Source organism: Centruroides vittatus, unplaced genomic scaffold, assembly GCF_030686945.1.
Source record: "Centruroides vittatus isolate TY-2023 unplaced genomic scaffold, ASM3068694v2 contig_726, whole genome shotgun sequence".
In the NCBI taxonomy this organism is placed as follows: Eukaryota; Metazoa; Arthropoda; class Arachnida; order Scorpiones; family Buthidae; genus Centruroides; species Centruroides vittatus.
Genome location: NW_027122463.1, coordinates 2,642,875 through 2,931,232, shown reverse-complemented (window position 1 = coordinate 2,931,232; position 288,358 = coordinate 2,642,875). Strand labels below are relative to the sequence as shown.

At 27.9% G+C, this 288,358-nt stretch overlaps 3 pseudogenes; 2 read left to right on the top strand and 1 right to left on the bottom strand.

The window, feature by feature from the left end:
* Positions 1–116,455, top strand: part of LOC136980839 (atrial natriuretic peptide receptor 1-like) — a 311,833-nt pseudogene extending 195,378 nt beyond the window's left edge.
* An 11,899-nt stretch (positions 116,456–128,354) lies between these two features.
* On the bottom strand, positions 128,355–287,359 carry LOC136980834 (atrial natriuretic peptide receptor 1-like; annotated as a pseudogene).
* Positions 188,467–190,813, top strand: LOC136980836 (transitional endoplasmic reticulum ATPase pseudogene; annotated as a pseudogene).
* Positions 287,360–288,358: the final 999 nt, after the last annotated feature.

The following is a 288,358-nucleotide window of genomic DNA, read 5'->3' as shown; positions in this document are numbered from 1 at the left end:
TTTTCCTATTGTTTAAACAGCTTTTTTGTAGGAAATTAAACAGAATAGCGAAAATATTTACATATATAGAATATTAAAAGTAATTTAACCATTTATTTATCGCGTAATTTTTATGTTGAAGTTTATTTTAAAGATGATATAAACATAAAACAGGTATCATAACAAAATAAAAAAGCAAAAATATCATCCGTAATTGATACTTCTATAATATATTAAACGCTTGATTGTAAAGTAGCTTTAAAATGTAATAAACTCATTTATATTGCATTTTACTGCTTATTGTTTGTAACTGTATTATGTCATTATCATCACCAAATAAACGATGTCATCTTTGAGAAAATACCGTGAAAGTGCTACGTGAATAAGGTAACTTTCTATCAATTTTAGCATAGTAAAACGGAATAAGACTATGTATATGAAGGTTTCCAATCTTTTACTTCACTTAAATTTGTTTAAATTGTATGTATTTCTCGTATTTTATAATAGATTAAATCTAAGCTTAGATCAAAAGTAATCAACCATCACAAATAACTGAAAAAACACAAGTATTTGCTTAGGATACAATCCTTGACTGGTAAGGTGAGTATCCCATTTTGTATGGCAACGTAACACATGGGCCAATCTAATAAGGGAGATGCCTCCCGGAAGGAGTTTCTGTGGGAAACTGGTCCCTATTAGGCGAAGAGAAAACCTTGAAAATTCCACATGGCCAGCCTGGAGACGTAAATGAACTTTTGAATAGAACCTAGAAATTTCTAGAACCATTTCAGGTTCTAGAAATTTCAAGTTCTTGAAATACGTAAACATTACAGATGAATATATAATTTTGTAAGCTTTCTTTTATATTTATTAATTATATTTAACTAAAGTATACAAATATCTAAATGTATTTGATTTAATAAACATAATATTTCTCTGATAATGTAATATTCATATGAATTACATTTGTCAAATATTTTTGTTCTTGTTTGTAGCTTTTTAAAATAATTACATATTAAAATAACTTGATCTCGGTTTATATTGCATGGTTTTAAATTCTTAAAATGTATTTCTGCTTCATTTTCTCGAGGTAATTTTTCTTCAAAGCAGATTGCTAAGATTTAAAGACAAAAGTTATGAACAAAATTATACTGGAAAGTTATAAAATTGTTGAATTAATCTTTAAATATTCTTTTTCCAAAAATATAAAAGTGAAATAACGTAAAATAATTCAACTTTTCTCATAAATCGATTTCAATTAAAAGAATTCTTTCACTTAATTTTATTGTTATTTCTGTTTTATTCCTTTTCATTTTATTTTTTCAATGACTTTCTTGTTTTACAAGCAAAAGTTGTAATTGTAAATAAATAAATGTAGAATATAAATTAATCATTGAGAATTATAATATGAAAAATTTTAACTGTAAATAGGTAACATATACTTGCATAGAAATTATTAATGCTATGATGATGATAAAGTTGGAGGCTACATGTACCGTAGTAATGAGTTTTGCTTTTATGAAAAACTAAACGTTTTCAGCAGGAGCTACAGAAATTAGATGCAATTAAATTAGAAATTCTAGAAAAATGTTAATTATTTGCACAGCTGTTTAATATAGTACCGAAATTTGTAACTGAGAAATTGTATGATCCACTTTTCCATACACATTTTCAGTGTATTGAAGAATTTATAGTAGAAATTTAAATTAGTAAGCGTGGAAATCGTGGAGTATCCTTCAATTCAGATGTCTAAAATATCGCATGGTATCGTTTTAACGAATTGGAGTAATCAACAACATCCATTTTTCGAGAATGACGAGTTTTCGTGATAAAGTGTTCAGAAATATCGAGTCATCTATCACTTTTTGTATGGAAATACAATGTATTTGATTATACATCTCTTAAAGTAGAACAGAAATTAGAAATTACTTCTCTTACTATAAGAATCTTGGATAGTAATTTTTCATTTCCAATAAAAATTGAAAATTCAGTTTAAAAAAAGTAGATTCAAATTTCATTACTTCTTTTTTTATACTAATAAAAATTTCCCTTTTCGCTAAATATTGATTTGATAAGGATAAGCTGATCACATCCTTAATTTTGATTTATTTATATTCATCAATATTGGAATGAATAGCTTGAGCATGCATTATTCAAAGCTTTTGTTTCTATCAGTGAAGAGAGATGAACGTTTTTGTGAAGGAAAATCATCGGACTTTAAAATATGTGTAATGAAGCGCGTATAAGAAGTTTATAAGGGTGATATCGTCGTAAAAAAATAATAATAATAAGAAATTTGATGAGATGATTGAAGTGCATTTAAATGTAAAATTATATAATGGAATAAATATAAAAATTATCCGAAGAACTCAATAATTAGAAACGAAGATAATATAAAGAAAAACGAATTCCTTTGAGAGGCATTTTTTGAAATTTCATATTTAAATGCATCTCATCATATTTAATTTAGTATTTTTACTTTTCACCTGTCATATTTAAGAAGGAGGATATTTTCCTTTATGTGATTTTGTAATCGGGTCCACCATACACACTAGGGTGGGTGAGGGCACAATTTAGTTCACCCAATTTGACACTTAATAACTCCTGTGCTTTTAGAAGGGTAACAGTGCTCCTAATACATATTATTCAATGAAGAAAGTGGAGCATTAGGGACATTGTTACTCTTCTAAAATTAGGTTTTCTGGTATTTTAAAATAATTAAAGATATAAAAATTATTTAAATAAAATATCATAACAGATGGTGTTACACACAATTTTAAATTCTTTTACCGGGAAAGTTACTCAACTCTGCTGGATTTCTTTTTTATTAAATGATGCTCTATATCCATATATATATATTGCTGTTTTACATTGCTATTTCGAGAAAGCTGTAACTTTTGGATTAATTATTCTATATAAAGTTATTTAATGAAACTGTAATTAAACTAATCTATAAAAATTATTCAGAATACTTTTTAAATTCATAGAAAATGAGAATCTATTCATTTTGTCCCGCCAAACGGTGCAAAGTGGATATTCATATACTGTAGTTACACGTTTCTTCATTGAATAATATGATTTCGTATGAAAAAAACCTAAAAATCTGTATTTGCAGTGCAGTCCATTGCAGTGCAATCTAAATTCATCATTAGTTATTCGTGGGTTTGCGCCTCGCCAACGGTGGCCGCGTAGAGTTTTCTGGGTTTTTTTCACACATATAACACCAAAATAGGGGCCAGTTTTTCATTCGCCCGCGAGGCATCCCCTTCGGTAGTTCACCCACGTGTCGCGTTGCTGTAAACAAACAAACAATAATATATTGCTACATATCTGTGTTTTCAAAAAAATATGAATTTCATTATTCTCGTCCTTCTCCTACGCTTTCTAACGAATTTCGGGATTTAAGAAACAAACTGAAATTTCAATTGCAAACATACGTCTTGACGTGGAGTTGTCGCGCATGTAAAAACTTTCCCTTTCAAAGCAGCTAATTTACAAAGCATTGCCTTGATAAACAAAGCATTTTAAGTACCAAAAATTACCTGATGACCATACGTTGGAAATAATCGACTGATCACATTCTCGTGCGAAAAATGTTGCAGTAAGACTTTTATACCCGAAATTCGTTTTAAAAAACGTACATAATGTGCACATTAAGAGGACTACAGTGCTAAAATTCCTTCTAGCAGCTAAATTTTTGAAGTGAAAATTAAACCACGTACTGAGTAAAGTATAAATTCCGAATCCGGTCGAGATTTACCTAATGAACAGAATGTTGTAAACATCTATTCTAATTATAATCATTCTGTATATAAAAGTTAAAAAGATCTAAACTAATTTCCTATAGAAATATTTCAATTTAATTCATAAAAATTTTTTCAATTCTTCTCTATTTTATTATAAAATTCTGTCTCAGATAGTAAAATTATACAATAGAGTGAGTTACTCTAACAGTGCATCCCTGGCTTCGAGATATACGAGTGAAATGCTCTGTAAAAGTTTGGCAAACGAGATAAACAAGTGATAAATGTTTAAGATTGTTAACGATAAATTTAGTAAACTTTATCATTTTCAAAATATAATAAAGACATCACACGACATAAAAGATAGGAAACAAATGTAGATCATAACAATACATCAAGTCAAAGAGAACGAGGAGTATGACATTAAATTTTGAAATTTTTCCTAATTTTTTTTGATGCGGATTCTATATTCAAATTTTAAACACCGAGTAAAAATTTTTTGATTTAAATCATTTATTATAAATAAATAATTCTGATAAATGTATTTAGATTTTTCACCCGTCTGTCTGGAACCTCAGAAAAGAAATTTCTTAGACTTTTAGAATTGAATAGCGTTTAAGAACAATTTATATAAATGATAAATATATAATGCCGATTTAATTGCTATTAATATAAGATTTTACTGAAATTTATCACAATAAATTTCGTTCAATATTTAATTATAGAAATTTTATTTTGATAAATGTATCAGAGAGACTTTGTTATATCCTTTATTTAAAAAGGGGTTTAGCTCTATCAATATTTATAAGAATATTTTGTTATCAAAGGAAACTTTTAAAATCTGATTAAAAATTCTTTTAAATTGCTTTTAAGGAAATGAACTCTGTAAATTTATTTCTTCTTAACAAATAATAACAATTTTATATGTTTTTATGGGTATATTTATGTGATAAACTCCCTAAGAAAAAACGTTTATGTTCTTTTACGTAAAAATAAAAGAACTAATAATTCATCAAATATTTAATTTTTTTTCTGGCTCTATTATATATAACAGGGGGGAAGTATGGCGAGTATTTTTACATTTTTGGACTGAGAAGACCTTTAAACGTCGAGAAATACAAAAAAATTGGGGTTTTTTTCTGTAATTTATGTGTGGGGCATGATTTTGTTTACCCTCTTTGAAGCTCCTGTGTTTTTTGTCGAAAATTTCTGCAATTTTGGAGGGAAGTTTGCATTTTAGGGAAATTAATACTCTTAAATTTCGGTAGTTAAAAGTCGAAGGGGTGAGGAGATAACGGGGATCGTGTATCATAATATCCAGTAGGGTCGGATTTAATGACGATTTTGCTCGTTATTAGCATTTACAATTTTTTATAAAACACATTCCTATCTCAAAAATTAAGCTTTTTGCTATTTTATAATAATTGAAAATATAAAAAGTTTTAAAAATAAAATTGCGTAAGAGATGGCGCCTTCAAAATTTTAAATGTTGCCGGAAAAGTCAAGCAACTCGTTGCGGGATTTTTTAATAAATCAAAGAAGAATACAATATTTTCTTAAATTATATAACCTTATCTTTACGTCCGTAATTCGTTTTAAAGATATGACAAGTCATATTGTATGAATACGTCCTTAAAACTATATGATATATCCTTATAATTATGATTTAAAAAGATATATCTTTGATATCACAAGTAAAAAGAAATTATATTAAAAATAAACTCGTAAGAAATGATTAGAAAAATATTATATCAAATATTTACATCTGAAAAATAAATAATGTAAAGTTTTAGTTCATCAAAAAATAAAAGAAATAAATGTAATTTCTGAAAATCTATGAATATAAAATAGTCTTATCATATTAATGGAAAATAAGATAAGGTCATTGTACAATTTAATGGCCGTTTGAGATATTATTTTTCTTATAAAATTATTTTCTAACTTTTGATAAAATAAATTAATCTTCGTTTTCTCTAATGGATGTTGTTTTATTTTAGGATTTTGAACCTTTAAATAAGTTCAATTGCCCGATAATATGAGAAATTTCTACTGGGAATGACAGTTGTAATGTCTAAAATAAAAATGTTTCTTTACGCTCTTTAAATAAACAATATTCTTGCTACATAAAAAAGTATTATTGTTAAAACAAATCATTTAAAATAATTTATTTCAATTGAAAATATCTCTATTGCTCTAAACTGAAAGTACGATAGGTATTTTAGTGTGAGAATTTTTTTTTAAAGATTAAATTCTCTCATTTTGAAGCTTAATAGCTCTTGTGCTTTTTGTAGAAAATTTCTGAAATTTTGCAGAGAGATTTATATTTTAGGGCAATTGATGCGAGGAAATTTTGGTGATTAAAGGTCGATTTGATGGGTAGATATGGGTAGATATATAGAGGATCGTGTATCACATCTTAAGTAGGGTCGGAGTTAATTACGATTTTACTCGTTATTAGCATTTTCAATTTTTTTATAAAACCCATCCCTACCCTCAAAATTAAGCTTTTTGCCATCATTTTATAATAATTAAAACTATAAAAAGTTTTTCTAAATAAAACACCATAACAGATGGCGCGACCAAAATTTTTAAATGTTTCCAGGAAAGTTAAGCAGCTCGTTGCTGACTTTTTTTCAACATCATTAACTTTTTTTTCTTACCTCTCTATTCTTTCTAGTATTTCTGTATAATTTCTCAATTCCTGTATTTTCTAAAGGAATACAGCATATATTCCTTTCCTTCTACTCTCTTTGTCTCTTCTACTAGCTCTTTCATTACTTTCTTTTAAAATAAATAACTTATTTTTATAAGTTAATTCCTATCTCCATAATAACTCATAACTCCATAATTATATCCTTATAATCCATATAACGTTTTAAATCCCTATAATATATATATTTTTACAAAAGTACATAAACTACAAATCATGTAAAAATTCTAAAGTAAATTAAGATAATTTTAAAGTAAGAAAAAATAACAAAAACAATAAAAAAAAATATTATTTCATACTGTCTAGACTGAAGAATTTTATATTTTTATACGTTACTCATTCTGTGTATCTATGCCAGTACAGTTTTCATAACCTTTTCTTTTTTAATAAAAAAAATATCTTATGGCTTATCCTTTATGGATCTTATATATTTTTATGTCTACAGTAATATCGAATTTTCTTCCTATATTTTTCAAAAACATGTGTTTAGTTACGTAAAACTATCTCCCTCCAGAACTGCTACTTTTGACTTATGTAGATTAAGTTCTTTTTTAACTTTGACACCTCGTATTGGTCCATGAATTATATATATTACGTTATTTGAAGACAAGTCTATATATTACTATAAGAAATTATTTCGAGTTTTCTTTAGAATTTCTATAAATTTGTGGTAGTTTATTTAAAGGGTGTATTTTTTCTTTCACAATCTCGTGCATTAGAAAAATTACATTTTTTTTCTATATATTTACGCAAATATAACTTGAAAACAATTTATCATGTATGAAGAAAAACGATAGCAATTACATTAATTTTATTTTATTTTTTATAAAAGTCTAAATTTTATAATACTGAAAACAATAAATTCATTAATATTGAATAATTATAAATTACTTACTGTAGAAAGTAAATTTAATTACGTATAAATCTTTAATATTTTTAAAAATATTTTAGTGGTTTTTGTTATCTCAATTTATTTAATTATATTACATTAATAATATACCTAATGTAATAATAATTTTAATATATTGGAATTATTTTTATATTTATTACAATTTACGAGATTTGGGGGAATACTCTAATACGAGCAATTATTTATTGTGCGTCATCACAATGCCGGGCTGCAATTTGTAATTACATTTTTAATTTATTTAATTTAAAATATATGCTCGCCACCTCAAATTAGTAGTGGCTTGCCCCTGTACATCATACTTTTCCTTTGATCCCTTGTATCCTCTATTGCGTACAGACAGCGCCTGTTTAGAACCGGGATTTAATTTGTTACAAGAAACAGACTAGAACTCAAACATTTTGGAATTATTGTCGTCTTAAATTCTTTGAATGTCTTCATATTGCAATAGGTGAAAATGAAAACTATTACTTACTAATGTATTGTTGTTGAGACAAGAGCAAATGAAAAAGTTACTTAAAAAAGCAATAGAGGTGTTGTTATAATGCAAGAGTGGATTAGAATTCGAACTCTGATAGTTTTCATGGACAATTGGGCATCATTCCCTATTTCTGTATCCACTCTGAGTTACTCTATAATAGACTAAGTCTACTCGTATGCACGTAATTGTGGCCTGTTATTAATAACAGTAGCGTAACCACAGAGAAGCTAGATACCCAGAATACTCTCTATCTTTATAGGTAAATAAATTAATAAAAAATTTTGAATAGAAAGTAAACAAATGAACAATATAAATCTTATAAACCTTTACTTTTCATGCAATCCACTCAGCATTACTAGCTATAGAAGCGATCAAAGGTTTTCTCAAAATCAGAAAGTTTATAGCAATGTAGTCTTGTCAGCGGATTCTGGATTTTCCAGTAAATATTTCAAGTTGAAGCATGTTAGAAAATATACAGTTTGACAGTTTTGTACATAAAAAACTGAGTTTAATGAATAATTTAGAATGTTTATATGGTATTTAATAGTTTTCTCTTATGCAATGGAATGTTATAAATATGTAAACGTTATAGGTGTGAAGGTAAATGTGAAGTTAAATTTTATAGTTTCTAGAATACGACAGGCGAAACTAACCGAAGGAATTAATTTTCTGATATAATATTATTGTTAGATAAACTCTTGTAATTTTTCTTCATATTACTTAATATTAATTACAATAATAGCCGGCCATACTGCATATTGTCAGTTGGTGTCTCGCGTTAATTAATTAATTTGATTATTAGCTTAATTTTAATCTTATAATTAAGGTAAATTAAAATTCAATATTTATGAATTTTCTTTAAATATTTATTGAAATATTAAAATTGACACATTATCATACATTTTTTTTTCTAATTTACAAAAATGCAAATAAATATTTTTATGTTGTAAGTTTGAATTTCATTTTCTCTCTGAGAGAAAGGAAAGAGCTAAAAAGATAATAAAATCGAAACAATTATCTACTTTATTCGATCATAAATTAATTTAAGGACAAATTGGAGACTTATAATTGAATCAACTTTGATTTTTACTTGCGTACATAATTATTAATGATTATTTAACATTTAGCTTCTTTAATTAAAAATAAAAAGTACCTAGAAATGAGCTGTAATAAAATTATTGAATGATTAAATTATAAAATATTTAAAACAATTGTTAAAGTAATTTTCTTTTTATTTATTTTAAATCTTTCTGCGCTTAGAGAGAGGCCCAATATTTTAACATTGTATATAACAGGGAGCAAGTAAGCATACTGTTGTGTAAGCGTACTGCAAGTAAGCATCCTTTATACATACAAGTAAGCATACTTGTATGTATAAAGAAGGGTTCAAAAGTGGGTATACGGTTGTGAATCTGATAAATACAGATGTTTCGTGTTTATTATTATTATTAACATTATCTTTTATTATTTCGTATTCCTTACAGTATTGTGCGAATTAATGTGAACACAAGTGAAAATTTGGGAAAGAAAAACATTTATTGGTTACAGATGAATAGAATCGAAAAATGAATACAATTTCAATTGTTTTAATGTGAAATATGTCCTCCCTTGGCTTTAATAACTTCTTGAACACGTTTTGGCATGGAATCAATAAGTTTTTTACAGTTTTCTTTTATTTGCTGGTCTCGAAACCATACCCGGATTACAGCCTCAATCAGTTTTGTTTTTGTTGTGCAATCTATTTTACGAAATCTAGATCCGATTGAAAATCTGTGGGCTGTTTTACTATAGTCCACAGATTTTTAATCGGATTAAGATCCGGTGAATTTCCTGGCCATTCGTGGCATGATATCTTTTTGTCTTTGAAATATTTAATCATGACCTTGGAAACGTGACAAGAAGCCGAGTCTTGTTGAAATACTGCTTGATCGTTGGCATCAATTTTTCTTAGTTCAACTTCCAATCTTTGTTCTAACAAGTGTGTATTTTTGCGAGTTCATCATGCCTTCGATCGGCACAAGGGATCCGGTACCATTATAAGAAAAGCAGCCCCCAGAACATCTTCTCTAACGGATGTTTAACTGTTTGATCAATATGAGCTGCCGTAAGCTTTTCGTTGTCACTTTTTCTAACGTAAAAAGATCGCTATCCTTGTACCAAAAAATGGCTTTCACCCGAAAACAACACTTTCCTCCAATCTTTAACAGTCCAGCTCACATATTGTTTTTTCCAATCATATCGTTTTTCATCATGGCAGCAGTCAAAAACTGTTTCTTTTGAGGTCTAACCATTTTTCTTCCACCTTCTATAAGTCGTTTTGTACGGTGAAGTCATGAACAATAACTCCAGCGTGTGCTAAGTCTTGCTGAAGTTCTTGACTGGTGTTCCTAGGGTTTAATTTACTTTCCCTGATTAAAAAAGCTTCATCTCTTGCTGTTGTCTTTTTTTCCTTCCACATTTCTCTTTTCTGTTCACCTCAATCGTCCCAGTGTCCCTTTTTTGCTTCAAAATCTTGTTTCACAGCTCCTAAACTCACACCACACTCCTTGGCGATATCTCTTTGAGTCATTGATGTGTGTTCACTCAAAGTAACAATCTTAGTGCCCTTTTTTTGAGTAATATCCAAAAAAAGCTAATAAAGCCTCAGTTCAGCTTAACTTCACCAAAAACGCAATAATTCGAAAAAAATAACAAAATGCAACGCGTCTGTAGCTTGGTATGTCTTATTACTCACTGACTGTCAGATCGGTAAAACAAAATGGCCACTACATTGACATAAACGTGCTGCCAAGTGTGAAAAAAAAGCAAAATTGTGTTAATTATGATGTGTTCACATTAATTCGCATAGTACTGTACTTATGATTTAATTTGTGCATAAAAATAAATGTTTTTCTTCTGTTATTTTTCTGTATGTTTTTTCCATAACAATTGTATACATATTTTTGCACCTCCATAAACATACCATAAACATACATTATGCCGAATCCGGAAATGTCGCAATTTCGTGAAATTAGCAAAAAGAATGTGTACATGTACATCAATACATGTAACACAAATATGTACTCGGATGCAGAAGGCAAACGGACCAAATGACCTGCTTGCCTGCTTGCTCCGAAAATTTAGTCTTTTATAAGAAACATATATGAATATTATTAAAATAAGTAACTGTCTCAGGCACTATCACACCTCTTCAGTACATATTTATAAAAGGCTTGAGATAGGTTAGATGATAAATTTGTGCTATCAAACCAAGTCTTAATGGTGTCTATACATAAATTTTTGTCTTATAAATTCTATAAAAACAATAGAAGTAATTTAATAATGGCAATTTAAACGCTTAAATCATTCGTTGACGGTATGAATTAGATAAATATTTTAAAAATGTCTTGAAATTTTTTGGCTAATTTAATGTCTTCATCATATCATATATTCTAATAGGTTGTATACGTTTCACGTATAAATTTTAAAATAAAAATTATATATATAAGTACTATTTTAAACCATTTTTTAATATATTTTCGAATCTAAAATTTTAGACATTTAATGTTTAATATTATTTATAAAGATTTTTAAAAAAAATTCTTTTATCTATGAAACTGCATTTAAGTAATTTGACTGAGTTGCTTTTAAATCTATAATTATTTACTTTCTACTCGGTATTATGTAATACATTTAAACAATTTTTTAAAAAATTTTACGTAATGCATGTTTGTTTTTTTTATAAAAAAATTAAATATCTTAAAATATTCATAATTTATATACACCTATTCAAACTTTACACATATTTATACAGGATGACTCAAAATTCAATTAACCAAGATACATTTTAATATTTTTTAAAGGCCATTTAAAATCGATTTGGAACAGTTGCATGCAGTTATTTATGATTCACGTGCTTTATTTTAAGATACTGTATGACGAATGATGAGGCGCAATTGTTTCAAATCGGTGTTAACTGTTCTTAAAATATACTTAAGTATATTTAAGTATATTAAGACTTTTGAGTCACCCTCTATGTGCGTATAAATAATTTTTCAATTAAAATATTCCGAAAATGTATCAGCCATAAACTTATATTTTATCGTTTTATTTTATGGCGTTAACCTATTTCTTTTTCTTTTACCGTTTCATAAATTTTTATTGTAATCTTACTATTGACACAATGTTCTAATTTCCTATTAAAAAGTATTGTTATGCACCAATTTTTTTTTTAATTTTTTAATAGAATATTTATATTAATATCTCTGTACGTGTATCATTTTATAATACAATAAAATATTTTCTTATACATTTACGAGTTTTATTCGATTCCATGGATACGAAAGAATTTGTAATTGTAAGAAATAATTAGAAAGTGAGCTGAAAATACGGGAAAATTTATAATAAAATGGAGTTCTTGCTCGATTTTTTTCAACGTCTGATCATTTAAAAATATACCAAGGTATAAAATTTAAATAATAATAAATGTTTAAAGGGAGTAATTTTGTTGAATTGTGGTAAAAAACACTATGACACTAGCAAAAAGTTATAATTGTGTGTGGCCCATCTGCTATGAGATGTTATTAAAAAAATAACTTTTATATTATTAATTATTATAAAAAAGCAATAAAGGCTTAATTTTGAGGGTAGAGATGAGTTTTTAAAAATATTGTAAATGCCAATAACGAGTAAAATTTTCATCAAGTTTGATCGCATTCGAGATGTAAAATATGATCTCACTCTATCTTCTCACCGCTCACTTTAACTGCCAAAATTTAATATCATCGATGTCCCGTATGCACAAGTTATCATGCCAAACACACACACAGACACAAATACTGAATTTTTTAGGTTCTGGAGCCTCAAGACATTTTCAAAAACCTCAAAGGGAAGGTGAAATTTGACACGATTACAATACTTTCCCGTGTTATTTTATAATGGCACGAAAAGTAAAATGGGAAAATATAGCAAAAACTGTAAAAATATCACAAAAATTGTGATATTTTCATAATTCAAGAAGAAAATATCGAGTAAACATGTAGTAAATTACGTAAAATATGTGCAGAAAAATATGAAATATCCGTTTTTGGTTTGATAATTTGGGGGGGGGTCTTTTATGATAAATTTTCATGGATTTAATTTAATAATTAATATAAATTTGGAAAAAAATAAAAATTCGAGTTATCTTTTCATCTTGAAGCAAACGAAAACAGATAAATATGATGATGATTCATTTATAAAAGATCAAATTCCACGTTATTTTAAACTTATTGGCATCGTTATTTCTGGATAAATACCAGTTTCAATTGAAACTAGAAGTGAAATATCGAGTCAAAAGCTGAAGTATCTCTAAAACAACAATCTCCGATCTTTCGAAAATGTTTTTAGCTCGTGATCATCTCATGATATTCTGGTAAACAGTAGTGCTTATGGTTGATATTCCCCTTAGAGATGACGATCGATTGGTCGAGGAACATCTCTTTAAAAACGTATAACGTAGATTTCGTTAACAATTTATGAAGTACATTTTGTCTGTAAATAAATCTAATGAAATACATTGAGTAAGATAAATAAAAATACTCGAAATATCACAAAAAACAAAATCGTTGCTGTCTACAAGTACTAGCCTGAAATTTTTATCAATATTTTGTATATTTGATATGTCAAAAGTTACGTAAGAATGAAGTGTTTTAAATTTAATTAATTAATAATAATGGAAATGAAGAAAATCGTTATTAATCAGTAATTGTTGTTCAGAAAAATCGAAGAAATATTATTAAAAAATTCTGAAAATCAATTGGAAAAGTAAACAATAAATAATAGTTTAAAAATTTAAAAACGGGATGAAAAATACTAGAAACGAACAGAAATTACTGCAATTTTTAATCATTTTTTAAAATCTTTTTATATTTAAAATATATGCTCACCATCTCAAATTAGTAGTGTCTTGCCCCTGTACTTCATACTTTTCCTGATAACAACATTCATGCCGGTCATCTATTCTAACTCCATTCTGGGGAAATTTTAAAGTTGAAATCACGTGACTTCCAGTCCGGGTCGAAAGTTTCTGTATAGTTAATCGGGACCTTCACCCATATGCTTTCCAAATCTGTTCTTGAATTTCATTTATCTAACAATCTAGTCGAGAGGAAGGAAAGTCTAGAGGAGAAATATCGACTTTACCTTTGTTTTTACTTATGATTTTGATTATTATTTGAATAAATATACATCTAATTAACAAATGTTTTAAAGTAAGCTTTAAAATAATTAATTGCATGTAATTAGAAGTCTTTAAAATCATTCGTGTATTTACATCTCAAAAAATTTGAATTTCTTTTTTTTGAAATTTAAAGTAATTTAAATAAAAAAATTAATTAAAAATATACTTTTTTAAATAAAAAATATACAAACTTTTATTACTGTTATAAAATCTCCTTTATTTATCTTCTTGTGTAAAAAAGTAGCCAAAGAAAAATATTAAGAAGAAAATGCTGTAAAAGATAGAATAACTGTACACCTTATCAGGACTTTAGGAAGATAAGTTGGGCCTTAACAATCACAAATATAGGGCCTTTTCCGAATACCATAAAAATATAAAATCAATAAAACAAATAACCGATTTCTCTCTTTTTATCTAAACTTAAATTTATGTTACTTTATAGCATTTTTTACTTTCCTGGCTCTGTTATATATAACATAGGGAAAGTATAGCAATCGGTCAAAAAATGAACCTCCAAAATTTTTACATTTTTGGACTTGGGACTTTGAAACGTCGAAAAATGCAAAAAATTAGGGGTTTTTTTCCTGTATGTATGGGTGTTAATGTGTGTGAAGGGAGCACAATTTTGTTCACTCATTTGAAGCTTAATAACTCCTGTGCTTTTTGACGAAAATTTCTGAAATTTTGCATGTATGTTTGTGTATCAGGAACATCGAGGCTAATAAATTTCGGTGGTTAAAGATCGACGTGATGGGCAAATAAAGGAGGTCGTGGTGTGGTAGTGTCGGACTTAATAACGATTTTACTCGTCATTTGCATTTACAATTTTTTATAAAACCCATCCCTACCCTCAAAATTAAGCTCTTTGCTATTTTATAATAATTAAAAACATAAAAAAGTTTTTTAAAATAAAATGTAATAACAGATGGAGCCATCAAGTGTTTCCGGGAAAGTTAAGCAACTCGTAGCTGGAGTTTTATATGTAAGACTAAAATATTTTTAGTATATAATCCTCACCACATTGCTGTGTTACTTCCCTCTTTATAATCATATACTTCTATGTAATATTTATATATTCTAGTGTAAATTTTACAATATTAATGACATTTTTTATTAAATTTATCTATAATAAGAATAATATTCTGATAAATTCATCTATTTAAAAATACTTTTCGCTAGCATTTTTTAACTAAAATTAAAGCATTTTAACAAATAATCTATAAGAAAAAGTAATAATGAATTGAACACAATATAATTAAATAAAATTAAATTGGGTAATGTATACATAATATAAACATATAGAATTCTTAATTAACTCATTATTTTGATAATTATCCTCATCAACACCATTCCGGATTACAGATTTATGAATGGTTATTGCATATAATTAATTCTAAAAATTTATAAAGTTAAATTTACTTATTTTTTTTAAATTTTTTAATTATAAAAGCCTACGATTCACCACGTTAAATGACAATATATATATATATATATACTAATAAAATTTTAATTAATTGTAAAATTAGGGTAAATAACATGTGACTAAGAAACAGAAATGTGAATTGTTGCTATGGTAATAAATGTTTTAGGAACACAACAAAATCGTGTTACAGCAACTGTTTAAAGTGATTGCCATTTCTATTGTATTTTTTAATACTAAATTTACAAAGTTTAAAAACAAACTTATAACTTGTTACATTTTATCTTAATTGCTACGTAATTGGGAACGTAATTGAAATAATAAAACTTGTAAAAGGGTGAGACATTTTTATATATAATTTGAAATTTAAGACTATCCTCACTCTTAAATACATTTTTAGAAAGAAAAGTGGACGATATTTACGAATAAACAGAGTTTAAATGAATCCATTAAGGGATTTTAATTAAAAATAAAGTATAATCAATAAAAACAATACGAAATAAACGAGTTATCTTCTGAAATTTTCGTTATATATTATTAAGGGAAGAATTTTCGGACTAAGAAAAATTGAATAATAATTAGAAATAAATACAATTTTATTAACGTTTTTATTATTTAATAAATTGTTTTTAACCCATTTAATAATAAAATATAATTAAAAAATATAGTGTAAAATGCTGTTATATGTTACTTGATGAATTAAAAGGAATATCCGGAATTTAATAACTGCTTTAATTTTAAGACCTACTCCGTACTCAGATCTATATTTCAAGGAAAAATTTATAAAAGTCTCTTAATTAAAAGTCTTAATTATTATTTTTTAATTAAATTTTAAAATATAAAAATTCTTAATTCGAATTTGTTTATAAATGTCTTTAAATCTTCCTTTAATTTTTCATAAGTGAAATACAGAACAGTTGTTACATATTGGGCTGCTATTTCCAAATTGATGACCTGTTCATTCCCTATCTCTGTCATTCCCGCTATCTCTGTCTGTCTGTCTGTCTGTACTTAGTTAATCTCGAAAACGAAGTTAGATAGATTAAATTAAAGTATGATTTAAAAATACGATAAATTTTTACAGATATTTTTAAGTACACTTACGAGAACAGCCATTTTCCAATGTATAATACATAACAATATATTGTACGTACTGTTGAATAAAATATATTTTCTCTAACAATGACTATATTTAAAAATATATATTGAAAAAATATTTTTTCGATATATATTTTTTTAAATAAAAATAAAAATATATTTTATACAAATATTTTTAAACATATTCTTAATATAGGCTAAATTGTTTATTGTTTTGATTATGAAATTGGACGATGGTTGTAGTATCGAATGTACGAGTTACGTAAATGTATCATAATACATTATTAAAATATTGTTTTGCTTCATAAGTTCTATACTTGAATAATTTAAAAAATTATTTTTAAGTGCACTTTATATATCTTTACGTTCTTCACTTCTCAAATAAATTAAAAAGTTTGTAATTTAGGATCGTATCAGCATCGTTTCCTCGATTTTTACCTCATTAATTTAAGTTAAACCTTAAAATTTTACAGGTAATTCGATTAGAAACCGAATCCTGCAATAAAATATTATTTAAATTTTCAAAAAAATTATCCATTTATTTCGAATAATTGACAAATTATATTGAAGTTTTATATATTTTTAAATGTACAAAAGTGATTTTAAATTTGGTACCAAGGAAATTTTAGTAGATAACAATTAATCTAAGTGACATAAATGGAGTTTTCTAATTACTAAGATGTATTTTCATATGAAATATTATAGCATTAAATTTAAATTTCGGCATATATAAATTTCTTCATTTTAAACGAACAATTTATATTTTAAAAAATAAACTATTTAACCTTTAAACCATCATAATTTTTTTAAAAAATAATTATTCTCTACATGTACACTGTATTAAAATATAAGATATTTTTTAAATCTTCTAAGCCATAATAAATAATAAAAATAGTGAAAAATCAGAAAGAAATTCAGTAAATTTAACTAGTTTTTATATTATTTTAAAGTGTTGTAAAGTTCAAAACATTTTAAAATTTTTTTAAAGTCTTAGTTAAAAAATTGTAGTCTATTCTCATTGAATGTGAATTTTAAACTGTACTCTATAATTACAAAATATTTTTGATATTTTTCTATTTATTATGATTCAGATATTGATTTATAATGTCCACTATCTGTAGTAGAATATCTATCATTTGTATTTTTTATTTTTTAAAATGAATATCCGGATTTATATATATACCCTAAACAAGCTACAGCCTGAGACAATGCTATTAAATTCGTTATATTATACCTTTCCCTTCATGTAGTTATATCTTAGGGCCTCCACAAGTCTAAATTTAGCCCTTACTGGATATTTATGCATTGATTTTATTAAAAATACACCCGAAATAATAATATACGAATATACTATAATGGATAACTGTTCTGTACAGCAATTATTACTAAGTAAATGAAAATTTTAAGTATACTTCTTTCGGGCCACCCCCCGTCAATATAGTAATTTTTAAGTGAAAAATATTATTTTACTGTAAAAATTTTGAATATAAATTTGTTTTTCTATCCTAAATTGTAATTATAAAGTTTTGAAATTAATGACTGAATGAATTCTTCAGGGTGTTATATTTGTAAATGCTTCCCTGTTAAACACAGAAAAGAACTCGTGACTGGGATAATTTTTATTGATTAAATGTAGAAGCTGTCCTGTTTCATACAATTTACAGATAGGAAATTACAAAGTCTTCTCATAAAATTTTCTAAAATAAAAATTCTTTAATTAAAAGTTTAAAAAATATTCGTAAAATTCAATTGTATAGTTTTTATTTTAATAAATTACATCGATGTAAAAATCAGGGAGATATCATCGTCGTTATCATGAAATAATAAATTGTTCTTCCTGTATAATATCTTATTAAATGTGAGATTTAATGTCTCCTCGCTAATTTGTAAGTCACAATTAAGAAAAAAATTGCTATTAAATGGTATAAATGTCTCATTAACAAGAAAATTCCTATATTAATTTGCATATTTCTTAATTTTAATTGTTTAAAATACTTTTATTTTATTAATATAAATTGTTTAAGTATATTTAAATATGTTTTAAACGAAATCATTTATTTATTAATAAGTTACAAACTCGTAAAATGTGATATCTTCCATTAGAAATTTTATCTTGATTAATTTAAATTTACATTATTATAAGACGTTAATTTATAAACAAAAATAATTAATAATAACCTAATTTAATTTATAGTTAAATTGAATTAAGTAAATAATAACTAAAATTTATATTTAAAAGTTATTTATCACAATTAAACTTTTGTTTTCGGATTTGTTAAAGATGCGAAATAATTAAGCTTAATAATTACGATATATTAATCTTTAAATAATGAATTAAACTTATATAATATATTTTTTAAATTTATAAATGCAAAAATTAATAATTTAAGCATTTTAAAACGTAAATGAATTATATTCGAGTGGTTAAAACAATATTTTTAATGGTAAATTTCCTGATATAATACGAAGAAGATTATGAATAAAGGCTATTAAAAATATCGATAATTTGAGAAATTATGTGATTTACCTTACTCCTCCTTTCCACAGGGAAATTGTGGACCGCTCCGGAATTATTGCGCATGCCCACTATACCACCGGAAGGTAGTCAGAAGGGAGACGTCTATTCGTTTTCTATTATTGTGCACGAAATTATAGTGAGACAAGGACCTTACTACTTGGGTTCTGTAGAAATAAGTCCAAAAGGTATTATATTTTGCAAACGATCATGTGGTTTTAATTCCTTAATATTAGTTAGACTTTAACAATGGCTGTTGCACGATCCCCTTGTTTACTGGATTGCTCTTATTGCCGTTTATTAACCTCTTCCGTAAACAATACCGAGCAACAGAGTAAGTATTTTCTTTTTTACTATTTTCCTACCGTTTCAACGATAATTTTACTTTAATTTCTCCACATTTTTAGCAAAATTTTAACTCGAATAATGTAGCATTAATCATTCAATTTTCTTCCCTTTACGTATTAATTTAATATATGTTTTAAGGCATTTATTTATTTACGTTAATGTAAATAATATTAATTATATTTTTTTATGTATTTAAGATAGATATTAAATAATTATTTTCTGATAAATCTTTCATTTAAAAATGTATTTCTTCGCTTAAATAAATTGTGGGATATTATAATGGAAGTTTATTACTTCTGAGCTTTCATTTATGCCCGGAATAGTTTTATGTAACATTCCTGGAACCAATATTAGAAAATCTTCGTGTACATAAAGAATTTTATACATGAAGATAAGAAAACAGCGAAGGAGGGTGATAAAACTGCTACCAAATCTTGCTCGTTCAGTACAGGAAAGAAGAATTGTTTCCATTAAATAGAAAATAAATTATAAATAAAATAATAAATAATGCTGCAAACTAAATTATCGTGTTGGAAATTAATTTTTAAAGTATTTTTCTTCGTATTTAACATTGCTTTTAGTCCGTTATACGAAAATTATTGTTATTAAATTACAATTATTATTTAACGAAAATGAATAAAATTAGTAATTTTTGTTTGTTTATATTAATAAAAATTAAGATTGTGAATTAAATATAGCATTATTTATGTGACATAATATATATATATTAATGATAAAGAATATTTTTAAAAATCTCTCCAAAGTTATTGCGTTATTAATCTTCAAGAGGCAACTGAAAAATGGCGAGTCAATTTATCATTAACGGGTTCTTCCAAGTTGTTTTTTTATTTCAATTTAAACATTTTTTAAAAATAAATTTTATTATAAATTTCCTTTACGTTCATACAAATAATTCTTTTATAATTTGCTTCTCCTTCATACAAATAATAAATAATTACACTAAATTGATGAAAAAGTTTTTAAAATGTTTATACAGATATTAAAATTCGAAAATGGTTATCGACTTTAAAAAACAGAAGGAATGTTTACCTATAATGATTAATAGTTTAGAGAAAGTTTTAGATTGAAAAATATTATATTAAATCTTCAAATTCTGGATGGGAAATTATGATTTGATCGCTGAAAACTGAAATTTAATTTAACAGTCTTGATTCGTTGTTAGCATTTTTCTACAAATTTTTCCTGACAATCTTAAAAGCTCGTTTATTCTAGGTACTAATTTTTCTATGGTGTGTATTGTCTAATTAATTTTTTAACAGAAGAAACTATTACTCCACCAAACTACTGCTTGTCATTTAAACTTCGCCTGTATGTTCGCTTATCCTGTAGACAAGCAGTCGTAAGGAAAAGTGGCATTTGCAGGGGGAATGATTGCCAGACTAGATAAGTATAAAAATATAAATAAAATGTTTTAGAAATCAAATTTAGAAGAATAAATTTAATATATTAGTAATTACCATTTCAATTTATTTTGCAATTAAAAAAGGATTAGCAGTAATCAAATATTGTTAATCCATGTTCAAAAAGAGAGAAGTGTCGACACGAAGTGTGAACGAAATATTTTGTGTTGTAGATAGGTGTTTTGCTATTGTGATATTTGGTCAACTTTTCACAAAGGAATGAAGTTTGTAAGATCAAAATCAGCCAAGTGATTCTTGGTGATCGATTTGAAATATCGATAATGTATTTCAATTGCTTTTGACAGTTCAATTTTTATTCGTTTCTTCTTTTGTAGCCAGAAATACATATTTGTTAAATTTATCACGATAAAATTCTTTTATATTACTTCTTTAAAACTGTATTATTATTAAATTAAAGTAAATATTTTATAGATCGTTTTAAACAAATTAATCTTCTCACGTTAACTTTAATTCTGTGTAAGTTAACAGTTTTCCTCTAACCTTTAAAATTTTTTATGACGTTCCTTTTAAATATTGATAATATTTACTAGGATATAATGATAATTATCAAAATTAATTTTAAACAGATGGTTTTTTTGTATATTTTTATTTATCAAACGTTTTTATAACGTAAAGATTCTTGTAAATTAAATAATCAGAAATAATTTTTTTAATGTAAAAAATCAAAGTTATTATTAATGTTATTATTTTTATATTTTAATATAAAAACTGAAATGAATTATGCTATACATTAATATGAATGTGTCAGGTATTTATATTACATGAAGCATCCATTGTTCTATTCTTTTTCTCTAGGTTCATATTTTATTTGACATTGATCATGTGATCCAGGTAGATAAATGTAACTTATTTTCAAGACGATTTATTGCCGCTGTATTAAAAATAAATTCAATTCATACAATAGAATTTATTTTATCAAAAATAAAAATAATTCGACTTGTTTTATGCAGGGTTTTTTTTCAGACGATAAATTTTAGAACGAGTGGTAAAAATTAATTATTTTCTTAATGAATAAATAAAATTTTATTGAAAATTATTTCTATTTTATAATTTCCTTTTATTTCGTGTATTATTACATTGATTTTTCTCGTATCCCGTGAAAATCTATTTACTTTGAACATAAAAAAAAAGGAAGGGGAAAAAATTATTTTCTTTGTATTACAAAGGTAAATCAATAGATCGTGAGAGGATCCATTAAAGAATTAAACACTAGTGAGGTTAACCAAGTAAAGGATAAGTAAGGTTAAACATAAATATCCGCATTGTTCTCCTCTAGTTTTAGAAACAAATTCCATGAATGTGGTAATTATGGAAAGCTTCTTCCTTCAGGCAGATTATATATCAACCGCATTGACGATAATATGTTATAAATGTTTAATTCTTACATTAGTAATTATTAAAGTTTTGATTCGACTATAATTCTATTTTTAGTTTTATTATGAAGACATAAAAGATTATTAGTATATTATTATATTAATTAAACATTTAACATCGTTCTGGAAGGAATCTCTACACTTTACTTCAATATAAACAATTCGCCTATAGTAAATTAAATGATTAGTAGTTATAGATTAAATTTCTGATAGAATAACAATAATATATTGTATTAAAAATTCACAAAATTTGCATTTTTCTTCAATTTTTCCCTTTTTTTCTTATCAATGTTAAAATTAGTTAAAACATAAGCCATTTTATTCATTAGCAACTAAAATATTTATAGTTTCAAAGGCAGAACTTGGTGTTGTCGTTGGTATTATTGATCTTTAAGTAGAATCAATGAATATAAACCATATTTGGGTGTGTCGTTAAACGTTTATTAGAAGGCTAAATCTTATGAAGACAGGATAACTTTTATATTACTGCTTTCAACCGATACATTCGTCAGCAAATCGTTCGCGAAACATCACTACTCTGATCGATACATACTGAAATCTGTCTTATTTCCGGATATTTTAAATTACTGAATCACTAAATATAATGTGTGAAGAATTAAATACTTAACTCACAAAGTGTCTGATAGTTTAAAAGCGTGTTACATTGTTTAATGTTTTATAATTTAATATATTATCTCCAAATTAATAAGTTAAAATACGCTAGAAAAATATCAAAATTTTATATATTTTTAATGTGAAATTATAGTTTAAATGTCCTTAATAATTGAATTTTTTTAAGTCCTTAAAATTATTTAAAAGCATCCTTTTCTAAGGATACTTTTAAATGTCAAAATAAGTATCTTATTTTTCATAAAGGAGCTTTTATTAGCATTTATTTTCAAAAATGTAATAATTCCTTTTTTTTTATTCAGAAATGAAAAGTTATAGTTTAAGAATAGAATCACGTACGAGATGATAAAAAATCACTTTTATATTCAAATAAAAATGTAATAAGATATTTCTATTTTTAAGAAAAATATTAAAATTATTAACGTTTTTCTTTGATTTTACCTGTTCTTTTGCATTTTATTTTTATATAATTTTTCCCTAGGCAAAAATTCTTTATTTATTATTAATTCTTTTTACGTGTTTAAAAACTCTTAACGAAATTCTTAATTAAAATTGTTAATCTAAGTACAGTTCTAGTCAAAAATTCAGTAGAAACATCTATAAGCAATTTGCATACATATATAAATAACTTTGATACTTGGATTGCTTTTCTTCGTAGATACTTAACATCATTAGGATATGTAAGCATCTATAATTTATTAGCACCTAAAGCTAAGTATTTACAAATATAAACAATCTGTGGCGAGCATTAATTCATAAGTATTAGCATCTATTAACATCCATACACAATACAAAAAGCATTAAATCATGAACATAAGCAATCTTTAGGCATTCACAAATCATATAAAAGCATTAAATCATAAGCAATCTATAAGCAAACCTAGCAAAAAATTTATGTTTTTCTTTAATATATGAAATTAAATTGACAATTAATAATTTATTGAAATTAAATTATATCATTTTAATAACATAGAAAAGAGATTTATGCGTCATTCCAGTGAAATTAATTGAATATTGTTAGCTTAAAAATTCTGACAAACGATTATGTGAATAACAAGAGATGGAAAAGTTTGATTACAATATAAGTGATATGGAAATGAATAGAGGAGACATGGGAAATATATTGCAATAACTTTTCTTATTCTAGAGATTGTCATTTACTGGTAGAAACAAATAACATAGAAGCAATTCCGGAAATGACATTTTGCTCAATCAACAAATCTATAACAGATGTTCTTACTATTTCTGAGGAAATAGATTACTGTACGTTGTTTATCATTGGCTAAAAAGAAACTAAACTACATTTCTATTAATAATACAAAAATATGGAAGATCTTTCACCCATTACTAAGAAGGGTTTTTTATCTATGTATAGATGCCTAAGTATTTAAAACAGGGGCAAGTAGACATTTGTAAGGTAAAGGCCACTTGAAATAATATATATTCCAAGTCTCCACCCTATATAATAATAATTAAAATAATTAGAAATAGTGTATAGTAAAACCTGTGTAAACCGGAATATTATTTCCTGTTAGCCAGGTTTCCTTTTTTTTATTAATCGCAGAAAATCGCCCTGTTTAGAAGAATTTTTTCTGCTTTAGTTCTGTTTCCGTTTTATTCAGGTTCCGTTTTGTACAAGTTTTATCGTATTTACTATTAGAATATAACAAAATACGAGAAATAGTCAGTACAAAATATTGTTTTGATGTAAAATGATGTAAATTTACCCCAAAATTTGACAGAATTTTCGGAAAATTTTTAAAGTTTTGAGGAAAATTCTGACCGAATTTTGGGGTAAATTGTGAGGAAAATACCTCAAATTTTTGAGCGGACACCTGAAAATTCGCCTCGATTTACCAGTGGACCGCAATCGACGTCGTGCTATTGCTCAATTTCAGAAGTAATTTTCGTATGATGCATCTACTGTATATATATATATATATATATATTAAACGTTTAAAGTGAAATTTTACTTGAAATATAATATTTATAGCTTTAAATTGTATGCGGATACTCCTCACTTTTTGGTTTAAATTATTAAACAGACATATTCTATTCTTATATCCTTAAGGAGGAAAGAATTATCATTAAAATTAAGTATAATTAATTTTAGTTTTTGTTAAATAATACTCTAAAGTGAGGAATCTTTTCAAATTAGTCAAAAAAAAAAACGAACGTAAACTTGTGAAGGATTATTAAATTAATACGTTAAAACCTTAAAAATTACAAATAAAATTCTTAAATTAATATATATATATGAAAGCAGGAAAGAATTAAATATCTAAATCATTAACTAATATTTTAATGTATAAAAATTCGAAACATTCGAGATTTTTACTAATATATTCTTTATTTTAAGTTCATTCTCTGTTAATTATAATATAATTGCAATAAAAGATTGTATTTTAGATAAAGATAGACCTGTTGTACCGTTTATCATCGACCCAAATATAATTCAATTAAATTATTGCCTGTAGAATGTCAATTGAACTCCAGATAAATGAAGGAATGTTATTCTTCAACCTTTATCTTTTATATATTTGAAGAGCAAAGATTCGTTGTTTATCAATATTGGATAAAAGAAAAAATAATAAATTTTAGTGGTTAACCACACACACATATATATATATAATTTAAGAAATTTACAGAATTATTTTTTTATATTTTTAAATATATTTAGCTGTATAAATTATATGAATAATGAACATAACCAGGATCGGATTTAGCTTTGTTGCCTTAAGCTATAATATAAGAGAACCTTCCTTCACCAAACAGCTAACGTAAACTTATTTGAAGATATGAGATTCCTCGAAGCGTGAGACTTTAAGCTGTAGATATAACATATAAAAGGCTTTTCTACCAATAGTAATGACTAATAAATGATAACTTTTGGGGTGGAGCAAGGCCCTTCGTAGTACTTATAAATATAACAAATAAAAGGCCCTTTTTCCTCTCCCAAACGACAGAACCAGAATTTTTTAGGGTAAACGAGGCCCTGAACGGAGATGTATTAAATGGATGATTATGTTGATTAGGAATATGCATTCATCCCCGAACATATTAATAAATTTAATGGAAGTTAATATGTAAAAATACGGTATTATAAGCGATTTCCAGTGATAAAACCGGAATAATATGTTATATTACTTCACAAGAATCATTTCAAATACATATACATCAATCAATTTAATGAATATTCGATAACTGAAACGGTTTATTGATTTGACTGCATATTTATGGATTTATCGATTTACAAACCATTTATGGATATACAAACCATTACGATTTACTGCTGTTTAGTAGGATATTTTTTTTAATATTTCATTTGTTTTGTCTTACGGTTGCATTAAATTACAGTTTATTCCTTAAAAGATTGCATTGATTATAATTAAATACGTGTGTTTTATAATGTAAAATTATCTATTTTCGTTTTATTCTAAAAATAAATTTATAAAAATAATATATTCTTGAATTTATTAAGATAAAAAAAAAGTAGCAAAATGTGAATAAAATTAAATTATTTTTAAAATGATTTATTATTCAGAAAAAGAAAGATAAGCTGATTTATCTTTATTATTCTCTTTTTTAAAAAGTCGTTTCGATAAAATAATAATTCTGATTTTCTCCGTAGAAAAATAATAAAATAATCGAATTATGCGGTGTATTATTATATAAAGCTAGAAATAATTCACCAGGAAATTGTATTTTAACTTAGGATATGGAAGAAAACGAGCAAAAATTATTGTGACAATGACAATTGGGTTGTAATTTTTAATCATGTTTTGCAATTTATTTAATTTAAAATATATGCTCTCCATCTCAAATTAGTAGTGGCTTGGCCCAGTACAGCATACTTTTCCTAATAACAACACAGTCATAACTGTCATATATATAACTCCATTCTGGGAAATGTTTGAATTAAAATCACGTGACTTTCGTTGTAGATTGGAAGTTCTTATAAGTTAATTGGGACCTACTCCTTTCTATCTTTCCACAGCTTGTCTCGATTTTAGTCTATCTTACACCGTTCACGAGATTATAAAAAGGACAGTCAGACAACAACGGACGACAGTGGGAAATTTGGGTCTGAAAATATTGGAAATTACAGCCCAATAAGACGAAATTATTCTTATATCTTGTGATGATTGATGAAACTGCATAATTTCCTGTTAGTTAAGCAATTTTAATCGCCAAAAAGTATACAAAATATTAATTTATTTGTAAGCTTATAACTGTAATTCTGTAGAATTAATTTCTATAATTCCGTATAAAAATAATAAAAGAATATTTCAGAATTAATATTTATCTTTTATTCATAAAATTCTACACACTTCAGCCGAATTAAATTATTTTTCTTCTCTTGTTTTCTTTCTGTATAAATTATTTAAAATTCTCGATTAAATTATTTTCCTAAGAAGATTAAATTATTTTTCCCTAAATAATTTCAGTGTTAAGTTATTTATGCTTATTATTTTCTTTTAATTTAAATTTCGGAAATGGCCTAATATTACTGTATTATTATTATTATTATTATTATTGATATGTCTTGTTATTTGTAGTCGTATACGTTAAATCTATCTGCATGTATTATACATGAAAGTGTAAAATTAATTTAGCTTTCTCCAATTGTAATTATCATAAATCACCTTTCTCTATAGAATAGTTTATATCCAGATATTTTCTAATTTCATCCTTGTTGTAAGTATCTGCTTATCTCGTGTAACTGCCAATTGAAAATAATTTTCGTCTCATCTCTATTTAACTTAACAAATTGTCAAATTTAATTTCTCAAATAAATTAAATCTTCAATTGGAAGTTATTCTTCTATGAAATGTTTAATTAAATTATGTTAAAATTGATCATCTCGTATGTATTAATACATAAAATTGATTTTTAAGATGATTTTTTAAAAATTTCTCTTCGTGTTTTTGGATGATTTGCAGGATTCTAATCAATATCTGAAGTATATTTTAAGATGTTAAAATAAAATTAATTTAAATTTACAAATTAAAATTATGAATTGTGTCTTAATATGCGAATACAAAACGGTTTATTAATTAAATATTAGCAATGTTCAGGCGAATATTAACAGTAATATTAAACTACTGTTGCATAATTAGTTAAATATTATTAATGTTCAACAGTGAACATCATTAATTTCCTGTTAAAACTTAATTATATTATTTTATTCAATTTATTTTTATATACATCACATATTTATTCCCGCATCCTCTACTGTATTTTTATTTCTTTGTATCCCTCTACTGTTTAGTTGATTATTCTGATAATTTGAATAAATTATTATTATTATACAGACATGTAGCATGGTCTTCCTGAATTCAGAAACGTAATAAATAATTTCTATTCTATGAAATCTTTATATAACGATTGAATAAAGTAAGAATTTTTCCTCGTCTCTCTTCGCCTAAACATTAATTATTTATAAATTTATATAGTCTTGAGATGTGGATTAATCTAGTTTTAAGTTACATAAGAAGAAAAATTTTAAATTACATAAGAAAAACGTTCAAAAAGATAGATGAACACTTGTCAAAACATACGAAGAGAAGCACTGATATAGATGAAAGGGGATGTTTACTACACCACAATAAAGATTCGTTAAATAATATCTATGAAATAATAAGATAAATTCTAAGTTTCCATACGAACTTATATTTTTGAGTGTGAGCCTATTGTATTTACTAATTTGTCGACTTATTAAAAATTATTTCTTCGATAGTTGTATCAGCCACTTTATACTGTAACTTAAGACATTTAAAATAATGGAAATCATTTAAATAGAATTGAAATGTTGTAAAATACATTAAAGAGGGTGGAGAAAGATAAAATGAGGTTAAGAAAGTTCTAAAGCAGGCGTTATTAAAGGCGAACAAGTAAAAAAACAGAGGAAACAGATGAAAGAAGTGTTATTTCTTCGGCGTATTTGATCTTCTCGGAAATAAAATGGAAGCAGTTGCGCCTGGCTATAAATGTAGAAAAAAATGTCGTCTCGCCTTTCATTGTAACTATTAAAAAAACAGTGTCGTCACTCTTTGTGATCACTCGTTTCTAAGAATGGCAGAACAAGATGATACTCTTTTTTCTCTCTTTTTCTAACTTTACAGGTCTGTAAAAATGAGGATATCATCTATCCTGTGTCAGAAGAGTAGACTTCATTCGTAAAGAAACAATTTTCTATAATATTTAGGATAGGTCTATAAATTAAAAAGAGCAGAAATAAATTTAACAAACTTTTAAGCCGAATTAAACATTCAAGTTTATAAATAAACGGTAAATTATATTAAATTTTCTATTAAAAATGCTATACAACAGCAGGTTTTGTATTAACATCTCTGTGTAAATTAAATATATAGCTAATAAAAAGAATCTTTTTCTCTCTTTATTCTATAAGTTATAACTGATATATCCGACATTCAAGTGTGTATATCCCAGTTATGTTCTGTTATGTATATGAAAACAATATAAAATTAACCGTTTTTTAAGAGATTGTTAAAAAATCGTTTAAACCCAACCATTGATTACTATTTTTTTCTCTTTGAACGGTTTTTCTAAAGTATTCATGGAAATCGATATTTTCTTACAAAGAAAAATCTACTGTTGAAATTTAGTAAAATGGCTGTAAATAAACCTTGAATAATTAATTATGTTTCTTCTGATTAAGTGATAATTCTTAACAAAATGTACCAGTTTATTTGTGTTTTTTCTAATACATACAACTGTAGCGCATGTTATAATATTGTGTTATTTCCTAGATGAAAACTGAGTAGACACTCGTAACATTATGAAAATTATATGATATATCCCAAGTGTAGTTAATATTGAAAGAATGACTTAAAATATGTTTCTATGGTGATTAATACATGATTTTCTTTTTAAATTTTACACTGAATTCGAAGATTTTTATTAAATTTTTTCACTATAATTAAAATTTAGTTTAATTGTTGTATTTTATTGCTATATTTTTTTACTTACAGTAGTAATTTTCGATTGTATTTTATATAATTTTCACAAATTACACAGAAAACTAATGATAAACTTCAATTTTCGCGGTTAACATTGCATAGAACATATAATAACTGCGATAATCACGCGAAAACAATTCACAAAAATATCCGTTTAGCGCTTATCCAAATGTATTTAAATTATTTAAAAATAATTAAATAAAGTCTTTTAAGTTAAAGTGTATAAATTAAATTTAATTACTGTATTTAGTTAAGTATTTATTATTTGAATAAAGCTTTTATAATTGATAACTATAAATCAGATTTAAGAAAAAAATAAAATAAAATGTAAAATTTTATTCGCTTTAAAATCCATATAATTTCTTCGATTAAACAAAATAATAATCAATTTATTTAAATGTATTAAGTTCATAATTTGTTTGTTTAGAGGGAATTATGTATGCATAAATTAAAATTGCCATGTATGCTAATCTCTTTCCCATTATCTTGACGTTATTCTCTTTCCCAGGTGCTGTTCATGCGTAAATTATATAACTAGTAAGATTAATGTTTATCGCCCTTTTTTCATTATATAAGCAGAAAATATTTTCAAACTTTTTCTCATTTTAACGGAAATTATGCAACAAAACTTGGTATGTCCATTATTATATTTTAAGCCATAGAAGCTTACTAACATTGAAAGAATTTCAGAACTTTGGAAGTAATTTTTTGTGCTTTATTAGTTCACAGTACATTATTTCAGAATGGTTTTATTCTTATTTTTTAAAAAATTAAAACGTAAAATATTCAAATTAATAATAAGTTCAGAAATATAATCTATTTTCTTTTATTTTTTTTTCCGTATTTTTCATTCAATCTGTACGAAAAACCATTAAAAATATATCTGTAAGATAAACATTTACTACAGAAAAATGATTTTTTTTTAATCGTCTCATCCTTTATTCCTATTTTTATTTATTTATTTTTCTTTTGTTTTATTAATGCTGTATTAGAGATAACATTAATTAGCAATGTTTCATTATAATAAATAAACATAATAAAAACATTTCCAAATGGAACTGTATCATCAGTTTGAACGGAAAAAAAGAGCGTAAGAGGAAGGATAAACTGGCTGAAAAAGGTGAGAGAAATCCTAAATTCATTTACGTAAACAAGGTAATAATAATAATAAAATCTTTATTTATTTAAAAATGTTAGTCTCTAGTGTGATTCTTAAGAGAAGAAAATAGAAATATTTTTATGTAAAACATGTAAACAAACTAAATTTCACAAATTTATATAAAAATCTCCATTTCAAAAATATATTTTAGGAGGAAAAATCTCAAATATTTATTATTTTATATTATTTTTTTCTACTGTACAACTTATTTTACTTGATATTCAATCTCTCCACCTGAAATTAGTAGTGGCTTGCCCCTGTACATCGTACTTTTCCTTTAACAACAGTCATGCCGGTCATCTATGTAACTCCGTTCTAGGGAAGTTTTTAAATTGAAAACACACTACTTCCGTTTGCACCGGAAGTTCGAATATACTAATCGGGACTTCCTGTCATTAATCTTTCCACCTATCCAACTTTGTTTTCGAGATTAAGGAACGACAGCCTGACAGACAACTAGACAGACAACAGTGGGAATTTATAAGTCTACAATTTTTCAAATTGCAGCTCAATAATTAAGTAAAGTAGGAATATAATTTTTATAACAACAACAATAACAACAATAATAATAATATAATAGTTCAAATCATTTATATTATTTTTGACCTTAAAGAGAATTTATATAATGCTAAATTATATTTAATTTTAAATTAATTATAAAAATGTAACGAGTTCCCACCGCAGAAATTATTATAGTTTCGATGTATGTAAATGTTCCAATTGAAAATTGTAAATTTAATCATCAGTTTCTAAATTTAACACAATTTCGATTGAAAATTTAGCTAAAACAAAATATTTTTATAATTATTTTATCAAGTCTCTTGTAAAAACATCAAATCGATTTCTCTCTTTGAAATGTGGAAATTAAACATACAAATGGACTCATTCCTGTTGTTGAAATCGTCAAAATTTTATGATTTTAAGTTGTCCACTATCATTTCCATATAAAGTAGGTATTTGGGATAAATTAACTTCATTTTAAGTAACTTTTATTATTCAAAAATTATCAATTGAAAGGGTTTTTTAAATCAGAAAAATAGTATAATATACAGTATTGTTAATTTCAGTTCTTAGAATAATTATTAACGAGGTGAGCTGTTAATAATAGAAAAATTTTGGCGACGAGTTGCGTTACTTTCCTGGCCAAAAAAAAAAGAGTTAAAATTGTGTGTGGCGCCAGATGTTATGATAATTTTATTACAGAAAACTCTTTGTTATTAATTATTATAAAATGGTAAAAAGATTAATTTTGAGGTATAGATGAGTATTATAAAACATTTGTAAATGATAATAACGAATAAAATCTTCATTTAGTTCGACTCCACTCGAGATATGACACGTGAGCCCTTCTATCTCCCCACTCCATCGACCTTTAACCATCAAAATTTAACACCATTAATGATTCTTATACACAAATCTTCCTGCGAAATGTCAGAAATTTTCGTCAAAAGGCATAGGAATTATTATGTTTCAAAGTGAGTGAACAAAATAGCACCCCCTCTTACATTATATTCATACGTACAGAAAAAAAAAAAATCCGAATGTTTTTGCATTTCTCGAAGTTTTAAGTTAACAATAGACTCGTGCCGGTCATCTATGTAATAACTTTCAGAGGAAAATATTTGAATTGAAATAGCGTGACTAATTCCTTTCTCTGAAACACCTTTCATCTATCTATCTCCGTTCTCGAGATTAAGGAAGGACAGACAAACGGACGGATGACAGCAGGAATTTATATGTCTATAATTTTTTCAAATTGCAGCCTAATTATTAAAAATAGAATAATCTCGCAGAAATCAAAATTTCAATAACATCTGTTTAGTAGGAAGATAGAAAATATAAAAGAGTTTAACGAAGATTGATTGGTTAGCAGTATGATTATCTTAACGACGATTGGTCAAACAATTAAAAAAGAACATGAGGAGATACACCTACTTCATACTATTTTTACTTCGTCGATCAATCGTAGTTTAGAGGACCACGCCTTTAATAAATCCTTATTAATATCTTTCTGGTTTAAAATCGCACGTTATCACATAGGTTGGACTATATTCATAGACTCTTCTTTGTTTTATCTTAACAATCATAATCCATGATTTCTTCTATATATATTCTTCATGTCTATAATCTTACCTTTATTGAAAAGTTTAAAATAGATTGTACAGTTAATTTTGAATAAGAAAGGATACAGTTTTTATATTAACCTTTCGTTTCCTGTGGGGTCCAGATTCATAATTCATTATAGAAGTACGAATCACAGCTCCATTCCCTTATAATGGAGGGGTAGGGATTATACTAGATATACTGTAGATCAAACTTAAATATAATAGGTGAAATTGTGCCTAATCATAAGGTTCCTAGCATTTAATAATCAATTTTATGATTTTGTTCTGGGTAGAGAATGGTGAACAGGATCTTGTAGTGGAGGATCCTGGTCTATATTCGATCCTTTATTTTATACGGGATGGCGTAGGAGTCATTGTTATTTTTTATATAGTGAGTGATTACACTAAGGATCAGAAACCGTTCTAATGGCCAGAAACATGGACAACATGGAACCTTAATGTACTGGTGTCTGCGTTAATAAATGAATGAATCAATCTAAATACAGCTTTCAATTAAACACATTTGTTAGGATTGCTTATTTGTTTGTTTGTTTTCAGTGCAACATACACAACTTTTTATAAGATTAATTCTAATCAATACATTAAATTATACAATTTCACAAATTAGAAAAAGAAATTAGACAATTACAAGAAAATTAAATTGACAAATTATAATAATAATTTCTAAACTTTTTTTTTAATGTTTAATTATAATTATTATACGGAAACTAAGTGTAAAAATAATTAAGTTTTTTTTTAATTTCTGAAGTTCTTATATTACTCATTCAAATTTTATAATGAAAAATATTAAGATTTTCCTGATTATTTCACTAGTATGAACACGATCGTTACGAGAAATATATAAAATTTCTGACATTTGAAATCAATTTGAACTAAAAATTCTAAACTTTCTATAAAATGTTCATTTGTAATTATCAAAATATCGAATTTTCTTCAGAAATGTTAATTTATTATTATTTTTGAGTTACGATCTTTATAAACATAGTAAAATAGAATTTAAATTAGAAAATATATTTTACAAAAAAAAAAAATTAAATTAATTAAGAGAAGTAAAAAATATAATTTATATATAATAATTAATATATTTTTGTAATATTTTAATTAAATATATTACAGTAAAACCTACGTAAACTGGAATCGCACGGTATGTTGGCAGGTTTTCGTTTTGAATTAACGTAGAAAGTCGCTCCGTTTCAAAGCATTTTTCCCATTTAGGCAGGTTTCTGTTTTATTCAAGTTCCGTTTTAGACAAGTTTTACAAAAATTGCATCCTTGTTTTCTAGTATACTCATTTTCATAGTATATATTCGTATTAATATATAGTATTTTGTAGTCATAACTATAAATTATAATTTTTGAACTCTATTGTTAAAGGAAAAGTATGATGTACAGGGGCAAGCCACTACTAATTTGAGGTGGAGAGCATATATTTTAAATTAAATAAATCAAAAATATGATTATAAATTGCAGCCCAGCATTGTGACGATGTCACAATAGATAATTGCTCGTTTTAAATTTAAGTGATTAATTTAAGAAAATTATAAATCAACAGACATATCTTTATTATTAAAAGAGTCGAGAAATGAAACTAAGTTCTTTATTTTTCTAATTTCTTTATATAGACTTACTGTATATACAGTAGAATGTTTGAAAGTCACAAGATAGATTTAGCCTATAAAACTTTAACATAAATCGTCCTCTAGAGGAAAGAGAGGAGGAAGAATGTGCAGCACCATTACAATATAAGAAATTACATCAAAGCGGAAAATTATTATTGTTCCAATAATAAAACTCAAATGTAACTTACATACATAAAACATAAATTTATTAAAAAAAATCATCAATATGAACGATAAAAATTGGATTTTCTTTAGGGAGGGGGGAAAAAAAGAGAATATTTTCCCGTTATCTCTGTTGAAAATTTGAAATGTGATAATTTCCATTTTTGAAGATGGAAATTATCAAAAGTAAAGCCATAATATCAAGAACAATGTAAAATGCACGAATTTAAATATATTTAAATAAATGCTGCAAGGAAAAAAAATGCTAAAATTGCAATATTTTATTGAATAGGTTTAATTATTTTGATATTATTTGCATGCTTTTATTTGAAATTTTAAATTTCCCGGAAATGTAAAATGCTTCGTCTCACTTTATATAATTCGTTTATTTAATAAATAAATGAATTTATTTTAAACTTACGTAAACTTAGAATGGAATTCGAGCGTTTAATTAAAATTTTCGGTTTGGATTCTAATTTTCTATGTAATTTAACTTTAATCGACGATAAATATCTTAAAATAATTAATTTTTTAATTTTTTTTTTTAAATTTAAAAATTAAATCAAATATTATAAACAGGAAATGTTTTCATGCATCATGCAATTTGAAAAAATTCTACACAAATTCTCACTGTCGTCCGTTTATATGTCTGACTGTCGTTCCTTAATCTCAAGAACTAAGTTAGATAGATGAATGTCGAGACAAGACTTAGAAACGTTTTGAGCTGTAGGCCCAGATTAACTATACAGAAACTTCCGTAATAAACAGATAGTCACGTTATTTCAATTCAAATATTTTCCCAGAACTGAGTTACATAGATGACCAGCATGATTCTGTTGTTATCAGGAAAGTATGGTGTACAGGGGAAAGTCAGTACTAATTTGAAGTGCATATGTTTGAAATTAAATAAATTAAAAATACGATTAAAATTTGCAGCCCGGCATTGTGACGATATGACTATAATTTTTTTTTTCTCGTTTGTTGTTGTTTTTACTGGAATAATGTCGTTATTTCGAATTATTAAATTCTAAGTTGAAATAAATTAATTCATAATGTAACATATTTTAAAATATTGCTCGAAATTTCACATTTCTCCGAGTAATTATCGACCAGAAAGTTTATATATTATGAAATATTTCCAATGCCATTTCCTGTTATCTAGAGCTTTTATAACTTTGATCAAACATAAATTTAATCAGTTAATGTGTTATAGATAATAAGTAATAACTTCTGTTTAATTAGTGATTAAATTTTAAAGGAATTTTTCTCGAAATTTTTATTATTATTTGAATTATCGACGCTTTAATATCAATCGATAAAGTTCGTATAATTACTCTATATGCACATAAATAATAGCAATGAATTAATAATTACTCACTCAAATCTCTTTAAATTAGCTTATTTATTTGTTTAGGAATTGTTTTTTTTAATGTAAATATATTTATTTGTAAAAATAATTAGTATAATTAGGTTAAATTGATGTAATCTAACTAAAATAATTTTTATTAATGCTAAAGTTTTTAATTTTATAATTAATAATGATTACAATAGTTTAACTAGTATATAACATATCCATATGTTCATATATATTCGTTTTTATAGTTTATATTCATGTTAATGTACACTACTTTGTACTCATAACTTAAAGTTATAATTTTTAATTTCAACACATTCCTTTTATTTATACATTTATTTTATTTGTAGTTTAAGCTTATATTTTTATGTCATTGCAATATTGACAGTAGACCTACCCTAAACTGAATCTGAATTAAAGTAAAACCTGACTAAACAGAGAAAGTTCTTCGGAAGGGAGCGATTTTTCTACGTTAAAAAAACTAAAGTGGAAGCCTGACAAACCGGAAACAGGGATTCCGGTTTACACAGGTTTTACTGTATGTGTATACTTATGTTTTTGCAGTTTAAGTTAGCATAAATGTACTCTACAGCACTTAAAAAAGACAGTTATAAATAAATAAATAAATATTTATAATATATTTTAAGTATTCTTTATGCAGAAAACATATACTTATTCTTAATTTTCTATGTTTTATACGTAAATTTTTAACAACTGCGCCAGTTGTAGTTATCATTAGTACTTAATGTTACTAAATATATTAACATTTTAATAATTATTTATCTTCAATTAATTATTTGTAACTGTTTGGGTTATTTCATGGAGTGAAAAGCAAATAATTTTGTTAGATACGAAGAGAAATTAAACAATCCATTGAACGTTTAGTCAAGTAAAGTGTAGAAATCGATCAATAAAATACAAAACAAAAATTTCAACAATTGATTGATTTATTAACGTGAGGCACCATCACATTGTAAGCTACACGTCCATAATTACGCTCATTGCCGGCTTGCATAACCCGCAACGGATTCAACCATTATGGACGAGAGATGGAGTGCTTGTCCAGATCCATAATGCCCATGATAATTATGCGGATCCGCACGTATCCGAATTCCGATTCTCATACAATAGCCTAAAGGCCGTTGCACTTTCTGTGCGACGAAATGAAGACAACAATCAGCTTCGAAAACTAGTCTCACCAATCATCTCTCTTGACCTTGACAATCGATAGCAACGATTGGTTGATCCTGTTGACGCTCGTTGTCGTCGCTATTTTTTCGCCGTGTGAACCGGTCTTAACACCTTCTGGCTAACAAAATTTAAGAAAATTTCAACTAAAAAGATATAATGTAAAAGTCGTATGACAAGCTATAGCATTCATTTATAACTCATGTGTTGAAAATTTATTAAATTAATCTTTATCTGATTTTTTAAAATAACTTTCAGGGCCGCAAGTTATTGAAAAAAATAGAAAAATATTTTTATTAACCACTTCAGAATTCACGGCGAAATATTTACTCATATATTTCTTTAAATTTTTAATAAAAATCTGATAAAAGAAACGATAAGTCAAATTTTCGTGAATAAGAACATGCTGAGTAAGTAAATGTAGTGAAAGATCACAAGATAAAATTAACAAACTTTAGCTTTTACAAGTGATATTTAATACACTTTAAGCTCTAGAAATCGATTTATCGATGGTATTTTTAATTAAGTTCATTGGATATCGTCATCAATCCATGAATAATTATAAGATAAAAATTGTTTATAAATCATATTTTAAGAAAACGATTCATAAATAATTATTTAACTACGTGGAAAAGTCAAATGGAAATTAAGTTTTCGTTGAATTTAGCGAATTAAAATTATTATTATTATTTTTTATTTTTGGTAAGAATATCAAATTGATACAATTTAGGATGTAAACAAACATAAATATTTAACATTTCAAAAATAGATATTTACGTATACGGGTACAAATTATTGATTTAGCAACTATAAATACTTTCTTGATAAATAAACATTCAGAAATTAACTCCTACTATACCTCGTACATGCCAAATGCCCATGTAAAGAATCTATGAGTTATAAGGAATAGAAATCTTCGATTCCTGTTGAGATCCGAACCCACGTCTTTCTGTAACTGATTAAATCGAAGGAACCGTCTAAGCTTAATCTGTATTGACGCGATGAGAGTTTATTCCTCGGTAGACGAAACCAACTGTAATTCTTAACTTTTTAAGAATAATTCTGTAATGAATTTTAGTTCATAAATGTGTACTTTACTTAAAAATTCTAAAATCTGTTTGGAAATATTCATAAATTACAGGTAAATTTTATGTCTAGCTCTTCCTAGGTTTACAAAAATCACCAATTCGATTCCACCTGAGATTAAGTATGTTTTCCTGATGGATCTTGTTTATTGAGTATATGTAGCTTATACACTAGGGAATTTTGTACTCTGTATGCTATTTATTTATTTAAAAAATCAGTTATTAAGTAAACATGTGCGGCATTCTCCTATTCATTAGATATATTTACTTCTATTAGTTAATAATTTCTCGTAACCTTTAAAATTCTATCATCTTAAATCACATCTCTGCTGGACACAATTAACATTCGCTTGGAGATTTTATTATGTCGTGTAGCTTAAGATTACTTTTCTAGCTCCAAGTGAAATTATTAAAAACATCGACTACCAAAAATTGCTGTAAGACATGCAACGATATATTCACAAAGTTTAATTTTCATCATCATAGCCTATAGGGTACACTTACAGTAATCATCATAATATATTTTCTTTCTGTTTTCTTGTTATAACTAAAATAAATTTTGTAACACAGTTTAATACATAAAAATAAATATTAATTTCCTATATCCGTATTAATTTTTCTTACAATTTTTGGTGATAAACTAAGAAAATTGGATAAATTTTACATCAAGATTTTATTAAATAATTTGAAAAATGGAAATCGATAAATTTATAACATTTTTTAAACGAAAATAACATATACAAATGTAAACATTATAGATTAAATGCGAAATTATTTGCGAAAATATGTATATTTACAGTAACTCGTGTGAATTTTTAATCAATGAACAATATCAAATGCATAGAAAAATAGGGCATAACTTTAATAAAAGAATAAATAAACTATTATAATTTTAGAAAAAAACATTTTAATAAAAATTATTTATAGGTTATTTTATGAGATTCTTCGAAAGATTGCTTTTTTCGTGTTATTGTTTAAATAGTATCTCATCTATCTGCAGGGTATACACACACACACACACGTATAGGCCTATATATATATTATAATAGCTACATTTCGAAAAAATTGAATTCATTTTTCTAGCAGTCTTCAGGATATTTTATTAAATAAAATCTTTTAAGGCCTGCTGGAAAAATGCATTTATCAAACGTTGAATAAAGACATAAAATATTTCATAAATCAATCAATAGTTACATGATATATATTAAAACAATTTAAGAATTAGGCAAATGATGATGATGATGATGATGATGTTCGATACAATTCAATGGGGAATTAATTATCTGATAAGTAGTAAGATCTTTCAAACTCACGTCACTAATTACTTGTACTTTATTATAGACGTTTTATCAATACAAATGCATTTTATTTGTAAAAATGTGTAAAAATTTAAAAATAATTTTAATTATTTAATAAATTGTCTTAAATTATTTTTGCTGACTTTCAGAATAAACTATTTCTATCCTGAACTGTCTTTTTAAAACAGTATTATATATGAATAAGTAGTTTCTGGATGTTAATTAAAATATCAGAAAAATATAAAATCTCGTAGAAATTTTTAATCTCAATGTTAATGGCTTAAAAATGTTGACATAAATTACAAGAAAATTCTTCGTAGATAACAACTAATCATACATCTTAAAGATTGATTTAAAATACTGATCTTATCGTTTAATAATAGGAAATGGTAAAAAGTGTTGAGAACTCTTATATAGAAAGTTTGACATTTTTCCGATCATTTTGAACGTGTTCTTTAGGAAATTAGAAGTATAAATATAAATTTATAAGGATATTTCAATAGAACATTCCAAGCTAAAATTCTCTTGATATATTATAAAATAATAATAAAATCTTTTCATTATTTCTAACCATAAGAAATAAATTTTATAATTGTTACAGAATATAATTAATTAAATTTTACTATATCTTTGAATAAACGTATAACTGTTTATCATTATTTTTTTTTATTACTTAAAAAAGTAAAATTTTGATAATTTTATCAAATAATATTCTTTATCCAAGTGTAAACTTTCTAAAAATTTATCCAAAAATCACACAATAATTATATAATTGTATAAAGAATAAGTGATTTCGAAAACTGTGTTATTGAGCTGTAATTTGAAAAAACTGTACACCTATAAATTCACACCGTTGTCCGTGTTTGTCTGTCCTTCCTTAATCTCAAGAACTGAGTTAGATAGATGAAAGTCGAGACTAGATATGAAAGATTAACGGTAGCTGGACCCAATTAACTACGTAGGAATTTCCAGTATAGAACGGAAGTCACGTGATTTAATTCCAAAATTTTTCTTCGAACGGAATTGCGTAGATGACCAGCATGATTGTGTTGTTATCAGGAAAAGTATGATGTACAGAGACAATACATTACTAATTTGAGATCGAGAGCATATATTTTAAACGAAATAGATTAAAAATTGCAGCCTGACATCGTGACAATAATTTTTGCTCGTTCAATATGTTTTAATTTAATAACTTGAATAATTTGAGTGTGTTAAAATATATTTTTGAACTATAAAAATTCTTTACTTTCAGTGCAAAAAGTTATTTAAAAAATGACTCTAATCATTGTATATACAAGCACTCCCGACATCTTTGATATCTGAATGAAGGTTTGGAATATAAATTACTTTGTGATTGCTAATTATTAATCCATATCTGTGTGATAAATTGAGGTTAATTATCATAATTATATAATGACAAATAAGTTTTAAAGAGTTTATTGGCATTGTTTGAAGTCAGCATTATCGATAAACAAACTTTTATCTGCCAGACTGTCAATTGCTATTTCGTAAATATCATACTGCTGTACTAATTACTGCATATTTTACTTCACAACTAACAATTTTTCATTCGATATATCGACAAATAAAGAATATTTTCTTATTTTCTTAAGGTTTCAATTATAAATCATAATACGCTTTTTCAATTCTTGACTTTACTAGATTAACTCTTTCATTAAAATGTCTTATTTACAGTTTTAACATAATTTTTCAGTCTTTCTCTCCTGATTTAGTCTCGTTAATTTTTTTTAGTTTAATAAAAAAAATAATAATCCAAAAGACTAACGAACACTTACAGATAATAAAAGTAGAAATTAAACGATAAGAAGAAAACAATTGCAGCAAAGAGAAGAATTCATGCGTGGCATTAAACGAAAATTATCTTGCAATTTTGTAAAAAGAAAAGAAAATTTACACGGAAAGTGTCTACATAAAAATCCAATATTGCAATTCCAACATAACATGTAATAAAAATCTAATTTTATAATTGTATTATTTTTATTTTAAGGAAAACCGAGCAAATGATAATACACTTGATTCTAACCATTGACATCTTGAATTCTTTATATTATAATAACTTTCCAGATAAATAAATAAATATTAATTTTAAAAAATTAATATCTATTTATCAAAATATTGATATTTTATATAAGAACAAATTAATAATTTTTATTTAAATTAATATTTTTAAAATGACGTTTACTTCAGTTGTTTTAATTGTCTGTGTAAGATATTCCTGCTGCTGTTATGGTTATATTAAATTATTTTAATTAACCGAAGAATCATTTCTCGTGATTTAATGGATTAAGAGAAACTTATTTCTTTACTTAAAGTGATATAAAGTTTCCAAAGTCTTTGTGATAAATTAATTTATTTAATAATAACGATTAAAATTTCAATTAATATATTTTAATTGAATAAATAGAATTGTATGCGCTTCATAAATACAGTCGAGTATTTAGTTTGAAATAAATTTAATTTTTAATAATTATTTTTAATCTTTATCTATTGATAATTTTAAATAATTGACAATGTGTATCATTATTATTGTTATTATAAATACGTTGGAAAATTACCATAAAAATTATATATGTATACGATAAATTACATGTCAGTGATATCTTCACAGAAGCTAAATAAATTACGAATTAAATTCCAAAAATCTAAAGCAAACAGAAAGTTCTTCAATAAAAAGGCCTTCAATATATAAGCCTCAGTATATTAAATAATAAATGAGCATTAAAAATTTACTCTTGTTAAATTTTATTTTTTAATTAATAAATAAAAAATAGACAGTATATTGAGAGTATATTAAATGTGTGCGACTTGAATCAAATTATCTTCATGTATTTTATTTTGGATTAGGCATTTAGTGTGTCAAAGTAGCATGATTTAGCATGAAGATGCACACGAGACTGAAAAACAATAAAACAAGAGTCTGAAACAGTTGTACGAGCATTCTTGAAACCATGGTTAAATCATTTCACCTGTTCTCCTCAATAAATGTGTTGGGGTTGTATGTGTCTTTATCGAAAGAACTGTTTCCATTGATATAAACGGAATCTTCGCCTCATAGAAAAGAATAAAATCAGCGGTTTTCGATTCAGATTTTTGTCGATTTGTTCTTCTTACAATCGTTTAGAGAGAAGAGAGAATTCAATACTATCCTGCTGACACGGCTGAAAGAGAGACAGAGGGGGGTGGTATAAGGACAGATGTTACCATTAAGCTTTCTATATGTTTCGTCAAGAATATATCACGATAATGAAACAGATATGCTTAATTCGCATTTATTTATTTACAAAAGATGTAGATCATGATACAGAACAATATCATGATCTTCATCTAGTTAATTTCTCTTTCGTGAGAAAATATCTCTGGGTCAAAATAATCGAACTTAATGGACACTTGACCTCATTTTTCTACTGGACAATTTTCAACTTTCACTTCACAGCAAACTTTCATACTGTAAAATTTTTCACAATTTCGATAATTATTATTTAATAAAAATTATTTACTTCGAATATTAAAATTTAATATTATATAATTTCTAACGTTATAATATATTTTTATTTCATGAAATCAAAATCGAAAGTGATTCTGGAAGTTAAATTCTGAGAGGAAATGTTGAGAATTATAGCTACATAAAACGATTAGGCAGACAGACAGTCAATTGAAGATTGCATTAGAGAACTCCCGTTGATCTTAAATTATATCATAATTAAATCAAAAATATCTTCATTCTGGTACAGAATATAATCGTTATCACAGATAATTTAGAATTGCAGATACTTTACAAGTTTTACTTTAGAATATAATCTAAAAAATGGATTTATAGTTAAACTTTTTTAATGTTTCTTACTCGATTATTTAATAATAGCATTTGAAATTTAAGTTATGTTTATAAATCAAAGTTTATATTTTAATTTTTATATTTTGAGTGTTTATTTATTATAAACATGAAGTTTCTTCAAACTGTACCGAACCAAAGCTTATAGGAAATTATATATGTAAAGATAATTTTATTATAAACCAATGGAAAAAATCCAGTAACGAGTTGCATAACTTTCCCGGCAAAAAAGTAAAAATTGTATGTATCGTCGTCTGTGATGAGATTTTATTTAAGAACTTTTTATATTATTAATTACTATAAAATGGCAAAAAGCTTTATTTTTAGAGTAGAAATGAGTTTTTTTAAAAAAGTTGAAAATACTAATAACGAGTAAAGACTTCATCGACTCCACAGAAGATATGACGTATGAACCCCTCTATCTTCCCACCTTCTCTACCTTTAGCTATCAAAATTTAACAGGGTCAATGCTCCTAACACACAAATCTCTGCGTAAAATGTTATAAATTTTCGACAAAAGGCACAGGAGTTATTAACCTTTAAAGTAGGTAAAGAAAACCGTGCCTGACACACACATACTAACAGTCCTACATAGAGAAAAACCTACGAATTTTTTTTTATTTTTGATTTTCTCGACATTTCGAGGTTCCTCCACTCCAAAAATATAAAAATCTTGGGGTCATTTCTTGATCGATTGCCAAAATTTCCCCTCTGTCTATTAACAGTGGTGAAAGTAGAAATGGTAATTAATCAGTTACAAATATTCTTAATTAATTAAATTTAATTAAAATTGTTTAGTATAAAAATAGAAAACTTCATGATAAATTTCAAATTAAAAAAAAAAATCGAAAATAATTTTACATCGTAACGAATTTTTTTCATTAAATTCGTGAAAGAAATCCATTGTAAGTTGCAAAAGTTTTCGATTAAATAGCAAAAATGAATGAGTACTTTTGAAAAAGTTAATGGATTGATCTAAGTTTCGACTATTTAAATAAAAAATTAGCATAAGTCAATTGAATACATCAAAGTAGACGACTAAAATAAAATCGATAATCTTTTTAGAATGTAATTTATAAGAATATTGGAATGAGCTTTCCAGTTAAATATGGACATAAACTCCATTGAGATTTTACAGAATATTTTAGAATTATTATAAAATATTGTAATGACTCCAATATTTTTACTTATCGCCACACGTTTTTAAAATAATTTGAATAATATTAGAAAAGAGAAGAGTTTGTTTATCTTGACGTAAGCAGGCAATTAATTAAATATTTCAAAAATTAATATATTTAATAATTCACTGACGTAAATTGTTTATTATTTAAGCTTAGGTTGAATGTCAGAATAGGAAATTTGAATTTTTTAGAAGATCTGTATTCAATAAGCATCAATAAATATTCTCTTCATACATTTTGGAAATGTTAAGAAGACATAACCCGTGCCATTTAAAAATATTTTAAACCATTATTGATTTTTTTATTTTGGAAAAAATAAAGTAATTAAATTTTAAAATTATATACATTTTTATATTGAATTTGCATATTATTCGACAAGGGGAGTATGATATTTTATTATTCAAATAGGCTAATTAATTTATGTGTGCTTATACAATTAACACCAATAAATAAATAAATATATATATGGTATATTTCAGATAAAAATTTTGTAAACTTTTGAATAGAAAATACGTTTAATACTACAATCTTTATCGTAATTCCTGTTTCTTGACTATTTACAAGTGCATAATTAACTAAGAAGTTACTTCTAAGCGCATTACTTCTAAGTGTTTCGTTGATTATAATAATAATTGATAGCTGAATGAGAATTACTTTTCGGTTATTAAGTTATAATTTACTAAATATGTCTGTCGTAAATATTAACAAGTTTTCTTAAGTATTTATTTAATATTTACATCATCATTAGGCTCTAATATTACCCTTAACAATGTATTAAGATTTGTATATTTTAAATTATGAGTTACATTTTATCAGCTCCTAGACGATAATTAATAACTTATATAATGAACAATTAATTACCGTATATATCCAGCTTAAAATAGTTATCATCTAAATAATGAGTAATTATGAAATTTTGGATTATTCTAAGTCCATAACTATTAAATTTTATGCTTAAATTTAATGTTTGTAGAAGATATAAATGCTGTTAAATTATTTTTTTTTCGTATTTAATTTAATGTTCTACTTAAAATAAAATCTTTAAATAATTCTACAAACTTTAAGCATGTAATTATATAACATTAGGTTACTTGTATATTGATTTTTATCGTTTAAAACTTGAATATAAAAATGAATATTTTATTATAATTAGTTTCTAAATTGTAATGGCCAAGTTTCTGAATGATTTTAACTTATCACGAAGAAATTTTAAATCGATTCCAATTAATTTTTTTTCTTAGTTCTTTAGTGATTACTTTAAGACTTCGCACACGAATTAATAGACCACCCTAAAATATAATTTCTTATAAATTATATATATATATATATATATATCGCAGGCTAGTTGAAAAGTCAGTTAACTCCAAATATACCCAGTTTTGTGTATTCTTGTTTCTTCATAAACTAAATTTCAGGATAATATGCTTTTTTCCTTTTTACAAAATTTGTAAAACCATGAGAAACAATGATAAATACTTAAGTATTTGAATAAGACATTGATTTAATTTTTAAAATAGTTAACTGTTAATAATCTTCTAAATGCTCTATGAACTTTTTAGTTAACCGGCTTCTTGATCGCCTTTATACTTATTTAAACTACTTTAAAAATTTATATATATATATGTATATATATATACTTTATATAATGTATGAATACAATTAGAATTAATTTTGCTAAAGAAATTAACAATATTAACAATTAATATATAACATTTTATATTTGTGTGTGTGTTTTTTTATTTGGTAATAACTTAAAAATTGCTAGAAAAAAAAATTTTATAATTTATTTCCTATTTATTATACAGAAATTGTTGAGAATGTTCGAAATGGGCAGAAACCATCATTAAGACCGCTTTTAGATGAAGACATTTGCGACGATGAATTGGTGCAGATGATTAAGAAGTGTTGGTCTGATGATCCGGCCGAAAGACCCGATTTTCAAGTCTTAAAATCGGTTATTAGGAAACTTAACAAGTAAGTCACGGTTTAATTTAAATTTATTAGCATTACTTATATCATTTTATAATATTTAATTTAATCATTATCGTAAATTAAGATCGAACTCGCATGATGTGTTCAATATATATACATCTTCCCCATTATATCTCTATTTCAATTATCTCGTTTGCAATTTGGAAATATCAAATACTTTGTATGATAAATTAAACCGCAAGCTAATTATATTCAATTCATATTTGATGTACCAGATTGCTTCAATATTCTAATTATAATTTAAAATAAAATATAGCCTAATGTTATATAACTTTAATAATATAAACAATATATTATACATCTATCATTGTTCTTCATGTTTCGTTTTATTTTCCTGGTAAGAAAATAAAGATATAAATTTCTTCGTTTCACTCAGTCAGATGGTTGACTTTTAAGGTACAATCCTACAGTTGTAGGAAGCCGGGTTCGAATACCATCCGTATGACCGGATCTAAATAATCCACCATGAGTAGAGCGGTTCGAGATCAGGCCAACCTGTAGTGGGCATGATTGTAGCTGGCTACAATTATGCTCACTACAGGTTACCAACGAATTAAGATGTATAATTAAGCACCAGCACATTGTGGACTTAATTGTTAGGCATAATTAAGCACTAGCACATTGTGGACTTAAATGTTATGCCAGCTACAATTATGCCAAAAATGTGTTGGTGACTTCATTAATCAGAAAAGAACAATGCGTTAATTATTGTTTATTTTTGATATTAAACGTTTTCAAGGATTCTCAATCTTTATTGCTTATTGACCCTTCCAGCGCTAGAATTGGATACGCGGACCCCTTACTATACTAACACAAAAGAAGAATAAATTAGAAATAGGATGAGAAAAACTCAAATAAAACAGGAATTATTTTCTTATAAAACATAAATCAAAGACAAAATTGCGTGTTTTACTTAAGTAAAATTAAAAGATATAAATTATCAATTGTTACTTTTAAAAATATTGTTTTAAATAAAATTTAAAAAAAATCAATAAATAGCCAAAATAAACAGATCCCAAACGACTCCTAGCAATTTATCGATCCTACAGATAAAGAAACGGACCCTTGGGGTCAACAGCGACTAAGTTGGAAAATAACAATACAAATAGTTAGATTCCATAGAATGAAAATACTGCATTGAAATGAAGACAAAACTCCTTTCTTTCAACTGACTTTATGCATTGGCCTAATTCTATTCACATTTTCTGAATTAGTGCAACTGAAGAGAGAAGAGAAATAATATAAGGAAATAAATTAAAGCTGCACTTTTTTACTTATAATACAAATTTCTTTATATGATTTAATCTGATTTAGGTAACATTTACAATAACTACACTTGGCTTACTTTGTACAGTATTTATTTATTTATTTTTTTGTTATATAAAATTTAGAATGATTTAATTTATAATATTTTATTCTTTAGGATTTTCTTAATACAGAAGGCTTCCTTATTCAAAAAATTTGTTCACATCTTTCACTTTTTTCTGTTTACTACGTTCTCTTCACTCAGACCTGTCTTTTCCATGTTCTCCTTGACCTTTACCATCTATTTTTTCTTTGTCTGTCTCTTTCCCTGCCTGTAATTTATAGTTCATAATCATTCCAGTATTTTTTCTTCTGTCATCCTTTGTACACGGCCATACCTTTTTAAGTTCACAAATAACCTGACAGCCTCATCTTTGAAAGCATAACATCTGGTAAAATCATCCAAGGCTAAGTTCAAAGGGAAGTGGCTAAGCTAAAGTAAGTTTTTTGGTTTCCAGCCAGGCCCACTCCTTGATTAACTTTTAAAAGAATTTCCTGCTACTAGACAGGTAATAAGATAAACCGGAAGAAATGGTACTGGAAAAGGAATAGGAGGTTGAATTTTGAATATTGGAATATACAAGAACTTTCTTAACCCACAACTAAATGACAAATTTTCAAAACTTTACCGGCTATTTTTACATTTTGACTCCAAATTCAAAAGTTAGTGCACTAGTTGCCTTTTCGTAGATGGGTGAACAACTAAACAACCTTTAGTGCTCGAAAGAGGCGATTTGGCACAAAATGACCCCCCAAAATTTTAAAATTTTTGGACTCGTAACCTTGAAATATCGTGAAATGCAAAAAAGATTGAGGTTTTTTTTTTATATGTATGTATATGTTAGTGTGTGTATGGGGGACACGATTTTGTTCATACTCTTCGAAGCTTAATAATTCCTGTGCATTTTCTCAAAATTTTCTGAAATTTTTCAGGAAAGTTTGTTTATTAGGGGGTTTGATGATTTTAAATTTTGGTGATTAAAAGTCGACGAGGTGGGAAGATAAAGAGGGTCGTGTGTATCTCCAGTAGGATCGAACTTAATAACGACTTTACTCGTTATTTGCATTTACAATTTTTATAAAACTCATCTCTACCCCCAAAATTAAGCTTTTCGCCGTTTTATATTAATTAAAAATATAAAAAGATTTAAATAATAAAATATCATAATAGATTGCGCCACACATGCAATTTTAAATGTTGCCGGGAAAGTTAAGCAACTCATTGCTGGATTTTTTATATTTAGAAAAGCAAAAGCTTTGTTTCCTGAAAACAAAGCATGTAATTTTTTAGTAAAAAAGTGGGCAGTACTGTTTATATTTAAATAAGTATATTCCATTTTTTTAACTATGTTACTTAATTAAAATTGAGGTCTTGGCATTACGGGTTAAGAAACAAATTGCCAAAATGTCCAGCATGGTGCTATAATATGATACGTGTCTAACTACTTTTATCGAATTTACCAGTAAAAAAGGATCAAATTACTGGTATTCTTTACCGACGCATTTTTTTATCTGATTACCGGTAAATCAGTTAACCGTTTACAGGTACTGCAAATCCTCGTTATAACGCATTATTCGATGTATTGATTTATGTGTTGTGAGCATTTTAATACACAAAATATATTTATATATTTGAGAAAATGTTTTATTTAATAATAATAATAATAATAATAATAATAATTGTTCAGTTTGTGAGAATAATCGTGTTTGGATGTTTAAAAGAGTAATAATAAAGTCTATAAAATTTGGGGATTTTCTTCACGGGATTTTTCATAAATAAATGTTTTATATTATATATATATTAACAAATAAGTAAATTAAATATAAATTCAGAGCTAGATAAACATTTGTTGAGGGCCTTAAGCTATAACCCATAAGAGCTCTCTCCACCAAATAGTAATAAATTTACACCCTCAAGCTATAGGTTTGTATAGCCCTATATAAAATAAGATTAACTTTAAGGAATGAAGTAGTTTTATTGGGAATTTACAGTTATAACTATAGAAAATTTCATATTGTGTGCTCGAAAATGTCTTTCATTATCAATAAATGAAATCTAACCGTATATAATTTTAATGCTGCTTTAATACTAAATATGTTTTTCAGAATATTATACAGATTACTCGAGTATCGAATAAAGAATATGATTATAATATAATAATTCGCGAAAAATGTGTAATTTTCTAAACTTATCAAGTGATCTGTTCAGCAGTAAAAAGAAAAATTCGTACTCAAAGCTGTTTTATCAGATATATAAATTACGTACGTACACACGGACGTACTACAGAGCACAATTTGAAATATAGCGCAAAAAATAAAAGTGTTTTTTCGAATTCTTTACATTTGTTATTGGATCTTATTCCATCTTATTCTTAGAATTTAGTAGTGTGAACTAGACTGTACAGATCAATATCCCACATTTTGTTACGGTATATTATCAGAAATATTTATTTTATATTTATCGATCATTTCTAAATTAGCAGATAAGAAATTGTAAGTTAATTTTAGTTTTAATTTAAACATGATTTTAATTAAATACACTGACAATATTCTAGAAACCTAGAAGAAAAATTGTTCATGATAATTATTGCTGTTCACACAATAATTACAAAAGGTATGTAAATCACAAGTTTGGCAGAAAATTATAAAAGAATTTTCATCTTTTATACTCTTACTACTGATATACTACTGTATTAACACTATTTATTACGGTAGTATTATGAAATAACGTAAAATAATACACAATTTTTCTATTAAATGTTTACAACATTCTAAAGGATTGTATATTATTTATATTTTTGAGAAAGCCAACTTCTTCTTTAAGTATTTTCAAATAATAATATTTATTGTTAAATTATAATTATGAGAAAATAAATATATAATATAATATAAGAAATTTTAGCTTGAAAACAATAAATATTTAAATAATTAAGAAGAAAGTTTACATTATATACCACCATAACGAAATAATATGGAGAGAAGAAAATATTAACTATATTTTGGGATAAAATGTATTAAATTTAAATTAATTTGAATAAATATGGATTATATTTATACGTAACTCCTTAAATTTCTAATCATATTAAGTCAAAATAATATTATGTATAATTTAGTCTTTTAGATTAATCTAAATCCTGTTGTTCAAATGGATTGAATGATGAATGCTTAATTAAAATTAAGTCTTAATAATATTCTTATATTCTTAATGTAAGAATCTTAAGAGAGGAAACATTAAGATGTACAGTACAACTAAATAAATTCTTTTTGCGATGAATAATAAAATTTCAGCGATTCCACTAAAAGAATTTGATAAATTCATTGTAATTTACAAATAATTCAGAAGAAGGGAAATAATATTATGAGATTTTCCAAGTAAAAGACTTTTCTTACAATTTATTTTATCGTTTTGTAATGCAGATATCTTGTTTGTATAGTCAGGGCGATGCCATTTGTTATATGTAAACTTCGTGCCTTTCAACTTGATTAAATTTGAGTATTCTTAGTAAGAATATTCTCTATTCTTAATGAATTATTTTCTTTATATTACCGTATAAGAATTCATTAATTATAAATATTATAGCTTTCTTTCTTTCTTTAGAACTTTTTCAAGTTGGTATTGATGTAGTTAAATAGAAATGCCAACAATAATTCTAATTTAATCATTATTCAAAGAGAAAGACTTTAAGTTACTTCAAATATTTTATTTTTTAACATTAAAAGTTATTTTTAATATATTTATTTTAATTTTCAACATTATAAATGTCTTTTAATGTTGTTTTTATTTCGGAAACGTATTGTAGGCCTCATATTATTTTAATTTAAGCCGTATTTTTTCATTATTCTGGATGGGATTGGTCTTAAATTCGAAGAATTCTTTGTCACTCTTAAAATTTCATTATATTTCCTGTTTATTTTCTATTTTCTCTTAAATACATTAGTTTAATTACATTTTGTAAAACTGTCTCCGTACTGTGGACATAATAATATCTTTCTTTTTAATCCATAATGGAACAAGCCACAGGCTTGTTCCATTATAGATCAAAAAGAAAGCCAATGGGCACAATGAGATTCGGCAAGCTCCTTTGTGGGCCTGACGAATCCCATTGTGGTGAAAGAGAATCGAGGCCCGACAGGAAATTTTTTGAACCCTTCCGGATTTGATTTCGGATTCCTCGGAAGAGATGGCTACCACTTTATTAACTCGTCCATCCTGCTGAAGCTTAATTACATTATCTTATATATTTTCTGAAATTATATATGAAATAATTATTTATATATTGTATCATATGTGAATTTATTTCCTCGTAAATTTTATTGAAAGGGACGGGAAGTATATTGAAATTTTTCTGATTCTCACTTAAAAAATATGAGAAACAATTTAAAATTAGGCAAGTATATCTTATAGAGAAGTACATTCAATAATAATGCTTTATTATGTCATTTTCAGCAATTTATAACGCTTTATTTTCTAATGAACCAAACTTAATATATCGCTTAACAAGGGTTTAATTGTAAAGTTTTATTAATTTTTAATATTTAGTTAGTTAGAATGACTCTATGAAAATATATCGATTTAACTATAAAACCAATATTAAAGAGAGAGAATATTTTGTGAATTATTTGTTTTATCAAAGAATGTTTCGAAAATTTGACACAAATTTCAACACACAAAAGATAGAACTTCTAGTATTAAAATCTATTGATTACATTCCTTAAATAAGTACATTCATTTATAATTTAGAACGTATTAAAGTTTCATCAATCATAAAATTTGTAAAGAATTACGATATTACGAAAGACTTTTATGTTAAAACAAATAAATTACTTTATTAAAAAAGCAAGGAAAGTACTTTTCCCGCTTTCTAATTCAAATAATTAAATATTTATCGATAAGTATAAATATTTGTTATAAAAATAAATAAATAAATTCTTGATTACGTAAAGATATCAATATTAAACTATGATCAAATGAATTTCTAAATGATTATCGAATGAGAAAGTTCATAATGGTGTAAGCTAAATTTTATTCTTTGCTTTATTTTCAATATTAATTTAAAATGAAATTAAAATGTTAATATTATGTGATATATTGAATATAAAAGTAAATTATGATGTTAGTATAATCTTTGAATATTATTATATAAGATTTGAAAAAACGATGTATATATGTAACTAAAGGGGGTCCACCAGTACCCGAGTGGATAAAACCACTGACCATTGATGTCGTGGGTTCGCACCTCGCCAACGGGCTGGCCACGTGGTTTTTTCACGTTAGCAACACTTATATTGGGATCTAGTTTCTCAGAAAAGGCTTCTCGGATCGCCTAAGTCAGCATTTACACATGTTCAGCCCTCCCAAACGTATATTATAATTGGACAGATTTTCCTTTTTAGGTTACTTTTCTGTTTGTCATTCCTTTAAAAAATATTCCTTAAGGTACAATTTTCAAACATAAAAAACTGTGTATGAGATGTTCCTCCAGGAATTTTTAAAAGGAGATACTTTTCGTATCTCTTAAATCGAATTTTTATCACTGATCGATGAACAAGTTGTCTAAAAGAAAGGTTAGTATCGACATAAGATCCTTCAGACTAAAAATGAATAAAGATGATTAATATTCGCGGAATTTGTCTTAATTTTTGTTAATATATGAGAAAGCTATTCTTTAGAGATTTATCAAATAAATAATTATATTATCCTATGATCGACACTCAAGTATTTTAATAACTTAATATTATTTATTATTGGAATACTTAAGCAGTAGTAATTAAATAAGTACAATAAAACCTGTGCAAATAGGAATCACACAGTAACGAAATTTTTCCGTTTAGGCAGGTTTTTGCTTTATCCAGGTTCCGTTTTGGACAGGTCTCACTGCATAAGCGCATAAATATAAGCATTTTTTTTGTCATTTTCTTTTTTAATTATTGTTGGGTCAAACATTCTGAATAAGCCGCCTTTTTCAAATTTCCAATTGTTAACATAAACGAATAGTTGCAAGAAAGGATTTCCACTATTTTTCTTATAGTTTATTACAAATTTCTGAAATTTTAAGAATTTCTAGTGTCTTGTTTCTATTGATTTTCAATTCGTTTTTCGATAACAGAGAAGCTAAGCTATATGCAAATTTTTATCGCAGTTTGAATTTAAACTGAGCTAATTTTCTTGCAAAAATAATGTAAATAGAAATTATTTTTCAACGTAATAACTTAAACAACTTTATAATGAATTTTCTGCTTTATCAAATAATTTAAATGCAAGTAGTTTATAATTCTTTACTTTAATACACGAATGAAACACTTATATAATGCTTACATATTATATAATTGGAGGCAGAAGAATGATTCAAACAGTCTATTGTGCCTTTGCTGTTCGTTATAGAAGTGTGTAGAGGGATTAAGTATATTTATTCTTCTACACATTTCTACTTGTACTAACGTAATAATATAATGCCTTTCTGTAGTACAAACACAGGTATGGATAAGAATAATTACAAAAGAAATCTTCCAAACGAGAGACGAAGTAATGTTTCGAGAACTGTTAGATGTATTTTCTCTGAGAAAAATAAAAATAAGGTTCATTTCTGTGTCTAGCTCCTCCAATTGCCGAAAAATGGCCTGAAAATTCACGACACATATGCAGACATACGAATACCTCACACTACCTCTCTAGCTTCCTTGTTGGCCAACTGGTATTAGAGGACATATTTTTTTCCTCTACCGTGGGGAATAGAGATGATGGGGAAATTATTCAACTATTACACTACAGATAACATTTATTATTTTTAAACAAGGCGGGTTTTTAATTTTAAAAAATAATGTATTTACAATAAATTCTCAAGTAAAGATGATTAAGCGGTTGTACAGCGATAACACGTTTGAAAGAAACAATTAAATATTGGACAATGAAATACTGGCGCTTGAAATGAATAGAAACACATGAAAAATAATAATATAAGATATGTTTTTGAACCTCGATTCTACATAAAGAAATAAGAAATTATGAGCGTTACCACATCACCAAGCTGGCAGTGGTATGCTCTGCCTGTTTCTTCATGTATGTCGTTGTTTTTAGGTCATTTTTGACACTTGGAAGGACCGGACATTAATCACTCGCGTATAATTCAGTTCATTAATACAAGAAAATAAATACAGTGTTGGTTTATAATTTAATTTGTTTCATCAACATCTTACTTTTCATTTATTATAAGTCGTACTTGAAGTGAAAATTATGAATTATAATAATTGAACACTCGATAATTGTGTTAAGTGTTCTTAAATACAAATTAATTTATTCGTCCATCTCAAACTTTGAAGTTTTTGAATTAAGGCATTGTTTAATTAATAATAAATGAATTTTATTATTTTGTTTTCATTAAACAAGGAGAAGTAACTTGTTAATTGTGTAGTTTGCATTATGGGTCGTTCTCCTTTCATCTGTAAAAGAATTGAAGAAGTTTGAGTAAGGGGATTCAGTAATTAACCATTTTGAATATTCAAAGTAAACTCTTCATACAGTTTTCAACGTGTATTGTAGTTACTAATTAATAATTTTAACGTTAATTCTAGATTGAAGCATCTATACACGAGAAAAGTATTGTTAACACTGTATGATATGTAACCGAAATTCTATTGTAATTTGTAGAAATAAACACATTATAATATGTTCTACATTGTTTGTACTTATTTAAATGAAATTTATAAAATGATTTTAAATTCTTAAGACAAGTTTCTCGTACAAATAAACACGTTAACAAATAAACCATTATTTAAAAAGCAAAGTGGCTCCATAAATAATGAACCATTTGTTAATCTGGCTGTATATTTGAGCAGAATAATTGAATGTGGCACACTTATCAGTGAAAAACTATTTTGTAGTGTGCTTTATATAAAACTTTTATTGATTTAGATTGTGGTTGAATGGTCTGCTGTAAAGTTAAAAATATAGTTTTTTTTATAATAAAATTAGTTGAACCCTTACTGAAAAGTACGTTGCTGAAAGCATAAGTTATATAACTTGTAAAAAGGAAAAGATTTGTAAAAAAACATGATATGGAAGAAGTGTGATAGAGGTGTAGTAAAAGTGTTATAGTAAATGTCATGTGTAAATAGGCTATAGCAGAAATGCTGCGTATGTATAAATAGAAGTGGTATAGAAAAAATGATATGGCAGAAGTGCCAAGAAATTATAATATCAAGTTCAAATGAGAAAGCTAATTAAACTGCAAATTTTAAATTGCAGACCTATAAATTTCCACTGTTTGTCTCGAGAACGGAATTAGATAGACGAAACTCAATAATAGATATAGAAAGCTTAGGGGCAAGAGGTCCGATTAACTATGTATGATTTACATGACAAGACCACTAAAATCGAGAACATAATTTATTTAATTTAAAGCAGCAGCCCGGTATTGTGACGATGTCACAATAAATAATTGCTCGTTGTATATTAGTAATAATAATTTGAGAAAAATTATTACAAGTAATATCGTAACGTAGATATTAAGCAATGTTTGAAACAAGAATCCTGATACGTGAAATTTTCTACGATGTCTAATTCTACATATAATTTTTTTCTATGTTTTTTTTTATATTACTTTAAACGCAATTAACCATCGATAAAAATAATTAAAGAAGTTGGAAATATAACTTTTATTTTAGATTTAATTAAAATTGTAAAACCCGGAGATGTAACGACCAAATCTAAAAATAGAAATCAAGATACTTTTCTCAATGATTTCTTCTAGTTGAAGTATCGCAAATGATATTAAACTCAACTTGTTATATATTGGTTCACTAAATTCTATTTTCTGAATTCTATTGAAGTGAAATTCTTCTTAATAAGATTTTTTAGATATTTTCTTCGTGAGAAAATGAGGAATAATCAATTTCCAATTTTAGAAATACGTTTTACCATAAATAAAAAAGATTTCATGAAATGAGGAATTCTACGTAATGGGAACAGTAATTATGTTTGGATAAGTTAATCCATTTTCGCCATGTTTTAGCATTTAAGTGTGCATTTAATTACCGAATTCATTGGGACAATAAGTAGACTACTACCACGATGAATTCAGGATATGAAGATGAAGTATTTATCATGTTTTCTCATCAGCAGTTTGAATAGGGATATTATTCCCTATTCCTGAACCTCTCGTTGACGGTTCAAACATTTTAAAGGATTATGTAAAAAGTGTTTTTGTAGTAAAAGATTTTTTGTCCTTTTCTAAGTAAAAATTCACTTTTTTCTGTTATATTTTTGATTGTCGTTTCATATTCTTTTGCATTACAGCAGATTGTGTCATATATACGCTGTAAGTTAAATAAATATTTCAGTTTAATACAAACTTTAAGATGCAATAGATAAATACTACAGTTCGGTCTATTATCACAATTACCTGTTTTTAATATGCCATAATTTTTCCTCAACATCAAAAAATGGCTTCTTGATTTTGATTATTTTCTGGCAAATCTCGACGTCATAATAAAACGTAAGTGACTTGACTCATCGGAAATATAAATGACTGATGATTTCGGAGTCAGCTAGATAAAATTTACAAAACTTTAAATTCGAGGAAACGAAATTATTATATTGGTTAGAATTAGATCATTATTGTAAAGTTGCTGTGATGTGTATAATTAGAACTTTCAGCAAAGTTATTTGTATGTAAGATGCGTACTGCCGATTTCAATTATATACTAATTACAGATGAACTTTATCCTCTATCGATTAGTATAAAGATGGCAAAAAAACTCTACTTGGAATTAGTCATAAAAGATCGCAGAATTTTAAATTACAGTCATGTTATTTTCAGAAAAATTTAATGCTTATTTATTATTAATTTGCAATTTTTCTTTCTTAATTACATGTTTGACAATGTCATTCATAGCAGAAAATCTTTCGAAACTTCAGGAAAATATAAAATTTTTGATTTATTGTATAAAAAAATAGTAGAGACTGGATTATTTAAGAAAAAATTGCTCGTATTTAATCCCATTTAGGAATTGATATTTTATTCAGATAATCCTCATACAAAAGAGTTAAATTCTCACTATCCCAAAGGCAGATCTTATTGAAAACTTCAAAAAAGTGCACGTTTTGTAAAATACTCTGCATGTTTAAAGTTTATTCTTTAGAGAAATGACGACCTTACTATAAAATTTTCTAAATATTCAATTGTTTTAATTATAAATCACCGACAGTTAAATTAAAGATAAAGACTTTGAGGAATTCTTAATTGTTTTGAAATAACAAATTTGCATATTAGACTTTGATAATTTAAATATCAACGAGTAAATATCGAAAAGTTTAAAATTTCAAATTGTTAATTAATGTCCACAACAATATTTGTAACCATAAATAATTTTGTTTATAATGGAAGATGTTAAATTAATGGAGTGTAGAACACTGTCACGTAGAAATTAGTTTTATGGAGATCCTCAGATGACAAACAAAATTGATTTTAAAAAGAAAATAAATAGAAGAACTTTTATAAAAGGAGAAAATCCAGGAGTAAATCTCTTTAAATTTAAAAATAAATTTATATATATGGACTTTATTGTATAATAGTAAAAATTAGTTTATTCGAAATAACAGGATTGTTTGATGTAGAAGAGAAAGTTGCAGTTGAGTGTTCTACAATTTCTAGAAGAAATACAGATGCAAAAACTAGATAATTTGTAAGATTTTAATGTAATATTATATGGATCTTAAAACTTTGAATTAATATATTATGTACACTTCATATTTCATCTATTCTACGAGAATTAGAATAGATGTTCATTATTAATATATTATAAACGTTAAATTATATAAATATGAAAGTAAATCCATTATTAGGTTTAAATTAAACTGTAGATTTGTGTATATAAATGTGAATTCAGAAATGGAAAGTCAGATTTCATTGACTAGTAAATCGATGAGGACGAATCCAATAATGACCAAGTTGATAACTCTGGGACTTCATTTTGGAAATCAAGTAATCACTGAAGTTAAGAGAAAAATTTAAATTACGAAAGTTTTTGAGTATACCAGTTCACATATATAAAGAATATAAAGGAAATGGAATAATTTCTGAAAGTTTTTGTTGATAAGTTTCAAAAAAGAGTTGTTTCGTGAATAATACTATTCGATCTTCAACTTTATAATTTAATTATTTTTGTATTTTTTAAACAATATTAGTGATTGCTTAATCTTAAAAAGCAAGTTCTCGAAGAAATAATTATCAAATTTGCTTAAAATATTGTATTTTTATTTGCGGTATTTATGTAGAAATGTATTCGAAGTACAATTCTATGTACAAAATAAATTTAACTACAAAAATAATTTTTTTAAATACACATATTCGATTATTTCCGCTCTTTGTCGTGTAATCATGAATTCTTAACGATGTTTTGCATGATTCAATGTAGTTGAACGTGTATACTTTCTGATTTTTATGATATTTAACTTTATATCGCCTATTTGTGTGTATATAAGCATGGAAATATAGTTACATGGATGCATACATGTTACATTAATGATGTACGGCATACAAGAAACATTAAATATCCTTCATTTATGCTGAACTGTGTATATCTACAAATATATGAAGCTTTTGAAATTATTTTTTATTTAACTAATTAATTTATAAATGAGCAATTATATATTGTGACATCGTCACAATGCTCCAAATTTTAGTAATGTTTTGCCCCTGTACATCATACTTTTCCTGTTAACAATACAGTCATACGGGTCATCTAACTTCGTCCAGGAGAATAATTTTAAATTGAAATAACGTGACTTCTGGTTCATACCAGAAGTTCATGTAATTGGGACCTCCTGCCACTAAACTTTTCCATATCTGGTCTCGACTTTCATGTAACTCTGTTGTCTAGATTAACAAAGGACATACAGTAAATGAGAATTTATTATTTATACTGTTTAAAATTAATTAAGAGAATCAGCTCTCAGTAAATTCGGTATTATTTGGCACTTTTATATTTATTTATTTAGTAATTTATTACGTGTTAGCTTATAAACTTAACTATTTATTTATTTATTACTGATATGAATTATACTATAAAATTCCCTTAAGAATTATCAAATATATTTATAAAGAATTAACGGAAACAAAATATATATAAAAGCAAACATTAATTTCATTAATAAGAAATTTAAATAAGAATGAATCGTGGGTTAATTAATAATTTCGAATTATTTATATTATTTATTGCGAGTGTTACTACGTTATTTATTTACAACGATAACGTTGAAAAATACACAAAATATTCTATAAATTAACATAAAACTTACGCTTAAAGCGATAAAGATTTCTTCTAAATCCAGTCAATCATTTTCTTAATTTTTATAAAGAAAAATACATTTGTACTCTTTAGTGGAAAAAATTAATACAGTAAACACAGTGAAATGATTTTATGTATTTAGCTACAGCAATAAAAACTGCTCTAGTAAATAAAAAAAAAGTATATACAAGATTTAACCGAAACGTTTTCAGAATTTTATTCAATCTTCAGAAGTTATTTGAATTTCAATTTTTATTTGAATTTCAAATATTTTATCTGCTAAAGTTTGAATAACATTTCGCTTGAAATTTATGCAAGTGTTTTGATATCCTTCAAACGTAAATTATACTAATATATAGTATTTAATTCAAACTTAATTTAACTTAATTTTCGTGTAACCTATTTATATAGTTGTTATAATTTTAATGACACTATAAATAAGATTTTATAAACTTCAATCCGGCTCGGTTACATCTGGAATTTCTTAAATATAATTTAATATATGGAACATTAAAGTTAATTTTTTTTTAAATTTATTAGGTTTTGTTTCGTCTTTTGTTTACGATAGAAATTCTTGGTGTTTTTTTAACTCAACATGATATGAATCAGAAATAAAAGAATGTTCAGTTTTTATTAACATATATTTATGGCTCTGACCTACTGAATATTTGCCAATAAACTAAATCTTTATCCTTGCTTATATTTTATTGCTAGTATAATTCCAAGTTGTAATATTTGTTAAACAATAGTTTATTGTTTTATATATCAGATAAATTGTCATCATATTCTGAAATTTATACCATACTAAATAAAAAAACATTTGATAAAATTCAGCTCAGTTCTTTAGATAATGGCGATTTTTGAAAATGTGTTGTAGATTTGTTTTCTCCTATAAATATTTAAAAGTATTTTAATGTATATGAACTGCTCAAACTACCCTAAACATAGATTGTGTTAGTCTTGAATTTTACACAGAGTAATTAATACACTATAGAAAATAAGTACTGTACATTTGATTATCAATTGGCAGAGTGGAAAACATTCCTCTGAAAAACGAAGTGTTCAATAGTGTTAAAGATCATTTTATTTCTATTAGTTATTGTCATGAGGTATAAGTTATATACAGTTATAACTTATGTAACCATATAGACCAAAAAATATTATTATATATTATGTAAAGTTTAATGCATTAATAAAGAGAACTTTTGGAATGAGTTGCTTTTAAAATATAAAGTTATAAAATTATAATATTAAATAAAAAGAATTGTGAATGAATTTGATCTATTTTGCATGTACTGTACGTTTGATAGTCGAAGATCATATAGAGAGGTTGATTGATATATAATTTTTCTTAATGCATTGTTACACAAAATGCGGGAATAGAAGCATGTGACACGTGTATGTATGCAGTTTCAATTCCGTTGTATTATTGCGTAACAGTTGAGTTAAACGTGAAGTCGTTTTCCTCATTCCATACGATGCAGGAATCTGGAAAAGGGAGAAACAATCAATTTGGTGAAGTATTATTAAACGTTAGTTGCACTCAAGAGAGCTATTTGTGGGATAACACCAAAAACAATCGTCCTTTTGTTACCGAAAGACTACAACACAAGATCGTACGCTGTAGTGTGAAACAGTGGAAAACTTGAAATTAAAGTTTATTTCAGGTTTACTGCGCCAAGATCTACCATTTCCAGACTTACTGATTGTTTCTAAAATTAAAGGATGCGTCGAAAGGTCAAGGTTTTTCATCGGATACAGAAGTTCAAGCTACTGCATGGGTATGGACCAATGAAAAGGAAGATAGTTTTTCAAACACCAATAGAAAAATGGATTGAGTGTTTAGAAAATATGTCATACTAGATTGCGATGACGTTGAAAAATTAAAAAATTTTATTACTTATTAAAACTGATCATGTTATTTCCTCATTTTCTATTCTAATGTTATAAAACTAAGGACCTTGTTTATCAACGAATCCCGCTGTTTCGTTTTTCTCTTAAAGTAAACAATATCTTATGAATTTACCTTTATTTAAAAATAAAATGATCTCTTGCTTTTATAGGCTTAGACTCTACATAAATAAATAAAGTTTTGAGAAATAAATATATTTTTTAGAATTTATAGATACAAGGCAATTTAATAGCACAAAGCTGTCCCTCTCATTAACAATATATTCATAACAATAATAGAATATAATAATTTATTATTTAATGTAAAGATAATGTGTAAGCTTATTCGAATCCACATCATAAGTAAAATCATTTAATTTTTCTACCATATTTGAAAATTGAAGCTATTGCAACGTGTAGAAATTTTTAGTTTTATTTAAATAAAAAATTCGCTCGATTATAAATAACTTTACGAATTATAATTTACACAATACGACCAATAAATTATGAAAAGAATTTTTCCATGAATGTGGAAGAAGTGTACATGTTGCCAACAGCATCACGCGAACATAAACAACCCATTTATTTTCTAACAAGTCCGTATTGTTGTATTATTCTTTTTATTTGCCAAGTAACCACCTTGAACGTGTCGAGTTACAAATAAGTGGCCAAACAATGAATTCTTATTTTAAATTCCATTATTACAGAGAATGAAACTTGCTGTTTTGAGACCATCGTAAGATAAATATGGCTCCGAGATAAAGTGCAGAAGTGATGGTCGTGGACCGAAAAATTGTATACAATGTAGATATAATGTGCAAGATAAAAAAGAACTTTATTATACAATAAAATTGATTTGTGTCTGCCAGTCCAACTTTAATTATTTAAAGCAGCAGTCCATATTTTGTCATGGACTCTATTGTAATCTATTTAAATCTATGGATCACTCTCAGAATGATGCTTCTCAGAATGAACACACAGTGAAATACGTACAAATACAAGGAAAATCAATTGTGTTGAGTAGTTATTAAATGTTAAAAATAAAATTTTTGTTATATCAATGTAATGCGCTTCTTGGTTAACGCGTTAACAATAGTTAGTCGTTAAAAATAAATTAAATTCTTTTTATGTACATGGTTTAAGCTAAAATTTATATAATAACTGAAGGAATCTATGGCTTCAGATTAAAATGTATTATAGAAATTATACTTTTATGACATCTTATGAATCTGAAGTATATTATAAATTTCAGATTAGCTGAAATATGTGACACTTTAGGTAGGGCAAACTGTACAGCTATTGGCCATTTCGAATTTAAACCGTTTTTAAAAGAGTTCTTTAAAAGCTATTCTGGAGATAGGCAATACACGTGTTAGTATTAATACGTGACTTTTCTCTCATTTTATGTCGTTGTGTGTGGCCAAAAACTATAATCCAATATGAATGAAATATATGATTATCTGAAGAATCATATATTTCAGAAAGTTGAGTTGATAGTTAGCTAATTTCCAGCTCTTTAAATGAAATTAAAAGTGTTTCCACGTAATTGAGACACGTAATTGAAGATTTGTAAGAATATTGAATCCAAAGAAAATTTATTAAGTAAAAATACTCAAAATTTTCTAAATTATTCTTTATTTAAACATTATAATATGTTAAATTTATTTATTGTTAAAGTTGCATGCAAATTTAAATTCTGTTATTACCAAATTCGTGTACAAATATGTATTTATTTACATATTTATGTAAATATTTTAAAGAATATAAATATTCCTAACTCATTTCAATTAAAATTAGTAATGTTTTAAATTTGATACGTTGTTAATTAAGAACCTGTTGTTTATTAGTCTGGTTCCATGTATATTCATATAATTTTTTGTTAGTCTGAATTTTAATCGACTATATTATTGAAGTCTTCAATAACTCCTATTGAAATTTTTATTTACATTTACTTACAATTCAGTAATAATGAAAAATTGAACAGAAAGGTGATTCCAATTATCATCCATGTTAGATGTAAATTTATTTCAATCATTTCAGGGTTTAATTATTGTGTAATTTACTCGTTTGCTACGATTTGATAAAACAGATTATAAAAATCATTTTTTTTCTAGAAGATACTTAAGAATTAAACTATAATATGGACATTAATTAAAACATATTGTTGAAAAGATATATACAGCAGAATTGCTGTGTATTGTCTTTAGTTGAACAGTTAAACCAGACCAGTTAAACAAATAAATATCATTTATATGTTACAAGACTTCTTTTATAGGCGATATCTTACTATTTTAATCATGAGTTAAAAATATAACTGTTATATTTTAGTGCTGGAACTGTTTTAAATTTATTCTCAAAAGAATTATTAAATATTAATCTGCATCTTTTATACATTAACGTCTAAATCGTAAACTTTAGATATCGTAGAGAATCTGTTCATATCACATTAATGCATGCTACTTTCGTGTTTTCCATGTTCATGTCATACGATAAAAGAAAAATAATTTATGAATGTTTTAAAATTTTCAGGAATAAGGCAAGAAGAGACTCAAAATATTCTAAAATCATAATGTTTGTTTGGAAATTCAGTTTCAGTTTATGTTCGGTTGTATTCCTGCTTGCACATTATCTTCTTTCTCGAGAAATGTAGAATTATCTATAAAATTGAAAGCTATAAAATTCCTTGGCAGGTTGATGCTTTTGTGTATGGAATAGTGGACACAGTTACGATGAAAAGAACATCGAATTTTATTGAAAAGATAGTGCAGACTTTGAAAATAAATCTCTTTTAATGAAAATTTCTTGGAGTAAATTCATAATTTAAATGATACAAATTTGTAAAATATTCATGAAATTTTACAATAAAGTTACAGTTTAAACTGTACTATTTTTATATTTCTTTTTACATAGAATATAAAACAAATAATGATAAATTATACTATTTCATATCGATATGTATTCGACTGTACACAATTAAAAATATATATATAATTTAAATTATATTTTTAACTCTGAAGTAAAAATATAATTAAGTAAATTCGAGAATGAATAAATAAAATTTTCAATCTGTTTATAAGACACACAGAGAATATTGTTTTATTTTGATGTTTTCATTAGTTGAAAGAACTATCCAATAGTCTATAAACAAGTAACATCTCATTAATTTCCAATATATTGTTTGATGTAATTAAATACATTAATTTGCTGCTGTCTAGAGAGAGATTTAACAGCCTAAATGGAAACAAATGTTGTATGGTGACATTTCAGGATATGCGGAAGACATTTCCGTAATAATAACCATAACAAAAATTCACCACTATGACAATTTTGGCGTTGCAAGTAACAAACAATTTATCTGCACAATATGCTCAGGCTGTACAGAGTTTTGCGATACAATGGATACTGGTCTCTATTGAGATGTAAACTCCGAAGACCATTGAACAACAGGTTCCAACAGCTGACCAATATTGATCTTCTGTGATTCTTCGTTGCAGTTACAGTTGATTCTGTCTTCAAAGATGCCAAATTTACAATATATTTTCGATACACCAGACTTTTTAGATGTTAAATTTTTTATGCTTACAGCGCCAAAGTGCCACAGTGTCGTGTTTTTGCACTATTTTTTAACGAAAATATCTTCCTCCTGTCCTGAAATGTCAATTACCATAGGTAACCAAGTGTTAACTGTTTGTTATGTAGATATTCTATAACTAAAACTAAACAATACAATTTATAATTATATTTTTTAATATAAAGAAGATTAAGAAAATAATTAATATTTTAACTATAAATTAATATAATAAATTTGGATCTGTTCCTAAGTGTCTTTTATTTATTAAAACACATTAAACTGGAGTGTAATTTTATCTTCACCAAAGGATGTCCTTATTTAAGAGGTTCAAAATGGACCTCTTGATGAAGAACATTTTGTAGGTGAAGTCAGGTTAACAATCTAGTTTAAAGTTCTTTTATAATAAAACTTTTAAAATTAACTGTAAAATTTGTATGGCCTAAAATATGGATTAATTTTGGAATAAGTATTTTTGAATGTCTTTATAGATGGTCCCCATTGTAAATTTACGTAATAATTATTAACTGCATTTTTACGGAGCCATGTTTTTATTTTAGGAAAAGTAAATATCCTTGTTCTATTAAACAAGTATTTAACTGGTGCATTAGATAAATACATTTTATTTAAAACTGTAATTTCAGTATTTTTGATAATGCGAAAATAATTCTTTTAAAAAGTATTCCTGAATTTTCGTTTTAAAATTTTTATCGTCGTGTATAGTCATAAAACCGATTTACTTTCAAACCATATTCTCATACCTGAATGAGTTAAACCGATGAATAAATTCGTAGATAACCATATATTCATCAATATATTCGGCAATATTTCCCATAAATTTATTAGAATTGAGAGGGATTTGAAGTAACGCACGTGCCATTTACACAACTTATAATAATCCACGTTTCACATATAACTTCTTACATAATCAATATAAATTACTATTTCATATTGCCCCCGTCCAAAATACCAATAAATTTATTTAAGAGGACCATTTTTAACAATTTTTAGCATAAAAGTCTGGTGAAGACGTAAAAGATCAAAGTTTATCACATACGAACGATCGATACAGGGAAACTATTTCCACCGATTGCAAGATATATATATATATATTGAATATAGTAATATATATATTTATATTTTATTAAGTAATATAAACAATATACTTATTAAAGGAGTTTATGGTTAGTTTTAGTTTACTCAATAATTAATTCTCAGTTTTTATATTCAAATATTTGAAAACGTTGGGATCTGTAAATTGATAAGATGGCTTCAGTATTTTAAAATGATTACATTTAAAAACTTGTCAATATTATAATCCAACTATATATTTTCTTATATAACAAGTTTATTTTTATGTTTCGGTGTGAACATGAGAGACAGAGCGTGGCATAAATCGATTTTGTAGCACAAATTCCTAAAAGTTCAGATGTTCTTTTACAGAATTCTTAAAAGTTTTCGATTAACTTACTTAATTACAGTACTTAATGTTAAACTTTCAGTTCTAAAAATCACTTTGTAAATAGTTAATTTTTTAAAATAAGATTTTTGAATATTTACTGTACTTCCGCAGACTTTTGAAGCTCCTTTACTGTATTTTTATCCTTTCAAATCCTCAAAAGCAAATGGGTAAACTAATTTGAAGTGTTTATGTAAATGTGCTTTGTACAAATTTTTGGAGAATATTTTCGTATCACATGTATTAGCGAAAATGGTGATTGATACAAGGACTATTAAAAAATTTTATCGTGAAGGCTTTAAAATGATGAACAAACTCTGAAAGAAAAACATATATTGCATTAAATTTACCGAATATAAAGAGAAAATAACTTATGTTCTGTTAGCTGATCTAATAACGAATGTGTCTTACGTTGTCCTGATCAATTTTTCATCCTCTATGGTCAAGCATCTTATGTTTTCGGGCAAAACAGATGCAGAATTACCAATTCTAGACAACATTGGATGCTGTGGGGCAAATTGGATCACGTTCAACATTTATTTAAAAATGCAAATTATTATTATATGTTACTTTACCGCTGCGGAAGGTAATTTGCTTTCTAATAGAAATTGAAGATAGACAGAATTATACGTAAGTTTATCATTGCAAAATTATATATTAATAATCTTTGATCGTCTCGGTCCATTCGCAATTAAAGATCCTAGTTTTGAAAGGAAATATTTATAAATGAAAGAATTCATATTGAGCATGAATATAATTTTGCATTTAATTTTAAACTTTTTTTTCTAAATAAAATACGAAAACTTTTATGAAAAAATCCAGAATTGCTCTTACTAGAAGCTATAAAGCAGTGGTGCATAACCTTTCAATTCCGGAGGGCCCGAAGGCAGGTGGGCCGCAAAGTAATTATATTCTCTATGAGGACAGTAAAACAAATTTTATCTGAGGAAAGATGAGTTTTAAATCTGATTATAGTATTAATTATTTCTGATTAGGCTACATTTTGAAAAAAATTGTAGACCTATAAATTCCCACTATCCGTCTGTCTGTCCTTTGTTAACCTCGAGAATGTAGTTACATTGATTGCAGATATAGAAATACTAGAGACAGTAATGCACTCTGTAAAATTAGGAATCTGTAAAATCAATTATACATTCTGTTTACAGTATATAGTATAAAGTATGTATGATGATGATGAGAATCATCATCATCATACTTTATCATTGGGCTGTAATTTTCAAATTGTAAACCCATAAATTTCCACTATCATCCGTCTGTTTGTCTGCCTAACTGTTCTTCCTTAATCTTGAGAAATGGCGTTAGAAAGATGAAAGGCAAGACATGATGTGGAAAGCGCAGGCGAATGAGGCCCGGAGTAACTATATAAGAATTTCCGGTTTGCACCGAAAATCACGTTATTTCAATCCAAAAATTTTCTTTTCAAAGGAGGTAGATAGATGACCGACACGACTGTATAACTAGCAGGAAAGTATGATACACAGGGGCAAGGGACTACTAATTTAAAATGGAGAACATATACTTTAAACTAAATAAATTTTACGACGTCACAATAAAATAATTGTGATTTACTGACGGTATTATGTATACAAATAAAGAATAAAAAGAGAAAAATTTCTTTGTCTCTTTATACTCTCCTGAAGATGAAGAACTTCTATATTTATGAATTGATACAGAAAAGTTTAACGGAATTTAATTTTCTATATGTCTATCAGATAATTTTCATTTGTGGATTATCATTAAATGAGTAACTTTTATCCATTCGTTTATACTGCAAATATCACACAAAGGGAAATTCTTAAAAGCTGAAGAACTGAAATCAATTCTTCCATCACGAGTAGCCTCAGACAATAATCTTCTCAGCTGTTAATTGATAAATGGTACGATCAATCATAGAAATTACAAAAGAAGTATCTTGTCAATTGTCTACAGAAATAATACTTCAACTACGTGATTTCGCTCTAATCGAGTTAATTGATTTTTTTATAGATCTAACAAATCCTTAAGACAATTCAAAGAAAAGAAGGGAAAAAAATTAATTTTCACGATAATTTTCACTCTGAAGTTTATAAAATTTAATAAGTAGTTACGTTAAATTTCACTAAATCATTACATTTTTGACTTTGTTTAATGTTCATGAAAATTTTTTAATTGGACTGCAATTTTAAAAAATTATGGACCTATAAATTCTCAATGTTGTCTGCCTGTCTGTCCGTCTTTCCTTAATGTTAAGAACGGTGTTAGGTAGATAAAAGTCAAGACCGGAATAACTGTACTCGAATTGTACATACAAATTTATTTTTGTATGGTCTAAACTTTCATTAACTATACTCGAACTTCCGGTCTAGAAGTCACGTGAATTCAATTAAAAAGTTTTCCCCTGAATGGAGTTAGATTGATGACCGGCACAACTCTATTGTTAACAGGAAAAGTACGATGTACAGGGGCAACACAGTACTAATTTGAGGTGGAGAGCATATATTTTAAGTTACATAAATTAAGAATATGATTAAAAATTGCAGCCCGGCATTGTGACGATATGTCACAATAAATAATTGCTCGTTACTTCTTGACTTTCTCTAAGATTTAGCAGATCAATAAAATCCAGAATAATTTTTTTTTGTCTAAATGTTTTCTTCGGATTATTTATCGAAAACAGTTGTAGTGCTCTCGATAAAAATCGAACTAGTTTCTTTGATGAAAACAATAGAAAACAATTGAAAAAAGGTCTCTCATCCCTTACAAACTGTATTCTAAAGAAATAGATTGTAATTAATTTACTACCTACACCATTAGACGGTAATTTCTTTACTATTTCTTCATTAACGAAATATATATTAACAGTTATAATCTTCATTAATGATACAGTATCAAAGTGTTTTAAACCTTTTAAAGTTTATTTTATAAATTTAATTTAATTAGAATGCTCTTACGTGTTACGTATCGGAATTTCGAACTTTTAGCATAAACGAATATTAATCGTGTTATTTTAATGGTTTTTTTTTAAAAGAATTAATGCCGAAAGGCCGAGTAAATATTCACCAGAGCTCATAAATTTTCTGAAAGGATATAAGCAAACTAAGTATCTTGACATGTAACTTTACAGAACCATCTAAATTTCATTTCAGCAAACAATAAATTATAGATTATTTTTTACAGTGTATTTGATAGGGGAGATAAGGTTAAAATGTAGAATTATTTTTTCTATAAATTTTACTATGTGTGACGTTATGAGATTTGCAGTCTAGAGGGAGGAAACTGAAAGCCAAATAGCGTTGAACACTTCTATCTTTGGATAAACAAAAAGGAAAGAATTGCTATTGTATAAAAGGATTTTTGACAATAAAATCTCATTTTCGTCTACCAATTATGTGCAAAATGTAAAGAATTCATATTTAGTAATTAAAATACAAATTATTATAAAGCTAATTTAATATTACAGTAAAACCTGCTTAAACCGGAATCGCACAGTACTGAATATATTTTCTTGTTTAAGCAGGTTTCCCTTTTATTCAGGTTTTACTGTATTACTGAATTTACTGTCTTACTGCCATTCTAAAATTCGAATCTTTAAAAGTATATACTTTTTGTTAAATTACTGTTTAAATTAATGATAATTTATAGAAAATCGATAGATGTTGTTCTAATACTTTAGCTTTTTCCTGTATAACTATTAAATATAATGGATTTTTGACAAGACTGGAAAATATATGGAGGAGTTATTCACGTTTCAAATTTTCATATAAGTGTTGGTATATAACACTGCTTTACTCTTGATTTTGGTAGAGCTGTGAGAAAATTGAATAATATATTTAGGAATTTATTAAAAATCGACCTTTAAAATATATTGAAAAAATGAAAAATTATTGTAATAAGTTAAGTATATTGTAGTTTACTGTATATAAGTGTGTGTTGTTAATTATCAACGCTATTTTATATGTGTTAAATTAAGATAAACATGCATTTAAGAAATTATACATCAAGGAAATAATTTATTTTAAAAGTATTACAATTGAACAAACACAAATGAAAATTTGTAGTCATTTTAATGTTCATTCAATTCTAATATTTTATATAAAAATATATAAAAATGTTTGCTTGTTTTTTTTTGCAAGAAGTTGCTGGTAGATGGACTGAAGCAATCTTTACATATTTGTGGCGAAGTCGACTCTGCTAATGTTTCATGTTCCATTAGCTGTGACAAACGTGAAAGAAGAGTAAACATTTTTATTTCAGTTTGTCTTCAACTGCAATATTTTTGAAACTTTTTATACATTTACAATTAAAATTCTATTGATAATCTTGTTCAAATTTTTCATGGCTATTTAAAAAGGCAATTTATATAATTAACGATTTAATTTCTTTAAAATAGAATGGATTATCTTCAAGGAAACGTTATGTAATTTTCTACTAATTGCAGTTTTTTAAATATGTTTTTTTTATTTCATTATATCAATTTGTAAGTCTCGCACTTTGTATACATAATAATACCATTATAGAAGATTATAAAACATAGCATATTTCAATTATAATATTGAAAATAAAACGTCAGATTCAATTTAAAACATTCTAACTGCTCTAAAATTGCCTTTATGATGATTATTTTCTCTACTCTTACATACATTTTCAATACATAAAGTGTTGTTAAATTAGAAATATAATTTAATATTTTTAATATATAAAAAGGACATACTATTTTGTAATGATTTTAGGCATTTTTTTCGTATTTGAAATATTTAAAAATATAAATAATATATAGGTCAGGTTACATCTACATTGTAGGTAATTTAATATAGATTATTTAATGTTCTATTCTTCAATTACTTATGTAAATTAATTTCTGTCTTTGTTAAACTCTTCTATAAATCTGTAATACACAGACTTTTTGTTGAATTATTGAAATGAGATCATATATAATAAGTAAATTTGTTTAACAGTTTATCTTAGTCTATTTTTATTAATTTATATTAAATAAAATGTGTTACACGTTTGTCTATGCGCTATATTGAACAGTTCACTGAATTTTTAATTTCCCTATTTTGTTATATATAACAGAGGGAAAGTATGGCGATCGGTCAAAAATGACCCGCAAGATTTTACATTTTTGGACTCAGGATACTTTCAAACATCAAGAAATGTAAAAAATTGGGGCTTTTTCTGTATGTATGAACGTTAGCGTGTGTGGAGGGCACAATTTTGTTCACCATTTTGAAGCTTAATAACTCCTGTACTTTTTGTCGAATATTTCTGAAATTTTGCAGGAAGGTTTGAGTCTTGAAGTCATTGATCCTGTTAAATTTTGGTGATTAAAGGTGGAGGGGGTGGAGAGATAGAGGGAATCGTGTGTCACATCTCAAGAAGGGTAGGATTTAATTAGGATTTTACTAGTTATTAACATTTACAATTTTTTTACAAAACCCACCATTACCCTGAAAAATTAAACCTTTTCACATTTTATAATAACTAAAAATATAAAAAGTTTTTAAATAAAATATCATAAAAGATGACGCCACCAAAATTTCAATTGTTGCCGGGAAAGTTAAGCAACTCGTTACTAATTTTTTTTTAATAAACGAAGAATGAGAATAAAATAGACGATTTAAAATGTTCTCTCCTCCTAATGAAAATTATAAATAATAAATTACAGCATCCTAATGGGGTAACGAATATTCAGTTGCTACGAGTACATTTCTTGTTTGTCCTTATTTCCTTATTTAAATAACAGTCTTGGTTAACTAACTTATTAATCATCGTATATATATATATATCAACAGTTTGTATAGTTTACGAAAGTAATATTATAAATATGAACATATTTTAATAAGAAAATCAATATAAATTCCACCCACAAGACATTTTGGAATATCAGTTAAACTCGGTTACAATTCATCATTTCTGTTATTCTCTTTCAATACAGTCATTTAGGGCTAAAAGTACCATTAAGTACGTAGAAGACGAACAGTAGGCGTGAATCGTATGAATGAATCAATGAGAAAGTACAAGGTGCCAAGACAAGGTGAGGGATGAAAATGCTCTTGCCGTAATGTGCACTTTACGACTCCATTAGCGCTCTGGCTACGAGAAGAAAGCAATATACCGAGGTGGGTTAAGTTTTGTCGGCAAATATAACAGTTTCTAACATTCAACGTGAGTTACTTCATTCCGTTATTCTTTAATACACTTATAAAATTGTCTTTTAGTAAACTTTTTTAATATCCTTTTCGCAGTTCTTCATCTGTTCCACTTATATATGAAATATCTGGATGATATTGTCTATGAAGTTCGTGATTTAAAAGTTTGATTTTTGAGGAGATTCACACTTATATTAACTTACTTAACTTACTCTTTAGGGTGTTGTATATAACAGAGAGAAAGAGTGGAGATCGGTCAAAAAATGATTCCTCAAAATTTTTACCTTTTTAGAATTGGTACCTTAAAACGTCCAAAATGCAAAAAATTGGTTTTTTTCTTCCTGTATATATGGATGTTATTGTGTGTTGAGGCGCAATTTTCTTCACCCAATTTGAAGCTTAATTATTCCTGTGCTTTTTGTCGAAATTGTAGGAGGGTGTGTATTATAGGCATTGTTGCTATTAAATTTTGGTGGTTAAAGGTCAAGGGGCGGAAAGATGGAAAGAGTCAAGTGCCAATTTTATTCGTTATTAGCATATATAATTTTGTTTTTCTAAAACTCATCTCTCCGTTCAATACTAAGCTTTTTGCCATTGTATAATAATTAATAAAGTTTGTTTTAATAAAAATGCCATAACAGATGGTGCCATATACAATTTTAAAAATTTTTGCCGTAAAAGTTACTCGTTGCTGGATTGTTTTCATCTGGTGTAAGTCTGTAAGAACTGAAAACAGCGAATTATTTAGTCATTGAAAAACAAAATTTTTCAGATAAGATTTTATAATGTGACAAATGAACAAATTAAATATAAGCCTATATTTCTTCTTTGTTATAATTAAATTGTTTATTATATTATACAAGCCTTTCCATAATTCACGCGCCTTAGAGATTGTGCAGAGAAGCAGCAGGCGCATATAATGTATAACATATGTGTTATATGGCCCAAAAGTCAGCTAACCGAGGTATATAAAATTATTTTAAAAACGGTCAAGCTATTTCTTTATTTTCGTTTTATATTGAATAAATAAGTTCCATTAAGTTGCAAACTAGAATAGAATAGAATTGCATGCGATTGGCAAACGATCGAATGATTATTAAATCTTCAAACAGAATCAAATTTGACTGAAGTTAAATTTGATATGCATTCGAGTCGAACGTAACGTTATTCTATCGAAATCTTTAGTTCGTAGATACTCTTTGATTTCGTTTGCCAGATCTCTTACAAATTTTCTATAGACGTCGAAAATTAATTCACTCGAAGTTTTGTATACTGTATTATACGCGGTGTTTAAAATCAGATTTGTACGTATCGTTGTAATTCAATAACATTCAATATAGTTGTCAGCATATTTAAATCTACTTATTCGAAACGTTATTGAAATAATACATTTTGAAATTTTCAACCTATTTAAGCGGAAAAGTTTAATTGGAAAATTATTAATTTAATTGAACGTATTTAGAAGATGAAATTCAAAAACTTGTTATTATATCGTCTTGTTTGTAATAAAAAGTTTAATTATATAAAATGATTTTGAAGTAATTTATTCTGTCCTTTCGTTTTCTAATACTTTATTCATCAAAGATATCTTCTCTTTTTACTCTCCCAGTCGTTATATATAACAACCGGGAGAGTAAAAAAAGTAAGGAAAGTATAGTAAGATAAAGAAGGGTAATAATAACAGAAGGAATGTATGGCGTTGGATCAAAAAATGATTTCCAAGAATTTTACATTTTTAGGCTTAGGACACCTTGAAACGTCGAGAAATACAAAAAAATAATTCGGTTTTTTTTCTGTGTGTATGGATATTAGTGTGTGAGGGGGCACGATTTTGTTCATCCCATTTGAAGCTTAATAACTCCTGTACTTTTAGTCGAACATTTCTGGAATTTGGCAGGGAGGTTTGGTTATTATGGGAATTGGTTCTGTTAAATTTTGGTGATTATAGATGGAGGGAGTGGGGGAGATAATGGGAGTCGTGTGTATCTCAGTAGGGTCAGACTTAATGACGATTTTATTCGTTATTAGCATTTACAACATTTTTTATAAAACCATGCCTGTCCTCAAACTTAAGGTTTTTCCATTTTATAATAGTTAAAAATATGAAAATTTTTCAAATAAAATATCATAAGAGATGGCGCCACCAAATGTTGCCGGGAAAGTTAATCAACTCGCTGATGGAATTTTTTTTTCTTATCGATTTAAAAAGTTTTCGCATTGAAGTTTTTTTTATCTTAAACAAAATACTTTTGAATGGAGTGGTTTAAGAAGAATATTCATGAATAAACAAACACTTTATTCTTTCCCTTTATTGTCGCTTTGATGGAGAATGAATGTTGATAAAAAGAAATGCTTTCGAAAATAAATCGGTTGCAGGATCTTACAGTTAAATCAGAAGAAAGTACTTGATCATCTAAACTGTCAATTGAAAACCGAGAACCAAGTGTCGGTTCAATAATACATTACGTGTCACGTTTGATTGTGAAAAGTATTTGGAAAATATTTTATAGATGATCGCGTAGTAGAGATGTTCGATCGTGAAAGATATGTAAAATACAGAGAGGGGGCCCAAAGTCAGTTAACGGAGATAGAGTCTTATGTTTTCGGATTGTGCTAAAAGAATTTTGGAACAGATAAATTTCTATTAATCGTGATTGATTCTTCAATAACGAAGCTATTAAATCGTGAACAATAACGCGCAGTTGTGCCATGCGGAATTTAATTGTACTTAAAAATATAACACAGTTAATTGACTTTTGAATTATATTATATACGATACGACATTAAATATTTTAATAATGAATTTTTATTGTAATTTCTTCTCATTTAATTAATTATATGCATATATCATTATCTTTCCCACGTAATTTAATTTTAAAATTCAATATTTACGAATATCTAAAATTAACAATTAATATTGAATTTGTAGACCTTAATTGAAATCCCAAATTCTGATGGGATTTCAATTACTCATTACACGGTCAAGATAAATACATCGGACCGTTTCCTTTTTCTTTAGGGAATTCAGTATCTAATCTCTTTGTTCTATTCTTTTTTTTTTTATTTCTAGTTTATCCCCTTTCTAGAATTCCTGGAATCAGCAAATCGATCAGTTCTGCACATTTTGCTATCTCACCACGTAAGCCACAGTCGAAAGTGAGACAGTAATCAATTAACTTATATAGCGGCTCCCATACATCCAGTATGATTTAATCATATATTAACTTAATAAAACGAAAATTTAAAATAAATTTAATTACATAAAATTAAAATTATTATAAAATTTCTATTTATAAAATTACAGAGTGAATAATAATAAGATCTATACTTTATTTTTTGAATTTACCATAAAAATACATAAATTAATTTAATAAAATGTGGTGTATATATAATACATTTTCATATTACTTTGTAATAAATTAACATTTACATACTTTTATATATTAAATAACACTTTAAATAATTTAATAACTTAAATAATAATTTGACTTTTAAAACAATCAATGGAGGGATGTAAGATTTAAGTAAATAAATAAAACTGTTTCACAGTGTTGAAGATTCTCTTAGGTTATTACTGATTTTAGTAATTTAAATGCCATTAATTAAGTAAAATTTAATTAAAATAAAATGAAATTTTCACTTCTCTACGATTCTGTAGTATAATTTATTTAAAATAGTTTGTTTTACTAGAGTAAAAGACACTGTCGCCTACAACACGATTTCTAACCTTATTACAATAAGCTAAATATTATAAAAGTATAATTTATTATATATATTTTATGTAACTTATTTATGTGGAGTTTAGCAAAGTTTACTAACTTGTAATAATTACATTAAGAATTATTTGTCAATTATGAATAAACTCACATGCGTATTAATTAACTTGGAGACATGCTATGATTAAGAAGCAGATAAAATACATTTGCTAACTAATAATAATTGACAAGTATGCGAATTGCCTAAAATCAATGTTGCGTGGAAATTGCAACATGCAATTATATCGTTAATGTTCTGCTAAACACACGTTACATTTTTTGCTGTTTTAATAAGATGGTTTTATTAAAAAATTAATAATTTTTTTTTAATTTCAAGTGTTACTATCGATTTTATATCTATCATTTTTATTCTCTTGTAAATTCTGAACATTAGATAATTTTCGCAGAAACTAAATATAGATCTTATCATTAAAAATTATTAGGTTGGAACAAATAAAATGTTATAATGTTGTACATGCCGTTTATATATATATATAGAAAAGACATACAATATCTCAAACACAATGAGGTACATAGAACCACTCGTATAAAATAATATATAATGTATAATAATCCTAATATATATATTTGTGTCTACATACGAAAACTACGTTGACATAACACCTGTGTGAAGATATTGACGCAATCTCTCACCATACTAATGTAAATATATAAAAACAACGGCACGTATTAATTAGCCATACTCCATCGTATTACAACGGCGTATCTGTGATATGCCCTGGGTCCAAGAGGATCTTCGAATTAAAGCTGGAAAGAGATAATTTTAAGGTCTCTTTGATTATTTTGCTAAAACATTTTTCTTTGACGGCATGCTCTAAAACTGATAATGGTCCTTTAAGGTTTATGTGATGTAAAACTTTTATCTTCACTTTTAATTAGTCCCAAATGCACTAATAAAGTATCTGTTAATAATGGTACTATGTTTTTCTCTTCAGCATTTTTGAAAGCTTTCGTAAATATTTTATCTGCATATAAAAGTGCAAAAATCTTTGCTTCTACGTCATCAGGAGTTACTACGGAGGTCTTTATGAAACAACTCATATATTCAACTTTATATAACTCATCTTCAACTCGAATTCATCAATTTTCAAATCTAACTGCTAATTTTTTTCAGCTGTTGATCAAATGAAAACATTTTTCTTCGTACACTTAAAAATTTCACAATCGATTTCCTCCAAACGACTTTTTAAATTATTGGTCGACCAACTAAACTCGCCAAAAAGTACGAACAAGTAAATTCAACAGCGATTTTATTATTTAAGGAAAAGAGGAAAAAATTAATTCATTAGCATATTTCCCTGAACTTAAAAACAATTTGAAAGTATGTACTGAGAGTGGAATATAAATTGACGTTCGAAAAAGATGGCGACAGCTCAAATCGAAAATGACTTCCGTGAGTTTAAAGGATTCTGTTGTTCTTCTACAAGAGATGCCGAATATAAAGCGAAGTTAGAATTTATTAGCAAAAACTTCTCAGTTAATGAATTGCTAGTAGTATGCAGTGTTTTAAATATAAAATATGATGGCACAAAAGAAGAAATAACGAAGAGAATTGTCTCGAATTTAAACGACTTGAACGTTTTAAGGGTTAATATTATTGTCGATGACCTCGGAAGCAAGATGAAGATTTCGAAGTATAAACCGATGACAGTGTGGTTAGTAGTCGCGAGAGACATATCATGAGAGAACTGGACCAAATTTTGTCTATTCTAGACTTCCCTACAATGGCTTTAAATTTTAATGTTGTAGAGGATGAGTTTATTAATGGGGAAATTCAAGACCGTTAAAGGATTCGAAATGACGCTAAGGGAAACTTTTAAAGGTCCAGGAGAAAAATCGAAAAACATTCAAACGTAAAGAAAGGATCCGAACAACTATTAAAAAAAGATCCGGTTGCCATTCGAAGAACGCAGTTTGGTTTCGGACTAAAGTTGTGTCCCAAATATCTAGTCCCATATAAAATTGTATGCGTGAAGCCCAGGTCCAGTAGTACGTTCTAAAGGACGGCAATCATGAAGATTCTAATCCATTGTCTACAGCTGCAGAAAATATGAAGAAATGGATGCAAGATGATGAATATTAAATCAGAGAAAACAATCCTAAAAACGACAAGACTTATGCAGACATATAGAAACGGTTTGCAAGACGTATAAAGATGATGAATTAAAGACGTAAGACGGGATCTTGCGCAATGGCGGCGCCTTAAAGACGGAAGATCTTTAACCTTTTATGATGTTCAATAAATAAAATAAATAAAACAACATGTAATAGTGTGTCGAAGGCACGCCTACCGATATTTTAAGATATCGGCAATGAGAGTGTTAATTGATAGTCCAATGAAGAGAGGACGCATTTAGGACTATGATAAGAACGAGAGGGAAGACCGAAAGACGGATATCGGGGTTGGAATGTCAATTTAACATGGCGAAACTGTGGGATTTATGAAATTTGAGAAAAAGAAAAGGAACGTGATGGGGCGCAGACAGAGAAAAAAGAAGACGACGAATACAAACGCTGAAACTAAAATGACTTTTAAAGAAGAGGGGGAAATCTGACATTAAAAATGAAGCAGTTTTGTTGATTTTTCGATGATTGGCTCGAAACTATTTTATCTAGTCCGTATTATTCCTGTTCCTACAAATATATAAATATGAATTATAAATCTATATAAATTCTTTAACGAATTCCTTAAGCTAGGTATACAGGCCTAGATATAATATAGTTGTATAGGCATTATCATTGTTTTTAAATTAAGGAATTGTCTGTTTTATTTATACGTAGTTTTATATATTTTACGATACATTCCTTTACATTCCTTCATAAAATAGAGATAATTCGAAATATGGCATAATAAATGTCTGATAGATGAAAAATGAAAATAATTGCGTTCGTATATTTATATAAAATTTTATTGTTTTCTTTCAAATATTGTAAGAAGATTTATTAATTATTTATAACGTTTGTGAAACATTTCAGAAATTTATTGTTATTCTTTATATAAAGTGTGTGAGCAAACGCATTTGAAATTTTTTAGAAACTGCATTTTGTACCGTATGTGAGATGTATGTCTTTTTTTCCGAAACAAGGGTGCATTCATGCATTTGACTTACAATTTATTGTAACAAGTCACGAGCCTATACTTTCTAAGGTGTAAAGTATTAAGAATATCTTCCTGCCCATTTGTTTTTCTAAACATAAAATAAATGGAGTAAAAAATTTCTTGCACAGCTTTTACATCCAAAATATTTTCTCATTAGTGTTTCGACTTTGAAAATTGTTTGTTTTCTTTGACTGGTTTAATAAAAATTTAAAGATTGTAAATTATTATTTCATAATTATAGCCAGTTTTTAATTTAAATTTTATTAAAATGTAAATAAATATGTTTTAAATCATTTCTTATTTATCGAATGAGATAATCTTTACATATAAATGAGGATGATTGTTTGTTTGTTTGTTTGTTCGCTATATACTCCTAGGCTGTTCGACCAATTTCTACGAAACTCGGAAGATACGTTCACATACTTCTATCCTAGATAATGGCGTACGTTCCTCATCCAAATTATAGATTGGATTTGTATATATCAATTATTTTCCGTCTACATTCGATTTGCTCACTTTATATGTAGCGCCAGTTATTGGTAAAAATTTAAGAAAATAATAAACTAAATATAATTCTTACAAAAAAGGGTATACTTTTAAAAATATATATATATTATATTCACCTAATATTCACGAAAATGATATAGCGCGAAATAGACCCGCTATTATGCGCCATTACGTCAGTACTGCAATAGGTAGCACAGTACATAGCATTTACCTGCTTGTAGTAGTGTTTTGTCCTTTATATCATACTCTTCTTAGAAAAATAGTCGTGCCAGTTATGTATCTACCCCCGTTCAGGGAAAATTTTTTGAATTAAAATAACGTGACTTTCAATGCAAACCGGAAGTTCTTTTACAATTAATCAGGGCTTCCTGCCCATAATTTTTTCATATCTGGTCTTGACTGTCATCTATCTAACTCCTTTTTAGACGGATGATAGTTGGAATTTATAGATCTACAGTTTTTCTCAAATTGCAGCCCAATAAGTATCCTCCAGTAACCGAGTGGATAAAACCACCGAGCATCGGTAGTCAGTCGGGGGTTTGTGCATCTTCAACACACTGGCCACGTGGCGTTTTTCTCGTTTTCTTCACGTTAGTAACACCCAAATAAGGACCAGCTTTACATAATCTTCCCGGGATGCATCCTTCTTGGCAGATCGCTTACTTTTCGTGTTGCAGTCACCAAATAAATCAAACCAATTCTAATTATTTTGCTATAAACGGGATAATTAGAAGGATATTAAGAGTACCGCGAAACCTGGACACACACTCCTTCCCATATTTCATCTCCCTTCTGACCACATGCGGAGCCGTCACAACCTGTCCAACACGGATCACTGTTCAAATATTAATAGAAAACAAGTATTAATTAGTTGTGGTTGACCATCCTCTCTTCCAGGAGGAGGTCAACGACTACTTTTCCTTGAATTACTTGAATCCTTTTCCGCAAAAGACCCTTATTTCTGTCGGACCCACCGAATGGTGACATTAGAATAGGAAAATTACATAATACGAGGTTACCGGCCAGCACAAAACATGTTTTAAATGGTTTTTGAGGGTGCCGAGTTTAAATATTTTGTCCGTTTTTTGCGAAGTTTGATTCATTGGCAGGTTACCTTTTGATATTCGGCGGCTGTGAATGGTACAGTTTCTTAGATTTAACACTAGGAAAAAATATATCTGAAAAAATTTAAGATGTATTTTCAATTGGTGTCTACTTGACCAATGAAACTACTATTTCGTACCATCCAAGTGTCGCGATGAAGGTGACAATGATAAGCTGAACCAAACTCTTTATACGGTTTTTGTTTTAATGTTTTTATACTATAGTGTTAAAATCAAATTATTAGTAGAAGTGACAATATATATAAAAAATTATATATATTCATAAACAGAAATGTACATGTATTTTCTTGAAAATATTCGAGATAATTTGGAAGTAATCAATTCTAATATTAATGACCATAATGATTAATCAACATTTTAAACAAATAGTGTTTTTATTTCTTTATGTCAAAAATCCTATATTGAATTGTATTCAAATTTACTCATAAAATAACGTTTTAATTGGAAGTGTAACAATTTAAAATTTTCAGTAGAAGGCCAAGTTGGATTTTCTGTTCTTTTATTTTACTTATACAGTAATTATCTCACATTGGAAAGAGGATTAACTGATAGACAAAAGCCTACACAAGGTTAATGATTATTTTAAATCGACGTGAGAAAGAGCAACAAAAATATTTAACATCGTCCAAAAATTAAGAAATAATCAATTTAATGAGCTGAATATATTTTAAATCCTTTTCTGATTATTTAAATTTCTTCATTACACTATATCAATTAGAAAATATGAAAAATAGTCATCTCATGAATACAAAACTCATTTATTTACTGTTCGTACACAATTTGAAAACAAATTTTATGCAGCATATAAAACTCAAGCAGCACTTGAATATTTTTTATCTGAAATACGTTTAATTTATTATTTATATTGTTCTGAACTCATTATTATTTCTTATTGTATAATTAGATAGTCAAAGTTTTTAGTTTGTCATGTATTATATTTTCAAATACATAATGTAAGGACTAGAAGTATAGGCTGTACATGTTGACCTCACCCAATAGAGTCACCAGGTCTGGGATGGAATGGAAACGATGCCCTGCCTACCATAAATTATGCCAACAGTACCGTAGTGCCCGTTATGAAATATTGAGCTTAAACTGGATTCAAACCCACATCTCTATTAAATTTATTAATTTTTTTTAAATATATGTTGTTATATGTAAATTTTATGATTTCAGCATAATGTAAAGATTTTTAAAATAGAATTTTTACATGGAAAGAACCTATATTATTCAAGCTGACTGTGTTTAATATTCATTTTTCTATACAGAAGTATTTTCTAAACATATGCTAATTATTATGATTTTTATGATAATTAAAATCGCTGATCAATGAAATGGCAAGAAAACCGTTTACAGCATCAGAGAAAAGAACAGTAAACGAAAAACGAAAGGATTACTCAACAATTGTTGAATTATTGGTTTTATTTAATAGAAAAGTAGTAGAGTAGTAGAAAAAATTCATTATTATAATATAAGGTTTCTGTACATTATGCAAAATTCCAACAGAAGCGTCAATTGATCGAAAATTATTCCATTTTAATTATAATTCTCAAAATCGTGATATCAAATACACAATATCTCTATAAACGCATTGACTGGTTATAAAGTACTAGCGAAAGTGTTTACTGAGAGAACAATAAACACTTTCTACTAATTCAAATTGTTATTTGAATTAGTAGAGTTTTGGAAATTGTAAAATACGTTGCTACGTGATACTGGCTTGGTATGACATTAGTAAAATAAAGACTATATCTGAGGAATTTGGTTTGCCAAGTAATATATTTAGCGGAAAACTGAAATTGTATTCCGAGAGAATGATTTAATATATTTGCAATAGCTTTAAAAATCGAATATACAATGCAGTAATAGGAATTTAAAACAATGTTCAGCAGTTCCTAACTAATACAGTAACTATGCTAAGATTTTATTGAAAGTTCGAAGATATGATTTACCTATGTAAATAATGTGTTTAACAATTATTTTCCGTAATCGATCTCCTTGAGAAATATCTATATTACAATTTCATATTCAAATGGAAATAAAACACAGTTACAGAATTGTTATCACTTCCATTTGATCAAGAAATATTGTAAAAAAGTTTGAGTAAAACTCATATGTATTTAAATTTACAAAAGATTTAAAACTAATGTTATAGGAAAATGCAAAAATTTAAGTCATAAAAAACATGATTTTATTCATCGAAACTTTATAATAAACCTCACTTTGTTGTTTTATTAGGATATAAAGAGGACCCCTGGCATTGAAAACTTCAATGCCAGTGATCCTCTTTATAATTTAGTATCTGCTGAATCTCTTTATATTGATCTCCACGATATATACTTTCAGACATGGATACATCGATACGGCATTGTCTCCATGAAATAATCTTATTTACATATTGCCATATTTTAAAGAGTGTTTTTACAATTTCTCGCAAATCAATGATTGTTTATTTGCAACATATTGCCGTCATAATCATTGATTTAAACTTCGCCTCCCGACTTACGCCAAAGTAACGCCGCCTTCCGACTTCGGAGTTACTTTGTAACTTCAGAGGATACTTTGTGATATTACACTAGAACGACTAATTTTAAATATAGCGGATTTATATCAATTTCAAAGATTATTTGCGTGTAAAATACCTACAGCCTTAAACAATGATGTTAACTGATGCTACAGCAGGAAAGTATAAGACACTAAATTTTACATTATTGGTATTCTTCTGGTAACCAAGAAATCAAGTGGTATATAAAGTGTGTGATATTTTCTTCGGATGTAAAATACAAAAACAGTTGGTGGGTTAAAAATATTATTATTTTTACCTATGATTATCTGTAAATACAAAAAACTTTTGTTAATTAGTTTAGCTGACAGTTTACTGATGAAAGCGTACGGAGTGAAATTTCAAAATTACATGAGATGGGAACAGCGAAATAAAACATCCCGTAAAATCGAGATTTTAAACTAGGAAACAAAAAAATTGGTAGTCATGTAATTGCAATTTTTGAAGACAGGTCCTGCTATGGAATTACTGTACAAAATAAATGAAATGTGCGCTTTTAAGTGCAATGCAGTCTGTTGGAAAATATTGGTCTGATAAAAAGACAAGAAAAGGCTTATGGATGTTCCTATCTTAAACGTTTTATTTTATTGCTCTCCTATACTTCAAAAAGGATTTTCTACATTTAATATCACGTTGTCAAGTTTTTGTATCTATTGAAGAATTGAAAACTTTTTTATCTTTTTCTACTAGCAATCACCTCTTGTGGTAACATTGTGAGATGGAGTTCAATATAGATTTATACAGCAAGCAGTCTGTCAGGAAGTTAACCATATGACAAAAGTTTTTCACAACATTGTTTAAAAAAAACTTTGAGTGTAAAGAATAGGAAATGCTAAATCTTCCTAAAATGACACTAAGATATGTTTGGTCCATTAATCCAATAATTAACATTAAAAGTATCATTAAGTAATTCTAGTTTACCGGTATTAACAGCGAGAGTGGAACTACTCTCCAATTTTAGAAATTGCAAATAAAAATTTTGGACTCTCAAATTCATTACAAAGTAGTCACTTTCACATATTTTTTGTAACTAAAAATTGAAAACTGATGAATAATAAACTACTTTGAGATAAATTTACGAAATAAGTGTCGTTAAGTTGATTGCCTACACAGCTTTCTTTTCTGTCATCCTTTTTATTAACACAGAACATCAAATCTTCTGAATGATTTCTTGGATTTTAACTTATGTTTTCACGAAAATTATAATTTGTTTTTTTGAACAAATTTATAACAAAATATTTTCCACAAAATAAAATGTTCTAAAGTACAATATTTTAATTTACAACAAGTATTTTTTACATCGGAGTTTTCGAGTCTGTTAATATTTAGAAGCAAAACAGATTTTAATTAAATTATATTTTCCATACATCTCGAACAGAAGGGAAAACTGCATTTATTTATTATGGATGAGTAAAAATTAATATTTTAAAAATTAATTAATGAATAAACTTGTCACTTTTACCAATGACATTAACGTGACAGGATCCCCGGGCTTCCTAACTCTGGAGGATGCGGAATCAAATGAAGACTGGTGGAAAAACACAAGGGATTTTTTGAGGGTGGTTTGTCCAGATATGCCGGGGGACCAGTGTGAGCCTGGCCGAATCAATAATGGCTTGCTAAAATGGCCTTCTTACTGCCCACAGTTAAACATATATTACTGACATAATTAATATTATAATTAATGTTTTATCGATTAATTTGTTTTCGCTTTGATTACATTTTGATTCTAGCAGCTAAGAACAAATAAAGTAATCAATATTAATCAATAAATCATTTAAAAATTCCTCTGAAATGAAAAAATAAAATAAAATAAAACTATAAATTTTATATTGTGTTTGGATTCCAAAACATAAAATATTTACTTAAGAAATTTTGCTATCGATTTTCTTTTATGAAAATATCATATATTCGAAATTACTGATACAAATTTTATATTTTCATATGTCCTATGAAGATAAATATAGATTTTCTTATTTAGAAAGTAAAAATATTTAAAATACTATCAATTTATATTGTGTATTTAATATCATATGTATTTCTAAATGATAAGCTGGATGAAGAGATCAATAAATTTTCTTTTAAAACAAAACAGGGTAAATGAATATATAATATTCTAAATAGCGTGATTGAATGATTAGGTATAAGTTGGCTCATTACTTTCGAATCATGCAATGGGATCCATCAACATCAGTGAGAAAATTACTTTTATTGTTAAAAAATATCTTTTAATTAATTAAGAAAAGAGTTATATTATTTTAAAATTATTCAAATAAGAAACTTAATATTTGAAAAATCTTACACGTACAGTACAGTTTAAAAGAATTGGTACGAATAAAATGGCCGTTGGAGCCGAAAAATTTGATCAATCCGTTCTTATTGTCGTTTAAATCATTTAACGAACTAGAGAAATTTTTAATTTAGTGTACGGAATAAATAATTCGTTGTATGAAATATGATAATGACTGATCACATAACAGAAATATTGAATAAATAATAAAATTTGGTATTGAGTAAGTTCAGTTATTCATAAAGAAATGAAATCGATTCTAATAATTGTACAATACAGAGCTTATACCTACGTATAGGAATTACTTATTAAATAAATAAAATTAAAGGACTTTAAATGATATTGTATATTATATACAATGTAAAGATTGCATCATATACATACGTATATGGTATATATTACAGTATATATCATATAAATAGGTATGTGCGTGTGTATGTTGTAAATATTACAGTACATGTAATGTAGTGCATCATATACTTATTTGATATAACTATACTATTCATATAATATAATCATGTAAGTATGTAAGTATATGTAGGAAGTACGTAATAAGATAAATGTTTCAATACACTCGGTATTGAAACATTTTCTAAATTTGCTTTTTTGTAAAGTACTGGAGGAATTCTGAAAGATACTCTTGATAAATTAAATATACTGTTTACAAATCATAGCATTTAATAGATCTTAAGACAGTTATATAAAGTCTATCCTTATACAAAATTAATAAAAATTTGTTAAATGTTAAATATTTTCTTTTTCTTATAATATGAAAATTATGGCATAAATATTCATAATCTGAAGATAAGATGTTATAATTTCTCTCTTCTCTTCTCGTTTGTAGTAAGTTTTTGTAATGAAAAAATATTTCTGAAAATGTAATTATTTGCACTTTTTTAAAATTTCTAATATATTCTAAAAATTTTTCTATTATTTTCTCTTTTAAATTTAATTTACCAGAAACAATGAAAGTGGTAACATATTGGACAATCTTCTTGCACGAATGGAGCAATACGCAAATAACCTAGAAGCGTTGGTAGAAGAAAGAACTGCAGATTATTTGGAAGAAAAAAGGAAGGCAGAAGATCTACTTTATCAGCTTTTGCCAAAGTAAATATATGTAATGAACGAATAAACAAGTATTGTTTATTAATTACAATATAATTTAAGATTCTTTATAAAAAACATCATGATTTCGCATATTTTAAGATTGGATTTTTTTTAAATATTTAATTTTTGATCTATTTTTTAAGTATAAAAATCACATTTATTACAGAAGTTTCATATCTAAATGAATATGAACTAGCTCGTGGTACGTACGAGAAAATCAATATTCGCGATGAATTAATAATAGATGTCATTGCTCTTAACTCTTACATCAGCTTCTCGGTATTATATATATGTTTAAACGAAAATTATTTTGAGACAAAATATATAGTTGTATCGGTATGTAACCTAAATATACTTTCAGATATTCTTAATGTTTTTAGATTTATTACTAGAGAAACAATAACGTTTTATGGAAACGACATTATATTAAAGTCTGGCGAAAGTTAATGTGAATAATGTGGCTTTATGAATGTCTAAATTTATGTAACTATGTAAGTCAAAATATGCATATATGAACGTTAGGTAGTGTTCTTACCATTTAACGAATTCGCACCAAATTCGATACAAATATTCTTCAAAAAATACTGCAGGAGTTCTTTTCCCCAACCACTCCTAAAGCCCGAGCAACACCAGGCACACGCAGCTATTTTTCAACACCTTAAAAAGTACTGTACGAAGTACAACTGCCCCTTATTCACTTAAAACCCACCCGCCTAAAAACGTCGGGCATATTTAACTAATACCTATATAAGTATACTTTGTATATTTTTATATAAATATATGTACTGAGCTCGATTTAAAAATTATAATTTACAAGTCAGTATATCATTTTAAGAAGGAATTGTGACTGAAAAATTCCCTTTCAGCAGAATTTCTTATGGCACATTGCAGTAATTTCTATTATTAATTGTTAAAACTTATTAACAATTATCGAATAATAATTTTAGATTTTCCCATATAAAATTAAAAAGTATACTAGAATTAAATGAAAAAAGTCATAAAACTTAGCCATTATAGTTTACACATTTATATCATGGCAACGAAATAAATATATTGCAAAACTTTTGTAAAAGTATTTTAAACAGAATATTGCAGGAGAAAATCGCTAATATTCCGGTAATTTTATGTTAGGTTTAAGAAAGAAATTACTGTACATACATTACATTCAGTCTTTTGAAGCGTGGTAAGTGTGTATCTCCATTAGGGTCGAACTGAATGACGATTTTACTCGTTATTAGCATTTACAATATTTTAAAATATATCCCTATCCTCAAAATTAAGCGTTTTACCATTTTATAATAGTTAAAAATATAAAAAAAATTTTAATAAAATATAATAACAGATAGCGCCTCTAAATTTTTAAATGTTGCCAGGAAAGTTGAACAACTCGTTGCAGTTTATTATGTTAAGAAAACAAAGTTGTGTAGTTCAGTTTTCAATAGATGTATTGTGTATAAGTTACTTACTATAGAAAAAGAATTTCTTTCTCTTAGTGAATGTTTATTTACGATATGAAGGATTTAATGGCAGATAGCTCTATCATCTGGCAATAATCCTTTATACTTCAGAATCAGTAACAAAACTATTTATTTTTATTATTTCTTTTAAACAAATAGGAATTAGCTCAGACTCTGAACTGATTTATTATTAGATTCAGTATAGTTTTAGATTTAATTCATTTTAAATTAATTTTATAAATGAAACTAAATTACGTCGCAGAAACTAAATTAGCGAATAGAAATTTTGATTGCTCTTAATAAACCGCTGTCACATGTTCGTTACAAAACGAATTTTTATTTTGTAAAGAATATGTTTCTACTATTTATGGAATATTTTTATAAAGAAGAAACGTAATATTTGATTATTTTTCATTGTTCAGGTCTGTGGCCAGTCAATTAATAAGAGGAGAATCGGTTACTGCAGAAGCATTTGATAGCGTTACGATTTATTTTAGTGATATTGTTGGATTTACTGCATTGTCTGCACAAAGCACTCCTATGCAGGTAAATTGTAATTTATTTTTATTATATATATTCTGAGTTTTTAGTTAAAGTATTTTAGCACGCTCTTATTTATATCTTATTCACAATATATCAAACAATTTATTGAGAAATATAAATATTATATAAATTAAAACATTTTAATCTAAATGTTCCAATTCTAATGCGAAATAAACTCAACTGTAAATCCTCGGAATTAATTCTTAAATCCTAATTAATTAACGTTAAAATAATAATGAAATTTTTAAACATTAAACTAAGTTATTACATTTATTGATATATTCAGTTTACAGTAATTTCTCTCCATATTATAAAATTCAATATAAGTTTTAATGATAACTTTAAAAATATTTTGTTAATTTAACATTTAATTACAATTTTATACAGTATTATTTTTATTGAAACTATACATAAATATATTAAATAAATAATGCTTTTTTTCCTATTTTACTTATAATAGGATTATATTTTCTATTGAATAAACAAGAAGTTTATTTTAAAAGATCTTATGGCATTAGACGAAAAGTCTGTTTGAAAATATCTATATGACTGGTTATCACCACATAATACCGAATGAAATCTTCTTAACAGAAAATTGAAACTTGACATTATGTTCGGATGGGTCAATATGTTTTCTTGGATTTAATATTTGGATTTATTATTATATATATATATATCCTCGTATTTGTATTAAATTTATGAAAAACTTGGATATTAATGTTTATTTTATAAGTCAATATTAACAATAAATAAATAATTAATTTAAAATTACTTTTAGTTAAAGAATTCTTGAAAAGGTTACATCAAAATTTCCAAACAAAAATATCATCTTAGATTATGCATTTATACTGCTTTAAAGTAAGAAATATAATAATTAAATTTTTTAAATTCTATAAATTCTTTTTAATGATCTAATTATCTACTGAAGTATCGTCGTAAAGCGAGCTCTCAGATTACTCAAACTCAATGTTATAATTTGAGATTATGCTCTTGGAAACAATTTTAATTGCGTATATTCACGCTGAGATGGTCATAAAAGTTCATAGTAAAAAATCTTGTAAATGATATGCTGTATACTATAATACTATAGTGTATATAACCAGTCTTTAACTATCGAACATTCTGACAACTCGCTCTTTCGCGCATAACATTGTTGCACCTAAATCACTTTCCATGCGACACATTTGGACATTCATATATTTTCAGTCGACGTACTGTATATAAATTTCGACCTATCGTGAAGTAGTATTTTCTACCAGTTTTGGCTTTAGTAACATCAGAACTATCTGTAAAATTTATTTTTATCCTCTGTTTTCTTCTTAACCTATAATTTTAACGTTTTAGAGATTGGCACTATATCTAACGTGGTGCTAAGAGTTTCAATTAATGGGAATTATAGTAAATGTAATAAGGAGATGTATATTTAAGTTTGAGTTTGAAAATTTTAATCAAACAATTTGATAATAAATAATGTAATGCAAATTCATACATTTAATAGTACACAGATACCGAAAAATTCTTTATCCGTTTGTCAATACTCTAGCGCTTTATAGGGATGATGCTAATTGAGAGGGTCTATAACCGAATTTGACTGTATATGCATACGTATACATTATTTAATTGTTTTAAACATAATGTATCTTTATGTATAATTTATTTGCAATAAAGTCGTTCAGAAACTAATCGATATTTTTAATTGATCGAAAGTATTTCCTCCATTGATTTAAACTGATCGTTTGCAGTTTGGTGAAAAAATTTCCATTTCAGTTGAAAAGAAAAATCCGAAAATTCCACGTAAAGGATTCGAGAAAGAATTTTTTGTCCGAATATTCTGTTTTTTGTTATATTTCAAGAATCGTTCATTATAGAAATTTCCAATTTAAAGATTTTAAGAGAGAAAGAGGGAGAGATTTCAAAGAACTAATCTTACTGTTTGTCTTTTATCTCTGTGCTCCAGATATCTGATCATTATAAAGGTACTGTACCTAACTTTAGAGAGAGTAAAAATGATGCCAGAATACATTACAGTTACTTAAAATATAGAAAAGGATAAACTTAATTATCAAATGCAAGTTTATACGCATGAGTAACCAAATTCGTAAGAACATAACGAAGATAATACTTGGATGAACAATAGTACGTCTTCATCTTGTTCGATTTAAGCCGAATATATATCGAATTAACTGAAAATATATTATCTAATTCAATTTTTTTTACTAATAAAAAAGTTCTTGCTTTAAATAAAACTGTTATTTTATTCTATTACATTTTTTAATTCAAGAGACCTTGAAACGTTTTTTTTTCTTTGTATGGATATTGGTGTGGGGCGAGATTTATTCACTCAATTTGAAGTATAATAACCCCTGTGCATTTGTCGAAAATTTCTGAAATTTTGCAGGGAAGTGTGTATATTAGAGGGATTGATGATATTAAGTTTGGCAGTTAAAAGATAGAGTGGGTGGAGAGATAGAGGGGGAATAGTTTTATAATTATTATTAAATAAATTAGCGTAAGAAAAAATTCAAAATTATCTTATCTTAATATGTAGAGATGAACTAGGTAAAATATTACACCATTTATTTTCTATAATGAATTTCGTTGTCTTAGAGATGTCTTCATTAAAAAATTTCTACGCTAAGAGATTCGTTATGTAAGTACATTATTACATGTACCTTTTTTTTACTCCACTCTAATCTTAATTATTACTATTTTTAAACTTTATTCTCACTACTGCAGTGTTAATTATTATGAAAAAGTAATAAAGATTCAGTAAACGTAGGTCCAGATGCAGGATAAAACTTAATTAACGTTATAATTTTTTATTATGCAAGATAATATAAACATTAGAATAGAAGAGTGTTAACAAACATCTTTGTTATTTATGCCTGCTTTTGACATTTTCTATAAGATCGCGTAATTAAAGATGTTTCTTGATTTAGTTAATATTTATATACTTAATATAAATTGAAAGCAAAACAATGAGTTGTCAAGTGAGATATCGCTATGAAATTTGTTTTTGATTTATTCCCACTTCTATCTGACAAAAATTCAATTTACGTATTTGTTCCTTATTAGTATTTTTAAATATTCAGTACATTAATTATTTATTATTTATTTATTATTGCAAAATATAGTCGATAGATGAGTATCCATCTGTTTATTTCTCTCATAGACTTTATATAAAATTCGTTTTCAATGAATAAAAAATATCCTATCCAGAAATCAAATATTTTAAAAAGTGAACAAATGTAATATTGACTTTAAAAATCTTATAAACTGCAATTTTTTCTATGAAAATAAGGATGTGAGTGTGAAATTTTTATTTAGTTTCACTTGGATACTTTTGCATCAATTTCTTTTCGATGCATTCTTTCCTCTATGGCAACGACTAAATTTATAAATAATTTTTTTATCTAATTTTTTTCTTTTTACCTTTCAGGTAGTAAACTTGCTCAACGATCTATATACCTGTTTTGATTCGATTATCGAAAACTTTGACGTTTATAAGGTAAGAATATTGATTTAATTAAAGAATATTTTGATAACGATTTTTTTGGTCAATAATTTTTATATTATAAAATTAGCATACATGACAAACTTTTAACTAGAAAAAATTTTAACGAATTTTTCATTTATTTAATTTAAAATATATGCTCTCGATTCTATATCATTAGTCTTGCCCTGTACATCATACTTTTCCTGTTAACAGTGTCATGCCAGTTATCTAACTCTCTGTAACAATTTAGAAAAAGAAAAAAAACATACAATGGAATCCTGTTTGTTGCACGCTAACCTTCTATTAATAATGTTCGGGTATAATTTTTCCAAGTTTACTGAATTTAAGTTAAAGTAACAACAAAGTATTCATTATTGCGAATTCTTACATGATGTGATACTAAATTTCTAACTTTTCTTCTTGATATTGCATAAAATTAAATTTATAATCTTTAATTAAAATGTAAAATTTAACTCCTTATTTTATAAAACGTAAACATATATTTTAAATCGTTGTTACTTTGAAATTATGTGATGATGATAAATTCGAGATTAGTGTATAGTGATTATGCAGATTTGGGTTATAAACTACTGTAGTTTATGACTACTTTATTAGTTATAGTTTCATGTTAGTCGACAAGGAAGAGTAATTTACATCTTGTAATGTAATTGGTAGTCCTCTGTATTTACTATACATAAAAATTATGTAAGAAAATATCCGACATTAAATGAATATATAAAATTTTACACGGCTATTCCTTACCGATATATTTGTCTATTTGAACAAGATATATAAATTTTCTTTGTTACCTTATTTGTAGAAACTGAATGTAGGTGGATATTGACTTTACCAAGAATAACACCAAAATGATAAATGTCTTTAAAATTGAATTTATTTTAATGAAATTCAGCGTAAAATTAGATTGGATTCTTAGCAATTTTCGGGCATTATTTAAATAAAAGTACGGATCTAATTATATAATGTAATTAAATATTTGGAGAGAGAGCCGGTTGATCGAGGTGGCAACTTGTCGCTCTGAGGGATACAGATTCGAGTTGAATGGAAACCTCAGAAATTTTTGTGGGAAGTTTGACCTGGAAGTTTTGGACCTTTTCCGTCACCAACCGGCAGTTCCAAACCACTGTAATTCCCTATCCATGCTCATCATGGTTCATAGACAATAAAAGAATATCCCATTGACCAGAAATTAAAAAGTAGTAATTAAATAAAATGTAAAAATATATTCTTGAAAGAAGATGTATTTTTGTTTTTTATATAAATATTTTTATATTTATAAGAAGTCTTTTTAGGTTTAACTGAAAGACGAACAAAAATATCTATACGCAAAGCTATTTCCGATGCTCCCTTATGACATTGCCTGCATACGCTATTGTCATGGATATATCATAAATGTAAAAAAATATCTTCTGTAAGTCCTCCGGGCATTAAGTCGAGTTCAAGTCTCTGAGAATTCTTTTAATATATCTGTTGATTTATATAAAAAATAATCCATCGTTATTATTTCTAAAAATTTAAATTATAGATTATTAATATTGCTGCTATGTTGAATGTTTGTCGTAAAAATATTAAATGAATCATCATATCACGTAATTCAATTTTAATTATTCTTATTCTGTATTTAACTTTGTGAAAATTACCCTAAAATATTAATTTAACATTGAAAGTAGATTTCAAATAATTAATTTGGAATCTTCTAATACTCAAGCATGCTATGATCGGCGAAGGTAGTGGCATGATTCGCCGCTGCGTAAGATCCGGGTTCGAATTCCGGTTGAATCGTGGACAAAATAATTTTAAAAAGTATGGGAAATTGTTTATTGTGACAGCATCAAAATTCCCAGCTGCAATTTTTAATTTATTTTATTTAAAATATATGCTTTCCATCTCAAATTAGTAGTGGCTTACCCCTGTACATCGTACTTTTCCTGTTACAATAGAGTTGTGCCGGTCATCTTTCTAACTCCTTTCTGGAGATTAACGAAAGACAGACAAACAGTCATCAGTGAGAATTTATAAGTCTTCAACTTTTTAATATTGCAGCCAAATAAATATTAAAATGAGTTAGTAAAAATTTAACACGTAAAATATATTTAAATTAATATGAACATAAAAGCATAGTCCTTACTTCACTGAATTTCATTGTTGATGCACGAAATTTTCCATATTAATTTTTCTTATATGACATTTTCCTAAATTTCGTATCAGTTATTAATTCATCGATGAAAATGCTCTTAAACTTTGACATTTTTTCCATTGCATGTTACTATAACTTTATACGTATATTATTATAATTGACTAAATTTATATAATATTTTTTATGTAAGATATCGGTATGTAATTTCTTTCTTTCTTTTTTACCAATATTTATTTTTCATTAACAGTACCTAAACTGATAACTGTCACATTATATTTCTTTATGTTATATCGTTATTCGAAAAATATCTATAGACTTATTTGTTTAATTCTTCAAGTAAAATATTTGCAGTTCTTTATTTTTTTAGTATTTTTGTAAAATCGAAGGTAATGTTTACATAGCGGTCAATGAGAGAGTTAAGTTTTGAATATAGCAGTTTTCATTTGTATCAACTAATATTTTTTCTTCGTTCTTGTGAAATAATTTAGAGTTTATTTTCTTCTCGTTTCCTTAAGAAATTCTCGTGAATAGAATATAAATATCTGAAGACGTACATCTTTATAATACATATTTATAAAAATTCGTTACATGTATTGTATTTAAATGAAAATGTAAACTATTTGAAAAGTATGACTAATGAATTTTAATTAAAATTTTCAATAAGAAGAAATGATTTGATTTGATTGGATACGACAATGAAGCACTTGGATGACTAGGGGTGCTCGGGAGGACTTTCTATGGGAAAATGGCCCCTACTAGGAGGCCAATTTCCTATAGAAAGGTCTTAAATGCTCGAAGAAAACCCGGAAAACTACTGTTTGTATCTAGCTTGTCGATCAGGTGTTTACTGTTTTCATCCACTTGACCATTGGTGAGCAAGACAAAATGGAGTCAACTAATTTTCAATTTTGCTATAAAAATGCAGAATAATTAAAATTACAATTTTTCTAAATAACTAGGTATAAAGGAGTTTATTTCGAGAAACGTATTATCCAGTATAAAATTAATGAAAATTATGTCAGAATTTTCACGTAAAATATATTGTAGCATTAAATTGCATTAATTGCCGTTATCAATTATTACATTTAAATCAATGTTTTTGAGAAGGTAATATAAATTGTTAATTCATATTTTTCTAAAATTTTGGAATAGTAATTATCATTATTTATGAAGACTAACATGAAAAAACAACTTGTTTTCGTGCATATTGAAACATATTTCAGTTTCCTAATAGTAAAATTTGGTTATCCTCAAATAATATTCTATGAAAAGAGTTTAGTTTCTTGATATTACTCTAAAACTTCCAGGTTTTTGTGTCTATTCTTAGCTGCTTAATTGCGTGAGAGTTAGAGAAATTCATAACTTCTAGAAATAGATCCTTTACATGTCATTCAGGAGAAATATTCAGAGAACCATTTACAATACGATTAAAATTCGTTCATTATCATATTTTTTTTTTAAAATATTAACGAATGCTGCCTGAACTAAATTATATCTAATTTCAAAATATAACAACTCCAACCGATATCTGTTTTATATAATAGCCTTACACAAGACTGAAGTCGTAAATATTCGACAAGGCAGTCTTATTATCTTTCTATAAAGGGACGATATTTGTTAATAACATGTTAAAATCTAAAAAATGCTTCCTGAATATCGAATTAGTAAGCAGCAGACGTAATACAATAGAATTTGATTAAAAAAAACCTTTAAATATCTTATGCCGTGTAGCCTATTGTACAATTGTTTTTACAAAATTAGCAAATTATAAAATTATGTATTTGTATGCGAAGATAAATTTTGATATATTTCGCACAGTTTTATCAGTAGCATAGGCAATATACATATTTTCCTACAAGGATTGTTGCTTTTATGAACCCGAGACAGGTACATAAAGGCCCTGTTTCGGCTATTAGATAAGAGGTCCTAAACATATGGAGTACAGCATGACGGAGGTTTTCAAAGACAGCGTATAAATCGATATAAAAGGACTGTCGCGTTTGCGTAGAGCCTCGCACAACCTAAAACTGCCACAGATTACTAATCAAGATGCGGATTTTTTTCTTTTAACCATACTTTCAAGAAAGAATACTTTCTAATAATTTTTCAGGGCACGTTATCAGTCTCTGACTCACAACGTGTAGACTACCTTTATCCATCACCCATAATAATTGTATCGATTAAATTACTTGATCGATACATTTTCTTTCGTTTTAATTATATTATAATAATTTTGACGAAGTTAAAAACATGTCGATGCTTTTACCGCACTTTTCATATAATTATCTTTAATTTGCTAGAAAATTCTGTAAATTATTAATAAAAGATTTAAATTAAATTTAAAAATAGAAATTCTCGATCATCTAACCTTTAAGCTATGTAATTAAATATTTAGAAAGAGAGAGAGAAAAGTTAAAGGTGTCAGCTTTTGACCTGAGGGATCCAGGTTGGAGTTCAATTCGAATCACACGATAGACTTCTATAAATATCTTAAAATTTTCTTTTCCAATTAACTTATAAGTTAAACGGAACAAAGAAGAAACAAAAGCGTATTAATAAAAGTAAAATTTATTTAAAGAAGATATAAAAATAACAAAAATAGTAGTTTCTCGCATACACGAAAGTGCAACCAGAAGTCAGTTAACCGTGATATCTACTCAATTTTAAATAGCCTCAATGACAATTTTTAAAATGTACCAAAAACAGTTCAGTTTGTGTACTAAACAAGGATTTCGTTTTTTAGTTTGTGTAAATAAATAAGAATTATTTTAATATAAATTTATATAAGTACAGATTTTATTTTATACTTTATCAAATCATAAATGCACATAATTTGTAATATCTTAAAATTATATAATTTGCATGAATTAAATTCTTTGATATACTCAAATAAAATCGACGAAATTTCATTGTGATTAACCATTATGTGGATAGAATGCAAAACACCTAATGACTCTATAGATACCTGGTTAACTACAATGTTTAAATCGGAAATTTAACTGTTTTATCCCTAAAATATTTATGATGTATTTAGTAATAAATGTTTATTATTTTGAAAACACACAATATATTTATATGTTACAAGGTAAACTTTACACTAGGAAACCATGAGATGATGAAATTCAAATCAATGTTGGTGAGCGTACAGTCCTAGACGTAGTTACTTCCTATAAAAGTTTTGAAAGAAATGTAACTGAAATTTATTTGCAAATTTACAACTGGCTCATAACGAATTCATGGAATTTGGATTTAGTAGAATTGTCTGAAGAAATAAAAGATTCTAGATACATAAATTCGATCAATTTTGCGTTCAGGAAACAAGCAATTTTATGTCCTTATGTTCCCAAAAAGAAGAAATCAGTTATTCTATCATTAATGTACATGGAAACATAAGTAGAGCAAACTGCCACTGCAAAATTAATAATTAAAAATACTACAAAAAAAAAAAAAAACTAAAAGGAGGCGTCGACACGATGGAATAAAATGTTAGTTGAGTTTACAGTATAGCTTAGAACAAATCGTTGGTTCAGAATTTTCTGTTTTTTTTTTCAAAATGATTTTTGCTGTTTTTCTCTGCATAAAGGGCACAATCCGATACTTATATCGACTTATAGGCAGCGAAGATTGTTGAAAAATCTTGCAAATCAGTTACGTATGCCTTTTACAGACACTTGATTTACAGCTGTTTTAGAAATGGTGTTTCATCTTCGTGGAAATTGTTCTCGGTCGCCAAATAATACAACCAGTTGTTACAGTAGCCAGGGTTCAGCCACCTCGTTAGGTGTCTAAACGTATTCTTGCACTTGGTCGCTACACTATTTGCCGATAACGCAAAACCGAAACTTCAGATTCATGTATGCAAAAAGCCTCTTTGCAAAGAGAACTCCTCAAGCAAAGTAAAAGCGAAATCTGCACCTAACAGGATTAGGCTCGGTTTTCATTTTTTGAATAAAAAAATTTACGATATTTTTATTCATTTTATTTATCATATTCTAATATTATATAAATATATATATAATCTAATATTATAGAAAAATCTATAATGTTGCGTATACGTCATTAGAATGTGTAAAAACTTCAGATGTCATTTTAAAATCGAAAGAGTGACAATATAAACTAAAATATTGTATAAGGTGTGTAAAAAACTAGTTAGATGTCACAGAATTAGAAACCAAAGGCAACTTAAAACTCAGCAAAAAGTATTATTCGAATGCACAAAAGTTACCCAGTCACAAAAAACGTTAAGTCAGTGTAAATTATTGCTTTTATGGAATTAAAGAAATTTAACGAGTGTTTAATAAAAAAATTTATATATAATCAATTCTAACTAAATGAAATGTAAACATTACAGGAATTTTAATATATAATTCTCTAATATTTAAATGCTTATGTATACAAAAGTGAACACGAACAGTCACGAAGATACCAAAGAAAACACGCAGAACTATAGAATAAGTGTCACCAACACTAACTATACGTGATCGTTCTAATCCTAATCTAATTACCTTTCACCAGACAACAATGTAGTTTCGTGTTACAAAACCCTCGGTGATAATGACTAGTAGTTTTTATACGAAATAAGATATAGATGCACTGTTTGGTATATAAATTGTAATGATTGTTATTACATAAATTTAATTCCAGTTGTTATGTAATAACAACTGCGGAATATATATAATAATAACAATATAATAACAATATGCGGAAATGTTTGAGATTTAACCAATGTTACCTTAATTAGAACACAATTTAAACAAAAAATTGGTGATTTCTTAATGAAAAAAGATCGTCGATAGCTTTTCTAAATTCATTCCACATACTGTATATGAAAATCGATAATTTTATAAATTATGTACTAAGTAAAATAACAAACTATATATAGGCGAAGAATTATGACGGAATATTAATTAATAATACTTATACATGACTACAAGATTAGTCATTCTTTTATCTAATTTCAATATTATATTTGGATAATTGCAATGTTTTTCTCGGATCGGATTATCAAAATTCTTATATCAAATGGAAATTACAATACAATATTTATCTCTCGGTGTGATATGATTTAGGTGGACTATCAAATATATTCGACAATATAATTATTATTGTCGTGTTGTTGGTTATCGAAAGATTAATATATTGTGAGAAACAATAGTGTATGGAACTAAGTATATCTGAAAACTATGTAAAGGTAGTTATGTGTCGTTACAAGGAAAACATTATATTTTATTATTAGGCCTGTATACACTATGATGTTTCTTTGGTAAAAATCTGTTAAATACTTTCATTTATCTATTAATATTTGCCTCTAATTAACATTTGATAAAGTCGAAAGCCGTAGTTGTATTTGGTAGAGATAACCTATATAAAGACTGCGAAACAATTCCCACTGTCGTCCCTCCGTCTGTCTTTCCTTAATCTCGAGAATAAGGTTGGGGAGATGAAATTCGAAACAAGATATAAAAACGATAGGGATAAGAGGCCTCGATTGACTACATATGAGTCTCTAGTTTGCAGGAGTAGTCATGTTGTTTTAATTCAAATCTTTTCCCTGAAAGCAGTTAATAGATAATTGGATTATTGTTAAAGGAAAAGTATGATGTACAGGGGCAAGATACTACTTTGAGGTAGAGAGCATATATTTTAAATTAAATAAATTCAAAATATAATTAAAAATTGCAGCCCAGCACAGCATTGTGATCTCACAATAAAAAATCGGTCGTTTCAATTTTGAATTATCGTACAATCTCGATTCCAAGATGCGTGTTTTTTATTCATTTTTATTTCTTCGAAACAAATGTCTTACTTGGCAATTGGTCATCTCAAGTAGTCCATGATGCATTAGGAATTAATAATATACTGTTCAACAATCAAATAAGTTCAAATGTGCTTCTCTGATAACGTACAATTAATTAACACCTCTTCCAGACGAAATTACGATGCAACATTGATGGCTTTGAATGACCAATTAATGTGTTAACCTATTGCTTCTAAGCTGTTAGTTATTATTATATATTACAAAATCAATACTTTCTACACTATTAATATATCATACTAAGTCCAATTCTGGAAATTTATTGGCACACTATCCAAAGTTCTTAGCCAGAATGCATTTCGCCCTTTCTATGACCCTTATGAAGTTATATTTTCACAAACCTTTTATGGATATTAGGTATCAAACCTGCCAATACATCCAATCATATCCCCATACAGCAAGCAACATTGACTAAAATTACATATAATAAAAATATTAAAACTGCATTTTTATCCAGATTTATAAAGTACCTGTACAGTACATCTGTAGTGTATTGTAATGTTTTTTTCTAATTTGTTACTTAACAAAACCTAATAAAATTTTGATTTTTATGAACTTTTACATCCATAAAAATACTTTAAAATTCGATTTTTATGGTCTTAGAATCAAAGAAACAGAATATCACGTTTTTATCTGTATAATTTATGCAGATAAATGAGATTCTAGGAAACTTACTTTTAATAGAAATTAATTATGAATTTTTATACTCAAGAAATAACTAATTAGAACTTACTTTTTCATTAAAAAAATAACAGTGTTTTTAGTAATTCGAAAAATGTACAATTAATCTAATAACAAAAGGTAATGGATTTATTGATTACAAATGTTACTTTTATAATCATGAAAAATTGTACCAATTTTCCTTGTAAATTAAGTTTTTGCTCGTGTTTTCAATGAACTATTTTTCTAAAATATGAAAAAAATAGATTTATGTTTTTCGAAGATATAGCCTATAAAAATCTAAAAAAAAATACAACATGAGAATTCAATAACACGTAAAAAATTAAAACTTATAAAAATCACCTGCAGGAAAGGCTTACTATCAAACTAGTCAAAATCAAACTTAAAGTAGATACATAATTTATAAAAATGCCCGATATATCTCACTGACTCGAATATCTCATGAATAAGTCTTTCTGTATATATGACTTGTAAAAAGTCTTGGCATGAAAAATGATTAAAAATATGACGTCGTGCTTAAATCTATAGAAAATATATTATACACTTTTGAATAAAATATACAGTTCGCTCTTCAAATATGGTAGCTAAAAAGCTGAATTTGTTCTATCAACAAATTATTAAATACTTTGAATTAAATGCTTGATCAGCCCTTTCACTACACTAACTTATGTTTAATTTTATTATATTGAAACGACGTACCGAATTGTTTATTGTCATTAGTGTTTCGAGTGTGAGTGATATTTTAAAATAATTTTTACATCATTATATTTGATAAAAGGTAAAAACAAACGTCTTAAATGACATTATTCGGAAATACAGTACGCTGAGGTTTCTAGAATAATAATCATATTTCTGATAATTTCCTGTAATGTGTGTTAATTCGAATGCTAATAGCGGAAACATTTTGTCACATAAACAATGAATATTGTTCTTTTGAATGTTTTGCACAACAAAACAATCCAAAAAATTATTTATTGCATACCATTAAACAAAACAATAAACTTCAAAGACTCACTTTGAAAAAAGTAAACAATTGAATGAAATAATGACATATAAGGTTTCGTACTGCTGTGCCTAATTTGCATTATAGCTTCTTTATTAAATAAAAGACCTTCTTGTGTATGATTTTCTATTTTTTTTTATTATTTTAAAATTATTATGTAACATACTGTATTTACTTGAAACAAATAAATACAATGGTTATCTAAGTGTTTTCTATCGTTGGCTGTCCGTCTGGAAAGGTTTACACTCTTAACCACACTTTCTAGAAGTGACAGAATTTTCAGATACACTTTCATTGAATTACGACAAAGCATCTTAAAAATGTTTTATTATTATTTCATAGAAACATTTCCCTATCTCTTCTATCTCAAGCGTGTTTCACGAAGCAATTTGTAATAATTTAAATCTATTGATTTTAGTTTTTATTACATAAAATTTTTATCATATATCTATTTTACAGTTTACAGAATGTTTATATATGTTCTAGGTTGAAACAATTGGAGATGCATATATGGTAGTTTCCGGATTACCAGTAAGAAATGGACTCCGTCATGCTAGAGAAATAGCAAGAATGTCGTTAGCACTGTTGAATGCTGTGAAAACATTTACTATTCGACATAAATCGCAAGATCAATTAAAACTCAGAATAGGAATGCATTCAGGTCAGTTTAAAAAAAAATTCATAATACATTTATCAATATGACAATATTTTACACATTTTACCTATACTAGATCTATAATTTAATTTCCCTCCTCTCTAGAAAATACATTTTTGAACATCTCTCTTATATAATCTCACTTAAACCACGGCTTTTTATTCTATATATAATATTACTTTTATCGAAGAATATCATCAAAGCTACAATTGCTTACAATGGTGAGAAAAAGAGCAGTATCCACCTGTACAATGTCACTTGCTAGAATCGAACAAATCTTTAACTTGCGTGTGATCTAGTTAGGGTTGTTTTTATTTTTATGTGCTAGAGATTGAAAATTAATGGTGTCATAATTTTCGTACGTGATCTCGATCACGTAAGAAAAATTGCCGCGAGATCGAACGATTGTCCACCTTGCAAGATCCATACATAATTTGATGCAAAAGTGACTAATAATTACTTTGAAGTAGTTCTTATTACAAACTTTATACAACAAAATTTTGTTCATTTCTATTTTACCAGGTTCTTGCGCTGCTGGTGTCGTGGGACTGAAAATGCCAAGGTATTGCTTGTTTGGGGATACTGTAAATACCGCATCCAGATTGGAATCTACCGGATTACGTAAGTGTTTATTCAATTAAAGAAAATATAATTTGTAAACATATATAAATTTCTGACACTTTTCTTCCAACATTACATTGTTATGCTAATTTATGCCAATTTTGTGATATTATTTTAATAAAATATTACATTTTAAGAATTATTTAATCTAAAATTAGCAAAATATAAGAATATAATACTTCTCATTGATTTAAATATTGCTATAATTTAAAAAAAAAATGAAAATTTGAAATATATGACATTCTATTATTTTAAATAAATTAAAATTAAAAGGACACTTTTTATTTTACATAAGTAAAACTCCAGCAATGAGTTGCTTAACTTTTCCGGTAACATTTGAGGCACTTTTAATTATTCTAAAATGGCAAAAAGCTTAATTTTGAGAGTAGGAATGGGTTTTATAAAAAAATTTTAAATGCTAATAACAAGTAAAATTTTCATTAAGTGTGATACACACGGCTCTATCTCCCACTCACTCGACCTTTAATCACTAAAATTTAACAGCATCAGTCCCTATCATACACAATCCTCCATGCAAAATTTCAGAAATTTTCGACATAAAGTACGGGAGTTATTAAGTTTAAAAACGTTTAACAAAATCGTGCCCCCACACACAAACAAACATCCATCCATACAGTAATGTTCAAAATAACCACTCAGTCGGTTTGACGAAAAACACAAATTTTATATTTACAGTAAATGTACAAAATAATCCAAATTAGAGTTACAATTAATTATGCACAAACAATAATCCAACGACAACCGACTATTCCCGTACAAATTCGTCGAAAGAACTCCTTACGAACAAACAGACTTGTAATTAACAAAACCTCCGAGTCAGGAACAAGTTCATACACAAACACGTAACTTCCAACGAGAGAGTTAGTTAGCACCTCGATAACGACGATCTCCCTTGATCCGATCCGATCCGATCACCTCCGATACGATGCCAGCCGATCCGAACTCCCGATACGAGCTCGATCCGAGCTTAAATAGTCGACGGCGTTCGAACACTGCTCCAATCAAATTTGAATGTTCCCGCAACGGCCGCCAACGGTCACTTCCCGCCGGCCAATCGTCCGATGGTCGACGATTTGAACTTAACGGTTCTTCCCACGGAAGTTCCTAACGGTCGTTTCTACCGGCCGATCCTAACGACTTTTCCGTTAAGAAAGTTCGTTATAACAAACTGGTGGGAATCGCGCGTCTTGGCGATTCCATACCTTACACCTCCGCGGCCAAGGATCAAACTGAGCTTAGCCCAAGCCTGTTTGATCCAACAACACTCAGCAATTTTACACATGTCCGTTGGTGCGGACTGACCCTTACCTCCGGTACAACCGGGCAAACTCGCTATAACCCGCGCACAGAGATGCCTCGCGATGGTGTAGGACCCCTTGGATCCCCGAGACCTATCCGCGCGGGCCCCCCTACGAGGAGGTCGTCCCCGTCGCCTTCGGCGCGTCATCCGGTTTTGTTGGTCACCAGATGTCGCTCGGCCCTTCTCACGGAATTTGGGTTTCTTACCGCGAGCTCGGTCGTGCCCGTTGTCCGTCGTCTTCCGGACCGGCGATATGCCTCCCTTTGGACTTAGCACGTGTGTGGGTAGTTCCGATTGGCCACTGGCCGCGCCCGCCGTGGCCCGAGACCTCCGGGTCTCTTCACCTCTGTGTTTTCTTTGAACCCGAGTGACGGTCGCCAAGATCACGTTTCGCCTGTTGCCCAATCAATCCGGCCAAGTCGTCCACGGAATGACACTCCTTCGTAGCATCCAGGGGCTTATCCCGTGTCACATTCGGTAACCCTAGCAGCGGTTCGCTAGTTTCTCCGATCGCTCGTCTTTGGTCATCGGCGTGTTGCGCCAACTGAGTCGCGGGTTCCCGGCCGATATCTCCCAAGTCGATTATTTCCCCAACGCCACAATTTTGACCCTGAGGCGTCCCAGCTACCCCATTCTTTACTGCTCTGACTCCCGGCCTCCCTTCATCAGCGTCCTCGCCCTCCAGTTTCCTGTTCGCGGCGGGTCGTTCGCTTCGGCTATCCGATTCGCTACCGGAATATCTCCTCGCAATAGGAATCGCGTCCCCTGCTTTATTTTGCTCAGACTGCGCCCTCCGCTCACACTGGGCCGTGCGCTGCCGCTCTTGTGTCTGGTCAAGCGGTCCTATGACCATCCCCCGGTTTTTGTCGTCGGGCGGCTCTCGTTTAACCGCCTCGCTCGCTTCCACGAACATCCCCGCTACCGCACTTAATATACTCTGCTCCTCAGCTAATTCCCTTTTTCTTGCCTCGGAATCCGCTTTCTCTCTCGCTTCTACCAGCGCTCGGAAGTCCCTTTCCGTTAAGAGAGCGTCTGTCGCTTTCCCTAACCTATTGGTGATCGCACACGTCACCCGTGCCGATCCCGGCGTTTCTTCGCGTCCTTCCTCCCACAATCCAAGCGGTACTGACGCTAGGCCTGCCTCTACCTGGTGACCGAAGGCTCCAACGAGTTGGCTTTCCTCCTTCGTTCCCGTCACCGCTTTAGGGACCCATGACTCCCTTAACCCCGACGCTTCCGTTCCCGAAACGTCCTTAACTGGGGGACCATTTCTGCCGCTTACTGTCTCAGCTTCCTTCAGCGACCTCCCGACTTCGGGTTGGATATTATGAACTGCCTCCTCCCGTCTTGCCGCGACTCCACTAGGCTCCCTAATGTCCCGGTCTACCTGTGAGCTGCGCCTACTTTCTACTCTTAGCATGGGGACTTTGGCCACCCTGACCCCAGCGGTTCCCGTCCTCGATCCGGCTACGTACGTGGGCCTCCCTTCTCCCCGCATTGCCTTGACCCGATCCTTTGCTTCCCCGCTCCCCGGTGGGCAAGAGAGTTTGGATGCTCTCACCTCCACCACCACGCGGTCCGCTGCCTTGGGTCGCATGCGTTCGGCCTCGTCGTCTACCCGCCTATCAGGACACCCTCTTTTCTGCCGGTCAGTTTCCCTTGGCCTATCCAATTCCCCCTGCGGCTTGTTTCCCGACAAGCTAATTCTATCCCCGAAGTCGCGGTTCCCCTCGACTTTAAGTCCTTCGGATCGTGTTTGCTGTTCCTGCCGCTTCGTATCGTCTAATTTCCCGGTGATCCCCAGCCGTAACTTAAGTCGTTCTAACTCTATCTCTGCTCTCCTCGCCTCGGACTCGATCTCTGCTCTTTTTGTCACTGCCTCGGTTTCCGCGATTCTCTCTTTGCTTGCCGCCTCGATTTCCGCTCTTTTTGTCTCTGCCTCGGACCTGATTCTCTCGATCTCGAGCTGTAACTTAAGCGCTTCGAGGTCGTCTCCGACCCGCTTGTCCTGCGCGATGAACTCGGCTCGTCATCCTCCCAGTCCCTAGCCTCTAGCTGCCGCGATTTCGCGCGTCTAGGCATCTCTGTGTGCTAGCGAGAAACAAAAAATTTACCTGGGTCTAATTGCTGGTGATGCTCTGTACGCGTCTGCTTCTCTGTCGTAGCTCAGTTCTTCCGATTCTTTGGAGTATAATCCAGGATAATCCAACGTAATCCAAAGTATCCAAAATATCCTGTCGAGACTGCGCCAGTAATGTTCAAAATAACCACTCAGTCGGTTTGACGAAAAACACAAATTTTATATTTACAGTAAATGTACAAAATAATCCAAATTAGAGTTACAATTAATTATGCACAAACACTAATCCAACAACAACCGACTATTCCCGTACAAATTCGTCGAAAGAACTCCTTACGAACAAACAGACTTGTAATTAACAAAACCTCCGAGTCAGGAACAAGTTCATACACAAACACGTAACTTCCAACGAGAGAGTTAGTTAGCACCTCGATAACGACGATCTCCCTTGATCCGATCCGATCCGATCACCTCCGATACGATGCCAGCCGATCCGAACTCCGATACGAGCTCGATCCGAGCTTAAATAGTCGACGGCGTTCGAACCCTGCTCCAATCAAATTTGAATGTTCCCGCAACGGCCGCCAACGGTCACTTCCCGCCGGCCAATCGTCCGATGGTCGACGATTTGAAACTTAACGGTTCTTCCCACGGAAGTTCCTAACGGTCGTTTCTACCGGCCGATCCTAACGACTTTTCCGTTATGAAAGTTCGTTATAACAAACAGGTGGGAATCGCGCGTCTTGGCGATTCCATACCTTACACATACATACAGAAAAACCGCGAATGTTTTACATTTCTCGACGTTTCAAGGGCCCCTGAGTCTAAAAATATAAAAGTATTGGGGGGGGTCATTTTTGATCGATCTATACTTTCCTTCTATTATATTTAACAGCCGGTAAAAGGATATAAAGAAGATTTAAAGAATTTTTCAATAATTTTGTGTTTGTAAAAAGCCAATTACTTCATATTTGTCAGACAACAGAATATATATTATTACACTATAATAAATAGAAATTAATAAATATCAGTCTGGAGAATTCTGGAATTACTTGAAACTGTTGCTTGTGTAATATTTGAAATTCAATACTTATTCTTTCTAAAGAATAAAATTCGATAAAAATTATTTGGATCTGAGATTTCAGTAATTCCTACAGTTGAATGATCTTTTCTTTTCAAAATTAAATATCAAATGGCAATTATTTTGTGAAATTTAATTCCTAAATGATAAAAGCTATAGTTATTATATAAAAGTTTCTATTTATTTTTGATGATACGTTACTTCACATTACTAAATTGGTTTAATCTGATATAAATTATGTTACAAAAATGGAAGCAGTAATTGGACAGGTTGTAATAAATATTTGTTTGAAAACGAAATTTTTTTACTAATTGCTAAAAATAATATTACATGACAATATATTTTGCTAATTAGTAGACTTTGTCATTTTACATACTTTATTGCTATTACATAACTTACATTAAGAACAATGGTGGATCTCTTCATTCTTAGCTGATCTTAGCCACAATTCCTTCCTTACATGTCTTGTTCTCTAATACACTAATTTCCGCTATTTTGCTGTTTTATGCCCTCTCTGAAAGCACAAAAAGAGCCTCTTCATTTTGGCCAAAATATTGGTGGATAATAAAGGACGGACCCTATACAGCCGTCTGAATCCACCAGAATTCTACGCATAACCCATATTCGAATCACGTCCTCAGAGTGGTAGACTTTTGCCTTAACCGACTGGGTCATCTGACCATCACTACATGCCGATTAATAACGCTCATCTAAGCTATAATAGCATTATAAGGAGAAACAAAGGTTTGCACTTTAACCTCTTATAAGTGATGATCAATTTTCCCATATGTCGAGACAAATAAAGCAGATAGGAGCCGATGATCGATGGACAAAATAATTGCGGTACGAAACATACACAATGTATATTACAGAGTATAATGTGTGCAGAAAATACGAAAAGTGTAAAATGTTAATTCAATTAAGTGTTAAATAAAATAGGCGTCTCTCTCTTAAGCTTTAGTCAAATCTCCCGGAGGTACCCAAAATAGACAAGTATTATTTCTTTGCTACCATTCTGTCAAGTCAAGTGTTTTTTTGACTTTGTTCACTTTTATTAAGAGATGACCATGGGTTGTATATGCGTTATATATATATATATATATTTCTTTTGAGGTCCACAGTTAAGCGAGTTATATGCGTTTATAAAAACTATAGGAGTCTCACACCCGATTTTACCCTACATCGCGTTTAAAAATTATACGAACGTTTTGAAGCATATTATAATAAAACCTTTATTGAAGCTTGGTATTAAAATAATATATAAAACTACCGACGAAATTTTTTATTTTTGTTCGTGCTTTTTACAAAAATAACTGATAAGATCTTAAAGATTTATTTGAATCTTAATTATATATCATAACAGCACAGTAATACCAGGAAGATCTATTAAAATTAATTTATTGCAATTTTGCAATGTCGTTTCTAAAAATATTGAAAAAAAAATTACAAACTAATGACATCTACAGGTATATTGACTTTCAGAAAGCATTTGGTATTGTTCCTGTCTGCTTTATTAAGAAAATCAGTAAAATGGGATTGGACACATCAATTTATTTACGGATACCATTTTTTATAGCTAGAAATCATTCTGTTTACTTAGAAAAGGAAACTTCTGATCCTCTCTCAGTATCTTATCACAGTATTTAGTTACATTTTTCTCATACATATGGATTTATGTATTATTTATTGAAGAGTCAAGATGATGAGGGATAGAGGGTACTCGTGTTTATTTCTACTTTAAAATAATCTTTTTGCCATATTATAATAACTAATACAGTAATATGATATAAAAGGTTTTATAAATAACAGGTTGCATCACACATAATTTTAAATATTATTTCCGGGAATGTTACGAACTCGTTGCTGGATTTTTTAAAAATAGGATACCGTAATGCTTTTTAACCACAAAATTTAATAGCATCAATCTCCTTAATACACAAACCTCCCTGTAAAATTTGAAGAATTTTCGACAGAATTCAAAGTGGGTGAACAAAATCGTAGAACACAAACGTACGCAGCAAATAAAAAAAACCAGTGTAAAAGTCTCGGGGATCATTTTTTTGACTGATCGCCATAATATATAACAGCAAGGAAAGTGAACTAACATATGAGGTATAGTAAACATTTTTAAAACATTTTAGGAAGTTAAGGTTTACAACTGGTATAAAAAATAACATGAATTTTACGGTTTTCTGGTGCTTTCAACCGTTATATTGTATCTGCTGCTATGTGAAAGCTTCGTTTAAATCTTCTTTTCGAACTTTCGTTACAATGTAACGTTGACTCCTCTGTCTTCGGCATCAATATATAAACTTTGATGAGTAATTTACCAATATAATCTTCTTATTGTTAGTTTTCAGCAGCTAATTTAGTTCTACTTTAGTTTACAAGATAAATACATTTTAAGTAGAAACGTACATTCAGAAAGTATTGTTGTTTAGTGATTTGTTTTTCTTTTGTAAGTTTACGTTATATCCTCTGAGGTCACTGCTAAACCACGTTCCACATACACACATCTTCATTTTTTCAGGTGTTGCCCATGATTCTTTACCTGTATAAAGCTGTACTTTCAAAACATGATATTTCACTATTGCAGAGTGTCTACACTTTTGTCTTATACTTCTCAATTGACAATAACTGACTTCAGTATCAAATTTAATACGTTTCATATAGAAAATCTTATATAGCCACATTGTTTATATGCTTTAGTAATAAGATTTCCAGAACATGTTATAATGTTTATTTCATGATACGAATTTTTAATGAAATAGTTCAATCCGCGTTAGAGAGTGTTTCTGCAGTTTGGTCTATGGAAAGCAATGTAGGTCTATTTATTTAATACAAAGAATTGAAATTGTATTATCTCGTTTTATCAAGTATACATTGAATTAAAAAATGATATAACTTACTATAGAAAAACTATTATCTTTGTCTTAATCGATTTACTATGCTCACCTTTGAACAGAGAAGAATTAAACATGTAATTATAATAATTGAAAAAAATACATATCACAGTTAACATGGATTAATGTTTACCTTTATTCATATTTATGTTTAATATAAGAATAAAAGATTAAAAGCATATTTTTCAACTTTTAACACATTTTCGATTCAAAATTGTTTATTTGTCTGAATTACATGTTATATCAATTTTATATGCTTCTAGAATTAATTCAATTTGATGTAATAATGATGAAAGCAAATACATGTAACAGTATATTGAACAGGGATATGAGTTATATTACTAATTTATCTGCTGTTTGAAAGAGTAATTTGTTAATTTGCTAATGCTGATTGCTCTATTAGAGTATTAATAGGACTTATTATACTGATTCAACTTGCGGATTGAATTAATCTATTGGTTGTAAAGAGAAAACTTTCTTTATTTGCATCTGTATTTAATACTTTCTTCTATTTCAGACCTTTCATCCCCGATCAATAGGTATTAGATTTTATTTTGTAAGAGATTTTTAGAAATCTTAAAGTGCGTGCAGACGTCGGTATGCTTACATTCATGTGTATTCTAAGGGTTCTTGCAGATAGTAAACTCGGTAACAGAGAGCGATCTTCCAGCAACCGAAAATAGAAGTTGTTAATTATTGTCTTTCAAACGGGAGACTTGTCACCGAGTAGATGTAGATGATCGAACATGAATCTCTTGTTCCTTTCGACGCCGAGATACTGAAACATTTTAGGACGATTCTTCAGTTGCACTGGAATCTTCAGATGGAAGAGAGAATTCAATAGCAACTTAAGAAACTTTCTTCGACACACCGAAAAAATGTTTTTATTTAATTAGAGAAAAATTCTGGTATCTGGAATCTGCTGAATACAGCAATAAAAATGGATCATATCGGTAGATCCATCATCATAATGAATCTACCCATACCGTCTTTTATTTTATTTTATTTTTTATTTTTTCTAAGATAACAACGAAAGAAACAACCTCTGCTTCCTGCAGCATGCTGTTACTATGAAAATTTCAATGATATTCAACAATTAGGAAGAGATGGGTGCTATCTGTCTTATACCTCCTTTTTCCTGTCTACGCGAGACTCAGACCCCAGAGACTAGTCTATCTTCCGGTTACAGAGGACTACCATCTGAAAGAGTCCTAAATGTATGTGCTCGGGTCTTTTTGCGAATGCATGTTTATTGACATGCACACGTACAGTACGTTCTCACATCGCTCTACATTCATCCATCTGTTTTTATGAAAATATCAGAAGCAATGATTATGGCTGTCTCTGCTGCTTTTCTAGTCATTAAAATGAAGTCTTTTGCTTTCTTTTTCTTCTTGTTCGCTAAATTAGCTTTCGTTATTTGTGCAGTGAAATTTAATTGTTTCGCGATATCGTTATGCGTTATCGCTATGCGTTAATTTATTTGTAAAACATTAATAAGTATCCCATAATATAGGCTATTTTTCTTAAATATCTATTGATTAGAAACATTTCTCATTAATGCACTCGAATGATTCACAGCAGTGGCGTATCCAATGTAAAGGGAACCTAAGTTAAAATTTCATATAAATCACTAAATATTTTAATAAAATTTTCGCAGTTAGTACTTAGTAATTTATGTACGTTTGTTATAATCCATTACAAAAGTTAATTTAATTGTGAACTAAATTACCATTTTCTCTATATTTAGATATTTTTATTAACATTTCCATTATGAACGGAAGAAGATCCGGATAAACTTTACGGGTCTGGAGGGGAACCTATTAATATATCACACACTTAAGTTTTACAATATAATTCACAACATACTCACAATATATTTATGAGGAATATATTTTTAAGAATTGAGATATGAAATTATAATTCAGATTCTACAAAGGATGTTTTAAATCATTTCAGGAGACTCAACATTATATCGAGTAAAACTAACAAATCATTAATGAGATCGGCAATTACTCTATGCTTCGTCTGCGTTAGCATTAAATAAAACAAAATTGTCCATAGCTATCGTCATTCTTATTTTAGTAAATTTTAACACAAGTTAAGCTGAAATTATTAATATCAAGTGGGAGTTTGTTCGTAGAGAAATTGCATAAGTAATATTGATTCTTCCTATATTGATCATTTAGAACTAGAAAATAAACGATATAAATATACAAAATGGTTTGCTTCCATAGGTTTTATACAGTATATTTATTAATTATCATTTGTTTTTGTGCTATCGTAATAAATCTTTACTAGTTCTTTAGTTAGTCTAAGGTCTACCATGTCAAAATTAAAGCAGCTTTTATTTTTGTCATACGCAACTGCAATTGATCTACGCTTTACCCAGCTTTTACACTATTCAATGCAATGTTATATATAACAGAAGGAAAGTATAGCGATCAAGATTTTTACATTTAGACTCCGAGAACATTGAAACGTCGAGAAATGTAAAAGAAAATTTGGGGATTTTTCTGTATGTATGGATAGTTGTGTGAGGGCGCGATTTTTTTACTCTCTTTGAAGCTTAATAACTCCCGTGCTTTCAGTCGAAATTTTGTGAAATTTTCGGGGAGGTTTATGTATTAGAGAGATTTATTTTATTAAATTTTGGTGTTTAAAGTCTGTGGAGTGGGCAGATAAAGGGGATCGTGTGTCATATCTCAAATAGAGTCAGACTTAAAAATGATTGTACTCGTTATTGGCATTAACAATTTTATATAAAACTCGTACCTACACTCAAAATTAAGCTTTTTGACATTTTAGAATAATTAAAAATATAAAAATTGTTAAAAGAAAATATAACGGATGACAGCACACGCAGTTTAAATGTTGCCGGGAAAGTTAAGTAACTCGTTGCTGGATTTTTTACAAATAAACTTCAAAAACAAATACAAAATGAAATAGATATAAGTAAGAAGAAATACGATTTTGAGTTAACAGAAAATAATAATGTCTGTTAAACTAACCAAATATATTTTATTAAATTATATTCATTATTATCGAGTCGTAGCATCATTTAACTTCTTACTTTCTTTTTTCTGGTATTTTTATGCAGATAAATCGTTATTTATTCGGATATAAAACGAGAAATTTATTGTTTAGAAGGCATTACTCTTTATATTGTTTATAAGTACAAAGCTACTTAAGACAGATAGACAATTTACTATTTAACAAATTGCAAGGATACAAATTATATTGATAAAAAGTAACTTCATTTAGCTACCAATTAATGTTAGCAAATGTAAATATTTTTAAATAGTGTTTATACTTAGAATACTTTAAAAATATAACTAATAAGTTCAAATGTTTCTTCACTCTGCTATCGCGCTTTCCAATGTGATTCTTTACGCACGGGTAAGTTATCAAATTAATGGGACGATATATCAGTTTTATTCAATATCTGAGCATTGATATGTTAGGCACATTGTTAAATATACTGTAATTAAGCATTGTAGACGACAAAATCATTCGTATCTTGAGAAGTTTGACCATCTAAAATTTAATAGCATTAATGACCCTGATGCACAAATACCCATGGCAAATTTCTTTTTCTTAATCTTTACCCCATCCTGAAATAAATAAAACACAAAAATGGAATTCGTGTTTTTTTCCTCCTTTTAGTTCAAATGTCGCAAAATTTCGAGATTTACAAAAATCTCGAGGAATCAAATATGACACGACTACAATACTTTCCCGTGTTATGTTGGTGGAACAGCCGGGAAAGTAAAATGAAATCTCAAATTTTAATGACATTCTTTCTTATACGGGCAAGCAAAAAATTGATTTAAAATTTAATATAAATAAATCAGCCAGAATCTATCTATAAATTCCATTATAAAATAAATTTTATTAAAAATAAGGAAATTTAATTTATTTCTAGCTCTGAAGATTCATGTCAGCTCTCAGACAAAAGAATTTTTGGACACGTTTCACACATTTCTTTTAGAGTCTCGTGGAGAAGTCGAAATGAAAGTAAAACATTAAGAACATATATTCTTATTCCCTTTGATTTTTAAAATATTTTTCCAAATTTATTTATATTTTTTTATAATTAGATAAAAGTTATACAAGTTTACAATTTAATTTGTAAATTTTTCTTACTTGTATTGAATTTTTATTATTGTAATTATTTTACTTAACTTCGGTTATTAATTTTAAATATATCCTCGTATAACTAATTTTCTATCGAAATATTAAATTAGCAGTTAGATTTATTAATATCTTACCATCGAATTTACTTCGATATTAATTAAGTGTGACCGAAAACTAATTAAATGTTAATTTTCTAGGGAAAAGGAAAGATGACGACATATTGGCTTCTTGGAGAAGTAGTTAAAAATAATCCAACTTCGACAACTCCTAAACCTACAAAAAAATAAGATAGCAGGACGTGACTTCATTATGACGTCTTCCAACAGTCCTGCCATAAAATGTTAACTACGAATGCGAATAATCACTGGAGAAACGATCAGAATTTCGTGATATTTGTTATGGGAGGAATAACCCAATGGTTTTACATAATTTTCATCAATGTTATCAATTCGTTCATCCCCCAATGTTATTGTAATGTAATGTATATTGTTGTCTTGTAAATATGTTTGAAAGTAAAGTTTACTTTTCGTTGTTGATTTAATGGTTTTCTTTTTCAATTAACGACTAATCACTACCTCAGAATTTCCTAACAATCCGATAAAATATTTAACTCGGCGGCAGTTTTATAAAATAATTAGTAAACCTTTACAAATACCATGTTTCCCCTTATTACATAACGTAAACAAATGAATTTTAATGGTAGATTTTATGTAAGAGAAGTACATTTTTAAATATTTAATGTATAGAGTTAATGTAATTGTAAGTTTTGTTTGGTTTTATAATTCGTAAAGTAGAATATCGCTTGTAAATTTAATATTTTAAATATACTGTAGAAATATTTTAGATATAAAGTACTGTAGACGTGGTGATGTATAAAAGTAACGTGCTAAATGTTTAAATCGAAGGTCTCAAATTCAAATGCAGCAAAGTACCAGATTTTAAATAGATGTATATCAGATGTAGGCTGTATTCAATACTATTCTATAAACCAAATCATACTGTTATTAAAAAATAGGCTCTAATAAATGCCCTTTTGTTTCCAGGTCTTTAAGACTTACGAAACCAGGTATTTGAACTTTTTCTGTTTTAATCCTCTCAAGATGTTAGAAACATTAATTTTTAGAAAAGAAATCATCATGGTTGCGGGCCGGATATGAAACCTTAACGGGCCACCAGTTTGCGACTCCTGGTTTAAATATTCGAGAATACAAAAATGAATATTACTACTAACAGTAAAGAAGTTATTCGGTTTGATACTGAAAGCAAATATATATTGTATACATCGTTCAATATTGGTGTAAGTATAATTAAAATACTGTACGTAGACATTTTCAATGTTATTTAAAATAAGTTCTGTTTTGCGATGTTTTGACACTTAAGTTTGGTGAAAATAAAAAGCAGTTTTCTAATCTTAACAATGAATTTTATTTTAAAATTCACAAGTTCACATGTTTAGAGCTGTCTACAGCGAAAACTGCTATAAATCGGATTTACAAAAAATTTCCGATGTGTATTATTAAATCCACGGAAATGCAAGTTTTGGGTAAAATTTCAGATTCAGATGTTGCCATCAAAAAGAATATTGGGGCTTTAAACAATAAGGAAATGTACAAATTACAGTATTACGTCACATTGTTATCATAGAATCTCTACTTAACGCATGCAAGCTTAACGTGGAATCATGCTACGAAAAATGAAACTTTTCGCATCACCATTGCTTGTAAATTGTTTTATCAAAACAAGAAATCCGATACTATTGCATTAAAGCATTCGTAGCATTGGAGAGAATAAGGAAAAGTCTTATCTCTGCCACTGTGTAGAAAAATGATTTTAAAATTCGAAAAATACGGATTCATTGGACATTAGACCTGGAAGAGCTCAAAAGCTTGTTTCCGAGCAGCTGACAGAAGGTATAGGAATATCGTGGGTTGAGGAGAGCCAGCCAAAAGTGCATTGAACGAAAAGTGTTCGCAGTATTGCAAGAATATTAGATAAACCATCAACAGTTCACAAAATTGCATGAAACATCGTGCGTGCACTTACAAGATATCTCACGTTCAATAATTTTGTCTTCCTATCTCGATGCCAGACATATATTTGCATTCGAGAAGCGAAAAATGATTGGCATGAGGTTTCTTTCGACAGTTGAGACTCGTTTCTATCAGCACGGTGCTGACAACACCTACAATTCCAGAATTCGGACTAGAGGAAAAGATTCGCAAAACTGAAGAAAAACCGTCCATTCTCCAAAGATAACCGGACTCGTTTCAAGTTTTCATTCATCTATGGAAAGTTTTTTTTTTTTTTTTTAATACCTTCGACCCAAATTCCGGATTACGTGTTCGGTTACTGGCAGTCGATTTACAACGCTACTGAATAATAATGTAAATCCAGCGCGACAGCGCATTTGCGACATTTCAACTGAGATAGAGAGAGCCTTGGATCGACCGGGTTTTATGCATGATGGCACTTGCCACACATTGCAAAGCCGTTAAAGAACTGATAAGGAAGATCTAATTGTTAGCCGTCACTTCTCTAGAGTTGGTCACTTCGTTCACTCTATCTAAACCCGTACGATTATTGATAATGGTGACATTTCAAAGCTGTTTATGGGGAAGACATTGATTGATGGATGGCGTCATACCCTTAACATTTTATAAGAAAGTTTACCGTCAACGATCGAATACGATATCGAGGTTTCAAATGGATCAAAAAATAGAGCCAACTATATCGAACATATATTTTATGATTTAGTGAAAAATAAATTACGAAATAGCCATTTCTGGGCGTCTTATTTCAGCTTACAGCGTAGCACCGATTCTCCTCTTGGTGGCAATTTATGGAACTAATAATTTTTTCTCCAACTTCTAGTTACTTCAATAACACACGCCGAAAATTTATCATATATGAGATGGATACTTTTGACTGTAGACTATTCTAAACAGACAAATGTGTTTTACGGACACAGTGTATATCACTTCCACATCATTGTTTCAAAATACATGGTTAAATTTTGGGGATGTCTCAGCGATTCTTGATCGATCAATCGGATCAAATAGAGATAGTTCAACAGAGTTAGAACTTCCTTTGTGCCCTTGTTTATATTTTAAGCCATCTAAATACATTCAAGTAATAAAACTAGTTTAAACTTCTGTTTATTTATTTAAAACTTATTTCATTGTTCTTTTCAATTGTATCGTGGTATTAGCTGCCAAAATCAAAAATTAATTTTTGTTAAAAAAACAAATTGTTTTTATATTATGTTTTTTTTTCTTATTAGAAAATATATATTTATCAATTATAAAAAATTATAAATAAAATTTCATTTGACTTATGTTTAAATTCTCTCGAAATATAAAAGACAAACAAAAAACAGTAAAAAAATAAAAAGAAATTAATTAGTTGTAATATTATAATTGGTATCTAAAATTATGCTTTTGTTTTATTATAACGTATTATAATATAAATTAAAAATATCAGATGTTTCTCGGACTAAATTTTAATTAATTAATGTAATAGTTAACGTGTTATTTAATTAATTAAAATTACAATTACAGATCTGAAAAAGTGTGAAATTCAGAAAATTTTTTAATAATGCCTCTATTTGCTCAGAATTATATGATAGATGTATGCAGGGATATCCTAGTTCGGAGAAAAACACCATTTCTATTTCTAACGATTTGATTGAAATACCTACTTTAAGTAATTCTTTTGTATTGAAGAAATCTATAATAATTGAGACTATTATTATTATTATAACTTTACAAGAGAACTTAAGACGTAAACGAGTTTGAGCATTGAAATTTTCCATTATGTTTATAAGTTTTTAAGTACTAACATTGAACATCATAGCGTTTGCTTTATGACTAATATTATACTCTATTATAAAGTTATATTTTGAAAACGAGATTGTTGGCAATGTTCAATCGTTCTCGACTCTCTGTTATCTGAAGATCATCATATTTCATGAATTTCATTACTCAATCCAGTAACTACTCATCTTATATTTCATAATTATTATGAAATAAATTATGAAATTCAAATGTAAAAATATAGATAAACTCGTATAACAGCTTTTGTCAATTAATCATTGTAATTAATAGTTTGTGTTTCTTAAATTACTATGTATTAAAATAATACAGACTTTCACATTTACATTCATTATTAAAATATCTTTGTAAATATCATTAACCAATTCGTGAATTTTTCTCTTTTCGGCATTATAAAATCGAAATTTTTTATTCTTAGTCGCCGTGTTTGATTAGGTTAAGTTAATGTTTCGCTACATATTATAAATCAACTTATAAACCAACGACTACTCTAATTGGCTACCGTTACAATCTTATTATATAACAAAAGATTATAATCTTACGTTATAAAATATAACTGTAAGTGTATAAGCAAAATCCTTCATTATAAATATATAGTAAATTTCGTTATAATGAAAGACTTCATTTATATGTATAATGTTATAACTATTATGGTTGTAACGAAATATTTTATAACAGAAAATACAAATGCTCAAACTCACTAAATACTTTTTATAGCGCCAGCTTAAACTTGAAAAGAATATAAAAAATTTGCTGATAATATCTGAACCTATTGCTCTTTTAAAGAATGTACTTTTCCAGTCACATTTATTCAGAACTGTTTTTTATGTAGGAAATAATTTAGTTGTAAAATCAGAAATAAAAATATATAGACTGTAATCAGCTAGACATTTATAAAATATTTTTTCAAAAATTTTGTTAGAAGCTTCAGAATTTTCTCGATAAATATAACTTATACATCCATTTCAGTATGGATTCAAAAGGAACACCTCTACCATGACGCATTGGAGCATTATATAGACAAGATTACAAGTGTTTTGACAGCACTAACACTACCGCTACTGATTTTGTGGATTTCTCTAGAACATTTACCAGTGTTAATTTCAATATGTATTATAGAAATAACTTGATGCTATTAATCTGGTCGTATCATATTTCATCAACAAAAAAGGTTACGTGAAATTAGAAACCAAGATCTCAAGAGTTTTCAGATGCTGAGTGACATACCATAAGGATCTGTATTGGACGCAATTTTATTTAATATTAAAGACATTTGTCTAGATTGGACAAAAAATTGATATCATTACAAAATCTTATCGAAGTTTAACAACTCTCGAATATATATTAAACGTTAAGCTAGAAAACATCCTTTACTTCGGTAAAGAAATTGACGGTAAGTGCAGAAAAATAAATTAAAGTTCAAGAATAAAATATTTAAAATGGAAAATCGAGAGCTAAATAAGAATACACAAGTCAATTATTAAACGTACTACAAATGCCAAGGCTGGGTTTAATGGCCGATGATAAATTGAGGTGGAAGAATTTATCTATTCATTTTCAAAATTTAGAATTATATTGAAAAAAATCAACTTATTCTGTATTGAGTCTAAAATATTCTATATGATATAGTAGTATAGGCAGTGCTTCTACATACGTTATAATCAATTACAAGATCAAATGGACCAATTTACAAAATGATTAAACAATTTAGTCACTATTATAAGCAGATCCGTCGACAGGGAGAAGATAGAAATTTTCATTGGCCTGGAAAAAACTTAAGCGTCCTTAGCGGTTCCCACCCCCTAAAAAATTAAAACAATATACAGTATAAAATTTCTAACAGAAAACAAAATATTTAAGACTGCTTTTTATTAATAGAAAAAGATTCTACATATTTAATTTGTTGCAAAAAATATAAATAATAATAAATTGCTAAAGGGCACCATGGCCCGTACAATCTCTCGACGGCGTAGATTATGTATCATCTTCATTATAGAAAGATTAAATACAGTAAAAAATGAGTTCAATAAAACAGCTTTTACTGTTTTGTTATCTTTAACAAATGTAAGAGAACTATTTGAACTGAATTAATTTCTGTTTTAGTCCTGACTTGAGTAAAATACAATACAATAGTACAATAAAAATGTAAAAGCTGTACGAATTATATAAATTCTGAAATTTTTCTAATAAAAAATCTCGATTAAACGGAACTGAATAAAGCGATTTTCTTAAAAAGTGTGCTTATCTCGATTGTTATTTCGATTTTACATTGTTGAAAGATAAAATAGCAAACTGCAAATAGGGGTTGAAAATTTACTGACCTTTTATTACTGTTGATTTTTAAATTTTGACTCCAAATGCAAAAATTTGGAGTCAAAATTCATTCGAAGATCTTTCTGGACTCAGAATAAAAGCTGGAAATAAATAATTGCAAGATACCTTTGGTTATTTTGCTAAAATAGTTTTCTTTAGCAGTATGCTCTAAACCTGATAATGGTCCTTTAAGGTTATTTGGTGATGTAAAACTTTTATCTTCACTTTTAATTAGTCTCAAATGCACTAATAAAGTATCTGTTAATAACGATATTGTGTTTATGTCTTCAGTTTTATTGAAAGCTTTCGAAAATATTTTATCTGCATATAAACATGCAAATATCCACGCTTCTATGTCATCAGGAGTTACTACAGAAATCTTTATAAAAGAACTCATTCATCTTCAATTAATTTACCTTCAGTCGTAAATTCATCAATTTTCATACCTAACTGCTTAATTTTTTCAGCTGTTTGGTATGAAAACTGTTAGGTTCAACTGAAACTTTTTCTTCGTACACTTAAAAATTTCATAATGTATTTCTTCTAAACGACTTTTTAAATTATTGGTCCACCAATTAATCTCGATAAAAAAAAACGAACAAGTAAATTCAACAGCGATTTTATTATTTAAGAAAAAGAGGAAAAAATGAATTCTTTAGCGGATTTCCTCGAAGTTAAGAACAATTTAAAAGTACAGTACGTTCTGCGAGTGCAATAAGAACATTAAAGAAGTTGACATTCTAACAAAATGGAGACAGCTCAAATCGAAAACGACTTTTTTGAGTTTAAGGGATTTTGTTATTCTTTTAAAAGAGATGCCGAATATAAAGTGAAATTAGAATTTATTAGCAAAAACTTCTCAGTTAATGATTTGATAGTAGCATGAAATGTTTTAAATATATGATTTTAAAGAAAGAATAATGAAGAGATTTGTCTCGAATTTAAACGACTTGAACGCTTTAAGGGTTAATATTGTTGTCGATAACAAGCAAGATCGAAAGCAAGATGAAGATTTCGAAGTATAAACCGATGACAGTGTGGTTAGTAGTCACGAGAGACAAATATTGAGAAAAATAGATCAGGTGTCACTATTATAGAATTCCCTACAATAGCTTTAAATTTTAATGATATAGAGAGTACAATTAGATCTTTTGAAATGAGTGTATATTACTTTGTACACAGATGGTTCAAACCTGTCGGTTCAGTGCAAAGAACAGCCTGTCCTCGAGGAGTACGTTATTAGTCTACGTTTGAATTTCTACTAATGTAGAAATGAAGAATAAGGAGGAAAAATAAACAAGTTGTAGAGGAACAGTTTATTAATGGAGAAATTCAAGACCGTTATAGGATTCGAAATGATGCTAAGGGAAACTTTTAAAGATCCAGGAGAAAAATCGAAAAACGTTTAACACGAAAAGAAAGGATCCGAACCACTATAAAAAAAAGAACCAGTTGCCATTCGAAGAACGCAGTTTGGTTTGACTAAAGTCGTGCCCCAAATATCTAAGTCCATATAAAGTTGTATGCGTGAAACCCAGGTCCAGTAGTACCTCCTAAATCATAAAGATCCTAATCCATCGTCTACAGCTGCAGAAAATATGAAAAAAAATGGACGCAAGATGATGAATATTAAATCAGAAAAAACACTCCTAAAAACGACAAGATTTATGCAGACATACAGAAACGGCTTGCAAGACGTATAAAGATGATGAATTAAAGACGTAAGACGGGATCTTGCGCAATGGCACCTTAAAGACGGAAGATCTTTAACCTTTTATGATGTTCAATAAATAAAACAACATGTACCAGTGTGCCGAAAGCACGTCTACCGATTTTTATAAAGACATCAGCAAAGAGATTATTTCCTAGTCCAATAAAGAGGCCGCAAATTGGACTCCGGTAAGACCGAGTAGGAAGAGAGAAAGACGGATTCAGAGATCGGAATATCTATTCAGGATGGCCGAACAGTGGAATTTATGAAGTAAGAAAAGAGAAAAAGAAGACAATGACGACGAATATACGAACGTAGGAATTAGAACGTTTTTTAAAGACAAACAGGATGAACCGGACATAAAAAATGAAGCAGTTTTGTTGTTTTTGTCGATTATTTGGTCAAAACCTAGTCCTTATTATTCCTGTTCCTACAAATATATATATATTGTATATGTATATAACCACCGTTTTTAAATTAAGGAATTCATTGTCTGTCTTACTTACATGTAGTTTTATATATTTTACGACATATTCCTTCACATTCCTTCAATAAAATAGAGATAATTCGAAATATGGCATAATAAATGTTTGATAGATAAAAAATGAAAATAATTGCGTTTGTATATTTTTATAAAATTTTACTGTTTTCTTTCAAATTTTGTAAGAAGATTTATTAATTATTTATAACGTTTGTGAAACATTTCAGAAATTTATTGTTATTCTTTATATAAAGTGTGTGAGCAAACGCATTTGAAATTTTTTAGAAACTGCATTTTGTACCGTATGTGAGATGTATGTCTTTTTTTCCGAAACAAGGGTGCATTCATGCATTTGACTTACAATTTATTGTAACAAGTCACGAGCCTACACTTTCTAAGGTGTAAAGTATTAAGAATATCTTCCTGCCCATTTGTTTTTCTAAACATAAAATAAATGGAGTAAAAAATTCCTTGCACATCTTTTACATCCAAAATATTTCTTTATTAGTGTTTCGACTTTTAAAATTGTTTCTTTGTTTTCTTTGACTGTTTTGATAAAAGTTAAAAAAATTGTAAAATATAAACTAATTTTAGTTTGTAAAATATACGTCAATTTTTAATAAAATTTTATTAAAATGTAAATAAGTATCTTTACATCTCGATTGAAAGGATTTTAAAATTATTTTAATACATTATATTAACTTATTATGTAAGTAAATAAAATTATTTTAAGTCGTTACTTATTTATCAGATGAAATAATTATTAAATAAAATATAGATTGGTCTAAAATTAGTTAACCTGACGAAGTAAGTTAGGAATAATGAACTGTCTCAAACTGATTTTAATCGCTCTTAAAGTAAGCTTTAAAATATTTCTCGGTTAATTGATATTTCAGACATTATGTATACGCTTATATAATGAATATTAAGTTTTATAATATTAATTAAATTTTGATTTTCAAAATCTAATTATTATTAGAGATGACAATAGATTCTTATGTTCATAAAACAGAAATTTACATGTAATTTTTTGAAAATAATCGAGTTAATTTGGAAGTAATCAATTCTAATATTAACACTAGCACGCCTTGACTTTTCCTACCCTATAATGCCCAAAATAGACAATTCGTCCCTTGTAGTTAGCAGTTTTCACACTTTGTTATACTGTAATTTAAATATTTTAGAGTATCATGTTTTGTGTAATGTAATAAAAATAATTTAATTTTTTAATACAATTTACACATTAATGGCGAGTTGTTTTACTTGCACACAAATTGTGGGCAACTTTGAACACCTTGCATAAACGTGTATATTTATTTATTTTTGCAATTTACTAACAGTTGGCATTTATGTCTGTTTTTTTCGAAAATATCATCTTTATCTTCTCTGAATACTATTGGAAGAATGCTGATAAATTTCTTTCAATTTCTTCTTTGTAAGTTCTCTTCAAGCAATTATGATTTGTGTATATGGCATATGTTTTAATTGCAGCTAAACCTAGTAGTGACAGCTACTTCTCGTAACTCCGAAAAACAGTACGAAACTATATGTATTTGGATTTAAATAGTTATTACTTGAATACATATTTTAGCCGAATTTGCCGGTAAAAATATCTGATTTTCGGTAATGCAATCCTTAATTAACGGGACTCAATAATGTACTGAAACATTAATTTTTGTAGCAAAGTCTCTGAAAATTACTCTCGAGAGCGCAAGAATTTCATATGGATCCGTTTCAAACAGTCTAGGAAAATCTAACAGAGTTTATGAATGCCAGTTCTTATTTTTAATTGTATGAATCCTTTTTATCTGTGATCTAAAGTAAATATTTTATTGTAAAGAATATGTGATTTCAATAAATTATTCAAACGGAATATTTCCCATTTGAATTCCATAAAATGTAAAAGTATCGACTAAGGAATTACAATGTATCCTGCCTAAATAACGATTAGAGGAATTAATACCGCATGGGAGATGTATGGTTGGAACTGCCATACATCTCACATGCGACACACATTTCTGCTGGAACTGTGAATACTTACTTTTACCTTTGGCGAAAGTTTCTTCTTAACATATATTAAATAGTGTGTTAAAATCGGAGACAAATATAAAATATCCAGATAAGAAACCTCTAACTACGTTCTCTATTATTTTTTTCGTATTTCTTAAACGAACTCCGTTACGAAATATAAGAAATTCAACGTATCATTTTAAGGACCATTTTCATGAGAACATTTTACTAACTTATTAAACTTCCCTTGAGTAGTAATAGAGTCTTTGGCTAAAATATCATTATCAGCATATTGCAAAGAATCAATAACAATAGTTTCTAAACTCATCTGAATTTATTATTTTAAATACTCATGGTAAATCATTTTTGACCGGCACGACTCCATTTCTAACGGAAAAGTGTGATGTACAGGGGCAAGATTCTACAGTACTAATTTGAGGTAGAGAGCATATATTTTAAACTAGATAAATTAAAAATATGATTTAAAAAAATTGCAGTACGGCATTGTGATGACGTCACAATAAATAATTGCTCATTGTATATTAAAGCGCTTTTAAATTTTTCCTATCGGTTAATATATTATTCTTCTCCTATATTCATCATGTTGACTTGTAATAAATTATTGCGAGTTTAAAACTAAATCTACAGATAAGAAGTAACATTTCCTGGAAAAGAAAGAACTATTTTTCTATTTTTTCAATAACTACTAAAAATAAGATGGCGACAGTTAACATTATATATTCAATAAATGTTCCTCTCCTCAGTACATTAATGGCATCATCTTTATGTTAGTCACTTTAAGATTCTTAACATTCATTTGAATTTTATTCAAAAGGAATTTAGATTAAACATCATTAGATTATTGCTAATACTCGTATTAACGATGATATCCAAAAAGACCATAATAATCCATTATCTGAAATAGACTCCAGTACAACACTTTCTAAAGCCAGCCTATTTTCCTCTTCCAATTGTAGCAATTATATTGTTGTAATGAAGCAAATCTATTTATTGTAATCTCAATATTTTCCGATAAATTATTAAATAAAATCTCTAAAAAGTCTCTTAGTAATGAGAAGTCATTAACTAAATTAATTTCTTGAAAATCACATCATGAGAAATAAGAGCTTGAACATTTTATATGGAACATGGCTTACTAAGTGAAAGCTTGGAAAACTGAAAATCCTTCTTGAGAAGCCATTTCGATATCATAAATTATAAAATAGTAGAAAAACTAAAACAATTTAGAAGTAGTGTAAAAGTAATGAACGTCTCCGAAAGGTGTCTATTTTTGAAATCTAATACATGACAATTTAGAACAACTGAATGATAATAATACATTTTAAAAACAATAAAAAATATTTTCAATCTTAAAGATTCAAAAATTATTAATTTGTATACTAATTTACTAATTTCATGAATTTATGTAACATACTCTGTTTTTGACTACTGCATGCAAGTACTAATTTATTTTCTATTTAAAACATGTCATAAGGTCCATACGATTAATCTGTTGTCTGTTGTAAAAACAGTTTTTGCTAAAATTGCCCCATACCTGCCGCTTTCCTCCCACAATTGTGCCATACAACGTCACAAGGGACTAGACACAACAGACAAATCAAGTTGATTTGTCTATCGTGTCTACTTTATGGCACGTCGTTTTATGCTAATTTAATATTTTTAATCAGATTTTTCTTGCAGTGTCTAATGATATGTAGCAAAAAATAAATAAAATAAAACAGCAAATAAAGAACACTAATAAACAAATATATTTTAAAAATATACATTCATTTTATATTTCAACGAAAAATATATTATTAAATGTAAATCATAAATATAATTCCTAGAGATTTGTTATTTTTATTATTATGTTCTGGACGTATGACTTTTATAATTTTCTGATATTTTCCACGTATTATTATTTTATATATAGAAACCTTTCAACATTCTTTTAAAAATAAATTGATTTATCATTATTTTTATTTGAACATTTCATTGAGAGTCAATTGTTAAATTAAGTTTCTTTCCATACGTTCCTACGTATGTTTTTAAAAATAATCAGAAAATCAGTATCAGGTAATGAAATAAATAATTCATTTTATTAAATATTTAATTATATATATATATATATAATAGATTAGAATAAAAGCAATGAGTAATATTCGAATTCTGACCCGTTTCTTTAATGATATATCACATTCCACTTCGAAAATTATATAACACAAGAAATGAAAGACATTTGTATGAAAATATATAGTGATAAATTAAAACGTATCTTTATATCAAATACTTGTTTCTTTAGGATTATCAATATTTACTAATTGTTGTGGATTTTCAAGTTCGTCGATTAACCAATACGTCACCATTTTTCCTTTTCCCTGTAAAAATAAAAGAATTGTTTGACATTACTATTATGTTTATTAATATTTTTATATTATTTTATAATAAATTTTATGTAGACTTTAAGTTAAAAACTATAATAACAAAAATTTATCAATAAAGGCTAATATTCTGTACTTATTACAAGGCATTTCAAGAAGGTTAACTGCTTCTGTTCGACATTTCATAGAATGGTGTACCCTTTCTGTAGTACTTTAAATTAAATTAAAGGCTTCTTCTATAACTATTATTCATTATTGATCTCATACTGATGAACTAAATCTTTTGTATAAACCAAAGATGTGTGTGTTTTTTTTATTTAAACTTTATTAAAGCTTTCGATAAAAGTTATAACAGTTTACTTTTATGTTTATTGAAACATTTGTTAATTTAGATTTTTTGAAACAAGGTATGAAGTTTTAGAAACGTTATACAGACCTACATACTACACAGTAAACAAAAATGTTTAAAAATTGTAGTAATATTTGAGTGTAAAAGGATTTACATTTTAACTGTACTTACTTTCATTTCCACTTCTCCTCTACATTCAACTTGAAACGTTCCGAAGGTATCCAAAATCTCCTTTGTTTTCGGACTAACGTGTATTTTCAATGCTGGAAGTATATTTTTGAAATAATTATAATCTATTTAATAATTCTCGTTATAGAAATAAATTTTAATTTTTTTAATAAATACGGTGAACGTTTATTAAGAATATTAAATTTCTATAGTTTCTATAGTAAAGTTTCTATAAATCAAAGTATTTTTCAGATCACATATCAATCACTCAAAATTAACGTTTCGGAGACTTTCTTTCATTTCTAATTTTATTTTTCTCTTTTTTGTATACGTGTTTGTGTATAGAACAAAAGGTGTCTTTCATGAAAACCGTAGAAGGAAGTAGTAACAAAAATAGAAATTGAAAAGAATTTAACATCCATTGAGTAATCTCTATATAAGCCTATATAAAAAACATGGAAATGCTTTTGGAAAGCTTCAATGAACAATAGAATACGATGTTAAACAAAAGTGCAGAATGAAGTGGTTTGTACAGCGAAAAATAAGAATAGAAATCTTAGAGAAATATCTATTCAATTCAGACAACAATTAGAATATATCAGGTGCAAGCAAGCAGCGGGTGGTTGGATGAATTTCAGGAAAGGCGCGGAATAATTTTCAATGAAATCTACGGTAAAAATGCAGAAGTGTAAGAGGAGAATTGCGTGAAGTGGTAGAAAAGATCACCAAACTCTGTAAAACTATACCCTAGATCAGTGATTCTCAACCACTGCGAATACCCAATACATAAGCGACGTCAGACAAGTAGTTCATTCGGTTCTACCTTGTAACCGGTGTTATCGGTAACTGCCGGTAGTTACCAAGGCGTTTAGAAAATGTACCTAAATAACCAACTGCATTTAAAAAATCACTATTATGACGTCACCGGTTGTCCTGTGGTACTTACCGAAGTAACCGCGTGTGCCGCCAAATTCTTAAATTATTAAAAGTGTACCGTGACGAAAAAAAGGTTGAGAATCACTGCCCTAGATCAATGTTTGTCAACCGGACTATGTGGCCCCAATGGGATCACGAAAACTTTAAGGTAGCCATCAACTTTTGGGAACAATAACAAACTATAGTGAGCTACAGTCAAAACAAAATATTAAAATTTATGAAAACGATTAAACTTCAGCAAGTAAATTATTGGAGATATATGTGTAAATTACTAAAATATTATATTTAAATAAAATACAAAAGTAAATTTGATAAGGGAGGTTTGAATCTAAAATGTTTTATTTGTTATCAAACAATATACATACATTTGTTTTTTGTAAACGAAAACATCTGGAACCTTGCGTGTCATTTTCATTGTTTATTTTTCGAAGGATGTTTACTATTAAAAATAGTCCTATCGCATACAGATGTATAGAGTACATATACTGTAAAACTTGAATCTAGCTAAGCCATTTGTTTGTCTGTGAAATTAGCGTAAATTCGAGTGTGGAACTTCAGTGATATGTATAAAATAAAGAAAATTTCTGGATAAGTAGTGAAATGGCAAGTAAATTTCCAAAGCTTTGGAAGAGAGCCAATTTATTTTATTGCATTATCGTGTTGTATCTGGATTTAGTCAGATTATTCATCTGCTCTCAATAGCTCGTAACCGTCAAGATGTTAATGGAGGCGATCTTCGTTTGTCGCTGACAACATTGCAACTGGACATTAAAAAAAAAAAATTGCTAGTTTGTATCAGCCACAAGGATCACATTAAATAAAGTAAATGATAATTTATTGTTAAAAATTAATGTATGTAGTTTATAAGAATTAATTAAAAATCCATTTTGTAATATAAAAAAGCCATGAAATTTTAATGTTCATTTTTAATTTTTTCCCCATCTACTGTAATGGGGCTACAGAAAAATATTAAGCCTAAAAGAAATCAAAGGTCTAAAAGGTCGAGAAACACTTGGTTAAATGACATTTTCAATGCAGACAAACAGAACTAATTTTAAGCATTTTTTGAACAAAAATCTAGCAACGAGTTGCTCAACTTCACCGACAACATTTGATGTCATCTGCTATATTATTTTATTTTTAAAACCTTTTATAATTTTAATTATTAAAAAATGACAAAAGGCTTAAATTTGAGGATAGGAATGGGTTTTTTAAAACATTGTAAATGCTAATAACGAGAAAAATCGTCATTAAGTCCGACCCTAGTCGAGATTTGACACAAGAATCCCTTTGATCTTTAACCATCAAAATTTAATACCGTCAATCCCCTAATACGCAAATCTCCCTGAAAAATTTCAGAAATTTTCGACATAAAGTTAAGTTTTAAAATAAGTGAAAAAATCGTGCCCCCACACACAAACATCCGTACATACAGAGAGAGATGAACTCGAAAAATGCAAAAACAAATTTGATTTTTTTTTTTTTTTTTTGCATTTCTTGAGTTTTAAGGTCCCGAGTCCAAAATATAAAAATTTGGGGAGTGGGTCATTTTTTCCAAATTATACATGACAGAGACTGGAAAGTGACAATGGTATCTAAAGGTAATTCACGTGATTTCACGAAGTTGAAAAAAACGTGTATGTTCATTCTTTTGTGAATAAACATGACAGATAATGAAAAACCATCGTCGTTATTAATTATAAAATCATTGATTCTTAGATGTTTCCGTAATGCCATACTGTACACGTTACACATATGTAAGCAAATAAGAAAGCAAGAATGACGTCAGGGCTTTTTAATAACTAGCTGAAAAAGTTAAACATTCGCATGATTACGGATGTTTAATACCACAAAAGTATCGATATCAACAGTAGTTTTAACGTATCGATACCGGTATCGTCATCAGGTATCGAAACCGGAAATTTTGCCGGATGTCGCCATTCTAGTCGTTTTTACTGCGGAGAAGGTACACCTATCCAGTTTTTTTTTGCGCGGTGAATACGTTCCAAAAAAACGCCGTGTAAAAAAAATTCGCTTAAAAATGTACAGTAAAAATGAACATTGTGCAGAACAATACTTGATAGGATCCACATCATAAATGGAAAAAAAACAAGCAATCTAGCAAAGAAACACGAGCTTTTACGGCATTCTCTGATATACTGTACATAGTATGAACTGTACTTTAGAAAGTTAAATTAATCTTGATTTCGACTAAAACGTATCATTTTGAACAATAATAACAATTTTAACGAAATGTTACATTTAAAATACTAAAAAGTAAAATAAGGTAAACTTAAAAACTTTTAAAAGGCCTCAGTCAGTTATGTATTGAATAAGATAATTAAATTTAAAAGTTTTCAAATAAACTGCGTTTCCCGTGTGAAAAAAGTCGATTGCGTGTTTCAAAATCGCATAAATATAGACCGCGTAAAAAGAAGATAGGTGTACTGTATTCATTACAATAAACTGGAGCACATTTAGCTTCATTACAATGAATGCTGAGCAGCAATTAATATTTTTTGCTTACTCCGGAGAATTAAATCCCGGCTATGTAGATCAGAAGTTTGTGTATCAGTCAGTACTTCAGTTTTCACTCGTAAGATGTCATATGTACACAAAAAAAGCCCCAGATCTAGTCCTGCAAATGGACTCTGTGCGTACTACTGGGAGTGAACTTGCTAGACACTATACAAGTGATCAACAGAGCTACGAATGAAGTTCCGCAAAGAACTATGCAAAACTCATACTTCGAAACAAAAAATCTTTAAAATGCAACCTTTTTATTCGCTTTTCCAAACAAAGCGAATAAAAAGACTGCATTTTAAAGGTTTTTTTTTCTGTTTCGAAGTATGAGTTTTATTTGAGTACAGTTACAGAATAGTATGAACCAAGCAAATTCTTCACATTATAAAAGCAGGTTTTAATTATCAATTTGATTCCGCTTTGAATAAATCAGAATTTCCATTAGAATCCGTCGACTATATCGAAGAATACCAATTTCAATTTTGGCAACAAATGATAAATCAATATTGATCAAAGGTATTGTCAACGTTACCATTTACCTTAGCCTTCTGTGAACACTTAAAGATATCGTTTCTAAAGTAAAGAACTGAACGTAAGAAACAAGTGATAAAGATGAGAAAGAACAAATATTCTTTCAATATCTTGTCAAGAACAAATATTCTGCTTCCCCTTAAATGTAGGAAAGCAGAAAAGCTCTCCAGCTTTTAAGAGGCTTTCTAGAAACTGTACATTCAAAAATAAGATACTTTCCACGCGGTCGTTGGCATCGAAAATATTATTGAACAAAATGCGATGAATCATCGACTACAAATTCGTGTAACAGACTAATACTGTCAATGTTTTGATATCTTGTAAATTTACGTATTTAAGAAATAGGTAAAATAAAATGCAGTTAAGTTTAACTCTATTGTTTGTATTGTGATGTTTAACCGTAACTCAAAAATATTACTCTGTCCCTTCCACTTCGAGTTATCGAGACTACTGTAATAAAGCAGTTACTAATGAAGATGATATATTTAAAAAATTCTACGCTTCAGTATAATAAAAAGTAATAATTAAATAAGTAAATAATTTAAAATTTATTCAAATCAATTCATTAAATACTAAAATTAAGACAATGTTTTTGTGAATCACCATGTTATTGATTACAGTAACTTGATGATTCATAGAAAAATACATCTATAAATAACTATTGAGAATCTTTTATTAATAAAGTAATAATACAAACAAAGTAATTAAATACTAAAGTTTTATTTTCATTTATTTTTGATAGTATTCTAACGGTACTCTAATTCTGTGTATGGACATCGGAAATACCTTTTTATCCGCACATTCTTTAAGGAACCTCAATTTGCAGCCAGTTTTAACTAGTTTCAACGCAACCTTTCTGTATAACTTATACATGTTGGCCGGTGCCGCCATTGAAACAATCCTTACTTCCTCAGCAGATTTACCAACAATAATACACAAACACCTAATTACTTGCTGAGCTTGCTTATATCTTTATTTTCAAACGTTTTCAACCTTTATTTTCAACGTTTATTTTTGATAATTGAGTAATTTTATCTTACACATTTATTTTGTTTTTAACTATTCTTTTAAACATAAAACAACACAGAATTTTATAAGTTAAATTTAAAATATTCTCTTAAAGTTTAAACTATTAAATGTAAATATCTGTCTTATATTTCATTACTTTTTTATCGAACAATAGAATAAATTTAAACATAAATAAATGAACAAATTAATATTTTATTTCATCTTGTAATGTTGAAAAGTCAAAACTGTTTGTGCATTTCAGCAACATAATTATAATTTCATTAAATGTATTTATTCCAAAACTATATGTATTTTATGGTGTATGAAACTGACCACTAAGCTTTACCCTCCATTTTTACCAATTTTTATTCTATTTTACACTTCTTTCTTACATTTTGGTTTTAATAGTATACAAAGTTTTTATATACCTATTATTTTATACATTTATATAAATTATACTATAATTCATTTTTATTATCAAGCTCATTCAGATTTTATAAATTTAATAACAGTTTTTTTAATGTACTCTTCAATTTTTAATTAAAAATAATGTAAACATCGACCAAAACAGAAAGCCTGAAATGCATTTCTATTGGACTCGCCTTTAAAGAAGTAATTTCTCTTGTATGATATATCAGTAAATAAGATAATATCTAATTATCACAGAACTATTTAGTTTCCTAAAGTACTACACAGTTTGAATATCGATGTTGTACCTACCAAATATAGTATTTTGAAAAGTAGTATAAATGAACACCAAGTGAAATAAATAAGAAATTCTACAGTTTATTTATGAGCAGAATGTTACTGAAATTTCCATTGTAGATTTTCACATTTTTACGTATTGTTTTAAGTGTTTATATAGCTTGATACATATTTTAATCATCAGAATTTCAGCTGAATATAAAATGAAATCAATATCATTTCATATTAAGCTTTGTTTCAATGTTAATAAAAATTATTATTTAATTTTTAAGTAGTAATGATGATTCTTCTTGATGTTGTTCAAATTAAGAAAGACAACCATAAGATTTGCTCAGAATATTCATTTAAATATTTTATGAAAGAAGATCATTATATCATTAAAATAATTTTTTCCCCTTATTGAAGGATGGAATATAAAACTTGTTTTCAAAATGTCTTCAAAATTAACAATTCTTCAATTCAAATAAACAACTGAATAAATTTGAATTTGGATAATTACACTATAATCCTTAAATATATCCATGGAACTTCGGGAAATAAACAATGCATTTCATAAATTGGTGTTAAGTATCTTATATAATATTGCACAAGAAAAATCCATACAATATTAGGAATTACGTATATTTCATAATTAATTTATGAGATAAAGTGTTTCTATTAATTATTAATTTAAAACAAAAAGATGTACTGACCTAATCCCGTCGACTCCATCCTGGAGGCCGTATTGACAGTATCGCCAAATAAACAATATCTTGGCATTTTTAAACCTACAACGCCAGCAACACATGGACCTGTAACATGGCATTAATTTGATATTTAAATATTTAGCTTAATAAAAATTAATAGACTTCCATTAGAATTTTATTTGAATTACCTTAAAGTAAGAAAAATAAAAACATAATTTATTTTTATATGTTAGAAATAAACATTTTCTGTTAATCTACACCGTATGACAAATCGTTTATAATTAGCGATTATGGCATTCATGGAATTTGGTCCACTCGCTGCGCGCGTGTGCCAAACTTCCATTCATGCCATAATCGCCTATATTATAAAGTACAGTAATTGCATAATATACTATCATGAATCCAATAAACAGAAATAATAAGTATACCAGAATGCATTCCGATTCTTAGTTTTAACTGATCTTGCGGTCGATGTCTGATTGTAAAACACTTAACTGCATTCAATAGAGCAATGGACATTCTCGCAATTTCTCTGGCATGTAAATTACCATTACGCATCGGAAGACCAGAAACTACCATATATGCATCTCCGATAGTTTCCACCTGTTAAAAATGCATTAAAACAATATAATTGTAAAGTAAAATATAAAATATAAAAATGAATCAAGTAAATAACAAATTTTTTAATAATTGTATAAAATTAAATTCTTTAGTTATTGTACTAACTCATTAATACAATTGTGTTCGGCTTAACTACTTTGTAGAAAATGTGAATATTTACGAAAATTACAGATATGGCCTTGTCTAATGTTTACTACATATTTTATTATTATTATTATTATTTTGGCATTTATTGCTAATCAATTGTGACTTAATAAAGGTAATACTTTGCTATAAATCTTAAGAAATGAGACACTGAGAAACTCATTTAATGTGATCGAATTTTTTAATTTTTAAATGTTAGATTTAAATTTTGAATTGTAAAATTGAATTTCAATTCTATTATTTGTTTTTTAAACATTCCATACATACACAGTGTGTCCGTGTAAAGTATTACAAGCTTGATAAAAATTTCCCTCGCGAAGGGTCTTTTTCCCCTCATTTTTTTATTATTATTTATAAAATGATGTGCCCCCCGCTCTTTTTCCTAGGAGGATAGGGGGAAACTTTGAAATTTCAAACGGAACCTTATAGAAAAGTATAAATTTTTGGATTATATTGATAAAGACAAGAAATTTTCATGTATTGTTTTACTGCGCCCATTTGCTTTTATACTGTACTGTACAGTACGTCTTATTAGAAAACACTTAGAAATTTTGAATTAAGTCTGTTCATATCTTTTCAGCTAGACCTCTTATTTTATTTTTGAGAAATTAATATGACTGGTATACTGTATCCACTTATTCGATTAAACGATAAAATTAATATCAAAATGGAAAATACAGTAGAGCATCGATTATCCGACTTAATTGGGGACTGGGGTTGGTCGGATAACCGAAAAGTATGAAAAAATACATTATTAGTATAGTGTATTAGGCCTGGTTTAAATACTAGCTTCCCTTTCATGGTCGAGCCAGTGCTGCCAGCTAAAACACGCAAAAATTTAACAAAAATAATATTAAAGTAGCCAAGACATAACCAAATATTGCAGCGCCACATCCCTAGCGGACATTTGAATTTGCCGACTAGAACGCGGTCGGTTAACCGATAAGTCGATCAGGGGTCGGATAATCGATTCTCTACTGTAATATGTAACTTTTAAGTACAGTAAAATTATATGATAATAAATTTTAACGCTTTCAAGTGTGTTATGAGTTATATATTGATAGGTGTTCCTAAGACATGGAGTGAAGAGATTCGAATATCATAAATGACCCCTTAAGTAATCTTGTTACTTCGGACGTGAGTTTGATTTTATTCATATATGACAACAAGACATGTGAGCAATCTGCAGACAGGCTATTATCGGAAACTGGCCCATATTTAGTTTTTACTAACGTGAAGAAAGCCCGAAAAACTCCAGTTGGCCAGCCCGTTTGACAGGAGCGAACCCATGTTTAGTGGTTTTATTCACTCGGACACTGATTGGTTGGGATGAGAGAACAGTCCGGATAAAGGAGCATATGCAACGATCCCAACGGTGCTCTCTTCAGCAGACTCAACTATATACACTTGTAGTAGCAATTAGTACAATTTTATAAATAAAGTATTACAATACATATAGAATATTAGATACAGTTTGATATGAAATATAAATAAATTATGAAAAACACGATCATTTTGTACTTATGATATTTTATTTTATTTTTTTTGTTAATCCGTTTGATTTGAAAGAATTTCATTCTAGCTTACCTTATAAACATCGTAGCTTTCTATCACCGAATCAAAGCATGTATAGAGATCATTTAAAAGATCCACAACCTAACAAAATAAATTTAATCATTAAAAATATAATGAAAATTATTTTATTTTATTGATTTATATATTCGTATTTAAAATTTCTATATCAAGTTAAAATAAACACGATATTAAAATATGTTTTATTTCTTTATTCACTTATATTCGTCAAACGATACGCCGATCCGAAATTTCCTGTAGCCAGCGTATTGGAATTTTACTTCTTTCCAATCATAAAATCGTTAAATCTTTCTTTTCATAAGATATATTGATTTGTTAACATGAAACCAGCACATTAAAGGTAAATGGCCAGACACAGTTCATCCATTACGGGCAGACTGACTTGCAAAAGGGTAAGCCATTATAGGTAAGGAATAAGAATGGAGGCCAGACTCGTACTAATCATAAATCATGACATCCAGTCAACATGCCTATTCAGTAAGAATTATTATTTACTTGAAATATTTTCAAAATTTCATTTAAAAATAGGTATCTCGAAAGTTTTGAATATCATTTCAATGCTTTTCGACGAGTGAAAATTGTTAGAGAATAAGGAATTAATGAAGTTTAAGAAATTATAGATGCTAATAAAAAATATAATTTTTCATTAAGTCCATTCCCACTCAAGATATAACACGGAACATCCCTCTATCTCTCCATTTTTTTGATCTTCAATTCACCAAAATTTAATAGCATCTTCCCTGCAAAATTTCAGAAATTTTCGACCAAATTCACAAAAGTTATTACGCTTTAAAGTGGGTGAACAGAATCGTACATACATTTACACACTAATACTGATAAATACAATGGTCAGTGGTTGTATTACTTTCCCGGCTGTTATATAAAACAGCTGGTAAAATAATACAACCATCGACACTCTAGCTAATCTACAGCAATAGAGAAAACATATTCATGTATATAACACACTAAACATTTCACGTACAGTACGTATCAGTTTGTATGCAATTAAACTTATAATAAAATACTTTTAATTTAATCATCTCAACACAAAATTATTAAAATATTCTATAATTTTATTAAAATCTGTAAACATACTTAGTTTTATGTCAAGCTTTTTAAAATAACTTCTAAATTCTAAATATACAAAATTAATTGTAAGCATACAGAATCGTTAATCATCGTTATTATTTTATAAAATAGATCATAAAATTACAAATATATAATTTGGCCGAAACGTCAGATTTACATTATTTTTAAACTGGCTTGGAAAATATTCGTAATTTAGCTTTGTCCATTAATAATTCACTTCATTCTTCATATATGAATCAAGCAAAAATAAGAGTAGGCAATTTAACCATTGTTAAAATAATGTTAAAGTTTATCTCGGTTCATTGACTTTTGAGCTATCGTGTATAAATTTAGCCAAATTAGAATCGTTTGTTAAGCAGATTCATATAAAGGCTAAACCCGATGATTTAAAATATTGTAAATTACTGCTACTTTACTACAATATGTATAAACTTATGGGCATTACAATATAAATTATATTTCTATCTTTCGTTTAAACTAATGTACTGTACTTAATTATTTTTCTTATATAATATTCTATGCAATGAATTACTTTTAATATTTAGTATTTTGAAATTATTAAATTAGTGATGTGATGTTATATCAATACATTACGCAGATGAATACATATTATAGCTAATTGTACGGACAATTTACAGATTGTCTGTAAATAAATTGGTATCAACAGTAATAAAAAATCTCCTATATAAAAAGCGAATAGAGAACTTGATGAAAAAAGTGCCCAAGAACCGGTCTAGGAACAGACCAAATTGTCTAATCCCATGAAGTTAATGATGCTATTTTTTTTATTACATATTTAAATAAAATAGGTTTATTGATTACAGTTTTACATGTAAAAATTAATTTATGTATATCGCTTATTTTCTAACTATATTCTCTTAATATATATTTACTATAGCTATTTTCACTTATTTGTATTAATTTTCTATTTTATACACCAAAATTTCTCCAGATGGCACCACATGAAAAGCGTTACTATAAATTCCTCATATGTTATTTAATTAGCATTAAATGCTTCCATTGATCAGAAATCATATCGTATTAGAAATAAATGAAAATAAATTAGAAAAAATTTATATACAAATTTACTATAATTTAAATTTACAATTTATTTATGTGACGTCCTATTCTTTCATCCTATTCCTAAACGATAAAATTATTTTTTAAAAGTTATGTTTCATTCACATAAAGAAAAACTAATTTTCCTTCTGCAAAAAATTAAATATAGTGATTTTTTAAATATTCATATAATTTACTATCCTCTATTTGCTCTTCCATTAGAAAATTTAATAACAAATAATATATGCAAAAGAATATTTCGTAGAAATTTTCTTATTCATTCAGGTCACTGACGTTAATTGTAGGACTTTATTTCTAGAGGTAGACGTTGTCGAGAAGACTAATCTTAGTGGTATGTCGAAATGTTTATACGTAATACCATCATGCAAAGAATATTCAAGCTTTTGTTTCCCATACAAATTGTCATTGTACATAGAGGATATTCGAAAATTTGATGTCCTAAAGTACTAAATTAATTTAAACAGATTTAATTCGTGAAGTTTCAATCAGGTAAGTTTGAACTTTGTAACATTTATAAAGCAAGAAAACATGTATATATATGTATAGTTTCATCAAAATATTATTTTAATTTTTATAATGTATGTACGATATCGATTTTTGTCTTAAAACTTACTTTAATGCAATAATATTAATATTAAATAAATTTAAAAATAACATATATATGTATATATACCTGCATTGGTGTACTCTGTGCAGAAAGTGCAGTAAACCCTACGATATCACTAAAATAAATTGTAACGCTATCGAAAGCTTCGGCAGTTACAGACTCTCCTCTGATCAGTTGACTGGCTACAGATCTATAAAAGAAGCATTATGTTAATGGAAATAAGATTATGTGATTTCTTTAGATAAAACAGCTTAGTTTCAGTAAAATAACTGTCATACTTTAAAAAACATAAACCGTATAATGTAGTTTCTAAATTAAACTTTACGAGTAATGCAATTATTCCTGCCCCAAAAATTTAGATTTGTAATAAGTATAAAAATACAGTCTTAATAATTAGTATTTTTTCGAACAACAATTTAAAACCTACATATACATTCCATGTTTTATAATAACTTATACATATATACGCTTGGACTAAAACACTAATTACAGTAAAACTTGCTTTCGGACTTAACTGACCCCCTCAAATCAGTAAAATCCCGATCTAACTCCGTTAAATCGAGGTTTTACTGTATTGAGAATCTATTCATTCATATATAAAGGCTTATATGTTAATAGAAATTAAACTTATAAGTTACTTAAATATCAATATATATTTTCTAATATAAACTTGAAGTTATATTCCAACGATAAATTTATTTCAGGTATAGTAAATTTTCTCCTTAAATTTGAAATAAATTTACGTCGAAAACTAAAGTTGATTTATATTATTTAATATTCTATATATTATATATTTAATGAAAATAAAATTTAAAATAAAGTTAAAACAAAATTAAATTAAGATTAAATTCAAAAGAAATAACACAATACTAAAACATAGAATTAACACTTCGTCTAGTCTGTTTTACAATGTCAGGTTCTATTCTTTTTCTTATATATGCATATATTCATAATAAATATATTGACGTAGCAGTAGGGACCATCGAGAGCTGGCAAGGGGCGCAGGGGTCCGCTCGACCACTACGCCCTAAGTTATCTCTGGATACGAAGAAAAATCTCCTGCTCCTCCCTCTTGATAGTCCTTTACGCTTTAGCCATTTACGCCGCTATGTCGAAGAACCCCTGGATCATCTGGTATATAATAACTTATGTCCAAAAATTTAATCATAGTCGTCCACTTCATAGATATAGCAAAAAATAAACAGAAACAGCAGAAAATTTATCTAAACGTTTACAGACAATAAAATTACTTTGGATATAGTCGAATGTTTCATTACAAAGCACAAGTTTATGAAAATCATGCGGGTTCCATAAATACAGTAACAGCATCGTTTCTGTTACGATTTAGCCATCGAGGACAACTTTTTAATGTTTTACTGTATGACATTGGTAGTAATAATGCCACAAAGATGCCACTTATGAAAGGAAGAGTTATTGGAAAGCTAAAAACAGGCCATTCGCAAGTAGGTAGATGTGTTCTGGACTCTTGATGCGTCATACATCCAATCATTAGTTCAGATTTCAAAGAACAAGAAATGGACATCAACCAGAAACTGGACGTCCAAGAGTTATCATTACTCAGCGAAACCGCTATTTGATGTTAAAAGCGCTCCGTAACAGAAGAATGTCTGGTAAGCAGCTATGGTCACCAGTATTAGTTTCTTGATACATTATGTTCAGGAGGATTCGGGCAAATGGTCTATTTTCCAGATGACTAGTACATGTGTTCCATTGACTCTTGTGCAGAATCCGTTTAAAATGAAGTCAAGAACAACTTAGATATTGGACGTTAAATGAATTGGGAAATGTTCTGTTAACTGACGAATCAAGGTACAGTTTACAGTTTACAGTTTACAATTTAATTCTCATCGGTTTATAATCCTCACAGAGAGGAGAACTTTATACAGTTTCATGAACATTATGGAAATCGACAGTTTTGAAGGTTGTAGTATAATATCTGAAGTAGTCTTATGCTTAGTGGCCTCACTCAGCTCCATGCTCCCGAAAAGGGAGATGACATTTATGCAAACAGGTAGAGATGATGTTTTGGGACACCATTACACCATTTAAACGCGTTGTATCCTTTCAGTCTTTACCACGAACTCGCCACAAGCTTTAAGATGTTCTTGTTCAAAAGTGGACTTTCTCCCGATAGAGTTGATAAACATTACAGGTTGCACGCATAAACACTTTCAGTGCAGTGTTTATGCGAGCATAAGGCAACCACACTCCATATTAATGATTTTCTGTGCAAAAAAGTTTACAATGCTTAATACTTATTCATGTTTTCGATTTGATTTAATTTAGGTGAAATTTTTGCTTTTTGAATTTTTTTCTTTGCGTAAAGAATACGATGTTCTTTATGTTAAGTTTCAGGCTTTTCTGATTAGTAGTTCATCAGATATAGGCCAAATGAATGGATATGTTTTTGTTTTGAACTTAAGCGTATTCTTTCGGTCCATTTTAGGCAAATTTATTATTAATTGAATTTGCCTGAAATTCCCGAAAGAAATTCTGTTATATATAACTTATTAGGATATCGCTGGATACAGAATAATTTTGCAGAACAATTTTTAATATGTGAAGAACCATAATCCTGTGTTCAATTTTTTAAATATTTGCAATCGAATTGCAATTCGATAAAGTTCTATAAGCTACTGAAAATTTTATTTTTATTATTATATTTTTGTTAACGTACAACTATCGAAAAAACGTAACTACCAAAATATAATTTATTCATTTATTAATCCATAACTGCAAATAAAAATAAAAATTAATTTTCTTATACATTTTGAAATTAAAATTTTATAAGACTAATATATATACGATAATAAATTCCAGTTGTTAATTATTTTTCATTCGTCAATACAATTGCAGTTATACACGGTTTAATGATATAAGAAAATTCAGAACAATATAGATAATGGGACAGAATGGGGTTACGTCATAGTCAGTACTGTGTGGAAGAAATGGCTATTAATTTTAATACGTTTATTTAGGTTTTGCAATGTGCTTTTATTTATTGTTGTCCCAAGCAATCCAAAAATAAATACATAACATGTGTAAAATTGATGTTTACTCAGCATACATAGTTTTAAATATGCCTTCATGTGTTACTAGAGTAACTAAATGGCATTAAAAAAAAGACATATCCTAAAACTTTGTTTTTATATCGTTCACGTAGACCTTGTTTATAAATAGGATTTATTATACTTATTATACAGGTAAAAATAGAAATATTTTTGTTTTATTTTTGACTGACTTCCTCCCTTTGCTAATTCGAAACTACACCAGTATAATATGTCCTATTTATAAACAATGTCTATGTGGACAATATAAAAACAAAATTTGAAATACAAAGGACATAGAGGCACAAAGAATTAATATTTATTTCCAAAGACATATCTATTTTGAATATGCCATTGACAATGGATATTGGTATCTTGTAAATCTATTATTCTCGTCCACTTTTTCAATGCATTTTTCCTTATCTTATTATCTATTTTGAAATTTGAAAAGATTAATCTTCTTAAAACAAAGACTTAATTTATTAACTTTTTAGAATTATACATAAAAATTTAAAACACACTTCATAATTTTATGTAGTGACAATAATTTAATGTTAAATATAAAATAAATCTTGTTAACAATATAAATAAAGAATTTGTATTGTTAACAAGAAGGGTAACAAAATGAATAATAATTATAAAATATTTTCTTGTCGACTTAGACAAGTGTAGTTTTGTAATTATATGTATAAGAAAAAGTATAATTATTTATTATTTTTCTTGTTGATATTTTGACTACAATCATTGATCTCAATGAAAGTTAAATCAACTTTGGAATAATTGTCTAGAGAATAAATTAAGAATAATTCTTTACAATATAAATGAAACAGTAATCTTTCGAAAAAATAATAAACAAAAAAGATAAACAGTACTTCAAAATAGCCGCATTAAACCTACTAAACAAATTAAGTTTTTGGATCTTATCCTTTCTCTATCCATCAACTTTAACAATCATGTGAGATTTTGAAATTTTAGAGAAAATATTCTAGAAAATTAATAGATAAATTAATAAATAGAAAATTAATAGATAAATTAATAAATAGAATAAATTAATAAATTAATAGAGAAAATCTTTTAAAATTTAATATAATAATTCGAAATTTTTTCAAAGTTACACATCAAAGAGAACAAGGAACAAATCTTTCCTGTGTTGACAGACAGTTCCTGAGAGAGATCTTTGTCTCCCATGACTAAGAGGCCGACTGAACCGAAAAGACTCATCATGGCATCCAATCAGATGATCTTAATTCTTAATCTCTACTGGAGGAGAAAAATAGTATAAATAGGGGATACGCGCTAAACTCGGCACTTCAGCACCTCAGCACAACACATTATCCAGTATCCTCTTCTGACTGAGTGCCATAGTTCCTCATACAAGTAAAAATGCGCCCCCCCAAAAAATGATTCACATAAGTAAAGATATTACAGAGGTAATATAATATTGTTGTAAACTCTCTCTCTCTAGTTAGATGGAATGTTTAGTTATTTTATTTGTAATTTCTGTTACTTTTTATATTATTAAATTTTGTTATTTCCTTGTTAACTAAATGTCGTTGGTTTCGTCCATGTTAAGACATCCTATCTCTTTCTCATGCACTCCCCACACATCAATTAGCCCTCCTTTTTAATAATATTTAAACGCGTGATAGGGCGCAAATTTCATCCCTATCTGGTGTCAGCATCCTGACGGGAGACAAGATTATACTATCGTACGTCTCCATTTTTTTAACGTCATCCTTCGACATCGAGGTCGAATCTTACCGGTTTTGTGTCAAGTAAGTGGTCACCTGATATCACCCCGTGACCCTCGGCTTATCTCACAATCATTTACAATCGTATTAAAATTCTAAACCAAATCTTACAATTACTAATTTTATATCTAAATAAAAATTAATTTATATGTAGCAATTTTTAAGCTTTTTCATTTTTATATAGATACAATCAATTTTTATATCATGTTGATTGGTTATTAAATGGACTTTATCATTCAGTAAGCAGACAGAAAAACTTTTAATATTTAATTCGTAATAAATTGTCAAAAAGAACGGATTAAAGACTAGAAACTGAAAGAGTTAATAGCCATTACGATATTGAAAATTCTTATCTAAGTTTAGATCAAATCCTAAAATCCTCTTAAAGCAATTTTCAAAAAGAAACTTTATAAAAAGAAAAATTTAATTAGTTTTCTATATTAAATCAATTTGTCAACTGTTTATAAATTTACTATCGAATTCATATTAGTTATTCAGAAATAACATAATACTCACTAAAGAATATTATGATAAGTTTTTATATCAATTAGACATTAGCAAGGTCGATCAGCTTTTCCCCTTAATACAGCATTAACAATACTCTTTTTTTTTAAAAAAATTTATCATTGAATTTTAAGTACAATTCTATAGCAGAATATTAACGTAAAGATTATTTTATACCAAACTATATGAAGGAAAAACTGTAAAAAACATCATAGAAGTATTTTGACGTTATTTTTATAAATTAAACTTTAATTTGCTTTTCTATTTTCAATAGATCTTCACTTTACATTGTATTTTTTCTGTTATTAGACTGTTGTAAACATAAATCTTTTAATAAATTTTTAAAACGCTTTTAAGGGCTATTTTAAGGGACTCGGAATTTGCTCTCTACACCTGGTTACAATGCATATTACACAACTAAATATCATTTAGAAATATGATTACTGATTAAATTATAGTTTTGGTCGTGTTTTTCGAGATGGGTGCAGCCTCGATAACGAAGATAACGAAGTATCTTTATGTACTGTACATAATTATATAACGTTACTTAAATATATACATAATACAGTAGTCGTTTTAACTAAAAATAAGATATTAAATTGAGTATTTTCATATTCAATTTAATATCTTATTTTTGAACAGAAAATGATTAAAGAGAATTTATATATAACAAAATTTCTGTTCAATTTTAAAGAGTCACAAACAATTATAGCCATCATAGAACATTAAAATTACTTATCATCAAATTAAATACTACAAATTACTTATAATCTTTGATGAATTAATAAAAATAATCTACTATTGTTACAGCAATAATTACTATATTGAATGTATAGTTTTAATTCTATTATAAATTTTTAATTTTAAAATTTTATTATATATATAACACAAATGAAATTATGATATTTTATTTAGTAAATTATTATCAGTAGATCATAATACAGTTTAATGATGGTAATTATTTGGACTATTGTTAATAAATCATTAATAATTCATGAAAATAGAATTAAATTGTTCTATTAATGCTAATCATTTAAAGTTCATTATTTTTTTTCTGGTTAATTATATTAATATCGTTTTCTATTAATAAAATAATTGAATATTTAACAGTTAAATAAATATATTTATTTGTAATTTTTGGATATTAATTTAATTAAAACAGCCGGTTTTTCTCAAATAATGACATTCTAAGAGCCTGTAATTGCGTGTTTCCACCACTAAAGTTTCTCGATGAGAAACTTTAGCGGTGGAAACACGCAATTACATTGTATAATTTTTTTGATATAACTATTCAATATACATTTTGTAATAATATTTTATTGATATTTATACATTACAATCACCTTTTAATATATGTTGTACTAATTAAAAGACATGCGATTTACTATACATCCTTTCCCCCAATTAATCCTTTAAATCGATGGCCTACCTGTATTATCGAAATATACTTTAGTATACTGAATATACTTGCAATTACATTTTTAAAACGTATAGATTTAGTAGTTTGTGTTTATTTTAAAGTGGTAAGAAAGCTCAAGGTCTGTGTAAATAATTAATATTCAATTAAATAGAGCTTTACTTACTTAGGAAGCAATTCGTAGAGAAGATTTTCTGCTTTCCTTTTTTCTTCCAGATAGTCTGCAGTTCGCTCTTCAACTAATGCTTCTAAATTGTTAGCATATTGTTCCATTCGAGAAAGAAGATTATCTAAAATATTGCCGCTTTCATTTTCTCTAGAATAGAAATTACTTCATTATTAAACGAGTCGTTTAACTTATACCTATTCTTACATGAATAATTTACTAGGAAAAATATATGTATTATAATTTTTATAGGATATTTTAAAAATATTTGAAAACTTCATTTAAATGCTTTTTAAAATATGTTTAAAATATTATATAATTTTTAAATATTTTAATTAAATTATTTATTAAAAATAGAAACTAAGTGTGACTTACAGTGAACTTTTAATGAATGAAGTAATGAAAATAAAAGATTAAAGTTACATAAATCAAAAGAACTTCTAAATTTCAAGAAAAATTAGTTAAAATGTAATATTAAATAACGCTTCTAGCCCACAACTTTAATTTAGATTGAATTAGTTAGCCTAATAAATAGGGTTGTAATAAATTAGAAGGTTTATTAGGAGGTCTTTCAGGAGGCATTTAGTCTTGATTTTTTATTTATATTATGATTGTCTTGATGGATACTGGTGTTTATACCGTATGTATGTAGGCTGATGAGGGGTCTTGGTACCCGAAATGCATTCCTACTAAAATTTGATTGAGGTTAATTAAAGGCTATTTTTAGCAAAATCTAGTCTATTTATTGCAGTCAGCCCTGATGTGATAAGCCCTCCACTTTATTACAACCCTATTTATTAGGCTAATTAATTCAATCTAAATTAAATTAAACTACCTCATTAAAGATACGATATTTTTTAAGCATGTGTGTGCCATAGCTACAAAAATACTAAAATTGATAGCACTTAGGATGAGTTTAAACCATTTATCAGGATTTCGTATAAAAGTGTTTAACTTTATTAAATATAATATTTGTTGTTTTAGTTAATATATTTTTTTAATTTAATAGAAAAATCTTAATAGAAAAATCACTTCTTTTTTATTTTTATTTAATTTTCTTGAAATTAAATCTTTGTTAGATCCTAGATTTCATCATCATCATCGTCAACCCTGGGCTCATTGTCCGTTGGTGTCTGGTGCCTTTTCCATTATTTTCTTCCATTTCTGTCAATCCATTTCCGATTTTCTCAATTCCCATACATTCGCTCCACACCACTTCTTCACGTCATCAATCCATTCTCTATATGGTCTGCCTCTTTTGTTGGATCCATCCATAATACCGTAGACTAAAGTCTTGATTTTTCTGTTTTCATTCATTCTTGTAATATGTACAAACAGTTGGAAGTTTTCGTTGTATAATTTTTTTGTAAGAGATTCTTTTTCATATATATCCTATTATAAAGTTCTTCGTTTGTGACTTTCTGCATCCATCCTATTTGTAAGATCTTTCGGTAACAGTGTCTTTCAAATGCTAATTTCCATAACTTTTATTATTACACATGTCTCACAGGTATACAGCACGCAGGAGAAGATGCAGGTGTTCAATACTTTTAATTTTGTCTGCAAACTAATTGCTTTACTTTTTAGATTTTGTCCATTGCTTTCAAATTTGTTTTTGCCTTGGCTATTCTAATCTCTATTTCTTTTCTGCAATCCAGATTATAGGTTAGTTTGTTTCTTAAATATGTAAAGCTCTCTACATTTTCAATGTTTATCTCATCTACTAGGATGTTTCTTGTCATATAGTTATCACCAAATATCATTGTCTTAGTTTTTTCACTGTTGATAATCAGTCCATATCTTTTTCCTTCTTCATTAAGCAGGTGTAATGTTTTCTCTAATTGTTCTTCACTTTCTTCAATGATAACTATGTCATCTGCAAATCTCAGGTCATCTTATCCATGACTCTTTCTAAGAGATTTATGAAGATAGTTGGGGATATAAGATCTCTCTGTCTGCTGCCTCTTTTTTGGTTTGAACCAGTTTCCTAGCTCCCACGCAATCTCACAGCTGCTTCTGCATTATCATTAATATAACTTAGCAGGTTTATTAGTTTACGATCCACTCCATAAGACATATTGACATCAGATTTCATTCGTGTTGTTGTTTTATAGTTAGCGCATAGATTTTTCGCTTAATAAGTCATTTAAAATAAGTCGAATATTTTAATTTTAAGGACAATCTTTCTCATCTGTTACTGTATTTTTGTCAAATTTATTTATTAATATTGATTCCTAATGATTCAACTCAAGCTAATCGAATTTAATTTTTCAAAGTTTGAATTAAAATACAATCGATACATTGAATTTATATTGTCTCAATACGTTTAAATTTCAAAATTAGCCCAAAAATAACGTATATATCCATAAATAAAATTTAAAAATCGATATCACAATAGCATTTTTTTAATTTCAAACTTTTTAAACCTAAAATTTCAATTTAATAAATTTATTATCGTCTTAAAATCTGTTCCATTAAAACTGAATTGATCTGAATATTTATTTATGGAACGTTCTGTTATAGATTTCATATTTAAAAACCATTTTCGTTAAGCTGGCTCTTGTCCATTTTAATTAAATAGTCTTTCCATTTTATCTAATATGATTTAACGTTATGTATCACATCGAATAAAACAGAAAATTTAACCAGACTAAAATCAATATATTAAAAATATCTGATTTTTGAATAAGATCTGAACTGAATTAACTAATCTAGGTTATATTTTATAGAAACTGGATATTTGATTATAATATTATATTAGTTAAAGTGAGATATTAATATAATCAAACTAGAAAAGTCGTCTTAAATAAAACCAATTTTAAATTCATAGATATTCAAAACATTCATTAATAAATGTCGAGTAATTATAAAAATTGTTACAATTATCATAATTAAAATGTACAATTTATTTATTTATAATTATTATTAGTTCTATACGATGCATAAATGCAAGTAAAAATATTTAATTACTTTGATAAAAATAACTGATTATTCAATATCTATTGCTACACTTTGCTACTTCACACAAGCAAATTATAGATAAATATTATGTATTGAATTACCTATTTAATCGTCTTATAATTAATTTTAAAGCATGAAAATCTGGCCTTTCGTTAAAATCTTCAGCCCAACATTTCTTTATCATTTGTTTGACTTCTTCGTCGCACGCATCGTCTTCTATAACCGGACGAAACGGTGAAGTCTGACTGTTTCGTACATTTTCTACAATTTCTAAAATTATTTTATAATATATATATATATCAATAAAGAAATTTAAAGTCATTTGAAATTATTTTATTACTCTACATAAAAATTTATTATTATCCATACAGTTAATATTATATAATGCATTATTATTAGTATAATTTATCTATACAATTTACTGTTCTTGATTTTTTCGGGACTCTTTTCTTATCCTCTACTTGCATAAATTTGCACAAAGTAATCGTGATAATTATTAATATATTTTTATAAATATTATTTATAGTTGTGAAAAGGACGAAGGATGAAGAAAGATGAAGAATCTCTGTATTTTCTTCTGTTAATTTCTTGTGGAAATTTTTAAAGAATTTCTTACCATTTTTTAAATGTATGTATCATCTAGTTAATGTATGTATCTATTTACTAGTTTTATTAATATTATTTTATTAAATTTTATAAAATTATTATATAAATAAGTGCACACCTAACATATAACATGTGTAATTTTTTATTATAAATGCGTGATAATTCTTCGTTGTCACGCTTTTATTTGAGGTACACTCGTCTTATTAATAAAAGAAATATTATTTTTTAATGTTTGTGTAATTAGTTATTAGAACTGTATCAATAATGTAATTAATTTAATCTTTCTGACTGATTGGTTATTTTTTACTTGACTGATTGATGGATCAAGCGATCATTTGTGATAAGTCCGTTGTTTTATTCATCGATTCTCACATAATTAATATTTATTTATAATTCAAACAATTTAAAATAAATTTATTAAATAATTAAAGAACACGATTGCATTTCTTATTAAAATCTATACAAAATTAATTTAAACTACACTATTCAACGGATTCCATAGTTTTACATTCATTTTATATACGCAATGATGTTATATAATAATTTCCATTTTAAGTAGACAGCTGCTTGCATTTAATAAATAAACAAATAATTTGGATTTATCATCATAAATACTTCTATATTTTCATTATGTCGTATTGACAACAAATCATCTTTCAACCTTTCTTTCAAATTGTTTCTCCACTTCTATACGTTTATAAAATTAATTTCCATGGATGTTTAATTTAATTTAATATTTATAGAATCGTATCAAATTAAAAGTTAACTAAAAGCATTAATTGAATATTTAACGCAAAATGGAAAGAATTTTCTTCAAGAATAGAAAACTACCGACAAAAGCGCTCATTATTGGCTATTGGAATTTCTAATTCAAAAATATTATTACAAACTTCTATTAATTAAAAATATATATATAATTATTTTTTAAAATAAAAAAATAAAAATAAATTATTTTATCTCAAGAACACAAATTTGTGACAAAATTCGAAATTTATGAGCGCAACCTTTACTTATGACGTTTGTATAAATCATCACTGATTCTTTCAAGATGGCACTTACTTGAGTGACGCCGACATGGCGATGTTTCAGCAATGTTATCACAATGGTTAGTCTCGATTCCTCTTCCAATCTTTGTTTGATACATCTTAAGATCCTTTCATCCGTTATGTATTACGAATTTATAGCAAAATACGGCTCTATTGCGCGATATATAAAACGACGTAAATTGACGTCATACCTTTGGGACTGAGTTCGAGGTCTCCTACAGAAAATGTTCCCTGTCGTGTGACGATTTCGTGAGATATGATGGAAAAGGAATAGACGTCACCTTTCTGGGTCCCTTCCGGTGGTGGATCAGACATGCGTAAGAGTTCTGGTGCAGTCCAAAGTTTCCCTAGGGAAAAATATGTTGATTCAATATAAAAGTTTAACTGAAAAAAGGTAAAGTAAAATATGCCTTGATTTATATGAAATTAATTTGATATTAAATATAAATGCAATATTTTTACAAAATTATAATGCTGTATAAGTTTTTAATATTGGATATTAAAAAAAATGTCTCTAGTTTTAACCTTTCATTTTTATTCTAAAGTAGGAATTAATTTATTATAAAAATAATATAGAACACTTCTATTGTTTTACAAAATATGACCACCTTTTTTTCTAATTTATGAGAATAAAATGTAAAAATTAAAACATAATTTAGAATATTATGTAAAGTGATCATCATAATATCTTTAAATATAATAATAATAAACGTGTTTAAAGCATTGAATATACACTTGATTAAATTAAAATAAGATTTAAAATTGATTTACCTTCATGAATTAAACATGAATTACTCCATATACATGATATTTCTTTTACTCATATTATTTTTGAAAAAAAAAATAAATGTTTTATAAAATTTATTTCATTTAGGCTAACATTCAAGTTATAATTTGATAAGCAATTAATTATTTTAGTATATTCTTTATTTAAAAGCGTATAGGTTAGAATATAAATGAAATATATTTAATAAGAAAGTTAAAATTTGAATATCATTTCATTGTTTTTTTATGTTGGACAATTTAAGGATTTTTATGTTAAATATGTATTAATTATTTATTATTAATAGCAACCATGAAAGAATATAAAATATATTTTTGTAAGCATATTCTTTTCATTTTTATAACAGGTATGATGTTAAAATTAATGTTTTCTTGTTTAAAAAAATTAAAATTCAACTGATTTCTTTATTATAATTACAATAAATTATATTAAATTCAACTATTAAACATTTCTATTTTAATACCTATTAATTCTTAACTTAATTTTTCAACAGAAACCACTTTCTAACTTCGCCTTTGTACACGAATATACAGTTTAGTTATTTATTCACAATTTTAATTTCGACTAAATAACTAAACTGATATTATATAATAAATTAATTAATTAAATAAATAAATAATTAAATAAAACAAACAAACTTAAAATATAAACATAAAATTATAATTAATATAGTAAATCAGTAATGTAAAATAGTAAGCAAAACAAAAATTAGTAGTTAAAAACATAGTAATGTACAGTATGTATGCATGTATGTATAGAAGTATATATTTGTAATTATGTGTATAATTTAGTATATATATATTTAAAATTAGGTAAAATATATACTTAAAACTTCAATTTTTAATTACTTTTTAAAGAAGAAAGTATAATTATAAACTGAGATTTTAATATCCATATAACTGTTTAACGAGTTTATAATGTTAATATTCATATAACAAATGAAAATGAATGAATTTTTTTTTATTTTTTACGCTTTTAATATATGGTTAGTATATCTATAAATATAATTATATATATATTTATTTCTTTTCAAAAAATATCATATACGTATTTATGTATATATACATATAAAATGTTAAATATACAAATACTTGAAAGCTTCCTGTGGATTAAGTAAAATTCCATTATATAAATTTATTCGCATAAATTCACCTATTTATTATTAGTTTATTTTATAGAGTATAGTAATAATATAAATGTTAATTTTACTTATATTACATTTAAACAGCCAATGAGATAGATACGTATCTTTCGTTTTAGATGATATGAAAAACTATCTCATTGAAATGCATAAAATTAATATGGAAATTTTTTAAAGGAAAAACCAGAACTGAATTGCAAAAGCGTGACGTGAAATACGAAGAGTTTTGACATTCTTTTTCATTATCTTTCCGCACCATATGATATAAAAATGCTACTTATATACAGTACAGAACATAACGATATCTTTTATATAAGTTTATACAAAGAAAATATTGAAATCAAACACTAAAGTAGCTTTTTTGAGAAATATTTTTAAAGTATTACTTAATTAAAAAGCTTAAAAGAAATCATTTATAATTAGAAATGTACGGTACATATAAATTATTTTAAGCTAAAATTTATCATGTTATATTTCTATTTATAAAATAATTAAATGCTGTTTATGAATGCAAGTTAATTAATTAATTTAACAGAATAATTGTTTGGATAATAAGATATCATTCTAATTTATTTTGAAACTTTAATAATATAGTTTATACGATTAATATAATAAAAGTATTTTGAAAATTCATTATTATTTTCTGTATAATCCCAATCATAGTTTCCCAGGCATAAGTAGATTTCGATTTATATTCGATTATCACGCATATAATTATGTAATATTTAAATTTCTTTCATTTATATAATTTTTTTTAAATAAATCAAAATGTGATATATGATTACAGTAAGATTAAAACGGTATCAATAGTAATAAAGGTATTATGAAATATATAGAATTACACGACAAAAACCATAGGGTTAATAAACTAAATAATATAAAGTTAATTATGTTTTAAAAATTATTTAATATAATATTAAATTATAAATCTAAATAGTTTTAAATTGTATATTGTGTCAAGTACATATATTTATGACTTTTTTTACATAACTTTTTATATAATATTAGATAAAATATGTCTTCAAATTTTAATATTTTTACAGTAAAAGAAGCGTAAATATTATAATAAATAAACGTAGATCAATATTTACAATATATTTTAATATAGTTCAATTATAATGTAATGTGCAATTAGCTGGTGGTGTTTTTGTAATAAACACATAGATTATTTTAAAAAAAACATAAAATAATTTATATTAATGTAAAGAATATTAAATTTTAAAATTTACAGTATATTAAATAATGTTAAACAATTATACATTTAAAAATATGTTATCAAGTTGGAAAGAACAAGTTAATTTTAATTTATATATTTGTTTACTGTAAAAACAAAAAGTTTTTCTAATGTAAATTTAATGATTTGTCAATGCAACGTCGTAAAACACATGAGTAACGCATATATTTTATTTATAAGGTCAACGTTTGTTCGGAGTTTAATACTACAAAGTAAAGAGTGGGAGTCCCATTGTGACGTTGCAATTTCTGAAACTAAGTGAAATTATTGTTAAAAACTTCTACACTCACAAACGGATTTTTATTTTTATTTCTATTTAAATATTTAATAAATGTATAAAAAGAGTTTTTTTTCATCAAATTTTAAATTTAATTTTTTTTTTAGTTTTTTAAGAAATTATTAAATTTTGATTATTAAAAATCTTATGTTTACCTAAATATATTCAGTTTTATTCATTTATAAATAGGTATTATTTTATAAAAAAATATATCAGTATTAATAATAATTATATTAAAATGAGAAGCTAATAATAAAATATTCGAATTTTAAATGTGTAATTGATAATAAATCCAAGTTTCAGTATAGAAATAGTTTAAAATGATCCATTTTATGATAATTGCAAAACTATTTTACTTTTGCTTAATACTGTATATTCTTTTCTCAATTTGTATTCGGTTATAATTGTGCAAGGTGTAAAAGATGAAATACTACTACCTGCGGGTATATACTATGCAATTAAAATATCTAAATATGACACAACGTTACTTTTTTTTTCTTACATAAATAATAAATTTTCAAATTACTTTTTTATACAAGTTTTATTTAAATATATTGATCTTACATTAGAATATCCAATTCTGGAATGTGTATTATTATAAATGGATAATTAATTGGATAATCTGTTAGTGTTTTATATATCTTCATTATATTTTAAACATACTGATGGAACCAACAGGATTTTTTTTCTGTTTATATTTTGGTTTGGCCAAGCACATAATAGAGTTTTCAGATGGTAAGGAATGGGGCACTAAACAAGTTTTCATGGCTTATTTAATGCCTCATCAAGTTCAATTCAGTTATATATCGAGTCACACTATTTACGAAAATTTCTGAGAGATGTGGATTAGAACCCGAATCCCCAAAGCCGCCGAATGCCTTTACCTCTTGAAAATGCGGAATGTAGTTATATAAATCTTTAATTTTACTGTATATATATATATATACATATAAGAAGTAATACTACTGTGCTTTTTAAATAAATTTATTGAATATAGTAATATTATTCGCGAATTAGATGATTTATTCATCCGATCAAATTTAGATTTAAATTATTGATCAAATAAAACTACATTAAGTATTAAGCTAGTGCAGATTACATACCTTTTCAATATCGATCAAAGTATAAATTAAAAATTTCCTAAGTCTACGTTATAACTGAAACATTCTATATCCTATATATAGTGACGAGTGACAAGAAATGAAAATTGTATGAAGATAAGATGACTAGAAAAAAAACAGGCAATCAGTCAAAATCACCTAACTATTTAATTCGATCAATCAAACATTACTTGCATAATGCATAAGAAATACTGTGTCAGTTATTTAAGAATACTGAACAGAAAGTATACCAAAAATAATAAACGTTTATTGAGCCTCATATATTAACATACTAATCTAATTTCAGTTTTATAGAATTAAAAAAAACTGTCACAATCTCTTTTGAAGTTTTGTTGTAATTCTACTTTTATAGTTGTACGACAAACTATTAATATATTTGTAGAATTATAGAATTGTTGTACTTATATAATACTATGTTTATTGTTTATTAGATATTATAAATATTATGTATAAATTTGAACATACTTATGTCTTAATAGATGAATAAATAAATTGTTGTTGTAGCTTTCTTCTCTTTTCTCCTGAAAGTAGTTAATAGATGACCGGCACGATTCTATTGTTAAAGGAAAAGTATGATGTACAGGGGCAAGCCATTACTAATAATTTGAGGTGGAGAGCGTATATTTTAAATTAAATAAATTTAAAATATGATAACAAATTGCAATTCGGTATTGTGACCATGTCACAATAAATAATTGCTCGTTTAGAATAATAAAAAAATTCCAGTTTGGTGAGGTAATTGAGATCCTTAGAGCAAGAAAACTAATTTCCTTGTTTAACATTGCTGAATTTCTACATAGGACAAGTATAATTTACAGATTCATAACCTATAACATCTCATAAGCTGTCCTATCAACCTCATATATTGTCACTTACTTGTAATCTGTCCTAAATTAAAAAAAAAAAAATGAATTAACAAATTCTTGCCTCAAGGTCTTCAATTTTCTAAAATTTTACTATTTACTATTTTATATTAATTGCTGAAATGCGTTTAATAAATATTTTACATTAGATTATTGATATTTACTGAAAAGAAAAAAATACTACTTGGAATATAGAACGTAAAATTAAGGTTAATTTTCCATAAGTAATTAATTAAAAATAATTTTATTGCCAATTGACACAAGTTATTATACTGATAAACAATTATATCATTCTTTATATTAAAACTTTAAAAATTGTTAATTTTGTTCTTGGCATATATTAAAGAGAGTCATGTCTGTGGGAATATTTGTCAAAGCAAATGAAACAGAATTAAAATATTGAAATACAAATTTATACGCAAAAGTTATAGAATAATCATTTTCTACATGGTAAGTGAATAAATATGGTGAAAGAGTTTGACTTGAACGCTTTATTAAGTTATAATTATTTAAACTTGATTATTATAACTGAATACAAGTTATAGTGAACACATAGATATTAAGTACAAGTTACAGTTACGTTCTGGCAGTTATCTGTAGTTATTCTAGATACAGAAGTCTGGAAATTAATCCGTTTCGACAAAACTTTGAGTAAAAAAATCTCAATCGGGAATTATTTACGTCAAACACAACATTGAACTGAGACTTGAATAAACTTCAGAGACAACATCGTATCAGTAAATACTGGAGTTGTTCATTAATTAATTAATCTTCTTGAAAGATGTACAAGTACAATGCGTTTAATCGTGGTTAGAATCCGATTTAACTCTTAGGTTTTTTGATTAGTAGCTGAAGTTTGTATTTAGCTCTCCATCATTAAGGTTAATTAAAGTTAGTGTATCGTTTCTATTGCTGAAGCTCTACCTGCAATTAAAATTCAGTGCAATTAAATTTTACCCGTAAACTGGTAATAAAACTAATAACGAATTTGTAAGCCAATAGAAATGCTAAACATTCTGAATCATTAAGAACATAGCATATGCAGATCGAATGCCCGAATCAATGATGTACAGTACAGTACATAAATATACAACACAAGCGATAGACTTGAGTAACTCACTTTTATCCGACAGTTCACTGTAGCTAAACTTTACGATTCTGGACATCTCAGGATTGAATCAGAGTTATTACCCTTTGTATTCTCACGAATATATCAGACGATCGCCGGTATTTTAAGCGAGAATGTTGTCTGTTGTAGCATTCCTAGATACGTAGCAGCCATTATGCGACGACTATCTAATTAAATTCTGGTGCATGGTAGTTACTGAGATCAGATGAAATACTGCGACTACCCAACGTCTTTCCGGGAGGTCAAATACCTGATCTCCTTTTTAAATCTCCGTTCGATTCCGAAACACTTATTACCTTTGCCATAACTGGCAAATTCTAAATAAGTTTTTGTACCGATTATATCGATCCTCAATATAAGTAACAAGTATACTTTCTTCACGTTTAATATCATAAAAATTATTTTGATTATTTTACATTTAATAAATAATTTTTAAGTAAACTTTACTTTCATTGAAAGTAGTTACATCCAATCATCTGTTGGATAACTTTTCCAAATAAAGCTCATATCCAATCATCTTCGACGAATGATATCGTACTTAATGACTATCTTAAACTGCAGATAATGAAACTATGCAATGAAAGTAACGTTCAGAATTCAGATTTCTACTTCGAGTAAAGAGTAAAGAATATATTATGGTGTTTTTGAGTCCAACAAATTTGATGGTATTCACTATGGTAAACAGCAAGAAAATTGAATATACAATAAATACATTTCTATGACTTTCAGGTAAGAAAGTAAGTATATTAATATCTTTTTCTCCCTTTCACGTCGTATGAAATATCGAAAACTTTTCGATTCGTTACATATAAGAAAAAAATACGCAATTGAAGTTATTTCATATTTAAATAAGATTCCAAAGTTTCTATTTTTCTTGTCTGATAGTTCAAAACGTTCTGATGTTATCAGTATGAAATACTTTACTTTTATAAATTCATAATTTTTTCTGAACTAAACCAATTGATAATGTTATTTGAAGATAATTCTACTTCATTATTTTATTTTATAGAAAAAAATATATACTTTTTATTTGCATTTTTAATTTTTTGTCTAAAAAGCTAAAAAGTAGTTGACTAAAAGCAAACTGAAAAATAATTTTTATATGATGGATAAGAGAAAAAAAATAAATGTATATAAATAACTTGAATATAAAAAATAAAGTTTATTGAATTTAACTGTATTATTAAATAATAGTTATAAGTTATAAATTTAATTATATTGTTCAGTTTAATAGAATTATCGTAAAAACTATATGACAAGAGTGTTTTTGAGTCTTCAAGAGATGATATTTAGCGATATAATTTTTGTATAATAAAAGTAATAATAATAATAATAATAAAAGCCATAAAGGCATTTAATAGACTAATTGTAATTTGAAAATTATTGAAGTGTTTATCAAACGTGCCAGTAATATTGACTTCTATAACTGCTGAGCGACCGAAAAAAACAAACCTATAAGTAAAAAATTCTACATTCAATTATGTATAAGTAAATATAAATAAAGTAATTCGTATAATATAAATTTAATTTTACTTTATAAGCTAATATTATTCTTATTGTTTAAACACTTTTTTCTTTTCTTTTTTTTTTCTTGCCTGTGGTTGAGTTATTTGATGCTGTAAATGTTTCATAAGAATTACAGTCAATAAAATAATGTCCACTTTGCTTGGTAAAGTGGCCCTTCGTTTGCTTGTCCAGCTGTATCAGAGCCGCGTATAACGCGCCCAATATTTATTAGCACTAAATAAACTTTTTGGTTTAGTTTTACTTGTTCCTTTATTGATTATTCTTAATTAATTTTTTTATTCCTGTCTGACATTTTGTTTTGTTCCTTAATACAGCATAGTTCCTTAAATTTTGTTTTAATTTCTTTCTATAAATAACATATATATCATGTTATTACACATTATCATAATTTTATTATTTGATATGTTTATCGTTATTGGATATTGAAATATGGAACAATAAGTAACAAATTGATAACTGGTAATGACTTAAGAAGCCAAGCAGTAAATTGTACCGCTATGCAAACAAACTGAATCATTAGTACAATAATTGCATTATTTCCTTCTATTTTTATTTTCTCTCTTTAATTTCATTCTTACGTTATTGGTGAATTAATGAAAAATAAGGATAGAACTAGGAAAATATGAATCATAACTAATGCCAAACTGCAAATACAGTTTAAATTCAAAATGTGTTTGTTTTTATTTATTTTATTTTGATTAATCTGATTCCCAATCCTCCAGAGTTTACTAGTTTAATGATGTAAATGGTATTAGTAGATAATACTGTTTATAACAGGTCTAGTTCACTATAAAAAAAACATGAAGAAGTCATTTATTTACAATATATTTATTTATTTATTTGATATAACTGTTTGTAATATTTTATAACATATGTATATAATAGCTTTTATCTATCAAATACATAAATATCTAATAAAAAAATTCTTTCATAAAATCATAATCAAATTTGGAAATTAAATTCATTCTTCCGGACATTTATAAAACTGTAATGAATGCTAAATAATACCTCTGTAATAATAATTAACAACATTAATATTAATTTAGAGAATGTTTCGAATTTTTTGAATAAAAGAAGTTTTATACTGTCATATCCGTTTTTCACAAATAGATATTTGATAAGCATTCAGACGTCATTGACGTCGTTCAAACAATGCCCGCACTTCTATCGAAGCTGTAGCATTGATTTCAAACATCCCATATACAAATTGCTTGTCAGCATTTGTAATAGAGTTGACTGTAACACCTATCGTTTCTCCTTACTTAATTTACATATTCAAAAGACCGTATCAATTAAAAATAATAAGATGTGAAACTTGAAGGTTATCGATTTTATAGATACACGATAAAGTTCAGAACATACGATAAAATAAATTCTATCTTAAACTACTTTTATTTATAAATTATTGTTATATATTATTGAAATAGCTTAATGTTTTATATTATACAGTGATTCCTTTTCGTTATTTATTTGCTTGTTTTATTTATCTTTCTGACTATTTACGCAAATTTGCATTTTACATCTATATAGTTTATTCATGAAACTCAAACTATATTTAGTTTGTAGAATATTCAGCAATTACGAACATATATATAAAGCTACATGGATATATATTATTTTATAGTATAATATAAATACTTCTTTAATATTCACAAAGGATTCTGTACATGGAAACCAGGGTTAGATGGCAAACCTGGTTAGACGATTTACAGGAGTACTTACTGTATAGACTGAAAGTGGTGCCACATGTAGGTAGGTATATTGTGTTAGTCGAAACCATGCTTGCTGTGTGTGCTGTTTACGCGCAATTGCTGTAAAAATAGGTGAGTAAATCTAATGTTTTTGTTTCTGATTTGCAGGATTTCTTAAACGTGTTTACTGTAGCCTCAGAAATCTTAGGTTAAGATCAGCGAACGAAGTTTAGTCTATTTTTGACCGATTAGTCTAATCCAGGGCTTCTTAAACTATGGGTCGCGACCCCATTTGGGGTCGCTTAGCGAAATCTTGGGGTCACGAGATTTTAATGGAAAATATTGAAAATAATTTGTGAGAGTTTGAAAATGCTCTTCTGCCAGTCAACATCACATATTTATGTGAAATTACTTTTTCAGCTTTAACACATCAAATCCTAATATCGTTCATCGCTAAAAAATGTTGAAGAGATTTTACGTCCAGCAGTGTCAAACATTGCACCAAGATTTAGTTTGCTATGCAGTAAAAAGCAAGCACATCCGTCTTATTAAAAACAATTTCCCTTTAATTTTTCTATACTCAACCATTTAACGGCTGCGCTTGAATATATTCGAACTAAGACGGCCAAAATGCCCGGGCTCGAATATATACCAGCAACGATATATTTTGCCCAATATTCTCTTTTATTTATGTTATTGCAAGAAATGCAGTTTTGATGAAAAATAGGGTATATAATTTTTGTAACTATAATAAATACAATTTTACAACTTTTTGTGCAATTTTTAATTTTATATTTTTGTATGTTTTTAAACAAATTCTAAAACTATATTTTTTCATATGTATATATATATTGTTACCTAATCAATAAATCACCACAAAATATTTATATATCTTTATTTTATATTTGTTTTTTTGGGGGGTCCCAAAAAAATCGCAATCATAAATGGGGTCGTGAATAAAATTAGTTTAAGAAGCCCTGGTCTAACCCATTGTTTCTCAACGGAGGTGATATCGCCCCATTTGGGCGTTTATCCATGTTGGCGGGCGATTAGTAACAAGTTATATTTTGATAGCGAAAAACAATTTTCTGGGCGATATAGTAAAACATTGTATTAAGAATAATTGCATATTTTATTCGTTATATCGAACAATTAAACGAATAGCATTGTACTAATACATAAATGTTTAATTTTTTACAAAGTATATAATTATCAAATAAACTAATAAACCCAACAAAATTTTTTTCCGAAGTGACGGTTTTATTGAAGGTGCAACGATTCGTTAGATGTTGAGAAACATTGGTCTAACCTGTAATCGGTCAAAAATAACAGAGCCGGCTCTGATAGAGGTTGCACCCATTTATTGTTCACCAACTAACCCACAACTCTAAGGGTGAGATTAGTAGCAAATTATATTTTGTTTTTCGAAAAATACTATTATTTTCTTCGTTGTTGTTTTGTTGGGTATGATAAGAAAACACCAGTTTATTTTCACGCTCACAGCTTCCCAGGACTATTTCCACCTTCTAGCCCTGATTCTACTCTAAAATAATATTCAAGTTTATAAACATGCATTCAATAATAAAATAATGATGATTTTAAGTTTACGTAAGAGTGATACAAAATAAAATTGAAAATTAATAATAGGTCTGTAAATAATTGTTCTATATTTAAAACAGCGAAATAAACTACCATTATATAAACATTCATTATTTATTCTGATATTTTACAAGTTATCATTCTTTTATTTATGTATGTAATGTGCATTTTTATTTATTTTTTAATTTAATGATTAATAATATATCATAAATGCTACTACATCATTAAAAATTCGATAAAAATGTGTTCGTTCATACGTGAAAAATTTTTAAAAAATGGCTGAATCTATATTTAATTCTTTGATTATGTTTAATTTTGTACTACATTCATCTTCAATACGAATGAAATAAATTAAAATTTAATGAAAAATTTTCATCACAATTTATCTTTTATTAATCATTGTTATAAACTTAAATAACTTTTCGTAAATATTCTTCAGAAAAAGATGGATTGATCATATGATGCAGAAGTAATTGCAAAATTCAATAGGGTTATTTTTTAGTGAGTTACTATATAATAAAATACTATTGTATAATATTTCAAGGTAATTTAAAATTCTTTGTCATCCTTTGAATCTATGAATAATTATTAGTTACGGTGACTGGTCGTGATACTAATACTGGTCGTTCCAAGATTTTCAATAGCTTCTAAGTGCTTGCAAAATAAACTGAATTTGAATTTATACTTTTTTTCAACTAACAAATTTATATCTGTATATATTAATATATAATTTATAAGAAATAAGTCAAAGAGATTAGATTTTCATAGCATCATTCCTTTTTATTTGTCTCTAGAACCAGAATATTATATAGAATTTTAAAAAATGTATCTTTGTGATTTTAAAATATCTAATCTTCATTATAATTGTAAAATTAACGATTAAAACTAGCTATATTTTGTAACAGACAGCTCAAGTTACATTCAGAAACATACACTAAGTCATGCATAACAATAGAATGACATTATTTAGCGCTACAATACATGCACTTGCGATTAATATAAATTTTTGCAATGGCTGTATAAAATATCATACTGTTATCATTTCTGTACAATGACAAACAGTTATATGTTTATTTTCAGCGCCTTATTTTAAATTTTTTGACACTAGATTAATAAGGAATAGAACGGTTTTATGATACTTTCTAGAAACCAATGAAATCGTAAAAGTAAATGCTTACTGTTTATACATACTAAACTTATTTATTTTTTTCTCATAAAAATATTTTAAAATGAATAATATAATAACAAATAATATAGGCACTTAGGTATTGTAGCCATTTAGTTTTTCCATATCGAATTTTTCGATCAAACGACAGTCTTACAGAATATCAACAACCCATTACCTGACTGAGTGTTGGTTACTGAATAAAACAATGCAATGATGAACATTAAAAAAAGATATTAAATCTAAATTGTAATGTATGACCAATATCTAATTTAAGAAATTACTTCTAATATTAAAAAGTTAAATACTATAACTTTTCTTGTTAATTAATGCATTTTTACGTTAAATAATTGGCCCATCATAGTCTCACTTTACGACTGTAGACAAATATATAAATTCCAAATATATTTTCAAATGTTATCACAACAAAACAAGGCCTCATATTTATGAGATCTTAAAAACATTTGTTACAAATAATTCGTACCATTGAATTTCTTCTGTACTTAGAAAAATCTATTTATTTATTTTTAATCAAATATTATTGTTTAAAAACTATATTTGTATTCTTTAATGTTCTTTTGCCATTTTTGACACTCCGTTTCAGAATTTAGCAAAAACATTTCATGCGAAAAACATGCATTTCAAAAATAAAGATCTTTGCAATTATTTTTACAAAGATTTCACGAATCTATACACAATTAACAATTAAAAGTTCATGAATTCGCGAACAACGTGTAATAATAAAAGAAAACTTTTCCCGATTTAATCAAAACCTTTCACAAAACACACATTATGCAGAATAGAAGCGTCAGATTTCATAAATTAAACAAAACTTTTCAATAAATCTAACAGGTATTTTCATCGCGGTTTTCTTTATACAGGAATTCCTCGTTAGTTCAAACGCTATTTTCGTTCATTAATAATTATTAATAGTAATATAAATAAATTGTGGATAATAGCACATGTCCGGCGAGAACCTCACAGGGTGCCATATAGCTTTTATAAAAAGTAAAGCAGAATTCCTCGAAATGTAGACCAAATTATTTTTAAAGTGGCCCAAAAGTAGTAAGTCGCCCAAATGTACTAGCCTAGATCCCTACAAACATCTCAATCTGCTATTCGTAGCCCAATCTTATAATCCCAAAATCCAGCCGTATTTATGAGATAAGAGAAAAAGAAGGATAGTTCATGTGTAAGGTGTCACCCGAAAATATGTTCCTGTAAAAGCAAAGCCATATGAGTTGTTCTTGATTTATTGTTCTCTTATAGCATGGAGGCACATAGATCTAAACGAACGGATTTACATACGCATATGACAGTTCGGACAGAATTTTCACTTCTAATTTCAAAGTAGCCATATTTCGAACTAACCAAATGTCTATATCCTCGGCCACGACAAAAGTACAGTTACGAACTAACGAGATTTCGCACTATTCGAGTTCGAATTAACGAGGATTCCCTGTATTATTTCTAATTTTAGATCAATTGTTTAGTTTCCTTTTTCATCATAGTATCTTCTTATAATATAATCAAGATGGGATTGGTGGTGATGATGATGATGATGATGATGATGATATCCAACATGTTAAACAACACGCAATATGGTTACAATATCAGACATGAAAAAAAAAACAACACAGTTTACACTGTCACATCTCATGTACATGGACGACATGAAACTTTATGCATCCACACAAAAACAACTTCCTCAACTCCTACAAATCACACATTTATACACCAAGGACATACAAATGGAGTTTCGCCTAGACAAATGCAAAACACTTCACATAGAAAAAGGAATCCTGAAGAAAGATTTTTCACTTGGAAATGGAGACGTTATTGAATCCATGGAAGAGGGCGAGTTCTACAAGTATTTAGGATTTCAATAGGCCAAACTAACAGAACATGCACAAATAAAGCAAAGATTAATTAAAGAATACCAAAGTAGGTTAAATGAATTATTCCCATATTATTGCATTTAAATCTGTTCTGGGAATAAGGTATTCCCAGAACAGATTTAAATGCAAAACACACAGTTAAAGCAATAAACACGTATGTTATCCCAGTACTCACATATTCTTTTGGAGTTATACATTGGACTCACACAGATCTCGAGCAACTCCAAAGGAAAACAAGAACAACACTCACTAAGCATAAACAACATCATCCTAAATCCGCCATAGAAAGACTAACCCTTCCACGTAAAGATGGTAGACGTGGCATGATTGACATAGTTAACCTTCACTACAAACAAATACAGTCACTGCGAGTTTTTTTCTACAAAAAACAAGAAACATCACAATTACATAAAGCAGTAACTCTAGCAGACTCGAATAACACACCATTAAACTTACACTCACATCATATGGACACAACACAACATATAAAAAGCATAGACACCATTAAGCAATCGTGGGCTCGAAAGGCACTCCATGGCAGGCATCCTTACGATCTGGCCCAGGATTTTGTTGACAAAACTGCGTCAAACAGCTGGTTAACTCAGAAATGCCTCTTTAGAGAAACCGAAGGATTCCATACAGGATCAGGTCATAAATACTAAAAACTACAGAAAACACATACTCAAAGATACAACACTCACAAATGACACATGCAGAAAATGTCATATCATTCCAAAAACTATACAACACATCACTTCCGGTTGCAAGCTCTTGGCACAGACAAATTATTTACATAGACATAATCAAGTAGCAAATATAATACATCAAGAGCTTGCAAAGAAACACAAATTAGTAGACATCCATGAACCATACTACAAATACATTCCACAGACAGTATTGGAAAACAACACGCACAAAATGTACTACGACAGAGCCACAATCACAGATAAAACAATTTACCACAACAGACCAGACATCACACTCATTGACAAACACAATAAAATCACATACAATGTAGACATATCCATTCCAAACACTCAGAATGTACAAAACACATTCACTGGAAAAATCAGCAATTACACAGAACTCGCCCAGGAAATAAGGCATCTGTGGAGGATGGATAGAGTGCTTATTGTACCTGTCGTTCTCTCCTGTACAGGTGTGATACCACACACACTACACAAAAGCCTGGGGACATTACAATTGAATAGAAATACATACCTCACACTACAGAAGGACACAATATTGAATACATGCCATATTGTTAGGAAATTCCTGAATACTAACACTGACACAAACACACCTATTTAATTTTAGTTTTGTTTTGGTTGCTATGCCTTGACCTTGGTCCGGCATAGTACAGAGCCACCGGTGTTAACCGAGTATATCTCACATAATATCAACATCCGAGTATATCAACACAATAATAATGATAAGAAGAAGCACAGAGCTTAAACGGTTAAGAGTTGAAAGTTAAAATTTGGTACACAGTTAGGTTACGTCATGAGAATGTTCGCTAAGAAAGAATTTTTCGAAATTCTCCCCCAGGGGAGAGAGGAAGGTTAAGAATTACCCTGAAGAACTCAGCTTCTACTGTACTATTTAGGATGCGATTTCTTGCGTTTTTGAGGGAAATCGGACATATTTTTGACCCATCTAAAAATTCTCTAATTAGTCTCAGAAGAGGGGAGATCTAATTCTTGCACCCGGTGAAAACGAGTAGGATCGGCTATTATCTAATAAACTTAATCTTCACTATCGTTACATTTGCCCGAGCAATGCCGTAATATATGTATATCACTTTATAATATATATTTTTAGACACAAACATTTTTCGATGAAATCCAGTGCTGGAAAATATGGCGATAAAAATTTGTAAGCAATGTCTTGTTCACATAGATATGATGTAAATATTTCAGAATGATGGAATTTTTACATTATCTATTGTTAAACAAAATCCCTCGTATTGGCTCTTTAGATCATCGTCATTGTCACAACGAAACGAAAGAAATAATTCTGAATTGTAAGAACCTATTACAGTGTTATATTTAACAATCCCCGAGGAAGCAAAAACAGCGAGAAGACTTAAGTTTCTTCCTCTGTTCCATGAACAGGAAATTGTTGGATGAATGTAACCTTAAGATCACAATTCATTCTAAAAAATAAATGGCCCAATATTCGTAATATCTATGCGTGTGGAGATTTATCCCAGTTTCATCTAATAAAATAATTCTGAATTTGGAATATATGCTAATGATCGTGCATAACACATTCTTTCGTTTACTAATATCGAAACGAAAGTTGCAATATTAATTTTCTTCACCTCTTTAGTGTTATGTTTGGTTTCCTTCAGATATTTACAAATTGAACTTAGACTTTTCCTTATAATCTTTCTAACCTTGTCTTGATGCCGTGAGCACTTAAGAAATTATCTGCTTCTACGATCTCATGCAATGTAAAAGACACTCCTTTAAAGATTTTGTTTATCAAGTGATTATTTTCATTTGTGAAATATTTTCGATAACTGCTGTAATGGGGTGTGATATACTAGAAACTCTAAAAAATAAATGGCCCAAGCCACTCGACTTCTGACAGCCATGAACATGTAATACATTAAATATACGAAAATTAAATTTATATTGTGTTATATAAATTCTTCTGTATGGTTATTATAAATCTAAACGTGTGTAGTATTTTATCAGCGAATTTTGTTAGCGTTTTAAAATTATATTATAAAGAAATCTGATTATCACAAAGAGGAATTATCACTTTTTATAAGACTGCTACTATGTGGCAATAAATTATGAATTATCGTTGTTTGTATATTTATCAATAGAAATGATAAATTCATTAAAAAAAAGAGGATAAAGTAACTACAATATTAATATTCTATGACTTACTTCTGATATACGCCCCCATTATATAGTTAAATTTTTATTTTTGGAACTCGACCTCAATTTATGATATTGAGTGTATAAAAAATTGCTTAATGGTGATTTTCTGGAAACTAATTCAGTCATAAAACAAGAGTTATTTTTAAATTAAAAACAGTAAAATTGTAAATTTAGTTAGAGTTATTATTATTATCTGAAAGTTATATCAAGCACATTTAAAAAAAAAAATTATATATATATAAATATAACTTATATGCCTTTTATCGTTAATATAATATAATATATACATGGTGTCCAAAACTTTCTATACATACAAAAGTGAAATGTAACTTTATTCACAAAGCATTAAAATGTCAGCATTAAGATTTGTGTCAATGGATTGACGGAGTAAGGCAACGGAACACATGATCTGCCAATGGGTAATTTCTAGCAAGGCTTCCTATGTGGAAACTGGATTCTATTTAGGTGTTAGACACATGAAGAAACCCCAGAACACTGCATGGTGGTCAGCCCATTGGTCAGGTACGAACCAATAATCAACTACCAGTGTTCAACAGTTTTATTTATTGGACCACTGGTAGGCTTGATTTGTGTCACTTTATGAAGATTTTTTAGACACCCTGTATTCATGATTTACATTTTTGTTTTTTGTTTTTTATCAAACTTAACAATATTCATTAAATCTTAATGGCAAACAATTTACTTATAATAAGAAATCAGTTTTATGTTATAAAAAAACTATAATTATAAACCCATAATAAACTTCATATAATGAATACATAACAGAAATTTAAATTGAATAAAATTTGTAAATATTCGTTATAATTGAACATATATAACTTACTTTTCCAATAAGCATAGGAATTTTCATTATCGTTTTCGTCATAAGTTCTTAAAGAATGAAGTCCAAAGTCTGTAATCTTTAAAACAAATCTGCTATCCACAACACAATTTGATGATTTAAGATTTCCATGAGAACGTAATTCACTACTGTGGAGATAAGCCATACCCTACATATTATTTCGATAAATTAATTTAAAGTATCGTAAATTTATATTTAAATTTTATAATAATATTTAATTAAACGATTATACCTTAATTAAATCATGCATTAAAGAAAATCTGAACATCCAATCTAATTTTATTTCATCATTCTCTAGAATGTCCTAGAAAAATAATAAACATAAACATGGTTATAATTTAGAAATTTACAAATAAAATCTTATAATTATAATAGAAGTATAAATCACTATAAAAGATAAAATGAATACAAGAGCAGCACTAGAAACATTTAGATGAACCTTTTATATATATCTAATAACTAATGCATTGAAAACAGAGGGAGAGAAAAGAAGGATTTTATGTGATATAACACAGTGACAATTATACTAGACTCTTACTACTCCGTCTATTCCTTGCACAGAAGGATTAGCAAGAGTGCCGAATTACCGAAAGTGTATTTGCCTAAAGTCAATAAATGACGTGACCTGTCGCCCTTCGGTACCGATCTTTATGGAGACAGGTGGGTAAATAATACGGTGCGCTGACATGCAATAATGAATACAGAAATGAAATCCGAATAAACAGTAAAATGGGATATGTAACATGACTACCATTTTCATGTAAACGGAAGCGCATGGGGATATGCCGGATAATTGAGGGACCGATTAGCAAGTGTTTGCAGTATTATTCTGATGTTCATACATCATTTTATAGTTCATTATGATAAAGTATTATTTAATCAACAAGAAAGGAATCATACCATTAGCCTCTCCTGTTTCAGCATTCAGATTCCGTAAATTGTTATTATTATAAGTTTATTCGGAAAATGATGCCTGAAGCAGTTGCTTAGCTACCATCTGGCCCTGTTTTCGTAATTGTGTAAAAGTATTTTTATCTACAATTACACGGAATTTTGAAAAATATTAATAATAAATGATTTAAACTGTTGCTCCTTAACTATTTAAACATTTTATTCATATTTCTTATCACATTTTTCTATGGGAATTTATACTTTTACAGCCTCCTCCAAACTTTTCGACTTTTGTGTTTTAAGCATATTTTAATACTTTTGAATAATAATAATAATAATAAGATTTGTAGGTTAATCACAACAGGGTCGATCATCTATTTAAGTCTATACTGGAAAAATTTGTTTGAATTGAATTAACCTATCTTCCGATTCAGACTGGAAGTTATTATACAGTTAATCGGGGTCTCCAGCTCCTACGCTTTCCATTTCCGATCTTGACTTTCATCTATCTAACTCTGTCCTCGAGGTTAAAGAAGGACAGACAGATAGACACAGTCGGACTAATGCCAATGAGAATTTATAGGTCTAATTTTAAAATTGCAGCCCCGTAAGATTAATATTGTTTGCATATAAAACCGGTGAAAAGACTTGATATTCATTAAATATTGTTAAACTTTGTTTACTAAATTATGACCGTTTTAGGATTTAGTATTTAATAAATGATACGTTTCATTAAAGATAATAATTATCAATTTATATTGAAATATTTAATTTTAATCAATGAATATTAAACTATCCATTGTTTAAGATGTAAGGTTCGACCGGAGTCCGAAACTTCGACCAAAACTTGTTTTAAAAGAAACGTTGTTTCAAATAAAGTGCTCTTGGTAAATAAAATATCGTGAGAGAACAGATCGGAAATTCGACCATTTTGTCCAACGACCAAGAAGATAGAATGTATAATAAAAGGATTCACGTCAAAATTCAATAAACATAATCGGCAGGTCTCCGATCTCCGAATTCTGCCTCGACTGGCCCTGGCAATAAACTAAAGACCAATCGGAAGAGCAGAAGATGGAGATCACGACCAACCAGAGCGTCCGATCAGGAATGAGAAACCTCTTAGAGGTCCGAATACAAGGACAGAAGTTTTTTAGTCTCACTAAGGATAACAGAGTCTCTCTTCACTTCACTAGGCCAGCAGAGACCTTCTCACAAAGAACCGAAAGGGATTTCCTAAGACCAAGAGGTTCTCCGGCTGGGACAGAGAACAATGTCCCTGGATACGAGACCTAACAACTGTGTTTCGTATTCTCCACCAGTGGACAGTCCTTTAGAACTCTGATTCGCCGAGGAAGCGACGAACTCGGGACATCCTGTCCGGACACTGCGCGTCAGATTAGTTTTTAAAGACCAAAGAAGATCTCCTGTCTTATGTAAGATGTCTTTTGTATAAACGTGTGTTAAATGTAAGTGTCTCTCTGTGTCTAACGCCACCACGCACATACGCAGTTCACACCTCGCCATCCTGAACTACACTTCCTCCTAAATTAAGGTAGTGTCGATCTCAACGCTAAGAAATATCTGGTCCGTGATAAGACATCACGGGGGTCCTCCATAAAGATATCCATAAATAAATGTGATATCAAATAGTTTGAGTCATTATCTTTATATTATAAAATATTGTATTAAATGTAATATGATAACACCTTGGGAGTTGAGACATGGATATGATCTCTTTTAGCTATTTCTTAGTATTTCTAAAACGTTTTAATAACATTTTGATCATAAATAAATTTTAGTGTTTTCATCTTCCCTTTCATCTGATATAGACTCTTCCTGGTCATGCTGACTCAGGTTTACTCTATCTTTGGGCGGGGTATAGTATAGTTTACGTGCAATTACGGCGTCATCATACTACTCCATAGTGCCGGAATCAGATCCAAACAGGTAGAAAAATCTTAAAAATGAGGTGATATTTATCGGGCTCTGTCCCTCACCATTCGACCTCCTAGTTATGGATTCGGTCGAACCTGCCCTTTTAGTTCCAAAGAGCAGAAAGAATTTAGAGGTAGATTTGATTATTTTCTACTAGCAGATAGTTTTTAAAACAAACATAAAATATTTTATTATTCATTGATAAATTGTGTTTGTAGAACTGGGCTAATTTCGTTGTATCACATTATAGAAATGTGTATTAAATGTTCTATCTAATAGAAAATATGTCATATTAATATATACTGTATAGAATATAATAAAGAAAACTTTAAGATTTTTGTGTAATAAAAAGGCTTAATTTTAAAAGTTAATATTTATAGATATTAAATTTTAAAATTAAATAATTTTATGACAGAAATTTTAATGAAAATGTATGTCTAATTATAAAAATCTTTTGTCGATTTAATTTAGAATTATACTCTACATATTTCATTTGGAAATAATCTACACTTTATGTTAACCCTTGATTATGAAGATTTTCCACTTTATCAATAAATTAAATTAAATTTATTTCATAATACTAATGATAATTAGTCATTAAAATTTTTTTTTACTTGTAAACTTCCTCGAGGACAGTATTCTGTTAATAGACAACAATTAGGAGGTTCCACACACGATCCAATAAATCTAACAATATGATCGTGATGTAAATCTTTCATCTATAAAACAAATATTATCTGAAAAGTTGAATAAATATTCAAAAATATTTAAAAAATTTTTTTAAATTTCATTTTGACAGACCTTCTTGAATTCCAAAAGAAGTGGTCTAGTTAATTCGATTCGAGATTTGTTAATTGGTTTGATAGCTACAATAGCACCCTGAAAATAAATAATTTTAAATGTTTATACCTTTTCATTTAATTTAAAAAATTTAATAATAAAACAATCAGTTTAAAATAAATTTTTGAAAAAAAATTTTATGTTAATATCTCAATCCATAATTAAAATAATTACAGTTATAACTAAATTTTTCACTTCTGAATCTGAACAATGTTCATTGAATATTAAAATAAAATAAATGCAATTTTTTTTTCTTTTTTTGGCCAGTATAATATTATTATGGTCAAAGAATGTTAATTTTTATACGAAAACTGATGGATGTTCATATTTAAACCGCTGAATAGCCGAGCGGTCAGCCTATAGTTCTGGGGGAATCGGGAACAAATCCAGATGGATCGAAAACACCAGGAATTTCTTGAGAGGAAGTCCATTACGGATATATTGGATCCCGTCCCCCACCATTCGACCGCCCCTTGACCGAAATCTCGATGGGCTTGACCATTCTAGCGACCACAAGACGGAGTGTAAAATAACTCATATTTCATTATACGAAGTAGATATAAGGATATGTATTTGATTCAACACCAGCTTGGTACGTTAACAAATATTATGGTATGATATTACACTTAAAAAGATTGAGATGTATTAAGATCGGAAGATCACTTATCTCAGATTCTCTTATATCTTCTAGTCTTAATTCGTACTAATTGATTTTTATTTATTTTTTCTCTAGACCTTCTCAGCGAGTGTCATTATTATGTCTTTCTTACACTCCCTAACGTATTCTCTGAATCTAGAATCTAAATTTCTTGCACTCACAAGCACTTTCTCATTTTCTCCTATGGATATCATATACACTCCTATTTATTCTTCCGTTTTCCTCTTTTCTTTTTCATTCCCGAATTTAGTAAACACCGTGGCATTGCTTTTACACGTAAATATCTATAGAAGTGACTTTATAATGTAGCATAATTACGATAACAGTTAATTATGACAATATTTTGATTACTTACTTTAAAGATGATATACACATAGTAGAAATTTATAGTTAAATTATGAATTTAGATGCTATTTTTAGTTGTGAATATTTATTCTAATATTTAAATATGTAATATATAATAAATGTAATAACCTACTTTCAAATATCCGGTTTTAATGAACATAGCTCTGTTCATTTCATTCATCGCTATTGTTTCAGTTGAATAGGAACTCTAAAAAAAAAAAAATTCATATATTAAATATATTATTTATATTTATTTATTTTTTATTTTTAATTCTTATTGTTTTTAGTAATACTTATTTTATTTTCGTCAGATGGCACAACTATACTGTATAACAAATATATTATATTCGACTAATATATGTTACGAATAAATTAAAAATATTTAATTAATAAAATTATATTTTTATTATCGTAGTAAAAAAATATTAATACGAGTATTTCATTGTTTTATCATTGAACAGATTAAGTGGCATAACTGGTATCATTACCTACACTGGGAATAATATGATTTTTTTTTAAAATAGATCTAGAAAGACTATACACATAGTCTTTCATCAAATTGGATAAGGAGAGGTCTGTGTCTTTTTTCTCATCCTTTAATTCGTTCTAGTCAGATGCTCGCGAGTTAATGTAAAAATCTACAATTGGAGCTGAATGGCCTTTGAAGATAATCCTTCTTTATTCCAGATAAGTAAATGATATCCTGATTGTATGGAATTGTAACCCTCCCATCCAAAGCTTCCTGCATACGATTAAAAATTCATGAATTTTGATGCGTATTTGTGAATTGTAGGACGTTATATTGTACATTGCTCTCGTTCCGTATTTGATATTTGCAATGAAATATTTAAATATTTTATTATGGATATAAAATAGCGAGATTTAAAAATTGTACGCTTTTGTTACTATTTTATTTTATTTGTCGTTTGCAAAAAGATCTCTAATCTATAGATTACAACTTATCTATTCTTAATTACAAATGTTTTAGTTACTGAAATCTTTGCATTTTTATTTATAGATTACGAGAGTTATTTATATTACATAATAAATATATTATATAATAGATAATATATATTTAATAATATAATAACTTTTTGACAGAATGCTAGCAATTACATATAAAAAGCGAATAATGGTATTGTAGAAATGATTACATCGATAAAAGAATCATAGTTTATTGATATTATAGTCATGCAAAATTTTCAAGGATTTAAACTTTTTAACACTAATTCTATTGTAAATAAATATTTATACTATCAGTTTATAACGAAATCTATAAATATTAAAATTAATTAATTTTTTTATAATTAACCTTGTAATTTTATATATGCCACAGTTTTTATTAAGATGACAACCTTCAAAAGTTGAGGTAGTCGCTTATATCTATTGTCTAGCCATCTGATTAGATCCATGCTAATTCCCATTACATTAAACTATGCCAAGTTGAGAATAATGAAATACAATACAGCAAGTCCTCACTTAACGTCGTTTTGTTATTGCATTATTGAGAAAAGATACAAGTACATTTGTAATCGTTTAAAATTATTGCTATTGAATTTTCTTTATAAACAATAAAATTGATTAAATGCTGGAGGTTTAAAACACAATCCAATGGGAAACTTAATTCTTGTTTATATCATTTATCTTATGGTAAAATTGATTTCGTTTCAATTTCCAAAAATCTATCAATAATGTTAAGTGAAAACTTGCTGTACATGGAAAAATAGAAAAGTTGTTTTAGGATTACAAGTAGTTTCTACTTTTTAATTGATAGATCTATTAGAAAATTAATTAATCATTGTTACAACATTCAACCAGCAATGGATATCACTCAGAATGCTTTGAAAAAAAGAAATATACCTTGCTGGAGTGTATTTTTACTATTATAATAATCGCGAATTCAAAAATGAAGTCAAGAAATTTAAGAAGGTAAAAGTAACATAGAGATTATTAAAGGAAAAAGTTTTATTGAGTATTATTGAGTTGTCGTTGTATTCCAATATTATGCAATAACTTTAATATACACCTTGTTAAATATAGTTTATACTGTATTGTTTTTTATTTAATTTAACTATTCATCTAGTCAGTAGATAAGTTTATTTCTGTGTATATCAGTAAGAAACAATTTGAATAAACAACTTTATGATTTGTGTTCATGCTAATAACATAGAAAAAATTACTCGTTTTGAATTTAACTCTGGTCAAAATATGGACGAATTAAATGTTTAAAAGATAGGAACATTAAAAATATATTTTAAAATTTCATTATTCGTGCTTACTTACAATTATACTATTACGATTTAGACTTATTTTTGAACCAGGTTTTCTATTAAGATTCTGTTTTGTGGTAATAATGTCATCCATTTGACTTTCCACGTCATAGAAGATAATTCCGCTTCAAGTTTAAAATGTCTGCAATAAATTTAAATACGTAATAATTACAGATTTAAAAATTAACAATTAAATTATATATTTGTAATAAATTTTTAAAACGAACACAATATTCAATGATATAATAAGAAACTATTTACCGATAAATAAAAAATGATGCAATACTAAATATAACAACCACTGTACTAAGCATTGTTCCAATAATTGTATATTGAGAAAGGGAATCTGGAATAAAAACATGAAATCGTGTTATATAAAAATGTAAAATATTTCCATTTATATTTCAATTAATCTATTATATAACAATTAGAAAGCGGAATCATTATATTATTTTACAATATCGTATGAAATTACAATCGAAGTTCGTACGTGTTTAGTAATTCGGAATTAAGACAGTGGAGGCCCTTCTTGTTCAATTATGGGCTTTTTTTAAATTGTTTTTAATTCTGAAATTTTACCTTAAAATTGTAAGAAAATCTCAAGTTTCTAAAAGCATCAATATAAACAGAAAATACAGTTTATTACCAACTGAAAAATTTAATGACATCCTTTAAGCAAATTTTAAAAGAATAAGAATGAATAAATGTAAATTAAACTTTTCCACTTCAAACTATTTAAATTAAAAACTAAAATAGCATTTTCAACTGTGAAAGAATAAATAATTGAGTCATATTCTACTCCAAGGTATTGTAAAACTGCTTAAATTAAGATACACGTAAAGAAAAATTTTCCAAATATTTTATAATGCTTGTCTAATAAATATTTTATTTACATTCTGCTAAATTTGTAAAAATATTTACAAGAAAAAAAGTCAATTTATAAAACACTTACTTTTATTACATATTTAAACATACTTCGTACTCTGTTCTAGAAATATTAACATGTTTTATGGCATCATTTGCGTGGCATCTAGTTTTATATATATAAAACTATCTGCTATGTAAATGATACCATTAAACATGTTAATATTTGTTCATAAAATGTTATGAAGTTCAAAAAGAGTGAATATAACATGAAAAATAATACAAATTTAGCCAAATAGCAAATTTACCATTAAACATGTTAATATGAACAAATATTAACATGTTCTAATGGTAAATTTAGCTATTTGGCTAAATTTGTATTATTTTTCATGTTATATTCACTCTTTTTGAACTTCATAACATTTTATGAACAAATATTAACATGTTTAATGGTAAATTTGCTATTTGGCTAAATTTGTATTATTTTTCATGTTATAGCTACGCCCACGGGTCTAATTTAATACCTTCGCTTCTCTTGTTTTAAATTGAGATATTGAGGGTGACGATTGCTAGTCTTTCCATAATTTTTAAAGCAATATTCTTAGTCTTAGAAGTCAAGAAAAGTGAAAGTGATTGTGTCACTTTCGCTTCTTCCTATTTTGATTTTGCATTTTTCTTCATAATCAGTAATCAGCTCCAGAGAAGCACCAATTCCATTCAACTTTCTTCACTATCCCTGTTCCTTAAGAGCTTTAAAAACACTTTACTCTTTATATACAATTCTTAAATTTTCTTCTCCAGTTACATTTTTCAAGTAAGTGCTCGTGTAACGGAATGTTTATATTTTGTCGCTGCAATTATAAAATATCTCTTGAATTTAGTCGTAGTGCATATCGAATTTTTGCTGTATTTACAATAAACAAAAATCACACTCAGCTTTGTGAAATACTTGATGAAGTAACAATAACACTTTCTGTTATTGAGAAATGTTTATTAAAACTAAAACAAAAACGTTTCCAACCTAATATAATGGGTCATCTTCAGGTGTAACTGAATTCGAACGCTTCTTCAAACACCTGAAGATAATCTATTATATTAGGTTGAAAACGTTTGTGTTTTAGTTTTAATAAACATTTCTCAACAGCAGATGGTGTATTTACATATGCATTCTCGCTTATTTCTCGCCTTTTATAAATATCAGACCCAACATGCCATAAACATAGATGCACTTCGTACGCTTCTAACAATTTTATAATATTTTTTAAGTCCACTTTCTGTTCACTTTTATAGTCTAAAAAATCTGAGTTCAATTATCAGCTATATATATTCTCTTACATGTAACAATTCGTATCTAGTGATAATAATTAATGATTGAAAAGACTCGTCTTGCCAGTCAATCTGCACATGTGAAGATTTTGCTGCTGAAAGTTGTGTTTATATCATTAATTATTGTACAACTACGAAGAAAAAGTATTACAACTCTTCTTTATTATTATTCTTATTATATAATTATTCTTACTTTTACATTTGTTTGTGCATTCGTATATAATCTTACACTTTGCAGGAAGATCTGCTTTGATATAATGTCGATCTTCTCGAAATCTCTATTACTCTTTCAAAATTTTAACCTTTATGGGCAAATTTTAATTTGAAAAAAGTATTCGGCAAGAATGTGTCTTGCGAGTAAATGATTTGATGATATTAATACGTTTTTGTGAAATGCTAATATTGTGTGATAGTGAGTGTTTTAAAACAGATACATTCCCTCGATTTATCCTGTGTAATGGCAATTACGAAGTCTGTCTGAAGTCATTTTATCAACATATTTTGAAAAAAAATTAAACTTTTACTAAAATAAATATAAAAATTTTTTATATCTCACCATCAAGACATTTCGAACCATCGAAATCACAAGGTGGAACATCTGGAGGAGGATCATTTCTACCTCCAGGCCAATGCACATTTTTACCAACAACATCAATCACCTGTTGATTTGAACCATAGTAGTTAGCAACCACCTAAAAATAACAAAACTATATTACTAAAAAATATAATAAGAGACAAACTAATATTGCATGAAAAATTAATATATAATTTTGTTTTATTTATTTTCATTGACGAAGAGAAAGCTTCTTATTAATGTGTCCAACTAAAATGCATAAAATGCACATTTCGAATAAAAATATGCCTCAGTTAAGGAACCTTGTAATTGCAGCATTATAATTATCTCGTACGATTCAGACCTCACCGCCTCTCCAAAAACCGCAAAAATATATACTTGAATAACACAAATAAAAACAAATTGTTCAGCATTTAACAAAAGAATCATTAATTTTATTTATGTTTAATATCATAAAGAAAGTCCTGACTTAACATTCGTTTTGTTATAACGTCGTCGAAGAAAGATAAAAGTAGGTTTACTGTACATTTGTAATATTAATATAAATACAGTTATTGTTGTTGAATTTTCTTTATAAACAGTAAAATGGATTCTATGAGGTAAACAATAGATGTTGGCGGTTGCAAGACACGATCTAAATTAAATGTTAAGAAAATTTTGCTTATACCATGTAGCCCACAGGAAAATTGGTTTCGTTATACGTCATTTTTGCTTCAGGTCGCCGTTTCGAAGAACCTATCGATGATTTTAAGTGAGGACTTTCTGTATTTTTTACAGAAAACATTATAATTTAAATCACATTTTATTTTACAATAAAAATATTACTTATTTTTTTATAATTCTAATTATTTTTCAGGTTACATTTTGTTCCGGTAAAATGCTTAGTTAACTGTCAGAACATTTTACGTTATGAAATAATTTTACATTATTTTAATAAAAACAAAAGTAATTTCATATTGATCTTACCTCAAATTCAGCTGTTACAGGATTCATATCTAAAAGAGAATAATCCATAATTCTATCTCCATTTTCGTCAATATTGATATTTCCTGTGATGCCTATTAAATAAATTAAACTTTTATAAATGATATCTTATTGAGTTTTTTCCTTGTATTTTACATCTGTTTCAAAATCAATTTTAGAGTTATTTATTTGAAATTAAATACAGTAGAGCATCGATTATCCGACCCCCGATCAACCGTCACATCGGTTAACATACCGCGTTCTAGTCGGCAAATTCAAGTGTCCGATAGTGATGTGGCGCTACAATATTTGGCTATGTCTTGGATACTTTAATATTATTTTTGTTAAATGTTTGCATGTTTTAGCTGGTAATATTGGCTCGACCATGAAAGGGAGGCCAGTATTTAAACCAGGTTTAATTTTCAATTTTTTTCTTTATTTTTGTATTTATTTTGTGCAAAATAAAAAAAAATAATTTTTAACGATACAATAGCGACAATTATTATTTTAAAAAATTTTGTTAGGTTTAACATCGATGAAAATTCAATGCGAAGTAGGTTAATAGCGATATACTAATTTACTAATTACATGGGATATACTAATGTATTTTTTCATACTTTTCGGTTATCCGTTTTTCAGTTATCCGACCAACCCCAGTCCCCAATCTAATCGGATAATCGATGCTCTACTGTAATTATAAAATCATAAGTTTAAAATTTACTTTCAGATTACTTTCACAGAACAGTTCACTTGTTGAAAAATATAAATTTATAAACGTAGTGAAACAAGAAAAATATACTTTGCTCATTTATGTTAACAATAATTTATAAATTGATTTTGTCCATTTATATAATTGATATTGTTTCGAAAATCTTTCTATTGATTTACAACATTCCAGAGAAAATAACTTCACATTTTTATAAAGAGAAAATAAACAGAAGATTATTAATTATTTCGTGAAAATACAATTAAAAAACTGATACAAATCGACTATAAAGTCATCACGTTTATATTTCTATTTCTCTTTCTATCTTCAATTGAAGCGACTCAAAGAGTAAGAATACCAAATGCTCTCAGATGGAAATCTTTCATAGATTTTTCCATGGTCTTTCCTTTTTTTTTCTTTTGTCTATTTTTATTATTTTTCAGCGATAATTTATTAATTATTATTGAATATATATGTATATATACATATAAAATAATAATAATATCTGTATATTTAAAAGTATTTCATTATTTATATAATTATTCATCAAAAAGTTAATAAAATTTACCTTCAAATGTTCTGTTCCACATCTTTTGAGTTATAACGGTGCCATTATACATCCCATAACCTTCATTTAAAGTTTCATTAACAGCAAGAAAATATAGTATAACTGCTTCATGGAAAGCCGTTACATACGTATTTACCTACAGAAACTAATATTGCATTACATATTTCGTTATAAAGATTGAATAATATTACTAAAATAAATAAAATGTTTTTCTGATAAAATTGATGAATATTAACATTGATTAAACATTAACTCATAACATATTTATATTAATACAAAGCAAATTAAAATTGATTTTTTAAATAAGATTTTACGTTATCAGATCGTTAATTTGAGTGCAGTTAAATCTCGATATAGGCCCTTCTAAACAGCGTCAACCTCATAAAAATGTAGCAACGAGTTGCTTAACGGCAACAAAATTTAAAACGATGTGTGGCGCCATCTGTTATAATATTTTATTTTAAAAACTTTTTATATATTGTAATTAATTATTATAAAATGGCAAAAAGCTTAATTTTGAGAGTAGGGATGGGTTTTATAAAAAAATTTTAAATGCTAATAACGAGTATCATCATCATTAAGTCTGACCGTACTCGAGAAACACACGACCTTATTTCACTCCCCCACTCCTCGACCTTTAATCACCAAAACTTAATAGAATGAATGCCCCTAATGGGTGTACTATAGATTACCACCTATGGAATTTCAGGACTTTGATTATATATTTGAACTCAGGGAACCGAGACGAGTTCGACGGTACCCTATTTTTGGACCGGAGACGAAAAATAAAAAAGTTATCATACTTTAGTTACCATACTTTTTAATGCTCTCATGAAGACGGCACCATAGTTGCTAGTACTGCCATCTTGCGGTAAAGTCTGCAAACCATGACGTCGGACTACGATCGTCTCCAGTAGGGTTAAACACACGATACGAGAGCGGAGAGAGCGACGCGACTTCCGATCATCGCGCGATCGCCATTTCGGTTAATGTTACTTATGGCAGCGAACGTGGTGGCCGTTTCCGCTGTTCGTGCTCCCGACTGACCTCCGGAGGGGAGCCGCCGGCAGGCCGCCTGTACTATACTAAACGTCACTAGTTATTGATTCACGGTAGTTCTTGAACAAAGTAAAAAAGGGGGCGATCGCTGGAAAAAAGTATGATAACTTTATTATTTTTCGTCTCCGGTCCAAAAGTAGGGTATCGTTGAACTCGTCTCGGTCTCCTGAGTTCAGATATATACTCAAAGACCCGAAATTTCATAGGTGGTAATCTATAGTATCCCCCTCTAATAAACAAACTTCCCTGCATAATATTAGAAATTTTCGACAAAAAGCACATATTGATTAAGTTTCAAAGAGGATAAACAAAATTGTTTCCACATACATGCATTCTAATATCCATACATATAGAGAAAACCCGAATACAGTAGAGAGTCGTAAATCGGCACCCTGGTAATCGGAAGGCCGGTAATCGGCACGATTTTCAGTCGGACTGTGTCGTGCTGAATCGAACGTTTTTGATACTAAATTTACTTTCAATAATAAATTTTCCAAGGTATACAAACAAAGTTTGAGTCCTTTTTTTCTATTTTCTTCCTTTATTCCGGTCAGGAACCACTTTGCAGCTAGCGACATGAAGTCAAAAAAACTTCTAAAATAACGAACAAAATACTATTAGACGATTCACAACACAATTAAAAATGATCTTCGGCGCCGGCCTGTTTCTGTAGGCTACGGCGCTTACAAAACATTAAAAACTGTTAATCTTCCACAATAGCACCCGTGTTATATAATCGCTTTTAGCTGCGGGCCCTCTGGCGGATTCGAATAATCACACAAAAATTTACATATTTGTACAGAACTCAGGAATTGAAGAAGTTTATTTAAAAGTTATTTTAGAAGTTTTTTTGACTTCATGTCGCTAGCTGCAAAGTGGTTCCTGACCGGAATAAAGGAAGAAAATAGAAAAAAAGGACTCAAACTTTGTTTGTATACCTTGGAAAATTTATTATTGAATTTAAACTTCAATTCCTGAGTTCTGTACAAACACTAAATTTACTTCTAAAGTATAATTTTCATGTTTTTATATTCTTCAATATATTTATTTTGTTTGTACAAAATGCAGAAATAATTTTTAACGATACGATAGCCACGATTATTATTATAAAAATTTTCGTTAGGCTTAAAATCGACGAAAATTCAACACGAAGCGACACGCAACGGAGAAAAATTTGAACATCGGACAGGTTAATATATTTTTTCGTACATAGACCGTAATCGGAACAAATCCCTAATCTGAACAACCCCAGTCCCCAATTGATTCCGATTTTCGGTTCTCTACTGTATTCTTATTTTTGCATTTCTCGATGTTTCAAGTTCCCGAGTCCAAAAATGCAAATATGTTTGGGCTCATTTTTTGACCGATCGCCATACTTTCCCTTTATTATATGTAACAGCCGGGAAAATAATTAAGCGTTTTGCGTTTACAAGTGTTAAAACTTCAAAATTCTCAAATAAATAAATAAATAAACAAGTAAAACGCCAAGGCCTTATTTGGGACAAGACTATGTCTGGAAGACTCACTACTAAACGGGATCACTTCGACGCTCACGGTGGGTCTCGTTCTCATTCTCCAATCATCTTTGGTATCGCTGGTTTTGAGCGCGATCATTCAAACTCTCCGCCGGCCACAGCCACGACCACGAGGTCTTCCACGATACATTTTCATTGAAATTAACCTATCGAATGTTGAAATTTCTCCCCGTTGCGTGACGCCCCAGGTTGAATTTTTGTCAATGCGAAAATTTACCGTTTTTGAAAAAAATAATGGCGGATATTGTATCGTTCGCAATTATTTTTTTATTTTGCACAAACGAAATATATATATATTAATAAATGTAGAAAGAAAAAGTAATTCTATTTCGGAAGTTAGTTTTAATATAAAATTATAAAATTATAACGATGCGCCATCTAGTTTCAAAAAGTTCCGATGATGAAACGAGATATCTCCGGTCAATCGCTCGAGGTTAGCACGTGGCGACCAGAAATATGTGGGGAATAACACGGGACAGGTAAATGGGTTTGTTTCAAAGATTCGTTTGTCAAAATTCGATTTAGCAACATTCGCTTTTCGAACTTACCAACGAACGTGTTTGTCAAAATTCGATTTCACAATATTCGTATTTCCAACTTTCTAACCAGCAACGCATGCGCAAATCTCGCACTACTGCCTGTTTGTAGAGTGTCGCCATTTTGTATTTTATTGTGTTTCGGTTCTCGGTCCCTAACTACCTACAAGTCTGGTTTTTTTATGCGCGCATGATTTGGGCACCTAATACTCTGTGCCAAATTTTAACTCCTGACGTGTACTCCTTCAAACCTCTAAGCTGATAAGACTGCAGGCAGTACGGTTTTATAAATAAGACATAGTCTTGTTAATAAACGGGGGTCGACTTTGATTACAATACTTTCCCGTGTTAAGTGATAACAGCTGGATAAGTAGAAGTACTGTACATATTACAATGTATCCTGTAAATCAAACAACAAAAGTATTGTTTATTTCAAAATAATACAAATAAACTGAAAAAATAATGATAAATTACGGAACAATCCCAGATTTGATAGTTACGACCTATCGGGGTGACTCGTTACTTGAATATTAATGAGTGTGCTATATTTGGAAATGTTTTCACACTCACCAACTGTAAAAGGGAAATGCAGTCGTTGTTTACCAAAACAAATATTTCCAACACAAAATGTGATAGCATTCTACCGTTTTCACACAAATTTGATTGATGTATAATTAACACTATGCATTCTCTTGAAGAAAAGTTATATTAATACCGGTGATAAAAAAATTAAGTAAATCTACAGTACTAATAAAATATGGAGTCTGATGTCAATTCTATGGCGTTGAATTAACTATGTACAGTACTACTTATTACAATGTTTGAACTATTCGTAAGTATGATAAATAACTTTTAAATAAAATATTTTTAATAGATTTTTTGCTACAATAATGTTATCAATTAGGTTTGGCATGCAAATACATCTTGATTGGCTTAATCGGAGAAGGCAACGCAACATACAAGCAATCTGCCAAGGGAGATACTTCTTGGGAGGACTTTCTATTGGAAACTGGTCCTTATTTAACTGTTAGATACATAAAGAAAACACGAAAAATACGTATTATTGCGCCCGTTGCTGAAGTTTCAATCCGAGAGAAATTGTCAATATTCATTGGTTTCATCTACTCGGGCACCGCATATTATTGATCATAGTGTTTAACCATAATATTAAAAAGGAAAATTAATTCCAATACAAAAATATATGAAAAATATTAAGAATAATAGATTATACTGAATGGTTGATGGCCCTGAGGATAAAAGCACTGAATTCTGTAGTTAATCACGGGTTCGGCCTCACTAACGGGCTGGCCTCGTAGAGTTTTCCGGATTTTCATCATGTGTCTAACGCCCATATAATGTTTTCCCGAAGGGTAATCCTTGGTAGATCGCCCAAGTGTTATCTTATTTTATTAATCCAATCCCGCGGGATAAAAGCGCTATACTGCCACTCTGCTCGACTCATATTTTTCATTGTTTTTTTGTTCTTTCCTATCTGCAAGTACTAATAGAGAAGTTTTTAATGTAAACGATGGCTTCGGCTAGGTCCACATTAAAGAGCTTATCAAACTATACTTTTTTGCAACATAGCAAGCATTAGATCTGCTTATTGATAAACAATTAATAATTACAAAATCTTATATGAAAGCATTTCATACTACCTGCGACATGTAATCGGTTAAGAATGTTTATGCATTACAAATTATTGATAAATGAGGTCATTCACCAATTCTGAAATTTTACCCATCGGTAAATGTTTTATTCATATAACCCTTAATTGTTACTTGCTCTTAGTACAGTAATTTATACTACTTTAATTTCTTACTTCAATTATACAATGGATTAATTACTATTAATTGATTAATAATTATTATAATTATTAATTAATTTTCAAGTTATATTTTTATGTCCTTTTAATGTCAGTGTGAAGGTTCGAATATAAGAATAACGAGATTCGATTAAAATTTTTATTTTATTTGCCAACCGATTTTCGACAGTTAGGGTTAAATCAAACACAGAAACAAAAAAACGGAAAAACACCGACAAACTTTCTCGTAAAAATTAATCATAAACTATCGTTCCCACGGTAATACTTCCTTGTAGAAGATGAGTTAACTGTTGAAAAATAATTATATCATGTAATTCACCATTGGTCAAAAGGGACTTCCACCCTTGACGTACTTCACAAAATCTCGAACCCAAGATCCCGAAATAAAAGGAAAAACGAACGCAGAGAGGGAGAGAGAGACAGAGTTTCGACAACTGATAAGTGTGTGTCGTGGATTATCATCTCCCGCCGTTGAAGCGTCCATTTCATCTATCTACAGTCCATTGACTCTTATTTTCAAGCGAACTCTCGTTCCTCGGACTTTGTGCAAATCTCAGGATCACAAAATCTCCGGATCACTAAGGTATTTATCCTGCTCGCGATGTTTTGTAAACTCTCTCTCTCCGTTCACTCGAGACGCGGTTTAATAATTCGATTCGATGATATAAATACTTCCCAATACGTTAATTGATGTATTCCCTATTAATCACAAAATAAACGGGTATTTTGTTTAATATTAGAAGAGTGTGCGTTTCTTCCTCCATTACCCTCATCATCGGCATCTTATGCTTCCGAAAAACGCGTATCTATCCGCGAGAAGTTTGATAGATTGGTGTCAGTTCCTGACGTAAACGGGATCTTACGATCCCAAATCCGTAACTAATCATTGATCGCTCGAGCCTTAATCATCCTTTCGACAACCGAGGTCGGACCTCAAGGTCTTGTGCCGTTAAGAGGTAGAGAAGATAGGAATCGTCCTCCATCTCCTACCCTCGGTGAACCTCACATCAGCATGAAAAGGACATATTCTAGAATTCCCTCTAATTGTGGTCTTATTTACTTATTTCGCTTTAATGTTATTTTGTAAATTCGGTATGTTTCGGATTCGTTATTTTTTGTTTTATTGACGTAATTATACTATACTATTGTTAGTCTCACTATTGTTAATGTAAAAATATTAATTTTTGTAAACGGGAATTGAATTGTTTAATAATACTGAAACCAACATGGCTTTGCATCAGTTCGATTTTCTTAGGAAAAATAATGAATTAATTGTGGAACATATGGAAATTGACAACTCCGTAGTAAAATTGTGTCCTACAAAACTTCAGACACTCGGTATTCCCGTTTATTCATATGCACGTTTAAAAGGCAGGAATGGAAGAAAAACGCTTTGCATTGCCATGTCAGATTCAACGTGTCCTTTTGATAACATCAGAATGAATCAATTCGTAAGAAAAAATTTACGAGTCAAAGTGGGGGAGACCGTCCGAATTTATATGATAAACGATATCGATTACGGAAAAAGAATTCATGTTTTACCAATCGAAGATACAATACGAGGAATGAATTGTCAACTTTTCGACGATTATCTCAAACCATACTTTCAGGGGGCATATAGACCAGTATACAAAGGAGACTTGTTTCTTATTAAAGGCCCTCGAGGAAATGTCGAGTTTAAAACAATTGCGGTCGATCCCGATCCCTTTTGTATCGTCGCGCCGGAAACAATCGTATATTATGAAGGAAATGCGATCTTAAGAGCAGAAATAGAAAAAGAAATGAATGCTATTGGATACGACGATATCGGTGGCTACGGTTCCCAACTATTATAAATTAGGGAAGTAGTCGAATTATCTCTGAAATATCCAAGTATATTTAACAACATGGGAATTAAACCGCCGCGAGGTGTTTTGATGTACGGACCACCCGGAACCGGAAAAACTTTGATGGCCAAAGCAATAGCTAATGAATCGGATGCAAACTTTTTGTTAATAAACGGTGCCAAAATTGTAAGCGAATTTTCTGGGGAATCAGAGAAAAATCTTCGATTGATATTTGCTTATGCCGAAAAGCTCGCTCCGGCAATAATATTCATTGACGAGATAGATGCCATTGCACCAAACAGAAACAACGTGGAAGGACAAGTAGAAAAGCGAATCGTTTCTCAATTTCTCACATTATTGGACGGTGTGATGGAAATGAACGGAGTGGCTGTAATTGCCGCCACAAATTGCCCGAATAGTATCGATCCCGCTCTACGTCGAAGCGGAAGATTCGATCGAGAAATATACTTCGGAATTCCGCAGGTAAATGAGAGATTAGAAATTCTTCGTATCGCAACGAGAAGAATGAAGTTGGCCGAAGATGTCAACATAGAAGAGCTTGCGAGAGAAACGCGCGGATTCGTTGGCGCCGATATTCACTCTCTCTGCAGAGAAGCCGTATTTCACCAGATAAGAGAAAAGATATGTCTCGATGACATTGAGGATGAACTAACGGATGAAGTTGTAAATTCTCTGGCCTTGACAATGAATGATTTTAGATCTGTTTTAAAAAATATATGTCCAAATGTTCTGCGAGGATGCGTAGTGGAAAATCCTAACGTGTCTTGGGAAGATATTGGAGGTTTAGAAGACGTTAAGAGAGAATTGCAAGAATTAATCGAATATCCGGTAAAATTCGCCGATAAATTCCTAAGATACGGATTGTCACCCGCTCGAGGATTTCTGCTATTTGGACCTCCGGGATGCGGAAAGACCCTTTTGGCCAAAGCGATGGTTTCCAGCTGTGGAGCAAATTTCATCTTCATTAATGGCCCGGAGCTTTTGAGCAAATGGTTCGGCGAAACAGAAGCCAACGTGAGAGAAGTCTTCGACAAAGCTAGAAGAGCCGAACCCTGCATGCTCTTTTTCGACGAAATCGACTCCATAGCTAGAAATCGCATTAATTATGGCGGAGACAACGCAACGTCCGATCGTATTCTTACGCAAATATTGACAGAAATGGACGGAATAAATGTGAATAAGAACATATTTTTCATGGGCGCCACTAATCGACCGGATGCCATCGATTCTGCCATTCTGAGACCCGGACGTTTAGACGAAGTAATTTATGTTCCATTACCCGATCGATCGGCCAGGAAGAGCATTTTGACGGCTGCTCTGAGAGGATGTCCGCTAGCGAGCGATGTCGATTTGGACTCGGTCGCTAGAAACACGGATGGATTAAGTGGCGCAGATTTAAGCCAGGTTTGCAAAAATGCTTGTAAATTAGCTATAAAAGAGGATATTGAAAATTCAGAAGGAGACAAGGATTTCATTGCCGAGATTCAAATGCGTCACTTCCAAGAAGCAATGAAGAAAACACGACCTTCTGTCAATAGTGAGGATCTTCAGAAATTTGAAGAATTTTTCTGCAAAATTTAAAATCCGAAAAATTTTGTTTAGATCTATTAAATTGATATTTATTTTGAATACACATTTGAATAATTAATTAAAATCTTTACTCTGATTTTACTTTATGATTTATTTAATGATCTCAAATTAGAATAGAAAGTTAACTAAAAACGATTTTTTCTAAAAGCCGTGACATTTCCTACGTGAACTTACTTGTTCGTCGCTAGAATCTCTTTCGGCGTAAAATTATTTTAGCTCACATATATTCAATTATATTCTTTTCGCGGATATACATTTTTATAGGGCCTATATCTGTATTTTTTTATTAGTATATGGCCGCTTATTTTTATAAAGTATTTTTATTTAGGTCTACATATTTTCTCTTAAGCTATACAAAATTGTCCATAGAAATTTCCTCGAAATTTGCAAACATTTATTTATAAAAAAGTCTTTTCGAAATTTTCATTCGAAATATACAAAAACAGTGACAATATTACGCTTTCAATATTATCGATATTTTGGAAAAAAAACTTTCTGTTTTTATTTCTTGGTGTTTCAAGGTCTCCCGAGTCCAAAAATGTAAAAATCTGGGGAGGTAATTTTTTGATCGATTGCCATGCTTTTTCTCAGTTATATATAACAGCCCGGAAAGTAATAACAAAAAAGCGGAAAAGTGTCATTATATGTTTAGCAAATAGCGAATGATGCCCAATATAAAGGTATACAGGGATTATTTATTTTCTATTATTTTACAAAATAAATTACTGAGAACCTTTACTGAAAATTTGTTTAATTATTAAATTTATAAAATTCAAAACATTTTCATGCTAAAATACAGTAGCCTGTTGTTCGTTATATAGAGTATATAGAGAGACAAACTAATTGGGTGATATATCAGAATCCGCGATATAACTGATGTATGTATCCAGTAATTGCTAAAGAGCTTTTATATTTGGAATTAAAAACAACCGCAAAGTATACGAATGAATGATATAACGAGGGGCTATCATATCATTAACACAATTTACGTATACATTAATGTGATAGATCTTAATATAAAAAATAGTAAAAATTAGTGAACTACAGTAAGGTAAACCTTCGATTCAACAGATTAATTTAGACCATCACAGACCATTTACATTCTAGAAATGTGTACATGGTTTGTGATAGCACGTTGTAGTGCAAACAATGTGAAAAGAGGGTAAAGAAATAATGGAATGAATAGTGGATAGTGGATGGCGGTTTGGCATGTTGTTACAATGTGTATACTTACTGAAGGGGGGACAGTTGTAAAAACAGAATACTCCAACGAAATTTTGTGTATTAAGAAAGGAATGTAATTTGTGAAAAATTGTATGTAAAATATCGTTTATATCTATATATGATGGTATTTGCGACTGAAGCCATTCAGTGGGTATGACCGAGTGGCTCGACTGAAAGCGGTCTTAAACAGTACATGAGCAAGAATATATAAGAATAGTCTAGTCGTACAATAAAGAATTTACTGAAGAAGAAGCAATTATCATTGTGTACTACGTAAATCTGAAAGTGATTATCAATTGAAAGACAAATACACTAATATTTTTTAACTTACTTCTAACTAAATGGTAAATATTAATGTGAATTATAATGTAAGCATACAGAGATATTCAATTAAATTATTAAATCGAATTTTAAATTTGTTAGTCTAGAACAATTTCACCAATAATTTAATATAACTGATCTATACAAGTTAATTATATTTAGTAATTATCAGTATAAATGAATATTTATAGTCTTCGATTACAGAAGTACACATTAATAACAATAATTAATTACAATTTCTTATAATGAATATTTATGGATTTATAATTGGTAACGCCTGATAAATCATATGATCTCTTCTAATTCATCCAACAAATTCATATTATAAATATTAGGCTATATTGTCGCTAGGCTAGGCTAGATGAAGAATTATTAGTAAACAAATTGTTCTGAAAAAATCATGTGCATGTTTGAGTAGACAATTTAAAGATAATTAATCTTTTATTACAAGAAAAAGTTAATGCCAAACGATCTGCTGTATTATCGGGCCGATTCTTTTTTTCCAGGAATTTTAAATTAAAAATAATTTATTATAATTATTAAAATCATCACGAGATGGCGGCCTAACCGCTTACCTGTATTCAAATTAGCTTACATTTAATTCTTAAATTAGTTTTTTTATAATCCAGTATCATGGCAGATCATTTGGCATTTCTTAAAAATTGAGTTTATATGTGTAAAAAGTTCATTATTGTATTTTTTAGAGTTAATTCATTTTCTCAATAATTCTTCGATATTTTGTAAAAGGACATTTTTCGGAGTCAAAATAGAAGAAATGTTCTCTTTATCATATATAAAAAGATGTGCCCTCCTTCGTTTGAATAACATATAGTAACTATATTTGGCCTACTACTTATGGTAGTGAGTTCAACCAATTAAATTAATTCACTGGTTCGAAAAGTATTTAAAATTTTGCAGTAGATATATATCATTATTTGTAATTTAATCATTTCCAAAAAAAAGCGATTGAATCACGAATACACTGATAATAATATTATTTTGAAAACAAACTTTAACTATTATTTTAAAATATATCTTAGTTAACTGACATTTCGACCTCCCTATATGTTTTAAAAAGTGTTATTGAAAAATAGACGAGTAATGAGCGAAAAGACTCATAACAATATTTATCTTTATTTTAATGCTCTGGTTTAAGATTAAGATCAATCTTACACCAATCTATAAAAATCCAGCTACGAGTTGCTTAACTTTCCCGGCAACATTTAAAACTGCGTGTGGCGCCATCTGTTATGATATTTTATTTTAAAACTTTTTCTATATTGTAATTGATTATTGTAAAATGGCAAAAGGCTTAATTTTAAAGGTAGGGATGAGTTTTATAAAAGAAAAAAAAAAAAAAAACATTGTAAATGCTAATAACGAGTAAAATCGTCATTAATTCTGACCCTACTGAAGACACACACGATCCCATTATCTCCCCACCCTTCAACCTTTAATCACCAAAATTTAATCGAATGAATGCCCCTAATACATATACCTCCCTGCAAAATTTTAGAAATTTTCCATATAATATACGGAAGTATTAAGCTTCAAAGTGAGTGAACAATTTAAATAACTATTTTGTTTATTTCGATTATATGTAGCGAAATGCCAGATAACAAAGTACAATTGTTTCGATCGTTCGGAAGGCCTTTCGATAAAATCTTAAGTATATAAGGGTACAGATACAAATCTAATTCCGATCTTCCTGATTCCAAAAATGATGTTATACTAACTGGATAATTCAGTATAACAACAATCTCCATCTATGAGAAATAATGTCTTATTCGAATTTGAATCTCATGACCAGCCATCATGAGTCATTCCTGATCCACGTTGGTTGATTTTCTGGTCAAGTTCATCTGTAGTGGACAAAGTTTAGACCTGGCATTTAGCCCTCAGTGAAAGGATATCTGACGTTAATAAAACAATTGAATTTTCTTTCATTGAATTGAAGTAAATCGAATTGATACGTAAGATTTAACTGGAAAATCTAAGATGATAATCAATCTAAGAAGATATTCTGTGGAAAATCTAAGTAAACTAAATCCGATAAGTACATCACTTGAAAATCAATTCCACATTTAACACTCCACATTTAAGCGGATTTCATAAATAAAAAATCTAATCACATCAGATATACGTAAAAAATCGATAGAATAGAAAGAAGCATAAAAATCAATTCTAAAATCTCTTACATCTCTACTTTCACGTTGGCTTCGTGTATACAGTTTATTTACAAAATAAAATATAGGATAAATGAGAGTTAGATAGTGAAAAAATGTTCTGGATGTTATGATCGTGAAAATAAATTTTATTTAAAAATACTGACTGAACTAGTGTTTTATTATCGTACCAAACAGCATGTAACGAGAAAAATAATAGTGTTTTCCGAAAAACATATTCGAAAAAACAAAACATAATTTTCTGCTAAATCACTGTATCCTTAGAGGTGTGGATTAGTTGGTGAACAGTATATGGATGAGTGCTCTACCAGAACGTGCTCTGTTATTTTTGACCGATTACAGGTTAGACTAATTATTCAAGCTTCTAAAGCATTATAAACAAAAGACAAAAGTCGTCCGTTAATCTTAAGATTTTCGAAGCTTTAGTAAGCATATGTAAAAAAATTCTAAAAATCAAAACCTGAAACATTTTATTTTTTCACTTATTTTTACAGCAATCACTCGTAAACACCACGCATAGCAAGCATGGCTTTCAACTCTCAAAATACTGTATATTGATATTAATACGATGGCTACTTTTTAGTTCATACAGTAATTACACGTGTGTATCACCTCATTCACACTACATTAAATGTACGATAAACCATAAAATGTGAACCAAATACATATTCCTGTACAACTGTCGGGGATAAGACTTCCCTCTGTGAACCTATGGAATTTGGACTGGCTCTATCTGCACTCTTCCTCCAGTCTCACTACTGAGATCTGAATTTAACGAGCATCTTGCCTTCGTCCACAATCTCCCTCATCCTGATTCATCTTCCCAATTGGCGAGATTTTGGTCTCAGAAAGTAACTAGTGGTCATCCCCCCGCTTGTTTACGTGTTAAAAATAAATACTCTCAAAGTTTTGGCTAAGAATCAGGAAACGTTTTCAGTGTCTTATTGTTTATTTGTCTATCTTATAGTGTTGTTATGTTATATTTTTATAATAAAAGTTACAAAAATAGTTTCTATTTTTAATAGTTAGAAAATAGACTAATAGTGAATACAGCTTATGACATTTTTAAATTATATATGAAACGATTAAGTGTTATATAACATTCAATTAAATTGTAGAATGTAATGTTATATAACATTATTTTTCTGGAAAAATTTAATAAAATTACTAAAAATTACTCCATAAATTAATTATCTTTTCATACTAAATTATTAAATATCTTCGTTTTCTTATTATTTTATATCAACTTAATAAAAAATGTATGCCATTAATAATAGATTTTATTGACTTTCTATGATGAAAACAATCTCATTTTAATAAATACGTAATTTATTATGCATTTAGTTATAGGATTTTTGAATATTTTTAAATTTAAAATACTGAAATTCAACAGAAAACAGAAAATAAACTGTTTATCATTTAATCAAAACACGAAATTTTGTAATTAAACATTGAAATTTATGTTTTTATGTATTTTATACACATAAAATTCCATTCGTATTTTGTACTATTCGTAACACATGTTCAATTTTCTTGATATAAAAGTAAATATTTGTGATAGGATATGACTTATTAAAACAAAATTAAAATTTTTCCAAAGACTAATACCAATTATGACAGTATTTTACTCTTCTGTTCAAAGCCTTGCCTGTCAGAAGCTTCAAATATTTAGTTGTTTATACCCTGTTTTGATTTAATATTCGGAATCTATTATTAACTATGATTCTATATGTGCAATATCCAATATCGTATGATATAGATGTTACCGTATCTAAACTTACAGAAAGAATTTCTCATAAGTCTATATTTGACTAGATATTGCCATTGTGTATGGAATAATGCATCAAGAATCACTTATCTATTTTTAATAAAATAAATATTAACCACAATTACATACGTTATTATAATCAATAATAAATATAGATTGTAATTATCTATTACTTAGCTGTAATTGCGTTTGAAAACAATTTCTTTTGTATAAGAGTTTCTTCCATTAATTAAGTATTGAACTACAGCACTAATTTCTATCAGAAGGTTTTCCTTTGTTCATATTAATACGTGAACTATCCTATTAAGACTTACACATGACTTTCTACTTTCCGGATAACCTTAATTACGCTATTTGGGAAAATGCCGAATTCTCGAGAGATGCCGTCAGATATTAATTAATACATTTTCAAACAAAAAAAAATTGTTTATTCTTTAATAATATTATTTTCTGTGAGAATAAATAATTTAATATTGTAAAAAGTTTTCCTAGAGATTTTATTTTTAAATTAATTTAGAAAATGTGACTTAAATACAAATAACCTGAATACTCTATGTTACATACTCTATGTAACATAGAGTATTACAGGTGATATACTCTATGTTATATACTCTACGTCACTATGCTAACATTAATAATAATACGTTAAATGATTAGAGAAGACTATCAGAACTGGATTAAACATAAGCTAACAGAAGCTGTACTTTAGGAGTGTTATTAATGTGCCATTTTTAAATACAATACATTAATATATGGTGGGAAGAAGAATGTGTTCTTATGTATTATAGCTTAAGGCACAATAAATCAAAGGCTCTAGAAAAGTGAATACATTACGAAGATAGAATATTACAAAATATTATAGTGAATGTCTAGCAATAAGAATTGAAAGAAATCAGTTATAAAATTATTTAAATATTTTTCTAATCTATTAAAACTTTAAGAAGAAACAATATTTTTTACGTGAATAGATGTGTAAAATTGTGAATAATTTAAAAATTAATGTAATTTTTAATACTTGAAAAGTAAATCATACTTATAATCTTATATCATAACTAAAATTATTTTAATACTCTATATTTATTTCTTAATTAAAAAATAAATCATTCACTTTTGTTGTATAAATAGTTTTGCCTTTGTAACATTAACAAGAATATCCTTATTAATGATTTTTATATTGAAGATTTAATTATATACTAGCTCATATTATTGAATAACATAAGAAATGACTGAATGAGATTTACAAATTACAAAGATTGGGAAAGAAATTTTTATCTCATAATTGATGAATTACCTTAATTTTAAAGTTTATTAAATGTACTGTATACACTAATTTTAGTTTTGTTTTTATCATTTTTTTTCTAGTCTTTAATTAAGCAAATTTACTTCATATTTTTCTATTTAACTTTATTTTTTTCTTATTTTAGAAATATCACTCTTTTGATATTTCTTGCCATTTAAATCGAAAAGTTTTAAGTAAATATTTTTTTATTATTTTAAATAAAATTTTACACCAAACAATAGAATTATGATTCGATGTTACGAACTATTTCAAAAAATTTCATTTTTTAATATCGATTTTCATATAGAAATTTGTTTAAAATTATGCTATTGAAAAAGTAGTAGGAAAGTTTAATTGTTTAATATTTGACGTAAAATAAAATAATTTTAATTTATTATTTTATTAAATTTTTGTTAAATATATTAAGATTTTGGAAATTTAGCTAAGAGTATAAGAGTTATAAGAAATAATTCCCTTATTTAGTAATATTATTAATCACTGTTATCTCCTAGTTAACTCTGAAAGCTAGTATTTTTTTCTACGTTATATTTATATAAATTTAAGAACAAAAATATATAATTTTATAGATGAAGCGACTTTTTTAAGAATCTCATCCTTTACAAATAAGTTCTGCTGCTGTGTTGAGAAAGAGAAAAAGATTCATTTTCAGAATTACTGAGAACAAATTAATGTTTTCTAATTTTCTAACTGTCTTATAAATAGCAAAATTTTCTTTTGATTTTATTATAATGTTCACAAATATGCAAGTGTATATGAAAATCATTTAAATTCATGGTCACTAGAAATCAAGAATAAAACTGTTGCGAATAAAGAACTCGAAAACATATCTTTAGAAAAAATGTAGATTTAAAATTACCATTATTTTACTTTATTTTAATAATGTAATCATAGCTTATAATCTTCCACGTCAACAGATTTTTTTTTAAATATATTTATTTCTTAATTAAAAATAAACCGTCTAATTTTGTATAAACAATTTAATCTTTGTAACATTAACAAAAACATTAGCCAGTATGAGATATGGCAGTATTATTTCTGTTAGTTGTGTATCAACATGTCTGCTTCACATCAAAATATCAGGTTAAATGAGTCATCTTAAATGTGTACGTACCACATTTTTTGTAAATTAGTTTGAAAATTAAAAAAAAAGGTAAAAATAAAAATAATATTAGATGAATGATCATTAAGTATATTGCTGATTTTAAACTAGGCAAATGGTGACTCTGTTTTGTATGTCACTCAGTTGATAAAGGCCAGTAAGACCAAAATGCATTTTGGGATAAGTCAATTAAATAGGCTGGGTGTGCAATAAGTCTGTTTATTAGTCATAAGTAACTAAGTAGGTTTTGTAATAAAACAATACAGGCAAGAAGCTTTTTAATATAGGCCAGGGATGGCGAACCTATGGCACGCGTGCCCAAAGTGGCACGTATAGAGAAATCATCTGGCACGTAATGTATCATACGATTTCGATTGATCATCTGTCTTTTTTAATCATCCTTTATTCAATAAGCTTTTTGTACATTTATTCTAATTAAAGCATATTCGTTTAATTTCTTTAGATATCGTTATTCGAAGTCTAAAATTTTGGCACACACAAACATCTTTAAAGCTAAGTGTACTTACTGTATGGCACGCGGGCTCAAAAAGGTTCGCCACTCCTGATATAGGCTATTGATATTTACCTATATAAACAGTAATTTTTTGTTAGTAAAGTTTGCAACACACGTTATTAAACTTCTTGTAGCTTTTGTATTTTTCACTGGGTCCAAAATTCATAAGGTTTAACAATAACAAACTTCATAAATTACTAAAACTTTGTTGTTTTGTGAAATAACTGTTTTCAGTGTAAGCATAATACATATATATATATATATATATATATACAATATTTATTACTATCGTCTAGTTATAAATATATAATATTTATCATCGTAGTAATATTTTATATCAATTTATCTCGAAATATTTTAACATCGTTCAACTTACAGATTTGATATATAACTTTGTTATTGTCATCGAAAAAATAAAATTCCTTATGAAAATAATGATTTAACTGGAATTTTACATTGTTTAAATTATAATTTCTTAGTCATTAATTATGAACAATAAGCAATATTTATAAATTATGTTATTTTTAAGCTTTTATTGCATTTTTCAGGGGTAAATATTTGATAATTTCTACGTTTTAGTTTAAATGAAACCGATATCAGGCATAGTTAGACCTATAAAATTATTATGTATACAATACAATTGGAAAGACTACATATTGCACTTAGTTTATAGAAATTACATCATTTGAGCCTTCACAGACCTACCCAGGTAAATGTTGCTTTGAATTTATCAGTATATAAATAGGATATTTTAAGCGTGTAACTATTGTTTATGTTAAAAAAATTATTAATGTTTATGTTTGAATGTTTCATTTTGTTGTTTTATAAAATTTAATGTTGTTATTAACATAAAATATTTAATTAAATTATTAATAAAAGACTTAATATAAAAATGAAAAGTTTAATAAATTGTAGAATCCATCATCAGAAAAGAATATATGATTTTAAAAGACTATAAATCCTTATAAGATCATATGGTTTTTCTGTATAATAGATCAATAGCATTGAATACACACAATGTATAACATTTAATATAATATTTATTAATATTTAATGAAAAAATGAACTGACATATATGTACTGTACTTGAACAACAAATGTAATAGCTTAAAATATTTATGGTTAGAAAATATTAAATAATAATATATGTCGATATTAATTTTATGTAATTTCGAGTTGATATGTGATGATAATTTATAAATTATGGAAACAAAACGTTATATTTTTCTACAAGTTCATAATTTAAAATATGCTTCAATATTAATTTAAGGATTATTAGTGTATATAATAATAATAATAATAATATATGTAATCTATGGTAAGATATGAGTATGGTAATATTGTGTTAACTATTATAATATACATTACCATGATTATATATTCTAATAGCTAATTTAATCAGTTTATAATTTATTTAAGTGTTTACATTTTACGTTTTGATAGTCTAATGTATGTCATTAATACCTTATGCACTTCACAATAGTAGAATTCTGCACGACGTCAATAAATGTAATTAAGTTTCAGTAACTTATAACGATTATTTCACATTTCTCAGAAAATAAATTGCTTCAAATATTAACGAAAAAAAACTTTTTTTTTAATTTAGAAGTAAAATATATATTTATTTTTAATATAATTAATATGATGAAACTGAGTACCTCTTCTACACCATAATCATATCCTCGTTCTTCTTTGGCTATCCTTTTTACAGCTCGGAAGAATTCCGCATATTCATTTGTATCTGGTATTCTTGCCGTAACAGTCAGTAAACCTTCGTAAGCAGCTTTTGCTTTCTGATTTCTTTCTGCATCATCACTTGCACGATACCACGGTCGACTATTGTCCTTTTTACTAAAATGTAAGTCATTAAAGTACTTTTATTTTATTAATAAATTAATAAAAAATTTTATATATAAATTATAAGTTAATTTATAGTAACATAAAATGTTATGTTTATTTACATTTTACTTAATTACATATGTAAAATATACATTTAAAAAAGAGAAATTAGACAGAAGCAATGTTTATGTTTGAATGTTTACTATGAAAATGCCCACAAGTAAAGGTTAAAACTGCTGTTTTCAAGTTCTCATATTTTAACAACGTTTTTCCTTTTTTTTTAATGATTGTCGCCTTTATAAATTTTCAAGTAAGAAGTTTATATCAAATCAGCTTATCGAGTATTTCACTTTAAGGATAAGGATTAAAAATTTTAAAGATTTAGTATTTTTACATCCAACAATTTCCTTTAATAGAAATACGCTTAGAATTCTAACTTGTATTATCTTTTTATTAATTATAATATATATTTTTTTAATATTAAATAGATAAATATGTGAGAATAATGACTATTGTTCATTTATAAATGTTAATGGTAAAAAATTAAGTATGTATAGTTGCCGTTTTTTTAGCTCTCAATTTATAATACGAATACGTAGAAGTTTTCAGGACCACTTATTTTTTGAAGCTCAAAATACATTCAAACTCCGAAACACCTTTTAAAACATTAGTTATATTTTTAAAGAATAAAATTTGGTTTATAAAAATAAGGATTTATTATTAATACACAAAAAAATGCAATGAAATATATGATTTGTGATAATATTTTTGGATTTTCTAAAAAGTTCGAAGTATTATTATTTATATTAATAATTATACTGCTAATTATAATCTTAGATCAACCTGAAGATACATAATTAAAAGATTTTAAGTGGAAAAATTTGATATATTGAATATTCTGAAAATATTAAATACACTATTATTGCCATTAAAATTATATGTAAATATATACCTATTAATTATGTTTTATAATTTATAGAATTGCATATTAACAGTATAAAGTATATATGCTTACATCTATATTATTTAATTATACAATTTATAAAGGTTGGTTTGAATTATGTTATATATAATTCGTAGCTATGTTTATATAAGTTACATTTATTATTATTTTGTAATTAAATAAAATTTATTATTTATAAATCATTATAATCGATTAAAAGAAGAGAATAAAATATTACTTCTTGATAATTTAATCCTAAAGTGGACAATATTAATATAATATTCGTTTAAAAATTATTTCCTGCTTTAAATAACGATAGACTCTTTCTTATCGTTATATTTTGTTAAAATTATAATTTAATCTACTTATAAATGAATTAGTAATTAGAAAATTTATTTTGACATAAATTCCATAAGAAAATTTATTCAAATAATATCCTTCTGATGCATCTTTATTCTGATTATGTAACTGGGATAAAGGTACTTTTAGATTGTTCCTCTCAAAGTTTTCTGTCTTTCACTATATCTGTAGTTATACCACAGTCCTTCATGCTCCAATACAGTCTATTCACTTTTTCGTTTCCAGGCCTTTTGTTCTCTTTTTCTCTATTTCTTTTACTCTGTGTGACACAAAGTCTCTGGCCTTCTTCGTATGTGGCCATCGTTCTTACAGCTTATCGGTTAGGGGTGTTAACTTTAAGCCTGATTTCACATCTATCCTGTGCTGGATTTCCGATGCCGTGTATCCTGACGATCATTTACTTTCAAACACCTCCGATTTAAAACCAGATTAAACATTAAGTTCGGTTATGTTTATTATGCTCGCTATGAGCAGAGCACCCTCAGAACTGTATATTCTCGTTACTGCCCTATGACTATCGAATAAATCATATGAAATATCATAGGTTCTGCACCATCATCTTGTCCGGCGACGTCTTATGCCGGACAATTGTGAGATTTTGGTTCACTATCTTCACTTGAGTATCCAGTGTCCGGCTACCGGACAAAGGGGTGAAATTCTCCCATAAAATTTCAAAGACTTCGTAATCGGATATCCGACACAGGACCAGGACAGTCTTATCCAGTACGTATGAAACAGTATTAAAGTTATGAGAATAGTTCATTCTTTATTGTCCTTTTTTTAGTAATGCAGATGTTTATCGCAAAATTCTTATATTTGTTATTTGTAATTTTTGTGTTTTCTTTTTAACAGCTTAGACATTCTTGATAATTTAATCCTAAAGTGAACAATATTAATATAATATTCGTTTAAAAATTATTTTCTGCTTTAAATAACATGGTTTTGCACATAATTTTTTTCTTTAAGCCGCAACGGTACAATACCTTGCGGTCGCAGATCACCTTCTGCAGTCTGTTGCTATTTTAACAACCCAACTGTAATTCTGCTGATGATATCTTCCTCAATTTCTGCATCATCCTGCAATATTAATCTTAGATACTTGAATTTTTGTATCTGCAATAGCTTCCTGGCCTATCCGTATTTCTGCTATTATACGAATTTTTTGAGCTAAAAACAGTTTACTGTAGACAGTCTGTTTTTTTCCGGCTTATTTTAAGACCATTCCGTTCCAATGTTCTGTATATTTATTAAGTTTATCCTACAGTGCCTCTGCGCTTTTACTCATCTGTACTATGTCAACAGCAAACAGCATATCATAAGGTGCCACTCCTGAATATGTTTTGTGAGTTCCTCCATACTTCAATGAAGATATATGGACTAAGAGCAATTCTTTGGTATAAATCCATCTTCACCAAGAATTCATCAGTTCTCCATATATGCTGCGCACTGTTGTCTGCCTTTCGTAGATGTTCCGTATAATTTAAACATATAGAACGTTTTCCTTCTCAGCGCCCATCAAATCTAGCTTCCAGCAAATGACTCGTGGTATTGTGCCGAAGCATTTTTTTAAGTCGATGAAAGCCAAGTGAAAGTCCTGTCATCTGTACACAACCTTCCTATACAGAACAACTATTTTAAAATATTCTTCCTTTTCTCTCCCCCACATTTTATTAATTCATTATACCATTTCTCTGTCAGCCTACCTGATAAACGTACAGTGAAGCATTTTACACTTTTTATTTTAGTCGTTTTTACTGGTTAATTTCAATGTTTTTGTGTTAACATTTTTAGTTGCCAATTTTTTAGTAAGTTTTAACTTTTATCTGTAAATTTTCGTCCGATGGATAATTATTTTGTTATTGAAATTGAAGACAAAGTCTGCATTTTCCAGCGCTTGTTCTTAGTAGATAAAAGCAGTAACAACCCCAACGAAGGTATGGATGGATGGATGCAAGCAAGACGTCTGTATGTCACCAGTTCCCTTTTTTAGAAATTACTTGTAATTTTAATTGGATATATTTTGTGTTTTTAAAAGGACTTTTTTAACTGCTGGCGACAAGTAGCCTACAGAGAAAGGTCAGTCGCCAAGAATGTTGTGTTTCTTCACGTAATCTTGTATATATTACTCTTTCCCATAGCTTCGTGTTATGGTTCATGAGTTTGTTTCTGTACAGTATCCTCAATCGTGCACATCTCCTTTATCCTATAAATATAAAAGCTACAGCTTTTGCTAGGATTTTCGCAGTCTCCGTAATCTTATTAAAAAGCCATGTAAGCCAATTTCTATCTTCCAGTTCTCTACTCCTCCAGGCTTCAATAGGAATATGGTAAGACCTAGAGGCTTTTCTTATTTTGGTTTTCTTCTGTGCTCAATGGTCTTCCCAAGTGAAGAAAATTCATATGTATATAATATCATTGATAAAGCTGCATAATTTGTTTGATTTTAATATTTGTAAAATATTAATTAATTTGAATAATGTAAAATATTAATTAATTAAAAATATTAATGTTATTCACATACATGTATATAACTTGTGTGTGTAATATTAGATAGCATGTTATTTAATATATGTATTATAATTATTATAATTGTAACTAAAGATTAATCGTTAATTTATAAAAAAAAATGTTTATATATATATATATATATTGAAAATATTCAATTAATTATAGCATGAAAATTAAATGAACAGTTTTTAACTCTTCAAGCATCAAATGTGGCCTTTAATCAGTTTTACAGAAGTTGTATTTAATTATTTTTGTTTACGTTCTCTTTTAATGTGCCTAAATTCTGAGTGTTATTAGTATTTCCCTTCTTATAAACAACATAAAAATATTTTCGTTTTCATTTTAATATAAAAAAATAACATTTGTTTATAAACATTAAACAGAAGATATTTCTAAATTTAGAATGATCTGAATTAAATTTAGTTTTAAAACTTTAAAACATATTAAATACTTAAGGTAAAATTATTATGTATAAAAAACATTTCAAACTTTACTATCTAAAAACTTCTTAAAATTGTTACTTTTTACAAAACATTATCCTTTAAGATGTAACGATAAAATTCTTACCTCTGATAATTTATCTGATTAAAGAAAAAAATCCCTAAATCCTTCCAACTTTATTATCAAGTTTTAATTTAAATAATTTCTTTAAATACAGAGAAAGACTATTTTTTTTTTAATTCTAAAGAGAAGTATCGTTACTTATAGCTTACAAATACGTTAAGCAGTTAACAGTGAGTATAGAGGATTATTTTGGCAACAAAGAATAATTCTCACGGTGACAAGTTGCTTGTATATAACAAATTGGCTTCGTCAGTAAATCGATAATAAAGTTAGAGGAGTGTACGAATTCTTTTTCTTTGTTAACTAAAGCTCAGAAAAAACAACAATGGCAAATGCTTTGTTTATTAAGATGAAGCTTTTAATTTAAATTTAAATGTTAGAGCATAACCTAATACGTTAGAAATCTTTAAAATAAAATTTTATTGTTTTAGAACTTGTTTAAATTTGTTTGAATATACAACCAAAAGTGATTATTTATAAGTAAAATACAGTGGAACCTCGATATACGACCTTAATCCGTTCCTGGTGTTTGGACTTATACCGAATAGGACGTATACCAAACCAACCTTTACCATAAGAAGTAATGTAAAAATGATTAATCCGTTCTCATGTAAAAAACTCCTCTTGATACAAGACACCGATCGGTCTAGTACACCGATAGTGCTACTTCTTCATAGATGGTACGTATAATTGAATTAAGTCGTACGTATACCGAACAAAAGTCGTATACCGAACAAAAGTCGTATACCGAACAAAATTTGTTTCGTCCAAACAGGACGTATTCTGAATTGGACGTATTCTAAAGCAAACGTATACCGAGGTACCACTGTAAATGAATTTTTATTACGAGGAAATATAAAATATGATTTTCTCCAAATTTATATGTAAATTTATGTAATTTGTTTACAACTTTTGCACCTGTGTTTTAGAGAAAACAAAAGAGTACATCATGAAAATTTAAAATCCAGAATAAAATATAATTATTTATATACTAAATACATAAATAACCTTGTGTTAATTTAAAATTTATTTAAGCTTACCTGGTGAATTGCTGAACATCAAAAAATACATAATCTCCACTATCGACCATGCCCATATCCTTAGCAGTCAACATGATATTTCTTACTACATCTGGAGAAGCGCACATCACGATAACTGTAATTAATCATAACATTAAAGATTTAATTAAAATGAACTACGTTAAAAATAAAATATTAATGGAATAATGTTTTATGACACATTCATCTTATTTACTCTGTATTTGATTTTTAAAATTCCTAAATTGAAGAAAAGGATTAAATAAAATAGATTGCATATGCCCAATTTATAGTAAAATTTCACAAAGTTAAAATTAATATCGTAAATAAACAAATTTAATGCTTTTATTTTTAAATATTTAGTAGCGTAGTATAATATTCTAGACAGCTTTTATTTAATTTTCTTTTTAATAACTAACATCAATAATATAATAATACACATTTAAATCATACTAGGAAAACTAAAGGAAAAAGATGACCGATACGGTAAACATAAAATATTCAATTATGATAATCACATAACTAAAACACTAATATCCATTAAAGAGCTTTTTTTTAGATATATCTTCAGGCGAATTTTATGAGATAACGAAGCATTATCCATAAAATATAATACGCTTATTTTGTAATAAATAGCTCTTTTAGAATAATGTAAAATGCCCAAACTAATATTAAAATTATCAATATATTGTATATATGAATTAACTGTTGAAAAGATTAAAAATTGCTAAAACTATGAGATGTTTTAAAAAAATATTATGACATTTAGACAGGATCCCTCTCTCTCAACGCTCTTGATCACATCGTCGTCTCAAACTTTTTCTCTTCCAAACTGATCGTCGATATGTTTTAATAAAGTTTTAAATAAATATATAAATTATTTGAATAATTTCTAAAGAGAGAGAGAGAGTGATTAATTTATCGAAGAATATCATGAATTGAAATTAAAGAGAAACAATAGACTTATTCCACAAGAAATTACAGTAGAGCATCGATTATCCGACCCCCGATTAACCGACTTATCGTTTAACCGACCGCGTTCTAGTCAGCAAATTCAAATGTCCGCTAGTGATGTGGCGCTACAATATTTGGTTATGTCCTGGCTACTTTAATATTATTTTTGTTAAATTTTTGCATGTTTTAGCTGGCAATACTGGCTCGACCATGAAAGGGAGGCTAGTATTTAAACCAGGCCTAATACACTATACTAATAATGTATTTTTTCATACTTTTCGGTTATCCGACCAACCCCAGTCTCCAATTAAGTCGGATAATCGATGCTATACTTTATTAACAAACTAAAAAGAATTAAATTAGTATAATAAAAATATAATCACACGTTTTATCCATATTTTGGAAATTATTCGACTAATTATTATACCTATCATAGCATTGTTATGTATAAATCTTACTCTATAAATACCATGCAAACAAGAAAGAACGGCATATTAAAAATAATGCCATTTTACACAATCCTTCATACCACATCCAGAAATGTTGCTAATTAAAATTCTTTATATTCCTTAATAATTCTTCGAATTATTTTCAGTTGAATTCATCGTATTTATATTTAAATTAATAACTATATTCAAAACTACGAATTGAAAAACATTACTAATTATAATATGTTTTTCTTCAGAATATCGCAACAAAATTTTGTTTATTGAAGAAACAGAACGAACAAATTAATAATAAACAAACACGTAATTAATTATTCGTTATTAACAATTCAAAACATTTTATTTAGAACAGAATAAAAAATTCACTTTACAAGCAGAAAAGGTTTCATGAAAAATCAAAGAAACGTATCGAATAATTAATTAATCCTGCTCAAAAGCTTGAAAATATATTAAAATTTTTAGGCGCTATCAAGGTACACTACAAATTACCCAATTTAATGAAGGAACTGATGAAAAAGTACGTTAAATCGCGAAATACGAAAAACCGAACATCCTTAAAAAGCGTGCCAGAACATGCATTTATATACGTGGGCTATATGCATTCAGAATGGATAAAGTAAGAAAAAACACATATATATTGAAATACACTAATCATAGGAGTAAGAACACGAAGAAAAAACACATTACGGATATATTAAATTGATGAAAAAGAAACACACACGCACATATTCACTAATTACTTCGAGTACAGAAAGTGCTTCGTGTTATCTCTATTATGGTACTCCAAATTACCATTTAATTCTGCTAATCGTCTACGCCCGCATCGTAAAAGAAACCAAAAAAATCTTATCGAAAAATCTTTATTTAAAGTCAACTCCACTAAGAATATCCGAATTTCTTGTCGAAATATTTAAATTTAAATCTGTGATCTCGACACGGTATTTTACGTAGCAAAAACTGTATTATATCAATTTAAATCGAACGATAGTTTAATTTTATTTAGATATTTACTACTGATTAATTAGAAAATTTTAAATAAATTGCAAAATTTCACCATTATGCTGTTCATATGTTACGTAATGCAGATATGGGTAAGTAGGTATGCAGTAAACGTTACTATGCGTAACAAAGGAAATAGGAATGTCTACAAAAACGTAAATGCTAGGATCTCAACCCAGAGGTAATAGAGTGATTCATTTTTATTTCTGAAGTGTTTAATATCAAATGATAGATAAAAGTAAATGAGTTGAGAATCTATCATTTACGTAACGTTTTTGTAAACACTCCCATTGCCTTGTTATGCATAGAAACGATTACCTGCATATCTACATACACATATCTGCATCACACTGTTACAGTACTGTTTCTACCATTGTTTTGTGCGTTAAACACGCAATTAATAAAATAATGTGATGTTCGATACTTTATGCTACGTATGACTTCTAAGTACAATTAAGAATTAACAGAGGTTATGCGTTGGTTTAGATATTTGCGACATCGTTACGAAGCGTTACGGGGATGAGATGTTAGTTGAAAAGTATATAAATAGTGTTACTTAATTTACGAACTATTGTATAAAAGATATAATCATCCATATATTACGTAACGCGTTGGATTCTGAATGTTTCCACTTTCAAAATCCAAGTTTTTGGGTTTTGAGAGTGGAACGAAAAGAAAGTTTATTATTATAAAATTAAACAAAAAATAAGAAAAAAATGTTGTTTTGTCAACAATACAACTACGAAAGAAGCAACTTACCAGTAATAAAACATCAAAATGCTCACAATAAAATTATTTGATGTACTGTACATGTACAGTACAAACAGATCGAAGGTATACAGTTCGATTTAGTTCACTTTTCTGCAAGTAGTCTTATAAAAGTATTTATTTTTACATAGAAGATTCACAAAGAGAAATATATATGTACAGTACTTTACTCGGAAAGATATTATAGATGAATTATTCATCAAAATATATGAAAAATTTCAATATGTCGGCGAAATCAAACACAGTAGTGTCTAGAATCGCTAGCGCATTGCTGTAACAATAAACAAAAATTTAAGGTACATTATTTTTTCTACATTACATGTAAATTTTACACAAATCATAGGCCCTCAAATGAAGTGAGAAGAAATAAAATTCGTCTGCCATTCGTTAAAATCGGTAATTTTTAAACGGCGATTGTTCTAAAAACATTTGAACTCGAAAGTGGTGCTAGAGAAGCGCACGTTTCACCAATAAAAAGCGTTCGTGTAAAAATAGCTAGATATAGATGTAAGATATTACATTATTGGACGTCTTAAGTATACGATTAAGCACCCTCCTAAATAGTATCACTCTCATAAAGATTCAATGAATATTTGTGAACGCATTTTCTCATAAGGAACTTTTTAGTATCTGTGAATTACTAAATCTATGATTTTGCACAGCAAACGACATTACTATAACCAAATCGTGTGATTTTCACTCTCAAACATCCATTATTATATTGTTTGAGGTAGTCTATAGTCCCAGTTTAGCGTCAAACTTCGATTTAATTCAAATAAATGGTGGTGTTAAATCAAAGTTTGACTCTATAGTTATAATAAACCCCGTTATACCAACGCTAATCGAACTATTCAATAAGCTATTTAATGAACGGTTAAATTCGAATTCAAATTGAAGATTAATCCATTTGTGAAATGATAATTTCTTCTATTGTTGAGCTGCAATTTGAAAAAAATTGTAGACCTATATATTCCTACTGTCGTCCGTACGTCAGTCTGTCCTTCCTGAATCTCAAGAACAGAGTTAGATGGATAAAAACGGAAACCAGATATTGAAATCTTAAGAGAAAGAACACCGGATTAACCATACACGATCTTTCGATTTATACCGTAAGTCACGTTATTTCAATTCAAACGTTTTTCCCTGAAAGGAGTAAGATAGATGACTGGCATGACTCTATTGCTACAGGAAAAGTATTATGTACACAAGACGCTACTAACACCTTTCAGGAGAAGATTTTGAATTGAAATAACTTGACTTCCGATACAAATCGGTAGTTCATATATAGTTAATCCGGTGTTCTTTCCTTTACAATTTCAACTTTCATCCATCTAACTCTGTTTTCGTGATTACGGAGGGACGGATGTACAGACGGAGGACATTGAAAATTTATAGGTCCACAATTTTTTTCAATTTGCATCCAAAATGTAATAATTTTATGAAATTTAAGCCGTTGTAATAAATATATTATCTTGAAAATCTTTAAAAATTGTGAGAAAATACTTTTTGAAATGATTACGAAGTTTGATAACTTTTGACATATATTAACAATTAATAAAAACAAAAATACTCAATTAGAAGCAATCTATCTTGCTTGTTTTAAAGAAAACATGTTTTTTTTTCTCCTGTCAAATTATTAATTGAAAAGTATTATATAATTTTTAATTACTGGCTGATTTGAATTGTTATGGAAGCAAATTCAATTATTTAGGCTCATATTTTATTTGCATTTGGAAGGATAATTATTTATAATTAAAAGAAATTCCTCTAATAAAATAACTAGAAAACATTTAACATTATATAATTAATCTTATTAGATTTATTCCCTGAATCAAATTATTTCTTTCTATTGTTTAAAATTTGATTAAGATTAATATCATAATTCCTAATCACATTCTTTTAATCTTTTTAATTAAATGATAAACGTTCTACCGTTAATTTAATGTAATTCCGATTGATTTTTTAAATAATTATTTATATTCTGTAGCTACTGAGATCTTTCATTCCCGTTTGAATTCATTAAGTCTACAATAGGGAGTAAGTAACTGAAGTGTGAAGAACGTAGTCCAAACACATTGGTCAATTCACCGAATTTCCTAAACCCGCTTCAATTTTCTAGAGGCCACACACTCAAAGCCAGAATAGCAGACTTGCTTCTTTATGTGTATGCTATGTATTTCGGTTGTTGATCTATTGATTACACTAACCTCCTCCTATGCCTCTCTATTAGGAGTGGAAAAGTGGCAACTTCAGATTCCTTTAGTTGTTAATTTATCTCATTAAATCCCTACCAGTATTTCCTTTCAGTCATCTCGATCATTATGTAAATGCATTAGTGTTTCCTTTATTATCTCCGCTATTCTTTCGATATCCACAATACGTTTTCGGATGCATCTGACAAACTCTCAATTTTACGTAACCTGATTTACAATCGTCTTTCTTTAGTTCTATTTGCTTTCTCTTCATTTTGATTCTCCTTGCTCAACAAGACTGAATTCGCTTCTGATTGTTCCATTGTCTAATTTCTATTTTGTCCCAGGTTAGACTCCTGTTGTTTTGGGTGGCAGAAAGGATCATCTCCTTCCTGCATCAGATTGATTTACATTATGCTGATACCTTTCTTAATAGTAAATTGTTTCCAATTAATTTATAGTGCCTCAGTGTTGGAAAATTCTAAAAATAGAAGACTGATTCCCGTACTGCCTGCGCTATTCCGTCAAATCAATTCATTTTTATTTAAAATATTCTTATTTCGGAGTAATATAATCCTCGTATAAGAAACGAAATGGAAAAACTTCGGATTGCTTTGAACAGCGTAAGATAAAAACACGAAGAAAAGATTAAAAAGTAAAAGAAAACATTTTTATATATATATATATATATAAATTTAGAATTTCAAAAATTAGTTTTTGAACAACGATATTAGATATAAAGTACTTTTAGTAAATATATTATAAATATCATTATTAACATTTATCAAAAATTAAATGACAAATTATTAAAGATTGAATGAGTATAGCTTCAAATTAAAAAAAAACATGAAATTTAATTAAATAATAATTTATTTTTTCATAATAATTAATAATAAAATTTAATTAAACTCCTAACTAATGAAAGTATTAATACTGGTAGATTAAAAAATTGCATTTTATATGGTACGAAATATTTTAAAACATTTTTTTCTTTTGGTTTATTTGAATTTTGATGAAAGTGAGGATAATTAAAAGTGACTTGATAAAACCTAGAGTGAGATTAAGACCTTTGAATCATTACCAGTTTGAAAAAAAAAGTAATAATTCATAACAGTTATGCCATATACATATACATTTATATACTTCGAAACTGGCCCCTATTTAGTAGTTAGACACGAAGAAAACCCGGAAAATTTCACGAACTTCTAGTGTTCGGTGGTATATAAACATTATTTTATAATTTAAATACAAAACTTGTTGATTTTTAATATTACTTTCGTTAAAACTACTACTATTTCTGTATTATAAAGTCGTTAAAAGTCATTCAAAGTAGTTATATTTTTAAGATGTTGGCTGATCTCAATCCTTTAATTTGTTCATGTATCGCTGGTGTTAATTAAACAATCGATCATAAATTTAATTACAATAATAATACGATTTTTAAAATCAGTATTATTTTTTATTTTTAAATTAGAAGCACTTATTTCAGTTAGCACTCTGCTGTATCAAGCTAATATTTACAGTTTCTATTCAGTTTATCATACTAATATATTGTATTATTTAGAAATTATCGAATAAATGTATAAAATAAGCGATATATTTTTTACCAAATCTCTTTCTTATCTTATTTTTGTAAGATAAGGAATTATTTTTTTTTTATTATTTTACTTTAATCGAAGAAATTATTTGTCCTTTTTGCCATTGAAAATTTGAATTGCTTAATAAAACATACAATAAAACAATTTTTGTTTCATCTTTCGGTTAAAAAAAGATAAAATTTTTCTTTGAAAACACAATGAAAGAAACGATTTTTAAAATGTAGGTCAGAGGAAAAAGCAAAAATTTCACAAATGATTTTATAATACAAAAATTTTATTTCTAGAAATATATCATTTATTTTAAAAAATTAAATAGTTTATATTTAAAAATGTTACAGTTTGAATAACTAAATATGACAATTAAAGAGTTGAGTGAAGTGACAAACAGTATAGCTTAAATATATCAGAGATAAAATTTAATATTGGTTTAAAAACCTTATTTTATTATTAAATTAAATAAGTAGATATATTTACTTGCACATTACTGACATTTATTATCCATTTATTTTTAAACTTATACACAAATGTACCAATTTTTTTTTTGTATTTTTAGTAAAGAAAATTGGTTTATCTCTTACAATATATCACCTTTTTACTCACCCCTTTAATTATTTCATGTCTATTATATTTAATTTTTCTAATCTGGAATTACACTTCTTAGAAAAAATAATAAAATTTTATCTAACCTGTAAATCCTATCTTCAAATATTTATTGTTTACGTACATTTTTATTTATTTATTTTAACCGTCTCTTTTTTTAATTTACAAATGTTCTAGATAACTTGCCGTAGAGTAGTTTTCTTTGGAAATACTTTAATTATATTAAAAATCTTATTTTTTTTTTTTGAAAGACTATTTTAAATCGCAACTTTGATCTTATGAATTATTGAGAAGACAAAATAAGAAGTTTTGTAAATTTGATATTTTAATCCTTAATAATAATATGGAATTACAAAGTTTTATTAATAAAATTACTCTGTGTTAAATTATTATTGTTCGAGCGAATTTATTAAAAAGCAATAAATATAAAAATTATTTACACAAGAACTAATACTATAATCTTTTATTATAATTTTATTTACTTGAAATAGTCTAAGAATTGGAAAATACGAAATGTCCGATAATCTATTGACACATTGGGCTGCAATTTGAAAAAAATTGTAGGCCTATAAATTCATACTGTCATCAGTCTGTCTGTCAGTCTTTCATTAAACTCGAGAACGATGTTAGATAGATAGGAATTGAGACCAGATATAGGCCGAAAGTCACGTGATTTTAATTCAAAAAGTTTTCTTAAATGGAATTAAACAGATGACCGGTATGACTCTGTTGTTATCAGGGAAAGTATGATGTACAGGAGCAAGACACTATGGAGAACATTTATGCATTTTAAAGTGAATAAATTAAGAATATGATTAAACATTGCGAATGCAATTTCTAATCATATTCTTAATTTATTCCGATTAAAATAATTTTTCGCCTTTTAATATTTTAACCCCTTTTAAGTTGATTGCGTTTATTGTTTATTGTGTAGGTGAATTCCTAAAAAGTTTTTCCAGAAAATTCAAAGATAAAATTGATTTTTCGACTTGTTTTTTGTGTAGATTTCCTTGAAGTATAAGTGAAATCTGGTCGTTTAGTATCAACTTTTCACGGTAAAATAGACAGGCGATTAAGTGTAATATTACAAATGTTATAAATATAATATTTGGACTGGAAAGAAAGGTAATCACAAGCACAGATGAATTTAACGTTCGTTTCACATATGTATAGTCTGAAAGGTGTTAACCTTACTCTTCTCTCCCCCCTGATTTCTTCCCCTTTGTGACCCCCTTAGTTCTCCGAATTCTCGACAACCGCAGATGTGGAATTAAGGGGGAGGGGTGCTAATAAGTAGCAGATTTTAAACTCTGCTTACATAAGACTTGTTTCCTTTGTTTCCTAATGCTGCCTGTTATTTCAAATTGCGTCATTCATCTCTATATTACAGTTAAGTCTTATTATGCAAGTTTTTACAATTATAGGCTGTTATATACAGATAAACTTGTTGACATTGTATTGATTATACACAAGTAGTCTTGTCTATTGGCTATCATTCTCATTGCAAATAATTGCTAAAATGCAATTCTTTCTTACTTTGAAAAACTCTATATTAAGAAACTTCTATTCAGAAGTAAGTAAAATTCAGTGTTTAGAATATATAACTCTTTCTTGAACATTTTCTGAGTATACTTATGCAATCTTCTGTACGTGAGAAACAATTTTCTCAATGGATCCAATTACATTAAACGTTTTGAAAATCAGGATTGTCAAGAATTTTGGTCACAAAAAATGCGTATGAGCTAATAGCATGTAAATATTTGTTTATTTCCTTCTGTTTAACTGCCTATTTCCTACTATCTGCATGGCCAGATTTTCCAAAAAGGGTGAGTAGCCTCAAGCCTAGAGAAGCAAAGCTTTTAAAATATCAGATCATTTTTCTCGTAAAAATTCTTACGGGTATATAAATGCAATTTTAGTTTTTAAATAAACTCCTTTTTAAAAATGTTATCATGGCATATTGTATCCTAAGAGGGAAGCAAGAAAGTTATAACTTAAAGACAGCAAAATGTCAAATCGGTTTTTGATTATATGAAACTAAAGATCTTTTGAAGAACCTCTAAAATATCAACAAATGAAAGATATAATAAATAGAGTTCATACAATAAAAACTGGAAAGAAAGATATAAGAGGAAAAATTCCTTATGCATATATTAAGTATAGAAGATTCTTTCAATTTAGTCATAACTAAATCATTTTACAGTAAAATATACAGATGAACCCCTTTTATACATTTGTCACTTGTACGTTTTACGTTAAATATTTTCTGCACGGTACTTTCTCCGTTACAAAACACTATAGTTATACGTTAAACAATTTCTCAACTATACAAATTTTTCGGTAACTTAAAGCACTGTTTTCTCACTTATGAGAAAACAGTGCTTGTCCAACACATTGGAAATTTTCGCTTTCCATGTTTTCCAGTGAACAAATTTCGCAGAGAGTAGAAAGCACTTTCCCGTTTCTCATTCGTTTCCACTATTCTCTGTCACTTTGAACTAACGTTTAGAATGACTCGTCATTCTTTCAGTTGACTGGAGTTTTGGAGAAAGGAGACAACTTATGTCACATACTATACCAATATGTGCCATCGGTTGTCTCCTGCTGTTTCGATGGACTTGTCACATATTGCAGCAATATGTGACAAGTCTATCTAGAAAAACATAACATAAAAGAAACTTAATCATTTTTTTTAAAGTACATGACTTTACACTTTTACTTTACACTGTTTTACTTTATCTTTTATATATTATTCAAGTGTATTATAAATATAATAAACTGAAACTTCTTTGTTAAGAATTATACATACAAATTATTCAGCTGTACAGTATTAGTTTGTTCCTAACCGTACTTCTGTGACTGCTATATTCACTCTGAAAGCATTTCAAAAGTAATTTTATTTACACAATATTATCTCTTAAAAAACAAACGGAGTTCGATGGTGTTTAAATCAAGATCAAAATAGTATTGGATTTTAAAGTATTTTATATAAAAAAATTTCAGTTTTTAAAATTAACAATATTAACAGTTTTAGAACAGAAAACATTTGAAGTGTCATTTTCCATTATAAAGCACTACTAAAAACAAAAGTACCATTTAAATATTCTTATTGAAGAGAGGCAAATATAAATATTATTTAAGTAATCTTATTTGAATCAGGTTGTAAAGGTTTAAAAGAAAAAGTCGAAATGCCAAAGTAAATTTAGAAATTTCAAATTTTTCGTGAAAATATTGGGAAAAAATTGTTATAGAACATTTGACGTGAGTATGCTAGTATACGCAGAGTAACCAAAGGGCGTATCATCACATATTTCATTGGAAATAGGCGCATCTGTATTGTCTAACAATATGAAACTTTTGAAAGAACACATTCGCGTGCTGTTGCTCTATCACTTCAAAAGTGACACAGCGCAACGAATGCTCGCAATCTCATTTAAAAAGCGTTTATGATAAAACAAAGGTCAATCAGCTGTTGCAAATGTCAAAAGGCCGCTAATGCAAAAGAAAGCAATGATTTGCCTTTGTTTGACGTCATAATGATGGACCTGCTTCCAATCAACGTTACTCTACAGTGAACAACTGGATCGTTCGAACAGATGACCAGTATAGGTTGGGTGGTTCTGCCTCACGTACCTTACAGCACAGACTTGGCGCAAACTGACTGCCATCTATTTCATTGCCTGCAGAACCACATTACTGATACACATTTCAGTGACAAGACCTGACGTTTGAGAAATTCTTTAGAGATAAACCCCAGTCTTTCTATGCATACAGGATTGAAAGATTGCAGAAAATTTGGCTGCGATTGGTATTGATGGCGATTACCTACAACTGAACTGTAATTGCTGCTGAGTTAACTGTCAATAAAGTTTTCGAAAATTTCACTAAAATTACCCTACTAGCAAAATTGTATAATGTTTTAATAAAGTTAATTGAGAATTATTATTCTATAAAGCATAAAAACTGAATTCCTTCCTACAAACTGCAATTACTTACATACGAAGCTAATGTAATATCCTGTACAATGTAGATTGATTCATTATCTTTCTAATTTATCCAATATGTTGAAGTGAGGAAGGAGTGTCATTGGAATTGTATTATTAACCATCTTATAGAGAAAAATTTTCACTAGATTGAGATTCATGAAGTATTAGAAGTATAAAATATTATAATTAGCCTATTTATAAATTGAATATTAATTAAATCTATTCATGATCCATTCAATTACTTTATAAATGTAATTAAATTTTATTGACTTTAATTGCATGATTTATTTGTTTTCTTTAGTAAAATTTCATTAACATAGTAATACAAAAGGTATAATGTGACAATGTATGATTAGTTACATTATAATGATGTAAGCTAGTTTTAATTATCAATACATTAAATATGATTTCGAAATCGATATGTCAATTTTTCTAAATTTTTTTTGTGTTTAAATTGTAAAAGTTATAACAATAATACAATAATTTGAAACGACATAATTTGTTTTGTCAGTGTGTGTGTGTGTTTATGCGTGTGTAGGTGTGTCTGTACATTTATGGTTATATTATATTATTGTTTATGCTTGTGTTTATACACCGTGTCTATCCAGTTATAAAAAAATAATTAATAAAGAACATCAAGGAAACATTTTTAATTCTAAAACGACTAGGTTTTTTTACTTTAATTAATAATTAATGTTGAATGATGTAACATGTTTGCGATCTAATGTCCGGAGAAAACTGTTTACTTTTAATAATTAATATATTATAATAATTATATCTTTCAATTATTTTAGTTATTTTGAGTGCAAAACCGACTAACACATTTTTTGTGGAAAAATTGTATAATTATAAATGATAAAACTAAAATATAACAATAAAAAAGTTGAACACAACGTGATAACGTGATAAAATACAGAATAGTTTTGATAGAAACTACTGAAATACATTGATTAAATATTAATAAGTCGTTACACAACTAACATTTTAAGAAGAAATCGTTGTTTCTTGATGTTATTACCATTTATTTATATTACTTTTCTGTTTTTTTTTCTTAGTTCCTTTATTATAATGTTGTCTGTAGTGTAATTTCAAGAAGAATAGAACTAAATAAACAGAATTATTTAGTTCTGTTCTTCTTGAAATTATAGTTACTTTTAAAATTATTATCATTTTTTTCCAAGAGGAATGAAAGCACTGGGAAAAATTGTCTAAAAAAACAAATGAATTCATTTTAAAATGAAATTTAAAAAATATTTATTAAAAAGAATTAACGATAATATACTTTTACTCGGAGAAAATTATATTCCGCGTATAAATTTAAAATGTTATAAAAATATTACATACGATAAAATTTATATTAAAAAATGTCAAAATTCTGTAATACAAATATAAAATTTAATACTTAAAGTTTTTCTATTTTATTTATAAATATCAACAATTTATGACTTGAAGCATTTAGCTTCCGTACGAATAACTTATAATTTACTGTAATAAATATAGAAATTTCATTTATTTATATTTAAAACTAAAAATAAAATCTGCAACATATGAAACAAGATATAAGATATATATTTATTTAAAAGATAATGTACTGTACTTAACAAATATTTAACATAGATTTTCTGGCCATTTACTTAAACATTAAAACTGTATTTATTTAATATAAAATAAAGAATTTTTATCAAATGATTCATATTTAATACGAAAATAAATTAAACAGAATTTATAATTTTAGTTTAGTTACATTTTAGAAATAAACCCTATATTACTGAATAAATTAGAAATTTAATAATAAATGATTCCATATAATGAAATTTCAATTCTAAAGGGTAAATAATTTAATTTGCATTGTAAATATTGTTTTAATTTCACAAATTCAATTTGAAATTGACGATATTATATCACTGCATCATAAATGGATTCGAAAATTCAATTATCATCATATAATAAAATCCATTGTAACAACCATTCAATTAATTTTAAATAATAAATTTTTAACTGGGTTAAAATAATAGCGAATAGTTCTCGTATATGACATAATATTTTACGGCTTAATAAGTTTAAAATAGATAAAGTAGCAATTATTTATTGCTAATTTATTATATATCTCCTGATAACAATTGAGTCATACCGGTCGTCTATCTAATTCAGTATCGAGAAAACTTTAAAATGAAATCAGATGTCGTATTAGTTAATCGGGGTCTCCGCTTCTTAAGTTTTCCATATATAGTCTCTATAAGTCTTAATACAGCCCATTCTGTATCAGTGGATGCTGAAGAGTGATCATATTGAGTTATTATAATGCATAAAAGCATAATAATTTGATAGAAGCGAACAAACTAGTAAGAACATTAATAATGATATATATTATAACATATATGATATCATATTGCTGATATTTGTCATGCACATTTTGATATATTCAACAATTCGAGAGGAATAAAGAATAAAAAAATAATAATAAAGGTTCTTATACAATTACTGGTCGTATTGGAATTTATTCAGTTGTATTACAAAGAATTAAATTACATTCATATTCCTCTGTATGAATAACATTCAATTTTTATTAAAAATTTCATCTTCTATCGATAAAAACATCTTTTTTCTCAAATATAAAGAACATTTACATTTGAGGAAAGGATATATTTATTAGAGTTTTTTAAATTGTAGAAGTTGTTACGATTTACTACGGAAATAAATAAGGATTAAGTAAATCTCTTAACAATATAATTTAAAATATTCATATGTGAGATCGAATCAAAACAAATTCACAGTCGAATCCTTCACGTGATTCACATCACTTTAGAACATGGCAACTGTGGTTTGTTTCGAAATATTCCCCATTTAATGCACTTCTGCCATTATTTTTCTGCCGGTTCTTGAAGAGACGTTCATCAGAATCGTCTCCGATACTTTGACCATTACGGTCAAAGTATCGGGGACGATTGCGGATAGGAATTGGTAATCCATATCTTCAACTTCAACTATGGGAATAGGAAAAATTCGCAGGGTATCAAATCTGGATCGTAGATGGACCTGGAGAACACGAGATATTTTTCTTGGTCAAAATTTCGATCACCATGTTAGCAATGTGTGGGTACACATTGCTAAGATACAAGTGCATGGAGATTCGGACGTTTCCTGCCGAGGTGATCCCAACAGTGTGTGCAGAACTGACAGATACTATTGTTCGGTGCGGTGGACATTTGGCACAATATTCTTAACAAATATTGGCACAATATTCTTAACAAATATTGGCACAATATTCTTAACAAATCAAAGTGATGACCATCTTGTCAGCTGATAAAGAAACGTCTGCTTTCTTTTGAATGGGAGATTATTATGATTTCCATATTGTGCTAGCTTGCATGCTCTCCGGATCGAAGGACGTCTCCATGTTTCGTCGTGCGTGATAACTAATTGCATTTATCAGTTGTCAGCATTTGCTTTGCAAACTCTAGCAGAAAAATGAAGCCTCACATAACAGTGCAAATTTTTCTGGCATTTGCGTTGACTCTTTATCGTCATATAGATCCGGAATTTATTAGTGGTATCTGCAGCGTTATCTAGATTAAGAAAGGACAGATAGACGACAGTGGAAATTTAATGGTCTACAATTTTTTCAAATTGTAACCAAATTATGTACAATTTTATTCTTCAAACTATTGTTTGTAAGTTATTAGCTGTATAATAAATGACGTAAAAGAGTTAGACAGATGAAAAACAAGATCAGACATGGAAATCCGTGTATACCAAGTTTCGGTCTGAACCGGAAGTCACGTGATTTTTAAATTCAATTGAATTTTGAAAAAAATGCAGCCCGGTATTGTGATGATGTCACAATAATATACCACGTACAGTACATTCGATTTTTTATTTTAAATATTCTTCATTATATCTCTAATTCCTTCCATTGAATTTCATTATAAAGATTTAAGGAACATTTCATATTTTTATTTATAATTAAAACATAGTTACTTGAAATATTTTTCTTTGAGACATAATAAAGTGATACATGATTTTTTAATGTCTGTTTTTCAAAAGTTTAAAACAGCTCTTAAAAATTTCAAACTTTATAATTGAATTTTTAATTGAAAATCGTTGATCTACCTTCAAAAATTCCATTCTCGGAGTGTATGACTTTGAAGAAAAAGTAATAATTTCTATAATATAATAACAATTTTTACGGAATTAATTTAAAATATTGCAAGTATGAAAAATAATAAAATTTAACTCCTTTATACTATTTTATTTATCTTGCTCTAATTATTTCTAACAAAAGTTATTATAATGCGTTACGATATTATTATGTTATAGTTATTAAGAAGCAAACATCAAATTTTAAATGAGCAACAAAATTCATATTTTTATGGCATATAAAATTTTACAATTATTATTTTATTTTTTTCACCTTCTCGTAGAAAATATCTATTTACCATTTTTATACTTACATATTAATGGCATACGAACATTATTTTTTAAATTATTTAATATGAAATAATAAGAAATTTACAAAGAATATATAGTGAAAATTGTACAAAACTTCTCAGGTTTCTTTGTTTATCATTAAGTAATTTATCATACGATAGGCAGAAGCAATTTGTAACAAAGATTGCGATATTCTTTCCGAAAAGTTTGGTTGTTAGTGAGTAATTTCTCTTCCTGTGTCTAAATCCACCCGAAATTTGATATTTTCCGTAGATAAGAAAGAATGGTAATTCAGAGAAAATTATCTTCTAACAAAAAAAAAATGATTTTATAAAGTAAAATGAAATATTATCGGGTCATTTCATAATGATCAGAATTTTGTTTTATTGATATTAATATAAATAGAAAATTAGTTAATAGAATAGTTTTCATGATAATTTCTTCTGTGAAGTTATTGATGACTAAAAGATACTTTAAATCCCATAAAAACCGGTAGAACAAAGTTCCTTTAAGAATACGGGAAGTAGATTTGACAGTAAGATTTACAAATACAAAACGTTTTGGATGAAGCAATGTCACCAAGATCATAAATCGGAAAAACAAATATCGTCACAGAAAAAGTCTTTGAGCTTTACTTTGTGTTGTAAAGTTGTTAGCACCTTCAATAATTTGGCTGAATATTAGAGCATCTTTGAACAATATTAGTGAAGGAACTTTAAGGCACAAAGCTCGAAGCTTTTTTCTGTGACAATGATTGTTTTCCTAATTTAATACCATAGAGACATTTGCGTAATTCAAAACTTTATCTGTAGTTGTAAGTCTGCATAAAGTGCATTTTATTCACCTGTTGAGCCTTACTGTCAAATGCGTGTTCTTATGCCACAACTTTCAAAAGTTTTCTGAAATATTTTCCGAGATTTTGAATCATGTGACCCGTATCAGTCGAGCCAAGAAGAGAAACTTTTCTCAGGAAAAAAGTCGTAGACTCAAACATGACCTTTTGAAGTTGCATCATGAAGCCGCCATTGTTGCTTTTCTGAAATCTTGAAGTATTATTGTCAAGAGATCAGAGACGTCGCACAAATAAAAATCGCAGAAAATAGACCGCATAAAAACAGGTTTGAGTGTATAAAAACACCGCACCGTGAATATTAAAACACACAAAATATAAATTTATTATTGTTTAAGATAGTTTAAAGCCATACCCTATTTACTATACCTGAAAGCAACAAATAGTGACGCCAAGTTAAAATTTGAGTGTGTACATTATGTTTTTTTAATTATCTAGTCTTTGTAAATCAATATTTATTGCCTTTAAAAACAATGCAATTTAAACAGGAGCGCTTAAAATGATTGTACTTTTCAGAAACAACATTCCTAAATCAATATTACATCATTGATGCCAATATATAGGATATTCGATCAATTTTAACATTGATGTAACATTCTTCTATACTGGAATCGCAAAGTATATTTTTCATTTTAATGTATTTTTCTAAATGTTAAAAATACATTAATAAAGTTATATTTATTCTGTATGTTTATGCTTTTTCTTTTTAATATAAAAATAATAAATAAAGAAAACATGATTTAAAATTATTTAAAGGTGTATTTAGTACATTAAAGCATTTAAAATTGAAGTAGAATTAAATTTTAAAGTTAACAGTATATAAGTTAGAAACATTTATTATATAATCATTGGGCTCCAATTTGAAAAAAAAAACTGTAGACATAAATTCCCACTGTCATCCGTCTGTATGTCTGTCCATCCTTAATCTCGAGAACAGTGTTAAATAGATAAAATTCGAGACCAGATTTGGAAATTTTAGAGAGACATAGACGTTTATGTATAGTTTTATACATGAACGTCTATTCTATATCGTAAATCATGTGATTGCCATTCAAATATCCTTCCTGAGCGGCCGGATGGCCGAGTGGTCAAGGTTAGCAGCCTGCTGCTCTGGGGGACCCGGGATCGAATTCGGACGGGTCGAAAAATCCCCAGGAATTTTTCGGGGGGTGGTCCGTCAGGATATGTCGGTCCCCGTCCCTCACCACCCGGCCGAATTAAGGAAGACAGTTATTAACCCTAGATGCAATGTAAAATATAAATAATTATCTCTGCAATATAGTTTTAGAATGATTAGAACAGTTAATTGGAAATAATATTTTTCTAACTTAATAATTATAATTGTTTTTTCCATTAAAAAAATATATTTTTTCTGGCTTGACATTTGAAATTTCAGACAAAACATATCTTTTAGCTAATAATTCCTTAATGACGTAGCTTTAACAATCCTCTTTCCATTTGATATTTTTTTCATTTTTCTTGAAACTTTATATTATTGCATACAAGAAATATATAAAATTGAACATAATAAAAATTTTAAAAGTAATATTTACAGAAATGAAAACCAAAATTCATCATTTTAGATGTTATTCACTTATTCTGTTCATTTTAATAGTAATGAAATCCAGTAGCGTCTCTTTAATCCATATCGGACCAGGGGTGTCGGATTACTGGATTTTCTATGTACTATACATACTTTTTTTTTAACTCTTTCCGCCCTGTGGGCACTAAGAGGGCCTCTTTTAGTAGGCCCATTATGGGTTCGGCCAGGCCCACAATGGGGCGACCGGGTGGTGAGGGACGGGGCCCGACATATCCGAACGGACCACCCCCCGAAAAATTCCTGGGGATTATTCGACCCGTTCGGATTCGATCCCGGTCCCCCAGAGCGGTAGGCTGCCACCTTGACCGCTTGGCATCCGGCCCCTAGTACTATACATACTGTAAGCCTACAGTGAAAAACGCATTTGGTACACAGTTTAGTTTATCGTATTAATCACGATTGTGGCTGTTTTGCTGACCGCAAGTGCAACAAATAACTAGCGACTGACAGTATACAAGTACTGTACTGTATCGTATACATCAGCTTCTCTCTGTCGAAACATCAGGTTGTAACACAAAAAAATTTCACGTGTGCCGTCCTGTGGCTAAGTGTTGAATTCTCGAGTGACAGACTATGGTGACTACAGTCCGTCGCTCGCCAATCCGAATCTACTGTATTAGTTTCTGCTGTCGTCTTCTATTGTGTCGTACTGTATTATTTTCTGTTATGCATGGTTTTTTTTTTGTATAGGTTTTATATGGAATTATATACATGGGTATATTGGGTATTTTGTAGGATTTTATGTATGTCTGGGCGCACTGATGTTTTAGGTATATAGGTTTTATTTATACATGGTTTTAATATAGTTATAAGGGTATATACAAGGTTTTATATTATATATATATAGGTTTTAATTCTATAGGTTTTTATGGTGTCCCCTCCTGCTCGGGGAAGGCATAGGGCAGGCAACAGTGGCGTCCATAAACGTCCTGCTGAAATTTTAACACTATATGGAGCACACAGTGCTCAGTATCTGGGGCAGTATAAATGTCATACCTGCAGGTTGACCTTTATGGTAATGGTGCATAAGTTCTAGTAGATAGTGGTATTGCACTGAAGTCGGTGGGACATGCTGTGGGTACAGCAACGGGTGGGAATGGAACCACTGGAGACGGGATGTCGTGTTCTATCTGATTAATGAATCCAAAAGGATGCCTCTTCCCGTTTTGATTGTGTTTTAAAGGAAATGATTAATTTGATGGAATAAAGCGGTGTTCTTCGACCTTTTTCTAATAGTGGCACCCATCTCAGTAGTTTATTGGGCTGCAATTTGAAAAAATTGTAGACATAAATTCCCATTATCGTTCGTCTGTCTATCCCAAATCTCAAGAGTAGAGTTAGATGAATGAAAGATGAGACGAAATATTGAAATCATAATAGAAATAGTACCAGATTAACTATACAGAATCGTCCGATGTGTACCGCAAGTCACGTTATTTTAATTCAAACTTTCCACCTGAAATGAGTTAGATGACCAGCATGACTCAATTGCTAACAGGAAAATAATTATGTACACAAGACACTACTAACTTGAGGTGCAGAGCATATATTTTAAATTGAGTAAAATAAAATTGTGATTAAAAATTTCAGCCCGGCATTATGACGATGTCACAATAAATAATTGCTCGTTCTATTAGTTTTCTTTCTGCTCAGCACTATATTTCCCGATAGCTCAAAAGTGTCGTTACAGCAATAGTGTGCTACAACACCTCGATTAAAAAAAATCACTTGGATTAGGCAAGGCAACGTATGGATAAGGATGCCTCTCTGGGACACTTTCTATGGAAAAGGCTTCTATTCAAGTGTCAGACAAGCGAAGAAGACGGAAAATTCTACATGACCAGTCCATTGTTGACGTGCGAATCCGCGACCAACTTCCATAGTTTTAGCTTTTGAGGAAATAAGAAACAATATTGGCTTTATTGGTGTACGGCAACACGACATATGAACAATCTGCCTAGGTCTTTTATGGGAAGGTTTTTTTCCGGGAGATCTTTTGTAGGAAACTGGCCCGTATTTAGGTATTACTGACGTGAAGAAAATCCGGAAAACTCCACGTGCCCATCCCGTTGGCGAGGCTCGAACTCTACGTTGCGTTCAAACTATTGAAATTGAATACTTTTTTAGATTTTCTCTAATTATACGGATACGTATATATCATTTTAAAAAAAAATATTCAAAATTGATAATGACATTAAAATATAAATGTAATAAACATAAACATTTTTATAATTTTAAAGTATTTCCCATTTAAGAGTTACATAATGGAAGTATTTTCCAGGATTGTTTGACAAACAAGATTTCATAAAAGTAAAGTCTCAAGTAACACAATGTTATTCTTTATCTCATAAAATGAGATTTTATGGAGATAACAAGTTGAAGAAAACACCCATAAAAACTAAGTTACATGTTATTCTGGAAAAAAAAGATATAAACAGAAGTTTTCTGTACATTATGATCCCATTATAGAAATTAAAAAATGTCAATGGATCGTTGTAACATAGTCCATTAGAGAATGATAGTTTTAAATTTATGAAGTTTGAAAATTTTCCAAGCAAATAAAAAATATGACAACATTAAAACTTTTAATAGTATTAGCTATTTTTACCTAGAAAGCCATTAGAAAACTAAATTTGAAAAAATAAAGCTAATGAATTATACAATATGATAAAGTTTTACATAATATATATAGTAAATAAAGTACTTTTGAAATTAATGTTTAAAATATTTTATGTACATAAAGTTGTATTATGTAATAAATATCAAGAAATCTTTATCATGAGGCTTCTCATCGAGAGCTTCGAGCTTAACATCGACTTCATCATGAGACTTGTGTCTCTGAGGTGTAAAAAAGGATGAAATGTGAACACCTTTTAATTTATTTTAGTGTTTCTTCTATTTTTGTGAATTCGAAGTAGAAATCATGTTTTAATTGTTATTGTTACTCTTTTCATATTGGTCCCAATTCACCAATCTTTGAATTGGGACCAATATTAAAAGAGTAATAATTAAAATTAAGCATGTGGTAGAAATTTCATTTTGAATTTTCTACCACGTGCTTAACAAAATCGTATATTATACATTTCCTTATCCATTCAACTATTCATGAACTATGATTAAGTGAATTAAACTATTTACTTCACAACGAAATCAGCAGCTTACACTGATCCATTGTATCAATATCTTTAAAATATTTAATTATAAATATACCAGAGAACAACATCATTTATCTCATATACGATAAAAACATACGATATATATATATGAAATACATATAAATATACAATATACAGTATATATCTATGTTTATCCAAGTCATATTAAATCCTGTTTAACATACAATGCATCCGAAACTAATTTACATACAAAAGAAGTGTTAATTCTACAAGAGAAATCTATCTTTTGTTGTTTTTTTATTATAATGTAAAATATACAGAGAAAAATTCATATATCAATATGAATTATATATCATTAAATTAGTTAATTACTATAGGAAATATGCGTAAATACTGTTTATATGTAAAGTAAATATGCATGAATTTTTTCGAAAACAGAAGAATAGCCAATAAGTAAAGGTGTAAGCATTCTTAATATAATCTGTAATTCAGCTCCAATACGTAAATAAAGTAAAAATCTAACATTGTGTGGAACCGATAAGCAATTAAGTAAAGTAATTGAAGCTTTATATGGAAATTATTCAATAATCAATTTCCCAAGTTTTCTATGAAAAGTGGGCTACTCCAGTGCCACCCTTCATCTCCCTACCTTTTCAACTTTTATATTTTCGACTACGAGGAAATTTTTTTCCAATAATATCAATATAATTATAGAAAATGAAACCATTCATTCCATTGCCTATCCTAACGATGTGGTTGTCCTTTAGTCCACAAAGGTATCATTACAAATAAAGACAGATGTCACAAATAAATATTATCAGAAGTGAAGTCTAACAATACATCCTCAAAAATCTTTCGTAACTGTATTTCACAATATCAAGTATTTCAATTTTAACGACATTTAAAATAAGAGAGTTGTCTATTTTTATATTTTAAATATACAATAAATATAAATAACTTTTAAATTCATATTACAAAAATAAATTTATAATTATATTAATTTACAAATAACTCTTATTTTTATGAAGGAACTTGATGTAATTATCAAAAATTTAATCAAGTATAAAAATCTCGACATAAATAGATAAGTTATTTTCCTGAATGCAGTTGTACGAAAATGAATTCTAGACTACGCCCCTCTTCACATTATCTAGTAAACACTTAAATCAATTTGATATAGTAATTTGACAACAGAATATTAATAATCATACACATAAATATAATAATAAAAACCTCAACATTTCAGCAATTTATACTGTGCGAATTGGTAGTTAAAATTTAAATATTTCTTTCCTAACATTTTTTTGTCATGTATAAGTGTAGTAAGAAGTGCTTCAATAAATATTTTATCATGAATTTAAAAAATGGCTGCCAATAAAAGTATAGAATTTATTCGTAATCCTGATTTGTTTATTTTTTTTAACTATTTTCATTGCTATAAGCCTGAAATATAGTCGTAAATTAAAAAGGCGCTTTCAGTTTGAATCACCCTTATCTATGGATTCGTCTATGAAATTTGAAAATGGAAAAGTTAATAAATTATTAACTTTAATATACACTTCACTCGTTTATATAATAGCGTTTAATTTTAATATATAGTAGATTATACAAAGTATTAAATCCTTGTTTATACAACCAATAACTTTATAAATTTTTTATAGACTGTAGTTTTTACAAATACAGATAAAATTTAGAAACTAATTAAAAATAATAATCTTTGCCCAGGCTCCATTACAGAGGGGGGAACCAGCGTGGTCATTGGATGGAGCTTGCATTAATGAGACTTCAAAAACATTTGTCATAAATTAACCATTCCATTGCAGTTCGTTTAATTAATAAGAACATTTTTATATTTTTAAATAAAATTTTAAAATCATTTTTTAAACGCTGTTCTGTTTTTAATACACTAGGAACCTCAAAAAGTAAATGGCATGGTTTCTCTTTGGAATAAAGACTGGGCATTTCAGAAATTAAATATTTTGGAAAGTCTGTTTTTGTCCTAAATAATTCTAAGCATTAAATATACGAGTAAACTGTTATTTTTGAATAAGCATTCAATAGTATTTTACAACAAAAATGAATCACGAAAAGTGATCATTTGATAGAATTGTTATAGGCAATTAGAATACGCTGCTGGCAAATTTGTTGATATGAAAGCTGTTAGATGGTTTCATTTACAATTACAGTATTTTCCCACAGGAAAACGATGATTTAAACTCTCGAAAGTTATTTGTATTGGTCGTGTTTGATCTTTCAACTTATAGCTACATATTAAATTAATTTAATAAAGTTTTAATTAAAAGTGCAATACCGATCAGCAGTATCTTAGCTGAAATGAAGCAAATTATTTTATTTTTAATATACAGAAAATTAATTTCTATTGTTTAAAGTTTTATTATTTTTATTTAAATTATTGTGTAGTTATATTTTGGAAGAATTAAATTATTCTGAAAATTTTATTTTAATTTTTTCACGCACTAAGTTTGCATGTGCTAACCTAAAATTTTAGATATTTAAGTATAATATCGAAATTTCTGTATAGATATTGAATAAATCGAATTTTCAGTTATTTATTGAAAATATTTTCGATATTTTTGGGAATATATTCTTACATATTAATATAAAGTGTGCTCTAGAAAGGCCGCGCCAAGCTTATATCTCTGATCCTAGTAAATACAAGAACTGCAACTGATTATATTACGAGATTTAGAAATTGTTTTAATGCATAAAAACCATACAAATATTTTAAACTTTAAAATATCTTGTGGAAACCGTATATCCCTACAATAATGGTTAATTTCTTAATATTGTTTAAAAGCAATACCCAATTTTGAATTGATTTTTAAACTGAATTCAAACGACACTTATACAGAACGATGGATTGGACGTGAAAGACCAATTTCTTAGCCATCTTGGCCATAAATCCTGATACCAATTGATTATTTCCTATGGCGTTTCATTGAAAATAATGATATGTAGCAAAGAATAAGCGATGTGAATATTAAAGTAACACCAGAAATCTCGTAGTCTGTTCGGCGTAACTTTGTTATTCGATTACTGAAATGTACATCTCTAGACAATTGTTAAATAACTGAAACAATAAAGGATTAGAAATTAATTAGCTCATTGAAAAGTTACATTTTTTTATCCTGTTATCTTTCAAAACAGAATCAATTTTCATGCACCTTATGGGTTCAACTAGGCACATGATAGGATTCAGAACAAACAAGTCACGTCACAGATAAAATTTGACGTTTAGATCTAGATTTGAATCCACGTCCTCAAAACTGCAGGCTGATCTTTTTACCTTATCCAGTCGTCCTAGTATAACTATCAAAGGATAAATTTTATATCCTTTTATATCTTAGAATGGCCTAACAATTCTTTAAAAAAGAACGTTAAATTATTCAACAGTTCTTCTAGAATGTCTTAATAGTTCTTGAATGACATAAATTACGACTTCAGTCTAGAATTTATGCATTCCAGACTGAAGTATAAAGTTTATGCAGCTTATAACTGTCGAATAAGGTATTTAATTCAGAAGCTATCTATTTGATACTAGTTATTTTGCCTTTATCTCTGTTTTCATATGAGGGATATTTGAAACAAATTTCGTCTATAAAGTTTTAATAGAATTAAATAAAACTGTTTAATATGAAATAAAAGTAATGTAAGTTAGCTTACAGTAAAGTAATCTACACTAAGACCATAAGATTTAAACAGGAAATTAATTACACGAAGTTTGAAGGCTTACTATGAAATAAATCTACTTTTTCTTCATTTAAATTAGAAAAGATTTAAAACAAATGAATAATGTTTATCTTAAACACCGATTTATTTTCTAATTAAATATTGTCGTCAGTGCTAATCAATTTATTTAATTATAATTTATCTGTTTGACATTACACTGTTATAATATTAAATTCGATCTATTAAATATATTTTACATATAATTAATTATAGAGTTTCTTCTGTGACTTTCTTCTGGAACATAGTCCAGAAGAAAGCAAAATTTATTTTATATTGTGGAAATCGAACATTCGTAGTGTACTTTAATAGAAAATGCAACACTTGCTTTATTCAACTGACAATAGTACAGTTTGCAACACTTCATTCTTTCTTTTCTAATTCATTCTGTGCTAAAAATTATAATATAGTTACTTATATAAATTGTTTTAAAATCTTGAGTTTCTTATTGGCGTGTTCAGCTACACAACATAGATTTTCAATTATTCCTGTTTTTATTTAGAATTACATAAAATCTAAGTTTAATTTCCCAAATGTCAATACCTCCAGCTTTATAAATTACTGTTATATGAGAAATGAATCGTTTCCAGCTTTAATTATCCATCCATTCATCCTAATCATCTTATTATTTGTTCACTTTGCCATTCTCTTATCGTTTCTAAATCCATTAAGTATAATTATAATACATTTGTTAAAATTTGAATAATTTGAAAAATCGAAAATTATACAGAAGGATTTGTTTTAAAAGTTATTGAATTTTCAGATTTTTTAATACATATGAATGTATTCTTATCTTGCTTATATAATATATAGGCAGACAGGAAAATGCAATAAATTTTGTTATATATATAATTTATAAAAATTAAAAATGTAACTAGCAGGTAAGCCCAGCGTTGCCCGGCAAAAAGTAACAACAAACATTAGCCAATAACCTACTACAGTATTATGTAATTTTCCTATTCCAATGCCGCCATACCGTTGGTCCGACAGAAAAAAAAGGAGTATTGCAGAAGAGGGTTGAAGTAATTCGACCAAAAGTAGTCGCTGACATCCTCCCAGGAGAGAGAATCGTCAATGACTACTGATTGCTACTAGTCTACTATTAATTGAAAAGTGATCAGTGTTGGATAGCTTGTGATGCCCTGCATTTGATCGAAGTTGCTATCTTTAAAGTCCGAAAGACTTCGTATGACTTGTTTAAATAAAAAAAAAGTCTTATAAAAATGCGGTAATAATTGCTTTTATGTGATAATAAAATGTTTATATTTTTGCAACAGATTGAATAAATACGCAGGAAGTATGTCCTCGTTAATATCGAGTTTGTAGAAAAATTATTAGAATTGATTTGGTTTATTTGATTACGGCAATGAGACATTTGAGCGATCTGCCGAAGGGGATGCATACCGGAAGACATATGTAAAACTGTCCCCTATTTCATCATTATCATTACTAAAGTAAAGAAAATCCGGAAAACTTCCCGACTGACTACCATTGTTCAGTTGTTTTATCCACTGGGCTACTGGAAATCACTTATTACAATTAAGAAAGTACCGTTCAGAAATGAAAAAGCCCCAGTTGTTAGATTTGGGAAATTAAGTACTTATAGACTTTTTACAGGGTAACACTTTCGATTCCACGCAAGCAAGTGCTATGTGCTACCTGTCTCAGTAATGTTACAGCGCGCCAATTTCGCGCTACATCATTGTGGCAGTAATTAAGTGAATATAATATGTATTTTTTACAATTATCTATTTTAAGAATTATATTTAGTATGTTTTCTTAATTTTTGTCGTTTTTTTTTTTTTTGTTTTTTGCTAATACTGTATATGGCGCTCTGTGTAAACCGAGCAAATCGAATGTAGATAGAAATTAATTGATAGAAATTCAATAGATATTTTGGAGTGAGATGTACGACATTATGTAAATTAGAAGTATTTCAACGTATCTGCCGAGTTTCGTAGCAATTGGTCGAACGGCATAGGAGTGTATAGCGCAGAAACAAACAAACGTTTTCATTCATATACATAGATTGAATGACCTCACGCAATTTTCCTTAGTTTTATCATTTAAAATGGATTTCTGTGATAAAGCTTTTTAATTAGATATTATGATGTACAATACAGTAGACTTTGGTTTACAATTCATTCAGCATACAATAAAATAACTTTATGACATAGGAAGGACATACGATCCTATCAAACATTACGGATTGTAAAGATTATCATTGTAAAAAGCTATTCTCTACAACAATAGTTCACGAATTCACGTGGGTGAACATATTGTATGTGATAAATAAATCAAAGATGATAATAAACACGTTTCGGTTTACCTACATTTATCATTGGCTACAATTTTCAAACCTTAAAGACCTATAAATTCCCAATGGCGTACTGTACATTGTCTGTTCGTACTTCCTTAATCTGGAGAACGGAGTAAGATAGATGAAAGTGGAGATCAGACATGGAAAGCTTAGGGCATGAGGCCCCGATTAATTACATAAAGAACATTGTGACGAAAAATTTTAGCCCGGCATTGTGTCAATGTCACAATACATAAATAAGTTAGATTTATTTTTATCAAGAAGCTAAGTAAATAATAACCTGTTCCCTTTCTAACAGGGAGGGAAGTATATTATATTTTGTTTTCGAGGTTTTGGAACGAATTGCATTAAACGAAAAATACAGGGGAGGGTGCTAAAAGTAGGTTTATAGTTGAGAATCTGAGAAATACAAATGCTTAGTGTTCATTATTATTATTTTTATTATATTTTATTAGTTCGTATTCCTTCTTTGTGATTTAATTTGTACATAAAAATAAATGTATTTTCTTCCTATTTTTCCCTGTATGATTTTTTTTCAAAAATAACAACTGTATACCTACTTATGCACCCTCCGTATAATGTATGAAATTATTTTATTTATAATATTTTATTCAATTGATTATTTTTATGATTTGTTTGTCTAAAAATTTACAAAAAAAAAAATTATATTTAGCAATTTTATTTCTAAATAATCGATCACAGAACTTGATCAACGCAAAATACAATTCAAAAGTTCTATTGAAATTCCATATCAGTATATTCTCTGATGTTAATTTTAGTACAGTTATCTTTAACTTAAAGTAATATAAAAATATATTTACTCTAAATTACTTATCTTTGATTTAAATTAGACCTACCTATAGAAATTTTCCTACGATCATTAATCATGTTTTGAAGGATGATTTATTTTATCGATTTTGAAACTTTATTGAAGTTTACGGAGTCTGGTCATTGTTAGTTTTGACAAGTAGAGAAAAAACATACATAAATTGAATTCTTTCAGTGGATTTTCAATTCATAGAATACTCATTTATTAATTTATCTTATACAATAGATAATGCCCGAAAACAAGTGGTGGGTGGCATCTGCACAAATAACAACGGCAAAAAAGAATCATCAAAGTTAACGCCGCAATAAAAATAACAACAAAATTAATATAAAATACGGTAAAATATATTATTATATTATTAATCCTTACCTTATTAAACATTATATTAATATCAAGTATAGATTAACTTTATATAATATAAAATCTGAATATTGTTTTCACCATTAAGGTAATGGAAAATAATGGTGTGTTATAGCTTCACGGGGGCCTAGGCGAATTTGAGTCAGGGGTTCAATGTGCTGTACAGTGTTGACCTCAGACGTTTTAGGAGGAATATTTTTGGGGTAAATTTTTTCTTATAAAGATTGGATCTCCTGCTGGTGGGATCCCAGGTAATTACCCCTTTTGTTATTAGGATAACGCGCCGGTGATGGTAAATATCTTTAAATGTGTCAATTTATAACGTCAGATATACCTTCGTAAAATGCCCATAAAGTAAAAATAATCCATATTTATTTAAAAATATAAGAATTTATAAGAAAATGCTACATGTAACAAAACAAACTGATGGCCATTTCAACTATTTTTAAATAAGAAATACGTAAAGTTAATATATTATTTCGATCTATTAAAAATTCTCTGACTAACGAAAAGTATTAACCTTAGTCTATGAATTCGGTATACCAGATGAAAAATTGATTTCGAGAAAGAAAATACACTAATAATAACGTGAATCAATTAAAATTTTCTTTCGGTATAATTTATTTACTGTTTTAATATTTCATGTATTGTGTGAGACTACACTGAAAACAAACAGTCATCATTGCAAAAGACATTTTTTAATAATTTTTTAAAGTATATTTCAATGAAATATATACCTCAAGAATTTTTATATGAAAATTACATGCAGAAACTTGAATTAAAAAGTCAGAAATTTAATTTTTAGATCTACTTCTCTTACTCTGGATTTATATTCCAATCGAATCCCTCTTGCCACTGTAAGGAAACTACATTCGGATATAGATCAATTGTTATAATTTTTATGCATAATTCAGCAAATCTTTTATTCTGAATTCCTCTTTGTGTTATCTGACTTTGTTAAGCATCAGAAATTAGAATAGATTTCGTAAACGATTAGACAATTTTTATTCTGAAATAAGGCATTAAAACTATAGCACTGATATGTGTGAGTTCGAAAATCTTTTTGTTTAGTTCGGATGGTATATAATTTGATGTCTTTCTTTTACATTTGTTTGCTTTAAACAATAAAAAGGTTCAAATTGACTTAAAAGTATTCATTATCCCAATCAAACGAATAAAGCTCCGTTCTTTCTGAATTTTATATTTTTTCCTCTTCTTTCTCCTTATCTTCCTTGAGGAAGAAATGGGAGGACGGAGAAAGAGAAAGAGAGGAGGAAGAGGAAACGAAAAAGTATATTTTTTTATGTTTCTTTTTCTTTTCAAGTCGATAATACAACACGAAGGGGTGGGTTATCAGAGATTCAGAAGAGGGATAAAAAGAAAATTAGAATGAAAAGTACACGAATTTTATATTTGAACATATTTTAAAGTCGATGTTATTGATATTAATTCCAGTTTTATAGACTAATCGATCTATGGGCAATGATCGAAATTTAACAAATTACTTTTTAAAAGACTACTAAAAGCTCGATTTATTCGTATTATATGTTTTCTATAATATAATTGTGAAAATGACAATACTAATGTATTAAGCACAAACTTACTTTTGACTTTCAAGTTGCAGACTTTACATTCCCACTGTCGTCCGTCCGTCTGTCCTTCATTAATTTCTAGAACGGAGTTAGGTAGATGAAAATCGATACTAGACGTGAAAAGGGTAGAGGCCACAGGCCCTGACTGGCTTCCTCTCTAAAGTTAAATTCACGTGATGTTTAAATTAAAAATTGCTGCAGCCCGGCAATGTGACGATCACTCAATAATATATTAATGTATTCGATTTTTTATTACTATTTATCGCCAGTCGCCAGGTATTTGGATTCTTATTGAAACTCTTCAGGCTAGATCAGGCGTGGCCAACAGTTTTTGCCCCCGGGCGAATTGGAAAGAAACTTTTTTAACGGGCCGAACGAAATATTAAAATTAAAAAATGTTAAATACAAAAACGATTCATTTAAGTAAATACATGTTTAAATTTTTAGTATTATATTTCTGTCAAAGCACACGAATTACTAAGTTAAATTGAATATCATCTGTATATTTTGAATTACAGACTAACACATTATTTTATGATAAATATTAATATTTTAAATTTATCTCTTTTTTTATTTATTTTGGCACTATCACACAGATGAGTACAAAAGTTGTAAATCTCTACAATGGAATTTTTTTTAAAAATGAAGAAGTATAGCGAATCCATTCGACCAACTATTGGAAGTTAAGTAGCTAATATTGAAAGATTAATCGCGGGCCGCATAAATTCATTAAGTGGGCCGGATCCGGCCCGCGGGCCGTATGTTGGCCATGCCTGAACTAGATACAAATAATAAAAATCAATGTGTTACGAAATTACTACTTTAAACAACTTAATTACACCACCGACGACAATTTCTTTAATTATGACGTATCAAATTTTCTCTCATTAGTGATACGTGAATAAATACATTAGGAATTAAAACGTTCTTAAAATCAATAATTACACACAATTTCCTTATTGCAGGATAACTAAGTTAAACGTTTAAATTTCCTAATGAATTCCGACAGAAATCTATTATTTATTCCTGCGATTCACGCGATATTCTTCTATTGAGTTAAAACGCTTTTATTATTATCTTATTTACGATTAAATTCTGTTTTTAATCTGTATTTATCCTGAGAAACGTCTGCAATTCATGCCAATCGAATTCTCATTTCGTTCATAATCAAAAATAATGTTTAAGCAATAATAAATATTGTTATGATCCTGTTTGTTAATGCAAATTAATGGACTAAGATTTTATATTATCAAGCTTAGACTAACGAATTTATCAAATATATAAAACTTTTAATATTTACTTGCGAAATTTTTTATAATAAATGTCATGTTCAGTCTAGTGTTAGATGAATTTATATTATTTTTCTTGTCATGACATCTCTCATGGCATTTGTTATTAGTAAGAATGATATGACATATTACTTTTTATTATTTATTAATAATAAAAAGTTAGTAACAAGAAAAATTAAATTTTAGAACAACTTTAGCTTTTTTATTTTGATATGCTTTGTTGTAATTTTAGTACTTTTAGTAAAATTGTAGTCAGATTTATTGCAATTTTACAACAAAAAAGTTAACTTTAAACACGTTTCGCAATCATATATACAATACAGTTAAGGAAAGAATTATATTCTAGAATATAGAATGATCCTATATTGATAAATTCTAGACTATAGTTTGGTCGAGAACGTTTTGTTTTTCACTTTTTCCATTTTATGAGGGCTTTTTCTCCCATTCCCACTATGGTTGTGGCCAGATCCATAATGTGACAGGACCCTGCAGACCACCCATGAAAAATTTCTGAGTTTGTTCGTCCAGATTCGATCCCGGATCGATCAGATCAATAGGTCGTGAGGTATAATCCGTTATTTTATGCAATTTTATAATAACATAATTATTATTATATAATTCAAATCATAATAAATAAATTTTACACTCAATCTATTTCGTAAGTACTTTAATTTTAATTCGTGTAGTTTGTATTTTTAGTGTATTATACAGCTATTTCTTAGTTACATTATTAAAAAATAATAATAACGAACAATTACTTACTTATTGTGACATCGTTATAATGCCGGGCTGTAATTTTAATCATATTTTAATTTAAAAGTAAGTTTTCCATATCTGGTCTTGATTTTTATCTATCTAACTCCGTTCTCCAGATTAACGATGGACGGACGAACAGATAGACGATTGTGGGAGTTTATAGGTGTGCAATTTTAAAATTGCTTCCCAATAATTTTCCTCTTAAGCCTGTACACGCGAGCGTACACGACAAACATACTTTTGTACAGACGTCGCGTATAACGTACTGTACAATACCTTTTATGTTTGTGTGTCCTGGCCCTTAGACTGTACGTAAATTTTTATTAAATATTTTATTTATTTAATTGTATTTATATTACTTATTTACATAAAATTAGGAGAATTTTTTAAGCAAGTAAATTAATTGAAAAATTACTAAGTTTTTGACTGCTTACACACTTATAGAATGTCTATATTTATATTCTATTTCTATAAGTTAATTGATAAAATCGGAAGCGAAGGTGTTGAAACACGTATGGTAGGAAGTTTAACTCAACTTTATAATAATATACTAAACTATGTAGAGATCATCAATCATGTAATTTAACATGACTGATGATCTCTTGTTAAACAGCTATATTATTTTATGTATTACCGCTATTGGTAATGTCAGCGGCTCATTCAAATCGTGTCATCTTCTCCTATAAAAGTAAATAAAATTTAATATATCTGATATATAAGAAAAGAATTATTAAAAATTATAGTATAATCCATCATTACGTAATACATAAACAAATTAGCAATTGGCTTTAAAACCCTCGATTAGCAATACTTGTAAATTAATTTTCATATTGTCTGGAATTAAAAATTCGAATGTATTTTTAGAATTTCTTAAATTCAGAACCTTTATAACTTCGAATTAAAAACAAAATTTTATTCTAATAAAAATTTGACATTTAAAATTCGATTCAAATACCGGATAAATGACACATTTAACTTTAAATTGTGTATGTCTCATTCATTAGGATGAGTAATTTCCTCATCACTTTCAAAGGGCGAATAGATAAATTTAATCAGAATCGAACACGAGTCTCTAATTGTTACCCGTATGAAATGACTTCGAAACTCATTCAAATAATATTTTTAGATTAAATTTACTTAAATTAAGCACTAGGATAAAGAATTGTCAATTTACAAACAAACGAAAAAAATATTCTCGCATAATCTCAATGAATCACTTTCATTTCTCTGTTTATATTTATTATTAAATAAAATATAATGACAGATTTATCGAATGTTTTTTTTTATAAATGAATCATATTTTAGTATATAATTTCTACTTTCAGATACAAAAATAAATAATTTTTTAACCATCAAAATATGTGAATGTACCAATTTATCCTTAGTTTTAATTGCCAATATCCCTACATACAAATGTAATTTTAACTTTAAAAATTTGAAGTTTATATTAAGAATATTTATATTATTATTACAGTTATATTTATTATTAATATATAAATTTTTTACGGTTTAAAATTAAAAGTAAGATATTAAATTTGTTAACAAAGCGTCGTGCTTTTATAAGGGAGTTTTATGTGTCTTCGATAATGATTGAAAGCAAGATTAATATTAAGAATCATAATTATTACGCAGACTATCGTAGTTATCTTGTAAAGTTATTACATTTTTGATCATTTGTATAATTATAAACCATCTTAAAATCAACAATTATATACGGCGGGTGCAAAAGTAGGTGTACAGTTGTGAATCTGAGAAATACAGATGTTTGTTGTTTATTTTTACTTTTATCTTTTTTTATTTCGTGTTCCTTATTGGGCTGCAATTTGAAAAATTTGCAGACCTATAAATTCTCACTGTCGTTTGTCTGTCCGTTTCCCGTTCCATAATTTCGAGAACGGAATTAGATACATGAAAATCGAGAACAGATATGGAAAGATTAGGAACAAGATGCCCCGATTAACTATATACGAACTTCCGATATAGAACAGAAGTCACGTGATTTCAATTCAAAATTTTTCTCCTGAAAGGAGTAACATAGATCACCGGCTTGACTGTTATCAGGAAAAGTACGATGTACAGGGGCACGACACTACTAATTTGAGGTGGAGAGCATATATTTTAAATGAAATAAATTAAAAATATGATTAAAAATTGGAGCGCGGTATTGTGACGATGTTACAATAAATAATTGCTCCGTTTTAATTTAATTTATGCGTAAAAATTTCGGAAAGTTTTTTCTATAACAACAACTGTATGCTTAAATTTGCACTCTTAATATATTTTAATTTGTTAATTTCGTATGTATAAAAGTTATAAAACAGATTTATCCTTCTGTTTGACGTTACATTTCAAACTTATACGATTTTAAATCTACTTCATTAATATTACTTGTCGTGAAAATCAGCATTAGGTGATGATGTTTTGATAATTTAATCAGTTGATCGCCTGCTGTTCTTTTGATAATTTTCCAAAACTTTCGCTCTAGTTTTTCAAATATACGTCATAGGGTGAGACGACGTATTGTAATTTGTTGACCACACGAAGTACATTTTTTTTTTCATAATAATGAATACAAATATTCATTGATTTTGTACAAGAATGTTTTTTGTTGTTTTATGGAAACGTAGCTGAAATTTCATTAATGTGCTATTGACTATTCTTTTAAATCTTTTTTAATAAACATAAATATAGAAACTTATAAAGTTTCTTTAAAATTTTAGTGTTATTACATTTATTTATGAATTTTATTTATTTTAAAAGTTGTTAATATTAAAATTCTTTATCGATTCTAGTGCTATGAGGATAAACTTATATTATAACGTTATCATATCAATAATTACGCTTTACTTTTATATGCTAAATGACATAAAATTTGAAAAATAGTACTCAGTGTGAAAGTTATTTTAATTAACTTAAATAATTGAATGAAATTTTAATTATTTTAAAAAAAATCTCAATATAATTTTGAGGCCTTTCGAGAGGAATTGAGGATATTTGTGTGTACTTTTCGAGACTCTTCACTCATCCGCTTGACATCAACAGGTTAATATTCAGTTGTTTTGTTTTATTTTCAACATGTGCCATTAAGGGATTAGAAAATTAAAAAATTAAAAATAATTATCAAAGCGATGGAGTCAGAATTTATTTTTTAAAAATTTTACTTGTTAAAAGTATACGGAAAATTATTTCCTTTCTATTCCGACTTATGGATCTCAAATATAACTAAAAAATTTTTCTCAAAACATTTATAAAATGAACTTAAAAAATCTTAAAGTTAATAAAAAGTTAAAACGAAATTAATTCGCAGAGAAAAAATATCATTTATTACTTTAACAATGCTCCTAAATGCATTTCGCCTTTACCAGGCCTCTTCAGTAGGTTTAACATTACAAAGCTCATTTCTCGACAGTAACTCAGTGGAGAAAACCACTTAAATGATTTACAAAGACTTCCCAGCATTCCGCTGTTAACACTCCCGTATTCGAAATTTTTTAGTTATATTTGAGATCCATAAGTCGGAATAGAAAGGAAATAATTTTCCGTATACTTTTAACAAGTAAAATTTTAAAAAAATAAATTCTGACTCCATCGCTTTGATAATTATTTTGAATATTCAGCTGGTCAAGAAAGATGGATTTGGATCGGAGGTTGGAGGAATTATATGAGCAGAGGAAAAGATTCATCACGGATATACAGTTTTTTAAATGTCATCTTCGGGAGGAAACCACTTCAAGAACACTCCAGTTAAGAAAATCTATTAGGAAATACATTTGTAAAGAAGATATATGGAAGATAGAGAGATTAATAATCAAATCAGTTATCAGGAAGAAAGGTAAATCAATTAGTTTTATATCTAAACAGATTAAAGTTTTTAAAAGAGATTTAAAAAGGAAAAATGTAACTTTAAACGTTAAGTTGTATAAACGCTTTGATTATCCACCAGAAGAAAAGAAATTAGAATGGCAAAGAAATTTAGTCTTGAATTTGTCTAATAAAGAAATACCGGAAGATTTTACACGATTCTTGTCGTATGGTGCTGGTATGAATTTTCCTTTTTCTAATAGAATAATAAATGCCATAGCAGATATAGAAGATGTAATATTTCAATGTAATCTTAAAAAAGAAGAAAAGGAGGAGCTTCGAATTAAAATATGTGAAGATTTAACGAAACTAGAAGTTAAAGACGGGTACATTTTAGATCGTAAAGCAAAATACTATACAGGTAAATATAATAGAATTGAGAAATTTTTAAAGAAATATAATTTATGTTTATTAAAAGCTGATAAGTCAAGTCAAATAGTTATTATGGATCTACATGAATTAGAAATTAAGAAACAAGAAATTGTATCGGAGGCAAATTTTGAAGAGTTGGAATACGACCCATTTATGGAAATACAACAAGCATTGACTAAGAAGTTAAAGAACCTGGTTAAAGATGGTTATATTACGCCATATCAAAGTAAAGGCATACTTCAGAAAGAAAACGTAAGAATTCCAAAATTAAATGTTAGAATTAAAACTCATAAGCAAAATAAATGTAGACCAATTATTGATTTTCCATTTACATTATTATATAATTTAGAAAAGTTTATAAAAACGTTATTACAGGATATACCAAACTTAGAATATACCATAAAAAATGCAGATGATTTAATATCAAGATTACAAAAGGGAGAAATTATGTTGAATTATAAACTTATGAGTTTGGATATAACTTCTATGTACCCGTCCATTAGTAAGGACATGATTAAGAAAAGTTTATTTAAGTATGGTGTATCAGACTATCTGAAAGACTTAATAATCTTCACATTGAATAATAATTATTTTACAGTAAATAAAGATTTCTACCGTCAAGCCAATGGCATTTCTATGGGTTCTGTAATAGGGCCAAAATTAGCCGAGATCTATATGTTGGACGTAGATAAAATGTTGTCAAAATTAACTAGCATAAAGTTTTTTGCAAGGTACGTTGATGACATTCTGATTACATATAATAGTGCTGTAACAACAAATTTGCAAATCTTGGAACAAGCTAATAACATTAATCCAAATATTAAATTTACTCAAGAGCACGAATTAAATAATCAGTTAAATTATTTGGATATAACAATTAAACGTTTTGATGATCATTTGGAATATTGTAAGTTTGAAAAACCATGTAATACGAAAAAAGTAATTAATTTCAAATCATATTGTCCTTTAAACCAAAAATATAATGTATATTTAATGGAATTAACAAAGATTTTTTCTACAACAACGAATATAGACCAAAGGAATAAAGAGATTGTAAACACACATAGGAAATTCATCTTAAATGGATATCCGAGAAAATTATTAACTAAATGGTACAATAGATTTCTTAAAAATAGATTTAAAGTTAAACAACGTCTAGAAATAAAGCAGTATGTATCCTTTCCATATATCAAAGGTATTTATGAAAAATATAATAAGTTTCTTAATCAAAAATTAATTAGATTGGCTCCATCCCAAAATAATAGGTTATCGGAACTGATGATTGTAAGAAGTACTAACAACAAAAAAGATTTATTGGAAGAAGATGGAGTAGTTTACAGATTAGAATGCACATGTAACAACCCCAGTTATTATGTTGGTGAAACTAAAAGAAAATTAAAAATCAGATTGTCGGAACATCTAGCCGCTGTAAGATTAAAAATTAGTAATTCTCCTATCTTCCAACATTGTAATATTAATAATTGTAATATAAATGTTAATAAGTTAAAAATCGTATTTAGAGGGTAAAAAATTAAATAGAAAATTTTATTTTATTTTTCGATATTTTGTTTAAATAGAAAGGCACGTTTTCAAAATCACAAATAATTTAGTATACTAGGGGATGGAAGTCCCCTAGTTATGTACCTAATTTTGTTGATTTACGGTTCCACCATTTCTATTTTTTCTTTCTGTGAAGGAAGAAAGGGTCGTGATAATTTTTAATTGAATACTTTGTATATAGAAAGAATAGATTTCGAAGAGTTTTTATAGCACCTTTGATTTATAATGCTTACATATAGAGCTAGGTTATATAATTTTAGAAAACTATAGGCTATGTGTAAAAAGAAACAAATTGAACGACGTAAATCGGCGTAAAATATTTATTTAAAAACTTCATTTAAATTTGTTGATATTTAAAAAATTAAATTTTTACACTTCAGTTTGCGACTTATTGTTGAATGAACTGATTTTAAATTGAACAATTGACAATTAATGCTATTTTATTTTAAACAAAACTAGAAAATTTTCCGTACAGTCTGAATTTATTGTAGACAAGGTAAATATTTAAGTTTTATTTTCTAATATTTATTGAAGATATTTGTTTAAACATTTAAATTGATATTTATAAAATTGAAGTTTGGTGGGCGAATGGTCGAGTTGTTAAATAAATTATTAACAGGAGAGTGCAGGAAAACAAAATAAAAACGAACAAAAATTGACTTCTAAGAAGAAAAAACCAAATCAATGGCATTTAAATTAATTTTCTTTTTTTAAATATTAACAAATAAACAGTTAGATTTCGAGGAAAATTGACCAAAGATTCACGCTCGGCACCATGGAAATATTCGGTTGGCACGGAATGGTGCAACTTCTTTGATCACGCAAACAGGAATTGACGTTTCTCAATAGAAAATAGTCGTTGACTTCCGCCTTCACTAGAAGATAATTCACATCAAAACTTTTCTCTAATGTTAACGCTCATATGCCATTTATAGGCGAATACGAAATAGTAATCAGTCAGCTAATCGAATTTCGCGTAAATGGACCAAATATTTAAACTCGGGACCCTCGAAAACCTCAAAAAAAAGTACATTATGCTCACCGGTAATTTTGTATTAAATAATTTTCTTATTCGAATGCCATTATCTTCGATGTCAAATAGAAGGGAACCTGCTAAATTCGACCAAAAGTAGTCATTGACTTCCTCCTGGATGAGAGGATGTTCCCTGAAAAGATTCGTTTTATTTGCTCAAACCGTATCGAAATGTATAAAGAACAAACTTACAAACTTTCTTCTTTATTGTTAAAAATTTTAAGTATATTGTTACAATCAAATAATTTAAATCTAAACATAATTATTAAATGTAATAGAAGATAATCTTATATACGTTAACGAAACAGTCATTGTTTTACTTTACTGTTAATAATTTCTTATTAATAAAGCTAGGATTAGTACGTAAGGCTACGACTATACAATAAGTAAGACTAGGTGTCCTAGCCTTACTTATTATACAGTTTCGACACGATCAATAGATATAAGGAAAAACTATTTACCAGAAAATATAACTTTACAATAATAAGCAATGATTATTATTTGTAGATTATAAAAACATTCTCCGTAATGTGTATGTTAAATACTGACTAATTACTTCATGTAACTTTTTTTCTTGTAATAAATTATATTAAAGTCTGTCACTCCCCTGTTAAACAAGATTTAATCCTTTAGTGAACTTTAATAATAATTAGTGAAGCTTTTTTCTTTAAATTTAAATACAAAGAAGTCCTTCTCTTTATTAATGTATAACCACATGTTACACGTTTAATTTGTTGTAGAAAAAATTTAAACTTAGAAAATTTCGAAAGTTTCATAAAGTAACTTAATTTATAAAACACGGGATAATTTATCGATTGTGTAGAATATGTTCATCACTAAATCTTATTGTGAATACATAGAAAACATTAAAATTTATGATAAAAAAAAACAATTCTGTTAACTGTAATTTAGTTGTGTTCGTAAAAAAAAAATGCTTTTACAACGTCTATTTCCTGTGTTAAGACCTTTCACTCAAGCGACTTCCGCCTAATTTCCGCTTCCAAAGATGAAAAAAATAGTAAAATTACTTTATACCTTTCCTATAACAATCTAAATATAAACCTTTAGAAGCTCTGTCAACTATATACAGTCAATTTTTTATGAATATACACAAGTATATATATATATATATTTGTATTCAGTTAAACAGAAGGAAGACTACTACTAAGACCAAAAAACAAGGTGCTAAATATGAAGTTTCTATTAATACTTCAATCCCAATATTTCAAGAAGTGAATTACTGTTTTTACACTTAAAATAGTAACAGGGAAAAAAAGGAAACGATTTACACGAACCTTCAAACCCATGGTTACAACGCTGAAACTATCAGATTCGGAAAATATTCAAAACAATTTTTCGATAAGACCATTGCATGGAATACATTTATGACACGAAATCAACCGTAACATTACTAAGAAATAAAAAAATAGGTCATGCAAATTGGAAAGAAAAAAAAAATGTTTATTGCTTACTTGAATAAATTTAGTGAAAGTTTACGTAAATAGGAAAAAACATAAAGAGGAAAAAATGTTTGTTCTTCAATAGAGATAACTTTGCAACTCTTTATATAAGATTTGAATGAGCTTAAAGTTAGAAAATTCTAGAACTTCTTGACTTTTACTAAGCAAAATTTGTCTTTAAACTTCTTAAAATATCGACAATATTCACTGAAAAACATTAAGATAAAACGTAATCCAAGGAAACAAAAAAAAAGAGGAAACCATTTTAGAAAATTAAAAATATTCCGAAGAAAATGAAAAGAATTAAACGTTTATATTTAAATATTTATTCTGTTCTTTGAATTTAATTTATAATAATTTCATTTTGTTTTTATTAAATCTCATTTACGTTGTGGCTTGTGGCTAAATTATAATTAAATCAAATCAAACGTAAAATTTCATGTGTATAAATTTATTGTAAAAAATTATATATAATCAGGATTTATTTTAAGTGTAAAAATATTATCTAAAAACTAACGTAAAAGTCATTATTTAAATTATTAAATGTCTTAAGTACTTATGCATAATATATATTTTATGTAGAATTTTAGTGAATTTGCATTTATAAATTACACAGTTACCCTGTATGTTAGATAACGAATAAGTCTTCGTACAACTTTATAAATGAATAATAATGGGGTGCTGCGCTTGGCCCTTTGGTTGGAAAAGGCGCGTGCTAAACCAGAAATTAGGTCCCTTCTGTATATCGATTGGGACCTTTTGTAAGCCAGCTTGGTACCTGTTATGCCCGCTATTTCCTCACATAAGGTATGTAAGCCAAGCCAAGCTGTAGCAGCTTGGAACAGCGTGGCTTGGCTTACCAAGATGGTAGTTAGCTCCTTGGTAACTAGCTGGTACCAAGCTGGCTTACAAAAGGTCCCAATCGATATACAAAAGCCACCTAATTTCTGGTTTGGCACGCACCCGTACTACCTAAAGGATTTCCAACGGAACTTCAATAATAATGATAGAAATACGTGTTAATGACATAATAAAGCTTAATTTTTAAAGTATTGAAAACACGGCTGTTATGGCTGTCAAAATTGAAGTCGATAATATACAGTTACTGTGACGTACTTATGAGGGTTATGTACAGGTAATAGAGCCTTCCCAGAAGCTTTAGAAATAAAATTTAAACTAAAAAAAATTAATATCAATCAATTATCTCATTTCTTATTATAAATAAACCAGCAACGAGTTGCTCAACTTTCCCGGTAACATTTAAAATTTTAGTGGCGCCATCTTTTATCATATTTTATTTTAAAACTTGTTAAATTTTTAACTATTATAAAATAGCAAAAAGTTTAATTTTAAGAGTAGGAATGGGTTTTATAAAAAAAAAGAAAAAAAAAATTGTAAATGCTAATAAACGAGTAAAATCGTCATTAATTCCGATCCTACTGAAGATACACATGACCCCTATTATCTTCCCACCTCGCGACCTTTAATCTCCAAAATTTAATAGTATCAATCTCCCTAATAAACAAACCTCCCTGCCAAATTTGAGAAACTTTCGACAAAAAGCACAGGAGTTATTAAGCTTCAAATAGGGTGAACAAAATCGTGCCACACGCACACCCTAACATCCATACATACAGAAATTAACTCCCGAATTTCTTTTGCATTCCTCGATGTTTTAAGGTGTCCTAAGTCCAAATATGTAAAATTCTTGGGGGAGGGGGTTATGCCGTTTACATGTTTCTATCGTATTTACATCTAAAGACTTTATAATTAATTAATAAGCATTTTAAAAAGTGAAAGTATTGCAATAAAATATATAAATTTTAATAAAAAATAATTAAATTTAAGAAATTTATTATTTAAATCGACTATTTCCAATTGTTTAAAGCTGTGTTATTAAAGCTTTTGCTTCAATGATGGTATTTTAATTTTTTTTTTTTTTATTTGATAAATGTCAATTTAAATTATTATTATTTCCAAATTATAAAACTATAATAGAAGAATCCATCTTTTTTCTTGACAGATTAAAATTCTTCTATAACGAATATAATTATGCATCTACTCTTTAAAAATAAATGCATAATTGTTAATTCGAACAGAAGTTTTTTTTTTTTTTATTTCAAATTGAATAGAAAACTTCCATTCGAAGATTGGATTATTCAAGAATATATTTTTCTTTTTTCCTTTTTTCTTCTTTACTCATGACTGGGTCGGAATGTAATTTTTTTTTTCCTTGTTCATGAAAACTGTCAATATTGATGTAATGCAAATTCTCTTGTTCGACGTTATTCTTAAAGACTAAAAATATCAGCAAACGTCTTTGATGAAAGTAAGCTAAAAATAATTTACAGACCTTATTTATTGAATGCAGAAACATACAGTTTATCATAATTAGGTCCTCTCAGAGAGAGAGAGAGAGAGAATCGAACTATTTATCTTTTAAAGGCTTTAAAAAACAAAATAGCTTTAAAAACTGTATTAAATTTGTCAAAAAATTTAAGTATTTTTAATTAATAATTTATAAAAGATTTTTGAAAATTTGAGGTCTTATAAGGGGACCTAATCATAATTACGTCTCTTGTTTTATTCTAAAATTATTTATAAATTACTTATAAAAAAAAGATAAAAGAATGTATTAAAAATAATTTTTTTTTCTATTAATATCACGTTTCGTGTCTTCATAATTTTAAAGTAATTGAGATTACTGTCTTCGAATGGAAAGAAAATTAAATTTTCGCAAAAAGTATAGAAAATTTTCGATTTTTAATTTAGATAATTATGAAAATGTAGTAAGAATTTCTAAAGAAATTCGTTTTTTTAATACTATAACTTTATAAATATTAAGTGGATATAAAGGACGATCAGTAGGATCGTAAGAATCTAAGTTAAGAACCCATAACACCCTCAACCCTTTTTTTTATAAGAGAAGTTTCAATAATACATTAATAATTAATATTTATTAATGAATAACATAAACAAATTGATAAATAATAATAAAAAAATTACTTTTATTCATATAATTTTATAGCTAAGGAGAGAAAGTTATACTTCTAACATGCGAAAAAATTTGAAAAACTTAATAACTTTTAATCTAAATTATATCAAATTTTAATAAAATTAAATATATTAAATTCTAGAGTATAAATAAGAAACATAAAAAAGAGAATTATTAGTAATATAATTAAATTTAAATAGTGAACTACCGTATTCTTTGCGGAGAGAAGAATTACAAGTTGTGAATTTTAATTAAATTTGATTTCCGGGATGATTGTTAAAGAGATGATTATTTTTTATGATAAATTCATTATAGAATTACTCAGATTAAAAGGGATTTACTGAATTATAAAATCGATAATCGTCTTTAATACTATTTCTAATTACTACACTCTCTCTTCAATATATAAATAGTATATCTATTTAGAGTACAGAAACTTTACGACTAAACCTTAAAATAATAAACATGTCTTCCGGTTGAAAGATCAAGTGAACAGTTTTAAGAGTTTGTTTAAGTTTACTTAACATCATTCGTAAAATATATTAACTAAATCGTCTATTATAAAATTAAACATATTATAAAAGTTTGAATTTCAATTATATAAATATTATAAGGTTTATGATAACAATTAAAATCATTTAATGTTTTCTAGCAAGCCATTTGGTTACTGGTCTGTGTATAAAATCACGGGCTGAGTGGATAAAAGTCACTAAACACTACTAGTTGATTGAGGGTTCGTGTCAGGGGCCTAGCACTTAAATACGGGGCCAATTTCTCGTTGAATCCTCTGGTGAGGCACTCTCTGATCTTGGCTGATCATCCAAGTGTTGATCGATTTACAATTACACCATACATCTTAATACATTCCGGTTTCCCATAGAAAGTTTTTAATTGATCATCCATATGTTTCTCTGACTTATCCTATTAAGCCATTTGGTTCAGGCCTGATATATTGGAGGTCATAAAGAATTCATTTCACTGCAGTTCTTGTGTATTAAGAAATACAGCTTAATTTTTATTGAACTTTATTATTTAAACAAATCAAAGCGTTAAAAACCGTATAATAAATGATCAAAAATTAAGTAATCCGGGTTTCCTCGTTTTGTATAAAGCCCTGTTAGATAATTTTAAAAAATACTTTCGCGTAAACTTTAATGTGTGAACTATAGACTAACCCCGTGTATACGTTTTTCACGCAAAATACGTACTGTATAACTGACAAATGTATAAACGGGGGTTCGACTGTATATATAGTATTGAAGATTCTCCCTTTACAGCAGCTCGTTTTACAACCGTATCAATTCTTTATTATGATTGCATAAATTTTAATTTAATTATAACTCAAATTAATTTTAAATTACTTTTATTTCGGAGTTCCATTTCAATATACTTTTGCTGAACAAGTAGAAGCTTGAGTATGAAATTAAATATCCATTTTTAATGCAAACCATTTTATTATTAGATTTTTATTTGATTAATATATTTAAATCTACTTTAATTTTAAAAGATTGATCAGCTTATATTCTTTTCAACGTAATATATTATATTTTATTTTTTTCATTAATCAGAATTTTTCCAAATCTTTTTTTTAATCTTTTATATAAATTTTCTTAGTTTTATTTTGGAGGAAAATAATTATATTTAAATATGAGAAACGTCATTAAAATTAAAAAATAATTTTATTTCCTAACAATAAAACTTTAAATTGCACTCAGACTATTAATAAAGACTTAAACTTAGATCAATACTAACTAATAAGAGATTGTTTGCAGATGATTAACTTTTCTTTATAGAATTTCGCTTTATTATATATATATATAATAAAGCTATTATCAAAGTTCATTCAAACTGTATCGATTCGATTTGTATATTGCTATCGGAGGTAAATTACATACATTTTGAAATGATAAAATCTTGCTCTTCCTGCAAGAAAGTCCTGCAAGCTACGTTACATTTATATTCAGTATTTTTTTATTATTTCCTTTATAGAACTCTGTCATTCATAAGAATAATAATGATGAAGTTTCAATAAAGAATAATCTCATTTTAATTAGATTCGTTTTAGCTGATACATTTTCTTCAGTTCATCATAACATTATTCATTCTCAACTTCTTTCTTCTCTGCCACACAATCACTCTATCTCCACTTCCTCTGTCTCCTTTTCCTGGTATTGATCATTTTATCATGATCTTCCTCATATTCTCCGCATTTCATAAGAAGACCATATCATCTCAGTCTCGATTCACTAACCTCTATCGATACTTTCTCACTTACACAGTTTCATTTCCAAACTTTCTCTTCCAAAGCCATACTCTAGTTTCAAACATTCTCCTTTTGGGCTGCAATTTCAAAAGTTATAGACTGTAAATTTCCACCGTCGTCTGTCTGTCTGTCTGTCTGTCTTTCCTTAATCTCGAGAACGGAGTTACATAGATGAAAGAGGAGACAAGATATGGAATTCTTAGGGGCAGGATTCTATTGCTGACAGGAAAAGTGTGATGTACAGGGGCAAGACACTACTAATTTCAGATGGAGAACATATATTTTAAACAAGTAATATAAAAAAAAAATTTTTTTAAAGTCAATTACTACTTAGGTCAACAAAGAAAAATTTTATTTTAGTTACTTTTTATTAAATAATTACAATTAACATAAATATGTATATACATATGACAGAATCACAATATTAAGTGGCAAAATAGAAAGAGAAATCGGAATTGAACCCAAAGCATAAAATTTCTTCAATTTTATTTTTTGAGAAAAATCCTTCATTCTAACCACTAAGCCACAACTGCTAACTCGCTCTCGAAAATCGTTTGGATAAAACGTCTACTTAAAGCAAAAATTTTCAAAAATTTATCGATTTTCGCAAGAATTGAACTCGCATTCTTCACCTTCACGTGAAAAATACTGAAATCCTTGCATTTTACCGATTGAGCTACTGTCTGTTGATTTCAATTTTCATTACAAACTGCTAAAACTTTATTTAAAGTATTAATAATTAGGTTAATGTTACCCGTGGTATCGAAGATGGCGACGGAGAATTTTTTTCCCTAGATACTAGACGGCGACGGGGAAATTTATTAATTTGCATAATGCGACAGATAGTACGGGTACGCCCCCGAACGTTTAGATCACTCGGTATTCTACTTCGAGATTATCCATTGTTAATCTGATTCGAAATTATCACTCGAGAATCTGATTTGAGATTACCGGAAACGCGGCCATCTCGAACGTAGGGAAAAAAAATTTCCTCGTCGCCGTCTAGTATCTAGGGAAAAAATTCCCCGTCGCCATCTTCGATACCACAGGTAATATTAACCAATAATTAAATTTAATTAATGAATTAATATTTGAAAAAACTGTATTAGCATCAAGTGTCATCCACTACAAGTTTAAAAAAAATGCATTTGAACTTGAGTGGATGAATAAAAAGTATTTTATTAACGATTGAAAATTTGAACAAGATATATATATATATATATATATATATATATATATATATATATATATATATATAGGGAGAGTGTGAACTAATAGTAGGAATTTAATGAAATAAATTAAAATATGATTAAAACTTGTAGCCTGGCATTACGACAATGTCACAATAAATGATTTCTCGTCTTACATTATTTTCCTGTCTGTTCAACATATGCCATTCATCCACATTATTTGTTAAATAATCTATTTAAAATCATATAAAATTAATATATAATTTTCTCAGCTATTTCCTTAAATTAATTTAATTATTAATCAATAAAAATTCGTTTAACAATTAAGGAAAGTATTTTTTTTAAATTAAATTTTTAAACTATAGAATTGGCTTATTAAAGTATTTATTTTTTCTGTTTTTTTTTTTCGAAGATTAATAAACTTTCAAGAAGAAAATATTTTACAAAATTAATTCTTTTTGATAATTATTGTCTTGAAATAAAGCTTATCAAAACATTTTGTCTTTTAATTAACATTTTCCTTTATGAAAGTACTAAAAGATGTAACTCAAGAGGAGAACGAGCGAACAGTCCTCTTTACTTAAGAATCGAATACGTATCCTGTATCCTAACCTGAATATTTTTATGCTCCAATCCATGTTTCAATGATGAAAATTTTCTATCAGTGAAAAGTTTTTAATTCGAAGCGAATTTACAGTAGAAACTCAACACTCTAAACAAGTTTGAATTAAAATTTCATTACGAATTACTTAATTAATGTGATCATTTCATTAATAGTGAAACTTATAGACAAAATTTAGATTTGAAATTTATCTATCCCATACAAAATCATACAATAATCTGAATCAATCCATTATACTATTCACAAAAAGCAATTATATTAAATAAACAGCTTTAAAAATTACACTTTTGGATATAATCTTTATATACTTAATCCAAGAGAAATTAGAATGGAAAAATCCAGCATAAATTTACTTTCAAACTTTGCGTAGAACTTAGCTAAAGTTCGAGTTATCGGCTGTCAAAATGTCTTTTGGATCGATTTCCGCTCGTCAACTTCCGGTTGATCCCGATGGAACAAATTCGTTGGAGATTTGCAACGTAGTTTGGTAAAATTAATGTATTGGTAATCTGTGTATAACTTGTAAACATATTAGAAATAGTATTTGGTTTATTATATGCAAATAAGAATACATATTTACATTATAATAACAACAGAGTAGTGCCTGTCATCTATGTAACTCCATTCTGGAGTGGAAATATTTGAATTGAATTCACGTAACTTTCGATGTAGGCTGAAAGTTCTTACCTTCCTGCTTCTAAGCTTTCTATTGGGTCTTGAGTTGGATCCATCTAACACCATCCTCGAGAATAAGGAAGGACAGACAAACAGACAGAAGACAGTGGGAATTCATAGGTCTACAATTTTTCAAATAGCAGCCCAAAATATACTTTATCTTAGACAATGCATTTCTACATTGTTTCGTACAAGGATTATTAAAATTATCTTAATTTTAATAATCCTTGTATTGAGAAGCATACACAACTGGGTATTTTAGGCCGTCATATCTCACCCCCAATAAATACAATTCATTCGACACAGAATTTTAAACAAGAAAAACAATGATACTAAGATTATACTTAAAAGTAAAATATGTTGTTATACTCTAAAATTATGTAATGATATTTGTATTCAGTTATTAAAGGAGATAAGTCTGTACCCCTGTAAAAAGTCTCGCCTTTATTGTAATAAATATTAAATTATTATCCTGTTTTGCAGTAAATCAAATTATAGTAATTCTAATTTTTCTGTTTCTTACTTTAATTTGTAATTTTGTTTTGTTGGCACTGGAAAAAAATCAATCACTAAACTTTAATCAAGATCAATTACATTTATTTATATAGTAGCGTGTCTTTTGATCGGTCCAAAAAGGTTTTCACTTAGAAAACATTAGTCATTTTCTGATACTGTTTCTAATTACTTAATGCAGAACGTCCATTCTTATATTACTTTCACATAGAAGATGAGAAAGATACAGTTTGAGCCAAATGGACTTTCTTTTCTTCTTTCTGGGCCTGATCTTACAACAGTAATTTTATTGGGCTGCAATTTGAAATAATTGCAGACCTATAAATTTCCACTGGGGTCTGTCTGACTCTCTTTCCATCATCTCGAGAATGGAGTAAGATAGATGAAAATCGAGAACCTATATGGAAAAACTTAGGAGCAGGAGGCCTCGATTAACTATATATGAAATGACCGGCATGACTCCATTGTTATCAAGAAAAGTATGATGTACAGGGGCAAGACACTACTAATTTGACGTGTAGAGCATATATTTTAAATGAAATAAATTAAGAATATGGTTAAAAATTGCAACCCGGTATTGTGACGATGTCACAATAAATAATTGCTCGTTGGAGTATGTTATATTATGGTTTAATAATGTTATCATTACTTCAAAATGATTGCTTTTATGATAAAATGAAAACCTTATTATATTGTGTCAAAAATATTTAAGAAACTCATATGTTAGTAAATGTACTGTACAATCCAAAATATACTCAAATTTATTCAGAACGTGCCTATAAATGAACGAATGAATAAAACCACTGAATACTAGTAGCTGATCGTGGGTTCGGGCCTGGCCAAAGGGCTTGCCACACGGAATTTTATGGGTTTTCTTCTCATTAATAACACCTAAATACGGGCCAGGTTCCCATAAAATACCCCCGGGAGGCATCCCCCTCGGCAGATCGCCCATATGTCGCGTTGGCGTATAGGATTAAAACCTAAACCTATTTATTCAGATCTAATGTATTCAAATTAAACCAGTACTATTTTTTTATTAGCTTAATTTATTTAATTTCGTATATAATTTTTTTCGTGATATTTAATTAAAAGTATCAAACCAAGAGGCGACGTTATCAGATAAATAGATTCAGAAACGGAAGGTTAATCACATCGGATAATGTGTTGATAATTCTATCAGATGTCATCTTCTCCCTTGATGTGTTCTCTTTACGTTTTAAATTACGTCCATGCAATATTTTGAAATTTGAGAATATATTTAGGATTTGGTTGCTAGAGTAGAATTCAAAGCAACTTCTTTGAATATTTAATTAGTAAAAGTTCTAATTTATCGTGCTCATTTATAATCTAATTACTCTGTAGAATAAAATTATTATACTGTCCATCGCGTGTAAAATAAAACTGATATAATAGTACTATATTGATTCACTCAATATTCTATATCTTTTAATTAAAAATTTCTAGTAAAATTCAAATTACAAGCACAGACCAAAGGAACAAGTTTATCTAAACAAACTCAATCTTTATATAACAAGAGCGTAATTTAAACACTAACCAAAGAAACAATTATCATTAATCCACAGATTTATTTGATTTTATAATCTAAAAGATCAGTAAAATATTCAGTCGTTTGTCCTTTTTCTGAATAGCGTGGAGCCTTAACTAAAAGTTTGTATTATTCATTCATATAACGAAGTATATATCACTTTTTCCAATCCATAACCAGAGATGAGCTTAGCTTATTCTTTTAGATACATGTATATTTTTATATATTTTGTATATTCGTAATTATATACAGGAGCTTAAACATCTATCCAGGGGGAGAAGAGCATTGGTTAGGTTGTGCATTGCAGCGAACACAAATACTCCGGACCGGACATTACCTCGCAAAAACTTGCCCCTATTCCGCTATTTGCAACCAACGCAAAATACAGAAGATCCCATACAGATGGCATGAGTGGTGTAACGTGATGTTAAATTTACAGTATAGTGAACCGCGACTCCTTGAGAACATTTTATGGAGTGACGAGACACTCTTTTTCCGGAATGGAGTGTCACAATGTTCACCACCGGACAGTACGTGCTCCACGATACACGCGACATAGATGACACCAAGCGCGTTTTACCCTAAGCGTCTGGTGTGAAATTTCGTATTTAGGGTGACGGCACGTTAAATACGAACGTCCTAGAGCGTTAGTGGCACGCAAAGTGGTTTTCAGCAATTGCTGGATAGGACAACAAGGTTACGTTCCACGACTAACACGTTCCCCAGACTTGATCCTTTTGTATTTTTTCCTGTGGAGTCACTTAAAAGTATCGGTGTACGATACGTATCCATCATCGCTACATGATGTTGGCAAAATAAAGAGATGCGTACGAGAGGACTGAAACGGTGACATCAGGAATGGTACCGGTACATATCCGTAACGCCACGTTCGATTGTGTCTATATCTTTGTATTGCCACAGAAGACGGTCGTTTTGAATGTATTCTCTAACAAAATAAAGTTCACTTTTTTCTATCAGTTTATGCAACGTTGTCTTTATCCTTTACAGTCAGAAATTATTTGTATGCTATGCTAAATTGTCTTAAATTATTTCCCTTCGGTTATTTTAGACCTCAAACGCCACACGAATACGCTCGTGCAATGCTAAAAAGCATTTTGCCCCTGGATAGATGTTTAAGGGGACACCTGTGTATCTACAGCAAACAAATTAGAGAACTTTGCATCGTTTGTATTAACACTGCACAAGTTATCGAATTTATTGGATTTTATATGAAATCATTCTGGAAAAAATATCTCGTCTTCAGTAACATGACAAAGAAACAGAGACATCTACAGACTATCACGAGGGCTATTCGACCTCAAAAACCATTATATTATCCGTATATTAAGAAAAAGAACTTAATTTTGTCAAATTTTATTACTTAAAAATTTGCCGTAAGAATTGTTTATTTGTTAATATACTAGAAATCTTAAAGAGTTAGGTATTCCGGGTCTCTCAAAATTCTAAAAAGACCTAACATCAAATATTCCTACGATAGCATTTTCATTATTTATACATAATAAAAATTTAATATTATGTCCGCCCAATTTTAAAATTAAGTATTTGTATTATATTCTTCATAGAAATGGGTATGCTTATACTGTACAGCTGAAGCCAGGTGTCTATAAATAAACCGTTCCTGACATGGGAAATGATGCTATTTAGCAACTGCCCATCTGGATCAAACCTTGCTTGTAGGCACCCTGCTTCAGTTTTGTCCATAAACTTTACTACCATAAACGTTACTAGTAGTTTATAATCCCGCCGGCATCATTTTCGAGTTCGTTTCAATTAATTCTAACCTCAACAGGGTAGTGACTAACGAAAAGTTTCTTAATATACGGATAACATTTATTGAAGTTACATATGCAATTATATTTATTAATACAATACTATCAACGCAGGTGTTTAAACTGCTGTCTATCAGAATTTACACAGCTTTAAAGTCTACATTTCACGCTTCGACAAACATTTTTGCACAGGTATCTTTGTGTATTAATTTCTTGAAATGCATTTAATCAACTGTATTCATAACCAAGTTGAATATACACCATTATTATAGTATAACCCTGACACAAGCCCTATTCCACCTACTGTTCACCCTGTATAAAAATAATTTCATTTCTCCTTTATACCACTCTTTATTTCTGGTTTATTGCTTTAAACTGTTAAAAAAATTTTACAATATAAATTTATTCTTAGATAGCATAAAAAATATCTGAATACACCTCATTAAATTTTTAATTTAGCTTAAGTTACTTGCTGTTTTTTTCAATCCTGCAATACAGTATTTCCTTTCTGGGTTAAATATCTAATACTTATGATTTAAAAGCGTAGACTATTTTAAACTATAAAAATGAAATATTTGGATAAGCTAATACCGTTCTCAATTTAAAATATTATTTCAGGAAGAAAATTATAAATTTAAAAGATACAGTATACAGTATACATTTTAGTTAATAAAATGTTAAAGAAATAAAGATCTTTTAGATATTGTAATTATAAAATAGTATTAAATATCCCCAAAGACCATGCTCATTTATCAATGATAATAACTTATAAACTTATAGAACTAAATATAGTAAATTTTTTATCCTTAGCTAAATTAAAAATTGCTTTTTTAACTTTCAAAGTTCATTAATATTCATTTTACTTTACATTTCATGCTCAAAGCGAGTCAAGTGCAATTATAAAACTTCCATTTAAAAGACTAAAAAATAAAAATAAAATCTTCAAACGTTTTATTATTATTTTTTCGTTGTCTCCGAATTAATGAAACCGAACCTTAACATCAAAGAATGTTGTATATTAAGTAGTTAAAACGTTAATTAACTATTACAAATATTTATCTAAACACCTTTTTCTCTATTACTATGGATTTTGCATTAATATTTATATTACAATTTAAATCAATTTAATGTAATAATCTACGTGTATTTAAAGAGAATAATACGTTAATATAAACTAATACATTACAGTCAGGATTAGTTTATAAACAGCTGTCTAGAAGTTCGAGTACAGAGCGAATTAAAATGCAAATTAAAGTAACAATGATTTAACATTTTTCTAAAGGTGAGGAGACGTAATAATGATACTTGTTTAAGCTCTGTAAGCCCTAGAGTTACTACTGAATGTAGCATAACAACGGTGTAATAGTAAACAATAGTTATTTTTCCGATTTACTAACACACTCCGTTTCAAATATAATGAAATATTTGATATTATATATTGATAAAAAGTACAGACGGGCGAATATTTGAATACTTTCTAGTATTCGAGTAGCCTATTTTCGGTTAGTATTCGTCCCTGGTTTCTAATGTAGCGATAAAGTTCAGTAAAATGCCCAAATCGTTAAACGGAAAGCACTCCTATTAACGAACGAATACACAACGTGAATGAAACAGATAATGGAGACTGAAACTTATGAATCATCTAATAGGATCACGAAGCATTTCACTTGTGATTAGAATAATTTTGTCGTCGTAAATTTCTATTGTTTCCAGTATTTCGTTTCGTAAACAGAGAGGAAAGCAAACATCTCGTTGTATCGGATTTTTGCATATTGAGAACAGGTAAATTGGGGTCACGTCGTATTTATATTATGTGTTGAATCTAAAGTAATTCTAAATATATCAAAGAATGTTACAATTTAAATAACAACATCGTAGACTATTGATATAAGTGTCTATTTAAAGAGATTAATCAAAGATCGTATGAATAATAAAAACAAATGCGGGATTGTATGCATAATTTAAAAGATCCAAGATCGTTTAGAATAATAGTCGTATTGTAGATTTAAAACATTAAGTTTAAAATATTTACAAGTTATTTGTTTAGCAATGGAGTCATCAGAGACACATACAATATTCCAATACATCAACAAAAGCTGTTTTCGTTAACAAGAATTTTAAATGTCTGAGAATTAATTTCAATTTAAATGATAAAGTCAAGTACTCGGTAAACCAATCACTATTGATTTTCAAAAGTTTAAATAAAATAAAGAAACTGGATTTTTTTGTGTTTTTAATATGTATTATCGAATTCTTCTATTATTTTTTTATTTATTTACTTTTTACTTGGAGTTGTTTCAGTAGAATTAACGGCGAGAAATCAATACAATAATTTTTTAATGTTAGGTAGCAGAAAGCACGAAAGAAACATTTAATAAACTTTAAAAAATTAGTGATGCTCCATTTTTAGTGACTAAATGTATAAAGAACTCGCTGTTAATAATTGCTTCTTTTGTAATTAATTGCATTTATTCTAGCTTAAATTATTTTTGGATACAAAATAAAACAAAACATGAAGTTTTAAATCTGTCTACTGGGAAAGAACATCAAATATCACTTATATCTATAATCCTCCAAGCTCTAGAATTAGTTGAAATCTTTTTCTATTTCCCAGGATAATATAAAAATTATTAATAACCTCAAAATAATATAAAATCGCAATGCTTAAAAAATAAAAATTACTTATAATTAACTTTTTATGCATTAGTGATTTTATAGAAGAACAAAATACTTAGCTAAAGTATAATTTGTATTAGTACTATGACAAAAATTAGTGATCAAAAATTCAATGTTTTAGTTACGTCTCTGTCACTTGGTATTTCGAATAGACTTTCACTACATTTTATTTCACATTTTTCTTTGTGACTTGTCACAAAAAGAAATGTTTGGAATAACAACACTCCAACAATAAATTGCCGATAGTCACGAATTATTCAAGTTTTTCCACTTAAACTGGACATTTATCAAGTTGACAATTAAAATTAACAATTGAAGATGGTGAAGGGGAAAAAATCTTAAAGCAATAAAACTGACAAATCGACAAATATCGAAATGAGAGAGGCTTTACGAGTTTGAAAGTGTGTGAAGCACGGAATTAGAAGTTTATTCATTTGTGTACGTGAGAATTTTCTCAATAAGTGACTCTGAATAAATATTGAATAATAAATATGAACAGAAAATTTATAATTCCTGTGCTTATAGAAAATTAGCGGAAATAAGCTAAGGAATGGTAATAATTTTGTTAAAAATATTAGAATTTAGACTTAGTTAAACTAAGCAATAAAAAAAACAAACTAGTTGCAGTTATAGTATTAAATGCAGTAGTTGTTAGTAATGGAGAAATGTCTGAAAATGTCTAGAAAGCATATAAAATTATTTCGAAAATATAATTTTAAATATATTAACAAACACTTTTCACATATACTGGCAATATTTTAGTGATGAATATAATTGAGAAAGAAATAACGTCTAACAAGTATAATAATAACAATTATATATATATCGGAATGAGCGCTTTATAGTGAACCTAAGTGCCTTATGCTTCGTGTCAAATCACCCAAAGTTTTTTGTCTAAAAAGAAAAAGATAATATGTTTGAATTTAGGGTCAATTAATTAGGGAGAATATTATAACTAGGTTTTTAAAATACCATATAAAGGGTTAGAAAATTATCGGTCTGTTTATTTTTCATAATACAAATTAGCAACTCTCAAATTAAACAGATTAACTCCATTTATTTGCTATCGTCAAATACTTACTTCTCTCTCTTTATAATAGTTTAAACAATAATAAACAAGGTTGCTATTCTTTAATAATATTTCTTGCAATATAATTCTGATATCTTTTTAAAAAGATAAGAGTTGAATGCACAGTTTTTCAGATTATTTTCCAGTTTTCCAGAATGTATCGACGTCGTTAACGTCGCCGATAGGTTCTAAAAACGTCAACGTTAAGCGAAATGATGTGTACAGAAACCAATTTTACCATAAGCCGAATGATATAAACGAAATATAAGCTAATTCGGTTAATATTATTCTAATTTCATCGTGTTTGCAACTTCCAGCCATTATCTCTCTCCTCACAAGATCAATTTTGCTGTTTACAAAGAAAATTAAACAACGATTACAAATGTATATTTCCTCAACGACGTTCAGCTAGGATTTCCTGTATATAATCTGTTCATAAACGGTTGCATATGTCAAAACCTTACATTTATGGAAAAAATAAAAAACAAAAGAAAGATACTACGAGGCTATTCATCCAGCTATAATTACATCACACTTTTGCAATATGTAAATGGAATTGGCTATCAGTCATTGCAGCATATAAGATAGGTGATCTTATCTCTCTGAATTACAAATATATAGTTTAGTAGACGTATTTAGAACATAAGGAATCAGCGTAATTTATATCGTTTTAAGTTTACTAAATAAATGTAAGTTCTTGTTTATATCCTACATTATTGCAATGTTTTTCTCATTTATTTGAATTCCTTCATTGTTTCTAAAAATATTTTCGATACAAAAACTTTTATTTAAACTCCAGTAATATTTTAAACTATTTTATTTGCTTTTACTGTTAAATACGAAACACTGGTTTAAAAATATTTTACTAAAGTATTTGTAAGACCTGAATCTATAGAATGCACATTTCTCCTAGTTGGATGTCAAATTCGTTTTAATCTGCCAGCGTATTACCTCAAAACCATCAGATTCACTAATTTCCAAACTATCGCAGGCTATTCTCTCTATATGAGCTGCTTCATCAAGTACATTATTAAAGTCATTAGCAAAATCTATGACATCTCTTAATAAGCTGCCATTAATTCTTCTGAAACAGCGCTCACGCATTTAGGATTGTCAGAAATTCATAGAAAAATCATTTATGGTATTTTCATAAAATTTTAAACAGATTTTTTAACTGGTGCTTCTCGTTATTTTCTACTGTACAGTACATATACAAAATTCATTCTTTATTATTCAAAAGACTTACTCTATTTCAATCCTCAGTATAAAATTAATATGTAACATAGATCTTTTTCCATAGATTATACTAAAAAATGAAAAATTTCGTGTCATTTTTAATCATAGGAGAAATATTTTAAAAATTCTCTTATACTTCAAAATATTGTATGTAATAGAAAAATATATAAGTAGTTTCCTATTAAGGGATAAATAAAAACTTATAAAAGTTGAAATTCATTCTTGAAAGACGTTCTATTTTAGTCGAATGATGGATTAATCGATGGACCGGAGTGTTAAAATGAAGGGTTTAAAGGAAGGAGATAACTAGAAAAATGATGATCTTGCAAAATTTTTTTATATACTTTGCATTTATGTCTCATATCGAATTCCTCCATTACCAAACTGCAGGATAAATGAAGGTAACGTCTTCAATCGTTTACCATGAGATAGATAGGCATTTATTACCTTCTTGTGTACCACTAAATCAAATTTCACAAAAATGTCAGTTGCCTCCTTCATCACCAAGCCCTTCAAATATTTTCAGATGTAAGAACTCTTACATTAATTAAAATAATATTCTCTATACTTCTAACTGTATTTAAGATATACTTTAACTGTTTTGTAAAAGTACATTAAAAATTATTGATTACAAAATCTATTCTTTTACTTCGATATAAATAAAAAGAGAAAAATCTATTTGTTCGAATTGAAATTAATTTTTTTAAATGTGTATTTATTATAAATATAAAAATATATTTAAAATTTATTATTTGTACATGAAATTTATACATGTATGGTACAATATACTCTGTTGTATCCGATATGAAAAATCCAAACGAGATATCCTATATACTTAAAACTTATACTGTTTATATATAATTTATATACAGTAGAACTTTGTTGCATTGTTTCCATTAACTACGTCTTCCCGAATATATTGTCTACCTTATTCGGTCTCGGAACTAACCTTTCATGTATATAATACTAGCAGGTAGGCCCGGCGTTGCTCGGGCAAAAGTAACGATAGCGAAGATTAAGATTATTACGTTATAGTCAACCTTACCCGTTTTCACAGAATGCAAGAATTGGGTCCCCCTGTTCCAGACTAATTAGAGAATTTTTGGATTGGTCTAAAAATATGTTCGATTTCCCGCAAAAACGAAAAAAAAAAACTGCATTTGCGTCTTGACGTCGCTTTCTCTTAACACTTTTATTGTTACGTAACACTTCCATTGTTGACACTTCCATTGTTACGTAACACTTCCATTATTGATGGAAGTGTTAAGCCTTAATCCTATCCCTCTCCCCCGTGGGGAGGAATTTCGAAAAATCCCTTTTTAGTGTACGGTCTCGTGACGTACCCTAACTGTGTACCAAATTTCAACTTTCAACTCCTAACCGTTTGGGCGCTGCGGTAATTATTATTATTATTATTATTATTATTATTATTATTATTATTATCAACTCGTCTCGATTATATATATATATATAAATTACATTTTCCCGTCTCCATTGGTCCTCAAACTGTCGTTTCATCGCATCGATCATTGAAAATCAGGTCCTAATTTTTCTATACTGTTGTGTTGTTTTTACAGATTTGAAAGAATAATTTAGTAGTCGGGAGCCAAATGTGTGATATTCACGGTAAATATTTTAAAAAATTGAATTCTGCGTGCATGTGGCTTATTTCGTAGCACTACTTGGATTGCTTACTGCATATTGAAAAATTGACCCAGCATCTGCAGCCCTTCACCATGTTATCGGAAGTATATTTAATCCATTTACACATACCATAGAAAATAATCTTAATTTCTATCGTTTTGTTTGTAATGAAAATTGTTAGCATTACTTTAAAAGATGTTAAAGAAAATAACTGATGTATCAATGATTCAGAAATGTATTGAGGGGAGTACTTCCTGATATAAGAAGCAATCAATTTTGCTCCCTTAAATTCTTATGCTTTTTCAATTCTTCCAAAGCTTAAGAATTTAAGACCGTAAAATTGATTTAAGAGGAATTTAAGACAGTAAAATATGTCATTTTTATCTTTAAAATCTTTTTAACTTAAAAGATACTAGCGTTATTTTATTATAAATAAACGATTTTTCCATTATCTAGGTTCTATTTGATAAACAAAAAAATACAATAAAAGCATTAAAAGAAAAGTTATAACTTTGAAAAAGTAGGTATAATTTACTAAAGTACAAACAGTAGATATCTAGAGACCTTCAAATCTTTTCTAACTTGTCACTTATACGAGTATTTGAAGTAATATATCAGGTTTCTCCGGATTAAAGACGTGTGGTAAGAATAGAAACGGAATTACTACCAGATTAAAAGTTTCTCAGAATAAATATTTCTAAGTAAAGTTTTTAGGAAACTTCAAAAGATGTTATAAATGGTTAAAATATCGTATTATTCAAATTAGTGTGGCCCTTGTAAACTGAATATAGCTAAACTCTTATCACATTTTTTCACCTTTACAAAAAATCTGCTTAATTAAATACGTTAAAAAATAAGAAATGGCATTTTTGCTTTATATATTGCAAATTATAATATTTTGTTCGAATCCTTTTTCATTTATTTATATAAATTAAGAACTATTACATCATGATGTACATTTCTTATTATAATATTTAATGTATAATGGTTCAAATAGTCACTTAACCGTAATTTTGGAGAATTGGAGGATGATGTGTCAAGCAATTTATATAAGCGATGTAATTTCTGCATTGAACTACGTTATAACGATGTCATTTTAAGTTCTTACTTTCAAGTACAGTAGTGTCTCATACTTCGAATTTACTTAATTCCAGGTTTTAACTCCGAAACGGTCGAAGTTCAAACCAATTTTTCCCCATTAGAAATAACGGAAAGTCAATTAATCCATTCCCAGACCCAAAACAATGTCCATTTCGATAATCTTAAAACAGAAAATACACATAATTTTATGTAAAAATAACCCAAGTAAACGCCCTAATAATAAATTATAACACGAAAACAATAAATAAAATACGCAAACAATGTAGAATAAAATGAAAATTGCATTTACTGGTTACTCGTCATCGGCATCTTAAACATGGCTGCCAGATCTGCCATAACTTTTATGGCCTCTTAGACTTCGTTGCTTCCACACGCATCTCAGATGCCATGGTTAATAAATACAAGTTATTCAATATAACCTCTACCAGGGGCTCCCGTACATTGGGGCACTTGAGGCATGTGCCCTCTTTTCGTTGCGGTTGCCTTTTTCCTAATTCCTAAGGGGGCCCCAAACAACAGAAAATTCGTCACTTCTAACTTATTATGCAAATATAAAAGAAACTAATGAACGATATTTATCCATGAAACTTAGTCGTATTATTCTTTTTGAATTTCAAACGCCGTACGAACAGTAAAAACTAATCATAATGTGTGTAGGGATACTCCTAAACTTCGATCATGTGAAATGTAATTTGAAAGTTTCCTTCGGGATATTTTAAACTAAAGGATACAAAACGTACAGGACATCCAAAAGCTGTCGAAGAAGAAAAATTGCAGGAAAAAATTGCTAAAAATCGACGAATAACACACTACTGTATACTGTATATAATCAAACACAGTAGAGAATTTCTTTGTTATTTGCCTAGTGCTAAGAAACAAAGGAATCCGCCTAGTGTTTCGTTGAAGTCCTAGGAGTAATTTGTTATAAGGTCCTTTATATAAAACTTTCTTTTATTAGAAAGACAATAATATCGTCAGTTTACGAGATACGTCACTGTTCTTACCGGTGTGCGAAATATACACTTTATAATGTTCACCAAATTATTACAGGTATTTTGTTATATTTTTCCCATCTTTTTGAGGTTCCTTGAGACGACGAGGCCCTAGGCCCACCTACTGGTTAATCCGCCATTGATCAAACATACCAAAAAGCATTGAAAACATATAAGCTTGAAGCAACAGAGAGTGAGAGACGACTTGAGCGCACAACAGAGTTTACGTTTCCAGTACAGTTCGACGTTTGAAACATCGATCGAACTCCGAAGCGAATTTCAAATTTAGCATTCGAACTCTGAAACGTTTGAAATTAGATTGGTTTGAAATACTAGATACTATTGTATGTGAATAAGCCAGTCATTTAATCTTAACAATGGTTAACTGAATACTTGAAACATCTAATACATATTTTATTTAATGTATTTAAAGTTTACAGACTTTCATTCATTTTCATCACAGAGATAAATCATACGGTTGTTTAACGTTAGCATTCCTTCATGTTTAAGTACAATCTTGACGCATAGACATAGAATATCCGTATTTTATACAAATTTTTATCCTATCAAATTTGTTCCTTTAATATGTTTAATATAAAAAATAGTCCTGGAAATGACATACTTTTTTGTTTATCTCTTGAAAATATAAACTTTAATTTAATTTTATTGTATTTTAAAAGACATTTTTTTTCCTTAATTTTCTTAGTAAATTTAAGATTTATGCTAATTAAACATCAATCAATCAACTTTATCGATTAAAGCCAAAAGCTTTAACAATGGAAGCTACATAATATTAATTTTAATAATATTAATTAAATAACTAACAATATTTAATTAAATTTAATTTAACTCAACCGTGCAAACTTTTAACTATCGATGAAAAATAATAGTACAAAAATTAAATATTTTATATGTAAATATTTAATTAAATTATATAACTTCAGTACAGAACAATATTATACATTCACATTAAAAATTCTATTAAAAAAATTTCCATATGATTTAAATATTTTGATATTTTAAATGATACTTTTGGTAAATAACTTCGCGATAATAATTACAATAATAAAATATTTATTTCAAGTAATAGAAAATGAATGAAATGGGCATATGATGAAGATAACAGACAAAGAAATATAAATACAGTAGAGACTCGTTAATCGGAACCCCGGTAATCGGAATCGCCGGTAATCGGAACGATTTTCAGTCGGACTGTGTCGTGCTGAATCGAACGTTTTTGATACTAAATTTACTTCTAAAGTATAATGTTCATGTTTTTTATATTCTTCAATATATTTATTTTGTTTGTACAAAATGCAGAAATAATTTTTAACGATACGATAGCCACGATTATTATTATAAAAATTTTCGTTAGGCTTAAAATCGACGAAAATTCAACAAGAAGCGACACGCAACGGAGGAAAATTTGAACATCGGACAGGTTAATATATTTATTCGTACATAATCGGTAATTGGAACAAATCACTAATCTGAATAATCCCAGTCCCCAATTGATTCCGATTTTCGGTTCTCTACTGTAGATAAATCGGAAATTATCAAGGATATTTTCTAGATTATAGCTATCAAACATAAAACAATAACAATTCGTCATTTTTATTCATATATCCTCATCACATTTCATTTATTTATCAATTTCTTTATCGATGATAACAGTCTTTAACAGATTTACTCATGTATGTATTACATGATATGTATTGATAACTATACATAATATTTGAATATATCTATAAAATGTTAAAAAAATCCAGCATTTTTATATAGCCAATCGGTCAAAAAATGACCTCCTCCTTCAATATTTTTACATTTTTTGGACTCAGGATACCTTGAATCGTCAAGAAATGAAAAAAAAGGAGTTTTTCTGTATATATGGATGTTAGTGTGTGTGGGGGGAGAGCACGATTTTGTTCATCCTCTTTAAAGCTTAATAAACTCTTGTGCCTTTTGTCGAAAATTTTTGAAATTTTACAGGAGGTTTATGTATTAGGGACTGATATTAAATTTTGGTGGTTAAAGGTCGATTAATAACAATTTTACTCGTTATTAGCATTTATAACTTTTTTATGAAATTCGTGTCCCTACTCTCAAAATTTACCATTTTGTCATTTTATAATGATTATTAACATAAAAACATTTTTAAAATAAAATCTCATAACAGATGGCGCCGCGCACAATTTTTAACTCTTGCCGGGAAAGTTAGACAACTCGTTGCTGGATATTAATTTCCTTTAAAAAGTTTTTCTTTTTTTTTTTTTTAATTTATAAAATTCGACAATTCTTTTTTTAAAGTAATATTATTAAAATAGCAATATTTGTATTTTAAATAAAATTTTATTTTACTGTATGTAAAATAAAGTTTTATTTAACATACAGTAAAACATGTTCAAAACGGAACCTGTTTAAAGAGAAGAACTTCTTCGAAACGAGGAGATTTTCTGTCTTAAAAGAACCTGTCAAACCGGAAAAAAAATATTCCGGTTTACACAGGTTTCACTATAGGAAATCGCTCCGTTCCGAAGAATTTTTCCCGTTTAGGCAGGTTTTACTGTATAATCAAGTCTTTAAAGCTAGTAAGAAATTCTTTGTTTTTCTATATAATTATTAATCCTTTCCCCAAAAAATCAATGGTTTTACACAATATAAATCTCGGGAAGTATCATAAATCCCAGAATTAGTCAATAACACGAGTCCAGTCAATATCATCAATTTTTTTCTTAATTTAGTTCTTTAAAAAAACTTAATTTTCTTGCATTTATTTTCCAAATATCAAAAGATATTAAGTAAAAATTTTCATCATTTATAATAAGTTTAGTTTAAGCAATTATAATAAATTACAAACTTTATTATTATTTGTTTTTTATTGAACGGAAGAGAGAGAAATCCATTTTTGAATGTCATCAGTTGAAGGCTTTTGATTATTTATTTTATAATAAAAACTAATATTTTCCATTCTCGAGTTTGATGAATTACAACATATCTTAATTATTCTTAAGAAACTTATTAAAATTTTGATTAAACAGTAATTTTTCTTTATTTTTTTAGAATAATAAAAATGATTTCTTCAAGTACATTTTGTCAGTTAATTTAACTATTCCGAATTTATTTCGAACTGATAAAATATCTATTATTTTAAGATTCCAAGCCAAGTAACCCACCAGTGGCCAAGCGGTCTTTGTACCCTGAACACTGGCAGTTCGCGCCTCGCTCGGACAGGCTGGCCATGTGGAGTTTTCTGGGTTTTCTTCACGTCTGTAACGCCTAAATAGGGACCAGTTTCTATTAAAAAGACCTCCCGGAAAGCATCTTCATGCGTTGCCATAACTAAACAAACAAGCCAAGTAGCCTGACTCAGTACTTCCTTTCCTTGGATGCCTCCTGTTTCGATTTTAGTTTATTATTCTTCTTGGCTCATTTTTCTACGTGTTCAAGCCGCTCAACAGTGGCCGAATGGATAAAATTACTGAATACTTGTAGTTGGTCGCGGGTTCAGCAGGCCACTCACCAACGTGCGGTTTTCCGGGTCTTCTTCATATATCAAATACCCTAAACAGGTGTCAGTTTTACCCATAGAAATTCCTCTAGAGATAGACATCCTCCTTGGCAGGTTGCCTTATTCCATCAAACCAAGCAATATTCAAGCAAATTTCTTTCTAAATCTACTAGAATTAAACTAAAGCTTTCCGTCTTTCGGTGCCAGTTCGCGAGTTTAAAATTTCGATACAGGAACATTATTTTAATTCTTGGATTAGATCCATATAAAAAGTAACATTAACTCATAGGGAAACATAGTTTTAAGACATGTCAAAGTTTTTTTCCTTAATTAATTTTGTTATCCGTATCTTACTAACAAACTATTGATTACAATTCTCTGAATAGAGTTAAATTACTTACAGTATTGATCTACTAAAATCCTACAAGAGATGTTATTCGGTAGTAATTACGATGCACTTAAGTCTGATTTACTATAAATTTACATTTAATTAATAAATCAATTTCGCATTTATTTATTACCAACCAATTTTTATTCACATTTAAATTGATTTCATAATTAATTTCGCGTGATATGATTTATTCATATTTCTTAATTTTCTATATATTCGCTCAATATGAAGATTTAATTTTTAACTATAACAATGAGCAAATTTCAATTCAAAACTTTTTTTGCAGAATTATTATGATATTGACAGGGATAATGCTAAAAAACGCCACATATACGATTTTATAACGAAAGAATTATTGAAAGGCTAGAAACGGACAGATGTGCCAAGATTGAATGCGCCTCAAAGTATCATATCCAGGCTTTGGGCCACACTTCAAAGAAGATGCTGGACGTCAACCAGAGGTGGACGTCCAAAAGTTACCACTGCTCAGGATCGCTATTTGATGTTAACAGGGTGTCATAACAGAAGAATGTCTGGTCTCTCCAATGGCTGTTTGCAGCTCTCTAATATCGGCGTTAGAGTTTCGAGAAAAACTGCTTCAAGAGGCTTCAGTGGAATAGACTTTTTGCTAGATGCCCAGTACTTCGATTTCCATCGATCCCTGTGCAGAGAACAATCCGTTTAAAATGGTGCGAAGAACATCGACATTTTTATACTTTGAATGAATAGAGCAATATTCTGTTCACTGACGAATCACGGTACAGTATATAGTATGATTCTCGTCGGATTAGATTTTAGAGGGAGGGCAAGGAATTCGATACAGTCCAATAAACGTGCTCCACGTTTTGTAAGAGGTGCCATTACTGTAAGAAGGTACAGAGATGAAGTCTTGGAGATCCTATTGAGACTTGTCATTTCATTTCCGTGAATGATAATTCCCGTGCACATACGGTTGTACTTGTCAATGGCTTTCTTCGCAGTAAAGTATTGTCGCATAGAATAGTCAGCAAGTTCTCCGGATCTAAATCCCATAGAAGTAGTATGGGATGCTCCAATGAGACAAGTTGCAACCCGTTAGCTTTCATCAAAAACGCTCCATGAGCTTCAAGAATAAACTTTACTCTCGACAGTCCTGTTGTAACAAGCTGACAACTGTTAACAACTGTTGTAAGCAACGTTGTAAATAGCATTAGCGTGCATGTGTAGGAGACAACCACACGCCTTATTAATTATTTTCAGTGCAAAAGATTTACGATAATGATAGCTTAATACAGTACTTTTTGTCGTTTTTGGTTTGACGTAAATCAAATTAAATATTTGATTTTTTATTGTTTTTGTTTTTCTCAGAGAAGATAATATTCTATTTGCGTTTTAAGTTCATGCTGATCAGTAATTCCTGAAAGTTAGGCCAAATTAATAGTTATAGACACGAGTGTATTTACTAAACAGATTGGCATGTACTATACAGTAGAAGATTTACTCATTTACCTGTAAGAATAATTTCTAAAATAGTTAAATACCCAGAATATTCATTTTACATTTGTTGTATTCTGCAGTCAATTTCTATATTTGAAATTAATGCTTACTTATGCTTTCTTTCTATAATATTGTATGAATACACAGTGTTGATTTTATAAGGTCATGTTCTCTGACAAGAGTTCAGCCAGAGGACATGACCTTATAAAGCAATTAATATTACATTAATTCAAATTTCATTAATATTTATTCGTTTAACTATACAATAAAAATTATTATCAATAACAATAACGCTAGTGATCCTAAACCAATAATTGTAACAAAGATAAATGTAAGTTACTCCTAAGAAAATGTAATAAGTTTAGTGGAAAAGTAATGAAAGTTTGTTATTTAAAAAGGTAATTTTATGATTAAAACAGTAATTAAATTCGTGATAAATTTACTACGCTTTATGATCCTTTCAACTGGAAGCACTTGAAAAATAAAATAAAAGTTAATTTAATGCCCTTCAGTGATTCAGTTACTGATATTAAATATCAGTAACTTCTCAGGAAATTTGAAATTCTAATAATATTTTAGTTATTATTATTAACATTACAAATATTACCTGTTGAATTTGAAATGATTTGAAAATTCGATTAAGTTATTAAACGATTTTGATGAAAGTATGAAACATAAAAGCTCATTAACACTTTTCGAGTTTTCTCACGTGAAAGGTTCTCTAAATACAGCAACCGGGTTAATTATCTTAATGTATATTAATGTATTTGAAGCAGTTTTGTCAACACAGTGTATTTGATTAACGTAGCGTACTTGTTACGTGAGTAATATTTAGAGGTTAAAAATTTTAATAATAAACTTTTAAACAAGCGAATTATAAATTTAAAAAATATATTCTACTTTATTTACTTTACACTTAATAAAATTAAACATATTAAATTATTATTACAACAATTAAATATTATATTTGCATATTAGAGTCACTTAAGGGAGGACTTTATCCAGTAGTGATATGCACTAGACGAAAGTCAACTTCCGTTTAGGCGGGTTTCCTTTTTATCTAAGTTCCGCTTTCGTCAGATTTTGCCGTTTCACACTTAAATCTCTATTTAAGATATTGTATATTATACAATAACAGTAATAAAAATGGTTTTTTAAAAGTTACAATAATACGCTAAATTAATTTATTTATTAATTTTAAAAAGTCTGACATAAAATATAATTATTGAAAAAAATTTAATTATATCAACTTCTTTTAATGTTAATATATAAATGAACAGACGGAAACTGCAGCATCCGCTCCTGATACATAATTCAATGGAAGAGATCAAGAAAACAGACAGAAAAAATTGTCATCAAATGTCACAGTTCCTTACTTAGGAAAGAAAACAAGAGATAAATTTAATAAAGTTTCCAAATTGGATCTAAAATATCGAATAATTTACTGTTTATACAGAAAATTTTAAATCTATGGATTAAGAAGAAAGGTATTCTAAATTTATTCTTTAAAATCTACTTAAAAGTTAAAAATAAATAAAATCTTTCACAATAAAACTAAAGTAAAATGTATAAAATATTAAAATTTGTCAAATATTACAATAAAGTACTTTTTTTTTCGGACGAAATTTAGTTTATGAGAATTTTTCTGAATTGAATAAAACAGTCTACAAGAATAAACAATAACAATAGTTATAAAATTTGTTATAGAAAATGAATTTATCTGTAATAAATATTTTATTCATCGTTTTATTCCAGTTTTTTGTTTTTTTAAATTGTAATCTGAAAAATATTTATCCTTGTCGATATACAAGAATGTCTGTTGACAGGTAAAGATCAAAGATGATTTTTTAATTATTTTCTAAAGTTATTAAATTCTGTTGATTCTATATAAAATCTCAATAATGTTTCCTGCTTACATTTTCCGACATAGCCAACGGGAAATATATTAAAACTTCAAATGACACTTTAACCTTGATCTTATATTAAATATTTAGTTTTAATATAAACTTAAACTCATTGAATTACATAAACACTGTTAGAATTGACAATTCAATATTCATCTCAACAATTAAAAGTTCTTGAATCTTCACAATTTTTGGACTCGGGGGACTTTGTAACGTAGAGAAATACAAAACATTTGAGGGTTTATTCTGGATGTCGATGTGTGGAGAGGGTCGATTTTGTTCACCTAATTTGAAGCTTAGTAACTCCTGTGCCTTTTGTAAAATTTTGCACGGAGGTTTGTGTATTGGGGACATTGATAGTGTTAAATTTTGGTTGTTAAAGGTCAAGGGGATGTGGAGATAGAAAGGGGTAACTTTTTATATCTCGAGTGAGGTCATACTCAATGAAGATTTTACTCGTTATTAGTATTTGTAATTCTTTTACATTTTAAATTCTACGTTGTACTTGCAATTAGTGTATTTTTGTTTACTAAAACTAAAACTCAGGTACTGTACATGACTAAAAACATCGTTGCTGTTAGTCAGTCCCTAGTTAACACTTTAGATACGTGTTTTGTAAGAGGTGTGTCGTGATTTCGATGGGAGTGGTTTTCGAATTGTTCCTAAGGAAAGAGGAGCTGCTCTTCTCTCATTAGGAAAGACTTCTCTTACTTCTCTTCCTTACTTTTCCCTTCTCTTGTTTAGGTCTCAACTTCCCACGCTGCCTTCCGTGACTGTCCCCGCTTTTACAATGTATTTACATCCCTCACTCTACTAATTGGTTTACGCTTTAATTGTTTCCAGGTGGAAAAATTGTTCTGTGAGAGCGTGGGAAAATGTTTGCTTAACGTATTATGTTGGATTCGAAAGTAAACTCTTCATAATACGGAGAGTTTGCTTAATGCACTGTGTTTCATATACTGACGTACTGTACTAATGCGGTCCTAAAGGTTACTGGCGCTATATTAACATTTAAAACCGCGTTATATCTAATATGTGGTGTATAATATGAAATTTATCTATAATTAAATTAATGCATTTAAACGTTAGGCATTAATTGAAGATTAACTGAGTTAACTTACAGATAATCATTTAGTATATCGATATACAGATAATCGATTACTCTCAAAAAATCTTTATATTTTCTTTCGAATTTCTTTACTCAATTTTATTTTATTTTTTCTGATTTTATTGTTTTATAAGCTCCTGTTCATAGCTACGACTCATAGCATGCTGTTATATATATACAATTGAAGTCTATGTAAAACTTTAAATAAATTTGAAATCAATTAAACTATTTTTATAATTCAACTTACCTATTGAGCCATGTTACACAGCATTATAACTGTACTGTACCTAACAATTCCATTAAGTAAAGTTAAGTAATTCAATAGACCAGAAAAAATATTTATTTTTAATAAAAGGTAAACAAATTTATTTATATTTATTGATAGAACATTTACTTCGCTCCTTCATAAAACTAAAAATTAAAATATTCCTTAATAATTGTATCAAATAATCAATAAAAATTGCATGTTAGCCCATTGAATTGAAATTTACTAACTTATTATAATATTAAACAAGATCAAGTAACTTTTTATACAAATATTTACTCTTAATAAACAATTGTTATATGAACGTATGATAAATATATATTATATAAAATTCAACTTTTTCATTATTTTTTAAGTCATTATATAAATATTTTCATTAATAAAATTTAAATGATAAATATTTGAAAAGTAATTGAAAATGAACCGAAATTATTTATTTTCTAATTAAAAAATATACATAAAATTTATATGAATTTAGTCGATAATGCTTTTAAACAATTAAAGTCTTCGCAATTCATGAATCAACTAATTTGTGAGTAATAGAAGGCAGCCATTTCAAATCGGTTTTAAAATAATCTTAATCAGTTAAATGACTTTTGGACTACCGTTTATATATTTAAATAGATGTTAGTCCAAAAGTCAATTAACGAGATATATACCGTATGTATATATTGGAGAGATATAAGAGAATATATGAGAAATGATACGTACGTCTTATATCGTTTTTTTTTAAACAATAAAGGATATATTTTAGTAGTGTTTTCTTTGTAAGCAAGGCATTGAAGAATTTCTTAAATAGAACATCAAAGACAACGAAGGTGGAATATTCAAAACCGATCTCTTGATTTTAATATATTAATTACCTTTTAAATGACAAATTATTTATTCCTCAAATAACTTTTCAAAGAAATGTTATAAAAATAACTAAAGAAATCTCTCAAGATTATTAAGTCAGTGGAAAAACAAAAAAGCATTTTCTGGGTTACATCCTTTGTTGGCTTATCCAACAGATATACTGTGACATGCTGCGAATGAGTTTTCTTTTCTGACTTGATAAATAAATAAACCAGCAAATTCTCTAATTACTTAAATGTATATACTTATTAAAAGTATATATATTAAGTATAAATTAATAAGTATAAAAGCTAAAGATATTTTTAATATAGAAATCAATTTATATATTCATTTATTCGAAGTTTGAATATAAAATTTTAAGGAAATTACATTTTATAAATCTTATTAAGATTTATTTTCTTACTGGAAAAAGTTATAATAGAATTAGGTAATACGTGAGTTGTAAACATTTTTTTTCTGAATTAATAATGTTAAAAGAGATAAAGTAATGGAGAATTAATATATTCGTCATTACTTTATCTCTTAATATTATTGTAAGTGCTAATAACGAGTAAAATCTTCTTTATATCTCGAGTGGGAGCGGGCTTAACACGTAAACCCCTCTATCTCTTCACCCCCTTGATTAAAATTTAATAGATCAATGTCGGTAATAAACAAACCTCTTTGCAAAATTTCAGAAATTTTCCACAAAAGGCACAGGAGTTATTAAGCTTCAAATTGAGTGGACATAATCGCGCCTCCATACACAAACATCCATACAAACAGGAAAAAAACTCTCAACTTTTTTGCATTTCTCTACGTTTCAAGGTCCAAAAACGTAAAATGTTGGTGGGGATGATTTTTTGACCGATCGCCAATGTTAAATATAATAATCGGTAAAATAATTGAAGTATTACAAGCAGCGGAAGAGGTTAACAACCACAGTTTTATATAGATTATTTACTTATAATAATATTGTAAATAGATTTTAAAAAATTTGTAAAATGTTAAATTATAATTTATTTATTATTAAGACAACATAATGCCGTGTTTTATTTTCAAATTACATTAATACTTAATAAATTATCCATAAAACTTCGCCAATAAAAATTATTCAGTTTAATGATGCGAATGGAGTATTGATTTTAGTTTAATAGCAAATAAAAGAATGTTGATAATTTATCAAATATTATTTAATTAAAATAAAAAAAGTTAATCAAAATTCGAGTAGAAAAATATTTTTTTGATTAAGAGACACTTGAAGGAGTGAGTGAAAGGAACGTATTATTTACAGGACCTTAGACGTTCTATAATTAATTCAGTATTCCCAGATAGAGTGTTGTTTTCATGAAAAAGATTTCAATTGAACGTGTCTTAACGTGTCTTGAATATGTTTTGATTAGTGTCGAACCGATACTTGTCTCCATACATCCCTCTAAAGTACAGTACATACCGAAGCACGAGAGCCAGAAAAAATCTTATAATAGAAACTTAATTATTTTATACATTAACAGCTATTGATTTTCAAAGATATAAAATTGGAAATTAAGATATTTTATCTTTCATAATGAAAGCAAACAATTTAAAGTTCGCTACGTCCAACGTGACATGAATAACCAACCTAACAGGTTACGTGTTATAGATTCATAAGTACCATGCTGTTTTTCTGACATGACAAACGATATACATTTTTAACTGAAACTTAATTTTAAACAAAACAAAATTGTTCAAAATTTTATTTCACTATATGAAAAATAAATCTTACAATTTCAATAACAATTTTATGAATTGCCAACTTCCAGTGCCGGATTTCCCACTAGGCACTTGAGGCTCATACCTAGAAGTCCCAGGCCTCCTAGACCCGGGACTTCTAGGTAATTGTGTGAATGAAATTAGTAAAAAAATAAAATAATTTTACCGTTGAAACTACATATCATCGTTTATAAATAGTACTACAGCTATGATTAGACGTTAATGATGTAAAATTATGTAAAGGTGATAACCAACTTCTATACCTAGAGGTATCATATGATCTAGATTTGTTAATCTAGTGGGTTAATTTAGTGGTGTTAATCTAGTAGCTCTGTTAATCTAGTGGGTGTTAATCTAGTGGGTTAATCTAGTGGCGTTAATCTAGTAGCTCTGTTAGTCTAGTGGGTTAATTTAGTGGTGTTAATCTAGTAGCTCTGTTAATCTAGTGGGTGTTAATCTAGTGGGTTAATCTAGTGGGTTAATCTAGTAGCTCTAGTTAGTTATCTCCTTTAGGATGCAAATATGAAAAACTAGAAAAAATCTCTATAATTATATTTCCAGAAATCGGAAGTATTACGAATTTATAAAATTAATGTTGTATTGATATGCTTTAAAAATCCACGACAATTGCAATAATTTTTCAGAATATAATTACAGAAAAACTTACAAATATAATGCAGCCCAGAAGTCAGTTAATTAATCGAGATATATTTTAAGAACAATTAAAACTGATTCGGAACAGTTGTATTCGCGATTGAAAGCGATTTTACATGCAGCTGTTCCAAAAACCGATCTTGAAACATTATCTCAGGTTAACTGATAATTGGGCCACGCTGTATAAAAAAAAAATTTTACAAATTTAGGAATTTCCTCTATCAAGTTGCTTCTCATGCCTAAAAATCATTATCTTAAAGTATATATCTATATATTTGTAACACTATAAACAAACTTAAAATTAAATAAATAGATTTAATTATATTGAATTATTTATTATATTCAATTAATATAGGGACTAATATATTTATAAATTAACGTTTTCGTCTCTATTTTTATTAAAAAATAAATAAATTAAGAGCTAATATAAATTTATTTTATAACAGGAATTAGATCTAATCAGATTATATCTGAATTTTCGAAGAAGATATTTAATTATGAGATTTTTTAATCTAATTTCCTTCCTAAACATTTAATGTTTTTACATAAATATCTTTACATTATTACCATAATTCACGAGGATGTAAGCAACTTTACGTAAAAACATGATTTTTAAATAGACATAAATGTTAATTTACTATAGAGTTTATGTTCTTTAAACGATAATTAATACAACGTCGAAACTATTGCAAATTAACCAATGTAAACATACAAATAACTTATTTATTTATTTTGGAGTTATAATATTTATTTTTAATTTTTAAAGGTTTATATTATGAAGATGATGACGTAAAAAGAGATAAAGGGAGTAACTCCCCTCATGAGAAAACCTCTGCTACTGCATCTGAAAAAATGTTATAAGAGAAAAAATTCGGTAAACGATGTCGTTTATCTACTTTACAATCCAATGTTCTTCCCTAGAGAATCTGATTCAATCTTTGGTTATAGTTTTTTTTTCTAGGTTATATATCTGCGCTTACAGACACACTCTCCCGTTTAGGATTCAATAGGTGAAAGGATGTTAAGATTTTCTTTAGCACATTAAAAAATATTGCTGAACTAAATAGCATTTAATTCCGCTAATAGAACAGTATGAAATATTTTTAAAAAAATCGAACTAAAACACCTACAAAATTTAAAATTCAATTAGAAAATAACATTTATATCAGTACCTTTCAAGTCTGTAAGATGCGAATGAGAATTTAATCTAATTTTTAAATATAAAAGAAATTAATATTTAAGCTTATAAATTTGACTAAAATGAAGTATATATCTAATTATATTTTAAATAATTTTAATCCAATTCATAGCCGCATAGATAAATTAAATTACAGTTGTATGTTACAGCATTTTCTGCTTGCCTCATCAAGGATGACACTGATCCTCTATTAGACCTTATATTTATTTAGTTGCTCGTCAACCTCTCAACATTCGCTGAGTGGAAAAAGTAACAAAAACAAAAAGGAGATAAACTTTTTACAGGAGGAAAATAAAACAAAAGAAATCAATCGACTGAACTTTTGATTTAGATATTATATAAATTATTCTACAAAATTCGTTCAAAAATAATCTATAAATAATGAATTAACGATTAAAATTTGAATATATATTATAAAAATAATAAGAGATGCAAAGGAAGTTCGATTATTTAATAAGAAATTGCATTAGTAATGTCGTTAGTTTGATAATAAAAAAATAAATAAAAATATTGAATTTGAATTTGTAAAATCAAATTTTTAATATATGAAAACACGAAAGATTGCTTTAAATATATATATATATATATATTTATTTATTTATGTATAAATTAGAAATAACATGGTATGATTTTACTTTATGTAAGAGGATTTTTATGACTCTTAAAACTGATTAGTTTCATAAAGATTAACCCTCCATTTAATATTTTAATATATTTAAATATTTTATCTTGAACTTTATTAATTCAGGCTGACGAAGCAGAAGCAACGTTAATAACCCATAATCGATAAATAAAAATTAAATGATTCAGCGTACTTAATAGATAAAGCTTTGATATTTGAACCATAAATGCACTAAAACTTTAATTTTCTATCTGAGATAGCATGTATCCATGTATTTTAACATTTTTCTCTATTTAAAAATGTTATAAATGTAATTAAGATATTTTCATGATTAATTATAAGATTGTATATCATATTTTTAATCTTTCCCTTTCAAAACTTTCTCAATGCTGGTTGTCGACAATCAAAAATGTCGTTCGCTTTTCTTCTCCCATTTCTTCATCTTACTCTCTCAAGATTTCCTCAATGCTGAATCTTTTCAACCGCAAATATTCTTCAATTTTTCTCTCCGTTTCTTCGTTTTTCTCTTTCGGTATTTTCTCAATGCCTAAAGTGTTCTCATCTTAAAATATTTTTCCATTTTATTCTATATTCCTCCCTATTTAATGTATTATCCATGGCTCACAATTATGCCCTAGAATTTCGTTCTATCTTCTTCTTTCTCTTCACTTCTCTTCCAACATTCCATCGTCAGTTTCCTTCATATATCTCTCCGTTTCTTCGTTCTTCTGCTTCAGTATTTTCCAATATTGAGTCTTCCATTTCTCTTTACATTCTTCCCTATTTAGTGTATCATTCATGACTCACAATTCTGCCCTTTCGTTACGTTCTATCTTTCTCTTCCTCCTCTTCTCTCCTCCTACATTCCGCCATCAATTTTCTTCGTAAATATATTAAATAATAGGCAAATCTATAAACAGCAAACATTAATCTTGCAGATAATTATAATCCTACTCAAAGTTATTTTAATCTGTAGAGTTCCGATTTGAATTTAAAGCTAATCAGCGATTCCCTAATCACAGTACGAGTGTTCGTATTGTATCGCTGTTAATAGGATTTTATATCAATTAACTTTATTGCATTATTATAAGTTTTAATTGGATAGCTACATTGAAATTTTCAGAACATAATTTTCAACACAGCTCAAAATGATGAGAATTGTAATGAGATTATACAGTAAATGGATACGTCTATACTTTTCCACGTTCCAATTTACTGTTATGTAAATATTATAACGTAATGCTAGAAGAATTTTAAAGAGTATTTCAGTTAGAAATTTTTGTAAAGTATCTTATTTTGTTAAAAATGATGATAAAAATGCTTTATTCGGAATAGAATTTGATCATTTATATTCAGCAAGTTGCGTGTATTTTCACCTTTAGAATATCATATTATATACAGTGTTATTTTCTAAATTCAATCAATTAATTTCGTTTAGTTTTCGTGACTCAACTATAACAACATCCAGGGCCCGAGAGAGATAAGGTCGGTTCGAGAAAATCATTGTTGCGCTTTATCCTATGGGCAGAAAAGGGAAATTACCTGGAACCTCCACCAACAAAGACCCCCAAACTAATCTTTTATAAGAAAATATTTTCCCCAAAAATTCCCCGAAGAAAAGCGTCTGAAATCAACACTGTACATCCAAATTCAAATTCTCTTAGGCCCCACGAAGCTACAACGTGCCACTGGCAAATCACAAATGGCAATCAATTGAAATTCTCTTAGGCTCCATCCCTTTTCCGAAGTCATAAAAATATACGAATAAATATCAATGAAACAAGTAAAAAAACAGATTTCTGTCTACTTATTAAAAGAAATTTTAATTATAACTTATTTAAATTAGTTAATAACACAATCTAAATAAGAAATAAGGAGCCAGAAGGGATTGTTTAACTAGTTCACGGGTAAGGAACTCAAAATTTAGTATTAAAATATACATATATACAGTAAAACTTGTCTAAACCGGAATCGCAGGGTACCAAATATTTTTTCAGGTTTCCGTTTTATTCAGGTTCCGATTAAGACAGGTTTTACTGTATATAATAAAGGTTACAATTAAAATTTGTTTTAATAATTATTGGAAAAAAAAATCTATTCTTTATTTCCTTTCTATCCTTTCCTTATACTATAAGCTTCAAGGGTATTTTTAATAAGCCCATTATAAATTCGGCAACTTTCAGGTCCTGAATATTATTATTGATAAATGACGTAAGCATTAATTAATATAAGATATAAACTCTTAATTTCGTTCAAAAATTTTTAAAAAATTACTAAATTTAAATATATTAAAAGCTAATATTAAATTTGAGCTAAAATACGAATAAAAACCACACGTTTTAATCAGAAAAAAACATGAAATTATTTGTAAATTATACATAAAAGTTGATATTTTTAAAAAATACATAAAAATAGCTAATTTTATATTTTTTTTCTTTTTTTTTTAGTAAACACATGATAAAATATAAATAAATTTTAAAATTAAACTTCTATCTTCCTATCAATCAGTAAATGATACGTGTTGAACTAAAATTAATTATTCTAGGTTAAGAGCTTGGCTACAATTCAACGTTAAACTTTCTTAATTTTTATTTATTAATTTACAAGAAATTAAAGATTATTATTATTATTATAAAATTACTAATAATTAAAAATTTATTTGTACACTTTTTGTTAACTTGAGAACATGTAAACTTAAGTAAACACACCTTTAATTTTTGCTTTGTGCTCCTTATTTTTAGCTACATTTAGCTCCTTACTATTAATAAATAAGTATTGCAGTTTGAAAATAAGTTAGAAAAAATATTTTTTCTTCTTATTTTTATTGTATAAATATATATATATTTAATTATTTTTTTTTTCCTCCATTCAAAATACTCTATTGGATTCTATTCAATATATTCTACGAGTTATATTAAATAAACTTGGAAATATTCTATAATATAATTTAAAATTCTACTGAATTATTATTGATAGGTTATATATCAAATATTTAATAGTTTCTATGCCAATTAATTTATAGTTTTATATCAAAAAATATATATTACATGATATAAAACTATAAAATATTTTGGTTGGGCTATAATCGTTACACAGAAAGTAACTTAAATTTATTGAAATTTATAATATAATTAAGAACTTTATTTACTTAGAAACTTTAAAGTATTATTTAAGTATTATTTAATAATCCCAGTAAAAAAAAAAAACTTTAATTCTGAGCTTTATTATAACTGAATATAAGATTTTTTCCGTGTTTAACCTTTCCAAAATAGGTTATATTTTTATATTAAAAAAATATATCTAGAATATTTTTTCGAATATTTGAAGCATTAGACTCATTGAAAAGATATTTGTACACGTTTTCCAAGAATAATTTTGCTATTTTAAATCATTCATTTATAGCAATCTCATTAATTAATAACAAAAAAATATTCGAAAATATTTCAAATCACATAATTATTTCTATTAAAATATCTTATCAAAATTTAACTTTTAATTATAAATACTTATATTTTATAACTCACTAAGGATATATAAAGTATATACAGATTATCGTTCGTGTTTAAATATACGAAGGAACATTTTCAAGTCGATGAAATGTTTAAAATGAGTTATTTTATGATTTTATCCTTCATTAAAGTAGCGAAAATAGAAATTAATGTCAAACATCCTCCAATTTCGGAAATTATTCAAGTCGAAATGATCAATATTAACGATTTAGAAATGAGTCATTTTAAAAGTAAATTTAAGAAAACTGAAACTAATTTTCAAACGATTATATTTTAAAAATAATTCATATTATTAATTATTATAAAACGTCAAAAGCTTAGATTTGAAGGTAGTGATGAGTTTTATAAAAAAATGTAAGTGCTAATAACGAATAAAATCTTTATTAAGTATGACTCACTTGACATATGACACATGATACCCCTATATCTCCCCATCCTCTTGACCTTTAACCACCAAAATTTAACTGGATAAATTCCCCTAATACACAAACCTCCCTGCAAAATTTCAGAAAATTTCGACAAAAGGCGCAGGAGTTATTAAGCTTTCAAAGAGGGTGAACAAAATCGTGCCCCCCACACAAATATTTATATATACAGAAAACTCCCCGATATTTTTTTTGCATTTATCGACGTTTTAAGATACCCCGAGTCCAAAAATATAAAAATTTTGGGGGTCATTTTTTGACACATTGCCATATTTTCCCTCTGTTATATATAACAGCCAGGAAAGTAAAATTGTTATAGCGTAAAAGTAATTTATTGCAGGATACTTACGAGTTTATTTTTATATAAAAAAATTATTTTTTAATATTCTCCTCTTAATTCTTTTAAAACATTAGAACTTAAAATAATTAAGATTTTATCTTTAATTTTAATTACCATTCATAATTGTTAATTTTATAATTTTGAAGAATTAAGACTTAGAAATGCGTTATTTGTATATTAAATTTAAATAAACTGTAACTAATTTTGTGACGATTATACAATAAAATAATACCCTAAAATAAGGCATTAATGTTTAAAAAATCTTTATAAAATAATTACGAATTTACTTTATATTAACCCCTAAAGGGTTATAACAATGAAGAAAAATTTAATTATATTTAAAGAGACTTATAGATAATTAAATATAATTATCACTTACATTTTTATACATTTAAATAATAAAAATATGTTTTATTTTATATCTATTTAATTGTATAATAATATATTTATATTTAAAAATCAATAAGTTGGGTTCTCGATTCTATCGCTCGCTTACTTTGTATTAATATTTATATATGTATAGAAGTAAATAAATAAACAATTATTATAAATATTATATTGCATATATTAATATTATTAATATTTATTTTATTATTTAATTACGTTTTAATATTTATACATTCTTTAATATGGAAATTTTTATTTAAATAAAGTAACATAATTAAAACATTTTGTAAAAGTAATTAAAATTGTACATTTAAATTTATTCTTTCTGAATTTTAAACACGATTTAAGTTTCTATAAAACGTAATTTTTTAATTAAAATATTCTCTTATTTTTTTAAAAAATTAAAGCTTTGATTGTTGCTATATCTGGCACTAGATTTTTAATTATTCGTGTAGTAAAGCAGTGATGTATTTACTTATACACTGTGTCAATATACAACTTGTATATTGTATTGTTTTGTTGTAAGGCATTATTATTTTTACAAGGTGCCTATTTAGAAATTAAAGACGGGGTTTTGTCACGCTTTAAAAGTTTATATATAATGAAAATCTTACGATAATATTTATTAAATATTTGTATTCTTTATTTTAAAATATATTATACATATAAAACAATAGACAGAGAGAGAGAGAGAGAGAGAAATTATTAAGATTTTTACATTAAGAATTAAAGGTTTTAATGATATAAAATGCTTTATTTTCTGCAAAAGTATTAAAATTTAATCGATAATTCTTTTATTATTTTAAAAAATGAAGAAAAATTGTTAAGTAAATGTAATAAAGTTTACTTACTTCGCGCCTTAAGAGCAACTCTTCTTAACATTTCTTCATAATTAAGATTAGGAGAAGTTTCGTCGAAGTCCTGATAATGACTAGTCCTTCCTAACGCCGTATAAATGGCACTAAGTGTGAAATAACAATCGGAATTACCTTTAGTTCGGTCCTCGTAATTATGGAACAACAAACCGACGACACTCCAGTTGAATTTATAAAGAATTTTTAAGAAAACCAAACCAATCTGTGAATAGGAACCGTTCATTCTAGTCAATAGACGATAATGTGGATTTTTGAAGTCGAAATTATCGTTCTGTCCCGCAGCCGTCAGTATAGGAACGTCCCAAACTGAGGAGTAACGTGCCACAGGTGCCAACGCATAAGTGCATAAGGGCCCTAAAAAGACATCGGCACTGTTTTCTATATAAAATTCGAATGCAGCTAGTGGACCATAAGTAGAAGAGCATTGCGTGTCTCTATATAAAACTTGTACCTGCCTACCAGACAATAAACCACTTTCTCCTCTTTTCTTTTGAGATCTGACGGCGTATAGCACCGGTGGCAAAACTTTGTTCAGGGAATACGGATGAAGATCGTCATCCGGTGCCAAAATGGCCATTCTTAATGGACGAGATGCGGTATCGTCGGCCGCTGTCTTATTGCAGTTACATGATAGTGAAGTTATAAGTTTAGCCCAAGCTAAACATATTAGGAGGTGCAACAGGTCTGAGGGATGCATCTCGTCTGTTGCGTGAATGCGTGGGTGACGAGACTCCGTTGGCTGCACGTTCGATTAGCCTCGTTGTCGATCCGTTCTCTATCCACTCTTATACAAGAAACACCGATATAATGGTCATAATTAATTCGATTATCTTCGAAAATTTCAAAACATTATCCTTGGCTCTCGTTAAGACGAATTACTGAATTAATTTTGCATTAACAGAAGAATAAGGTATTATTTAAATAACGAAAAAAAATTTAATACGATAAATAAACCTTTTTTTAAATAAACCTTTTTTTAAATAATTTCGATCGTCGTTTATTGTACAGTACAAAGTGAAATAAATAAAACAAATTTTAAAAATGCTTCTTGAAGTAATGAATCTGTACCCACGTCATTTATTTATTTCTTCATTTTTTTGGTGTATTATGCAAATAAATCAAATTAATATTGTTATTTTTAGAAATGATGTATTTATATTATTGTAAAATATGAAAACATTAAATCAATTTATCGATTTTTTTTATTAATCAAACGTTTTTTTTTCAAGTAAAAAGCATTAAATATTCTTAATTTTCTTAACAATTTTTATATATTTATGTATTTATACTAAAAAATACGTCCTATTCTTTAAAAACAACGAATAAATTATAGCATCTAACTCGTGTATTTGTTTAAAAATAGTAACTATAATATTGAAATAAATAAATGGAAAAGGAAATGAATAAGAGCAAAACCCACGTCTTCTTTGCCTAATTTTTTAATGTTATCTGCACATTATTAAATTAACCAACTAAATTTTATAATTAATTTTATATTAAGCTCATGTGTTTAATCATATCAATACAATTTTTTTTTTAAATTCTTAAATTAAAAATTCTTAAAAATAGTCTTATCCGGATTAGAGATAAACGATTAAGCATCAAGATTCTCTCTTTATCCTATTATTCGATAGCAAATGGTATTAATCTTCCAAATTGTCTATTTTTATGGCTCAGTTATATTTCTTC